This window comes from Astatotilapia calliptera, chromosome 17, assembly GCF_900246225.1.
Source record: "Astatotilapia calliptera chromosome 17, fAstCal1.2, whole genome shotgun sequence".
Taxonomy (NCBI): Eukaryota; Metazoa; Chordata; class Actinopteri; order Cichliformes; family Cichlidae; genus Astatotilapia; species Astatotilapia calliptera.
The window spans coordinates 32,176,452-32,464,809 of NC_039318.1; the positions used below are offsets into that span (position 1 = coordinate 32,176,452).

General features: G+C 40.8%; 3 protein-coding genes across 6 annotated transcripts in view; 2 read left to right on the top strand and 1 right to left on the bottom strand.

The window, feature by feature from the left end:
* The window catches only part of ifrd1 (interferon-related developmental regulator 1), a 7,876-nt gene extending 3,466 nt beyond the window's left edge, over window positions 1-4,410 (bottom strand). Inside the window, exons 1-8 of the mRNA XM_026147124.1 lie at window positions 4,187-4,410; window positions 2,421-2,525; window positions 2,232-2,313; window positions 991-1,115; window positions 717-874; window positions 536-586; window positions 134-312; window positions 1-19 (exon numbers count right to left, since the gene is read on the bottom strand). The exon at window positions 1-19 is cut by the window's left edge and continues 90 nt beyond it. Of these exons, the coding sequence (XP_026002909.1) occupies window positions 1-19; window positions 134-312; window positions 536-586; window positions 717-874; window positions 991-1,115; window positions 2,232-2,313; window positions 2,421-2,525; window positions 4,187-4,214 (747 nt within the window). The 5' untranslated portion in view covers window positions 4,215-4,410. The remainder of the gene's footprint in view (window positions 20-133; window positions 313-535; window positions 587-716; window positions 875-990; window positions 1,116-2,231; window positions 2,314-2,420; window positions 2,526-4,186) is intronic.
* Window positions 4,411-42,998: 38,588 nt separating this feature from the next.
* On the top strand, window positions 42,999-183,731 carry dock4b (dedicator of cytokinesis 4b). Of its 4 annotated transcripts, XM_026147369.1 has the most exons (54): window positions 42,999-43,255; window positions 79,346-79,429; window positions 82,849-82,889; window positions 85,517-85,572; window positions 85,685-85,781; window positions 86,359-86,507; window positions 89,280-89,364; window positions 96,523-96,674; window positions 104,331-104,412; window positions 104,593-104,653; window positions 104,765-104,897; window positions 106,921-107,009; window positions 118,057-118,182; window positions 121,093-121,217; window positions 121,756-121,918; window positions 124,299-124,405; window positions 126,472-126,625; window positions 127,513-127,610; window positions 127,849-127,932; window positions 128,618-128,718; window positions 129,531-129,612; window positions 131,421-131,591; window positions 133,415-133,607; window positions 134,028-134,164; window positions 137,377-137,511; window positions 137,881-137,979; window positions 139,133-139,227; window positions 139,763-139,838; window positions 140,951-141,051; window positions 141,302-141,360; window positions 142,680-142,828; window positions 143,663-143,748; window positions 145,109-145,135; window positions 145,517-145,612; window positions 145,699-145,759; window positions 146,121-146,214; window positions 148,510-148,658; window positions 150,067-150,153; window positions 150,305-150,409; window positions 150,696-150,837; window positions 154,167-154,333; window positions 156,350-156,436; window positions 157,825-158,001; window positions 161,349-161,432; window positions 161,550-161,669; window positions 162,077-162,198; window positions 162,849-162,866; window positions 163,116-163,227; window positions 164,746-164,827; window positions 166,056-166,165; window positions 171,409-171,481; window positions 174,651-174,767; window positions 175,522-175,583; window positions 181,294-183,731. In XM_026147369.1, exons 1-54 carry the CDS (start codon window positions 43,219-43,221, stop codon window positions 181,747-181,749), a joined length of 5,955 nt encoding a protein of 1,984 aa, XP_026003154.1. In that variant the 5' UTR covers window positions 42,999-43,218; the 3' UTR covers window positions 181,750-183,731. The 4 variants fall into 4 exon arrangements, with proteins under 4 accessions (XP_026003154.1, XP_026003157.1, XP_026003155.1 ...); XM_026147372.1 differs by lacking the exon at window positions 174,651-174,767; XM_026147370.1 differs by lacking the exon at window positions 162,849-162,866.
* Window positions 183,732-234,251: 50,520 nt separating this feature from the next.
* Window positions 234,252-237,591, top strand: LOC113009148 (uncharacterized). The gene is made up of 2 exons (XM_026147297.1): window positions 234,252-236,953; window positions 237,562-237,591. The coding sequence occupies exon 1, from the start codon at window positions 235,563-235,565 to the stop codon at window positions 236,643-236,645; it is 1,083 nt and encodes a 360-aa protein (XP_026003082.1). The 5' UTR covers window positions 234,252-235,562; the 3' UTR covers window positions 236,646-236,953; window positions 237,562-237,591.
* Window positions 237,592-288,358: the final 50,767 nt, after the last annotated feature.

A 288,358-nucleotide genomic window follows, 5' to 3' on the forward strand; every position in this document is an offset into this window, starting at 1 on the left:
CTGCAGTTTAAGAAGGTGTCTGCAAAACACATAAGCAATTCTTACTCCACTTAACTTGGTTGGAGAGCAATAAACTAAAAGCAGCAGAACTTGTGATTAAAAAAAACTTAAGGGTTGGCATAAAGGAGCTTACTTCTGCAGGATGTCTTTGAGCTGGCTGGAACTGCAGATTGTGAGCAGCAGTGCCCAGGACCGCAGAGAATTTGTGTGGAGCTGGCTCATTTGAGGACTGATCGAAGGACAAGTGCCATCCGCCTTTGCATAGGACCGGGTGAACAGGTTCTCAAAACACTCCATGGTCGCTTGCACATCCTAAAGAAGCAAAAATCAGTAAGCTCTACTTATTACCACAAATAACATGTTTCCGACTTACTGAAAAAATTACTTGAGGCATGTTAGATTTCAGCAGCACATGTTTGCATGAGTGCCACTCATTGATATAGCATTATGTTAGAACTGATGAGTAATATATGACAAATGAATGTCAGACGTGCCACTGGTTTGCACTCAAGCCAAGACATGATCAGAAACTTACCAATATGTCATCCTCAGCAACTAATGTGCAGAGGCCCAGACTTGTTGCTACCTATTAAGAAACAAAATAAACAAAACCATATCAGTTGATATTTCATGGAAAAATCCAAAAATGTGGTAATCTTTTTTTATTAAGGGGGGTGCATTTATTAAAGGGGATCAGTACAATAAAAGACACTCACAGCCTGTCTGGCTTGTATGTTGGCTGATCCATCTGCCAGGATGTTTTTGAAGATCGGTTTCAGCGTCTTGAACACCTCCTCGCTCTCAATTCCTGAGCCCAGCTGGATGCACAGCAAACAGGCTAAAGAAGCTGCTGCTCGCTGCTCCTCACCTTTGCCTAACACGAGGAAGAAGAAAAAAGCCAAATGATTTATGAGCACGAAGACAAACATGCGCTTAGTTTAAAGCATTGGAACACCTGCCATCTCATTGACAGCAACACGTTTTTAGTACCTTTCTTGAGGCAGCGTTCAATACTGTCTGTGATGGTCATCCTTCTCTCTGAGATGAACTCATACAGGATGCGTGTAGCCATTGCCGTCTTAAGCCCATCTAGTGCCCCCTGTCTCGTCTTAGCACTGAGGAAAAAAAAAAAAAATAAATAAAAATATATATATATATATATATATATATATATATATATATATATATATATATATATATATATATATATATATATATATATCAATCACCATAAAAGTGATAACCATTATACCATGAAGCCATTTATCAGAAAATACTGGCAACCCTCAGTACTACCCCTCAGCCTCCTAGTAGACACAACTATGATATCAATTACAAATAATACAAAACCCTGTTCTTGTGTTATCAGAGTTACAAGATTATCAGAAAACTGACATCAACGTCGAGGGTAATAACTATAAGTTATAAGTCTATAGCAGGTTTTTTCAGGATGCATGTGGCCAGTTTCAGCAGATGTATTCAACCAGCCATCACACAGCAGTTTCTCAAAGACGTTGCCCTTTCAGGTAAACAAGTTGAGGTCAATTAGCTTGTTGATTTAATTTTTTTATTTATATATAATCTTAAGGTAATAACAAAAATATTTGTAAAAAAAAAAACCTATACAAAAAGTTAAGAATGTGACTTCACCCATTTACTTTTATATAAAAATGTTGTTTGACAAGTGAAAAGAATATCAGCTGAATAGATATAACAGATTTAGCAGCTTCTGGCACTTCTGGGGAATCCCTTCTATAATAATCACCCCACTGAGGAAGCCAATGGTGACAGGGCCTTTTTGGGATGAAGTCTATTTTTAAATTGACAAGCCTGCAAACTCCAATAAAAACTTCCTGCACTGGACTCACTGTTGCATACAACTCAAGTTACCCCGCGTTTTTAAAACTACATTTGAAATTTCTTGATACATGCTCATCATCCAGGTAAGGAAATCCCAAGTGTCCCACATAGCTTTTCCAGTGGGAGAAATGTTTTGTCACTTCAGAGTGAAGTACTTTTTGGGGTGTATTTGAAACATCAACCCTGTACCTTTGTTAAACTGGCAAGACAACATAGCAACGCTGCATAAAAGGGGAAAGCATTTCTAAATGGTGCAAGTGTTACCTAAAACTCTTGCTCTGACAGGATTAAGTAACTACATTGTTGATCTCTTGTAAAACTGGATCCAAGACAGAGGCAATATAGATCAGATAACATTTTGGTCATTTTACCTCTTATCTACTGTGCTATCTATGAACCCCTTCAGTTTATACTGGAAATCCTGCTGGGCTGAATCCTCATTGGTCTCGCCACCTTAAAAACAAAAAAGCATTTAAGGAGGTCGTAAACAGACTTGTTTGATGTGTTTAAAGAACACACACGTTCAAACAGAGTACAGTCAGGGGTACACACAAACCTACCTTCATCTGCTACACTGGTGGCGTCACTGAAGCTGCTGCAATGACTGAGGGTCTCAATGGAGGCATCCTCATCACTAAAAGGCTGCACAGCCCCATGCTGGCCCCCTGAAAAACAAAACAAAGACACATAAGCACGGGCAATCAAATGTAATTCATTAACACAGAGCCGTAGGTCATTGTGAGTCAATTGTGTAATCCAAGCGTCAGGCAGGTAAGGCAGCATACACTGTACTTATCTAATCAGCTGCCTGTCCGTTGCTATTGGCCTTTTCATTATCTCATCCAAAAATAAATATGCACCACGTTGTCAAAGTGTGCTGCCTGTGTCAACAAAATGTTCAGGTTGGAGGGGCACAGGCACATCAAAAATGACCTGAAACAACATTGTATGGCCCGGCAACCGCAGCAACTGTCCAGCAAGAGGCAAACACAGTTTGGGTACAGCCGAAAAATACAGGAGTATCACGTCTAGTATTATGTCACTGAGGCATAGGAGGAAGTAGATTGTTTTACTAAGCAAAGTCCACATCAGACAAGTTACTATCAGACAATTTATTATCCACGTAGTAGGGACAACGTGGCTGAAACGGAACAGAGCGAAACACGATGTATTGGAAAATGTTCTGGTTACTATAATAGCTCTAGAGGGTGGGATGGGCAAAACATTCACAGCTAAAAGAGGCTGCTAAAATCTTGGGTGAGATCTTTACGAAACCTTATAAACAAACAAGGGTTTAATTTAATCCCACTTAAGGTGAACTCTGCTACTGCAAAAACTGGACAAACTTCCAACCCCACCCAGACTCAACAGGCTTCTCTGCCTTGACCTGAATTTACCTCTGGTAGACAGGTTTAGGTGAGCGTACGACGGCAGGAACCCGCCGCTTTTAGAACACAATGTGAAAAATACTTCCGTTATTCATAACAATCAGATCTAAAAAAAATATTAGCTGAAAATAAAATATCCGTCTTTAAACTGATTAAAAATAGCTATTTAAGATCTGTGTGTTGACGTGGACTGTTTTCCCCACACGACAGCTGATTTCTGAAAACCGGGTGCCGCCTCCTTCCTCCCTCCGAGTCCAAAATGTCGGACTTGTGCCTCAAAAACAAATATATGCAGTATGTTTTAAAAAAAAAAAAAAGACCCTTCCTCAGTGACACAATATGATACTCAGGCTTCAAAACTGCTAATCGGGTATCAATATCATTTTCCCACATAAGGCTAAAGATTAATCGAGGTCAAAGAATTCTAGTTTCGTGTGGTTTGCGTTATATACACTTTCACAAAAATCAAACGTATTGCTTTATAACATTTATGATGGTTATAATCGAATTCAAGGAAGAAAAAGCTTGGGTGTTTTACTCCTTCAAACGTTTATTTTTACTAAGCAACCACATGTGTCTCGCGTTGAAAGGGAGTGGGCATGAAGCTAGCCCTCGTTAGCTTGTGAAGTACAACAATTATTCAGGGCTTTTGTTGAGTAGCTCATGTTATACTATAATGTTGTGCTTTAAAGGCCCTTTACAGTAGCTTTCATATGACAGTATCAATACTATGATAGTACACTTTTTCATTAGCAGTGTTGCTTTGTGTGAGTACAGCTAGCTACGTTTTGTGTTTTGACCTAGGCCAGCCTCTACCTTTTGTAGTCCGTACTGTAAACACCTTCAGCTCCATTCGATGAACAAAGAACACGGAAAGAACTACAATTACCATCAACAAATACACAAGGCCGTAGCATAGCAGCCGCTAGTTTACTTACCCCTATTCTTTTTCTTGTTCCTCGGCATTTTCGTGCAGACAACTAGAAAATTTTAACCAAAAATCAGCCAATACACGACCAGCCTTTATTGTATTGTCTGGTAAAATGAAAATATTCCCTTGGCACAGTGGATAAAAAGAAATCGAAAGCGATCTTGGAGATAGACTGTGGGCCGAGACGATACATTTTCCCTCATAAACCAGGGCTACGTGAGTACAGCGCGGTTCTCAGTATTTATACCGGCGGACATGTCACGAGGAGTTTTCCCGGCTTCGCTGGCCAATCCTGGAACAGGAAAGAGTGTCGCATGTGTTCGCGCGTGATGCAGTGACAGAAAGAGGGGAACTGTGAGTCCTGTTCTGTTATTTTGGGGAAAAACAATGTCTGTGTATACAAATTTGATACATTCTCCAAGACAAACCACGAAATCAAACGGCGTTTACGTTTACACAAAGTGTGATAACACCACATTAGACTGGTTACGTAAGTTTTAAAGTCGCAAGGTAGGAGGAGGAGGTGGAGATGGCTTTCAGCTCTGGTTGATTGGGACCCACAATAGCCCATCGTACAAGCTAAATAATAGTGAATAAATTCCACTGCAAGAAAAAACACATATTGTCTGACATAAAACATGTTATCACACAAGACAGTGATAATGTTCCACTGTGAGACTGCAAGTGTGCGTGTCTTGCAGTTGATCACATTAGAGCTGTTGATGAGATCATGTTATGTATCTGATGAGACAAATATTGTCATTAGAGAATTGTGATGCAAAATGTTTCACTCGGATGCATTCATGTTTTTTATATAAAGTGGATTTGAAACTGTGCCTGTCTAGAAAGTTGAACAGTTATCGTCTACTTGACAGGGATGTGAAAGAGACTATCTTGGCTTTTCCCCTTTTAGTAGACAGGGACATCTGAGATACTTCTAGAAACCGAGCACTGCTTCAAAATTGTTGCATTCGTTTCAAAAGTGCACGAAGTAACACTGCTAGAGCCAATTAATTCTAGCTAGTTTTACACTGCTTCTGCATTTAGTGGCAGTTGCAATAGATGTCTAAAGAAAGACTGCACATTGTCAACTTTCTGCAGTTAAAAGTTAAAATGCTTAATCAGCCAAATATGAACCATTCCTAAATCTTGCACTCACTTGCCTCTTTGACAAATATAACTTGGGATTTTGTTTCATGTCACACTCACATGCCAAATATTAACTTTATTCATTTTACATCTTTGCCTCTAAAAGCACAAACACAATAATAATGCAGTAACTACATTCCAAATCCAGCAATCAGCATTTTACTCCTAGTCAAATCACAGTATAGGGCTATTAGTTGTTCCTGCTATTGACTCCTTCTGGAGCTCCATGTATGCAGATTTGTTAATATTTGTTGCGCAGGATTGGTTCAACATAAAATGCCTATTTTTTTTAAGCTGTCAAATTATTCAGACAGGTGCCGCTTGTACTTTTATAGCACTGTGCAAAAGTCTTGACCACCCGTTATTTCTTTATATCGTGCTTCCAGTTTTTAGTTTGTTTATTGAACCAAATAGCAAATAGTATCTTTGAACCAACAAGGTGATACCCAAAGTGCTATTAGCTGAAAACTTTGCATATCTTGGCACAGTGTGCAGTCTGACCTTCAAAAATCTGAGAAAACTGAACAAGTGGAGGGAAAAAATAGAAGTGTGAGGATCTAAAAAACACATTCAGTCGATGAAGAGTATTCGAAAGTCGTGTTCTTAAGAAATAAATTAAAACTTCAGTTTTCAGGAGGACATGGTCCCAAACACACTGACAGTGCAGTAAAAGCATACCTGTAACACTATCAGTCATGGATTGGCCTCCCCAAATCCAGAACAGAACCAAAGGCAGTCAACAACTAAAAAGCAGCTTTGAATGTCTTTCAAGAAGACTGGAGAACTACTTAAAGAAATTAAAAGAAATCTTACCTAAGAGAGTTCAGACTGTGTTAAGTTAGAATAAAGGTGATAATACCAAATATTGACCTTTAAGCTTGTTAGAGTTCATGTTTGGGCGTTATACACTGCAGTACGCATGTATTTACATGTATGTTTGCACAGTTCAATAAATCGCCAAACCTTTTTTTCTATTTCCCCAGCAAATTATAAAGAAATGAAGGGTGACTCAAGACTTGCACTGTGTTGTATTTTTAGCTAGTCAAATTTCAAAAACCGTATACAGGGTATTGGATACAATGTAATAGCCTGCGGTTTTTAGTGTATCCAATACACTGAGAACCACAGGCAATTGCAACATGCCTAAAAGCCTAATAATATTAGGCTGTTAGGCTATTAGGCATGTTGTGTTGTAATGCCTAATATCTTAATACATATCTTTCAAATTACATAACCGTGAGCTTAGGTTGGCAGCTTTCCTTCTTTTCATTATTGAATTCTCTAGCTTTACCTTGAAACGACAGAAATAGGTCTTTCTTACACAAGTGGAAAATCTCACAGCTGCACCCTTCTTGCTGTTCCCACCGTGCTGTTGTTAGCAGCGTTTCATTTTTATGTTTGTTATGTTTGAATACAAACCTGCAGACTTTGAGTTTTCATGTGCCTGGTGTTTGACTATTGGAAGGCTTCCAGAGCTGCTTCCCTAACACGCACTCTTACACACTGGTCATAATCCTCATTTATTTCCTTTTTCAGTTCATTAATAAGCTGACTGTTCATAATGTTGCTGCCTGATGATGAATGGGGATAGGTTTGGGGTGTGTAGAATGTTGTCGTGTTTACTGTTGAATGTTGTCATTTTCTAATTTTGTAGTTGTGATAAGCATTTGTGTAAAAGTCGAAGTTAAAGTCTATTTAACATATTTTTAGTGTGCTTAAAATGGAACAACTTTAAATATGTACATGCAAGGTAGGTACATTATGTATAGAAAGACTTTTAAAAAAGAAAGAACACCTCTTGTGGTGTCTTTTAATCTTTGAATTCTCCTGTTTTCAGTCCCATAGGTGTGTAACAAATTCCTAGCCATGCAGTCTGCCTTTACAAACAGTTGCATGTGAATGGGTTGTTCTAAATGAATTCTAAAGAACTCATCGAAAAAAGGTGTTGGTCATTAACATCACAGGGACCAACGGGTGAAACCTCTGTGAGACAATGCCTCACTATCATGTGTGCTTGACTTGAAACTCCAAAGAAGGGAACACAACACTGCACTGTATAGGTGGCTGATAAGCGACGATGTAAATCAGCACCTCTGTTTAACGATGGTCGTTCACAGTGGACATGGGAAGCCTCCTTTACTCCCCTCCCAAACAGTCATCACAATCCAAAAAGGTTTTCACACCTCAGTTCATGCAATGACTCACATGATCAATAGTGGGTTAACAACTTTTGAGAATACCTGCAAAGGAGACGACCCCCTCCCTGGAGGTTTACTTGGAGCTTCCCCATCAGCACAAAAACTGTGCCCCAGGAGCTTCGTGCCAAGGGTTTTTATGGCATTTACACCTTTTAATGAATAAACAATTATTTGAATTGCTTTTCTGAACATCTTCCAAAAAGACACATGAGAAAAACAACATACAAACTGTCACAGTGTGTGGAACCAGACTGTGTGGAGTGAGGAGGACCCACGTGCTGACACAAAAAAGAACAAAACTTAAGCTTAACAAAAAACAAGCTGTTTATTCAAGGCCAGTGAAACAGTACAAAACAAAAGGGCAAGGGTGAAATTAAGCTATAACCTAAACTGGGTGATCTAACGCCAACATAAAAAACCTGGAACATGAACATGGAAACCTGGCATTGAAAACCTGGAATGTGAAGCCTTGACATGAATATATGAAATCCCTGGAAACATGACATGAACATAGCAACAAGCAGGCTAAACAGACGACCGGACAAGGAATGAATGAAAACACAGAGACTAAATACACACAGGAGGTGATCAGGGGAAGTGGAAACACTCATACGAATGAACATAATGACGCCACAGGGGAAGTGAAACTGAACACAATGAACATGGGACACCAGACCTCTTCAAAATAAAACAGGAAACATAACGGGATTCAGACATGGCAACGCAAGCCTGATGTGATAGGCTGTATCCCAATTCAGGGTCTGCAGCCTTAAAGTACGCCCTTGTGGACCTTAACGGTCCACAAGGGCCGTGTACTCAAAGACCGCTAAGGCCGGAAGTGCGAGGCTTGTGAAATGGGATGGTCTAGCCTCCGTGGCGCTGCCCAGGTTGCCTAGCAACCATGCTACTAACAGCTGGAAACGTTTCATACAGCATTGTTTGACAGAAATGAAGGAGAAAATCTTTTGTTCATTTGTTTGTTTGTTTCTACATGAGCTTTGATCATTCTCTGTAAGATTAAGCTCAGCTATTGAACGGCGTATATTTTAAAGTAAAGGCTTTAAAACCAAGTTAGTACAAACGTCACTAATGTCACATAACTTTGCAGACATGTGGCCAACAGTAATGTTTTAATGTTCTTCGTTATTAAACATTTGCACATAAATAAGTGACATAATATTCAGTACTTAAAATTTACTCTTCGGCCGCCCCTCATCCGCCGTTTTTTTTCGGCAAAATTATCCACACCCACCGCTGCGCTATGCATTCTGGGATATGTTGGGCCAAGAAGTCTACACCGTCACATCCTTCAAATTCAGGGAAATGAAGGACGCATTTGAGGGCCGCATTTCGAGCAGCCTTCGAATTGGGACAGCCTTCGTCGCGTCGCTGTGACGTAATCGGCCTTAAAATGCGGCCTTTATGGCTGCAGACCCTGAATTGGAATACAGCCATAGAAGGGGTAAAGACACAAGGGGAACCTAATAAACAATGAACTATAACAGAGTGATCTAGGCAAACCAGAATGAGCTTAAGATAACTAAACGATCTTAAACATAAATCATGAACCATCAAAATATATTCAAATTCAAAGCGCTGGGTCAAATGACCCAGGACCATGACACAAACATGTATAGAATACAGCTGTGTCCACATCTCGCAGAAACACCTTTAGCAGCAACAACTTCAAGTAATCATTTTCTGCATAACCTTACAAGTCTCTAACATCATTGTGAAGGAATTTTGGCTTTCCCTTCTTTGCTTCAGTTCATTGAGGTTTGAGCATTCAGGTTTGCAGGCACAGCTCTCTTAAGGTCCTGCCACAGCATTTCAATCCAGTTGAGTCTATTGCAACAGTCAGAGTTTTGTCTTTTCTTTTTCAGGCATTCTGTTATAGGTTTGCTGCTGTGCTTATGATCATTGTCCTGCTCCATGACCCAATTTCAGCCATGCTTTAGTATCTGTCATATACATAGCTTCACATTTGACTCTAGAGTACCTTTGTATACAGAGGAGCTTGTGGATGACTCAGTGACTGCAAGATTCCCAGGTCCTGTGGATAGCAAACAAGCCCAAACCATTACCCCTTCACCAGTTGTTATGAAGTGTTTGTGCTGATATGCTGTGTTTGGTTTTCTCCAAATGTAGCACTGCACATTATGGCCAAACATCTTCACTTTGATCTGTCCAAAAGACGTTGTTCCAGAAGTTTTGTGGTTTGCCCAGATGCAGCTTTGTAAATCTCCTGGTAGCCATTCCACATTTCAAATAGGACTGTCGTGAAGTTTTACATTTGACGTGCTAACCGAATGCTGTCGAGTTATTATTTATATGCATTTGATTAGCAGCACTTGGTTGCTGCTTCCTATTCTTACTTACTATGAAAACAGTCGGGTTGTACTCTAGCATTTTTACAGGTTTTGCTGTTTACATTGCAATGCGACCCACGTAAACATGTTTTCTATTCTAACTTTATATTTTGAGTCTGAACATAATGCAGACACGGAGGAAAACATTATGTAAAATTTATATCAAAATGAGCACAATCAAAGAGGCAAGCAAGCGAGACCAGGGCAATATCATTGATGTCTGTGTCCTAATGCTGCACTTCAGAAGTCAAAAAAAGTTCACACTCTTTAAAAAAAATCATTACTAATTCAACTTAGCTTCATTTTATGTTTTTCCCCTACATATGCAATGCCTCCAGTGGGGCTTACCCCACAGTTTGAGAACCACTGCTCTGTGATCAGTTCTTCTTTGTAAGCATATGGATCAAATCCACTAAGAGTAATAAGAGAGATTAGCATCCACTGCCATAATACTATACTTTGTATACTTTCTTATACTTTTTATTCATTTAAGCTTCATATTCGCAGTCGTAAAGTGGGTTATTAATTAGCTGGACATTGTATGGCTGAATCTGACATGTCTATGTGTGTGTGAGAACCTGCATTTTAGATGGAGAACACTAAACACTCACAGATTGTCCCACATAGCTTTTCCAGTGGGAGAAATGTTTTGTCACTTCAGAGTGAAGTACTTTTTGGGGTGTATTTGAAACATCAACCCTGTACCTTTGTTAAACTGGCAAGACAACATAGCAACGCTGCATAAAAGGGGAAAGCATTTCTAAATGGTGCAAGTGTTACCTAAAACTCTTGCTCTGACAGGATTAAGTAACTACATTGTTGATCTCTTGTAAAACTGGATCCAAGACAGAGGCAATATAGATCAGATAACATTTTGGTCATTTTACCTCTTATCTACTGTGCTATCTATGAACCCCTTCAGTTTATACTGGAAATCCTGCTGGGCTGAATCCTCATTGGTCTCGCCACCTTAAAAACAAAAAAGCATTTAAGGAGGTCGTAAACAGACTTGTTTGATGTGTTTAAAGAACACACACGTTCAAACAGAGTACAGTCAGGGGTACACACAAACCTACCTTCATCTGCTACACTGGTGGCGTCACTGAAGCTGCTGCAATGACTGAGGGTCTCAATGGAGGCATCCTCATCACTAAAAGGCTGCACAGCCCCATGCTGGCCCCCTGAAAAACAAAACAAAGACACATAAGCACGGGCAATCAAATGTAATTCATTAACACAGAGCCGTAGGTCATTGTGAGTCAATTGTGTAATCCAAGCGTCAGGCAGGTAAGGCAGCATACACTGTACTTATCTAATCAGCTGCCTGTCCGTTGCTATTGGCCTTTTCATTATCTCATCCAAAAATAAATATGCACCACGTTGTCAAAGTGTGTCGACAAAATGTTCAGGTTGGAGGGGCACAGGCACATCAAAAATGACTAAACACTCACAGATTGCTGAGCCAACTAAACTAATGTCATGGATGTTTTACTGCCTAGCAGGAGAGCACCTAATATATTTCATCTTCCACATCTTCCTAAAAGCAGTTTTTTAGTCTTCTGATGATGCCATATGTGGGAGAAAATTTGTCTGGCACAGCATTTGTCATTGGCTGTAGCTTGCAGCTGCATCAAATGCAATTAGAGAGAAAAGAACAAAGCTCCCAGTCATTTTTAAGTTATGTTTGTCCACAAGCATTTTCTAAGTTGTTTCTTAACATCAGGAAAAAATTCGAGACATATATCACTTCCCTTTTTCCTTTCAACTTTAAAGCATTTTTTCACACTTTCTATACAAGTACTTTGTAATGATAGTGCTCTGATGTGACCCAGAATGCACAGTTCAGACAAGGTAATGGCTGCGTTCATACATTATAATCTGTATGAAACATTTAGTCTTTCGATTTTAATAATGTGTTTGAGTAGGACAGGTCATTTACAGTGTATTGCGGAGGGACCAAGCAGGGGCCTTTTGAAGACACTGTGTGTTCAACAAAAAGCTGACTTACTTTATACGTCAGTTTATGCATGGAGTAATGTGAGTGAGGTCTTGAATATTTAAGGTGGCAGACACTTTTTATCCTTAAGATGGCCCAGAATAAAATGCACTCCCTTCCATGTAGCCCTTAGGCCCTGGTGTACAAACACCACTGCTTTTCTGTTTGCAGCATCAAGCTTGAATAATTGGTGAGTGTTGCTGGGGTGTGCTAAGTGGACACAGTAACACAGAATGCAAAGTTAAACAGGAAACACAGGCCATCTGCCTTTTTTTTTTTTTAATTCTGTCCTCTCTGGAAGCTTTTGCAATCAGAATTGTGATCTAAATTCAGTGTGGTGCCAAAAACATTCTGCTTTTGCAGGAACAGCTTTATAGAATCTCTATAAGCTCATCTTATTGTTCAGGTGAATCTTTTATCTGTTTATTTATTCATTTCTATTTGTGTTATTTCAGTTAGAGCTAGCAGAAAGGGCTTAAAAAAAAGCTCCATTTCTCTTAAAAAATACATTAAACCTCTCAAGCCAAAAGTATTGACAGAGAAAACTGGTAATAACATATAATTAGCATATTCTTTCTGATTAAGCAAAAAATAAAATAAATAAATAAAAAATGAGTGTTTTGAATCATTACAGTTGCATCGCTCAGTTAAAACAGATGCATTGAAAGTAAAGGTTCCCTGTAATGATAACAGACTTTGGCACTAGGGGGAGCCACACTGTTTGAAATTCAAAAGCTACTCACTCCAACTTAGCAACTGATATTCCCAGAGTTGTTGTTGTTGTTGTTTTTTCAAATACATAATTTATAGACATTGAAAAAGCATTTGCTGCTGAGCTGTGTATTGCTTTAAATGCTTAACAGACTGGAGTGTGCAACGATAAAGTTAAATATCCAGTCATAGTGGGGGGAAAAACTTGCCTCTCACATTAGTCCTCTGTTGGGAGAAATGAAAAAAACAGATGTTGTTTTGAAAGTTGGAAATGGCTTAGGAAAGCCAAAGAAGTGGATGTAGGAAAGAGATAAAAATCACCTGCCAGAAGCTAAGTGTAGCAGGAAGGGAGAGAGAGAAAAAAAAATAACAGAGCAGCCCAGTCCAACCACACTCAGCATGCCTGGCATGTAGCATCAATGGGCACAAGCCCTGACCAAGCTAATGCCACAGGAATACAAATCATGACCAAAATAACAGATAGCAGGGAGCAGCAGAGGGAGACAGCTAATTCATGTAGATAATAGAAGTGAAAAAAATGTCTGAATATTAATTTTAATGGCAATCCTACTGTTTTTTTAAATAATTCATGAAAGTTATAGCCTGGAGCGTCGAGCTGAGGCCGCATGGGTTAAAGTCTGATGGGGAGAGAAGCAAGTTAGGAAATGATCTCAGCTTTCTAAGTTGATGAAAGCACACCGTCAAAAGCTGAGCAGAGGTGATGTTTCAAAGACTGCGAGCAATTTCCTTTGAAATTTAGCAGCGTGCTTTCGCTTCCTGTACTGGTCATTTATTGTAAAAAATGTGCTATAACCAGAAACAAGTGGCATTGTGTTAAATTGGCTCTTGGTGGTTATACTTCCTCAAGCTCTGACAACACGTGAGTTATTACCAAGCCAGAAAAATGTCAAACACTACTTTATTTTGAATTTCTTATTGTGTACACTATAATATATATATTTTCCTGAATTGAAGTTGCTAATTGAATTTTAGATAAATTTGTTAATTCTGCATGTGTTCCTTTGCATTTTTTTCATTATTCTGTGCAGGGATTGTGCTACATTTAATTTACCATATCCGACTTACTGCATGTTTGAGTGGTTGAAATGATAAAGCAATGTAACTTGGTGTATCCTGTGTGAAAAATGGCACTGGACGCCACTTGCCATGATTCAAATTCGTATGAGTTATCAAATATCCAGCCCCCGTTCGGGAGTGAAAACAGCTGCTTTGTTGACAGAGAGCCGGAGAATCCTCTAAGTAGAGCATCCAACTCCTAATTACAGAATGTTAGTCATTGGCTCAAGCCCATATTATTTCCCCTCATTTTCTTATTTTAAGAGGATTTTCCACTTTATCAGACAGCTTACTATGACAGCAAGGCCACGCTTCTGTCATTGCGATTAACCCCACCAACCATGCACATGTGTGTTACTGGCTCGTATTAGGCGACTTCAATCTAAATCCATTACCTTTTTAAGAGGTCTCCAGAGATATGGAAGGAGAGATAGAGAGAGACAGACTCGCAGAGAGAAAGAGGGGGTGTGGGCAGGGTCTTTGTTCTGAAGCTGAGGTGTGCCGCACCCACAGCAGAATCCTTAACATGGATTTTTAATTGATCAAAGAGAGCAAAACAGAAGCAGTTGGGGCAAAGGTCGGCCAGAAACACCTGTATGCTAAACTTTGCTCTGCCTGTCTTTTAATAGAAATGTGTAACATGGCTCAATCATTAGCCTAGTAATGAAATCCTTATAGATAAACAAATCCACAATGTAACATCACTGTCACTGACAGGTGACATAAATAACACTGATCATCTTATTGTCACACAGAGTTCTAATGGGAAACCCTGTGCAGAAGTATATTGATACATACCACAGTCTAATTAATACTCAGAGTCATGGGCAATCAAGGATCATTCATACATGTGGGGAGTGAAGCCTGGTCCGTGTGGTCCGATTCAACAGACGAGCTGCTGTCGCTCAAATTGCCAAAGTTCATTTTGGTTCTGATAGGAAGATGTCAGAATAAACAGTGCATCAAAGTTTGTTGTGTGTGGGGCTATACAACTGCAGACCGGTCAAGACACCCATGCTGACCCATGTCCACTGCCAAAAAGCTCCAACGATGGAGACGTCAGCAACAGAACTGGAATATGGGGCAATGTAAGGAGATGACCTGGTCTGATGAGTCGTGTCACTTACCTGGGGAAGGCCTGGCGCCAGGATGCACTATGGAGGCAGTGTGATACTTTGGACAATATTGTGCTCGGAAACATTGCATCTTGCCATCCATGTGGATGTTACTTTCACATGTACGACCAACCTTAGCATTGTTGCAGAACATACAATACAATACAGTTTTATTTATATAGCACATTTAAAAACCCAAAGGCACACCAAAGTGCTTCACAGTAATATGGAGAGTCAGCATAAGTCAATAACAGAGTACAAATCGGGCACTAGCACAGACAGGATAGAGGCACTAACAGACCAGAAGAGTTAGATAAATACAAAATCTGCTAAGAAAACAAAAACAGTAGTAAAATCAATAATAAATAATACATTTAATAAAATTTTATAAAATATTTAAAAGTTAAAAATTTAAAAGATTTAAAAGGGTGTTAACTGGTCAGGAAAGCCAAGTTAAATAGATATGCTTTCAATCTTGATTTAAAGGATTGGATAGAGTCCAAGGCTCAAATAGAAGCAGGGAGGCTATTCCAAAGGTTGGGTGCAGCTGAAGCTAAGGCACAATCGACTCTGGTCTTCGGTTTAAACTTAGGTTGGGCCAGGAGTAATTGACCTGATGATCTTAATGCACGACAAGGAGTGTACAGATTGAGGAGGTCAGTGAGGTAGCTGGGCGCAATGTTATTCAAGATTTTAAAAGTGAGTAGCAAGATTTTAAACTCAATGCGATATTTGATTGGTAACCCGTGTAGATCAACAAGAGCCGGAGTAATAGGGTCAAATTTTCTAGTTCCAGTAAGAAGGCGATGTATGTACATGTACACCTTTTCATGGAAACGATATTCCCTGATGGCTGCGGTATCTTTGAGCAGTATAATGTGCTGTGCCACAGAGCAAGAATGGTTTAGGAATGGTTTAAGGTGTTGACTTGGCCTCCAAATTCCACTCCATGCTTCTGTGGGATCCATGGAGACCCCACTTCACAACTTAAAGGACTTAGGAATATGTTACAAACATCTCAGTACTACAGCACACCTTCAGGAGTCTAATGGCATCCATGCATCGATGGGTCATTATCATACCATATTAGACAGGTGCTCGTGATATCATGCCTGATCAGTGTATGTAAATGATGGGCAAGTTCTGTTGCGAAGCCTCCATCTCTGTGTTTTCTAACCAAATATGACGTGCAAGGGGCAGATCTGACTGAGAAAGTGATGACAATTGCTAACAGGTAACTTGTCAATCAAAAGGCAAAACCTGTTTTATTCTCCTTTTTGTAGGTGATCATGATTTCATTTTATTTTATTCAGTAAGACTTGAAACTCACAACTGAAACTTCAATGTTTACTGAAGTCAAAGCAAAGAAAATGTTTTTTTCATAGGCATGTCCTCTGCAAGCACTTCCACATTAGCTTTCCTTTTCAGTCCCAGACATTGTATCTGTCAGAACAAGGCAGAAAGGCCTCCAACCCACCCAGATTCAGCCTCACACCAAGGCCTCGTTCTGCAGCCCACAGAGTTCCACTACCAATGCTTAGAGGTCCTTAGCCCATGCAAAAGCCAGGATATCCATTCAAGTTCCCAGTGTACTGCAAACTAAGTGTTGAGCTTTAGGTTACTTCTTGCTGAAACTACGATATATTCAATTTGCTTTTTAATCTGAATAGAAATCTGCAGTGAAAGCATTTTGCAGTTCACATATGGCTTATCTGAGTCGTGGAAGAAATCCATTAAGGTCCCCCAGCACAAGCACTTGTTTGAGCATGCACACGTACACAAAGCTGATAAGGTAATGTCATTGTCATCTGGCCATCTGACTAAGTAGATTAAAAACACATTTAGGCTGGTTGTGACTCCCCCTCGCTCTTTGGTTTGTCCTCACTACACGCAACCTTCTGTGGCAGTAGATACCATTTCAACACTTGCAGTTGTGTCCTCGATCGTTGACATTCAGATATATTTTTACCTGTTGTAAACCCTGTTCTTTGAATAAATCCTATATTTATGCTATATTATAGGATTGCTAGAATGAAACAGAAAAGCCATAGACAACTTGTTCAATTCCATTTCCTCTGAAAAGCCCCCGTCTTGTTTTGGGAATTTCCACTCTTCTCTCTCTTCCTTAGCTGTGAGAGCGGTTATGGAAAAAGCTGGGAGGATTGGGCTTTTCTAGAGATTCCGTTCAGCATTGTGTCAGGAGAATGTTCGGTGATGAGCTGGAAGCTGCTATAACAAGCTTAAATAAAAAATCTTCCCCAGCTACCTATTCTATATGTCTCGTGTTAATTCTCACTTGAATTGTGATTGCCAGCAATTAAATGCCAAAGGGATAAAAAAAAAAACAACTATTAATTAAATAGATATATTATTTATTCATAAGACATATACTACAGGCAGCTAGATTCTGTATGTCTGGGCAGAGAGCAGCTTTCCAGACAGTGGAACAAGAGGACGTTATACCCAGGGGCTGTCAAAGCTGGCAAATCTGTTTGGGGATTTCTCTCTCTGTCTTGCCACAGTGGGTGAGTCCGCTGCATTGTTACATTTCCCTCCTGTATCTCTCTATCTTGTGCATCCATTCTTTTCACTCTCGCATTCATACATACACAAAAACCATGCGCATCTCTCGTCTCTCTTCACTTCCTCTCTCTCTGTATTTACACTGTCTTCATTTTGGTATTCCCAACTATGCACCTGTGGGATTGCAAAGGCCCTGCAATATCTAGACTGATATTGACCCATATTGCACTTTCTGCACCTTTAGAGCTGGAAAATATCAAAGCCCTCTTGGATCTATATTTTGTGCAACAATTTTAAAAAGGGGTAAACTGTAAGTAGGCAGAAAGAAATCCTTTCTGTTAAATCAGCACAAAGACCCAGCACATCCATTTCATCATATATATATGTAACATATATAAACATATAACTACAGTTTATGTTTGTGTGTTCATATGTTTGTATCACTGAGATATACCAATATAAGATTTTTGTCATGAAAAAACAATAAAATAACATAATGAAGATATATTGTAGCTCTTAAATACTTATCTGAGTGTCCTGTCGAAAGCTCGACCAATATATTGGCCGATATTAGCAATTTCCTAATATAGTGATTGCAGTATTTATAAACGATAGCAGATAAATGAAAATTTAAAAAGTAAAGAACAAGGAGAAACACCCTCCAAACATGTTATGAGTGTAGATGTTACATAATTTGTCTACTAAATGACACTCTGCAACTTCCCTAGAATATCACAAACACAACAAAACAAGGACTAAATGGCTGCACAAAATGAAGGTTTGGGAAGTCATATATCGGTACCAGTCCTGCCTCAGCTACACTATATGTTCTTGTTAATAACAGATTTCACAGGTCACTTTATACAGTATATCCACTTTGATGTACTTAAATATAATGTAAATAACCTAGATTCTCGGTGCTCTTAGTATTTAATTGTAAGCATGGAGCTTCGAAGATGTGGTCATCTGCAAGCCAGATAGGCTTTGCCTTGAAGAATTTAGGGTTGTTGAAGATTGGCACAAGTTAGGGATTAAAAATCACAATCTATATATACTTCTTCTACGGAACCTGAAACAGAAGCATTGTATGTCAGGCCAGAAGTTAACTTTAATCAGTAACTGCATACAAAAATGTTGGCAGAGTTAAGGACACAAAGAGACAACACTTCAAAAAGGGACCAGACGGAGACCCAGCCTCAGTATGGGGCCAAGTTCCTTTGGCTGTGCTGTGTCCAGGAAGTTGGTTGGGAAACTTTGCTCTGTCATCTGGTGTCCAGTAGTAAAGTTTCTGTTCTCATTTCAGACTTCTCCTTTTGGCAGCGTTATCAACTTGGATACACACAGATAATAGTCTCGAGCATCCTCATCTACTTCTGAGGCAGAGGCCCTTACAGATAAGAAAAAAAAACCCAAAAACCTGTGCTGTGTGACTGTGTGTGTATGTGAGCCACAAAAGGTTGCAAGGATGCAGTCAGGCAGATGTTCTCGGAGTTGCCTGGCAACCCCGTAGCCACAAAGAAGAGGGAAGTGTGGTGCTGGTTATGACGCTTTATGTAACCACAGGGATGAGTGTTTGAGGATAAAGAATGAAAGAATTCATTCCCACAACTTCTCCTTATAGTACCTCGGAAAATACTGCTAAGAAACTTCGTTTGTTAAAAAATGCTGAATTGTATGCTTTGTGCCTGCATTTGCCATTTACTGAAGCAGTGCTAACCAAAAACTATAATAGATCTTGCTTTATACACTCACTGTTTCCACAAATGATATAACTTCACATCCTCTATATGGGTAAACTATCCTTTACTATTATTGATGTTTTCTATTCTGTAGGTCAGGACCAACTGTGCACTGCAGGACGACACGCAGCGAAGCCACAAGAACCTCCGGTGAACCTGTGGTCGGGAGATTCTTCTCTCCCCCACCTACCTGCATCAAGAGCCCGAAACTTAGGGTAAACACAGCCTCTGGATAATCTGAGCTACATTTCCAGGAAGCTGTGTGAAAGATTACAACTATGGGGTAGAAGAGAAAGACAAAAGTGTGGGAATATTAGCAGGATGAGCGAAAAGTGAGAGAATGGGAAGAGATGGTGGGCAGCAGCAGCATGCTCCAATTCCTTCACTCACTTTTACCTCTGCAGATGGACACCTGTGATGTACTGAAATTAGCATAGCTCCTTATATCTAAATAGTGAGTGATTGAGCAGAAATAAAAAGATATTAAGCGTGTTGCACTATGAGATATTTATGTTCTGTATGGTAGTACTTTTTTTGTTGTTGAAAAAATACAACCTAAGACAGGGGTGTCGAACTCCAGGCCTCGAGGGCCGGTGTCCCTGCAGGTTTTAGATCTCACCCTGGGTCATCACACCTGAATCAAAAGAGTTCATTACCAGGCCTCTGGAGAACTGCAAGACATGTTGAGGAGGTCATTTAGCCGTTTAAATCAGCTGTGTTGGATCAAGGACGCATCTAAAACCTGCAGGACACCGGCCCTCGAGGCCTGGAGTTCAACACCTGTGACCTAAGACAACCTGTGTATAAATATTTAATCTGTTAAAAATGTTTTTCTGACTCGCCTATTCTTAATGCGGCTGTCCACACAGACGGCTTAATTTTGCAGCCATTTATTTTTTAAAACCAATCTCGATTTCTCAGATTTTTCTGATTCGAATAAACAGAGCTCACCAATCAGATCACTGCATTTGGTAACAACTGCCCAGTAGCTCAAAACGTGCATCTGTCCTGAATAGACAAATAGCAAAATAATACCACATAAACTCCGATGGACAGCTAGATGATCCTCCAGGGTTAATTGTCTCTATTAAATTATTTCTCTGTCTCCTCAGATGTGGTCCAGAACAAGAGCTCAAACTAGCCTGCTAACTGAAATATGTGGAGTCTGGGGCAAACCATGAAATTCTCCGTGCTGCTGCCTTCTCCTAAGAATTGCATGAACCCAGAATCTCCCTTTCTTCCTCATCTTGTTTAGAAACATCAGGACCAGCTCATCTTCATTTGATGTCTGCATTTTTTTTGTTTGTTTGTTTGTTTGTTTGTTTGTTTTTTACACAACAACTTTGGATCTGAATAAGATTTTTTCACAACATGCTCAACTTCCAATGGCCTTAAACACACAAGCTCTGTGTCATGATTGGAATGTCATGAGCGCAAATGGAATAATTACAAAAAATTATTCAAGTCAGTTAAGAAAAGCTATCTGATGAAAGTAAGTTGTAAAAAGTAATCGAGGAATAATAATAATAATAATAATAATAATAATAATAATAATAATAATAATAATAATAATAATAATAATAATCCATCCATCCATCGTCATCCGCTTTATCCGGGGCCGGGTCGCGGGGGCAGCAGCCTAAGCAAAGAGGCCCAGACCTCCCTCTCCCCAGCCACCTCCTCGAGCTTATCCGGGGGAACACCAAGGCATTCCCAGGCCAGCCGAGAGATATAATCTCTCCAGCGTGTCCTGGGTCTGCCCCGGGGCCTCCTCCCGGTGGGACATGCCTGGAACACCTCACCCAGGAGGCGCCCAGGGGGCATCCTTGTCAGATGCCCGAACCACCTCAGCTGGCTCCTTTCGATGTGGAGCAGCAGCTGCTCTACTCTGAGCCCCTCCCGGATGGCCGAACTTCTCACCCTATCTCTAAGGGAGAGGCCAGCCACCCTTCGGAGAAAGCTCATTTCTGCCGCTTGTATCCGCGATCTCGTTCTTTCGGTCACTACCTACAACTCGTGGCCATAGGTGAGGGTAGGGACGTAGATCGACTGGTAAATTGAGAGTTTCGCTTTTACACTCAGCTCCCTCTTCACCACGACGGACCGGTGCAGCATCCGCATTACTGCAGCTGCAGCCCCAATCCGTCTGTCAATCTCCGGCTCCCTTCTCCCATCACTCGCGAACAAGACCCCGAGATACTTGAACTCCTCCACTTGGGGCAGGAACTCATCCCCCACCCGAAGTGGGCACTCCACCCTTTTCCGGCTGAGAACCATGGCCTCAGATTTGGAGGTGCTGATCCACATTCCCGCTGCTTCACACTCGGCTGCGAACCGTTCCAGTGCGAGCTGGAGGCCCTCACCCGATGAAGCCAACAGAACCACATCATCTGAAAAAATCAGAGATGAGATTCTGAGGCCACCAAAGCGAAAGCCCTCCGCCACTTGGCTGCGCCTAGAAATCCTGTCCATAAAAATTATGAACAGAACCGGAGACAAAGGGCAGCCCTGGCGGAGCCCATCACCCACCGGGAACGAGTCCGACTTTTTGCCGGCAATGCGAACCAAGCTCTTGCAACGGTTGTATAGGGATCGAATGGCCCGTAGCAATGGGCCAGACACCCCATATTCCCGCAACACCTCCCACAGGACACCCCGAGGGACACGGTCGAATGCCTTCTCCAAGTCCACAAAACACATGTAGACTGGTTGGGCAAACTCCCATGCACCCTCAAGTATCCTGGAGAGGATAAAGAGCTGGTCCAGTGTTCCGCGACCAGGACGAAAACCGCATTGTTCCTCCTGTATCCGAGGTTCGACTAGCGGACGAACTCTATAATAATAATAATAATAATAATAATAATAATAATAATAATAATAATAAAAATTACCCCTTTTCTTAGTTTTTACTATTTTCCATGAGCTTAAATGTAGCATACCAGTCAAAAACTTACATAAAAGATGTCATGTTCTGGACTATATTATACAGTTGTGGACTATGCCTTTTTGTAGCATTGGTTTTAGCATTTTAGCTGTTGCTGTCATGTTTTGTTTTTTTAGAACAAGACAAGACAGTGTTTGGACTAGAGGATAGAGTGCTAAGTTATCAGCTAATACTGTCATCGTTCTGCGTCGTTAGACCCAGCGTTTTATGTTTCAGGTTAATTCTTGTTTTTAGGGTTTTGTATTTAATGTTTTCTATACCTACCTGTGTCCTCACCCAGTGCTCTGTTCATGTCTCTGAGTTTGTGTTTGTGAATTTCCTGTTTTACTTTGAAGGTCTGTGTCTCTCGTGTCTAGTTAGGTTCAGCTGTGCGTCCCTCCTATGTGTCTATTCCTGATTACCTTGTGTATTTATAGTGTGTGTCTACCTCTGCTCGTCGTCGGTTCATCTGTGTATCTCCGTGTCTCTCTGCCCAACATCCTCAGTCTGTCTTTTTCCCCGTATACTGTGGTTTCAGGTTTGGTTTCTAGTTTTCTCAATTTTGTGTATTTCTAAGTTACGTTCTCGCCATCCCCGCTTCTGTTTCTCATCATTCACTGTAAATAAAACTCACTCGCATCACTGCCTTGGTCTGAGTCTTGGGTCCTTCTTTAGACCACACGACTGCTGCCACAGCCATGACAAAAACTGGTGAACTTGGTTTGCAAGGCATATCCAAATGAACCTAACTAACTAACATATCAATTACTTTTGGAATATTACCTTCATTAAAACTGATGCACAGACTTCTTGGGCAGGCTGTTCCCACATAGGAAGTCATATGATTTCTCTGGTAACTGCAATGACACTAAAACCAGAATTGGTATTTCAAAAATCATGTAGGTCTATTAAATTAAAACCCTATCATCATATTTCATCATGTCACAAAGATTAAAACAATAGTCATGTTCTTCTTAATTTTTTTTTCTACAATAATTAAACTATTCAGACATTGTTTAGTAGGAAATTCTAATGAAAGCAGAAGACAAAAAGGACAAAGAGGAAGGACATTCATTTTCTCCAGGTGCAGAAGTGGATCAGTGAAGTACCACACACACTAGTGCAGCTGACTGAGAGCGCACAATAGACTCAACACATTTCTATTTGTTTTACAATTTTCGAGAAGGGCCTGCTTTAAAATAGCTGCACAACCTGATGAATGACCTATATTTGGTTTCAGAGAGGTTTCATGAGGGGTACTTCCCAAAGTCTGACCTGTATATGCTCATCCACTCAGCGTCCTCCTCAGTCAAGTTGTTCACCACAGTTTCTACACAAGCACTAAACTGCCTTGAATCCAATAATTAAAGTAGTTTGTAAATCTGTTGATTCACAGGTTTCACCTCAATATTGTATGTTGTATAGCAATAAAATATGCTCTAGCTGGGTGTGGGTGGTCATCTTCAATTGTTTATACACGCAGAAGCAGATTTTTTCTTGCCAAAACATTAGGAGAATTAATGCTGAACTAAGCTGAAGGTTTAGAGCAAGTTGTTCAATAATCAGAAGGTTGTTTAATCCCTGGCTTCGCTAGACTGCATCTCCTGAATGTCCTTGAGCAATACAGAAACCCCCAAATTCTGTGTAAAGTAGTTGAGCCTAGAGCTGTGAATGTTACGGTTCTGGGTCAGTGTTGACCCAGCATTTTGAGTTTCTTATATTTTGGTTTATTTTTGCATTATGGATTGTTTTCTGATGTTCTGGTGCTTTTGTTTATTATTATTATCATTATAGATCTGTTTCTGTTATTCTTGGTGAGGGATCAGTTCTTAGGTTTTGGGTTCTCATGTGTATTGCAGTTTCTGTTCAGTGTCTAGTCTGTCTCTCAGTGTCGTGTCTGCATCTTTGTTTAGTGGTTTCCTGTCTTATTGTGAAAGCCTTTGTCTTATGTTAGTGTGTGCAGCTTAGCTCCCCCGTCTCGTTAGCCCTGATCTCCCCCAGCTGTGTCTCCCTTCTGTTACCCATTCCCTGATTACCACCCTGTGTATATTAGCCCTGTATTGTCCTCAACCCAGTGTTGCGTTGTACCCTCAGATCCTGCCTGTGTGTTCCTTCTTGGTTTCATGGTTTGGTTTGGTGCGGTGCGGTGCGAGCAATAAAAGCTGTGGTTTTCAGTTACATTTCGTCTCGGAGTCCTGCATTTGGATCCACATTTCCACCTGCCCGCACACAGAGCCCTGACAGTGAAAGAGTCAGATGGTTCTTCAGGATTGCATGTCAACTGAAAAATGACCTAAAAAAGGAATGATAGTTAGGCACAAGGCAGCACTGATACTCCTCAGTGTCTGCTAGTGATTCTATGTGATGGACATTATTTCCTAACAACTTAGCCGTAACTTCTTTAGGTGGTGATGGCTAAAAAAGGCATAAATATCCACGACTTTCATCAGCCAGGGTGAAATAAAATATGAGCAGCAGTGGATCTTTTTTAAAAAGTGTTTGTTTGTTTGTTTGTTTGTTTGTTTTTCAGGCAAAACCTTTAAAGTTGCAAGATCCACATCATGCCCAGCGAGCATGCTGAAAATAACTTGTGAATTTTAGCCACCAAAACGAATAGATTCTAATGCTATATGTGTAGAATATTTCAATATGATATTGTACGGCAGGGGTCCACCATCCCAGTCCACGAGGGCCGGTGTCCCTGCAGGTTTTAGATCTCACCCTGGGTCAACACACCTGAATCACATGATTAGTTCATTATCAGGCCTCTGGAGAACTTCAAGACATTTTGAGGAGGTCTTTTATCCATTTAAATCAACTGTGCTGGATCAAGGACACATCTAAAACCTGCAGGACACCGGCCCTCGTGGACTGGGATTGGGGACCCCTGTTGTACGGCATATACTGACGGACGGTGTGAAAACAGCAGAGCGCATTGCCGGGCTGCAAAGCATAGAAAAAGCTGCACATTTATTATACATGTCACTCTCTGTTTGTTTATGCAGTATTCGGTGAGTGTGTCGATCCAAAAATCTTGATGGCATAGCACAGATGTGTGCTGACATAGCTGGGCTCTCTATCTGAATTCTAAAGTTCAGATAGATTGTAAACACCCCTCCAAAGATAAGTAAATCAGAGCTTTCTGCCATCCTGCGCTCTGAGGACTGGGTGCCAGATAAAGAGGGTTAAAGTGTATTTATCCGAAGGTGAAGGACTAGTGCACTGAATACACAAATGAGAGACAGAGCCAAAAAAAACAGTCATGGGGGAAGGATTTGGGGGTCAAGTGAGTCAAGCTGTGGGTGGGGATTTGGATAATGATAGAAATATAGAAATATAGTAATGGTTGTGTGCAGAATTTAAATGAGTTTGTGCGGCGGTGCAATGCACGGATTGACTCTGAATTATTACCACTATGCTCACTGAGGCTGATAGGCCAATGGGCACTCTGTAATTGAGAGAGACAGAAACAAAGAAAGAAGGGAGAAAACACTAAAAGGTGCAGAAGTATGGCTTTAAATTATATATTATCATTTTTTTAAAGTTAATGAATTGTAACTTACTACTCCTTTGATGGACAGTGTGTAGTCACATTTAATAGCAGAGAATCATGTAGTGTCTCAATGGGCGAGACTTGTACAAAGGCTGCAAACTAAAAGAGATTATTTTAACAGTAACCGAATAAAGCTAATGAAAATATTTAAGCGTGTCATTATCCATCGCTTTTACTTTGCAGCATTTCTTACAGAACTGCCTCTCTCTTTCAGAGAGATGTTGTGTTTTTCCTGTGCATGTGTACGTGTGGTTTAGATCTCTAGCAGAGCAGATGAGTAAGGCTGTGGGCAGAAGCAGGGCACAGGGCCTCCTGTGTCGTAACACCATCACTAGCGCTGCTGCCCTCAGCTACAAACACACTTTCAGAATTCAGACAGCATCCAATACTGTGTCTACTTGTTTACTGTTATCAGTGTAAAGCCTGGTGTATCTAAAAATGAGACATTGTTTAATAAATATACACTTTTTTTTTTTAAAGGTTAGTAGTGTAAGAGTGTCTGCAGACACTCTTACACTACTAACCAAGTGGTGGTAAAACTGTGAAAAGTGCAACAGAGGCCATTCACCTTTAGCATAAAAGCTGCACCTCCTTAAATGTGTTGGTTGCAGATTGTGTTGGTTGTCTAACAATTGTTGTACAATTCCGTTGATAAAATTATCATTCAGTTAAACTTATTATTGCTCTTCTCTTGCTTCTGAGTCAGGAACATGATTCAAAGAGACACCAACTCACGGACTCGTTCTGTGTGGCCCACAGGCTAATACTCAGGGTGCTTTTAGGCTTTAGACTTGTTTCTGTTAGGAGTAAACAGGCGGCTCTGTCTTTTCTCACCTGGATACTTTGTTGGATGCCAGGCTGCTATCAGATAAAGGAAACTCCATAAAACAGCAATGGCACAGAGTCAGCATGACTCCCCTGGAACTGTGCAATCTATTTCTGCCTTTATCTGCATGCTCAAATCCAAGGTGCTGCTTTTCTGTCTTGGTCTCACACGATCTGTCTGTCTGTGTTGTGTTTTCCTTCCTGTTCTTATAGTATTGATTCTGATTTCAGCACACACTGAGTGTTGCTTCCTGGTGTGGCAGCTAGGTGTTTGTTTATCTGTCAGCAAGCCCCCCTGCGGCCCTACTTATGCAATAGAAAAAGACAAAATATCAATGCTTGTAGCTTGTTGACATTATAGTGAGGTGGCACATTGTAACTAGTCTAAATTCTAAAAAGATACAATTGAATTCCCTCTATAAACTGTTGATAAATCATTTTAGTAAAAACATTTGTCATTTAAATTACACTGAATCTAAATGTTAACATTGTAACATTTTGCACTCACTGTAAAAATGCATCTTTTGCAGAAAGCGATCAGTCCAATCCACCCTTCGCCCTGCCTCATGTATAATAAAGCCTTAACACTCTGCTGGGAATTTGCCAGGGAATTCATAATTTTCCAGCTTTCTCTTCCTCCAAGGAGCTTTTACCACAATTCCACACCAGTAATATATGCAGCCAGCGAAGAGATCAAAGTTGCATAGATCATATTTTGGTGTGTTTCACATATACGAGTGCGCGTTAGCTGCTAACAGGCATGTAACTTCAAAAGCACCTGAGGCTTGAGGGCATGGAATACAGGTCCTGATGTCAGATACCTCCACAGTGTGTGCCGCCTTCACATAATGGGTGCATAGCATGAAGGTGAATCACTGAATGTGATGCCTCAAAGCTGTCAGTTTGTGAGTTCTTACCTTAAATAAATACAATTCTGCATAGTACTGTTAGCACACTGTGAGGGGGGGTTGTTGGTTTGTCAGGGTCAAATCTTTGTCATGGGGGGGAGGGCGTGTCTGCACAATGAAAATGTTACTGTATGTTAGATTATATGAAAACTAGGTTCAATCTACTAGTACCCTGTATTTAATGAATATTGTAGGCAATCCATAAAAGATGGATGACAATCAATTGGAGTGTGGGTTTGCATTTTGAAGCACTTGCATTTTAACTTTATGGCAAATGATATCTTTTTTTGGAGCCAAAACTAATTAGGTGAGAGGGTTTGTGCCAAATTATAAGCTAACACTAGCAAGCTTGGTTAACAGTGACTATTTATTTGCAATCCAATTAATTTCACAAGTAAAATGAGCTCATTTCACTGCACAGTCTTCCTGGATGGGTTGGAAGGGCTGTTAGCACAGTTTAACTGCACAGCAAACCATAGCAGGCTCTGCAAGGCAGCAGCACCTCAACTATGGTTGAAAGGATCAGTTTTGGTGATTCAAATGAGCTAAATTGAATCCTAGCACACAGTTAGTGGCTTGAAAAACTTGAAAGGTCTGAGAAGAGAGAAGGGTTTGCTTCAAAACGTCCCCTAGGAGGGATTCAAGTGGTATCCTAGTCAGATGCTCGAACCACCTCATTTGGCTGCTTTCAGCGTGAAGGAGTAGCAGCTCTACTCTGAGCCCCTTGTAGCTGTAATTGTCAGTGTATGCACATTGTTATACAAATGCATGTATGGCTTTACTTTGATTGCCTAAATCAAACTCTTATTACTGCTGATGGTTTAATACCAAGGTCCCATTATGACTCACTGTACCATTACCTGAAACAGAGTTGCACCGCACTCTTTTTATTGATTTGGTGCTCACGTTACAGCTCTACGTGCCTTGTTTGGTTAATAATAAAGTGAGCTGACCAGTCACTGAGAAATTGTGGCAATCATTTAAGGCGTGCTGTTGAGACATGCAGCAGACTGATTCAAGAGACCGAGCCAAAGGGCTTTTAAAGGTTATGCCATCATTTGTGACAGCCGGAGAAGAAAAAGAATATCCACAGGGACTCAGCTCTGTCTGACAGGCCAGAGATGATGAAGGGAGATAGAGAGACACAAAGAAAGCGAGGTGACTGTGTTGGAGTGAAATAAGGTCTAATAAAGGCATTGATTGCGAGCATAAAAGGACTTGTTTATTGTTTTGTTTTTTATCTCTTGGAATAAAGGTTGGACTGTCAACAGTGTCTGAACAAGTGAGTTTAAGTCCAGAGGGGAAAAATGTTATGCTTTAAATAAATAATAAAAAAAATAACACAAACACCCGAGATATAAATCGAAAGCTTGCTCTCCAAACAACACTGTAGTGGAGCTTGTTGGACACAATCTCTTTCCCTCTCCCTCCGAGGGATGGGCAATGGCGAGAACAGAACACGATTGCTCTGTTTGGATTAAATGTACACTACAGGAAGCGATAAATTATATCCATGGGAACACAGCCGCTGTTTCTTTCCCACTGTACACTTCTCAAACTGCCAGCTTGTCTTTCTGTCACTCACCTAATCTCTAATACATCAATGATCCACCGAGAAACTGCTATCATTCCTGGTTTTACCTTGTCTAGTAGGCGCAGCAGTGAGTACGTGAAGCGTAAAACACTGCAGTGCATGCTCTGGCTGCAGAAGACATCTGACAGTCAAGGTTAAAGGGCCGCAAATCAAACCACGAGGGCACACAGGCGCAGAGTCAGAAGCCCAGGCAAACCTGATATCCAGCTGCCCTGACATTTGGAAGGCTTTTTGATGTGGGATGCGGAGCTGAGCCATGTTTGTTGTTTTTCTGCCTCTGCATTGCTGCAAATCTGTCCATTGGGCTCTTTCTCTTACTGCCTCTCACTGCTCGTCTCTCTTCACTTTGTCATCATTTTCTCTCTCTGCCTTTTTCTTGTTTTACTTACCCTTCTTATCCTTGCTTTTCATATGCCTCGCAATGCTTGAAATGCTCTGTGTTGCAGTTGCATGCATGTGCATATCTCTTAAATGCAGGGCTCTTTGCAGTGAATGGAGCAGCAGTTCACAAGCCCCCCTCCCAAACCACCACCATCACCTCACTGTCAGACTGTTATCAGAGTAAAGCCTGGTGTGTCTCCCACTGTGCCAGAAGGCGCAGACCTTTCCACCACCAGCTTTCATCTGTGCCTTAATGCAACAGCACTGAAAGCAGATATCCACACACCGAGACGCACACATGCACACACATATCATTTGCCAGGGTTCTTTGACTGTGTCACCCTAATTGCGCATCCCTACTCTCTCCTACTTATAACCTTGGTTTCCTGTTTGATGCTCAAAATGTTGTCAAGAAAACGAATGAACAGCAAATCTGAATGAATATTGACATTTAAGTAATCTTCTATTGTATTAACGAGTCCTGAGTCAGGTGATATTTGCTCAGAAAGCTGGAAAATATATACAGTATGGTGCAAAAGTGTTGTGGCACGCCTCGTTTCTTTATATTTTATTAAGAAAACAAGACTGATTGTGTTCCACTATGTGTGTTTTTTCTAGGTATGCTTTTGCTACATTGGCATAGTGTTTAGGATCATTGTCATGCTGAAAAAGGAAGCTGTTGCCATTCAGATGTTTTACAGATGGTTTTGCATGGTGGGTCAAAATCTGACGGCTTTTCTGTGTTCATAATTTTTGCCCTACCTCAGTCTTTTTTTTTTCCTTTCCTTAGAAATTACTCTTGACAGTCACCCTTCCAGTGAGACCATTTCTGCTGAGGCAAACAGTAGATGGATCAACTGAAGGGCCAGATGCATGTTTCAGGTCCAGTGTCAGGTCTTTGGTGGATTTTTTTTGTTAAAACCATGACTTTCAGATGCTGTTCATCTGCTGAATATGTTATTTTAGGTTCTGATGTTTCTCCTTTTGTCTTCCACTTGTCCAGTTTCCTCAACTTTTTTTAAGGGCACACTGCACTCCATGCTGCCAGTAAGTGTCTGAAGAAGACATTTTTAAGGGTTTTTTAGAATAGAATAGAATAGATCTTTATTGTCACTGTTACAAAAAAAGTGAAACACAGTTTGGCATCTCTCCGTTGGCAGCATGTAGATTTTTATATTCACATTCTTTTAGGATAAGAGAAGAAGATAAAATAGACTTAAGTTTAAGAGGTACCTACACAGTTAGTGAAGTGCCCGTTGCCCGCTCTGCCGCCCTCACCACCCATTGCTGTTTTCTCTTGTCCTCCACAGTACAGCAGTTGAACCAGAGTGTACAGCAGTAGGTTAGAAGGCTCTCGATGGTGGATCGGTAGAAGTTAATTTCTACTTCCTCTCCATCAATGTAGAGGGTGGAGTGCTCAGATTGCTTTGTTCTCCTGAATTCAATTACCATCTCCTTGGTCTTGGCTGTGTTCAGATGTAGGTTGTTGTTGTCACACCATCACTTCAGATTACTGTTGTTGTCGATCAGTCCTATGATGGTAATGTTGTCAGCAAATTTTATAATGGTGTTACTGGTGTGAATTGGAGAACAATCATGGGTAAAACGTGAGTATAAGAGTGGACTGAGGACACACCCCTGTGGAACGCCTGTGTTCAGATTGAGGGTGGAGGAGGTGTTCTCTCCCATCCTGACTTTCTGGGGTCTATCACTCAGGAAGTCTAATATCCAGGTGCACAATGAGCTGCTGAGTGCTAAGTGGCTTATGTGTTTTAACCAGTTTGTGGAGTTGAACTGTGTTAAAGATAGAGCTGAAGTCCACAAACAGCATTCTCACATAAGTGTTACTATTGTCCAGATGTGTGAGGGTTGTGTGAAGAGCTGTTATTATGACATCCTCTGCTGGCCTGTTTGCCTTGTATGCAAACAGGTATGGATCAAGGCCTGCAGGAAGGACAGCTTTGATGTGTAACATGATAAGTTTCTCAAAGCATTTGGCTATTATGGGTGTTAAAGCAGTGTTAGCTGTTTTCTGCTATATGTACAGCACTGGCTGAGTTAGGTGCCTCTTGTACGCTTGAATGATTCATGGATTCGTTTCAAGTCACTTAACACACAAAAATAATAGTTTTTTTAAAAAGACTTTCCAGTCCTTTCAAACCAATTGCTGGACTGAATATGAGTGAAAAATTAGCAAACATCCAAGGCAAAACTTTTAAAAGACCTTCAGAAAGCCTGGAGAACTATTGCTAGAGAATACTTTATAATAATGCATGAAAGTCTGAGTCTCTGAAAGCAAAACATGAAGAAATGAGGGGAATAAAGAGGAGATTCTTCATTTCACAGTGTGGATTATACAAAGAAAACTCTTTTATGATGCAGAAATAATGGTGATCATACATTGTTGATTTTGTTTTATAGTTTTAGTGGTTTCCCCCTTATTTAACATAAAATGGTACAGCAAAATGAGAACAAAGCAAAAAATCCACATGTGTGTAACATGTGCAAAATTCTGCATGAATTAAAAGCAAGATAAGAGCATGCTTTATGCTGTGTTAATTTCATTATCTCCATGGACCTGTAAATGATGACTTATGCATACAGCATGTGCCTGATAATGCTTCCCAAAGGCATTAAATCTTTGCTGTATCATGTCCTGCTGTCATTTGTAATTCTGTTGACTTATCTTTCCAGATCAGTCTTCCTGCTTCTGGTTTTGGTGATGAGTCCAAAGCCGCTCTGTAATACTGACTCATGCTCACACACTGCAGCATCAGGATGACCTAAATGTTAAGTCGCTGAGGCAATTTAAACCATGGATTCAAAACAAAACACTACAAGTGTTGTTCTTTACAAATTGTCAGTGTGTGAGGCTCTACCCTGTTATCTGTAGTGCCCTATGAAGCAGCCAGTCTCCACAGTCTGCCACATGAGCTCACGATTCTAATAAGATAATCATATAGCAATGGAAATCACAGATCTTTCTTGCCACCATAATATAATTAACCGATCCCTTGACCTCAGATTCTCTTGCCACCAAATGAAAAATCATGCGCTTTATCTATATATATAGATATATATATAGATATAGATGGATAGATCAGCTCGATATTTATCACGCATAATCTTCACTCCTTTTTCTCCCACATGGACATATTCAGCCATGTTCTCACATTGCTTTGACACCCTTTGCGTTCTACATATTCACTGTGATCACATGTGATTTGATAATCTCCAAAATGTACGCAGAGTGATATGCAAATCAATTTTCAACTTCCACTTTATTTATTTATGGACCCCAGCTCGTTCTTCGTGTAGCAATGATTTGGGGTTTGTTTTGTTTTGTTTTTTAACCAGTGGTAACATGACTGCTTATTTTTAACTCCATTTAAGCACTGGCAGTTCCACTGTATAATTCCCAGCCATAGGGCTGAAAGCACTAAATGTAGGTGTCAGGGGCTACATTTAAACGTGTCAGCAGACTTTTATGTTATTAATCCTTGTAAATAAGCAGCTCTTGGTAATCACACCTCTCGTGACATTTTTATGCCCTGAGGGCCAAGTGCACGAGAAAAGCAGGAATTATCAGCTCACACGTGAGTGAATCTTATACACCGTCTCTTTATGCAGATCATAGGACGTAGGTGTTTTGCGGTTACGCTCAGTACAGCACGGACTGCTCCTCACACCAACACCCACGGACCAACCGGCTGTTAGAACAGCTTAACACCAACCACAAAAGAGCAAACAGCACTTAGCCCAGAAGATGCTCAGTCTGTCGCCAGCCTGTTGTTTTAGATATGACTAAGATTGATGACTAAGCAAAGAAACAAAAGATTAAAAAGTATTTGCCTTACGAAATAAGTACTTTTAACATGTTTTTTTTTTTTTTTTTAAATATCGTGACAAATCTTTAATTTGAACAACTGTGAAAACAAGCGAATGAAAACAGTTTCGGTTTCTCACAGCGTGATTTTCTGTCAGTAGTTTAGCTGTCTGTTTTAGGGTTTTTTTATGCTGTCATTGCTTTAATTGGGTGTTAACTATTCACTTCTGCTTTCTATATTCCTAATAATCCAATTTTAGTAGCTATAATGTCATCTGTGTAGCAGTTCACTTTTCATTGGAAAGTCCGCTGTTCTTTCCTGAATAACAAACACACACAAAAAAGAAAAAAGTTGTGGATGGTAATGCAGAATTTTAATTTTGAAGTTTTATTTTGTAATCCTTAGTTGTCATGTAGCCTAGTTTTACTTCTGCCTTTATTCTCTTCCTTCCAATTTTCTCCAAAATCTCTCTCAATCAGCTACTCCTCTACATATACCTCCTGTAAAGCACTGCCCAGTTGTCAGATTGCATTTGAACTCTATGAAGTCATCCTTTTTTTATGCACTCTGTGATATCCTTTGCATACATTTTATTTATTTTTCGTTTTGCCCTCATCTGCAATGTTTGCCTTGACACCAGTATACATCTGTTTTATTGTCCATCCATGGATTCTCTTCTGCTTATCCTTATCAGGATCGTAGAAGCCTATTCCAGCTGTCATAAGACAAGAGGCAGTGTGATAGCCAGTCTATCTCACAGCTAACAGAGAGAGAGACAATCATCTGCACTCACATCTATTGAAAATTTAGAATCATAAGTTAACCTAACTCCACTAACTACATGTCTCTGGACTGCGGGAGCAAGCCAGAGAGATACACAAATACTGGGAGAACATGCAGACTCTGTGCAGAAAGTCCTCAGCCAGATGGTGGAGTCGAGCTCTGGACCTTTGTGCTGTGAGGCAACAGTGCTAACCACTGCACTGCCCTATAATCCTGTTATTCATCTATTAAAATGTCTTTTAATTTTAATGATACGAGAGTAAAGTGTCAGTTCTAAAATGCATTTGGTGAAATTTTGCTGTTTTAGCCAGCAAATTTTGCTTTGAATTTCTACTTTCTCAAAATCAATAAAGAGCAGGACAGAGGTGCTAGCATTAGCCTAACATCTAGTTTCTATAAAATATACCCCTACAACATGGGTATACCCCTTATCATTGTATTTAGTAAGCTATGCGGCTATTTAATGCCAACATTTGCACCTTCTTTGAAGCAGACAGGTACAGTTGAAATGAACGGCTAACAAAGCTATACTGCTCTCCAGACTCTCGTGGATGCAAAGAAATCTGTAGGCTGTGTTTAGTGACTGTTGTGCCAATAATACATAATGTGGATGCTGTCCACTCTGAAATGCTGTTATCCCATCTTAGCACTGAACCATTTCTTCGTGATAAATGACTTAGAGACCACAAGTCTTCTGAGATCACTACAGTTTTGTGTAGTGATAGCACTTTAGCTGATTCTTTTCTCTTTCTCTTTTCTCTTGTGTTCTTTATCTAGTCATTTCTGGATCTGTAATGAAATACATTTTTCTCTCACTCAGTGAAGTGCATACATGTGTGCAAATATGCCATCAGCCAGTGAGATGAAATGCCTGATGTATGTGGGTCGGTGGGTGTGGGAAGGGGACACATTGCCAAGGATTGCTTTCAACTTGCTAAAAGATACAGCCATTTATGACAGCCATCTGTCCAACATGAAACTGTGTGTGTGTGTGTGTGTGTGTGTGTGTGTGTGTGTGTGTGTGTGTGTGTGTGTGTGTGTGTGTGTGTGTGTGTGCACTTCCAGGCACAATTATGTTTTCGCTGGTGGGTGTTTGGGGTCCAGGTGGCTGTATACTGTAATATTGTGCCCACAGTGTGCAACAGCATGGGGGATGTGGGAGCCCAGCACAGCATTAGTCATAAAAACACAGGCACTGATGCCCTGCTGCTAACTGTAACCTAAGGAAATGTGATATACAATCTTTTAGTGTTATAACCTATAAACTGTTTTAAATATAACCTTGTAAACTATATCATAATTAAAACAAATACATATCTGATTGAACTTTAGAAAATTTAGCTATCACTACAGATATTTAAAATATTTACAAGCTTTTATATAAGCCTGCTTTGTTTGTTGGCAGCTATCACATGATAAATTTTGTGGGTGGCTGAAATGATTTGTCTTTTCAGTGGGTTTCGCAGGCAGTGACTAAAAAGATCATATACTGAAGGCTAAAGAAGATAACAGATGACGTTTGGTTAAGGAGGTCTGAGTTGCTCCTTTTTAACTCCACTTGTTGCTTTCTTGAAACAAGATCAGATCCCAAAGGCATGAAAGATCTCTCTGCTTTGAGAATACGTTGAAAACAGAAGCACTTTGGTGAGTAAGAAAGCAAAGATTTCCTTTCAAGGGTGAAATCAGGCATTAGTGGAATATAAAAAATAATTGGATCGTGCTCTTCTGTAGGGCTTCATGAGCTTTTTGATAGTAAATGTGTTGGGTGTATCAGAGAAGCAGTTAAAGTTGATAAGCGAGAACGTGGAGGGAAGCACTGCACTTCTGAGTCTTTTGATTCCCACGGTGAACACTTGCAGGTGACAGGATGCTATCCTGTATTACAGATTACGTTTCATTGCCTTTGAGTGCGGTTTTGCATATCAAACCCATGACAAATCGTCTATGGTGCTTTCCCTGTTGATGCTAAGGAGAAAGACGGAGGAGGTCTATTTTTACATCCAGCCAAAACACGGTTTGAAGTGAAGGCCCAGCGGAGAGGAGGGGTAAAAAAAGCTGCACTGATGTGCTGCTGTCATCCAAAGACATGTGGGGCTGGAGATGCTGTTTTATCACTCATGTTGTTCAGATTGAGACTCAAGAATGGTGTCAGTTATATGGAAAACTCTTCTTTCAGTGAGGGTCTTGGCTCAAATGAGGCTGTTCCACCACTTGTCAGCAACTACTGGATAGTTTGTCATGGCATTTTTTTATAGACTGCCATGGTCCTGAGAGCAGGAATACCACTATCTTTAGTAATACTCGGTTTTACTGATGCTTCATCTACTATCACTATATGGCTAATGTTTATGAAATTTAATTAAATGGCCCAACTACTGATTGAAATTAGCAATTGGATTAATTTAGTTATTTAATTATTTTGCACACATGTGACCAAACCTTTCCACCAAATCCAATCATCAGGTTTTAATTTATTTAAGCTTAAGACCAAATATATCAGCTAAATGTTAGCATGTTAGCATTGTTTGCATTTGTTATATCACCAGTATCACGTTAGCATGCTAATGTTCATCACAAAATTGCTACTATGGCTTGAGTCCTGTCTTCCTCCTATCGCCCACATCTGGTCATTGCAGATAGCTGCCCCTTCCTAAGCCTGGTTCTGCTAGAGGCTTAACAGGAAAGTTAACAGGAAACAGGAAAGTTTTTTTTATTCCACTGTCGCCAAGTGCTTGCTCAAAGGGGGCAGTTTGATTGTTGGGGGTCTTCTTTGTATTACAGTAGTGCCTTTACCTTATAGCATAATGTACTTTGAGACGACTACTGTTGTGAGTTGACGCCATATATAGATAAGTCCTAAATCACAAAGTGTTCACCAGCAATGGGCTCTTCATGCCCAATTAAGGAACGTAGTGTTTTTTTACTTTATTTTCAATGATTGGTTGGTTTAGGTACCTAAACAACTTGGTAATAATCAGGAAAAAAATCATGGTTTGTGTTATAATGAATGCTATTTATTCCTGCTGTACTATTTATGTTTTATTCTGCCACAGTTGCTGTGGAGCACCCACAATTTTGTTGTACGTGTGCAATGACAATAAAGGGCTAATCTTCTTCTTCTGCTTCTACAGCATTTATCCTCACCACTGACACTTCTGGTTATTAACATTTAACGCCAAAGGTTTATGTTATATCTCAAGGGTGAAATGGGTTTCATATGTGGGGTGCGTACAGTGTTTAAGACAGTGCATATCTGTGTGTACATTCATGTACATATGCATCAGATGTTTATGTATTTAAGTGAATATTACTGAGCTGTTATGGACAAATTATAACCTAAGACATTATTGCACAGACAGTATAAGAAGAGCAAATGAGAGCTACACTAAATGTTCCCATACAGCAAATGTGCTGTGTAAGCAAATGAATTAAGGCCAATATTTCTATATATAGATCCTTCGTCAGAAGTATTGGGTTGTGAAATCCAGTCTTCATATGGTACAATGTACAAAGAGGGGGATTTTTCTAGCCTATTTTCGTTGCTATATTTAGAGGCCTGTTTCTATTGGAGATGAGGATATTGCCCGCTGTTCACAAGCTGAAGGAGGCATATGTCACCCCCCACCCCTCCCCAAAATGAACACCACCACCTGACCTACACTTCCTGGTGTGAATTAAATCAAAGCTAAGGAGTGCTGAGAAAACTTGATAGGCAGTGGTCTCTTGAGATAAGCTAGTGTCATTTTTGCTTCAGCTGTCCTGCAAAGAAAACTGGCCTTGTGTAGTGTCACTTTTTGACATAAAGCAGTTGTAGTTACCCGGTGGTCTGAAGCACAAAGGAGGTTAGAAGGGAAAAAATAAGTGGAAACTTAAATAATCCAGGGCTGTCCCCAAATGAAACATGAACGCTCTATACTATAGTTTTAAAATGCATTGCTGAGCACGTGATCTTTTATCCCCTTTGTTTACTACAACTTGTTGTGTTCCAAAAGCAAAGAAGTCTTGGCTGATCTCTCTTCTCTTCTCTTCTCTTCTCTTCTCTTCTCTTCTCTTCTCTTCTCTTCTCTTCTCTTCTCTTCTCTTCTCTTCTCTTCTCTTCAAGCAGTTACTTTGATTTATGTGTCACAGATGCTAAGTTTATTTGGGGTCATGGGCCAGAGATGAAAAGTGATGGTGGTTGAGTGGCGGAAATGCTGAGCAATTTTCAGAACCCATCTGGGCTTGTAGAACTGTCTGTGGCAATGGCTGACTTGGTCTTCCATCTGTCATCTCCAGCCATATGTACTCCCGTGCTCTGCCCAGAACATGTGGGTCCCAATGAGATGAAAGTCAGAGAAAACAGGAAGAAATGTCATTATCTTGGGAAGAAACATGGGGGAAGTGGATTGGGAAGAGGAGAGGAGGCAAAACGAGCACCTGAGCAGACTGCTCGACCTGTCCTCAGTACACTGAAATAATCCTTTTAGAGTTCGGTCATTGAACAGATATTCTACTTGTAATCCTTCTCTCCATGTTTTGCCATCTTCCTCCAGCTGTTACCTTTGTCTGTGGGCTCACAGTGTCATATGGGTTGACACTGCAGACATTAAATGCACAGCAAATTCATTTTCATTATAATAATACACAAAATCACGCAGGTGCATCAAAGGCCCCTGAAGGTTCTTATCCATATCATATGCTATGAAGTGATCATGTTGCCTAACTACCCAATACAAATCTAATAAAATGACCAATTTGTTTGGTTTTCACACCTATAACACCTTAGTACAACATCATATCATTTTCACTTCATGACAGTAATATTTTATAATTTATAAAACGTGAATTACATATTCATGCATGATATATTATGATATCATCATAATCACCAACAACAAGCTAAAAAACCAAACATCATTGTCCTGCTGAAAGCTGAAGCTGCTGGAAATCAAATGCTTTTCAGATGGTATTGCATGGTGGATCAAAATCTATTCTGTTCCATCCATTTTGACAAGATCTCCAACATTATTGGCTGAGATGAGCCCTAAACAATGACAGCGCCTCCACCACACACCGTGTTCCCTTACAATCTGAGCCAAAGATTTCAAATTTGGATTCATCATTCTATCACTTCTTGTTTACCTTCCTTAAGAATGACTTCTTGGCAGCCACCCTACTACAGAGGACATTCTGATGAGGTTTCACTGAACAGTTGATGTGTAAGCTGAAGGGCCAGAGCCATCTTTCAGTTCCTCTTTCAGGCCTTTGCTTGATTTTTTTTCTCTCTATTTCTTAAAGACGTGACTTTCAGATAGATAGTTTTTTTTTAGACCTGCCACTTCTTCTTTTGTTCTCTTTTTGTCCAGTTTTCCTCCATTTTTTCCTCAGCGCTGCACACCATGTCAAGACATACATTTCCAGCTTATAGCTCTTTGGGAATTTCCTTGTTGGTACAAAAATGCTATATCATGCCTGTATAACAGCATATAACTGTGTTGTCTTTGGCATTTTTATAGCTTCAGCTATAGAAATTAGAAAAAAAAATATGTTTTTTTGTGATTTTAAAGTTACAATTTAAAATTGCCTCTTTGTTATGTTTGTTATGTAGTCCGTTATGTGTATAACAACACTGGTTAATGCCTTTCCATACACCCATAATAATCCCATAACACAATAGTGCCCTGCAGACTGTTCACAAAGCTCAGGGATCTGGGACTTAACAGCCGTCTGTGTGCATGGGTGTTGGACTTCCTCACTGGCAGAACTCAGGTGGTGAAGGTGGGTAGATGCGCCTCTAACAGCATCACCATCAACACAGGAGCACCTCAGGGATGTGTCCTCTCGCCACTGCTCTACTCCCGCTACACTTCAGACTGTGTGGCCACCCATGGCTCCAACACCATTGTGAAGTTTGCTAACGACACAGTGGTGTTGGGTGCCATCTCCAACAACGATGAGGCGGCCTACATGGATGAAGTGAAGAATCTGGTATCATGGCGCCAGGACAACCACCTCCAGCTGAACGTCGGCAAGACCAAGGAGCTGGTGGTGGACTTCAGAAGGAGTCAGCACAGAGACTACAAGCCCATTATCATCAATGGAGCTCCAGTGGAGAGGGTGCAGTCCTTTAAGTATCTTGGTGTCCACATCTCCTCAGACCTGACATGGGCTGCCCACATTCAGGTCCAGACCAAAAAGGCTAGGCAGTGCCTGTATCACCTACGACAACTGAGGAAGTTCAGGGTCTCTCCAAAGATCCTCAGGATTTTCTATACAGGCGCTGTGGAGAGCATCCTCACACAGAACATGACATCGTGGTTTGGGAACAGCTGTGTGAAGGACCAAAAAGCTCTCCAGAGAGTGATCCGTACAGCAGAACGCTGCTGCAGGATTGCGCTCCCCCTGCTTCAGGACACCTACACCAGGAGATGCCGGACTAGAGCAGCGCAGATACTGAAGGACCCGTCCCATCCTGGCAACAAACTGTTCCAACTTCTGCAATCTGGTAGAAGGTTCCGCATCATCCGGGCAAGGACAGAGAGACTCAAGAGGAGCTTCTATCCCCAAGCCACCCGGGCCCTAAACACACACACCTGCCCTCTTACATCATCTATAATTGACTGAGACAGGACTCTCTTCCAGACACTCTAAACCAAGGCACAATGTACATTCCAAATTCCTTTAATTTTAAATATGTTTATATTGTCTATTCTGTAAAATAGTCAGATGTCTATTCATATTAATGTACAGAATTCACCTGCTTGCTGCTACTACCGCACATTCACCCAATGTATATACTATATATATATATATATATATATATATATATATATATATATATATATATATATATATATATATATATATATGTTCTTCCTCTACCCCCCCCCCCCCCCCCCCCCCCCCCATTTTTGCACATGTCGAGGAGCGTGTCAGGCTACATTTCACTGTGTGTTATACTTGTATAACTATGCATGTAACAAATAAAGGACTTTGAACCTTGAACACCCATTTTCTTCTGTTTATCCTTTTCAGGATGCCAAAAGCCCTCATTACTCTGAAAATTGTCAAGGAAGGACTGAAAATGAGTGAAAAAGCAGCCAATGTCCAAAGAAAAACCTTGGAACACATCCACAAATCCTGGTTACCAATTGGTCAAAACCGCTTTAAAAATTAAAAGTCTGGCTGCTTGGAAGTAAAATATTGAGGAATGAAGGGGGGCCTCAATCCTATTAACGTCAAGTTGCAAATGGTTGGCAAAAAGAGAAAGGTATATGTTTTACAGAAACACTGACTAATAAAAGTCTATTTTTTTTTTTTTTAATTTCAATCAGTTCCTATTTGGTTGCTTGTTGTCCACGTTATGTTTTCCTTTTGTCTTGTCATATTTTTAACTGTTATCACAACACTGGCAAAGGTGCACGAGTTTGAGTATTGCTTCAGTGATGTAGAATATAGTCCATTTTCCACTACATAAAAAAGCACACACTAGCTCCAGTGTCCTGTCCTCTCAGGGGGGTGAATCCATGGGGTCCTCCACGGCTTATGATTTATTCATATATGGAGTAACATTCCAACAGTCTCCCTACAAAACCTTTCTTATACCCACAGCCCCCCAACTCTCCATTCAGAAATATACTAGAGTATAGGCATAAAGCACTGCAATGTGGAAAATTAATCCAGGTTTATTGGCATTTATGTTAGATGCTGTATGTGAGAGCAAAAGGCCAAGCAAAAAAAGGGAGTGCACCGGATCATGGTAAAAACAGTAGCCGAATTTCACCTCCAAAGCCAGCACCGAGCCTCAGGTTGCTTGCTTTTCCACAGCACATCCATTCATAATTTACCATATAACCTACAAAGGTGGATGGGTACGTGGACGTGCAAAGTAGTGGTGAGACAAGGAGGGGAGAGAAGCACATTTGACACTTCAAAGCATTTTAATGCACCGTTTGCAGCATGAGAAATGAACGTGCATTAGAATGGCTTTTTAAAAAAAGTCCTTTGTACTCGAACACAACGCAAGCTGACACAACACAGGCAGGTGATTAGTCCAGAATAAAAGAAAAGGGAAAGCAGTGTGTGAGATGAGCATGGGTCTCATAAAAACAGACACTCACACTGACTGACACATACACATACACTCCTCTTTTCTCTCATGCATGTTGAACTCTTTCTTTTCGGCAGTGGAACTCCCTCCAGTTTTGCGCTTCCTCCTCAAAGACTCTCATGTATTTTTCATGCAGTAGAAGCCTTGTGTGTCCGGGAGGGCTCTCCACTGTTGCAAGGTCATGTTCTACACCAATATCCTGATATTATTGGTCTGTAATGTCTCCATGGATGACTGTAAATCAGTGCTTACATGTCTTGACGCTCTGGCGACCGTCATGGCTACCCTGAAATAAAACTAAACCTACATCTTTCTAGCTAATACTCACCAGAAAGTCCCAAAAACAGAATAATACCGTCATGTGTCGAAGATGCTGTAGATAAAGGGACCTTCACTGACGTCGCTGGGTACCTACTACAAGTCCCACAATGCGTCACTCGGCTTTTTCGCTTTGCTGGCGATGTTGTTGCGTTCAGGTACTACTCGGGGGTTTTCTCGTTAGACATTTAAATCTCAGCCCCCACATAATAACTAGTAGATGGAATGAATCCTCAACTTAGTGTGTGTGTGTGTGTGTGTGTGTGTGGTGGGGGCTCAGGGAAACATATTTAAATGATATTATGTGTAGGCTAACAGCCCTGAAGTAATATTTTAAAAAACTAACAGTTTGTATTGTCTATGAAAAATAAGCTAACATTACTCCTACTGCTTTTTATGCTAGTTGGTAACCGTAGCTCGTTGAGTCGTCATTTTTTAACTATAAAACAAACTAATGTTAAAACAAGTTAACAGTGCCACATACTTAGCAATGAATGTGTTATTGCTCTGTTAGTAGGATTGACAAATAACTAGCTCCAACCCCGATTGAACCCATTGCCGTGACAGTTTTGAACAGGGCATTGGGCTACAAATACAGCCTGCTAAAGCTTAATCATTCTAAAAAGTATGAAAATGCTGGTATTTAAATACGAACAGCGTTCATTTTCTCCAAATCTTCCGACCATAACAAACAATAATTTCGCAGGGGGCTCCAAAGTGCTCTGACCTCTCCGGGTGTCACATTTCCCACAGAACCTAAAGGCAACGCGTCTCCGTACCACTACGAGCAGCAGCGGCAGCAGCAGCAGCGGCGGCTGAGGCGCTTTCTCTTGCTGTAACCTAAACAATGACTCCTACTACAGAGCGGAGGAAAGCACGCCAGTAGAATGCGTTACACGGAACCCAAACCTTGCTTTTCGCTGCTATTCCGACCACTCACTTAAACTTACCGACAGTAAACATGTGGATACCTACAGAACACGAGAAATACGGCGTCGGTAAGTTTAATTTGCCTTCATATTCCTCTAAAAAAATAAACTGCTTTCACTCGCGTTCAGCTGTAAGGGCATGTGTTAATGTGCGCACGGGAGGTGGTGAAGTGGCTGTACTTGGATGCTGATTCCCGGCGCAGTTAGAGACCGAATGACTGTGTTTTTATCACGAGGCGAGCGCTCTCTTTCAAACAACCCAGTGATGGGAGCTTGGATTTCATCTCACTGCCACATTGCAAAGCATAAGGTTGCCCGCTTCACCCCCTCCTCTTCTTCCCCCTCCTCCTTCTCCTCCTGATTTGCCAAATGCCACATTTTTGATATTTTTAAGTCTTGCTCGCGCTTTGCCCTATTTTCCCATTTTCATTATGAGGATGTGAACTGGCGAGCTATTTTGACTTCACTACTGCTGTGTGTTCGCTCAGGCTCTGTCTGTTTCAGTGGTGGTGGTGGGGGGAATCAGCTGCTTCACAGCCAGTCGCTATATGTCTGTCTGTGTGTGCTTTGCCCAGCATCTAGAAATTCTTCGAAAGAAAGCCGAACGGGGGGTTAAAATTATTGTTATTATTATTGTTGATGCTTTTTCTACCACGGAGATTGTCCCAGACCTTGAGAAGTCCTGGAAATGTGTGCAGCCTGTCGTACAGTGCGCATTGTTCAGACTGTCGGAGGGGGGGCTCTTGGATCAAACAGTGAAGTGAGACAAACAAGCGACAGCAAAGCAAACGAAGCCAAATGTGGCAAAGGAAAGAAAACCCCACACAGACTTTTCCCTGTTGGTGTGGCAGGAATTTTCGTCTTGTGCCTGGATTCAAACGCAAAAAGAAAAAAAAATCCAGAGGGTGAGGGTGGTGGTGGGGCATCTTATTGAGATGCGGCCGCTGAGAGGCGGCTTAAATGTCTCATAATAATATTCCCTAGAGATATTGTACTGTCCTCTGTGTGTGTGTGTTGCTCTGGTTGAGTCTGTGTAAAAGGGAGCCAACGATCATTTGAGCTTTTTTTTTTTTTTTTTGCAACTAAAGCAAGCCAACCCATTCAAAGTAATAAAACTGTGATCTGTTAAGCACAGGTACTCAGTGTGTTCATATCATGCCTTCTTTCCTTGGTTCTCAATGTTGTCTGAGGTGTTCAGAAATCCCACTGTGGGTGCTATGGGTGCTTTTTGCCACCTGGACTTGAAATCAGTGAAGCACAGCGAACCAGAAACTGGCCTTTGACCTCTCCATGTCACACGTTTGTGATCTGGTCACCTGAGTGCTCTACTAGTTTCCCTTCCCTGCCCTCATAAGTGCTAAATATCTGACCTTCCTCACTCTGCAGTTATATTGTAATGTGTTTAATCACGTGCAGGGTAGAGTGTCCAGAACCATTAGCCTGCATCATTTTATTTTTTTTAAACTTTTTTATACCACATAATAGATTTATTCCATTTAGCTACTTAAACCCATTCCATGCTGTCAAAGTTCACTTGGCTGGATAAATGGAGGGCATTTATTTTGAAAGCTAAATACTCACTATTGTATTGTCCCTCCGCTGCTAGAGGGCATCCTGTTAATTGGATTAAGGTTTTTGATCCCCCCCCCCCCCACCCACCCACACACACCCTCTTCCTCGATAACTCCCAATAAGACCCCATTAATTGGCTGAGATTTATTTTCTAAGACTTGTTTTGGCAGAGGCACTCTTCTGTGTGGCCTGATCCTTTTCAAGGAAGGAACTGTGCTGATTTCCTGTTGTGAAATTCAGGTTTGAAGAGCCAGACACACACGCACACAAGAAAGCTTGACACAGATTGCTTTTAGTTATGATAATTGCAGCTTCAGCAGGTTAAGCGGTCGCAGTCAGAGATTCGGGCAGGTTGATTTGTTTTTAGTCTCTCTATTGATCCGCTCGAACCAACAGAATGAGTGATATCCCCTCCAGACACTGACAGACTTTAGAGAAACTATTGAGCAACAAAGAGGGGGTTTAAAAGAGGTTTTTCCTTGCATTGTTGGAAGGAAATATGTGTTTATATTGGTTCACAACTGTCACAGTCAAAGGTGGGATGGAAGGCTGACCTTTTATAGGGATGGTGACAGGAATAGCTGCGTAACAAAAGAGAAAGATATAGAAGAAAGAACTTTGCTTACAGGCGCATACTGGGTGTGAATGTTGGGGGTGTTAGATAGGGTTGCCACACTATGAGAATTTCACTTTCTGTAACATATAGTGACCCTTAGAGGAGTGAAAGAAGAAGGGCGGCTGTTTTCCTTTATTTCCAGCTCCGTATTTTTATTCTTGGAGTCTACTGGAGAAGCCTTTTGTGACTGACAACTCAGAGTAATTCTTATTTACTTTCCTCTGGGCCTTGCTGCAGTGAATCCATTGCCTGGGTAAAAAAGCTCCCTTCTCCCTCCTGTTAAACCAGCATTCTTCTGATTGGTTTCCTTCTGTAAAAACAAGTGTTTTAACAACAGGTGGGTGGGGCTTTTGTGCTAACAGAGCTGCGTGGGTGATGTGACCATATTAGGGAAATCCTCTCTCGTTGACCTCATATAGAGAAAAGAGTGGAAAAAAACTGTCTGAGGAGCTGAGGCATTTCTAAGGCTTTTAGACTATATATACTTCTTGTAGCTTAGTGTCTTTGCTGCATTGTTTTTACAAATAACAGAGAATATATGAAATCAGCTGGTCTTCACATCGATCACTTATTTTGCGGGGCAAAAGGATAACTTGATGCTTATCTTACGGCAAAATAGCCTCATTTGTGAAGTGGCCATTGATGCCCACCTGGAATCACTGTCTAAATTATTCATGCCAGGAGGAACATCTGGTGCTTTACACAGGTCTTCCCAAAACACTGCCTGAAGTGCCATTGCTCTAAGTCGCACCTCACTAGGATTAACGTCATGTTTTCACATCTGGTCTTTGTTTTCAACCACACTCCCCTAGCACCTTTCTTGAACACTGTTGCTGTTGGAATTGCTGTGATATCTCGATATCTAAACAGGAAGGTCCCTGCGTTAGGCATTTTTTAATGCGACCTCCTCCTCCAAGTGCTTTCAGTGAACATTTTCTCCCCGTTTGACAGGGTAGGCTGGCTAACTAAAAGGGCTCGGAATTCCTTGGATCTTTGTGGGAAGATTTGATCTCGGGCCAAATTGAGATGAGATCAGAATGTCTCGCCATCTAATTGGAAGGTTGACGCTTTTGATGTCGATTTGCCTTACAAGCTGAGCGGGGCCCGGGGAAGATGGGGGGACGCTGCCGTTCATGAAATATGAATGGACTCTCGGCGAGTTGATGTTAAGGTGCCCATTAGCCCACCAGCGGGATGATTACTGGTTTTTAACCTGAAGCTAGAAGGTTGGAAGATTGATGAGACGATGTTAATGTATGATTTCTAAATGGACTTGCTGGGGCTGGGATGGGGAAACACTAAACTGAACAAAGAGGAAAAATCTCTTTATATATGGAAGTCAGAGATCTCAGCACAGAGATGGCACAGGTTCCTGGTAAACAGGATGAGATTGCCATTGAAAGAAATAAGAGGTGGTGTGACATTATGGCGTTGATTTAAGCTAAACCGAATATTTGATGACAGACTTACCCGAGGAAGTCTGTCCGACGCTCCATAAGCAGATGAAGAGTAATCTGTCACGAATGCCGCCCAGGACAAACACACTTTGACTCAGTCACTGAATAGACAGAGCGAGGGAAAGAGAGAGCACTGGAGGCTGCATTGTGTCATGTTTAGCGAGAGCAGACGTCATGTTAATTCTCAGACAGAGTGAGGCCTTTCTCCTCATTAAGGCCCTCTGATACAACCAATCAAGCGTGTCATTGCTCATCACAATTTGGATACATAATTAAACCATTTTAACGAGCTGCTTCGGATCTGTTTGTGCAAGTTGAATTCTCTACCAGAGGTTGATTGGCGAAGCTCGATTTAGCGTGCATCCTTTGTTTGAGTGCTGTGGCACAAAAACAGCCAGGAGATGCAGAGAGAAAGGCGCAGTGATCTGATTGAATGTTTCTGCTCGAGGCCCAGCTGAGATGGAGGGGCGACGCTGGGCCTGGGGGGTTTTCCTCTCCCGTGGCTGACATCGCTTGTTTCCTCCCTCGGGAGGATGTTGCTGTAGTTGATTGGGGTGGTTGGAGGAGGTGCGGTGTGAAGCGATGGGTGGTTGAGGGCGCTGGCGCGTGTCAGGGGTGGACTCATTGTCGGAGCGGCCGGGATGCCCTGTTACCCCCAGATTCAACACCCTCCCATCACCACAAGGGGATTAGCAGGTTGTTTTGGAGGGGGCCCTGAGGCCCATTCCACCATTATACCCATGATTTCTTAATGCAAGCAAGCCCCAGGGCGATGTATGGGTGACGGTGGGGGGAGGTGTAAGCCAACCAGCTTGTAATTGCTTGCTTGCCCGCTGCCTCGCCTCCATCTGCAGAGATAGCACCCCTTCCCCTGTAAACACACAAATTTGCACACGTACTCGTCCAAGACAATCATTTAGCACACGAGGAGACCATGGGAGGCTCCCTAGTGATTTGAACATATGTACAAAATAAAACAAAAAGAGTTAAAAATCCAGACACAATCTGTTCTCTGGTGTGCACGATGCAAAGGGTAAATAAATCTACATGGACATGTGGCGCATGACGGAATCAATGAGCTTTTTATTCATCACCAATCTGGGAGCCCATCGGCTATCGTCTAATGAGTTAGCCTCTGGGGACAACCGCCAGCATTTCAGGGCTTCCAGTGTAGCGAGGACATTTACGGTTAACAGATATCTAGGCCATGACTTCCACCATACTGTGGTCAGAAGTTGCTAAAATGTGACTGATCAGTACTGTTCACACTGCAGGCAGAAACCAGACAGCTTCCGGTAACAAAATCATCTCCTATACCAGCAGATTGCACATATTTGAATGCAGATTTATGCATACAGAGACGGAAAAAGAAATCCTCACCTATTTACCTAGATAATAGCCACTGTAACACAAACATAGACCAGGATGTGAGAAATGCCACCACTGATTCTTCCTGTGTATTTTTCAATTAAACCTTGCTGTATTTGTAATGGAGTCCCCATTAAACCACAAAGCAGTCTTTTTGTTTCTACTCTGCAACGCCGAACACAGGAAACAGAGACGTTTCTTTGATCTCTGTTCTGTGTTCTAGAAGTGACAAGATTTTACCTCCTTTTGGCTTTTCTTCATCATACACACAGAGTGGGGGAGATACTCTTGCGAATCCCACTGGTGTGGGTGACAAGCCAGTGTGCTGTAATTGTCCATATCCATGTACAGTGATGAGAGAGGTAGCTGAAGGAGGTGGTGGTGGTGGTGGTGGGGTAGCTCTCATGGATTTCCACTCCACTGACAGTCTGGGATACTTAAAGGGATGATGCTTCTAAAGAGATGATGCTTTTGCTTAGAGGTGGTCAAGCGATTTCTTTTTAACCAGAGCACACATGGTCATCATAATGGCTATTACTTATACTGGCACTTAATTCATCAACTTGTCTGTGGACTAATATTCTTTATACTATAATATAATAATGCAGTAATAATGTAAAATTGTCTACATCTTTCTCTTACAATTGATTTATGTTGACTGTTTTCTTCACCCCATTTAGATATATGGTAACAGTGCTTGTCTTTGACTACTTGTGTGATATTTGAAATGCAAAAAATCAGACATCTGTCAAGTAAAAACAACATCTGCTAATAGATTTTCTTTGTTTTAGAAGAAGCTATTATTATTATTATTATTATTATTATTGTATTAAGATAAAAGCATCACGGTTGGCTGGGAAATACTCTGCCTTTCCAGCAGGCCTGATGCGGTTCTCCTTCCTTGATATCAATTCGTGATCCCTGTGTGAGTGAGGTTAATAGGATATGTCCTATTAGAAATTCAGCAGCCTAACTGATCAGCAGCCCTCCTGCAGGAGAGGCAACATGGGGAGGGTGTGTGTGTTTGTATCATCTGTGTGGGCTGAGGCGGAAAAAAAAAAAAGACTGACATACCATTTTCATAAACGAAGGGTGTCGGCTTGTGACAATCATAGTGATTGGCAGGTGAGAAGAGCTGTTTATGCATCAAAAGACACTCGTTTTATTTTTATTTTTTTTAATGCTCATTTGCTGCAGAAAAAGCATCGCCTGGACTTGACTAGCATGAGCAATCTGTGTCCTGTGGCTGTAATCCAGGCTTGCATGTATTGACTGTAAAGGAAGTGTACATTGATTTGTGAGTGTTAGTGTGGCCGCCCCGACGCATTATAATGCCCACAAGGCTTCCGTTTTCAAATAAACCTTGGGTAACTGGTAGCTGCTTGTGCTGCCCCTCAAGTTACTAAAAACCACTCGCTTTATTATTAATGCGTTAATAAAATCGCAGTCGTGGTCTGCCCGGGTTAAATCTCATATCTTTAAATGTGTTATTGATCGCTAATAAAGTGTCATGGTATGCTTAAAGGACTTTAGAAAAACAGAGCTAATGGGTGTGGGTTGCTGTCTTTACTTATACCCTGTTAATTATCCAGTGGGTAGGTGGGTGGGTGTGTGTGTCTCGTAGGTGTACAGCCACAGGAGGGTCACACAGAGTGTTTTGGTCCAGTACTCATTTTCCCAAGTCTGCCCCTTTTTTTCTCTATTTACTTTACTTTGGAATGGCGTCTGGTAGAGTTGTTTTTGGACTTGCGAGTTGCTGTCATCACTTGGATAAAATAATGAAATTAAATGATTTAAAAAGAGCTATTTTGTATTACTATTGAGCTGCAGTATATTACAGATGGAATAACACAAGGACTGATGAACCGTCCAGCTTAGGTTGTCAAGGACACTATTAGGAGTTTATCAGCACAGCGTCCGTCAGGATTAGTGTTGTGGAGTGAGACAGTGACGGGGAGGTGAAAGGTCTTCAGGCTGAAAGCTGTTGAACGTCATTACATGACCTTGACTGGGCGTTCATGCGCACTTCCCAAACCTCGCTGGGTTTATCTGTCCCCTCTCTCGCTCCTCTTGCCATTTTCTTGTATTGCCTTAATTAAATGGAAGTGCTTCTGGGTGTCTGTCTGTATTGAATTGAAGTCGTTTCAATGCCTATTTTCCCTCTTTGTATCTATTTCTCTGTTGCCATCCCTGCAGTCTCCTGCTCATTCCTGCAGAGTGAGTTGTTTTCAGAGACAGCAGATTGCGCCGCGATGACCCTTATCTCATTTTCTGCTTCTTTTTTTTTTTTTTTTTAACTTGCTCACTCATTCCTTTGCAGTCTGGCTTCCTTTTTTCTCTCACTTCACTCTGTCTATTTCACCTTTATCTCTCTTCCATATGAATCCGCTCTCGCCTGTCCCAGATATCGCCAGCTACTGTGTGCTCCTCTGTGCTCCTCTGTGTCTTGTACATTTGGTGTTACATACATATTTGTGGGCTTATGTGTGTAATTTTTCGTATGGAGCTTTGTGTTTGTTGGTGCATGGTTGCAGCAGCCGCCTCTGTGGACTGGAACTCTGAATATGATAAATCAGTATGAGTGTCCCTCAGGCTTTGCAGTAGAGCGGATGCTACGGCGGATGCTACACATCTTTTGTGGTGCTACATGCTTGTCTCTCCATCAAATCCTCTTAAACATGTTCCCCGTTCATCGAAGCGTAAAAAGAAAAGCATTGAAAAGGCTGCAAACTGCTCTTTTTGAAGTTGTCAAAGCAAAATGTACAAATCTTTATGGTTGCACTTGTAGAGAGATCAAAGGACATTACCCCGATTGATGGCTGCTGCTGTGCATATAAACTTATCAGGTGACTGCTCGCTAAATCCCTCACCTCATCAGCGGTTGCCCTAACATAGCAACTGTAGCTAGGCACAGCAGACCTGTCAATCTTTGGATTGCTTTAACATGTAACTTAGTAGTTCAGTGGGTGGCTTTTTTATGTCTTGTCTTTACAAAAGGACAACAGTTTAAAAAAAAAATATGTAGGCAATGGATCTCGGGGAACTTTATAGTTTAGCAGCTCCATCTAAATGTGTTACAGAATTCACAGTGCAGATTCACAGTATGAAAGTGCTAATTAAAGAGGCCCGATTCTAGCCACACAGGAAGACACATTCATGTGTAATGAAATTCTAACCCAAATTTCTTCTGTAGACCTTTTATTTTGGTAGCACAAATACACAGACATTAATAAACATCTGACATGAGCTTTTCTCAGAGGACGTAGCAAAAAAAAAAAGTGAGCTTATTTAATACGCATGTTGCATACCCCCCAGATTCAGGATGAATCTCTGCCCGAGTTCATTCTGAGTGCAATGTATTTACAGTAGCAGGTAGACAGATGGTAAATTCATGTTTCCCTGACTTTGGTTTCTGTCCCATTAAGCCTGTTCTCTTTATGTCCTTGGTACCTGTTCCTGTTTTTGTTTTTTTTTGTTTGTTCTTTTGGGGGGGGGGCTTATATTTAGTGTACATGCTTCAGTTTCATGGTTGGCCATGAAAATGCACACCTACTCCCAAGTAAGGTCATACCAGCAGTGCATATTGGCTGTGGGGTCAAGAGCTGTGGCAGTGGCATTGATCAGTATAGAGCCCTCTGTGCCCTCTGTGAGATTGAACTGCTTTCCCCTCATCGCCGTTCCCTCCTCTGTCTTTGGAAAGATCACACTGGGAGGATCAGCTGCTGCTGTCACTGATTTCTGGCCAGCCCTCTCCGACTTCACTTTCTCTTAGATGTCTCATTAACCTGCTCAATGTATCTGTGCTGGTGTTGGGTGTGTGCGCACACCCTTCTCAGGTTGAATCAGTGCATGTACAGATTCTACGTTTGCTCTTTGTCCCCTTTGAAGGTGGTGTGTGTGTGTGTGTGTGTGTGCGTGCAAGCAGTCTGTTTCTTGCTCTGGGTGCGCCGTCAAGATGACGGCCCGGCTCGCCTGTGCATGTCAACCTGCTGCATGCGACGCGCTGGCTGGCCGCCCGTCCTCATCACCTCTACTCTATCGGCTCACTTCCTCTCCCTCTGCTTGCACACAGAAAAGCTACTTTTAATGTCAGGTTAACTTTCTAAAGGGCTTTTCATTGCAGCCCATCGACGCTCATTTACCCACTTTTTTTTTTTTTTTGTCAGTTTGAAGACTCAAGTGTTTGAGTTGATTGCAATTGATTTTTTTTCTTCATTTTCCAGCACAGTTCTCTTTAGCTGATTGAAATAACTTCATTCTATCGAAGCAGAAGGTGGATATTGTATTTCGGGAATGGTTTTTCAGCCAGAAAGATGTCAAAGAAGAAAACTCCTTACTCTCCGAGGGGTTGCGAGTTTGAAATGAGATAAACTCCAGCTCTCGGTGACAAAGCTACCAAAAAACAGGATTATTTCAGAAGTGACTAGTTCTTCTGAATTCCAAAATTAATTGTGTGGGTGTTGTAGAGTGTTATTGCCTCAGAGGGTCTGTTTAATTCATCAGGTTGACTAAACTACCAACTGCGACCCAGTTCACTTTTCTTTTCTGTCTCTTCTTTTCAGTCCTCTTCAGGGACTGTTACTATTTGGAGTGTTTATCCAGCTAAGAGGAAAGCCTTCAAACCACGCTGAAGGAGAAAATGTGTTTTCGGTTAAACACTCGTTTTGAATTAATAAACCCCTCCCCCTAAAAAAACCCAAACAACCAAAAAACCAAAAACAAACAAACCCCCAAAAACATTAGAACTACTGGATCATTTGAAGTTTTTTTTTTTCAGTCTGGGGGGAGAAGACCAAGAGTCTTCATTCTTCCTGCCTCTCATCATTGATTGAATGAGGCCTTTTCAGTATTCCTCCAGCAGCACTGAAGATTGGCATTGTGGTGCATTGTAGGATTGATCTGCTTTCCTTGTGTTCCTTTTCTGGAAGTTACATAGAGGATTCCTTCTCTTGATTCATTCGGCTGAGTTTTTCTTCTCCCGTTATTTAAGCAAGACCTGAAGGGGGCATTTGATGTCCTTTAAGTTAAGTTAGTAGTTTTGAAATTGGCTTGCTGGAAGCAGAGAAGATGGATACAGACTAATTCTCCCAATAGTGTATGCATTTTGAGCCATATTAAAGAAGAAAGTGTGACGTGTTGGTAATCATTTAGTCGGTTAATAGGATTGATGCCATTCTAATTAATTGACTTAGCTTGGCATAAAGACAGGAAAGGTACCAAAATCTTCCCACCAGCAGATCTAAAGCTCTGTAAGGAAAAGCTCACATGTTGTTTCCTCTTGCTCTCAATCATTATTGTGAGATTAAGTCCAGCCGAAGACGCAATCATGTGAATTCCCTTCTTAAAGCCTTATTTTTCGTAAGTTGATAAATTCCTCTTTTGTAATTTCCTAAAGTAACACACCTCCACGTCCAGTTAGAGCCCCTCTGGTAAAAACAGCATGCAGAGATCTGTGAGCTGAAAGAATCCTGAATATCCGTGTTCCCAGCACACAGAATCCAATCTTCTGTTTTTTAATGGTCGTAACTGTGTAACACTGGGAAACTTTAGGCCTGTTGTCTTGTTCGACTTACACAATCGCATTTTTCACCTGTGTGATGTAAGCTTTTTGTGTCATGACACAATGTGTATGCTAGGTTAGGCAAAACACTCAAAAAGACACCTTTCTAAACAATTGTTTTCAACAGATTTAACTGGTAATTTATTTTATTTTTTTATTTTTTTAACATTTTGTTTTCAACATCCCAAAGGACACTGAACTTGCAGCTGTTGTGCTCTTCTAATTCATTTCAATAGGGACTTGTCTGGGTTATCGCAAAATAAAATCAGGAAGTAGTTACTGCTGAGTAACAAGATTAGCTTATATGGGCTTGGGTTAGAGAAGTGTTTGTGATTCAGATTGTAAGTCGTGATTTATCCCCAAAAGATTGTTCATATGATCTTGTGACCAAATCGCCAACCCCTGCATACACTGTATGACTAGAAGTGCTGGGCGACCTACACCTCACACCTAGAGGAGCTACCCAGCCATGGAAACCCATGCCATGAAGCTCCTGGAGCACAGTTTTAGTGCTGATGTTAATGTCAGAGGCTTGGCGACTTTAATGCACTATGTCCCATTCTTTCATAAATGCTTGTAGAGGCGCTAGGTGTTTCATTTTTATTCATTGCAGCCATGGGACTGAAAACACATTAATTCAGAGATTAATAGGTGTGGCCGAGTGTTTTTGCCCATTAAGTGTATTAAGATGTATATGATTGGTTCCCAACAGGCCCAGAGTAGAATGTCCTTTGTAATGTGTTTTACCTTGATCAAGGTCACAAGCCAAACCTCTCTGCAATATAGCACTGAAACCAGGCATCATGGTCGCTCCAGGCTGTGGTATCAGCTTCTTTTCCTCCCGCAAAGCTTTACCAAAAAAAGACATCCAGCCACGGCGGGGCTGGCTCGAAGGGCCACTGTGTGCCACAAGCCTGACCTCACTCCCAAGCATCCACCTGGCGTCTTTATTTTCCTCCTTCCACCACTTGCACCCTCAGGGGAGGGAGGGCTGAGAACTAAAAGTAGCAAGTGACCCTGCTAAAAGCGGTTGAAATGGATCCCCTATTGTGTGGGTGTGATGCGGGGGTGGGTGGGGGGCGCAAAGGAAACCTCCCCACTGTGGGAGCCTTTGTGAGTCGGACTCAGAAAGGATGACGGCGCCGGATGGACACCTCAGGCAGCTGGCTCAGTGCGGAGCAAAGGAGGTGACATGACAGAAAGAGTAATTGTTTGTATGTACACTGGCAATGTACACAACACGAGCACAAATTGTGATCCTACAGCACCTCCTTTTGTGAAGCCCCTGGGTGTTCTTGCTGGCAAGCAGTTTTTGTTAAAAGCAGGCATTGAAGCCATGGAAATGGTGCAGATAGGTGTGATATTTATACAGCTATTTATTGGTAAAAATCATAATTACTATAAATTGTTTTGCTGGTGTCTTTATTGCTGGTTATGTCAGTTGTGGTGTTCTCTTACTCCTGTAGTCCTTACCCCTCTGCTCCTAATGGCTCAATAATGGAGGTGTCTTTTGGGCTATGCATCCCTACCCTATTTATCCAGACCCGAATGAGCTGTCAGTGGTCCCAATTTGAGCAGAATGGTCATCACAGGACTCAGTATCATCTTCCACTCTTTGAGAGCTTTGAGCTTTTTTTGAAGAAAGATGCTTTTATGTTGTTTCATTAGTCAAACTTGAAAGAGTAAAAAAAAAAAAGGATAATCTTGACATCAGTGAGTTATGTCTCTCGTCTTTGAAACATGAATCCTATCCTCTTTGTTTACACACCTCTCAGCACCTCAGGAGCTCGCTGATGCATGGCTACAGCAGAGGAGCGAGGTGTATTTGTTTTCCAACCCCATCAAAAAATAAACTTAATCGGAGCAAAGCACATTCTTCACAGCCACAATACATGTGCTTAGCTGAGCAGATGCCCGACTTCAAGCAGGACTGAGCATTGTCTTCCTGCCTTTCTCACTTCACTCATACCGGCCTGGGCATTCTGCTGTGCTTTTGCTGCTGACATAATGAGTATAGGAATGCTAAAAATACCGCCGCACAAATAGAGCGTGTTGCGCTGCACACAACATATGTTGTAGTATGGCTGCCGATGCTGTCTCCTGAAGCACGAAAAAGAAGGACGTCGTGGCTTGTGATCGTGATCAAATGTTCAGCTGTTTCCTTTTGAACAGGCTTTTGATCAGTGGACGGCAACCTGCGAGACACGCATAAATAAATCATAACCCATTCAAAATTCAGCTCAGGTTAAGCTCCAGTGTTTACAGGTACAGGAGTGCACCCAATTGGATATTTTGCAACACAGTGCAGCTGCATCTACTTCAGCTTGTTTTCAGTCCAGAGGTTACTCTGCTAATGGTGCTGACTGAATGGGCTGAGGCCAAGCCATTGATTTTTAGGGGAATGTTTCCAGGCATCATCAGTGGTGATGTGTCACACCCCCGCCCCGGACCCTCATCTGGACTGCAGCCATAATCCTCTTTGCACAGGCTGTCCTAATGTAGCAGCAACCTTACCATCCCTACCTCCTAGTACTAGGAGCTGGGCAGCAGTGGCTGGCTGTGACTGTGGTCGAAACGGTAGACGCACAACAGCAGGCATGGATGTAAAAATAATGTAGGCATATAACAATAAATCAATTTGTTGGATAATTTAGTTTCTCTTTGGAGATGTAATTCCCAAATTTAGGCTTTTGGCTTAAAAATATTAAATTTGTTTTGCTGGTATCTGTGATTTCATGTTTGCTTACAGTAGAGATGGAATATGGATATTAAAAAAAAACAGTCAATGTTTTAATCCCATATAAATCCTCAGGCCTCAGTCACATGGGCCACAGACCAGTTGGCACCCCCCTGGAAACCTCCGGGCCCCTTGGGGAAAAATGTGTTTTCCTCATATATTTGGTGAGTAGGTGCTGAAGGGTTGCTGGCTGTCACCATGTGAGATCAGTCATAAGGAAGGTGATGTACCGATTGCGTTCTTCGTAAGATTAGCAGACAATTTGCATGAAAGATGCTCATTTGTCTGAAAATACTTGCTAACTAACCACTTAGTGGTTGTGAACCATGAAAAAGCATGACACATAAATGGAAACCATTCACCTTGAAAGTAAAAGCTGGGCCTTAATGCTGAAACCTACGTGTTTCAAAAGGGACAACCTTTATTTTTGAAGGCAAGTGGTCTCTAGTGTGATTAGCTATTAGCAAGTAGTTGGCAGGTTTTTGTAGATAAGTCAGTGTCTTTCATGCAAACTGCAGTAATCTGCTAGCGAAGCAACCAAGACAAATGCAAAGGGGGAATTTGACAAACCCTAGGAGCAAGCAAGTAACGCATATGGGGATTCAGCTGTGGTAATGTGATTATACTGTAGATCGATTAGTCAGCTTTTGTCATTGATCACACTACGTATAACCACTTGAGTCTCACCCGGGCCTTACACCAGGTGCTCTTCATGCTTGAGCATGCAGCAGTGGGTGGAGTTGGAAATCATAAACCACATATTCAAATGCAACCCACAACTCTGAACTTTTCTAGATGTCACAGACAAATATGCTTGTGAGAATGTAAATGTCCAGTAGATCAGATAGTAGGCAGCTTGTAAAAAAAGTCTGTGTGCATGTACTTTTTGATATTAGAGCTCAGTTTTACAATTTATAGTAAGTTGCTTTGCATAACTCTTGGCTATGGGGAATGAACCGTGTTTTGGAAACTACTGCTCTAAACTGTTTTTTTGTTTTTTTTTAATATGTCCCATGTATGATCTGCCAGGCTTTACCAGGCACCAGGAGAATGTGAGGCGAAAGGCAGATACGGGTAAACTGTGGAGAGTCAGGCACAGAAAATAAGACGGAGAATGCGATGGTTGATGGGCTGTCAGTTTTCGGTCCGCATGGAGTTCTTCCTCAGAGTTGAGCTGCCAAGGCTGGCGGAGCACGGTCCCAGTGTGTCCCTATCTGCCCCTTTGTGTTTAAGGAACTCTCTCTGTAGCTCATTAGAATCTTTATACTTTCTCCCCCTGAGGAGTGCCAGGCGCCGAATGGGCGCACAAATGAGGCTACCTTTCTACTTTGTATAATTGTGTTCAACCACAACTGTGGGAGGAGAAAAACAAAGATGAGATTAATCACTGTAGCCTCGTCCCTCCCCGTTCTCTCATCCCTCATCTGCCTTCCATTTCAGGGCTCCTGCCGACTTTTTAACTAGTTTCATTTAATTACCGACAGCTTTGGAGGGCGCACACGACTGCTGTTGACCTAAATCAGAAAAGTGGGACATATTTTTCCCCCATTGCCCCCTCCAACTTTCTTACTCTACTCTATTGATTTTTTTGCCTGCGTGGACCGCATGCACAAGCAAATTGGCTGAGCACAGCCATCAGTTTGACACCCTCACTCTCTGTCTCTCAGCTTGTCTCTGTCTTTACCGCTGCTTCTGAATTAGCTGGCTTCCATGGTCAGACTTCCCTCTACTACCAATTTATTCTGGAGGATGTGTAGGGGAATTGGGATTCTCATCCATTTTTGGGGTCCCTGACAGGTTGAGAGAAATTGGAGAGCGGCCTCTTTTGTTCGCACCGATGTAGTCGCAGTAATGGACAAGATTAGGGCAAAGTGTGAAGCAGCTCCTCGAGTTAAAGCGAAAAAATTCAAAGCAGGCACAAGGGATTTTCTTGTGTGACAGTTGAGTATTGGTTAATTATTTCGAACAGCGCAAGGTGGCTCGAGACTCTCTCCGCAGCCCTCCTCCTGTGCCTCTCAGTCGCCGTAGCTCTCAGCTTGTGTGATTTCCTACGTGGCTTGCTTTGACAAACAACAGCACCGATTCAGTCTCATTACCGCAAGTTGGATTCATTAAAGAAATCACTCCATACTATGGCCGTTTTGTCCCTTTTCTCTGTGTTTTTCTTTCTTTCTTTTTTTCCAAATCTAACCGAGGCCAAAGTTTCCCAACCTCCAGGAATAATCCTCCTTGATCCACCAATGGCATGCAGCGCACAGGAAAATAGTCCTGACGACAGCTGAACCTCTTAGCCCCGCAGGAATGTTTGACCACGTGCGGCCACACAGACACACACATAAGCTCACCATACACATAGGCCATACATTCAACGTTGAATCGCAGTGCAGAGCCAAACAGAGCGTCTCTCCATCTTCAATAGCAATTTTGTTTTTTCAGTTCTCAGCTCTGAATGACGGTGAAGACAAATTTGAGGAACTAGTTACTACTTTTAGAGTTGTTTTTTTTTTTTTTTTTCGTGAGGTCTATACTTCCTGAAAGCCCCATGTGAGGCGACTAAAGCAGAGAAAAAGGGAAGGAAACCCATTTCCTATAAAAGGCCATTTGACACACATACAGATTCCCTTCTGTAGTTTTATAAACTCTCCTCACAAGAAAGTGTTATAGTAAACATATAAGAACTTTTATTTATCGCTCTGCCCCATATTTCTTTTTGCTGGCGTGTCTATTTGCTTGTGCGCGCGTTTGTGTGTGTGTTATCGATCTAAGTTGTTGCAGATGTCAGGACTGTTGTCCCAGCAAGCTGCAGAATCCAACCCTCATCTTGCAGTTTTCAGCGTGAGCCTCCCTTCGTTGGAAAAAATGACAGTCGGGGCTAATATAGAAATGGACAGAGTCAAGTCATTCATTCCCCGCATTGTGTGGCTCACGGAAAAGCAGAATGCACATCACATGAAAACACTTTATTTTTACTCTGATGCGCGGGCTGGATGACAGATGCCTCGCTCGTCATATTTCTTGGTTCAGTTGCTCCTCACCGCTGTCGCTATCTTGTCATTGTTAGTTCAGCTCCATTGTAGTCTCACCACCTCAAATGGCTGCCTCGGCTCTTTTTCTACCCCGCTGAGCTTTACGGGGTCTTGTGGCAAAGCTTCTAAACTTTCGCTCGTGTTAGGAATTGGCAGTTCCCCGTAGAGCGCACTGTACTTACAAGCGCAACTGTTGAATGCCTCTTTGTGTAGAGGCCTTTGGGGTTGTAAACTGTAACAGCTTTTTGGAGACTGTTACTCTGTCAGAGAAATAGTTCTCAACTTTTGGCAGTAACATACTTCCCATACAGCAGATTAGATGTTGTTTTATTTGATCAGCAGTTATGACTTCCCCATAATCCCTATTGTTCCTCGTGGTTCCCTTTTGAATGAAATATTTGTTGATCATTTTAAATTGCTTGTGCTGTGTTGCTGCGAGTCCATGGATGTGATATATTTTGACATTAATAGGTGTATTAGGGTTTGTGCTCCGGAGCTCCTTCAGTAATGAATATTCAAGGCTTCGGTCACTGGCATCTGGCTGTCGCGATTTTTTTTGGGGCCATATTTATGATTAAAATGATCAGATGGAGGAAATTAGGTCTCACACAACATATCCTGGGCGCTAACTTGGCCTATGGTACAAGTGGAAAGAGAGGGACAGATGTGAGTTCTGGTCACAAATTAGCAGCTGTAGTTGTTTCTATTTTTGTGGGAGTGGGTGTTGAAAGGCTCTAAAAGTGTCTAAATCCAGCTAAATTTTGAATAATTGTGTAAACAGTGTGATTACTGTGTGCTGTGAGTGAGAAGGATGTTAACCAAAGGAAGTAAAAGAACTACACAAATCTCACACCATTTACTGTGGCCTTGAATCTGAGACATTTTCTACTTATGACTGATCATACTCCCTTTCTAATCCACCATTAGCCATTAATAAACCTTCCTCATCTCGTCCACGTTTTACCAGCATGACCAGTGCACACTTGATAGCCATTAGTAACGTAGGTTGCATATTCCCCTTACTGTGTAGGTAGTTGGCAAAACATCACCATACTTTGCTCTGTTAAATGGCTTGTTCTCTTACAGTCACATGAACTTTTGGATTGATCCTTTTTGTTTGATATATGAACTAATGCCACAGATGATTTGTTTTGGTTGTATAAATATTTGCATAAAAATACATAATTATTGTGTAAAATATGTTAAAAGAAAAGTTTAAGAAGCAGTGAACCCGTTTACTCATGAAAATTTTAAGTCTAGGGGAGGAGCAGCTAGTTCAAAGAGGTTTCTATAAAGAGATCTAAAGAGATTTCTAGTTTCATATTGGATTTTTTTTCCCTCCCCTTTTGAAAGGTTTTTGATTTCACAATTTTTAATCCATTCATTCATCCATTTTATCATTCATCCATTCATTCATCTGAGTCCGGGTCATGGGGCCAGCAGTCTAAGCAGAGAAGTCCAAACCTTTCTAACCTTGCCCACCTTAGAAACAGAAGCAATCCCAACCTGGCCTAAAGCATATATAGGATATTTCATTTTCAGCCTTTTTATTTTCTTTCTTACTTTTTGGTAAATAATGTGCAACATCGAAGGCAGAACGAATAAATCCATCCATCATGTTTCCTGACTTCCATCTTTTCGAAGAATCTGACATTGCTGCACTGCTAAATTAAAAAAAAATAATTTTGTGTCTAGATGTATGCATAAAGGATATGACCAACTATGTTGAAGGCAACAGAAGTTTATTTATAAGCATCACTTCCTCATATTTTTTTTAATCCTGGGATGAGCCTGGATTGGTATGACACATCACGGGGGTGGGTTTCATCTTACTTCACCTGCAGCATCATTTTTGTTGGAAAAACACTCCGATATTAGCACATTTTTATAGCACTGGAATCACTATTTGCATAGGCATAGTTTTGGTGGGTAACATAATTCACATTACAATTTTAGTGATCGTAGTTCACGTCTTCAAAATTAAAATTCAAAGTAAGAGTCTAAAACTCAATATTTTTAATGGCATAAGGCAGAGACATGCTGTCTGTCCAGTGTCACACTAGTCTGAACACTGATTGTTCATGCTCATACCTGCTTTCTACCACCCCTATCATTAAACTACCCATCCTTCACTCATCCCCTGCGTTTCCTTCATTTCCCTGGTCTCCATTTGATTTGGCTGCACGTCCTGCTTCACAGGATTTCCTTAAAGTTGTTAGCTTAGCTCCTCTTTTGCCCGTATTAAGGGAAGCTGACATATTCAGAGCTCTTATTGAGAAGCAGTGACTGGATAGCTGGCTGGCTGGCTTAGCTGATAATAAGGCATGCTCCAGTGGCTTGTATTTGTGTAGCACCTGCCATCTGTGTGTCCTTGAGTGGATCCTCCAAGCGCGCATGTGTGTGTGTGTTTCAGAGTTATACCACGCTGCCATTTCCTGTGAAGTGTCTTCAAATGCCCTGGCTGTGTTCTGAGGCTATGACCGTCTGTCACTGCATGGGTGTGTTTGAGCCAGCACGCCGTATGCACGCATGCACGCATTTTGCCCGTGTGACTGTGCAGTCAGCACTTCTTCTCATGTCTTGACCGCACGCAGTGAATCTGAGCACACGTCTTTCAAAACCTGCACCCTGTGGCCCCATCACTTGAACGCATGAAGCCGACACTGTGGTCTTTTCATCCACTCCCGTGCTTTTCACACACTCCCCACTGACTCAGATCTCTCACTGATGCTTCAGTCCTCTCTCCCCCCTCTCTTATACAGTTTCTCTGTCTCTACTTGTCACTGAGCTCTTTGTTTTATGTCTCGTGAGGAGAGCTGAATGAGGACTGCTGGGCCAGGATGTGAAGTGAACGTATAGAGTAATGGCTACACAGAATTGAAATGCTAGTCTGTCTCTAAATTTTTGTTCTGCGTTTTTCTTTTTGTTTTATTTGTGTGTGTGCATTTTTAAAATCATGTTTGCAGTGAACTAGACTAAATAAAAATCTTGGCGGTTGGGTAGACATGGAAACAAGTACCATAATTGCTTGAATTGTCTCCAACTCTATGATTAGCTGCAGCCCTATCATCAACATTCTCATCTTTCCCTCCGTCTAACATCGTTTGTCTGTCTCTTTTTCTTTGCATGCCAGTTAGTGCATCTTCTAGAAGGCTTAGCATTCAGTGGTAGCAGCATGGGGTAATTTCTCCATGACTGACTGATATTCTGCTTCCAAAGGATGTGCATGGTCAGCCTGAACACTAATGGGAAACTTACGAACGGTAATGAGATAAAAAAATGGCTTCAAAAGTTAAAGCCAATATTAACCCAACTGACATTTGTCTTCAGGGTCCTCCTTCCTTTGATTCTAGTCTTCTCAATCTTTGATTTCTCTGCGTGTGTGTGTGTGTGTGTGTGTGTGTGTGCGCGTGTTTGTGTGTGTGTGAGCTGAGCTTTGTTAATCAGATGAAGGAGAACCCTACCTGTCCATAGTAATTTCTTGATTCTGTTGACCTTAAGCGTACTTTAACACCTGGCGCCATCTGTACAGATCCATATTTTAGGTGCATTTCAGATGCCACACATATACAAGGGTATATGTCTGTGAAAAGGTCAGGCTGTGGTTTTTCACAGAAATGAAACAGTGAAATCTGTTTTTAGTTCCTGGCTGCCCTTGTTGTTATAGCTCTAGTGAACTTGAGAACATTACTTGCTCATATTCTTCCCACATTTTTAGTACATTTATCAGTGATTACAGTATTGATTACAGCCTCTCTTATATATACAGTCGTAGCTACCAAGGACATAGACTTTCTGGTAATTTCAAAAGGTATATTTAGTCACTTTGCTACTAGCACAGAACATACTGTCTGTCAAACAGTTTGACAGACACTCACCATGCAACACCATCTGGAAAACACCTGATTAGCAACAGCTTCATTTTATAACATGATCACAAATCACAAATAGCGTAAAAACATACCTGGATAGGAAAACACAATGGAACACTATCAGCCATCTGGCACACATTAGTGAAGTAGTATGGGATAATCTTGACAGAGAACAGAACTAAACTCAGCCGTCAAGAAGCCTGAAGAACTACTTCTGAAGACTGCTCTGTTTTCCCCTTATATACTGTATATCTCTGTATGTTTGTATGTTTAAATATTGCTCCATGTATTTCCTATTTTCCTATCAAAATATAAAGAAAAGCTGTGGCTCAAGACTTTTGCACAATACTGTACATGTGTTAGATTTGAGTTATTTTGGTGTCTAGAATGGGTGTGGCAGGAAAAATGTTACTGTCTTGGAGTGGTTCACAAAGTGCTTTATTTATCTTCATTTTGAATATTAGAGCTGTGACTCCAAGAGTGCAGTGGGTTTTTGGGTCAGTGATTCTTTGAAAAGGTCATCAGGTCATTTGACGGGAATCTGCCACTATTTAGTGCCGGGACGTAGGGATAGAGCCATACTACCGAGAGGAATAGCAATAACAATAACTTTAATTTTAGCTCAGAGGTGGTGTTTGTGTGCGTTGTGGCAGCTGGAAGTTCATTCGTTGTCTGAGAGCTTTTGTGTCATGGCTTTCAACCTACAATTTTGTCTTGCTGGTGGCGATGTTGTGGCGGCATGCTTCCTTAACAACAAATCGCTGTTCAAAACAAGACGCATCTGCGTGCAATAAAAAGTTGTTCCCGGGCTACTGTCGTGAAACAAACCAGCAGGTTTAACTAAGAAGAAAACCTCCATATGGTTGCTCATGGCTCACTGAATATTCAAAGACTCCGGGTTATCCCCTCTCACCAAGCTAACAACATGCCTTTGCGGATGTATGCTCATATTGTTGTGCTTGTCACCAGTCCTATCTGTGCAATCTCATGCATGTGTACATGCTGAGATGTTACACGTATTAAGAACAACATGCTTTTCATCAGGGCAGGGTGGGGAAATATTTCCTAATGAGGTGACAAGCACCAGCTGTCCACTATGAAAAGGCAGTATCAAATGGTATGATACCAGCACTTTAACACTTTGATGCATGCTGAGTCTACAAATGGGAGGTATTATTCAAACCGTGCCTCACAAGTTTGTAGAAGATGTGTGATATGTACAAAAAACTGTGCACACCTGGAGACCTGACAGGTTTCCAGGTGTGCATGACTGCAGTGGAGTATAGTCAAAGCCTTAATCACTAACTTCACGAAAAAATTGATGTACATCAGTGTGCAGGGCAAATTTTTTTTTTTTTGGTCAAATTAGCAACAAGGTGCTGGATGATTAATTATCTACAGTTACATTTGTTCATAAGTTCTAGTTGTGGAAGATAATAACCTTGTTATAAGTCACAACTTTATACACACCAATAATTGTATATAGGCTTTAATATACCTTGTATAATTTGTATCTCTACAGTTGCCTGTTGTTTATTTTCATATTGTTCTGTTTAATTTTACTTTATTACATTTCTTTGGTTTGTTTTTGTTTCAGTTGCACACTGTCTGTTGGGGGAACTGCGATTCTCTCTTTCCTTTACATATTGCGGAATTGACTATAAAGTTGACTTTGACTTTACAGTCTGACGATCTCCTTGCTTTCCATGTTCTTAAGCCCGTGGCTAAGTCTGCATGTTGATGTGTCCTTGAGCAAGACACTGAATCCTAAGCTGCTCTCAATACATCTGTCAGCATTTGATAAACAAAGTGTTGCATATAAAGAATCTGTGGATGAATATCTGAGTCCCAGTGGATGAATGTGGTTTGTAGAGTAAAACCCTTTAAGACTGGGAAGGTGCTAGAAATGCCCGTCTTACCTGACGGTGTATTTTAAATGACCACAAAAGCGACAGTTGCCTTTAAATTGATTTGCACAATCGGTTTATCAAGCTTGGAGAGAACATAGAGGCGTCTTATTAAGAAACTGAGATATGAGGGAACGGGTTACCAGACCATCACAGGAGTAACATATAAAGAACCTCACTCTTCTACTCTACAGTCAGTTTAGAGTCACTACCTGTATGGGTCCTTGCCATCTCCTTATTACGGCTAATATTATATATAACGTTGGAATCCATTCTTTGTTAGTGTGTTTCATTCATTTTGACAGGTTCTTTGTGCTAATTTGGTTTCCACACTCAAATGCAGAAATGTGCATAGTAGTGAGATATAATCTGAAAACATTCTTAAAAGTTCTCAAGTGCTTTTTTTTTCTTTTTCTGCCTCGCTGTGATTGATTTAACCTTGCTTTTGTCCCCCCTTCTTTCCTCCCCGGGCTCCATGGTCAGCGTGTAAGTGTTTGAGAACCGACAGGGAGGATCTCCTTTCCCCTCAAGCTGACACACGGGCAAACAATGCTAAGTGAGATCCACTATAAAGTCTGACTGGCTGCTTATCTCCTCAGCCTCCCTCTTCGATTCACTCACCCTCCCTCTTTTAGTTTCTCCTTCTCATCCAGTCTCTTCAATGTTTTGTTTCTCTTTAAGCCGTTCTGTTCGTCAGCCTCGCCGTCCTTCACCTTTTCTCCCTTTCTGTCTGCTTTTGCAGAAACTGCATCTTTATTTTTTATTTTTTTGCTTCCCAGTCAGCACAAATCCCACCAGTGTCTGCACATCATCGGGCTTGAGGGCTGTGGCTTCAGGCAACTCTCTCATTTTAAATCTCTTGACAGAGAGATAACACATACACGCACACAAAAAAAAATTTAACTAAGCCAAGCTGGTGGTTGTAGCAGCTCCACTTCTCACATCAATTTGATTTCAAATCACCTTGAGGCAGCACTTTCCTTTTTTTTTTTTATAAAAGCCACACCTTCATTTTTGGTTTTTTTGTTGATGTTTTTTGGGGGCGGACAACTCACTCACGCGGCAGGATAACACCACAGATGCTGTTTTGGGTGGATTTTGTTTCATCACGTTTTCATCATCGTTTCATCATCCTCAGTGTGGACCTGACTGCTCTCTGGGTTGCCATGGCCCGGAGCAAACGAAAGCAGGCTGTGGGTGTGTTTTTTATTTTAATTTTAATTTTATTTTCTGAGCGTGGGCTGAGGGTATTTTTGCTGATGTCACGTCATCAAGATGTGATGTCAGATGCTAAACCCATAACCTGCCAAATATGTTACATTTGTACATGTGTGAAGATGTGCGTCTGTTAAGGTCAAAAACTGCCACGTGCTGTGCGGGGTCTGCCAACTCTTATGCTCACTTATGCTTCCTGTGTGTGTGTGTGTGTGTGTGGGTGTGTGTACGTGTGTTTAAACATGCGTTTGCCACTGCATCAGGAGTGCATAATTTGCTGTAATTTGATTCAAGAGAGCCTGAAATGCAGATAGAGGTCAGCCACGCCTCCTCTTCCTTGAAAGAGAGCAATGAAGGTGGGGAGAGGCAGAAAGGAAGTGGAGAGGTTGCAGTTGAGTCAAAAAGGGAGAGGGTGGTTGACGCAGTAGGTTTCATTTGGCACTCCCACTTTTAACGGTCACACCTGAAGAAAGAAAGCGGATGCTTCTCTCTTCCTTTTTCCTACCCTGTCTGCTTGCTGAGTGCTTGCTCACGGGTAATTGTTGGGGTTCTCCCTGCATTACCTTACAATGTGAAGTGCCCCCGTCCAGACTCACTTTTAGTAATGTTGTTGTGAATTGGGGCTATATAAATAAAGCTGAATTGAATTTTGTTAGTGGTAGCTGCAGCAGAGACTTCACTCATCTATCTCTGTTCCTCGCACAATCCCTCCTCTCTGTCGTTCCCCCGCAGTGTCTTTGTCTTGCTTCATCGTTTTCATCTCTTACTTCTCCCATCAGCCTTTCCACACAAACTTAATTTCCCTGTGATCCCCGAACACATTTTAGCTCTTCTTTCCCCTTTTTCCATCCTTCTCTCTGCGGGGCGAATCGACGTGTAGGCAGTGGTGTCGGCAGGCTTCACCTGCTGCTGAAAATTCTCCTCTAAAGCTGTGGCTTCATGCATATTTACACGCGGGCTGTTTGGAGAGAGAGAGTAGATGCTTTTATTTGCATGTGTGGTTTCATGTGGGTTAAATGATAATTTAGCAATTCTATATTTGTAGAGGGTGGGTTTTTTTTCATTTCAATTTAGAGACAAAGACAGCTTGAAGACAAATGAAAAGAGAGGTTATGACAGTTTACTGCCTGTTGTAAAGAATCACATTTTACAACTTTGTCGTTAAGCTTCGAGCCCGCTGTCCTCGCCTGAGCTGCGTTGCCAGTTTTCCTTTGGGATAACTAATATTCTACTCCCCAGTGTGGTTAAAATAGTAAGGCTGAATTGTGGACTTGTTATCTTAAGTGAAGTGGCACCAACTGTAGCCAGATCCGTGACCTAAGTTGCAATTAAGCGGATGTGGATATGAAATAGCAGTGAACATTTTGTCCTCCTAGAAAAGCTAGAAAAGTGGGCAAGCTTACGTTTGACAAGGACTAAATTGTGATGTTAGACGACTGGGCCAGAGAATCTCCAAAGCTGCAGCTTTTGTGGGGTGTTCCTGGTCTGAAGTGGTCAGGATCTATCAAAAGTGGTCCAAGAAAGGAACAGTGGGCAGCCAAGGCTGATAGACATGGAGGAGCGAAAGCTGGCTTGTGTGTTCTGATTTAACAGATGAGCCTCTGTAGCTCAAAGGGCTGAAAAATGTAATGCTGGTTCTGATAGAAAGGTGTCAGAAAACACAGGGCATCACAGTTTGTCTGTATTTGGGGCTGCATAGCCGCAGACCAGTCACAGTGCCCATGCTGAGCATTAGAACTGGACCATGGAAGAATGGAAGAAGGGGATCATGGATGATCGGGTGTGTTGTGTTGCCAATCTGGGGAACACATGGCACCAGGAAGGAATATGGGGAGAAAGGTGAGCCAGTGGAGGCAGTGGGATGCTTTGGGCAATGCTCTGCTGGGAAACCATGGGTCCTGCCATCTATGTGCATGATACTTTAACACGTACCACATACCTAAGCATTGCAATAGACCACGGGTGGGGAACTCCAGGTCTCAAGGACTGGTGTCCTGCAGGTTTTAGATATCACCCTGGTTCAACACACTTGAATCAAATGATTAGTTCATTACCAGGCCTCTGGAGGACGTGAAGACATGTTTAAATCAGCTGTGTTGGCTCAAGGACACATCTAAAACCTGCAGGACACCAGTCCTTGAGGCCTGGAGTTCCCCCACCCCGCTGTAAACCCTGTACACCCTTTAATGGAATCTGTATCCCCTGATGGCTGTGGCCCCTATTAGCAGGATGCCACACAGTAAAAATCGTATAGGATGGTTTCGGGATCACAGCGAGTTTGAGGTGTTGACTTGACCGCCAAATTCCCCAGACCTCAGTTTAGTCGAGAATCTGTGGGATGTGCTGGACAAACATGTCCAGTCTATGAAGGCTCCAACTTGCAACTTACAGGATTTGATGGATCTGTTGCTAATATCTCGGTGCAGATGCCACAGCACACCTTCACTGGTCTAATGATGTTCATGATGGGTCAGGGCTGTTTTAGCAGCAAAAAGGAGACCAACACAATATTAGGCAGGATGTGATATTCACTGGTATTCAGAAAAATCTAGCATTTCTATGTATTTTTGGATGTTTCAATAAATTGCTGTTTCTATTTCACATCTTCCAAGAAAAATTGCATTTTTTTGCACAGTACTGTATACAGAGAAGTGATATTTAGGCATCAGAGTGACTAGAAACAAGACTAATTACCGTATGTCATCATCCAATGGTAAATGGTAGAAAAGTGAGGGGAAATCACACATTTGTGCAGCTGAGATAAAGCTTTCCTAAATGATTTTAATGATCATCTCATTTCCACTTTGGCATCAGTGGGCTATCTAATGCATGCTCTTAGCCAGCTTTGAAGCCTCACACACAGATGCAGAGACACAGACACACACACAGAGTCAGATTAATGCCTGGGAATGAGGTGAGGTTTTAGCGCACTGACCCATTTCATTTTAATCTGAGTCATTTGTGATTTCTCCTGCTCAGGACAGATTGAATGTCACTTTGGTTGCTCCCTGCTTTCATGTCTGGGGCAAAAACTGGCATTACCTAAGGTGATGATCACACTGATGGGGGGGGGGAACACAAAAAAAGTGTTTTCAGCTTTTTCTTTGTTAAATATGCCTGTTTAATATGTGTAAATTGCCAAACGATGTTGTGCGTGTCTCTGTGATGGTGTGTTTACACGAGGCTGTTCTTTGCTAATCATGCTTGAAGCAATACAGAAGCAAAGCAGCAGGAGCTCTTACAAGTTTACAGACACCTTCTATTTTTAAGAAATGGCTGTATCTCTTTTCTGCTCAGCTTTATTTTTGAGTTCTTTCCTGCATGCATCAGATACTGTAAGCGCAACATTGTGCATTTATTTCACGTCATCGAGCTCCGAGCTGCACTGGCTTTTAAAGAAACCCCAACAAAAAACATAAAAAGTAATAGCATTCCTCAAACGAGTGCACTTTGAAAGCTCTGGCTCCAGCAGCGTAATCTGAGCAAAGGGTTATTGTTGCTAGTGAGTAGTATTGTGACAGCGGTTAGGTCGCTATCTCCAAATGCACAATGGCAGCGAAAGGAAACTGGTGTCCGGCAATGAGGTGAGGCTGAATGAAAGCCGTTCCTCCTGGGTGATTCTGCTGCCCTGGTTTTTGTCTGTGCTGCCTATCAGACCTCTACGTCTGCGTGCATTCGTGCGTGTGTGTGTGTTGTCCGTGGGTGCACAGCTGCCAAGTTGAATCCCATTCAAAGTCTTCTCAATGCTGATACTTTCTGTTGTTGATTCCCCCTCCTTTAAAATGCACAGTGCCACTTCTCAGAATTTGAAGACATCTTTTTTTTTTTTTTTTTGCAGACTGTGCACATCCACAGCCTTTTCTCCCTGTCTCCCACTAAACCTGTCTGGCACCACTTTTACTGTCACACCGGTGCGAGTTGTGACTGCAACTACACTTCGTATAATCCTGTCGCCGTGTGTTGGAGTCTCCTTGAGCGTCGCTAACCATGGTTTCTCTTACGCTGCTTTTAATCCTTGATGTGTTGGACAAGCACAGCAAGAAGGGGATGCATTTGTAGCTTTTGAAAAATGTTGTTTTGTTTTTTTTAATTGACCACATAGAAAGATAAATGCATGAGGTCTATGAGTTGGAACGCAGTGTGCAAGGATTTGGCTAAGGCGAAACATAGCTGAGCTGGTTCTGGTTTGAATTGGAATGTTTTAGTCACATTGCTGGAAATAAAGATTACTTTTGGTTTGGCAAACGCACTTCTGGATGTCTTAAATTGTTGGAGTGGACATGCAAAATGGCGAGCTTGCATCATGAGGAACTACAGGCGTTTATTGATGCAGCTGGCTTTCAGTTCTGTACTTTTCTAAACGTATTTGACGTGTAAGAAACAGGATGAAAACAAGCAGCGCTTCCCCATTTGTGATATGGTTATTCTCCCCTTCTTCAGCATCAACCCATTAACCTAATTAACAAAACAAAAAAAAGAATCATAGTATTTCCTCACAAATATGCCGTTGCATGTGTGTCTGTGCGGGATTCACAACACTCACATATATTCCCACACGAAAAATTAAATATTCATGACATTACATTTGGCAGTGGTGGAGACCGATTGACTGCCACCAGTTTGTGTGTTGTCAAATTAGCATATTAATGATATAAATGCTGTATAATTAACATGTGGGAGTGGATTATGCATGTGAATCGTTGTCGGATCAGTCAGAGAGAAGAAAGGGTCAGGCTAATTAGGTTAAAAAGCACATCAACGGGTGCTTTGAGTGAAATTTGCCATGAGATTTAGTGTAAACAGCTCGTAAAAGCTGTGGGCTCCGAGACAGGAAATAACTGTTTTTCTACTTTAATGGTAAAATCTCTGTAATGGAGCATCACACTTTATTGCAGACAGAATACATTTAAATTAAAGTGTTGCTTTTTAAAAAAAATAAACAAACTTGTAACTTGTGTAACTTGAGTGCTGGAGTTTCTGCTTGAGGCCCGTGGTGGTATTTGTTCTTCTAAGGAGCTTAAACAGAGTGACAGGAGAACCAAATGTAATGTGCTTTGACAGGCCTCGACTCCAAGTGGCAGCCTGAAACACGTGTAAGCTTAATCCAAGACAGTAGGCTTTCCAGGGATCTCAACTTACTCAGCAGAATGCACTTTCAAACTAGAAATGGAAACGGATATGAAAGGGCAAGGTGACGGTCCACAAAGGTGTGACAAGAACAGCTGCAAAGTGCACTGACGCTGAATCCAGCTGGTCCCTGCAGGATTAAGCATCATATTCCAGAAGTTCCTTCATTTAGGTTTTTGATGATGTTGGAGAGCGTTGTCTTCCTGGTCCGAAAGCTCACTTCATTTTCTTACTCTTCAAATCTATTAGTGAGTCTTGTTGCCCTATGGACAGGATCACTGTCACCCTAGGATAACTTGTATTAGCGTACAATAAAAAAAAACATTACTTGGGGAGTTAAAAAGGCTCAAAGGTATTTCAATAAATCAAAGATGAGGTTTTGACTTTGGTCGGGTGGAGGTGAGTTACACCTTTTTTTGACTAGGGCTAACCGAGAGACAAACAGCAGCTATTCATGCTCACATTCACACATTTAGAATCACCATACACATGGTTTTGGACTGTGGGAGGAAGCCAGAGTAGCCTGAGAGGACCCACGCAGCTAGAGGGAGAGCATGCAGAAGGCCACCAGTTATATAAGGTGATGGTGCTGAGCATCATGCTGCCCCTGTTTAAACTCTGCTTTTATAAAGCACTTTCTAAGTTTTGACTTTAGCAAACTTGGACTTTGACCTTATTCCAAGGTTATATCCAAATGACCTGGAAACCACCAGTCACAAAGGAAAATATTCTAACTGGTCAGAGTATTCTCTGAGTGGTTCCTCGAGGCTTATTGTCTCTGGGTGAAACTGATTACAAAGGTTTACACGGTGCTGCACCAAATATTTCCTTGTGATTGGTGCTTCGATCCTTGGCTGCTCCAGTCTGCTCCAGTCTGCATAGGAAAGTATCCATCCATCCATCCATCCATTCGCTTCCGCTTATCCTTTTCAGGGTCGCGGGGGGCGCTGGAGCCTATCCCAGCTGTCATAGGACGAAAGGCGGGGTACACCCTGGACAGGTCGCCAGTCTGTCGCAGGGCTAACACATAGGGACAGACAACCATTCACACTCACATTCTCTCGCACATTCACACCTAGTGACAATTTGGATTAATCAATTAACCTATCCCCACAAGCTGCATGTCTTTGGATGGTGGGAGGAAGCCGGAGTACCCGGAGAGAACCCACGCAAACACGGGGAGAACATGCAAACTCCACACAGAAAGACCCCGGCCTGATGGTGGAATTGAACTCAGGACCTTCTTGCTGTGCGGCAACAGTGCTAAGGAAAGTATCCTTGGGCAAAATGCTGAAAGTTGATCTCCATCGAGGTCGCCAACTGTTCTCTATGCCTGTGTGACTGGGGACGTAGGGGCGCGATATAGTTGACAGCTGCTGGCGACAGTTTTTCATGTTAGCACACCTGTCAATCAAAGTGGCCACAGGGGTCTAGTGGAGTCTACACCTCAACAGATCAGGGCTGTTTTAGCACCAAAAGGAAGGCTAACACAGTATTAGGCAGGTGGGCATACTGTTATGCCTGAGCCATGCTAGCTCTGTTAGGACCAAATAACACACTGGCTGCTCTTACTTTGGTTTCTATATCTGCTCTCTTTCCCCTTGTGTGTCTCCATCAGTACGGCTACCTGTCTGTCAGCCAGTCTTTTTCTGTCTCTGGTGTAAACTGGCAATAAACTTGTTTTTTCATGGGTAAATGGCTCTTCCAGGCTGCCATCCTATTGTAATGTCTGGTTTAAGAAAGACAGTCTTTGCAAAAATAGCAGTGTCCCCACCATGACCCGGTGGACCAGTGTCACAGAGAATCAAACAGAGTATGTGTGCGTGTGTCAGAAAGTTTAAGACTTTGCCTTTTTGTGGCTGAAAAGCTAGTCATTGCAGGCCATCTGGAAACTGGATCTAACAGGTTCAGTTGACAGAAAGTGTGTGTGTGTGTGTGTGTGTGTGTTGATGCCAAATCTGAGCATCTGCAGGTCTGTTTTTTGTTCAGTTTATGCAATAGGATATTCGTGGACCAGTGGCATCCGCTTGGACGCGTGTGTGGCGTGTGCGTACATTGGACAGTTTATAGAGTTTTCCACTTGCTTTGAATGTTTTTGTGCTTTGTGGCAGCAGTGTGGTGGAACAGCCATTAATGGCATCTTTCCCCCATTTGTACTTACTGTTCTCTTCCTCTGGCGTAACGGAACATGTCCCACAATCCCAGCACATGGGATAAAAACAACAACAAAATCAATTCCCTCCAGAGTGAACACCTTCCCTGTCTCATCTCATCATTTGGCAGTTAGCCAGCCTGGACGGCTGACAGACAGGTAGTCGGACTGATGGCAGGCAGTTAGAGATGAACGGACAGACAAGCAGCTGGCTTGTGGATCGGCAGGTGGGAAGCTTTCATTTCACAGCAGAAAAAAAAAGAAAAAATGGTGACTTGAAACTGAATAATTTAGCTTAATGCAGCTGGGAAAGTCACTTGGATAATTCATGTATTGGGCACACTTTGTGAGTGTAAGTGTGTTTGCTGTGATTCGTCTGTGTGTGCTTGTGTGTGTGTGCGCGCCTGAGTGATTGGGCTTTGAATGAATTACAAAAAGTAGAAACTATCAGGCATCTCCTCACGTGTGTGTGCGTGCGTGCGTGCGTGCGTGTGTGCGTGCGTGTGTGTTCGTGTGCTTTGAACGAATAACAAAGTCAGATGTGCACTTGTGACAAATCCCATGTAAAGAGCCTTTCTGAGGCTTGGGGAATAACAAAGAGTTGGCGATGCTTCAACATAAAATACGAAGGACACGCAGAAGCACACACGTGAACAGAGTTACAGACGGCCCAGAATTTTAATTTCGACTGCAGACTTGGTCTCAGTGTCAACGTGAGAGAGTGGGTGGATGAGTAATTCTGCTGAATCCTCTCTTCAGCAGTGGGCTATTCTCCTAGAGAAAGAGGAGGAAAAAAACACTCCACCCCTAAAAAGGAAAAAAAAAATATAACACCTCTGGCAGTCAGCCTCTGATTTGTAGCTTAGTTATTAGTAAAGTTCATGATGCATTTTTTCTGATCATGAAAATATCCTTACAGCTGCAAGGAATAAGGAGGCTTTAATAGATTTTTGTCTCCCACTGCAAGAGGGCTATTAGTGCATCTTTTCAAAAAGAAAAATCAGAATATCATAAACAGTTACACCACAGTCGGTTTGCTTTGCATGCTTATTAATGTACTACTTGGGGGGGAAAAGTAAAATGAAATTATTGGGCCATAACCAGCGGGAAGCCAGCTTGAATTTTACTGAACGGCAATTGAATTTATCCTTAGCTGCAGCATCCCTGTGTGGTCTGCAGTCCATGAACTGTGACCACTGCGTCTTTGTACTCCTGTACAAGTGCTTGCTTCTTTAAATTGTCTTGGATTAAATATAATCCCTCTGCAACTAAGGGAATTCTCTCTGCGCTGTTTGGATGCTGCGTTCAGGTATACCGAATAAGCCCTGCAGCCAGAAGAAATGAAATTCTCGTCCTCGCTTGAGCTCAAGGCGGAAGCCTTTCTACATGGCAAGGACTCTTGTTATGTTTCCATTGGATATCCCAGTTTTACATGTGCGTGACCTTGTATGAATGGGTGTCTCTGTGAGCCTATGTCTACATGCATACGTTGCTGTTTGAATAGGCCGCTTGTGTAAATTTGCTGGCTGTGACTTTGCAGCATTAAGCTTGCACCCTGGTGGATCTGGCAACATTTGCAAGTCTGTGTTTGCATGAATATCAGTGTGAAGCGGCTGACATATTTTTGGGTACATGCAAGTTTAAGAGTGCGGGTTAATTCATTGTGCGTGTGTGTGTGTGTGTGTGTTTGGTTTCAGTGAGCGAGTCAGCAGGACTCTGTGCTATTTTTAAGAGATGATTGCAGTATTGTCAGCTGAGACATTTTGCTGAAACACTCACAGTTACAAAGCAGCGCTTAGTTCTAATAGACCTTCAGCATCACTCTGTCCGTACCTACTTGACCTGCTATCCTTTTAGATGGCAGGCTTTCTCATGACATTTTCTCAAAACCTGTATTAAGACATCTCTCCAGTGTTTGTTGTTGAAATTCTGTTTACATTATACATGCTTCCCTTAGGCAGTATCATTAGAAGACATAGCATACATTTTCACTGCTATGCAGATGACACCCAGCTCTATCTGTCCATGGAGCCAGATAACACACACCAATTAGTTAAACTGCAGGAATGTCTTAAAGACATAAAGACCTGGATGGCCGCTAACTTTCTGCTTCTTAATTCAGATAAAACTGAGGTTATTGTACTCGGCCCTGAAAATCTTAGAAATATGATATCTAATCAGATTCTTACTCTGGATGGCATTACCTTGGCCTCCAGTAACGCGGTGAGGAACCTTGGAGTCATTTTTGACCAGGACATGTCCTTCAACGCACATATTAAACAAATATGTAAGACTGCTTTCTTCCATTTGCGCAACATCTCTAAAATTAGAAATATCCTGTCTCAGAGTGACGCTGAAAAACTAGTTCATGCATTTATTACTTCCAGGCTGGACTACTGTAATTCATTATTATCAGGATGTCCAAAAAACTCACTGAAAAGCCTTCAGCTAATCCAAAATGCTGCAGCAAGAGTCCTGACAGGGACTAGAAAGAGAGAGCATATTTCTCCTGTTTTGGCTTCCCTTCATTGGCTTCCTGTTAAATCCAGAATTGAATTCAAAATCCTGCTCCTCACATACAAGGTCTTAAATAATCAGGCCCCATCTTATCTTAATGACCTTGTAGTACCATATCACCCTATTAGAGCGCTCCGCTCTCGCTCTGCAGGCCTACTTGTTGTTCCTAGAGTATTTAAAAGTAGAATGGGAGGGAGAGCCTTCAGTTTTCAGGCCCCTCTTCTGTGGAACCAGCTTCCAGTTTGGATTCGGGAGACAGACACTATCTCTACTTTTAAGATTAGGCTTAAAACTTTCCTTTTTTCTAAAGCATATAGTTAGGGCTGGACCAGGTGACCCTGAATCCTCCCTTTGTTATGCTGCAATAGATGTAGGCTGCCGGGGGATTCCCATGATGCATTGAGTTTTTCCTTTCCAGTCACCTTTCTCACTCACTATGTATTAATAGACCTCTCTGCATTGAATCATATCTGTTATTAACCTCTGTCTCTCTTCCACAGCATGTCTTTATCCTGTCTTCCTTCTCTCACCCCAACCGGTCGCAGCAGATGGCCGCCCCTCCCTGAGCCTGGTTCTGCCGGAGGTTTCTTCCTGTTAAAAGGGAGTTTTTCCTTCCCACTGTCGCCAAAGTGCTTGCTCATAGGGGGTCATATGATTGTTGGGTTTTTCTCTGTATCTATGAAGCGCCTTGAGGCGACTTTTGTTGTGATTTGGCGCTATATAAATAAAATTGAATTGAATTGAATTGAATTGAAATGTCATTTTCCACACGCTACCAATTTAAGGGTAATTCCTGATTCCTACATGCAGGCACACGGGCATAGACAGATTGTGCCTTTCATGTGTAAAATTTGTCATATGGCTCTTAAATTGACTTTACTTCAACTATGATTGACTAGGGATGTCATGATACCAGAAGTTAAGTTATTGGTACCAAAAACAGCAGAATTATGCAATTGTTGATGTGTAGTTTGATACCACCGTTTACCAAAAGAAAAGGGAGGGGAAAAGCCTGAAACTTACTGCTGTTCAGTTAACAAGAGAGGGTGAAGCTATTCTGCAGCTGCACTAGTTACCACCTTCCATCTGTAGTTTTCACTGTGCTTGTGGGGATCTTTCTTTTTCAGCATGTAAGCGTAGACTAGAATAATTATAGTCAGGTCCAGAAGAATTGTAGCTTTGGCACAGACGAGGCCAAGTACTGTGGCATTTTTAGAATTTTGGTCTCGAATGGTATTGTAAGCATCAGTTCTGGTGACATGTCTGTCATAGACTGTATCTAAAAGATTGACAGAGCCATGGGGGTTTAAACCCTCAAGTTTGGCATTTTGGCAGATAATGTGTTAAATTTTTATCAAGACCATATTTAGAAAAGGCAGAGATCAGCTAATGCTCCTGCCTGCTATGTCATTAGGTTAGCAAGGTGCTGTCATCATTTACTGTCAGTTGTGATGCTAATTTGGGCTAGGAGAACACGCAAAAAATGGAATATAGTTGCTAGAGAAACATACCAAAGAAGGTGAAAAGTGCCATCTGTCACCCTGAATGTAGGTTATTTTAGCACCTGTGCTGTATGTGTGCTGGCTAGCAGTCAGTGCCGATTGAAAAGGAAGGCAAGAGCTTGGATTAATCACGACTGTTTAGGATTAAATAATAAGACGTAATCTGTAGATTGTTCTGCCTGTTCTTACGAAGCATTTCCTTGTTAACTCTCTGAGGTCGACGGACGCGCCGGCGCGTCAAAATCACATGACCAATTTAAAATGACACAGCAACAAGATGCAGCGACCCAGAGTCTCCATTTCAACTTGGGTCGAAAGTGCAGACTTCAAGCTATATAGCAGTTTTTAAATTGTGTGGATAGGCCACGTAAAACCAGAGTTATGGAAAAAAATACACGCAACATTTACAACGGGAAGAAATGGTTAAAAACTGCGTTTTCTAGAGACGGTGCTAGCAAACATACCTGATTGTTCTGTAAATAGATTTAAATGGTTATATAAAAAACACCTGAGGCCTTGGCTGCATTTCTAGGTAGATAGTACCATATAACTTTATTGTTTGCAAAACATGTGCATAATTTTTAGAAATGTACAATTTCTATTTGCATTTCAAGTTATGAAAATGATTTGTTAAACATGTTTGTGGTTTTTACAGAAAAAAATATAACTCTTTTCTACTCAGATTTTTGTCTGAATTTAGTTCAATTGTGCTAATATAGTATGTCAAAATGAAAAAACAACTCCAATTTCAGATATGAGGTTGTGCTGAAAATAATGATACCAAACAAGGCAAGATAAACAGCTTTTAAAGGAGAAATATAGAGGTAAAATCAAAAGTAGTCAAAAACGGCCAATTATACCTTGGACCCAAGAGGGTTAAATTAGAGTAAAATACTGGCAGCTAGATCTCGTCATAAGTAAATAGTTATTTTACAGTACAGCTACAGTATTATACAACAGCAGCTTCTTATTGAAAAATTACATTGCTTCATAGAATGCCAGCTTTACAGTATAATGCCTGTTATCATTGTTAATATCCAAAAACCACTTGAAAAACACCAAAACACTTTGTCTAGTTGACATTCCATTCATCTTATGAGCTACTGGCAGAAACAGAGTAAGGCTTTTGTCCTCAAAGGCGTCGCCATTTAAAGTGTTAAAAGTGTAAATGCACTTAGAAAGAACGGTGCATTTCTGTACGAAAGTCTTTTCTGTTTTTGCTATTGTGTGTGGAAAGTTTTTTCCTTAAAATACGAGTCATTGAAAATAAAAAAAAAAACAAAAAACGTCCTCTGTGGAACAGAATGGATTTATGTAACTCTGTTTTGAGTGTTTGTGTTATGAGTTTGTGCAGAAATGGAGAGGTATTTCATAAGCTTTGATTTTATTTCACCTACACAGATTATTGATCGTATCTTCTCTCTCTCTGTTGTTTTCATTTTTTTTATTTTTTTAGTTGTCCCATTATTTTTTGTCTGTTTGTTTCCTACACTCTCTTTCTAACTCTACTCTTCTGCCTCTTTTGCTGCAGTGCTGGCCAGTTTCAGAGGGACCATCCAGCATGGCCTCCCGCTGGAAATTGGAGACACGGTGCAAATCCTGGAGAAATGTGAAGGTATGGTGCTCGTTTTATACACTTCCTATGTGGAGGCTACATTCAAATTAGCTGCTCGCTCTGCGAAAATTTAGAAAGGAAACGGATTTCCTTTCCTGAATTTGAAACTTGAGTAGTTAGGAACACTTCTGTTTTTTCATTCAACAGATAAATAAAAGCAGCCCTTTACCAAATCAACCATAAACAGTTAGTAGAGTCACGCACAGACTGTCATCCGAATATTTATAAATGCAACCACAAAGCTGTCCGGATACATGCACATTGTTTGGCATAAAAACCTACATGCATGTGGGTGTTTCAGTATGTGCCTACACTGAAAGCTCCCATGGGGGCAACATTACACTTGTTGCATGTCCTCTTGAGGGGTGTTGTGATGTGGTATGTGCACAAAATGAGCACCAAGTTGTCTGTGAAGAGGACCTGTGGAAATTCATGTTTGCTACTGTTTCCTGCACCACAAGCTGGCTGCTCCTCCTGCCTTCCTGCCCACACTGTCTGCTTTTCTCCTCTACATGAATTTTTTGTACTCTCTCTCTCTTTCTGTGGATGCTAATATGTTTTTAGTTGTTTTTTTTTCTTTCAGCACTTTCCTTTCTGTCCTATCCCCATTTCAAATCCCAGAACAATGTCGAGTCATTTCACAGCAATGCTACGCTTTCATTAACACCAATAAGCAACCGTACACAAATATGTTTCTTCCGGAGCGTGCACTTGACACAAACTGTCACACTTCCTGTTTGGTGGACACACACGCAAACACACACACATACTGAAAGACAGCAAGTCAGTCTATCTTGAAACTTGCCAGCCAGAGGGATGTGATATTGTGGTAAGAGACCCAAAGGAAGTAGACAATAGCACAGCCAGTGGAATGCTTGGCCCAGAAGGGAAGAACTAAATCAAAATCCAGCCAGCAGCACAGAGGCTGAGAGGCAGACTGCTGACAGCAGAGGAGGCAGACTAATGGCCCTGCCTCATGGTGATACTGTTGACACTTCAAAACACAGGAGCTTACACACTGGACGTGTCTTTACTGAAATGCGGCTCCTGTCTGAAAATTCTCCGCCTCAGTAATTGATTTTTGACTTTGTCCTTCGATGGCTCTTTATTTTGTAAGTTACTGACAGCAGTGAGCGCACACTATATAAACTATGATTTTAAATGATGGTTTTCCACACTGCTCTTTCAGACGTCCCCCCACAACCTTGTCAGATAAGCTGTGCACCTTCCTAGACTTTGCCACTTAGCATGTCCCTAGCTTTTCATTTCACCTCAATTTTAACATTTTTTTGTTACTCTGTTCAAATAAAAGTGAATATTGATGTGAAATATCGTTAATTTCTTTTTTGTCTATTTTACCATTTTTAATGTTACTTTTAGATAGGAAATAGAAACCGTTTAGCATAAGATTTCGGTTAGCTTTAGTTGGGCTATCATTAGCTATATTTTTCAGGGTATTACGTTAAGCTATTTCATCCTTTTTTTTCTTGCGCTAACTGTTAATTACAAACTATTTTAAAGTGCAGTAAACATTATCCTCTATCTTCAGACATATCATTTTTCTATAGCTATTATGACAATCTATTTAAAGGGTTAACCTTTATGTTAAGCTATCATGCTGAATCTCTGCTGATTTTAGCTTTTTACTCTTTCAGCTTTTTGCTAACTTGGCAAAATAGGTGACTGGAACACTGATGTTAACAACACATGGTTGTTGTGGTTTTAACACTGTTACAGAATTAGCATTGTATAGTCTGCTTATAGTATTAATTGTTGTGATATTAGCAACAATTACTAAAATTACTGAGTGACAGCGTTTGTAATTTTAAAAAAAAATGTTAGCTTGGTTAATTCCTTGTCTTTATGTGCCCACCCTGAAATAATACTATGTTGTATGTTGGTATTACAGATTAAAAACATTAACCACTTAATACATACTAATCTGTTGCAGATGTATTTCCTGATTTGTTGATATTAAGCCTTGCAATGAACACAGCCTAACCTTTGCTAATAAACAAAGATAAAAATTACAACTCTATGAATTCCTGTAACAAATGAGGTAGAAAATACTGCCTAGGTTACAGATGCTTTGGCAAAACCAAATAATATAATATGATTATAATAATCTAATACATTTACATTTGAACTATTTAGTTAATGCTCTTATCTGGCAGGACTTAAAATGGTTGGAATGAGCTTAAATTGTCAGTCTGGAAAAGACCATCAGGTCAAAGCCTCTGCAAATTTGAATGTATTAGATTGTTTCTATCAGTGTTGGGATTTGCAAAAGCATCAAGTATGTACTAATTTGGCTTGAGCTGAGAGTAGAGTGTGAGCAAATGCTAAACCACAGTTTTTTTTTCCCTGTCTTTGCTTTGTATTTTTTTTCTTCAACCTTTGTTATGACAAGGCAAACTGATATTTATAGTGCTTTTCAGCGGCTTTGTGTGTTGCAGGTTTCCTCCTGTATTCGGCTGTGCATTAACCTGTGGTCACTGCAAACACGGGTTGCTAAGAAATACATTCCTCTGTACCTCACTGCTTTTGAGTGGTGTGCCTTAACACATAAAATCTCAAAATCTATACCTGCAAAGTAACAAGGAAGCCGAGCAGTGTGTCAGATCATAGTCAGAAACGTCAAAACCACGAGCGTAAATGCTGATAGGAAAAACATGTTTGCTTCTTGTGTGGCGAAATATAGATGAAATTTCTTAAGAATGTGGCCACTCTTAAGTTTGACTGGCAGTGATGGTGACTGGCTTTTAAAGGGCTTATTTGGCTTTTAAGAGACATGAATATCATGCATGCCAGTTTCGATAAAGATTAGAAAAGAGGGCGTCTGGTATAAGTATTGAAAAAACGGTGTTGCAGAGCACTTTGAGCCCAGATAGAACCAAAGAATCCAGTGCCTAACAAAGTATATGGAAAATGCTAGTTCACCTTCAGCCCATTATTTGTAATGGAGTGATACAGAAAAATGGTGAAAATATTCAGGGTTCTGTCCCCAGTCGCTGTGTGAGAATTCAAAACATTTTACCAAATGGTGCTCTGGTTGCTTTAGATTCCAGTCACAGAATACGAAGAAGAGAAGTTTTGTTGCTTTGCCTATAATAACAAGTTTATGAGGAAGTCTTTTCATTGACAATAATATTGTCAAAACTATACTGATAACCCGAGTATGCATTTTCACATGAAACTTAGTAAACCACAGGCTTAATGGCTTTGTTGTGAGATATTGTAACAGGGAAGGGGACTATACAACTTCCTTCTTGCACATACATCTCTTTACTCTGCTCTTAATAGATATACAGTAATTCATTTTCTTTTCCACTTAAATGTGTAATATTCACAGTAACGGCTGTAAAGTTAAAGTAGTGCTCTCTCTCTCTCTCTCTCCCTCCCTCCCTCCCTCCCTCCAGGATGGTACAGAGGATTCATCCTGAAGAACCCAAATGTGAAGGTGAGCAAACCTTTCCATGATATTGTTTTTCTCGCCTTGCCTACTTATGCTCTCACTAAACCTGATTCCCTCTCTGTGTATTAGCTGGTGTCATGCATTGAATTGAAAGAGTCTCTTGGAACTGTCATTGTTAGCGAAAACTAGCACTTTCACTAGCTGAGATGACAGATGTAAGCAGGAACACCTGTCTTTTCGTCGTATGACTTGTCAGGTTCCCTACTTTGAAAATTGCTCTTTGCAGCCCTGCAAATAGTTTGGTGACACTATGTGATTTTCTCTAGTGCTCCACCCAACGTCAGAGTTATAATCAGCCAGACCTACTCAGACAAGTGGAAACACCTGTTTGTGTGCACACTTAAACAACAGCGGAGGAGAGGTTTCTCTTTCACTACGAACAGACATGCTGCTGATACACAAGTACACTGATGTTAGCCAGGAAATGTCTAGAAGTGTGCAAAAGTCTTGAGCTATAAAAATAATTTTAAAGGTGAACTTAAGCAATAGTTCTCCAGGATTTCTGAAGGTGCTGTTTTTTCACTGATTTTCACCTTCCAGTCCTTGTACCTAACCATCTTCAGAGGAATCGTTTTTTTGTTGAGCCACTCGTCACTAATCTATGAATCACTGAAACATAAAAAAGGCACCTAACCCAAGGGATGAATCAGTGTTGAGTCTGCAAATAACAAACAACTTAGCAACAAAACTGTATCTTTAGTCACTTGGTTGCTAACAGGCTGTAGTTGTCTAGGTTGTTGCTGTTTCTTTAGTTGAAGAAAAAGCCCAAGTGATTACTATGAAACTGTTAGCTGCATACTTGGCATTTCTTGACATGGTCAGGTGTTCTTAAAGAATTTGAGGAAAAAAGAAGAAGTAACAAGGCCTAAAAAAGGCTACAGCAGATGAACAGAACTGAAAGTCACGTCTCTAAGAACGAGGAAGAATTCCAGCAAAGATGTGACACAGGACCTGAGAGATGCGTCTGACCTTTCAATTGATCCAGCTACTTTTTTGCTGAAGCCTCATCAGAAACAATCTCAGTGGAATGCAGTATACAGTAAATGCATGTAGTAATGCAGTAAAAACACACAATGGAACATCATTAGTCATGGATTGGACTCCTGGAGATCCCAGAGTGTGGGATCATGTTGACAGAAAATTATACAAAATGAAGCCAACATCCAACAACATCCCACCAATGTCCATCAGGAAGCTTGGAGAACTATTCCTGAAGACTACGTAAAGAAATGAAAAGAAAGCTTGACTAAGAGAGTTTAGGCCGTGTTGAAGACTAAAGGTGGCCATACCAAATATTGATTTTAAATATTTTGAAACAATAAGCTTTTTGATTTTTGCGTATATGCTGTATTTCCATATATATTTGGACATTTTACAATAAATCGCTGTACCTGTTACCCATTTTCCTTGCAATATATAAAGAAATCAGGGGTGGCTCAAGACTTTTGCACAGTAATGTATGAGAGAGAAACTCTGTTACAAATCATGACAAACATGATGGTCGTAGGATAAATGTCCCAACTATCCCCCAAAAATTTCTCTGTGTAAACCTAGCCGTTGCACTGATTAGATACAATGTAAGAGACAAACGTAACAGTCAAATAATCCTGAAATGAGCAAAGTCAGCAAACTTTGTAAGCATTAAAAAAAAGAAAAGAAAAGAAAAGAAAAAAGGTGGGGGGTTGATTTTTATACATCATGTTTTACTGCCCTGCTAACTGTTAAATTAAGTTAATTTAGGTAATACTTGAAAATAACTGCCCGGTTAAGTACCTGGAGGTGTTTTAGGATGAGTGCTGAATGGCAAGACTTTTTTTCAGGAACTGGGCTGAAACAAACCTAGAGAAAGAGGAATATATAGTTTTTTTTTAATACATGCCAAGAGATGATATCAAGATAACCCAGAACTTTGTTTCTCTATTTTAATTTAATCTACTTTTTAAAATTATTAAGTGCAATTGAATATAAATGAATCCAAATCTGACAAGATGTTAAATAACTTTCAGCCACCACCAATCGTATGAATGATCTACCATAAAACCACCTGTGCGCAGATTGTGGAAATTAGATTCATAAGTCATAATGATTCATTTTTTTATTACCACCACTTCCCAAAAAGTCAAAACCCAACTTGAGATATACTCAAACTATATCACTGGGGGCGATGACATCCCAACTTCCCAACAAAAGAAGAGTGGTGCGTGCAGTCAGTCTGATATTTTTTACGACTTTTAAAAACTCATGTGCAGAATAATATATTATAATAAGAGCCAACTGAGGAGTCAAGTGTGTGTTTGTGTTTTGCATTTACTGCATTACTACTTTGATCTTCCCCAAGTCAGTGGGGGCATCTTGCAGTTTATTAGCGTCAAACAGCACGTGCGCACACACAAACAGCTTTTTAAAACCTTTGCTTGTCTACTAAATGTCATTGCTGCTTGCCTTTATCCTTCTGTTCCCTCCATTTTCCTCTGTTTTTTCCACAAACACTCTTAACCCTGTATTGATTATGTGCGTCGTTTTCACATCCGCCGCTGTTAAATGCTAATTACAACGGGGAGCAAATGACTCTCGGAGCATTCTCATTAACCTGTTTATCTTCTTGACTAAAGGGGATTTTTCCATCCAGCTACATCCACTTAAAGAATGCCCACGTCAAGAACAAAGGGTAATGTTACATGTCTTTCCTTTGGTTTTCTTTCCATGTTTGTTCATATTGTGGTTTTATATTTAAGGTTACGTTATTTAATTCTCGTTCATGTGCTGATGTTTGTTTGTAGGCAATTCGAGACAGTCATCCCTGATGAAGACTCTGTCATCACAGAGATGACATCAACTCTGCGAGACTGGGGTGCCATGTGGAAGCAGCTCTATGTGGTAAGAACTCTTACACATAACCACACGTGCACACTTTGCATCGATTTGTTGTCACTGCTGCTTAACTGAAACTGCAATGTTTGAGTTCATTTGGCCCTGGGTAATTCAGAAAGCCACAAACAGTCAAAGCTTTTTTTTTTAATATGCATTCATTAGTCGGATTGATTGTGTTTGTGGCCTATTAGACTATCTGGGGTGCTGATTAAATTGAGCTGATGAATACGTCTAGATCAAAGTGCATGCATTTGCAGCAAAAAGCAGCAGGACACTGAAGCTAATTTGCACAAATCCATTTTAAGCTCTTCTTGTCTTCTCTCTCTGGGTCGCTGTCTTCTTCTCAGTGTCGATTTGGTTCTCTAATGTGCGTTCCGTCACTTTTCATGTTTTCACTTATGTTTTTGGGTGGCAGCGTTGACACAACTGTATATTTTGATCTCCTTATCTGTGCCTTTCCTGCTGTCATCCTCATTCTGTCTTCAGCTGATTATGAATTTTCCTTTCATTCATTGCCTTTGACTGTTATTCTTCTCATTTCTTTTCCACCCCTCTTCTTTTCTCCCCTTTTCCAAACCTCCAGAAAAATGAGGGGGATTTGTTCCACCGGCTTTGGCACGTGATGAATGAAATCTTGGACCTGAGGAGGCAGGTGCTGGTTGGCCACCTCACTCATGACCGTTTGAGGGACGTCAAGCAGCACATCACAGCAAGATTGGATTGGGGCAACGAGTGAGTAGACTAAGGGCAGTGAGAAGGTTTACAATGTCCACATGTGGCTTATAGACATGTTTGCATTGTTCCTTTTCAAGAACCAATAATTCATTATTTAAACTGCTTCTACCACTGATGATTTTGATTTTAGGTGATTTAAAGGGGCTTGCTATGCTCATTTCCAACTTACCTTATTGTATCCTTATTCATCTTATAGTGGGTTTTTGTGAAGCTCCCTGGGTCACTCTGTGTCTGAAACAATCCAGTTTAGCTCCTTTAGCCCTTCCTGAAACCCAGCTTTCTCCTGATTGGCTGCCTCTCACAAACAGAAGGTTTGGAGAGCAAATGGATGGGGCTTCTGACATTCAAGAGTGAATTTATTTGGTTTACAGGGTTACATATACATACGATGACCTCATTATTTATAGCATAGGTCACATTTAATAGAAGCATCAGCAGAATTAAAGGAAAAAAGCTCCTCTCTAATAGTTCAAAGTACAAATTTCCACAGAGGGAACAGGGAGCTTATTTTATTAACTCAGCAGCCTTATCTGTGTTAAGGATGTGAAGCAAAAAAAATGGCAAGTGGGGTTTTTGGCCTAAATGAGGTTGTTGGGCATAGTTTCTGGTAAGGATGCCCTAATCCAATACAGATATGAATAACTCACTGGATATATTTCAATACTGATATAAATCCAGCATCAGTGGGCGTTCTTTTCCCATTTGTAAAATGACTAGATCCACAGTAGAAAATAATAATAAGTTAAGTTTAAGCCTTAAGTTTGACATTTTGGCTGTTATCTTATCTTGAAAGTGGATGTGACCATATTTAAACTCAGCTAATTCATGTTAGCGTAATTGAGGCATTAATTACCATGTGGTTGTGTCCTGATGTTTCATATGCAATGCCATCCAGTAGTAAAAAGCAAAAAAAGGACTGCAACTGTTGTCACTGGCCCGTTCAGTACTGCTACTTCTGTGCTTTTCTGGCAACTTTTTTTTTTTTGCCAGTTTCTAAATAATCAATAAACAACCCCTGTTTCAATGTGATAAACATAAGGATTCCCAAATGTCAGCGATTCCTGAAGGGAGATGGCTGAAACAACCAAAATGGGCTGAGGGAATGTACGAAGAAGTGGAAAAGCCTGAGTGACATATACTTGAATATTTAAAGAAAAGAAAATAGATCCAAAACTGATGACAACAAAGAGTGGGGACCCAGGAAAGCAAAAGGAAGAAAGGTTAAATGAGAGGTTACAGCGTAGATTTCCTGTAAATCACCTATCAAGAGTGAAGATGATTTTTTTTCTCTCCCTTTTTGAGCTTGCCACTGATTCTTGTGATGCCGAAAACTGTTAGTTTTCAGACTGATAGAAAAAACACTGAATTTTAACTTTAACGAGGATTGCTCTTGCAGTGGCCAATATTCTAGTACTTAATATTGTAATGAGGCAGATCTGGCAAATCCAGTCAGTGCGTTCGTAGTTCAGTTTGCTTGATGTTCCATCAGCACAGAAATCCTTTTCAGCAGCTGACTTGAAAAGCTTGGCACTTCTTTGAATATAATTCTTTCCAACCTCTGCTCTCGGTTGCATAACTGCAGTGCAGTATGACAGTCTTCCACAAAATAAATGAATGAGATAAATCAAACTTTATGTGGACTGTGAGGGAGAACCTGCAGAGTTTAAAGTTTTAAAGAAAGTTTTTTTGTTGTTTTTTTGTTGTTGTTTTTTTTACTGCAGGCAAGGTTGTGTAATCAGTCTAAAAAAAACCCTCACTATACTTTGAGAATTATGAGGAGTATTTTTAGTTACTGACACACAGTAAAATCTGTGAAGCCACCATGACAAGCTGGCTCTTCCATTATAAGCAGTGCTACTCATCTAAAACTTGAAGGAAACTGCATTTGGAAATAAAAGTTTCATCTCTCATTTCTTTCTCTGCTTCTTTCCTGGAGCTTCTTGCAGCTTTCTAACATCCCTCCTTCTTCCTCAGCCTCTCACTCTTCTTTTCAACTTTCCTTTCTCTTCTGCCTTTTGTTGTCACCTACCCTCCCTGTAGGCATACTCTTCACTCAGTACAATCTCTTTCCCACACAGACAGCACTCTCTCCATCCTTCCTTTCACTTTGCTTTCTTCTTTCCATCCTCTCTGTGCTGTGGGGGTGCAATAGAGAGAGAGAGAGAGGGACAAAAAAAGAAATCCTCACAACTCGTGTCCCTCTCTCTTTCTGTCTGTCCTTTACCCTTCGCTCTCCTTCATTTCCCTGCTGTGGGCCTTCTTCAAACACACGCACATGCTTCACATCCCTCCCCAGCGATGAGCATCCCTCGCTGCTGTATGGTTGACCTGGCCTGTCTCTCTTCTTGCCGAAAAGGAGACACACTCAAGTGTGCTGTTTTGGTCCACTAATACCACCGACCAGGAGGATGGGAGCATGTAAGAGTTAGTGTTTATGGAACAACAAGAATGTAGAGGAACAGGCAAGGTTAAATGATGGAGGACAGGAAAGAGGATAAAGAGGACAGTAGGCATAGCAGGGGGCTAAAGGGAGAGGATTTTTTCTTTCATCTGCTCCACAGAGGAGCTGTCAAATGTATTTAGGCGACTGACGGGTGATGTGACAGCTGTGCTTTGAGTGTTTGTGGGTCTGTTCGCTTTGTTGTTGATGCTCAGTGCAGCTATAAAGTAGCATCTTAATTAACGCTCAATTGCAATCCATGTACTGTGTTATCTGTATGTATTTTGCAGCTTCAGTGTATTAATACTCTCTGTGACTTTGTGTTTCAGACAGCTTGGCTTGGACCTGGTCCCGAGGCGAGAGTTTAGTATGGTGGACCCCGATGAAATCAGTGTCACAGAGCTTTACAGACTGGTAAGCGTCCACACAGTTCTTCCCTGTTCTCAGATTAAGATCCCATCCAGAGTGCAGATGCGTAAAGGAGCTGGTCTCTTCTAGATTCATCTTGGAAAGAGTACAATAAAATCTCTATATTCAACACAGCTCACAAGACACACAAAGTAAAGAAAGCAATGCTCTGCTGGGAGGTTGTTGCCCTGCAGAGTGGACAGTGACACTGAATGACAGTGACATCGATGGCAGGAGTTTGGATTGGTGGCCTTAGAGTTCCTGTGTTATATGCCTTTTTAATGTCCAGTGTATTTACAATTTAGAGCCAGTTGCTTAGGCTGGATACAGGATGTAGACAATGATACAGATCTATTTAGGGTTACTGTTGTATTGTACACAATCTATCCACTTTCTAATAGGAACTGTCATTTGATGCCGAGGGTAACTTTATACAACAGATGGCAAACAACCAAAACATGTCTGACCTCTGAGTATATTGTACTTGGTTTGATCTTGCAACCTCTAAGTGGATTTAAGGAACTGTCTATCACTGACAACATCTGTCAGCTTCTTTCTCTAAGCTGACAGATGTTGTCAGATAGATAGAAGAGGCCGTGTATGAACTAGCTGCCCGCATAATACCTTGCTACCTTGGCACAGCAGACATTATGGACCTGCTATACTCACTTCCAGTTTCATATTTTTTTGACTTTACAAAATTGACACCTCAATTTTCTGTGGAACTTTTCAGTTCATTGTGTAAAAGTAGCTGCTTTCGCATCCGTCTCTTTAAGCCCCCGCTTCAAAAAAAAGGATGATGGGGTTCTGATTGGCTCGCCTAGCTTCCTCAAACAAAAATTGGTGCTCGTGGGTACTGCTTCTCACTTCACTTATGTGCAGTTTCTGAAAACACCAGGCTGAGAAGCATAATCTACCACTCCTTATTGGACATGCCAGTTTCTTAGATCCATTTGTACATGTAGATGCCAGAGTCTGGGTTTTTGGGACAGAAATAATCAGAAAATGATGAAGATGCAGGATGATCTGTTAAAAGTACCATCTTACTGTGGGACCTAACAGTGGACTAGTGTTTCAGTCTGTGTGAACCCGTATTTGTACCTGTACAAAATACATGATGGAAATGTGCTAGAAATTGATAAAAGTAGAAAACTCTTACTGCTATGAAATACCAAAGGTAGCACAGGGAGAGTCTCATCAGGGTTGGCTGCATTACCATCCGACTATGATGCAACTGCTGGAGCTGATTATGGAGTCTCAAGCTGGTACTAAGTGGCAACATCCGGAGCTGAATAATTAAGTAAACGCTTAAGTGACAAGTCTGCAATTCCCCCAGTGGCCACTCAAGGTTTGCACCATAAGCGAGTCAGTCAGCATCGACTAGAGAGTTAAAATGGGTGATGTTACAACACTGAAAAACATGTTTTTAGTCTGGTACAGAAAATAGTAATTATCTCCCTGGGTAAGTTCTTCCTTTGTAACAGCTCTACTAAAGTTTTTTTGTTTTTTTTAAACACTCTTAATAACTCGATCTGAGTACTGGAGTTAGGTTCATGTCTGCTTTGACTGAGAGGTGTCCCAACAAAGGCAGATTGATGCTAATTGGAGTCACAGAGCTGGATCTCTCCACCATGTCTATGCTGCAGGTTATAAATGTTTGGAAGTAGAGCAACATTTCTTTGACTTTAGCACAGTTAATATGAGCATACACCGCTGGGAAAGTGTATGTGTGTGAGAGAGAAGAAGGAAAGGCACAACAGGGCCATGGTCCAGTTTGAAATTGAAGAGCAGCTTATATAAAAATCTATGGCACTGATCCCTAACGGTTATAGGACTGCTGTAAAGGATGCTGAAGGATTTTGCTCATAGTATTTAATAACCTTTTTTGAGCTTTTTTCCACATGTTTCTCTGCATTTTACTGAGCTGTTAACAGATGCGCTTTCTCCGAGAACCTTGAACACGTCTCGGTGTGGGCTAAAGCTTTGGGATTGGAAGTCCATGCTTGACCCTTAGAACCAGCATTTGGCAAAACAAATTTAGAGTAAGCTCAGCGAGTTACTGATACCACTCTCATCCTCGCATGAGGTACATTTGATGGACCGATTTTTTTTTTCTTTTCCCCCTCATCCATCTGCTTCTGTATTTCTCTCCTTCCTTTCCCTACTGTTTGCTCCCTGCCTCTCCTTCCCACTTTCTCCAAGCCCCAATCGCTGCTACCATGGCAACCACTTCTCTGCCCTCGTATGGTGTGGGGGGAATTGTATCACACACACACGCACACACACTCTGTGTCGGCTCTTTCTTCGCAAGGGTAATTGAAGCTCTTAATCCATCTGTTATTTTTTTTTTTGTTGTTGTCAAAACAAAAGCAGGAAAAGCACAAAGAAAGCTTTCTCCACCTCTATTAAACGGTGTATAAAATAAACAAGCGACTACCATTTCTCCATACTGGGTCGAGATAAAGGGCCAGGCATTCACCGCCGCCATCCACTTACGAAAATACGCAAGGAACCCTCACACCAAGATGCAATATCTCAATGAGCCCAAATTACATCAATATTTCCCCGTGAGATCTTTGTTTGTGAGAACCGCGTCTTTGTTTCTGTCGGTGCTTCTGCGGCGTGGCTTAATTAAATTGACATGGGGATTATGCGGTGTCTCTGTGTGTACTTGTGTGCGTGTTTGCCTGTGTGTGTGTGCTGAAGTGCCAGTGCAGTATTACTGTAGGAAAATGTGGCTTAACTGCTGCATTGTTTCAAGGAATTGTGTGATATCTGCTGAGTGAGAATGAAAACAAGCAACGACAGTGGATTAAAAAGAGATTTTATGTATGCCTGTAAATGCCTTAATGCTATCTCATAAACCCTTCTCATTCTATATAATGAGAAACAACACTGTAAATGTAAACATGGTATATGCATGCCAATTTAAGTCTATTTAAAAAAAAACAAAGGAAAAGTAATTACAGGGTCATAGAAGGTGGTGGTATTCCTAGCAAAAATTCCAAGCTTGTGGATTTATGAGAAAAAACCCAGATGTGTATTTTCTGATAATAAAATAATACATCTACAAGGAAAAAACCCCAAATATAATATTCTTTTTTCCCATTTTTCCCTTGAACAAAGAAGGTACAACATCTACATATGGTAATAGTGATTATTCACAGACAGCAGTACCTCAGGTAGTAGTTTCCTGGCTCAGAATGGGCCTTTGCGGTTGGGTAGCTGTGCCTATAAGTATTATTTGATACTTCAGTCTGCGTTACTGCACATAACAGAAATACATACATTTTCTTCTTATTGCTGGCCATTTGAAAAAGTCTTCAAAAGCGTTATATCCTTCCCCAAGGATGACTAAATCATTTCCTGATGATTTTCCTCTGGGGTACATTCACAGCTACTTTAGTGTGTGCCAGGAGAAACCCTGTATTAGTGACTGTCTGGAAAAGCGTATATAGCAGCCTGAAAACATATGCTTCCCTGAAGAATTAGTGAAGAACAGCATAGTGAATCAACAATTTTCTCTTTTTGTCAGATTAGGGGAAAGAAAAACCCCTACTTTGTAAAACAATACGACAAAAATGCATCAAAACTAAATATTTGTGGAGATGGAGGACCAGATTTTTATTGGACTTAAATCCTTTAAACAGACACTTGTTGAAGCATTATATTTGGTTGTAGCTTTAAAGTGAGAAAAAAAACCCTTTATGTCTAATTAGCTCATGCGAGTCATGTGTAGAGCAAAGACTAATCAGCTTTAGGCTTTCCATTGTTTTCCTCTGGGACTGAGCTCAGAGCGTAAGCAGAGAAGACCCGAGTTTAGATCCCCCAGTGATGACTTCATTAACAGTGGAAGCTCCCTCTGTAGTAATAGATCATAGCTCAGCTCTTTGCCCTGGACATGTGGTTGTAATATTTCTTCTTATGGTTCAGCTTATCACTAAAGAGAGACAAGCCTTCATACAGATCTTTAACTTCCTGCACGACTTTAATCCTTGAGTTTAAAAGAGGGATGAAAGGAGGCTTAAACATTAATGTAGAAAGGGACAGAAAGAACAGCTACAAATTTGTGGCCTCAGTTTGACCTGTCTCCTCTAGAATTTCCTTGTCGTTTGACAGTCTGTAGGACAGTTTGGCTGGCACACACACGGTCATGTTCTCGTTCTCTGTTCAGCTACCTCTCAGCCTCTCCTTGTTGACCACACCATTGTGTGTTGCCAGTCAGGCTGCCAGCCTGTCATGTCTATGCTTTGTGTCTAGTCATGCTGAAGCTGTCACAAAACCACACACTGTTCCCGCCGGGCTGCTGGCTGAAATGACACACTGAAAATAACCTCGTAATAAAATCCCACAGTATAAATTAGGCCTTCCTCAGACCTAGTAATTTTACGTCAGAACCAGGAGTTCAGCCCTGCTGGGAGTAGTTTGTCTTGCTGTTAGATAATTCTGTTTCTCTGTTTCTTTTCGGGGATCTCGCACAAAAACAAAAGTGTTTTTATAGTTTTGACAGAAACTGCAAAGGTAAAAGGATTTGTAGCATGGTTTTTCAGCACATTTAGAGAACTTGTTTCTTAATCTCACAATTTTTCACTTTAGTATGCAAATCATCATCTCTGCAGACAGGTTTTTGTAAAGTTGAGCTAATCTGTCTGGCTGCAGGGAAAAACATTACAGGTCTTGTGACCTGTAATGCAAAGTGGTAGCGAAACTTGAGTGAATCTTGACACGTGGTGGCTGGAGTGACACATTCTCTTTTTAACTTTGGTTTGTTAGCTTTTGAACTTTTTCAGTTTCATAGCCGCTTTGCTAATAGCTGAGGAGGGTGTTTTGGCGGGTCAGTGTCTTCCATGCAAACTAAAGGCTACTTTAGCAATCTGCTAGCAACTGAAGCAATCATGAGGAGGTTTTTGGTACAGCATCCTCTTTGTGACCAACCTCACCCACTGTAGCAACTGCGAGCAACACACGTTTTACCCTAGCAACCAGAGTTGCCAGGAGGTCACTGACCTGTCTCTCGGCCAGAGAGAGCATGATTATTCGTGTGGGTGGGTGGGTGACTGAAGCCATAAATGGAACTTCTGACTACATTTGCACATAGGGTAACTAACTGTGAATGCGACAGTATCCGTTAATACCTTGAATTAAGACATGACAAGTGTGTTTTAGTTTGTTTTAGTAAGATTATTTGTTGCCTGGTACGCAGCTTCATAATTCCTTGAGCTTGAAATGTTGCGCCAACAAGTGCATTTCAACAAAGTCACCTATGCTGTACAATGCAACACTATTTAAATTTGACAACCAAACCATCATTATAATCCTGTAAAACATATTATATTCACTATTAATATACTGTGTGTGTGTTGTTTTGTGGTGAAGCTTTACTACACTCAGTTCTTGCATTGTCTTTATCCGTTTCCCTTTCCTCTGTCCTGATCCCCATCTCTTGCTCCCTTCCTTCCGATTTTCTTATGTTTTACAACAGAAGTGGATGCGAGGCCAAATTTGGCAGTGGCTCTATTGGCCATCTGGTGCTTTGTGTATATTTGTGTGTATGTGTGTGTTGTGCGCGTGTGTATTTTTGGCTGTTGACAGCAGATTATGATGAACCTTTTATAAACAGAGCTCTAATGTGTGTACACACACCATACCATCCTGTATGAGGCCTTATTGATCTTTTTGGTACAGATTGATGTAATATGGCAAGTAATATCATCCACCACTAAAGCACTGAGCTCTGTAATTGTGCTGAACTATTAGACTTTTTTTTTTTTTAAACGTTTGTGTGAATCGCAATGTTTAAGATGTTGCTTTCTGCTTCTTTCTGTCAAAAACCCCCCGATTTGGCCTCCTTAAAGATAAAGTGTTGTGCGGATGTCTTGCCCATGTTGTTGCCATTTACTGAAACAGGCAGACATGCATAGAAAGTGTAAAGTGTGTAAAGTGTGCGTGTTAGTCCCCATAGGGAAATAGTTCCTCTGCATTTAACCCATTCACCCAGTGAAGCAGTGGGCAGCCACCAGTGCAGCGCCCGGGGAGCAGTGTGTAGGGACGGTACCTTGCTCAGGGGTACCTCAGGGTAGCCGTTCAGTGGAGTCGAACCCCCGACCTTCCGATCATGGGGCCACCACTCTACCTACTGAGCTATCCCTGCCCCACATACAACATATAAGGGAAAATCCAAATTTATAGACTTTAACAAGCTTGAAAGTCCGTATTTTGTATACACAGACTGAATTCTCAGTCTGCTTTTGTAATTAAAGTAGTCTTCAGGTATAGTTCTCAAGGTTTCTTACCTGGAGAGGACATTACAAAGTTCAAACGCCTTCCAGATGATACAGCATGGTGGAACTAAATCTGAGAGTACTTTTTTGCAATCATAATTCCATCAATTTTGACAAAAACCTAACAGCACTGGCTGAAAATCAGCCCCAAACCTTGACATAGCTTCTACCGTGTTTTACAGATGCCTGTAGAGGCTCCCTCCTGACCTTTTCCATACATATTGCCTTCTTTAAGAATGGCTTCTTGACAGCCAGCCTTCCACTGAGAAGCCAAGAGGTCATTCCTGATGAAGCTTCGGCAAACAGTAGATGAATCAACTAAAGTACCAGATACATCACAAGAAATGAGCGTGGTTCTTTAAAAGAAAAATGTAACGTAATGAGGGGTGGCTCAAGAGTTTTGCACATCACTTTAAATGCTCGGCAAGGTGCTGAGTTGATGTATTGGCATAAAGGCAGCAACAAAGAAAGAGCCAGACAGTGCAGCTTCAACTCCCACATTTTAGCCTCTGAGCTGCCAGCCTGCAGTATTACATCCCATATTAGCCTGATGTATATCAACATCTATATCTTTCTGCTCTTCAAATATATGCAAATTCAAATCAGTCCTTCTGCCTACAGTGAGAAGCCTCAGGGGAATATTACCTGTTATTGAATTCATCACTAATACAGCAGCTTTGATTTGAGAGGTTATGAGTTTTTAACCTTCTTTGCATCCACCTCTATAACTCTGTATTTCAACTGCAGCTGTTCTTGTTTCAAGTTGTTTTCTTGTTTATTTGAATTTTTCCCAGTTTGCATAATTACAGCTAAAACGTAATATATAACGGTTTCCTTTATATAGAGAAATCTGCTTGTGCTGATTTTCTTCTCTCGCCTGCAGATGGAACACCGACATCGTAAGAAGGAGACATCCACCCCTGCTAGCACCCATCATCTGTTTGTCCACGTAAAGAGTCTAATGAGCGCTAATCTGGGGGAGGAGCTGGAAGTCTTCTTTCACATTTACGATGGACGGGAGAACCGGCCACTCAGGTAGAGACTTTACAGGCAATACGCCTTTATGATTCTAATTGGGCCTTTTCAAAAATCAAATATTTTTCCATCTAGCCTGTAGTGCTGTTTGTGTAGCTAGATTGTTTTTGTACAAGTTGCCCAGTTTTGGAAAAATGAAGTTTAGAGATGGTTGCATTATCTTTAATGGCTGAACTAAGTGTAAAGGGAAAAGTGTCATTCTTACCATGACGAGAGGCCCAGCATTACAGGATGTATGTCTTGCCATTAGCCAAACTGTTAGCTCATTAGCTAAATTTAGGTTGTTGCGTGCTTATGTTTGGTGAATATAGACCGTGTCATTTTTACCAGGTCGCCTAACCACAAGTCTACAAAGAGACATTATTTAATTTTTATTTAATTTATTTATTTAGCATTTTTTCTTCCTCTTTTTTGTTGTTTTAGCATGTTGAGAACTAGAATGCCAGTTTCATTTAACGCCATTGTATCGGTGGAAATTGGATACTTGTACATTTGAACTCAAACCAAAACTTTCTGAGTGATGTGATGAAGTGATGGTTTCCATCACTGTGACATGTTATGATTTATTTATTTTTGGTCTTTACAGTGTGTTTTTAGACCAAGCAGCTTGATTTATCAGCTTGTATGTTGTTTTCTTGGATTGTAGGCCGCAGGAAAACAGTTCCTTGCTTGTTCTTAAGGTTGTATGGTTTATGGCATTAAATCCTGTGGGAGAGCGAAATGCAAATGAGCTGCTCTGTTGATTGTGAACGCCCTGTGCCAAATGGCTCCCCTTGGACTGCTCTTAATTATATTCATGAAGATTTATTAAATGAAGCAGGTTATTAAAGTGCACTTGAACACACAAAATTGGACAAGGCCATGTTATTTTATTTCTTTATTTATTTTTAGGAAAAAAATGTCCATGTGAAAGCTGGTCCTGGTGCCCTGGGAGGTTGCATGTGTTACTTGCATACATGCTTACACACCAGCAGATACCTCACTGTTCTCCTGACAGGAAGACTGTGTTGAAACTCCCTGGTTTCAAAGTTCAAAGTGAAGAAATTTTGTTTCATGTCACAAACGAGTGAATTTGTCAGGCAAAAGAAAAGCGAGTGGGTTGAAAAATGAGCACAGCAGCACCGAAACTTCTTTTGATAAGTCGTGCTTGTGTGAGAATACTCTCCGCCCCGCAGGGTCACATCAGAGGAATTAGAATGGTGTTGATGGGACTCTTTTTTTTTTTTTTTTTTTTAATTATTACTCTCTATTATTATCCAGTAGCCCTACTTCAGTTTCTATTGTAATCCAATTTATGATTCATCCATATTGCTGGCAAGTTTCTTTAAACTTTACATGAAAATAGCTGCGGTTTCCACCGTTCCTGAAGAATTATAGCACAAAAGAAGGAAGGCGCTATCTTTTCTTTTTTACAAGTTTGCCATTTTGTTTGGTTGCAATGATGTTATTAATCTGAGAGAAAAATAGGGCTATAACTGTCATAGAGTTACAGCGCGTGGTACACCCTGGACAGGTCATCAGTCTGTCACAGGCTGGGATGCTGAGTAAACCATTGAAATTTTGAACTGAAAGATGTTATTGTGTTTGTATAGAGAATACACATTTTCAACTAGTTTCTAAGTTGTGGACAGGAGCAACAAAACGACAAATTAAATTCTTAAAAAAAAAAATACTGGCTGAAACTTTGATTCATAATAACTGGGTAAGGGCAAACCAAGCTTGCATCAGTTCAGTATCCAGAGAGTATCCAGAGAAATCGGTGTGCAAGGGACAAGGCCAAAACCCAGTATCAGATCGGGAAGAGCCATTGGGGTGATCGTGGCCCAAGAGTTGGGCATTTGTCTTGGGCCGGTTCGAGCCCCGACTCCGACAGTCTTGGTCGTTGTGTCCTCGTGCAAGACACTTCACCCGTTGCCTCCTGGTGGTGGTCAGAGGTCCCGGTGGCGCCAGTGTCCGGCAGCCTCGCCTCTGTCAGTGCACCCCAGGGTGGCTGTGGCTACAATGTAGCTTGCCATCACCAGTGTGTGAATGGGTGGTTGATTGTGTATAGTGTAAAGCGCTTTGGGGTCCTTAAAACCAAGTAAAGCGCTATACAAATACAGACCATTGTCAGTGAACACAGTTTGTCACTGCATCCACAAAAGCGAGTCAAAATAAAAAAATAAATAAACAAGACCCATGAAACTGACCACCTTCTGTGGGCTTGTCTCAAAGGAAAAGTGAAAACCTGTGCTGTGGTCTGACCAGTGGGCTAAACAGCTATAATATCATGTGGTTTGTTATCAGCACACACTTTTAAAGTCAACAACTTTAGCGAGATGAGGGGGGATTTAATAAAGTAACGCGTGCATCTGTGAAGGACACATTAATGCTGAAAAACACGTACATGTTTTGGAGCAGTGTATATGCTCCAGTTGGCATGTTTTTCACGGGTGAACCTTTGCTTATTTCAGTAAGATAATGCTAAGACACGTTCTGCACTTGTGTATTACAACAGGAGGTAAATGTCTATGTGTGCTAAAGTGGGCTGCCTGCAGTCCAGACATGTTACTCACTGAAAGCATAAGGACCATTACTACCAAGAAATGTTCCTCAAATGAATATAGAAGAACACATTCTTGTTCTCCTCTTTCCAGGTTGCTGGACATCAAAATTCACTATTGCAAAATATAAGCTTTGGTACTGGTTAACATGTTAAGCTTACATGTGAAAGATCCCTGGTTCGATTCCCCCTCAGGGTTTCACAAGGTAGCGTATTCCTAGTGCTGGTCCTGGGCCTGGATAAATGTGAGGGTTGGTTCAGGAAGGGTCCAGCTTAAAATCTGTATCTAAGTAAAATATAGCTTTAAATTAATTTTACTTTACTACCGCTTGTATTTCTTAAAATTTTAGTGTCCCTGTAAAATATATGGCTTAGTAATAATTAAGGTTTTTTTCAGAGTGAAAGTGGGTACTTTTTTGTCGTGAAGTGGGTAATTAGTCTTCAGCGCCATCGTATCATGTTCCACTTGAAGCCCTTTTGTTCTTTCTTTTAAACTGTCACTCTTTTTATGTCATCATTTTTTTCCTCTTTTCTTTCAATCTTCTTGCTTCTTTGAAAGACTGAGTGCCTTAGCTGAGCATGAGTAATTACACTCGCTAAGCTTAAATATATATTTGAAGTGGATTAAAAATCCATTTTCTGGAGTAGAGTAAAGTCCACTTCAGTAATGCTGAAATTATATACTTAACAGCAGCTTCGGAATTCATGATGCATCACAAATGAAATGTGAATTTATCCAAACTCAACCCAGCAAGAGAGGACACAGACAAAGCTATATTTTTCTCATAACCACTTATGTTGTTGCCTAAATCAACAATTTGGGTTTTCTTGCAATTTTGAGGGATAAAGGCAGTCAGAGGCTTCGACCACAGTGCCTTTATGCTTCTAATTTTCTACGTCTGCAAGTGCATTTGCTTGCATCAGTTGTCTTTTAGGAAAATCTCGCAGTGGCAGCTCGCCAACGTGTCTCTCACTGTCTGGTCACATGCATAAACAGAGACGCACTCATTTACACAATCTGGCTGGCAGAGAGCCATTTTGCTGCTTCCCTCTGTGCTGGTGGTTTGTGTGTGTGTGTGTGTGTGTGTGTGTGTGTGTGTGTGTGTGTGTGTGTGCGTGCGCGTGCACGCACGCGAGACCAGATGGGGGGGTCTGACCCGTTGTCTCAATACCACGCCAACACCATCATCCCCTGTGCACCATGGCAGCTTCTTTGTGTTCAGTACAGACTCCTTGTCAGGCTTTCCAGAAGGACACGCACGCACACGCACACGCACACACTGCGTTGTACTGTACTGCGCTCACGGCCCATGCTGTGGGTTCTGATGCTGTTCGACACCAAGATCGCACATCACAAACCGTCTTATACGCTCATATTTCGCTCCTCAGAAGTTGAATTTTACTTATATAAATGGTAAATGGCCTGTATTTATATAGTGCTTTTCTAGTCCCTAAGGACCCCAAAGCGCTTTACACATCCAGTCATCCACCCATTCACACACACATTCACACACTGGTGATGGCAAGCTACATTGTAGCCACAGCCACCCTGGGGCGCACTGACAGAGGCGAGGCTGCCGAACACTGGCGCCACCGGGCCCTCTGACCACCACCAGTAGGCAACGGGTGAAGTGTCTTGCCCAAGGACACAACGACCGAGACTGTCCAAATATATATATATGGTTAATCCTTCAAGCTCGGGTCCTCTACCAGAGGCCTGGGAGCTTGAGGGTCCTGCGCAGTATCTTAGCTGTTCCTAGGACTGCGCTCTTCTGGACAGAGATCTCCGATGTTGTTCCCGGCCTGAGACAATGTTAGCAGAACAAACTTTTATTAAATCAGCTCAGCTGAAAACATCCGACACTGGACATACTTAGCTTGACAAAGCTACCCCCTAATTCAGAGCAAGCTGGTGGCTCAGTCACAGTAAAAATAGGGCCAATTGTAACTTGTGGTGATTAAATGGTTGCCCAGAGCTTGAGGATGTTGCACACTTACAACCACTTTGATTACAAAGCAGTTGCAAAGGTCAGCTGATCGGAGGCAGCCTTTCTGTAAGCAGTCATCTGGACCTGGACTGATTGCAATCACTCTCAGAGAGATTCCTCTCTAATTTAGAAATGACAGATCGCCAACATGTTGCCATCAGTCTGAATGATTCTTTGTGGATGAGCATGAGGGGACTTGACTCAGCTGGCCGGTTGTACTCTGGTTATATTCCTATAGAACAGGATGTTGTTGAGTGCAAATGTAATGTAAAAGCAACAGATATGTGATTTTTAGATTTCTCACAGTTATTTGCTGCAACAATTAATTGCCTGAAACAGACTGCATGCAACTGCCAAGTTGACCTCATTTAATCGCAGACTGATATCAGACTGACTCTGTCTTATGGCAACATTTATGGCAGGTTTTAGGGACAGTGCTGGTATGATCAAGTGAGATAGGTTTATCCTTTTGGATAAAACCTATACTGACAAAGTATAATCCGCAATAAATCACAATTTATGTCATTCCGGCACGTCGCAAAATGCTAAAAATCGCAATAATATTATTTGCTCTTGAGTGTTTTCAATGTGCCCTTTCATGATTTCTCAGCGCCACTTGCTATTCAGTGTTTAGATTACTTAAGGTCTAAGCTTTCCTCTTCTCCTTTGTTGTCGGGCTTTTAAAACGTATATTTTGATGTATTTATTTATTTAGTACCAACTTACAAGGTGGTGACAGTTCATTTATTTAGCAGTTAACACCTCAGTTGGAACACCCCCCTCCCCTTCCAGCCGTCCGCTCATTGGAAGAGCGCACAGCTCCTAATGCCATCATCGATATTAGGAGGGGGAACAGCAAGAGCCCAGAAGGGAGGGAAATCGGCCATTTACGTTATGTTAATGTGAGTGGTGATAGAGGGAGATAAGGTCCCACTGGGGGATGTTGGTCCCCTTGGCTCGGGCGATCAACACGCTGCAGCTGCGAGGCTGTGAGCTGGTGGCGAGGGAAGGGTGTTGAAAAGAAGGGAGACCTTGTTTGAGTCTGTGTTTGCAGGAGTGGCTGTTAATTGGCATTTGGGGTTTCAACAATAGAGCACTAATTAGGAAAAGCGGGCGCAAAGTCTCATGTCTAATGCATAGGAATCTGTCTCCATATGGCCGGATAAATGGCCTGGAAAGTTACAGAGGGCAGCTAATGAGGAACAACTGCATTCAAATCAAATTGGTCCTCAACTGGTTCCTTCCAGTATGGCTGAGAAAAGGAAAACTTTACTGAAGGAATACATTTATAAAAAATCATAAGCATTTGTATAATTAATAATCAGAAGCCTAATTAACTCAAACAAGAGCACCCACTGCCCTACATATACAAAACACAGAATTACAGTAAGAGAAGCTGCCTCTTATTTACATCACTGCAGAGCCCAAACAATTTTGAGCTTGTAGCAGGAGCTTTTAATACCTCTGACAGTTACAAAACATCCCAATCGATCGTATTTGTATGCACTGCGGTCAAGCTATATGTGATCTTTTGTGGCGTGTTCTGCTCTCGTTTGAATGAGCCTACTGTAGCGTGCTCTGCTAGCCGTGCCAATGACTTGGCTCATTGTCAGGCGTGGGTGCATTACAAGGTTTTCTCTCTGCTTATCGGAGGACTGTGAAAGTCACCTAACTGGATTAGCCCTCAGCTCGCCTGCCAGGATGAGAGGGGCCCAGTAGGATGCCTCCGCTGCCTCTTTTACACAGTGTATACGAGATATAAAGGACAAAGTACAAAGAGAATGAAAAGGCGATCAGTGTCTGTCCTTTCTGTCTTTTTGCGTGACATTCACTTAATTTCCCGCCTGAACAGAAATGGGCGTGAGGGGCATTTGAGGCAAGACTCGGAGACGGTTCATTCCAGATTATGAGGCAATTTTTTGGTTATGCAGAGTTCGTGTTCCACTGTGAGAGATATCTCACGAATTCCTTGAGGGGATTTCTTCAGCTTTGGCCCAAGGGTTCGCTCTGATTAAAAGTTGAAATGATTAGATGTTGGGAAAGTTTGATTTAATCATCAATGGCGTATAAATGTCCATAGACAGACGTAAGGTCGCCAAGAAACATTTGACCGCGAAAAAGTTCGTTCTATGAGTTTGAGTTTGAGTTTGTGGCCAGATGTAACGGAATTCCCTGTGGGTGTTCCCAAGACTTGGCAGTGATGAGAATTCCGTGAAAGGTCGTAGTGACCTTCAAATTTCACCTTTTTTTTTTTACCTCTTAGTTCTTGGCTATATGCCAGATTTTAACATCATCCATCTATCTATCAGGTTATGGGAGCAGACTAGCAGAGCTGCCCTCTCCCAAGCACACTTAGAGGTGTTGTCTCGCCAACATATCCTGGGCCATGACCTGGACTCCTCACCTATAAGGCACATAGGAGGCATTCTGCTCAGGCATCCCAACCACATCAACTGGCTCCTTTCAATAGGTCTCTACTCTGAGCCCTGTAAAAAAGACTGAGCTCCTCACCACAAATGCACATAAGAGATAAGGGCATTGCAGGAGCTTTATAACCTGAAATAGTATAAATTCTATATACAGTGTTTTTCACAAGTTTTCTTTTTCTCTCTTGGTCCTCAGCACAGCCCTGTGACAGCCAGAAGTTTTATGCCATCTAGTCTGGCAGTTATGATTGAGTTATGATTTTTTGATGAAAGCCTAGTAACTGTCTTTAAATGTGTCAGAGATAATCCATAATATGCAGCAAAGCACTTTCATTCAGCCACATGTGAATGTTCTTGTTAGATATTTTACAGGCATTCTGTTTTGGGGATTTTCTTCAGCATCTTTCTCCTAAACCTCTATCCCTCTGCCTCTGAACCCTTTCTGCCTGTTTTTCTTTTCCCTTTTCCCGCCTCATATTCTGTTTCACGCAGCTTCAGTGTGAAGTTTGAACTTTGAAGTGATTTCTCCAGTGCCCACTGTTCTGCACTTGACATTTTTTGACATAGTGTCTAATCTTTATTCTGTTTCTGTTAGCAAAAACTTGGATACTGTTGTTTACTGTGACACTCAGCCATCACTCCTGACCACATTTATCTCTGTGTGTGTTCCCTGTCTCTGTCTGTCCACTTACTTGTACAGTGAAAGGTTCTTTGTAAGGTTGAATAAGAGCGGGCTGCCCAAGTCACCAGAGAAGACAGAAAGACAATGCACGCTATTTGTGGTGAGTAGTTAACACGGAATTTTGTTAAAAAAGATTTACTGGGAGCAATTTAAGGCTATTTAAAGCTAACTTAACTCATGCACTGTTATGCTGAAAAATAAAAGCAGTGTCAGTGCTCTTCAGCTTGTTCACAGTAATTGGATCGGACGCTTAAATATGTTTTCCTGCATCGTTTGTCAGGATTTGGGAAGCAGTGATCTACGAAAAGATGTCTACATCGTTGTGCACATCATAAGAATAGGTAGGAGTAGTGATATTTCTTCTTTATTCTCCTGAGTACTACTCACGTTCTTAAAAATCTCTTTCATTTTCATACTGTTCTTACCGTGGATACCTTTGTGTGTCTGTGCAGGGAGGATGGGAGCAGGAGAGAAGAAGAACCAGTGCAACGTACAGTACAGGCGGCCGTTTGGCTGTGCTGTTGTCAGCATTGCCGATCTACTTACTGCTGACTCTAAGGATGACCACCTGCTAAAGGTTTATACGTAAGTGACTGTAAAGAACTATTATTTAGGAATTCTTCTTTCTTCTAAACACTGAACCAGTGCTAAAGTTTTGTTCAGCATGATGTGTCGTTTCCTTATTCATTTTCTTTCCAAAACTTTTTTGTTTTTGGAAAGCAGAAGTGATCACATATGCAGGTGAGGATGGAGTGCTAATTTCTCACTTACTGCTCACAAGACTGGTTAGCAAGCCACATGTATAGACTAAATGGATGCATTGCACAGACACCACCAAGTTTTTTTTGTATGTTAATCTACATAATACTTACCTGTGAATCATTCAGGCATAAAAAAACCCCCAAAACAAACAAACACTTGATTCAAGTGATGAATCAGTGTATTGTCCACGCATAGAAGACAAATTTAGCAAAGAACCAATTTTAAATTAGATTGTTATTCACTGTTACTTTAAAAAGTAAAAAAAGGAACACAAAATTCCTCCCATTTCTTTAATTAAATCAAAAAATTCTAAAGATGACACAATTTGAAAAGCATAAAAAGGTATTTTTGCTCCAAAAAGTTGATTACCTAAGAGCTATTAGTTGAAGGTTTTGCATGATATGCACAGTGTCCTCAAAAAATTTATGGAAACTGGACAAGTGCAGGACAAAATAAAGAGTGGCAGGGCTGAAAATCAATCTATAGCAGATGAACAACATGGAAGTCTCAAAGTTGCCATTCAGCCTTTTAAAAATCAGCAACACTGAAGCTCCAGCTGTGGTGTTTAAGGGTAATTTATTAAGCTAATGTAAGGCATTAAAAGCTTTACTGGGAAAAAGCGAGTGGGAGTCCTTTATCAAAGCACCTTATCAACAAGGCTGAAGCCCCCAGAAGTTGTATTAAAATATTCAGATGAACTGTTAACTTAGTTTGATAGCATGTTTACATGATAGGGGTTAATGAAGGCTGACGGCAGCTGACATTTTTTACATACAGGTGAACAAGGGTGAGACTAAAGGAGGGGCATGGGGCGTACTAGACCGGATTTATTTCAAGGTTCAACTTTCAGATTGAAAGTGCACACTTAAAACACGTGAGAACAAAAACCCATAAAGCCTTCCAAGAAGACAGAGTAAAGATTCATTTTTTATGTCTGAGTTTAGATTGCATATATGTCTTATTTTATTTAACTATGACTGTGCTTGAGAGTATTCATATAATTTTGGATTTAAGAAAATATATTTTTTAAAAATATTATGTAATATGGGACATAAATGCAAAAGGGAAACGTATTCAAGTAATCTTTTAGGTAAGTAGTAGTCTGAGTACACGAACATTAATCTGGACCAACAAAATTATGCACCTGTCCTTTTACACTTTAGATGACTGCAGTCAAGTCTATGTGATTCTCTCAGGGATGAAAAGGCATCTGTTGACATAGTAGTTTGACCTAAATTATAGCAGCATCAGAGTAACTGGCCAAATGTACTTTGCTCACAAGAACATGCAGCCACTTTCTTCACACCTGAGGCAACAACAGGTTTTAGTTGGACTAGCATGAAAGTTGTGACCCAATTGTTTTGTGAGTTGAGTCCAGAAAAGACGTCATTGAAAAGCTGATTTTTTTTTTTCTGTCATGCCACCGTTAAGCGTTAAATACACTCAACAAAAAGCAGCTTTTGGTCACATGTCACATATACAGTGAATTTCAAGAAAGTGGTTGGTCAGCGTAACAGAAACTCTGCTGCTTTTCAAGGGTAAAAGCACTTGTTACTTCAAACATTGTGGCTTGGATGGGAAGAGCAGTGATGATGCTATCAATTTCCAACAGCAAGCTTTTTCTACAGAGTGGGTTCATGGAGTTTCAAAGAGAGGTGTGCCTTTTTCACAAATGAAGAATTAATGCAAAAAATGCTTCTTGTTATATGAAGTGTAGGATTCAGCAGTTTTGGTTTTGCTCGGCCTAAGCACCATCAATCCTGACTCACTTTCAAGGATATTTACCGGACTCTTTCTGGAGCATTTGTGCAAATCTGCAGTAATTTTCTTTTTGTGTGTGTCCCAGGTGTAACACTGAGAGCGAATGGTCCCAGATCCATGAGAACATCATCAAAAAGGCCAATTCTAGGTACAACTTGTCTGGATCCAACACTGGTGAGAACCCCATTTGCTTAACTCATTGCTTTTAATTTCTCACACCTACACAATCATGTAGGTGGTTTAAGCCATCAGACAACAGGGGTGGGAGGGGTTCAGCACTGCATGTGAAGTTCATCATGTTCCGATGACAAAATGAGCAGCGCAGTTGCACATCTTGCCATGTATTACTCAGTTTCCGGTCATTCTCAGTAGCTATCATGTGGGAGTTAAGTTCTTTTCTGTGGGAGTGGATTAGTCCTTACATTTCTGTGTCTGCAGGGAATCTATGTATTCAGCTAGTTTGTATTAATAGCTCAAATTTCATCATGCTGATCAGCAGAATCAGTGGTCTCCCATAGCAACAAGTTGGTGGAAAATGAGAATGTTGAGTCTTTCAAAAACATGATCGCTCTGCAATGCGATCAATACTTTGGTGGACTCTAGATTAATACTGATTAATACTAGTTACATTTTGCTTGAAGAAGAAACTTGTTGATTGATTACAGTGAGGGGAGCGTGAAAAGGGGTGCAAACTGTGAAGCAAGAGGGCATAAGCACAAATTAAACAGAGCTGGCTAATTTGCAGCTGCTTGCATCAGTGTGTACAAACAGCTCTTGGCAGTCACGGACTGCTCATCAGAAGTTTCCGTTATGTAGCCGAGAAGCTCCAGGAGGCCGCTACTTTCTCAGTGAAAATAAACACTATGCGTGTTTCCATCTCCTAACGCCTGCTTATACGTTATATATGGAAATATGGAAACGAGATCCGATCTGCTGAGTCAGCACCCCATTCCACCTGCCCTCAGAGAACCAATAATTGCTCGAGGTGAGAATAATCCCGTACAGGCGAGAAGAGGATGCTGTGACACGAAATCACTTAACACCTTCTGCATGATCCGAGCCGTGTTTTTATTTAATTTTTTTTATTTTTTAACACCAACAACAAAAGTTGTCCCTCTAAAATGAGTACTGTTTAATTTCTCTTAGTACAAAAATATGAATATTGAGCAAGCATTTCATTCTTTTAGCTACTTACTTTGGTTTTCTAATCTCATATTGATCTCTATAACAGCTTTTATTTTCTACTCACTACTCCTGCTTCTCCTGACTGGTCATATTATCATAGATAACTCCCAGCCACGCACAGAGATCAGATTTAATAACAGATTATGCGCACTGATAATGTTCTGTATTGTTGCTGTTCAACTTCCACAACCTTTTGGCAGTTATCACTGCAGATGCGGCACAAGCTTCTTGATGCCTGCTGGATAAATGTGACATTTTCATCTTTACCTTTTGCTTTTTTCTGTAATCAGGGGCAATTATTCGCACTCATTGGTAAACACATTGTTACTGGCAGAAGACAGCGTGTTGCCTGACTTTGCAGGGTTCTCTCAAAACATATCCGTCATGTAAGTGTTTGCTCGAGGCTTTCTTTTGACAGCAATATGCAAAGCACACAGACGCACTCACACAAGCACGTGCAAGTGAATGATTTTAGAGTTCAGTCCCCTGTTTTGGCTGCAGTGCAAAGTTTATCACAAACGCTTGAGTATTAGCTGTTGAATTGCTGTCAGATGAAGACACTGATGGAGCTGTGGCTGATGGCTGATTAGCCTCAGTGTTTTTTCTTTCAAAGGGTATTAGAGGAGGGCTGCAGGGTTTTTTCTTTTTTTTTTTAATGCTGGCATGCATAATTAAAGTCTGTTTGTTCCAAAATTACATTTCTGCCACTTAACTCACTGTGACATTGATCTTATGAAACAGAAGAGGGAAAAAACCCCTTTAATCACAACATAGAGGTAATAATTTAAGTATTAAAGATAATGAGCTCTGGATATTAAGTGTCATATATTAATTTACTTTACTTAGATGGTGCTCTTTTTAACTACTATCTCTGTAATTGCATGTCTTTCACTCACACACCTGCCTTTAAGACTAATGCTCTGGTGACAGGTTTTAACAGCAGTTAAAAAGATATACCTAATAAAGTAGCCAGCGAGTGTATACTTAGTATATTAATGTGTGGAGCAACAACTTTGAATGTAACACAACATATTCCAGGAAGCAGTCCAGTTGCAGTGATTTCTTTCTTTCTGGGCTCCTTCTACATTCAAAGAATTATACAGAGCATCACTCACAACAGATTTCACTGGGGCATATCCTCATCTAAAAAGTCAATTCCTCCCAGAAGGCAATTATTCTGCCGCGGAGCGACATTGCAGAATAGATAACAGAACAGAGTTGCGTGCCAGGCTGCGTCAACAAATGTGAAAACTGGAGGGAATGTTTCATCTTCTTAGTGTGTCCCTGTAAAAGCAACCATACACGAGCTATGGAATGTCACGCTGTATTTATCATGGACCCGTTGTTCTTTTCAATATTTTCTGTCAAATATATACTGCTACATTAATGAATGCCCATATCAAACATGCTTATTGTTTAAAGTAATAGTAATTAGAGGTGGGTTTTGATAATCGATTCATCGGTTAAAATCGATTCTGGCTTGGATAACGTGATATCGATTCATTAAAATCCTGAATTGATTTTTTTAATATAAATTTATTTTGCCCGAATCTCAGTTTCGACAACCACCAAACAGCTAAAACAGTAAATGAGAGCAGGTACACGGATTCTGCACAAAGACGTAAACACAAAGCGCGAATCAGTGAGATGTGGCCTTTCTCACCCGACGGCACGGACACGGTCGGGGCTGAAAGCCGACAGCTCGCTGATTCTGATGTTTCGGTGGGTCCGCGCTTTGTGTTTACGTCTTTGTGCAGAATCCGTGTACCTGCTCTCATTCTAGAGCTGTTAGTTTGATCGCTCTCCAAACAATATTGACCGAAAAGAAAAAGCAAAAGAAAAAGAAGATCCAAACTAAGCTTCACATAAACATCGTCATGAATTCCCTCTTACTTTTGCTGTTTTGCTTCCACCATGATAAAATCACACTACATGCACAGCTCTCTCTCTCTCTCTCTGTATACTTCAAGAACAGTTTCCCGTCTAAAAATCTGTTTTCTTCATTATTCGCTTGCTTGTTACGCACAAGTCTACCGTTGTTTACAGCGCTGTTGGCCGCTGTTTTTTCCCCTTTTACTTACTTCCGAAAAGAAAACCTAATTTCTGCCGTTCAATAGGCTACTGAACAAATTTAAACTTTTTAAATTTATGCAAAACGCTTAGCTGTGTCTCTAATAAAATCCCAGGCCAGGAAAATCACCTTCATGTTTTTCTGTGTTTTATCTTCAGCTACTTTGACACAAAGGCATCTGCTGTGATGCTCACACCTTTGATAAAGTCTTGCGAGTGTCAGCTTCCTTTTTATAGATACAAAAATATGTTAATGTACTGATCTGAATTATAATATTTCTGACTGTCTGAGGCAAAATTTCACAGATTCAAATTGAATTGAATCGAATCGAATCGAATTGAATCGAATCGTGGATCGAATCGGGGCCTTGTGAATCGGAATCAAAGCGATTCTAGAAATCAGTGACGATACCCAGCCCTAATAGTAATACAATCTCATTATTACAAGTAGCATTTACAAGGTATCCCTTTAATACTGTAAAAATCATTTTGTTTATGTGGGGCAACCAATCAAAAGAAGGATTTATTAAAGGCAGAGGATGGAAAACAGCTTCTTTTCTGACAGTGGATGAACTGAGGATGAACCTTGTGTAAGTTAAGGTGTAAGGATCATGCGAAGCCACTGTTCTAGAAAGCACGACAGTAAAAACACGGCGTTGAAAATGAGCATAATAGATCCCCTTTAAGAACTACAGTTTATTACACTTAGTGTCAGGAGGGCAATTAAAACAAGTGTGCTGCAGAGTGAGATACACATAATGTGGATTTGTGTGCATGTTTATATATTTGTGCACGATTCCATGTGTGTGTGTGTGTGTGTGTGTGTGTGTGTGTGTGTGTGTGTGTGTGTGTGTGTGTGTGTGTGCGGATCATGATTTGTGTCTCACTGTGTTTTTCTCCTTTAAAACTGAACTGGCAGTATGCCAGAAGTCTCTTATTAGCAGCCAATTAGCAAGGGGGAAGATGAATACACTGCCCCGAAAAATAAGAAGAACACCAGGCTGTTTTCTGCAGTAAAGTGGAAGAGAGACGGGAAGACTTGGAGACTTATTTTGTTCTCCTAGAGCCTAATGAGTATTTTTTTACCCGTGTGTTTCAGGGTCGGCCGTGCTTTTTGGGTAATTGAATTCAAAAGACAAGAGAGGGTACTGATGAACAAAGATTTTGTTTGCGTGTACCCAGTAACCTGTAAGAGGGATTTCATAAGAATCTGGCTCTGTGTGAGTCAGGTCAGGTAGATAATTCAGCTCCCACCTCCACACTGCGAGCGTAGGCAGTGACAGAAGAGGCTGCGACGACTCAACTGTTTTTGTTTTTGCAGCTTTTTTATATTTATTTATTTATTTTTTTAATTTTTTGTGAAGAGGCAGGTCCGGTGGGCTGAGGGCAGCAAAGGTTGAGAGTGATTTTGTTATACTCAGCAACGTGTACCATTCAGGAATAGTAATTTGGCCCCGCAATAGCCTTTAAAGCCTGACTGTGTGTGTGTTCGTTTATATGAGCCCAAGACTGAATCAGATTTGGCAGATTAGGGTATAAAAAAGAAAAAGATAAAAAAAAGGTCTCCCCTGAACTAAAGAGGACTCTCCTTTTCATTTCTGACTAAGCCATTGTGCCCCAATGAACACACTATTGATGGACTGTATTATTTTTGAATTATTTTGACCAGAAGACCAAGTAATGTATTATGCAGTGAGATTGATGGGTCAGGGAGGTTTACAGCCTAAAGCCAGCGCATTCAAAGTCACGAAGGGCACTCTCTTTCAACCTGGCTAGATCACCATGGTAACAATATGGGAACTAAAATAGCTAGCTATATACTAGCTATAAAGAATCTTTTTCTGGGGTAGTGTGTTTATGCATACGGACCTCTCAAACCAAACTGGTTTTATTTATATAGTGCCAAATCGCAAAAACAGTTGCCTCATAGGTCCTCATAGACACTACAATAATATAGAGAAAACCCCAACAATCAGACAGCCACTGATGAGTGACCACTTGGTGACAGCGGGAAGGAAAAACTCCCTTTTAATAGGAAGAATACCGGTCCCTCAAATGACCGCAGGGGCAGCCATCTGCAGGACCATTGTGAATGAGGGGAGGGCGACAGGACAAAAGATACACTGTGGAAGAGAGCCAGAGATTAACAATAAGTAATGATATAATGGAAAGTGGTGTATAAACACAGAGTGTATCCATAACTATGTTGTAAGTAAGATCATGAATGAGGCTGTGCAGTTGCAATAACATGCTGTCAGGAATTTCCATGCATTAAGTAAAATGAACTTACTGCACAACGCTAACACTAGAGCAAGTCTCTCTCTCTCTCTCTCTCTCTCTCTCTCTCTCTCTCTCTCTCTCTCTCTCTCTCTCTCTCTCTCTCTCTCTATAGAGAGAGAGAGAGAGAGAGTTTATTACAGAGAAATGGCTCTTTCCAAAATAAAAGCTATACTATACGCTTCTTCTGGGCTATATTCTCAGCAGCATATTGTAGCGGGTCAGGGCTGTTCGGGGTTCTGTTTGTACAGTTATGTTTTGTTTATGTTGCCATAGTGACGGGTGACGCCCTCTCGCTGCGACGGTGTGTCCTTCCGGGGTCAGAGGGCGCCCTGTGTGTTGTTGTTGTTGTTGCTGTGCGGTTGCCGCGCTGAGCAGTTAGCTAGCGGCAGTGTTCTTTTGCAGATGTCAATAAACGGCTGTGCTCCCTGGCTAGCTCACGGGAAGAAAGACTAAACGACACCTCCGTCTCCTCCTTGTCTGAGCTCGCCACATTGGTGTCAGAAGTGGGATGATGGTGGCACCCCATGTTCTGACCCGAGTGACTTTTCCCCCGCCGGTCGTGACCGGCCGGTGCGCCAAAAGAAGGCACCTGGACATTTGTAGGACTTTGTGTGGGGTAATGGGGTCGTCGGGGACAACTGACCCCTTAGGTGGGGGCTATGTAGCGGGTCAGGGCTGTCCGGGGTTCTGTTTGTACAGTTATGTTTTGTTTATGTTGCCATAGTGACGGGTGACGCCCTCTCGCTGCGACGGTGTGTCCTTCCGGGGTCAGAGGGCGCCCTGTGTGTTGTTGTTGTTGTTGCTGTGCGGTTGCCGCGCTGAGCAGTTAGCTAGCGGCAGTGTTCTTCTGCAGATGTCAATAAACGGCGGTGCTCCCTGGCTAGCTAACGGGAAGCAAGACCAAACGACACCTCCGTCTCCTCCTTGTCTGAGCTCGCTACAATATTAAACATATCAGGTCCCCATAAGGAGAATCATGTGCTAACGGCTGTCTAAATGACTCGGGTAAAGTTTGTAGCATGCATGTGTGTTGTTTTTGTCTACTTCCACTTGTCTTTGCACTAGGATGATGTCGGTGTAAATGTGCAGTCGTATTCGTTGTGTTCCCACTAGTGCTGTCAGCGTTAATCTCGTTGAAATGACGTTAACGCCACAACACGGCAAATCTCCGTTAACGAGCTACCCCTGATCGCCCCGTGCTTAGACGGCCAACGAGTTAACGAGCTAACTGCGCTAACACACTAGTTCCCACCCATGTAATTGAGCATTGCGTGGCACATCCAACATACTGTTTTACTTTAGTCCATGACGCGCTTACCTTCAGTCATACGTCACATGAAAACCAAAATAATTCCAAACGCTAGATCTGAATGAGGGTGGGGGAGGTTCAATTTGCCATGTTACAAGGAGAGCTTAACTTCTGTCTGGCTAGCTTGCCCTGCACTCTTCCTTCTGACGATGCTGTCTGTGTTGAGCGCTCAGTGGATCTGCGCTTGACAGTGCAGCCTAGGCGGAGTAGTCGAACGCAGATTCAACACAGACAGCATCGTCAGAAGGAAAGTTGATAAAATAAATTACAAATTTTGTATTGTTCATACATATGCGTACCGAACCGAAAGCACTGTATCGAACGGTTCAATATCGATACGAGTATCGTTGCACCCCTAATATATATGTATATATACATATATATGTATATATACCAAACGACACCTAATATATATGTATATATACATATATATTATATATGTGTATATGTGTGTGTATATATATATATATGTGTGTATGTGTGTGTGTGTATATATATATATATGTGTGTGTATATGTATGTGTGTATATGTGTATGTATATGTATGTGTATGTATATGTATATGTGTATATATCTATATATCTATATATCAGAAAATCTTTAATGAATTGGTTAATTTCACTTGGCCAAGTATTTTTGTTGTTGTTGTTTTTTAAACTTCATTATGAAAACTGATTGGTCTTGTTTAGCATCATTTTTAAACATATCGAGTTTGAAGCTCTAATGTGCAGCTATAATGTGAGAGATTAGCAATAGATTCATATTTGAACTACATTCATCACATTTGCTCAGGACCTGTGCTGTAATTTGCCAGAACCTTCATATGTCTCCCCAACCTGTTCCCTCTGTTTGAAATGAGTAGGTTCTTTTTGTGCTGAAGAAGAGTCAAACAACCTCTTTTTTATGAACATGCCTGAATCAAAAGCCCAGGTTAACAAAGAAAGCTGACTGACCATTTGTGGTTACCTCTGACTGGGTTTTAGGATTTGTCCATTCAGCAAATGAAAAGAAGATCTGTCTACGTCAAACTTTTGTATTGTGCCCTAGGCTGTGCATTTATACATAGGTCTATGTTTTTTTGTTTTGTTTTGTTTTGTTTTGTTGTTGTTGTTGTTGTTGTTACATACAAAGCGGAAAATACAATATGCTTGGTCGAAGTGAAATTAAGACTGACTTGAGTTCAGTTTTACAATAATAAAGCAATTACAGTAATTTTCAGTTGTAATGAAAAATCTAAAGCCCCTTTCACATGTGCTCTGCAGCCCCGAGTAAGCCAGCCAACAGAGGAACATGTGGGAACACAAATAGAAGGCAGTATTTATCTATTTCACTGCTTCCTGATACAAAGTCAGTAGATTGCACTGATGGTCAAAAGCACAGCTAATATTCCGGTGCTTTGACCTGTAACGTACCCTGTATTTCCACTAGCACGAATGCATCGGAAGTAGACTCTTCGTGATGTGCGCCACAGATGAACTTCACGCAACTTTGAATAAGGTTGTGTGAAGTTCATGTGTGAAACAGCTTAGCTGCGAATTTTAAGGGAAAAAGTTGCATTACTCCTGCAATCTATATTTGTATTGATACCCGTCTGTAGTAACAGCACTGACTGGTTTTGTCTACAAATTCACCAACTCACTGTTACACTTGGTAGACAGCTAAAGCAAAAGTAAGATACAGTAATGGATGCAAGTGATGACCTGTTTAAATGTGTGTGTATGTGACTGTTTGGTTTTCATACATGCAACTGTCACTTATCTCTGGTATCATTTTAGTTATGTGGTTTACAAGTTTCGTCTACTGTAATAAAATGGGTTGTCACTTTTTGATTACGCTGTTATCTCAGCGATACAACATTGCTCACTGTTTACTGTTTGGAACAGGATTATGATGCAATGATATTATAATATGCTGAAATCCTATATTGAATGCTATCATTATCTTATTTATAGGCCTGACAGTGGCTCTGCAGCTTGTCCACAGTGACATAGAGCAAAAGTGAGATGCAAATGCTTAACTAAGGGTTTAAAAACCAAACTCAGATCTCAGATAGAACCCAAACTTCTGAGATTTGAAACACAAATTGAGAAATTTCTCCACAAATAGTGACGTAGTTGCAGCAGCGTGGCAGTTTAACATAAAAATGTCGCTTGACAAGTTTGCTTTATATCTATGAGTATAACCAGAATATAACCAGCTAAGTACAAGGTTGGAAAGAGACACATTGCAGTGAGTTGCAATTGTCAACACAGTCCGACACCTGAATTAAACTTTTGAAGAGAATCTGCATAGATCCTACGACGTAGCCTGTGCAAGTGGCAAACACCACTTGTGACTGCACTGATGGTGACATTTGGAAACGTTTCTAGGAGGGTGCATGTCATGTGCATGTTACATTGGAGGGTTTCAGAATGGTTTGTGGTTATAGTGTACCTGCAGCACAGATTTAACACTAAAGCATAAATCCACTGGGACTCGGATTGATTGCAATGTGTGAACAACCTGTCTGTATGTATGATTTATAGGGCAGTTATTTCCAGTGTGTCTGAGAGTGATTGCACTCAATCTGCGTCAGACTGCAATTGTTTGGAGGCAGGTTGCTTCCCACCAGGCGACCTGTACACGTGTGATTGAAAATGGTCAACGGAGGTTAAAGGAGTTGCATGCTCAGCCTCTACAGTCAGTTTACCAATGCAAAAAAAGAGTTCAGTGCAGTTGTGGTGCAACCACTGATTGTTCTTAGTTACAAGGAAGTTATCGTCCTATTTTTACGCTAGCGTGACTGAACCACTAGGCATGCTAATCTGGTGAACACTAATTTTTAAAGTTTGTTCAGGTAAGAATGAGCTGAAAGTACTAGAAAATAGTAAGTAATTTAATTGTGTTAAAATAGAATGCACAATGAACTGACATATCGAAAGAACAGCTACACTTTTTAAGGAGGTTGAGAGGTTTTAATGTTTCATCTGAAATGATGACTCTCTTTTATAAAAGTTTTATTGAATCTGTTTTAACTTTCTGTATCATTGCTTGGTACGGTAGTATGTCCATGGATAATAAGACCAGACTTAACAATCTGGTTAAAGTGGCGGGCAAGATTTCAGGGAGGTCTCAGGTCCAGCTTGTGGACTTTTATAACAGGCAGGTGCTGAGGAAGGCAACTTCTATCCTGTTGTGTTCAGATCATCCTCTCTTTAACGATTTTCAACTGCTTCCATCAGGTCGTCGTTATAAAATGACTGCAGTGAAGACAAAGCGACACAAATTGTCATTTGTACCTAGTGCTATTATCTTAATTAACAACACTAAATTGTAAGTGTTGTTGCCATTGCACATTGCACTTTTTTCGATGGAATATCTAGGTTGTTTTATCAGGCTTATATTATATTATAGTATTTTTTTAATGAGTGTACGTGATGTGTTGGCTGTATGTTTGTTGTTTGTTTTGACATACTGCGAATCAATTTCCCATCAGGGACAATAAAGTTACCATTGACCATTGACCATTGACGCTGAAAGCTTTTGCCTTGCTGTACTGTCATATGTGGCCTTTGAAAATTACCCAGAAGACACCGTTTTAGAACCTGTTTAAATAGGCTTCACGTAGGCACTTTCTACAGGTAACATTATCACAGACGCAACATACATATTTTATGCTTTCAACGTGCTATTCATCTCTTGTACTTCTTCTTCTTTTTCTCTGCTTCTGTAAGGTAGTGTAGTCCAGTGTGTCTCTACCCAGTTTGCAAACAAGTCACGTCTCTTTGTTGACTCTCATTGACTCAAACCTCTTACAGCTAATGAACCATTTCACCACTGCCTCCCAACTTTCCCCGAAACACGCACAACAATAATAATTGTTGTCGTCGTCTCGTCTCCTGCATATTCCCTTGCTGTGAGGCTGTTTATGTAGCTGCTTCTCTGGACAGGCAGAGACATCAAGGCGATGCGTTTTGAGCTCTAAATACAAGCTGACGCTTTAATTTAGCTCTGCTGACATTTGGAGTTATTGCATAAGGATATTGAACTGAGACGACAGCCATCATGTAGGATTTCCTCTTAATAAAAAAAGAGCTGCGGGGTGACTCGCAGACTGTTTGCATTACTTGTTTATATATGTGTGGGTGTCTGCTTGCTTTCTATACATGTAAGTGTCATCACTGACAGGTGTAATGGTTTGCAAATCCAGTCTGCTGGAATAAAACTTGAGATGTGCTCTTGTGAACGTGCTATTTTCGTCCAGCCTTAAAGTTGCTAACTGTATATGGTTTGGAATATGGTTGTTATATATTTTGAGCTTTGGTGAGGGGTAAGAGATGATAAATTGATGAGAACATGATATTTCATTAATGAATGTTATCACTCTCTGATTTTTAGGTCTGGCAGTGGCTTTGCAGCTCCTCCATGGGGATATAGATCAACTAAGACGGGAGTACATGGTCCTTTTCACCCGTGGTGTGTCAATCACCAGGAAACTGGGCTTCTCTGATGTCATCATGCCAGGTAGGATACCACAAACCAACATTACTTTGTAGGTCTCAAAGCAGTTGTTGTCAAAGTGGGGCCGGGGGACTAATAGTCATGGTGTTGTGGAAAAATAAGTGCGCTGTGTCATTTAAAAAGGGCACATTTACAGTTGGGGGCAATTTACCTCTATAAAGCAAGATAACTGTGTCCATTACTCACTTCACGTTGTCTTTGGGTCAGTAGAAGCGCTTATTTGATGTGACACATCACATCAGTCTCTCATATAATCGCTCATTTCCCTCAGGGTGCAATGAACCATTTGTTGTGTAGCTTTGCTTATCGGCTGAGTCAAAACTAACTAAGAATTGTGTTTTTATTCTTATTTCGTTTTATTGCTGTTTTTCTGATCACGGGTGACAGAAGGGTCGTCTGTCGTTCCATTCATACACTCTTTATTTTCACGTTGAGTGGCTGTAATCCCTCAAAGCTAGCATTGAGCAAGGGGTCGAGAGTTTATTACAGCGAGAGCAGAGCTCACACGTATGTAGACTGTCATATACACACCAATGTCCGAGTCATCAGACAGTATTAGGCTGTTTAGCAGACAGCCAGGCCATAGCTGGATGATTTGAACAGTGCCCCCACCTTATTATGACAGAGGGGTTTTTACTGAGCACCTGCGCCTCCTAATGTTTTTTTCTGTCACACATAAACTGCTGCTGCTATTGGTAAAAACATATTTATTGTCTGTAAATACGGGGTTCCAATAACTATTGCACAGCCAGCAGGTGTGGGTAGACCTAATGCGTCCTATCATACGTCAATGTTTGTTACATAAAGTTTTAGCTGACAGACTTGAGACTGTTAACAGTATATTTTTTTTGTTTTGGTACTCTGTTTTGTATTGTATTTGTTGGCCTGTCTCAAAATTATTATAGTTATTCTTATTATAGTTGTCGTGTTTACACCCAACATCTCTGCCTACTGCATGAATCGAGAGATATTTGAATTCCACCCTCACAAAGATGAATCATGCTGTTAAAGGTAGAGAGATGACACTTGGCTGCTTCTGTAAATGCACCTCGGGCTTAGCTGAATTGGGTCTTATCGCCTGGGTACCAAATACACAGCCACATGTTTATATGTACACACGCCCGGGGAAAAGTAGGGAAGGAAACTACTGGCTGAATTAGCTCTCTGAGGCAGCTGAACATAAGGGGACTTTTTCAACAGAAAAGCTGATGTCTTAAAAAAGCTAGATATGCTGTCTGGTCACACAGATATAGAGGAACCACATACTGTGGGCCCCCCCAGCGCCTCGCTAACAAAGATTTATGTACACCATCTCCTTTGTCTTTTTCTGGCTACCGGTACAAACCCTTAACGCTGAGTGCTCTCACCCTTTCTGCTTGTGCAAGTCTGCCCATGGGCAAAGGAGCAAAGGAGACTGCCTTTCCTCCTTTTTCCTCTTATTTCTCATTCCACGTTTTGTGTGCGATCTTTCCTCTCATTTTCTTTGTCACACACAAACAGACTCTTTTCTCCGTCCAGCTGCTCCCCCCACCGTCTCCACTTCCCCTTTTCCCATTGTACATTAAAAAAAAAAGTGTTCCTGTCGACCTTCCTGTGCTCTTTGTGTGTATGTGTGTGAGTGTGTACATATACTTGTATGTATAACGTTGGGGTGAATGTATATAGTCGAAATCATCATGAAGAAGAAGAAGAGTGTAGCGGTCTGATTAAGAGTAGATAATAAGTGCTAACTCTAATGATAGACACGACCACTGAAACCTGCCGAAGTTATTTGTCAAACCACATACATTTTTTTTCTTACTTACCCAGCACACTTTGCATTTATACTCCCCCACCACAGGAAACCGTATATGAATGGCTGCAGTCATTGAACAGCTGCAGTTATAACAAAGACAAAGATTATTTCTTCCTCAGATTATTTTCCCAGATTGCAGCACATGAGAAGCACAGAAAAGGCTGCATTTGTTGCAGGGTTGTTTATAAGTCAGATTTTTTAGCTTGAAGTCATACTGAACAATGATTATGCTCCCAAACAGTATGAATATGCACAGTTACCGTAAGCTTATGTCCTGGGATAGATTGATTAATAGGAAAGAGTGAGGGTTCTGTTCCAATTTGAATACACGTACATTATTTATTCATTTGTGCGATTTGTGTTTGTGAATCGTTTCATGTGCTGTCCTTGCTTCTGAGCCCTGGGGGTTGTGGCCCCCATGAAGGATAAAAAATAAATAAATAAAACTCAGAAATCATTAAAAAGCAAACAGAATAGCAATTATTAAATATCTGAAAAAAAAAGAAAGAACAAAACCCCCCCAGAATTAATACCTTCAGGCTTCCCCCCCCAAGTAAAATATTAAATACTGCTCACCTGTTCAGACATATAAGAGTAATAAGAAAATGGTATAACTGGTTGAAAGCCCAGTACATGTATTCAACCTCACGAGTCGATAATTCTTTGCTTTAACAAACAAAATCCACATCCTCCCCCTTTTACCCCCTGTTTTGACCTTTGTCAGGCTCAACCACAATGACAGTTTGACATGTTAAAATGTTATAACAATTACTATTTTCTTTTCTCGATTACTTAAAAATGCCAGTGTCCCCATCTCACGCACGCACACGCACGCACGCACACACACACACACACACACACACACACACACACACACACACACACACACACACACACACACACACACACACACACACACAAAGAGCAGTCTTTAATTGTTGAACATTCTGACAGCCAGATGTCATATTTCATGTCACCAGAAAATATATCATCAAATGCCACCTAATGTAAACGCTGTCCACCCCTGCCAGGAGGAATTACGCAGAGAATCTGCAGCGCTCTCATTAATAATGCTAGCTCATGTGCATAATCAATGCTTTGTTGCCTCTTTCCTGCAGGAGTGATGAGAAACGACCTTTACATCACACTGGAGAAAGGAGAGTTTGAGAAGGGGGGGAAGAGCGTGGCGAGGAATGTAGAGATCACCGTGTATGTGCTGGATATTGATGGACAGATCCTAAAGGTGAACACTGCTTTTGTGTCTTACTTAGCAAATATAAACAGTTTTGTTGCTAGACACAACAACTAAGGCTAATAGATTTAAATCCCTAACCAGTTGCACACTATTAAGGGAAAAAAAAAGCGTCTTTTTTGGAGCAAATCTCTTCATTTAAGCATTGCTGACCCAGATGAGGGCTAAGTGTCTCTCTAGTGTGTTGCCCATTTCTGGTGCAGCACTGTGACAGTCTGCCTCTGTGGTTTCCTGCACAGCCTAGGCCTTGGACAGAAAATAGAGTCAAATATAACCCTGCTGTCACTGCTGCTGCCACTACATGGCACGCAACCCCCATCCAAAACACATAAACACAAATGTAAACCTTGTCTTCCTCACTTTATTGCCTTTTGTTGGCTCTGGAAGGTTTACAACACATTTCGAGCTGATATATTAATTCACAATGTCCTTTTCGGTCTGCCTCGCCCTTGAGGCCATTCTCTTTTCTGACTTTTCTGTTGTTGTTTGGGAAACGTTAATATAATATAACATTCTTTATATCTTTCAGGGTCATGTGACAGCTGGCTCAGGTGAACCAAGTGTGGATGAGTACCATTCCTTGGTGTTGTATCACAACAACAGTCCCCGCTGGGGCGACCAGATCAAGCTCCCTATTCCGGTCGACATGTTTCGGGGGTCGCACGTCCGCTTTGAGTTTCGACATTGCTCCAGTAAGTGAAAATAGGTTTGTCGTTTATTTATTCAGGAAAGGTTAAGCGACCACATTTTTGGCAAGTTTTCGCACATTTTAATACACCGTCGGCTTGTGGTGTGAATGCGTGAGGAGCTGCATTCTTCACAGCTGAATACCTTGGGAAGTTGAAGATAAAGACCAGACATCCTGCACTGACTCCACTGTGCCCTGCAATTCCAGGCACATCACTGATAAACCTTTGAAAGAAGTATTCATTTTCCTTGCTTGCTTCAACCTACCAGCCCTCCAGCCTTGTGCCCACTCCACATAGACGGTGTCCAAGTGTTTAAGCTCTTTTTTTCGACTTTGGTACTGATACTAGTTTGTCCAACTTCTCATTTCCTAATGAGACAAAACTTTAATTATAATCAAAGTATGCCTCACTCCCTCTCACATTCTTTCTGTGCTTTGGGGAGAAGGCCGGGTCTCTTCTCTCATAACAAGTCGATATTATTATGCCAAGCCGTGAGGCTGTGTGGCTGTGTGCAGCAGATATAGTAGCCTTATTACTGCTGGCAGTGCTAGTATTCCCACCTAAAGGCTGCCTATTAAGATCCCAATTTAAGCCTGTGGTGACACCAAACTGAGGAGGCCATATTACACATGTTATAAGGGCTTCCAAATTCGGGGGCAACCTGCCTGCAAAATTCTGATTAGCACACACTCTCATTTTCAGTTAAGGCTTAATGGAAGGTTTGGTTTTCTGACTATGCCTTTAACTGCTAATTTGTTTTTGAACTCATTATTATCCAGTGTTGCTTCTAAATGGGGCTAATAGGAACAATAAGGACCTGCCAGTATAAGCTGTGCAATGCTTTATTAACTGGTTGTTTATACAGTACAATTCTGAACCAGTTGAATCAATTTACAAGAGAAGCTGTACCTTTTATGAATAAAACGGCATGTTACTGCGTGTGGGTCTTGCACTTATTTTTCTATTAATAATGTGAATTATTAAGCAGTTCCTTCCATTATAGAGCCTCAAAACTGCCATGTTTGGACTCTTTACAAAAAGGCAACCTGAGATAATTACAAACTGCGGCCACAAGAAGGCTGTAATTTAAAGGATGTTGCAAACAAGCAGTAACTTATAGTGGATGAATACTGTTTTATATATAACAAGAGTGACTGCTTTAACTTTGTTTTTTTAATTGATATTGCTTTTTAGATTTCACCGGGTTAGCAGTACTTGCCTTGATTGTCCCAATGAAGTGGCACTGCAGTGGCATAATGGTACCAGCAATCATTCAGGACGCAAAGTTAGGCTCAGGTCCAACATCAGCCAATGCTAATGCCCTTATACTTAGCATAGGGTACCTGGGCAGTGGTTTAGCCTGCCTCCATTACTGCTGCACGGCTACAAGCCACTTTATAACCCGTCTTCTCATTGTCATGGCATATATGACTGGACTGATGGCCTATCTGTTAAATTTTGTTGTTGATCCAAGCTGCAGATAGAACTAAAAATGTTATTTTGATTGCAATGGTAATTAGTGGTCTTTGTGAGTAGAAAACCTGAATAACAAGCCAGAGAGAAATGAGACAACAGTTTCTAGTTTGATGCATTAAAAACGTATTTCTCTTGGGAAAGACAACACACACAAACATACAAACTCACAACAGACTAGTAGACACTGTTAAATAAATCACTGGTGTTGCAATAAAAGGAAATAGAAACTTTCCATGCTCCGCTTTTGCTTCCCGCTGTGCACGCATTAACATTTCACTGCTAAGGCAGCAGATAAATCAGATTACATGTGTTCATACTGCAAATTATGCCCAGAACTTTCAGATAAAGCCTCCCACATTAATGAAATCCTCAAAAGAGTAAATCAACTTAAAACCCCCCAAAAAACAACAACTTTTTGCTTAGTTACCTCACATCCTACCGTTATGCAAGTGTGATTAAAGGGGTAGTGAATTTCCGAGTACAGGTGAGGTGTCCTTTAGATTTTCCTGTTATTAAAAAAAAAAAAAAAAAAAAATTACATCACGTTTCAAAATTAAAATTAATTGCCTTACATATGCAAAGCTCAGGTTTTATATATTTAAACCTCTGTTGTTTACCCTATATCAACCAATGCTCTTGATGTTTGATTGTGCTAAAATGAGCAGGAGCATGCACTTCGTTTGCACATCTTTGCACTTGTATACCCACTGATTGGCACCTTCAGCAGTCAAAGGTTACTCACAGAGCCTTTGAATAAATACTTTTCTTCTCCCTGGAAACATACTAAGAATTCAACATATTAATTTGCTGCTGTTAAGTCTAAAAAAGAAAGCATTTTTGTTTTGACGCAGTCTGGGCTGTTCTATTTTTGGACTCAATATCACGTCCATGTGTTGTTGTTTGACAGCTAAAGACAAGGGAGAGAAGAAACTGTTTGGCTACTCCTTTGTTCCTCTGATGCAAGAGGACGGAAGGACTCTGCCAGATGGCACCCATGAGCTCATTATCCATAAGGTAAGACCTGCATACCCTCACCATCTACTGTAGGCTTTGACTGGGGGGGGAGTACCAAATCAATTTTAACCTCTTCTTGGCAGGATATTCGTTTTTGGCTTATATATAGTGTATATAGTTTTTACTGCAGAAACCTTCACAGTGTTGTGTAGGTTCATCTAAGATTGTGATATCTTAAAAAAAAGATATCATCTCATGTCCATCAGTAGATTGTAGCTTAGCCGTGATCTTAACTGAACCTGTTGATTGTTTTGCATCTCACAGGTGCTGTCAAGGATAATTTGGATGGGATTGTGCCCTGTATATGATTACGTGAATCATTGTCTCTAAATGGCAAATTGTGAGAGTCTTTTATGATACAGTTAAGAGCCACCGGCCACCAAACAGCTCGCATCACTCAATTACAGGGTTGCACGCCAGTGAGTAATGTCCGCTTACATAACATTGCCAAGCTGTGAGGTTGAATTTAACCAGGCGTAAGTGTTGCTGTATTTCTGTTTGTTAGTCTGCATCTCTTTATTTAGATTCACCTTTTCTCCCTACGTTTTAAGCGACTCACAGGTTTGTCGTATCAAAGGTCTGAAACAAGTAAAATGACCAGTATCCCCAGTTAAAAGCTGCTGCAATGCTGTCTTGGGTGTAATTCGGAATAATTGCAGACTAGATGCTTTTCCTCAGCTGCAGGCGAAGGGTGTGTCCAGTTCTGTGGAAGGAAAAGAAACATGAGTGCATTCATGCATTTTATTGGCAGTAAGGGGTCCAAAAATATGATGTATTTATTCTATGATTATCTATGGTTTAGTTCAACAGTGTATAAACACAAAGAAAAATGCTATTTTCTTTGTACTTTTTCATGTCAGGTTGCAAGATTTAGTCTTACCAAACCCCAGGTTTTGAGCCTGCTGGTTTTAGTGGACTGCTTTCTTTTTCCTGTGTGTCTCCACCATAGAGGGGGGTAAAGGCCCATTGTAATGCCAGATGAAAGTTGCTGAAAAGCTCAATGAAACTGCATGGCCTAGTTTCTCCTCAGGCCTAAAATAGACACACAGGAGCAGTCCAAACTCTTTGGTAGCTTTGGAGCTCAAACAGCTTCAGATGTAGGACTGCATGTTAAATCCATAACACAAGACAATCTAATTTCAGTCAAGACCTCTTCAGTAAAAAGAAGACTGTCTTTTGTTTTTTTACCTTCATAAACAGTAATTTATCTATGCCTCTGTTTAAGCAATTTCCCCACATAAGAGGGTGAGGAAGGAGAGCAGCAACAAGATTCTTGGTACCAAGCAGACCAGGCCTTAATGACAACAGATATAACAGTGGAATCAGACACAACATGAAAAGAAGGGTCTGATTCAGAGGTTGGTTGCAAAGGAGCTTGCAGAGGCAGTTGGTGAAGTCACACATATTGCTTCAACAGTTGGGGGTTTCTGATGGTTCAGAGATTTACAAGGAAAGCTAATAACACTTTTGTTCGGAAACGAGCCTATTTCTAACTTCAATATATGACAGGATGATTAGCCACCATGAGGATCAACTTCTCCTTTATTTTGATGTTGGATGACAAGTTAAAGAGCAACCACCTACCTCTCACAAAATATTTACAGACATGATTAGGCCCTGAAACGAGCACTGAAGCTTTTGAATAGACAAAAATGTAAACTATTTACTATTGCAAGTAAAGCAAAGCGATGGATCTGCTGGTCAGTTATCGGGCAATACAGGTCATTACTTAGTTCAAATGAATGCAAAGAAGGAGTATTAAAGCCTGAAAAGATGCCTGTGTGAATCCTCCTTACTCATCCTTTCAGGCTCAATATGACTGATGTAGATTCCACCCAAGATCTTTGATGTGGTATGCCCAAATATTATCTTTTTGAAAAGTAATTAGAAAAATCATCCACCTTTTCCTGTATCTCCCCTCGTTCTCTGTTTTTAATCGGACACACTGAGGGTTCAAACTGGCATTTGAACCCTCAGTGTTGCATTCTTCTGCTCTTGTCCAAAACATATGCCAGTGGCAGCTCAAAAAAGTTGTGCTTTATTTTTTTTGCTTGGTTTCCTTGCAGTGCGAGGAGAACACCAGCTTGGCTGACTGTTCACGCTACCTGAAGCAGCCGTTCTCCAAGCCCAACCTGCCGTCTAACAATCAGACGCTGAAAGGAACCAAGGAATCTTTCTGGATCACCAGCTTCCTCTGCTCCACCAAGCTCACGCAGAACGGTAAACAAGACTCAGGCATCGACATTTGGGTCGCTTGCCTGCTGAACTGTTTTTGGCCGCCACACTTTTACAGATTTTAATTGGGAGTTTAGTTGTGCAGCACTTCACTAGCTGGTTCTGTGTACTTCTATAGATCAGCGAGTGTTACAAAGAATGCAATCAGGGCTTCAAAAGAGGCTGAAGAAAATGTAGAAATGCCATATGTTAAGGGAAGTCAAAGAGATGGGTTCTGTGCAAGTGTTGAACTGATGTTCCCCTCCCTAGTGCGCGAACAAACCAGTGAATATGCAAGGTGGTAGGAACGGCTTCTGATCTGCAAAACTCACTAATGAACTAATAAGTCCTTATGCTTTTGGGTTTGGGATTTCAGCATGGCTAGAAGACTAAGTCAGTGTTTGAATAGAAACTTTAAAGTTACAAGCATAATTCAGTTGCAACGCTCTTTGTTTATTTATCTTTTGAGATGCATTTTAAGACAACCAAAATCAGTAATGTAACAACACAAACAGAATTTTGAGTCTAAAATTGCAAAAAGACATTTCAGGTTCAACAGAGACAGCTAAAAGACTTTCTTCTTGAAGCTTATGTTTTATTCATGCGTATGTCTGGGGAATCCTGCACAGGAAAATGGCTTTTTATCTCCCTCATCCTGCTGCACTTGAAAATGTCATCATTTGTTTGGATACGTTGGGGGCTTTGGGGCTATAATTGAAGGGCCTGATGATGCTTTGTGATGTGAGATGCACGCAGCTCTCATAATCCTCATAATCCTGTGTTGTTGTTGTTGTTTTTTTTTTTTGATCTTGATCTTGATCATCTTGATCTTGTCACTGTTTGTAAGTCATGTGTCTTTTTGCATCTTACCCCTCCTTGTTGTCTTCCTTCAGGTGATATGCTGGACCTGTTGAAGTGGCGAGCCCACCCTGAGAGGATCAACGACAGCTTATCAAAGCTGAAGGAGATCGATGGCTCGGAGATTGTCAAAGTAGGCCAGCAGACAGACTCTCGTCCATGATTTGGCCCTGCCTTTTCTTGCCTTGTTCAATTCAATTCAATTTTATTTATATAAAAGTGCCAAATCACAACAACAGTCACCTCAAGGCGCTTTATATTGTACAGTAAAGCTCACTGTTAAGAATGAAGTGTCACTGTTTTATTTCAATCAAAATGTATTTAAAGTTCAGGTTGAGGAAATGAAAGCCTGTTTTGTACTTCTCTAACAGTTTCTCCAGGACACCTTGGACACCCTCTTCGGGATTTTGGATGAAAGCTCCCAGAGATATGGACTTAAGGTGTTTGATTCACTGGTAAGTCAGTTGTCCAAATGGCTCAGTCGTGTCGCAGATTCTTTTTTGTGTGTGCGCATTCTCAGTTTTTCTTCACATCAGGAGCCATCTGATAGTGTTTGAGTCAACAGTAAGAGCAGATACACAAACTCCAAGAGAAAGATCTAGTGATGTAACGCTTCAGAGCTCGCTGAAGCAATCTCAACCTGGTCATGCTGCACTGAGCTGATAGTGTGAGCCCGGAGATCGATCTCTTTCTCTCTTTCTTTCTGTCTCTGTCTCCTCATGTCTCTCTCTCTCCAAATCAGTTTCACACTGACACACAAGCACACTTTCTCCTCTCACTTTGGCGTTATCAGTGATGAAAAGGTCTAGTGGGCCGCTGTAGCCATCAGGTTTTCTTTATGTTGCTCGAGATCAATCAAACAGGTTGGACGAATGGACTTGTGCTCTGTGGCTGGACAAGCTCAGATCATACAACAAGCTGCAGACATGAAGTGATGGGTTTTTAAAAATATTTCTAGAGATTTGTGTGCAGCATGTAAATACGCTTCTTTTTAATCTCGTAGCCTCATATGAAAGGCACAATTTTACATTCATGCATCTTAGATAAAACTTTATTAAAATACACAGAATTCTTTAGGGTTTTTTAAGCGATATGCCAACATGATTTTTTTTTTTAAGTTGTCTTCTCTGTTTACTCTAGGTCCATATCATCAACCTTCTCCAGGACAGCAAATTCCAGCACTTTAAACCAGTCATGGACACCTACATCGAAAGCCACTTTGCTGGAGCTTTGTCCTACAGGTATGTGATGTTTTAGCATTCACTTGTAACAAATGCTGCAGATTTTCAAGGCTACATCACAGAACCACACATTGTATTCTAATAAGATATCACAAGAGGTAGGCTGGACAAGAGAGTCCAACCTACGTCAATGCTGAGAGGCAGCTTTGCTCAGTCATGTGCTTTGATAGAAGATTGGATGAAATGCTTATGGTGCCCCCTGGTGGATGAAAAGTGAATTAGAAAATTGTGCTCACTTTTGTCTCCCTGGATTTCATTTCTCCTCCATCACACACCTGCTGTTCTCACCTCACCAGTTGTTTCTTTCAGTCTGTACCCATTTCTGTCTTCTGATATTTTTGTTAAACTTTCTTTTGTAAGCACACACACCACTGCCACATTTCTAGAAGTTCTAAACAGGAAACAAAGATACTTAAAGAGTACTCTCATAAGTACTCAATGCCATATGTGTCAGAAGCGCACCGCTGGATGAAGATGATCTCTTGAGTTGAAGAGTTTAATTTCAAAGTTCGACCGTTTAAAGCAGCAGTAAAAAAAACTGAAACAGATTACAAGTGGGTGGGTGGCTAGGAGCTTTTATTACTCTTGTCAGCCCGCAGTTTCATGATTATTACACATGGCTGTAGTATTGTATTGATGAATTAATGTGACCAGAGTTCATTTAAATAATGGACGATAGACTGTTACATTTTAAAACATAACACTGTCTCATCTATATTTGCCAAATCCAGTGAGAGAAGCAATGCAGCTAGTGGTAACTAGTTGTACGGTGTGTGTGTGTGTGTGTGTGTGTGTGTGTGTCTCTCCTCCAGGGACCTGATCAAAGTGCTGAAGTGGTACGTGGACCGCATTGTTGATGCAGAGCATCAGGATCACATACAGCAGGTGCTCAAGGTGAGGCACGCACAAAGACAGCCAGGCCAGTATTTCAAACTGTAAATGCAGCTGCCTTTATCGATACACAAATACACCCATGCACACAATGACACCATCCACTGCCACTCCTGCTAATTCATACGTTCTTCTACCATTTGTTATCCCCCACCTGTGTCTATTACACTGCATGCAATTTTAATGAGCAGAAGCACAGTGCCTCTAGTGTTGGGAATCCTCATCACATTTTTCTAATGACTCATGCAGACACACTGTCAGTGGAGCACATTGCGGCACCCAAACTGTGGCTCCTCGTTTAACATTCACAGAATAGATTCTGCACCAGAAGTGAAATGGTAATCTGTAGTGCAGTAAATAATGAATAAGCGGTACAGTGCAGATGTGCTTGCAGGCTTTTCCACGTAGAAGCAGACAAGAGAATCTCTTTTGACGGGTTTAATTGCGTATCTAACATGTCGATGTGCTTATCTTTAGGCACATTCCTTTTTTAATAAAAAGCAAAGCGGATCACTGTCAAAAAACTGCTATATTATAAATGAGCTCAATAAAAATAAAATTAAAGGTTATCATGAATAAAATTGTTTTATTTATTTAAATTCATGTATTTCAAGACTTTGCCATAGACTGTATATTAAAGGCGTTGGTAGTCACATCAATGTCAGCTATTGCTTTTGAAGCTTCAAGATGGGCATTTTACTCAGTGTTGTTGTTTGTTGTTTTGTACCCACAAATGACCTAATTTGGAAAAATAAATCATGTAACTGCTAGCATGATTTATGCTATCAGAGAGACACAGATACCTGCTGCCATGTAAGTCAACTTATAAATAAAATAAAACTTTTACTCACTTTAGAAACTGGAGCATGGGCGTCTTTGACAGTATGTTGGTACAATTAAATAAGCAGCCATGTTATTTGTCAGGTAATTGCATTAAACCTCTTCCACGGGACATACAGTCGGAGAGATCCAGTTCAGTGACTTACATTAATTGAGGGGATCTCCGAGCAGATGGCTAAAGGCACCAACTTGTTATTCAAAGCAGCCGCTCTATTAATTGTCCAGAGCTTTAAGCCCTTACAGTTACAGTTGGATACAATACAAAAGATACAATTTAAACTGCTGAGGTGTGTGGAAATTTGCTCCTACGTTCCTTGAAAGAACAAATTGGCATCCAAAGTTCTTTTTGTATTCCAGTAGCTTTAGTGATCTCCCTCCATGAATTTGTTGACATATGTGAGCCCTATATTGATGCTATCATTATTATTGCTTTTAATAAGTAGGCGATTGTTCGATGCGATGCGCAGTTAGCCACATTACTTTATTGCATCGGTTATATCTAAGGAGGTTCACGCTAGCTTACACCGTAAGTTATGGTATTTGGTTTCAGAGGGGTTTGTGGTTATGGTGTACATCTCCCACTGAAGCATAAATCTCCACCCTGACTGTAAATCTGTCTACTACTGTTTTTAAATTGGGCACCCTCACATTAACATCTGTGAGTACTGGACAGCCTCAAGTGGCCCTTGAAATCACAATGCCAGAGTGACTTATTTGTTTTGTTTCAATTTATTTCTTCATGCTTGACTCAAAAACTCAAAATGATGAATTCATTATCAGAATTGCTTGAATAGTCTGGTACTTTTGACTTTGAGATAAATAAAATAATAAGAGATTGGATGAAATTCATCAGGACAAAATGTACGAATTCTCTATTGTCTGACAACTTTCCCTGGAAGGAACTTTTGTGCTTTTTTCCATCAGGCGGCAGAAGACAAATTCTTTTTTCCTTTTTTCCTCTTTCCTCTCAGGCCAGCGAGTACATTTTTAAGTACATCATCCAGTCCCGTCGGCTCTTTTCGCTCGCTACAGGAGGCCAGAATGAGGAAGAGTTCAGAGTCTGCATTCACGAGTTGTTCATGTCCATCCGCTTCTTCCTCTCGCAGGAGAACAAAGGCACCACGCCCGTCGCACAGACACAGGTGTGTATGGGCTTGTGTGAAAAATCAGTGACAGGCATGAGCGTATCTTAAGATCTTTGCAGCTTTGTCATACATGCGCCTGATTGTGTGAATCTGAATGTGAAAATGTGCGCCACTTGATGTTTTCTTTCTCAGGGGCTCCTGTTGATGCAGTTGTGAAAGGTGAGAAATTGGCTGTAATTGAATTTCATGCTGCCAGAGGGTTTGGAGGCAGAACAGGGATTTCTGTGGCAGGTTTTCCTTAATCAGTGGGAGGTCTGCACAGCAGGGCAGCTGCCTTCACTGATTTCAAAGAAGACCAAAACAAAACAAGCTAAAGACCCCAAAGATAATCCTAATTACACACCAGAAACAGATGCTTGTGCAGTGGTGTATTTGTGCACTCTTTTGTTTTTTGGTTTTTTGTGGGGAAAAAAAACTGTTTTTTTTTCCTGTGGTACATATGTTGGTGCTGTGGTGTCCATCTGATCTTATGTCTTCTTTATCTGGGATAATCCAGTTAAATTTCTCATATTTTCCTATATTTTTTAGTGTTCACCTCACCCACACAAAATCTAAACATGTCTTTTCTTTTAGAAGCCATAATGAACTACACATTTTTGCAAAAACCTCACTTTTAATCTTCAAGAATCAGATTGCTGTTGCAACTTGAACTATTCCAGCTGCGCTCTGTCCATGCTCTGTCTGAAAACCTCTGTTTTAGTCCCCCACTGACTTCTGATCTGTATTCTCAACACAACAATAGCAGTGGGAGAATGCAGGTCGGGCTAATACTAATCCCACTTAATCTGTAACATCTAGCACACACACGCCAGCATACACAAATACATACACACTCAAAAACATAAGCAGCAAACCCATATACAGATAGGCAAACTGTTTCCTGCACATATGGAATTTATCATGTGCAGAACAACTTGAGATTGGCAATTTGGTATTTAACTGTCACTCCTGTTTTAGATTTTATACTGTTAAGTAAAAATGCAAAAAAACAAAACATGATTTGAACATATTTTTTGATATAATTATGCTTATTTAATGCAAAAATTAGATATGCTGCATTCTAAAATTAGTAAACACACTGTGATTACTCAGAAAAGCTACTTCAGTTGGGCAGTTACGGCCCCTGTTGCCTTATTTAAATGGATAAAACATCTTTTCTTCAAAGAAAACATCTTTGACAGTTGCTGGAAAACAAAACAGCATTTGTCTTCTGCCAGAATGTCCCAGAGAAGAAGAACGTTAGTGTTACAAAAAGAGAGACTCAAAGGGAGATATTTAGTCCTTTTTTTTCTCAACTATTCAATGAGAAACTGACAAAACCTGACAGGAAGAAGGAGAATCTGACAGCCAGCTACAAACAAGTGATGGGCAGCAATCCTAGCTGTCCTTCAGCTTAATCCACGTAATCCGTGCCTGCCAGAGTTCTGACTAAATCCAAGTGGGGCCAGTGATTCAGGGCAGAATAGTAAATATTTACCTCTGTTTACTAAATAAAACAGCTGTCTAGAAACATAGTATGAATATTAAGAAGAGTATGCAGCAGTACAGTCGCTTCTTCTTGAGTCAGTTCTTATCGGTTGAGCTGAGCTGCAGGGCATCTTCACAGTGTCATTAGGATGTAGCTTCTTTATTATGCTACTTACATCATTAAAGTTAGTGAAAGATGTATGGTAAAATATTTACTGCATATACATCTATAGGAACACTCTCATCATGGTTTTCAGCACAGTGATTCCATGCCTGGAGAAAGCATTTAAACAAGAATGAGCTCCACCTGTTGCACCTGCACCTGTTATTGAACATTCCCTCTTTATGCGCAGGCCGTGTTCCTCCGAACATTTCCGGCAATTTACGGCGAGCTGTTGAAGATCTTCACTGTGCGCGAGGTGGCCGGTTTCGTCAGGGAGACTCTGGGCAGCCTGCCTACCACCGTCCATCCTGACTGCCCCCTGGAGGCCGTCAAACTGCAGTGCATTGCCAAGACTGTGGAAAGCCAGCTTTACATAAACCCAGGTAAATACTAGTAGGACAAAAAGCATTTATTCACAGCATTTGGAACATGATCACAACTCTTTAGCTCTGCAGTCCCATTTGAGAACACACCTTAGCTAATTGTTACCCTGCAGTGAGCCAAATTCCAAGTTATTAAACTGTTCTTAATAAAGGGTTTACACTGAAGCAAATTACTGTGTCAATTTTTTATTTGCAACACGCTCCCAAAGGCTGCATGTAGCAGGGAAAAAACATCCCTCATGCAAATCATATGAATGTCATACAAGATTTTCATTAGTTCCAGTCAATAATGTTTCAACTGAGCATGAAAGCAGAGCAAGACATTATGGCCCCGCGGAGAAATGAGTGTAGAAAATTTTCTTAGTTGTTCCCGTTCTGTTATTTCTACTTCATTAAGTCTTTGATGTGTTTGTGCTGTAGATTCACGATGCATCCTGTTGCCGGTGGTGCTTCGAGTGCTACAGGCCCACATGCAGGAGCAGAGAGACCTGGTCATGTGTGCCCAGATCCTCTCCAGCATGCTTTCTCTAATCAAGAAGGAGGAAAATGGCACTGCGGTGAGTATTACACTCATAACTGAGAGCCATTAGTCAGGCCCCCCTGCTTCCTTAAAGAAACACTGCAGTGTTTTGGGAAATACACTGGCTTTCTTACTGATGAGGAAACTGAGACAGCTGGTTAACTGAGCTTAGACTAAAAAGCTCAGGTAATGAAATCCATCTAAAGCATATTTCAAGCTCAAAACCCAAATTTGTTTAATCTCTTAAAAGCTTATAGCTGTCTTTAGAATTTCTTTCTTTTTGTTTTATTGATTAATAAAAAACAGTTTCAGGTTTTTATTAAATGTTAGTGCCAGAAAGAAATCCCTGGCCTGGCCTGACTAGAGCCTTTGCTTTTAGTTTTTTTAAATTTGGCCAGTCAACTCCTTGCACTTACATCCCTGGATGCTGGAGGTCCCACTGGCCATTTGCACCTGTCTGCATCCCACTATTTCAGTAGACTTCAGTAATGCAGAGAGCAAACGTCCAATTAAACTCAGAGATTGAACAGTGGCTTTCGGTGTAAGATCGCTCCTTCCGAGCCTAATGATGGCACCGTTTGCCACATTGGGATCCTTGTGACTTCATCCTCTTTCTCAAATTTAAATTCAAGATGAAAGGTTGCCTTTCTCTTAGAATGAAGGAGATCCCATGAGCTCAGGGGGAGGAACTTAAAGGTGATATCTGCCAGTTCACCTGAAAGACAAAACGCAGACTTAACAATGTGGTGTATGCTGTGCAGTGCAGCGAGGAATGCCCAGACCTCTACATTGGAGAGACCAAACAGCCACTTCACAAGCGCATGGCACAACATAGAAGAGCCACCTCCACAGGACAAGACTCAGCAGTCCATCTGCATCTTAAGGATAAAGGTCACTCTTTCGAGGATGCCAATGTTCACATTTTGGACAGAGAGGACAGATGGTTTGAAAGAGGAGTGAAAGAAGCCATCTATGTCCACTGTGAGCGACCATCTTTGAACAGAGGCGGTGGTTTACGACACCAACTCTCTGCCATCTATAATCCAGTTTTGAGATCCCTTCCCAGACGCCTTAACGCCCACTCACATCCTGGGCCAGCTGACCTCAGGAATTCGCATGATAAGGTGGGGCCAGGTTTCACAATGAACTCATCCGAAACTCTGGCTGATTGGGACCCACACCCAGTTTCACACTTTGGCTCAGGCGATTAGAGGATCATCAGGGGGTCCTTTTGTCCCTCTGTGGGGGGAAACTCCCACTAGGTTTATATCTGGGACTCTCCACCATTTGACTTTAGAACTGAAGAAGCTTCTCGGATGAGAGGTGAAACGTCTTCAAGCAACTTAAAGAAGTCCAGACGCTTTTCTTTGCAAGCTCCTTTGACTATCTGCCAGTTTGTTGCTTTTGATGGATTGCATCACGACTCAAAGACGCACAACAGTATTCTTCTCACCTGACTTTGAACAAGAATTTTTTAAGTCATTGCAGTCATTCATCAAATCATTGTGCTGTTGCATAAAGATCTGGTTACGCTTTAACATGTGGTGTACAACTAAAGGCGTAATTCCTACAACTAAGTGCTGATTCAATGGAAATTAAATGGAACTTTAATTACTTGAAATTACAATGAAATTATATTTACCTACAAATAATAACAATTTCATGGTAATTTTGAAGACAAACAAGAAAAAATAAAAGACCATCAAAATTTGCAGACCTGTGCTTTTCCATGAAAATTATGAAGAAGTTACATAATAATGACGACTATTTATACAATGCTTGAAATTACTTGCGGTATAACTTTTATTTCCTCTCGTGTAAAATACCTGAAGTTATGTGTTACTTAAAATGACTTACAGACTACCGAAATGTTCTTGCAGTATACCAAGTTCTTTGTTTCCTGTAAAAATCTGACTTGTCACCCCCTTATTCTAGTGCATACACCGTTAAGTACTTGTAGGTAAATTTAAAGACATTGTAACTTCAATAAATAACACCATTTAATCACTCGGGAATTACAGCCTCAGTTGCATGTCTTATTATAAAGTGTTAGCAAATATCCCTGGCTCCTCCAAGTCATAGAATAATAACTTTTTGAAATCATAAATAATATGGTGTAATCGCTTCATAGAAACTTGTGCAGTTGCAATCAATTCCTGATATTTTCAAGAATCTGCATGACAGTATCCCTCCCATTATATCTCCCAAAATAATTAAAGAAAGTCAACACCACAGGAATCAGTCCTACACCAGTATCGTTGCCAGTACACTGCAATAGCAGATTGCTTTGTTGCGTGTATATGGTCAATTAGTCTTGGTAACCGGGACACTGGCAGCAGTGCAGTCCAGTAATGAGAGCCATCAATTTAGCAATGGACGCTGTCAAAGCGGCAGTCACTTTGAGCTGTGTATGTGTATTTGTGTGATTTGCCTGTCTGTGTGTACCTGCTCAGGTTGCTGGGCTTTTACCGGTCCCTGCAAAGGAGGCAGCTAGTGGAAGAGGCAGCCAGAAAAACACATACACAAATGCGTGCACACATGAGCACCCACTGGCACCATATCTAAAGGGAAGTGACAGCAGTGGCAGTCAATGTGCCAGTGAGGCTCCTTCTCATTATCACTCTTTCCAAGACCTGTCTGTCTTGTCAGGGGTAGAGACTAGAGAGAAACACACACACACACACACACACACACACACACACACACACACACACACACACACACACACACACACACACACACACACACACACACACACACACCAGTTTATTCACTGCTCTATTTGAGTTTCTTTTCATCTTTAACTGCCTCTACGTCTTTTGTATTCTACCTTCTCCTATTCGTTTCCATTCTCCTCTCTCTTTTTTAAGTTATAGTCTCAAAATGTTCTGCATGGCCCTGAAACGTCTTATTAGTCCACATTCTGGTGCAAGACTCATTAAAACTGATGAAAATAGAATTACAGGGTAGCGGTGGCAGGGCGGGGAGGGGTGTAGACGTTGGCTCGGAGGCAGAATGGTGTCAGTTGTTGAATCCGGTTGAGTGTTGTGCTAGCAGAACAATGCCAGGTAACTTTAAGAGGACATAAGTGCACAGATGGAGTCTGTTTGAATTTTAGTGACTCTTACGTTCAAGATTCACATTTTTTTTTCTTTCTATTCTAAATGCTAATACTCTCTCTCTCAAGGTAATGTGGTACTTTGATATGTGATTCATTCTCACATGGGTGTGTTTTCTTTTCCCTCTCAGGAGCTTGTGGTGTCTGAGGAAGTGGAGCTAATTGTGGAAAGCCTGCTGGGAGTTTTACTGAGGACTATCTTGGAAATTAGCAACCGGCCCCAGCCTGCTGGAACCTCCATGAGACTACAGTTCCAGGATGTCACTGTATGTGTGTTTTACTGTGTGTGTGTGTGTGTGTGTTTGTAAGCTAGCTTACTGCTATAAATGCCAGAACTTGACAATATGTAGAAGCGTAATTAGATTAATAAACATAGTTTCTGGAATGGCGGAAATGGTGAGGTGGATGACAATGTGATCATCATTGTCTGATGAAGGAAGGTCAAGGAAACTCTTAAAAATCCTGTTAACATAAGTACAATTCTTACTAGTTCCACTATTATTTTCAAAGCACAATAGATCTTATTTTTTGAACTCATTTCTTCTCCAAAAGGACAGAAAAATAAAAGTTTTCCCTGAATATGCAACAACATTAAAGCTCCATCTTCTCCCTCTCATTATGTGTTGTGTTGTCAGGGAGAATTTGTGGCATGTTTGTTGGCGCTTCTGCGACAGATGAGTGACAAGCACTATCAGAAGCTGCTGCAGGCGTTCAGCAGCAAAGACGACCTGAGGGTAAGACCACTCGATCTTTCTCTCTTTCCCTCCATCCATATCTGTCTGTCTGCAAGTCTAAAAGTAAAAGATTATAATTAATGCCTGTTGATGGTATTACTACAATTTCTACAAATTGTGTAGAATTGGGCAGCAGGAAAAATAAGAGACAGAAAGATATTAAGTTCATGGGTTTACTCTATTGGGAATTAATGTTAACTGAAGTAATGTGCTTTTTGTGAGTTCTATTTCTGATACATGCATCAAAAAAAGTGTAATCAAAAGAGTTTACTAAGTGAACCCTGATGCTGGGTTTGGTGGTAAAACCTAAGTGAAACATGCAGATGAAACCAGATTTACTGCTTTCACATGTGCAGCGCATCTTTCTAGAGGCTCAGACTTTGAGTGTATAATATTATTACAGTTGATAACACAGCACATCCTATCCTATGTACAGACTACATAGTTACATAGTAGATCTGCATTTGCCTTAACACTTGAGAAGTGTTAGGATCAGATATTTGTGTACAGTGTAGTGTCCTTAAATAGAGCTGATATTAACAATTCAGCACCATGGACAGATGCAGAGGAAGTTGTTCTACCTTCATACTAACTCTGAGCAGATTTAATGTGGTTCACACTGGAAAAGAGCCCCTTTTCCATTAGTACCTACTTGGATCAACTCGCCACAGCTCACCACAGGTTTCAGGGTTTTTCATTAGGTCATAGTACCTGTACGGCCAGGGTTCCAAAGCGATCCATGCAGGTTCTAAAATGTGATGTTGTCAGACTGCATGCCACCAATTGGCTGGTCAGTGGTGTCACTCGATGAGTCATAAGAGCATCTTGTTTGTTAATGGAAAATCGGTCGATCCAAGTCTATCTGAGGAGGTACAAATGGAAAAAGGACCTACAGTGAAGTTTTAGGTTGTTTGTTTTCCCACAGAGCGTGCAGAGATAAAGAGAAGTCAAGAAGTAGCTTATAGCTAGAAAATATTAAAATGGCCAACAGAAACATTTCTTTTATATATTTTTAATTATACCTAATATATAATAGGATAGTAAATGGTTGTCAAAAATAAGCTCCATCCCGAATCTTTCTTCTGCAATAACTCTTTACTGAGTAACAAACTTAATGTGCCTTGGTGTTGTTTTGCATGTGTTTGTGTTGCAGGATTTCCTCCTTCATATCTTTACAGTCTTCAGGATCCTAATCCGACCAGAAATGTTCCCTAAAGACTGGACTGTCATGAGACTGGTCACGAACAAGTAAGAACACACACGCAAACAAATCAAGGAAAGCAGGAAGAGGACACGAATGAGGACAGACAGGAAATCAGAGGCTCATGCAGATATGCAGTATGCATCTCACTCACAACTAGTCATTTATTCTGTTTGTGTGCTTTCATCTGCTAAAATATTCAACCTTGGTTCTCTCAGTTAACACTTGATTTTGATCGCACAAAAAGCTTCAGAAGATGGAGATTTGAATGTAGTGTGCTCATTTAATATGAGAGTAAATGCAGTGCTTATCCATCCATATTATTGTCTGGAGGTCACTATCAAGTGGCACAGAGATGATATCATCTAGGAAAAACAAGTAACAGTTGTTTCATAATGAAAAGGTTTTGTCAGACAGAAAAGTGTAACTTAAAAATGTTATGCCTTAGCTATTTATGGTTTTGCCTCTCTGCTCACATTTTCCTTTAGCAGTGCAGAATGGAAATGACAGATTCCCCTCCAAGGTGACACAGTAGTAATCTTCTCCACCTCTTGCTTTCTGCGTCCCTTTTTGTTCTTTTAGTGTCATCATCACAACTGTCCTCTACCTTTCTGACGCTCTGAGGAAAAACTTCCTCAATGACAAGTTTGACTACAAGGTAAGGGAAGTTGGCAGGCTTTGTGTGCGTGTGTGTGTGTGTGTGTGTGTGTGTGTGTTGTCTGAACAGTGCTGCAGTGCTTCAGAAGTCTGAATGTCAAAATAGCTTCAAAAAGTTTGCTGCATTACTTTACTACTGACACACAGGCAGACACATATATAATATGGAAGTTCATCACACATCACAAAAACTGAGACATGGATATAAAATCGACCCAATACTATTATTTAGATGCTTAAGGCAGACTGTGCAGTAGTGAGCTGAAAGCTAAAAAACAGAAGAAAGAACAATAAATATACTTTACACCAACATCAAATACATAATCTGGTTTCAGTATTTTTTCTATATGGTGCTTGACCAGGTACAGTCATGGACTATCTAACAGGCTTGATTTGATCCATTTGGAAACATATAGAAAAAACAGGGTAATTCTAGACCACCAGTGCATTTTGGCTTTTGTAGCGTTTTTAAACTGATTCGTGATGGTTTGTTGTTTTCATAAACATTTTGAGATGTTTGAGTCTAGTGTCTTAAACTAATCAATAGACTGATGGCTGATTTTAGGCCATCGTTTTAATTGTTGCAACTCTCCCCATGAGTAATATAGGTGAAGTATTGCACTCTGTGAGATAATCCCCTCTACATTAGTAGAGGAATGTGATTCAGTCTGAAAATTTTTACACCTAAACATCTGATGTTACCTGACTGTAGCGCAGTGGTGGAGATGTTCTTAAAGATTCAATTCAGAGGCGAAACTGTTGATTTACTCTAGTTGATGGAATAGTCTAATATAGACAAGTAATCTATAAGTGTGATCATCTTCAGCAGAGAGGTATGTGAGTTCTCAAGGTAAAGTAACACATCATCAGCGTATAGGCTTATCCTATGGTCTGTTTTTTCAGTTTGAATTCCTTTAATAGCGGAATTTTGTAGGATTGCTGCTGCTATTGGCTTAATGAAAATGATGTAATCTGAAGATCTGGGAGGCTGTTTGTCCTATCAGTATTGTGTCTGATAGTAAGTTACTGTGTACCCACATGCAGGTAGACACTTTTGTAGGTTAAAGTCAGGAGGTTGTGCACGTTAACAAAGTGATGTTTTTTTTATTGCAGGTGTGGGATTCGTATTTCTACCTGTCTGTAATATTTATCAACCAGCCCTGTCTTCAACTTGAATCCTTCTCTCCCTCCAAGAGAAAGAAAATACTGGAAAAGTAAGTGCTGATTATTTACAAATGCTTGGTATTCTTTGCTGGATGCGTTAGAGCAGTCTGTAATGAGCCACACACCTACTCAACAAGCCGCTCTATCTTGCTCCTCCTGTCTGTCAAGAACCTCAACACAGCTGGACACACACAGTGTACACTCACTCTAATGACTGCTTAACATGCTGTTCTACAGCTTCCATCAGTATGTGCACACATTTTTAACCGCATTTTGTTGTTGTTTTTTTTTATCATGCAGATATGGAGACATGAGGGTGATGATGGGCTGTGAGATCTTCAGCATGTGGCAGAATTTAGGTAAGGTGATAGAGGCCCATCATAGCGCACATCTTATTCCTCAACATGGGCTACACCCATGACGGAGAAAGTTGTTAAGCTCATCGTCCTTCATATGGCATATTCACAAGAGATACTTACTGAGTACTTACTCAATGTTTCCATGCACGGGATCCGTCTCATTGTGCTTTGCAATTCACACCTTTGCTGGATTCCAGCTTGATCATTATATGGATGGATCTGCATGATGTGTAACAACGTGGGCCATCATGCGGACCAAATTCTCATTTATAAATGGCACTACAGCCTCCATAGTGCTCATAAAGGAAAAGAGGCCCAAAAAAAGCTGGAGAGTGTGCAGAAAGAAAAAGAAAAAAGTAAAAGATTTGCTGATGCAGGACCTAAATGTTTGGAAAGAAATTTGTGAAGGGATTTTAACCTAATGACGTACATGGCATATTTGCAGGTACTTATAAGTGCTAGTGTTTGATTTCATTTCAGCAATAGCTGGATCTCTTAAAGTCCTGTGGTTCTATTGAAACTATCTAAATCCTGTTTTTATTTATTCATATTTATTGCTCCTCTGGTGCAAAAGTAGAGCTCTTGGAATCTGTGTGATGCAACAAAGCAAACAACTCTCTGTACTTGAGCTGATGGGATCTAAAAAAAACAAAAAACCCTTTTTTCTTCTTTATACCATTTGTCACCATGGCAACCGACTGGATGCCTTGGTCTCCTTTATGTGGATGCTTTTGTTCTGACTCTGTGATGGATGGATGCAATTTTGTTTTATGGTAATTTCCAACGTACTGTTCAAGTGTGGTTTTTCTCATTTTCAAGTACACTTTGGAACCCCCCCCCCCTCCTTTCTTTTTTTATTTGATAGTAATAATAACGTTACATCTTTCTGCTGAAAATGATGGAATAAACTGTGCACTCGAAGTTGTTTCGTTTTAGCACTTCAGCCAAATTGGAAGGAATTTGTGAAGTGCACTTTATTAGAATCTGTCTAAAAGGGAGGACAGAGGAGAGAAATCCACTTGACCTTTTGAATTCAGACCTGTGTTAGCCAAAGAAAACAAAACATCTGAGGCATTATTTTTTAAAGGTGTAATGTTTGTTTAAATGATTAGAATGGGGGAGTAGCAGAAAACAATCAAAACAGAAAGTTTTGGGGCTTTTGGGAACTTCATGAACTGCTAGAGCAGGATTTATTGCAAAGGTTTTGAAGGAAGACACCTTTCCAGAGTTGGGTAAATTGTCTCTGACATAAAGAATATGCTGTGTGCAGGGATAAAGTGAAAGCCTGACCTCTGTTCCGATCTGTATCTTTCCTCCAGGTGAACATAAGTTGAACTTCATCCCAGCAATGATTGGGCCGTTCCTGGAGGTGACGCTGGTGCCTCAACCTGATCTGAGAAATGTCATGATCCCCATTTTCCACGACATGATGGACTGGGAGCAAAGACGCAGTGGCAATTTTAAGCAGGTACTGCATGCTGCTGTTTCACTGAAATCAATTCACCAACTCAGAACTATTTAATCTTGGCTTTAACTGTTAGTTGCAAAGGTTAATGAAAGCTAAATTCATCCTTGTCATAATCAAAAATAAGCCACATCTATATAACTGGATAATTGGAAATATAACTTGTAATAATTGCAGTGTGTGTGATGTTTAATTTCCTTCTAAAACATTTACATTCATTTATAGCTGGTTTTGTTTATCATTGCTAAATAATAATATTATTTACATTTCTGAAACTTCAGAAACCACAATAATTAGTATAATATATGAACTGAAGCATGTGAATGTGAGAGACAGAGCATTACAGAAAACAACTACTTATGTTTTGTTGCTAAAGGTGGTTCTACAGGCTACTTGGTCATGGCATGTCTTTAGTTTTTCACATAACTGTAAATTCTAACAATTTAACTGTAAAGAAATTGACAGATGGGTGAGATCGATTGGTGTCTTGTCACTCACAAAACGTACTCCCTAAAGCATATCCTGCTTTATTATCAACAATTCTCTAAAAGTATCACGTTGTATAAACTAGTACTCAAAAATCATTAGTAAAATGTCTATTCAGGTAACAAAACAAGTGATCAATAAGCAGTCAGATTTTTCTCAGTCAGAGTCAAAGTCACCCTCTGCTGGTCATTGCAAATACTGCAAGTTTAAGAGAATTATGCATTCTCATTCAGATAATTAAGTCTACTTTTTTGATGCTGCACACTTTAAGATCAAGCTCTGCGTTCTTCTTTGTTATGTCAGTGTTGTTCAGACTGCGAGCCTCTGAGCTTTAAATGCTTTTCCTCACAGGTGGAGGCCAAGTTGATTGACAAGCTGGACAGCCTGATGTCTGAAGGCAAAGGCGATGAGACATACAGGGAGCTCTTCAACAGCATGTGAGTTGGTAAAAGAATCAAGAAATGTTACAAAATCTAATAAAGTAGAAATTTTCCAGAAAGACTTTTGAAGGAAAAGTCTCTGCAAATTTGTTAAATAATTTGGCTGCGAAAGCAATTTTTAAAAATTTATTTATTTATTTTTTACAATAAACAGTAAAATCCCAGCAAAAACCTACTTGAAAGTGCATGAAGGCTAGTTTAGGAGACCTGGGCACTTCCAGTGAAAATAGCTGTTTATGGGGGTCTAATTACCTAAATGATGCAACCCACACAAGGCTTCATCAGGTAAATTATCTGCGTGGGCTGCAATCTGCAGGTCATTTGCCTCACTAAATGGGTGTTTTATCGGGAAGTGGATGTGTCTAAGTATTCTGCTTTTGAGAATTAGCCTTTAACCCTGAAAACCCAGAGCACAGATAGCAGCATTACAGCTCTGAAAAGGCCTCTTGTACTTCAATAAAGAAAGCCATTAAATGGCTTAGGTTGCTTTCAGAGCATGTAGCTAATGAGGGAAGCAACACAGAAAGCTGCAGGCTTACTTTCAAACTAACAAACATGTCATTATTATACAAATATACAATAGGTAGTTTTGTATTTGAAATTGCTTATGTAAAGCATATTTTTCAAGCAGTGAGAGGTAAGTGATGAGCATTTAATCGCCTTCATCTTCACTCACACCTCCTCTTTGGTCAGCTCCTTTTGTCTGTCCTTGAGTTTCCAGGTTTGTACACCTGCATGCTTAGTGTTTGTGCACACCTTTTCATATATGTGTGTGTGTGTGTGTTCACCTGAGTGTGTGCGTATGTTGGTCCCTGCTTCTTTTCTGTTTATATTTTTATGTCGCCCTTCTCTCTGGGCTGCTAGTATTTGAAGCTTTCAAAGCAAAAATCTTGCATTTCAACTTTAAAAGAAAAAGGAAAAGAAAACCATGTTGCATTAAATGAAGTCGTATTTCCGAATCACTCTTCTGCTGCCGCCCAGCCACAAATCAAAGTGTGATCTATTTTATGAGTATGGATCCACTTCTAATATCCCTTTGTCTTCCATAGTCGATCATTCTCTTTCCCACCATTTGTACACGTGAAACATTAATAAAATGCAGAGGCACTGCGGTTCATATTTTGTAAAGTTCAGTAGTTATAGTGTGCGCTATATTGTAATCATGCATAATAAGTTATTATTAACACTTTTTTAATGTTTAATTTCAATTTTCTTTTGTTTTTCTTGATTTAAGCCTACTTTAAGTTCATAATTATTTTTTTTTCCTACTAAGTCCACTAATCCCTAAACTAACCTGTGTGAGTGTGTGCTAATATTAATATTAATTTATTCCGCCTATGCTTCCCGCCTGGAGTAGAATTCCTCTGTTTGGTCCGTACCCTAGGTAAGACACCCTCCTCTTTGTTCTCTCAGTGTCGTCTGTGTGAGGGGAAATGTGGAGCAATTACAAAAAAAAGAAGAATAAACAGCTTCAGTATTTTGGCTGTTGTGTGTTTGCCCGTAATTCTATAAAAACCTGTTTTGGTGGCATAACAGTAAATAAGGTGTTGTAAAAAATTTTTAGCCACCTTTGTGTTTTTTCTTTCTTGAGCTCCTGTAGGCAGGCCAACAAGCATAGGTGACACCAGTATGACTGCTATTAATTTTGCTTCGCCTCCTTTCCTTTCTTAGTTGTTTCTTCCATCGCCCCCCCCCATTTGCCCTCCCCGTCTCTTTTGGTCTTTACATCTTTGTCTTGTTCTGTCTCTCTTCATTTGTCCTTCAGCCTGCTGAAGAAGATCGAGAGAGAGACCTGGAGGGAGAGCGGGATCTCTCTGATCGCTACCGTCACTCGTTTAATGGAAAGACTGCTAGACTACAGGTGGGCGCGCGCACACGTTCACAAAATACTTCCAGAGACACACGTGCTTGGTCCTTTTAGTCAAATTCTCAATGTTTCTATTGCAGGGATTGTATGAAGTTGGGAGAAGTGGATGGCAAAAAGATCGGATGTACTGTCAGTTTACTGGTGAGTGTCAGGCAAATATGTCAGTGTTTATCTTCTGTTGCTATTGCACTCTGAAGTTATTACCTTTTTATTTCAAAATTATGAAAAAAGTAAAACATATGTAATATATAGATGATAATTGAGTATTCTTGTGGGTTTTTTATTTTATTTAACTGGAGTTATGTGCAAGAGGACCTCAGTGTGTAGGCAGAGGGATCAAAAGGCCCCTGCAAATCAGCAGCAGAACTATATTGTTGCACCACTTTTAAATGCCTTCATTACTTGTTTAAATTCCCTCTCTAATGGTTATGATGGTCTCTCTGCTAATGTTTTCCGTCTTTCTCTCATGTTTTTTCATTGAATCATCTCTCGCTCCTGCCAGAACTTCTACAAAACAGAGTTGAACAAAGAAGAGATGTACATCCGCTACATTCACAAACTGTATGATCTGCATCTGAAAGCACAAAACTACACAGGTACATTGAAAGGAATATACTGCCTTGTAGTACAGTGTGACTGAGCGTGGGTGATGCATTATTGCGGTTTTACTGTTTGTCATAACCAGGGCTTTAAGTTGGGATTTGGCAGGGAATCATAAGGTCTGTTGTAAGGGGACAGAAATAAGTCATTACGTAATTCCCATTGTGAGGTCCAGCAGGTTTAAATTTTTTTTCTTTGTGCAGCTTTTCCTGATGCTGGTTCTTAAGTTTACTAAACTTTGTGGATTTAGCCACTACATTCTACGATTAATAAGAAGATATTACATGAGCCATCACTAATTTCTTAGTCGGCCAGCAGGGAAGCCCAGACCTCCCTCTGGCCACCTCCTCCAGCTTATCCGGGGAGTCTTTCCTAGGCCAGCCAATAGATCTAATCTTGTCAACATGCTGGGGTCTACACATGTTAGGACATGCTAGACCGGAACACCTTACCCAAATCTTGTATCCGTGATCTCATTCCAATAATGTTATAAAATAGATCAGGTTTAGATGAACAGATTCATGGCTTTTCTCCACAAAGATGCACCATCTGGTGGCAACATTTTGGACACAATTTACCCGCCTTGGGCACCAATTAAAATTTTAACAGTTAGATTAAACAGAACAGAACATCGAGAAATACAATGAAGGCTTGCAAGTGTCGCTTCAAATAGCACTACACACAAATACTTCAAGAGAAAGTGCAAGAAAATCAGAAAGAAGCTGAATTTCTCCAGATTCTCTACTCTCTACGACTTTGAGAGGAGAAATCTAGAACTACAGGTATATGTTAAAAAAATGAAGGATAAAACCATTGAACTAGAATGAAAAAAGATGTTCAAAGATGGAGTGTAGGTTCAATGAAATGCTGAGAAAAATACAGAGAAGTTTATACTGAAGTGCAGGTGCAAAATCAAGAACAAGAGAAAAGACATGAAGACCTGCAGTGTACGCTTCAGGAAACGCAGAGGAGAAATAAGGAGTTAGAAGGCACGTGCAACAAAGTGCAACAGAGAAATGCAGACATGCACAGGGCAAAGCTTCCTCACTTGATTCTGAAAAGTAGCCTTGTCTTCCTCTCCCTCCTACCAACTCTCCTCTCCATTCTGTTCCCTGTTGGCCAGGAGGGCAATCCTACTGAGGTGGCGGAACGCTGCCCCTCCCACTCACAAACAGTGGTTATATGACCTCATGTTGTGTGTAGAAAAGAGAAAATAAGACATTCACTCAGAACTCTACTGGGAAATTTCAAAGCATGTAGGGTCCTTTCCTTGATGCATTTCAAAATCTATAACAATTTTTCAGCAAACTCTCTTATGTCAGGTGTGGAAAAACAGTGTACAGGACTAGGGCAGTGACCTGGGTGGGAATGAATTATTTTGCAGGGATTATGTTATTTGGGGAAATATTAAACATATGTTTAATATTATGTTTAATACTTCTCTTTTTTTCTTTATTTCCCTTTTTTCTTTTCTTTTCTTTTCTCACAGCGTTAAACGAACGGGCTAATTACCCCAAATGTACAGATCATCTGTAATCCTTTTCTTCTCTTTTTGTTTATATGTATGAAAGAAAAACTCAATAAAAAGACATTGGCTAAAAATTATAAAAAGAAGAAATGGGTTATGTGTTGGAGGCCACGTTAATGTTTTACATTTTTAGCAGTGTGCTCTCCTGGTTTGATTCACCCAATAAAGAAAGGGATAGACACAAAAAAGTGTTCTCTTATGAGATAGGCCAGAATATCCGCAGATGTTTGAAATAAGAAAGACCCATGCATAATATGCATTATTTAGACTGATGAAGACCATAGATTTTACACACATTTGGATTAAAAATGTAAAAGTAAATCTCATGTGAATCAGGATATGACATGTAAGCATTAACCACAGCTGCAACAGGGGAGAGAAGGAGGGTAAAAAATGGTGCATGCAGGTGTGACCATGGGGTGATTTAATGGTTTTTGTGGCATCAGTTGGAAGCACCGCCAGACTGCAGCATATGAAAATCAACCTCACTGCCTATTAGATTTAATTGGTCATTAATCAAAGGTGTGGGATTGCGGTTCCACATAGATCCGTCCCACTTTAACCCCTGGTCTGAACACATACTGTATGATGATTATTGAAATGTGCTTTCATGTTGTCATCTGTTCATGTTCTTCTGCTTCAGTGTATTCATCAGTATTTGAGACACTGAATGCTTCACAAGTTCTTTAAACAAGAAAAAAACTTGTTTAAAGAACTTGTAAATGTAAATTAATATGCTGTTTTTCTCTGTGTATGCTCACAGAGGCGTCCTACACCCTGCTGCTCTATGACGAGTTATTGGAATGGTCAGACAGGCCGCTCAGAGAGTTTCTCAACTACCCCATGCAGAGCGAGTGGCAAAGGAAAGAATATTTGCATCTCACTATCATCCAGAACTTCGACAGGGGGAAGGTAAGCTGGAAAGCGCCAGTTTTTCCTCTACAGTCATCCGTCCAATACATTTGCATTTGACTTTACAGAAACCAGAACATTTGTCATGTGATGTAATCTGTGACGTTTCTAGCACACTGGCAAGGTAGAATGAAGGAAGTAAGCTGAGCCCAAACACCAGCAGGACAACTGGTTCCCTATAACACCGCTAAATGCCAGTGAATGTACTGTGCCAGTGTAAAGCAACAGCATGTTCAGTTTTATTCAGAGGAGTTTGTGCCAAGCTAATACCCAGCAGCACGTCAGCTTCTCATGCATATTCAAGAGCCTTCTAATTTAAATGCATTTCTATTTCATACCTGGCAACGAAATAGAGGCGCAGACATATTATTGATGGCTCTCCTAGAGTAAATATATGCTGGCCATTAATAAGTATATTTCAAAAATAATAAGCATCAACAGTTTCATGAAACATTAATAGTCGGCTCAGACGCATCGGGGTGAAAGATGAGAGAACTTCTTTTCCTGCTTGTTTAGTAGATACGACATCATTCACGTAAAATGAAGAGGAAGGCCAAAATCCTTGTACAGAGATATTTCTATCTGTTATGAACTGTGACGTTGACTAGAGGTCGCAGCACCTCTTCCACTTAATCAAGGGAATTGCAGGTAGCTGTAATTAGAGCGGGATCCATATTGTCCCACAGTATTCCACACTGTTCCTCTCAGATGGCGATGATGGCCACGCTGACTGTTAAAGCATGATTCGCTCTGATGGTGCCGCATTTAGCTAAAATAATCTCATCAGTGAGAAATGTGAGCGCAAACAGAGCTCAGCTAATTCAGGACGCAGCGTTTCTCACTTGATAAACGGTTCCCAGGCTGTAGTTTTGTTTTTGTCTCTCAGGAGTTGCTTTCTTTCATCATCCCAACTTCACTTCTCTTTTCCAGTTTTATCTCGTTATCCTAACTACCTTTGCTGTTTCTCTGTACTCTCAGGGGAAGGGGGGAAATGGCAAAACAAAACTACGCTCACCCTCTCAAAATAACGCATCATTACCTCTGATGTTTGGGGGGAAATCTCTTTGAATCGTTAAAAATGCCACCCCTCGTTACTCGTAGTGCAAATATCCTTTACATTCACGAATTATGCCATCTTCCAGTGCTCCTGATCACAGAGTGGAAGGCAGCAAGAAAGGAAAGCTTTTCATTTAATTAGTAAGATGGTTGGTCCTGCACGTACCTGCATCGAGAGCTTGTTTGTGTCTGCTGGCGTTGTTGACTCGCCAGTGCCATCCAGTGGAGACCGATTGTGTGAGCACTGCAGAACAAGTGTCTTAGTGTTAAGTAGGTTTCGGGTCAGTCTGTAACTGTCAGACTGGGCACGATGAAGGTGACAGGGAATAAGTGTGTGTTTTTGTGTCCTCAGTGTTGGGAGAATGGCATCATCCTTTGCAGAGAGCTTGCTGACCAGTACGAGTCGTACTACGACTACAGGAACTTGAGTAAAATGAGGGTAAGTTGTTCCAGAAGCTGTGGGGATGCTGCTTGAGGAGTCCTTTGTTTTTTTGTAACCTGATGATGCCCTGGTTAGTCAGAAAAATGCATAATAAAACTAACAGATTAGACACTCTTGGTTTATAAGCAGTTTTGTCTTTTATTGTCAGATGATGGAAGCATCTCTCTATGACAAGATCATGGATCAGCAAAGATTAGAACCTGAATTCTTCAGAGTCGGATTCTATGGGAAGAAGTTTCCTTTCTTCTTACGGGTATGTAAATCACCATATTCCCTCTTTGTCTTGAACAGCTAGTTGAAGGGAATAATACTTTCACCCTCTTCAAAAAAGAAACGGCGCTTCTGAAAGAATGAACTTTTCTTATATAAGACTCTTCCAGTGGAAGGTGACATTCAGCAAGTCTTATTCAGTGCCATTTAATGATGTAACAGGCCCTGTCCTTGGTGGAGTTTGCAGATGGTGCTGCAGTTTCAGTCTGTGCCCACTAGATGTCAAGCTAACCCCACGCTGCTTCTTTCCTAACCCCCCTCTACTGCAGAATAAGGAGTTTGTGTGCCGAGGCCATGACTACGAGAGGCTGGAGGCATTCCAGCAGCGGATGCTCAACGAGTTCCCCCACGCCATCGCCATGCAGCACGTAAACCAGCCCGACCAGACCATATACCAGGCAGACGCACAGTGTATCCTTCAGTGTACATGGAGGCATGAAATAAAGTTGTGGTCAAACATGAAACCCCAACTAAGCAGATACAGTCTTGGACGTGGGGACTAAACCGACTGCATATGCATGTGTACTGTGCTGCCAGGGATGCTCAGCTAGCCTCGTGTATACATGTACACAATTGCCCTGCAGGCGACATGAGGCACATGCTATCACGCAAACATACAGTGCTGCAAATTGCATGCAGTATACAAAATTTAATACAAATCACAATCAGACACACTAAGGCAGAGGTCCCCAATCCCAGTCCACGAGGGCCGGTGTCCCTGCAGGTTTTAGATCTCACCCTGGGTCAACACACCTGAATCACATGATTAGTTCATTACCAGGCCTCTGGAGAACTTCAAGACATGTTGAGAAGGTCATTTATCCATTTAAATCAGCTGTGATGGATCAAGGACACATCTAAAACCTGCAGGGACACCAGCCCTCGTGGACTGGGATTGGGGACCCCTGCACTAAGGTGTTGCATTTCCTTAAACACAACAACTAAGCCATGTTCCTACCAGGGACCAGGTACAAATCAACTAACCTAAGCTCAAGCTCCCTTCATTTTTCTCATTTCCATGCAGTGTTCAGATTCACTCCTATAGTATGTGGGACTTTTTAATTATTCACACCAATGTAAGGGACAACTGTTGGCCTAGATCAGGGCTGCCCAATCCCAGTCCTCGAGAGCTACTATCCTGCAGCTTTTAGATGCATCCCTACTCCAACACAGCTGAATCAAATGGTTTGATTATCTCTTCAGCATGCCATCGTGTTTGGCAAAGGCCTGATAACAAGCCATTCATTTGATTCGGGTGTGTGGGAACAAGGATGCATCTAAAAGCTGCAGGACGGTAGCTCTCGAGGACCGGGATTGGGCACCCCTGGTCTAGATAGAAGAGGGAAGAAAACAGGCAGACTTGATGACATAGTGACACAAAGACTGAAGGAAACAACAGTAAAAGAGAGAACAGACTGAAGATAGACATGTTTACCAGCTATGAAAGTGAGGCTGGTGTCTGTCTTTCTGTGTGTGTGTGTGTGTGTCTTTGTCACTGCGGCAAATTGCAGTCTTAGTGTAGCAGGAACAATCGCAAAAAGGTTTAAAGTATTTTGGCAGGTGTTTGTATGTCTTCCTGTCTGGAGGTTGGCAGAGTTTGTCAACACAGTAGTGTTGCAGCCCTCAAAGTTGCTGTTAGGAAATATTCCAGGTGTGTGGGTGACATCAAAATGTAAACTGATTAGAAAATGGCCTCAAGTTAAGATGTACTTTTCATTTTTGAATAGTTTATGTACGATGTGCCTACCTTTTATGCAGACGCTCCACTCAAAGTGACGTCTGAATGAAGTAGCTGCTGTGTTGTTCTCACATTAGGCCAATCAATAGTCTCTCTGATTGCTCACCCATCTGTAAATCCTTGATACAAACACTCATGCATTTCATGTGCGTCAGCTCTCCTCCCTCTCTCTGATATAGTTGTTCATCAGTGCAGGGTTTCTCATAATAAAGGAGAGGCTGGGGATTTTTGAAAGACACTTAACTCACTTTTCACTCCTTGCCTTTTTACACTGCTCAAGTTGTCAAGTCTCACTGTATGTTTTCTCATACTAGTCAAAAGAAAAACTTATTTTTCCCTCTTGCTTTACAGTGTTGGGCAAAAGTTTTGAGTCACCCATCATTTCCTTTAATTCTGCCAGGAAAAGGGGAAGTAGGTGCTGCGATTTATTGAAACATGGGGAAACATACATGACAATACAACATATTAAGCAAAAAAAAACAGCTTGTATAATCCTAACAAGCTTGGAAGTCAGTATGTGGTATGATCACGTTATGATCACGTTTATTCTTCAACATAGCCTGAACTCCCTTAGGCACGTTTTATTGTCATTTCTTTAAGTAGTCTTCAGGAATAGTTCACCAGGCTTCTCGAAGGACATATAAAGATCTTCTTTGGATGTTTGATGCTTTTTTGTTGCATATTCTGTCAGGATGATCCCACACTGCTTTAATAATGTTGATCTGGGGAGGCCAGTCCATGACTAATAGTGCTCCACTGTGCACTTCTCCATCCAGATATGCATTTAATGCATTTGCAGGGTATTTGGGATCATTGTCATGCTGAAACATTGTTGCCAAGCAGGTGTTGTTTTGTTATTGATGATTCAAAATCTCACAGTACTTTTCTGCATTTATTGCATCAATTTTGAAACGTTTCCCAAACAATGACAGAACCTTCACCATGTTTTACACATATATTACACACATTACACACAATTTGAACAAAATTTGATATGTACTGTGCATTAGAACCTGACTAACATAGGATTTTTAAGGCCGTACCGACATTTGTAATTTCTCATACTCATATATAGACCGATATATCAGATTTTGAAACGTAAAAAGATTTTCCTCACAGTTATTTTGTGAAGATATTAGTGAGTCTGTTCTAGAAATAATTTGACAATGCAGCTTAACCCTCTCGAGGCAGGCGTTGCCGATTTGCAACAGTTAAAAACTAACATCCTGATTACCCCACATACATATTTTATGAGTTGTTTTTTTTACTCAGAAGTACCACTGCAGGACTTGGTTGTGCATTAGCAACAAAAAGTTTAATTTGAGCCTGAGAGGTTTAAAACTAAACTTTATGGTTTCAAAAACGTGTTGTCAACATGGAAGTTGCATAGTGCCCTCTGGTGGACAAACTACGCAACATCATCACTTACAACATGGTCGAAAGGTGTTTCTTCTGTCTCATCTTTTAAAAATTTCCTTTATCCGCAGTTACAAATGCTGATACACATATCAGCAAATCGCTGATATTGTCCGATGATAATAACTAGCTGATACGTTGGTCCGGCTTGACTATGCATTAGTCCAGGGGTAGCGAACTCCAGGCCTCGAGAGCCGGGTCCTGCAGGTTTTAGATGTGTCCTTGATCCAACGCAGCTGCTTTAAATGGCTAAATTACCTCCTCAACATTTCTTGAAGTTCTCCAGAGGCCTGATAATGACCTAATCATTTGAGTCAGATGTGGTGTCCCAGGGTGAGATCTAAAACCTGCAGGACACCGGCTCTCTAGGACTAACGTTCCCTACCTCTGCATTAGTCTATGCAAGAAAATGTGTGGCCAATATCTTGATTAAAGATATGCACATGAGCTCTTGCCTATGTAGGTCTTTGTCCTGTTTGAAGTTCCGATATGCATTCGGGTCATTGAAGATTTCTTTCCATTTAAGTCTGCAGTGCTTTCCCTTGTCACTCTCTCTTGCACTTTCCTTAACTTCAGGGGCTTTCAGATCTACAGATCTATGCTGTAACCCCCATCCCCGACAGTCAGGATGTGCTACAGAGAGATGGAGTGCCTGACAACATCAAAAGCTTCTACAAGTTTAATCACATCTGGAGGTTCAGATATGACCGGCCCTTTCACAAGGGCACCAAAGACAAGGAGAATGAGTTTAAGGTAAAGAAAATTTCTCTGCATTTATCTAAGGTTATCTTCTCTTCAAACCATTGATTGTGGATTAGTGCTGAGTAGAAAAAGGGAAAAAAATGAGTCTGAATGTGGAGTCACTGCAAAATGTTATGTGCTATGAAAACAGGTCTTTTTTTAATGAATATTTCAAAAGTTAAAATCATACATTTCTGAAAATTAACATTTTTCACTGATACGAAACTGCTTCGTTTACTTCCTTCTCTGCCCGGTTCATCCATCATGGGCCATGTAGGGAGTGATAGTTTGAACCAGTGCTCAGGTATTACTTTGTGTATAGTGCATGTTTTATTCATTGTGACTCCGGTATCAGTAATTATACACAGGAACTCGGATACTAGTCAGAGCAGTGTACTGCTTGGTGCAAATGAAGCCTGTACAGCGTGATGCAGTTACACACACTCAAACAGTCAGGCAGATGCACACACTCTAAACAGATATGCACACCCGACACACAGACGCGGATATTATTGTCATAAATATTCTGCTTTAATGCACACGCTTCATGCAGCCTTCTCATCTCACTTCCATCAAGGCTATTTGGCCAAATTTAATCGTGATATCATATTTCCATCAGGACTGGATATTTCTGGTCCTTACTATTAGATGGAAATAATATCTATAATAAACTTTGACATAGTGACAAGAGTATGCCGCAGGAAGGATATGGTAATAAACTGAAGTAGGAAAGAAAGCTTTTCTTGAAGTTTCTATCTGCATGACAGAAATTGCTTTTTTATGTGAGATTCTGCTTTCAACTTCCTGCTCTTAAACTGCAGTGCATGTTTTTTTTCTATCTTTTTTTTTTCCTCAAGACTTGTTCAGGAGGATTTCTTGGCCTTAAAAAACATAAAATCAATAAAAGGGCAGCAATGTTGTGCAGTGCGTCGGAAGACCTTTCTTCAACCTGAGGACACTGGATCAATAGTGCATGTCAGCGCTCATCTGCTCTGCTGGAGTGTCCTTGAGCAAGATACTGTCTCTAAATAAATGAAGCTATACTGTGTTAGCATCTTGATCATTAGAAGGCCTTTAGAAGGGTCAGCTGAACAAAAACGCCCCCAAAGTTGTGAAAGGATTACCGATTTTTGAACACCCTGGACAGGTCGCCAGGGCTAACACATAGACACAGACAACCATTCGCACCTGCATTCACAACTATGGGCAATTTAGAGTTACCAGTTAACCACAATTGAACTCAGGACCTTCTTGCTGTGGGCAACAGTGCTAACCACCGTGCCGCCCAAAGTAAAAATGCATGGATCACATATCCATAACTCAATTGCCCTTTAGCCCCAGTTAGTATACCAAGATGTTAAACTAACATGGTAGCATGCCCACTACACATCAGATTGTGATCAACTTAGAACACCATTACTAGCATTTGGCATGACACATCATTGTGGCATTGAGGTTACAGTTCACGAGAAAAACTAGCATGCTAGCAGTTTTTAAAAACCAACATGGCTGTAGACACTTAAACATGCTGTTGTTCTTATTAAGTAATAGCAAGCCTGTAGATCTTGACAAGGAGGGACGTTTCTAGTGCTAAGTACAGGACAGTACACCCCCCCCCCCCAAAAAAAAAGATAAAATAAAATAACTGTTTGCCGTCTATATGTAACATGTCTTTAAAGTAGTGTTGTTTCACTTGTATTATAAATCTATTATATTTAGAGCCTGCTGTTAATATTAAAATTTCATAGCTTGCGTGCTGTCTTAATGACCTTTTGAGAGGCTGGAAATATAACAAGCATGCTGGCTGACAGCATAACTGTTGGAGAGGATATTAGACATATGACATATGAGTAAAAGTGTGTTTTTGGGTTGTAGGCATTTTTATATTTTCCTTTAACTGTGGATCAACAATTAAATCCTGAACAGTGCTGCCACTAAGATATGTGTACAGCAAGCCTAAGTATTTATGGATTTTTTTTATATGTTTAGCAATCAGCTAATGCTCATGGATGTATTGTGTGAATGCAGAGTCTGTGGGTGGAGAGGACAACTCTGACTCTGATCCAGAGTCTTCCAGGCATCTCCCGCTGGTTTGAAGTTGAAAAGAGAGAACTGGTGAGTGTGTCCCAGTCTGATGAAATAGCAGTGAAGGCATAAACACAACACACAGCCATTTGACACAAGGGACACAGTGATACTTTCTTTTTTTTATTATTCTGCAGGTTGGAATTTAGAGTAATGACAGCCAATACACAAGTATTGATCCAAGTCATTAGACTGAGCAGCAATCATGACCTAAGTCATAGGTTTGGGGCTATTGGATGTTCAGTTTCCGCAATTGGTTTGATTGGATGTCACGCTAAAAGCCAAACTGCTTTACTGTGATTACCAACGTGTCCAATTTTTAGAATTGATTTTTGTATTGGGATTTCTTTCCCCTGTAATTGGCAAATTCCTGTCAAATTTGACATGGGACAATTGCTACACTGTTACATGTAAATGCTTTGTCTTCTCAATCAGATTTCTAAGGGTCAGATTTACACAGATTTTGAAATGTTGTTCTGTGCAGTCCAACACAGTGTCTGTCTGTGATGGTCTAAGCGCATATTCTTTACTTCACAGCTGCTGAGCGTGGTGTGAAATATGGATTGTAAAGCCAGTGTTACTCTATGATGGCTGTGGAGTGCAGTAGCATTTAAAATGGAGACTGGCAAAAGCTCAATTAGCAAAAGGATTAAGCTTTGTGTGAGAAGGAAAAAATACAGAAAAAGAAATCAGGATGAAGGAAAAAATATTTCACTGTGCCTTCACGAGTATGTGACAAAATGTCCATATGTTAATGTATATTTAAAAAAATAGTACTTAGTTTTAAATGAAGCTGCTACAATAATTCTTTATAATAATGGTTAATAAATTGATACATGTAGGTGTTTTTTGTTTTTTGGTAAATAGCACAAATATAATTAAAGATACTGACCCAGCTTTGCAGCTGCCTCACTCAGAGCGCAGTTTTCACTGAAAAGGCTCTTTAGAGCATTTCCAACAAATTTAACAAGAAGCTGGTATCGAGTGTTTACTTCTAAAAAGACTCATTTTGGATGTCAAGTAAACCACATAATGTGTAAATAGGCTGGTGCTAAAACTTTTACCATATCAACTTAAAAGGTCCAAATGATTTTGGCAACATTGTATTTTTTTAAGCAGCTTTTCAAATTGCTGTATTTTAGGAGAAAAAACAGCTCTGTTCTGGGACAAAAAAGTGGTCAAAACTAAAGTATTACAAGCTGAAATATCCTGATTTGTAGAACCTAATATGTTTTAAACTGCCTCACCTTTCACTATAAAGGACCTCAGTAGCATTTATTATTTAGCAGACCCTCTAAAATTCCCACATTACTCAAATACCTTATAGATATTTTAGCTTCCAGATATTATTTGTAAAGCTCCCTTTAGAGCTTCATATAAAAAGCTACAAAATGTTTCTTCATCCTTCATGTGTACAGGTGGAGGTAAGCCCACTGGAGAATGCGATTGAGGTGATCGAGAACAAGAACTTGCAGTTGCGCACATTGATCTCCCAGTGTCAGAGCCGGCAGATGCAGAACATCAACCCTCTCACCATGTGCCTCAACGGGGTCATCGACGCCGCAGTCAACGGGGGACTGGCCCGCTACCAAGAGGTATGAATGGCTTGCTGGAGGATAAGGTTGGAGGATTTTAGAGACCTAAGCAGGAATGAGAGGCAGTGACATATGGATTACCTAATGATGCATGAAGGTGGCTTAAAATGGAGAGATGTATGGACAGAAAGTGTTTTGTGGAGGGGTGGAGCGGATGAACAGATGGATGGATGGATGCATTGATGGCTGGATGATGGCTTGACCAAATAGATGGATGAGTGGAAAACTGGAGGGGGCGGAAGTGGGAAAACAAGATGGATGGGTAGTGTAGGAATAGGTCGGTGGGGGGGATTTTTTTGGTCAGATAGAATGATAAGGTGGATGTGGGGGGAAAAGAGGCGGGAGGTCAAATAATGTTAGATAGAAGAATGGAAGGAGTTTCAGGGATTAGATGGCTAATGTAGTCCTAAAACTTGGAAAGAAGTTGCCATGTTTGCAAATTACTGAATTTTAATGCCCTAAAAATAATTTTCACAATGTTCTCTAACAAATTATATATAAATACGCCGCTCGTGTATTTTGAAGCAAGTATGTATTGCAGAGAGAACAATTGCTAAAATGTGTTTAAGTAAAACTAGATGGGAACATCGTCAATGTAACACCAAACACAGGACCAAATTGGTGGTGTACTTAGCTTAATGTTAGCATTTTTGCCGCTATGTTCATGGCTGTGCTTTAAGCTTTATCTGTGAAAAAATGAGTAACAACCACAGCTAGATTAGCTAGCATAGGCTCCGGAACAGCTTATTAGCATGCATGGAGATTACAGCACCAATACTTTATTTGGCAGAGACATAATGCCAGTTCTTTATAGTGCTACAGTCATTAGTAAAGATTCTAAGAATCTCAATCAGTGTGGGTGTACAACTCGCAACTTTACCTCATTACCTAACCCTTCTGGTGACATCCACCAAGTTTAGCTAATTATATACCAAGCCGAATTCTTAAAGAGGCAGAGCGCCAGATTAATAAAGTGCAAAAATCTTCCTAGTCATATCTTCCAATCACACAAACTTATAGTATTTATATGATGAAGTGGTAACAGATTGGTATGGAAAGTTGAAATATGGGCAATTTCATCGAGAGCTCCATTTACTGCTGCTTTTTTAAATGCTCCTTGAGTGGAGACACTTTAACCATTAGGAGCTCAATTCAAAAGAAAGAAGACTAGAAAAGAAGAAATAAAGATTTTTTTTTTTTTGTTCTCCACAAATTGAGTGGACTCGGCTGCCTTCTCTGTGTCGCATAGCAACCGCTGTGACAATGCATGTGTGTTCTGTGGAACATATACTGTATGTGTGTGCTTGTGAGTGAAGCGCATGTCCTCAGTACAAGTACCCTATTAAGGGTTGTAGGACGCCGATAAGAGCCCAAAAATAAGCATTTTAGAAGTGCTTTTTATCTTTGCTGCCACTATTTTGCTGAAAACCAAAAAAAATCTGTATAAAATGTTGCAACTTACAAAATATTTCCTCCCGTTTTACACATTGTTTACAAGGTTAGGTAAATATTGATATGCATAGAGATGTTGTTCCTCTGGGTAAACACTGACCAGCGTCTCCTTCAAATCTTTTGTAATTTATATTTTTACATAAATAACAGAATGTGATCATACCACATGAGCCTGACACAGATTTGATCTTTTTTGTTTTGTTTTGTTTTATTTTTTAATTTTTTTTCTGCAGCAGACACATTGGCACCAATATCAGCAGCTCATTTTTCTTGGCAGAATATATCATGCGGTGCCCCACAGACTGCATCTATAAATCTATTAATTTACCCGCGTAATGCCGATTGACAGCTGTGGAGGTTTGCTCGGCTCCAAATGAAGGAGAAATTGTCGTTATTAATATTCAGATTTATTGCTGCAGTTTGAGTTGAAACCCTTGAGGGGGAATGCTGTCTGATTTATTCCCCCCCTCCCCTCAGCATTCCGTCTCTAATTGGACTTTTCTAATGATTAACTGAGCCACTCCACGGTGAGGTCTCACTCCCTGCAGCCCGACGAGAAATTTCCATCATTTGTAGAAAATTATTGATTAGTTTTTTGATGCCGTTTTTGGGGGTCTTGTATAGAATTCCTGGTGAAACTCAGTACTTCTCTCTTTGAGCGTCCCACCTCACCATAGAGTAATAATGTTTATGCAATAAGATTTTTTTTTTTTCTGTTTCACAGTTTAATAAGAGGGAATATTATATCCACCACATACTAATTTATGCCATCTTGATAAAGATCTGAGGATGCCTGTCTGGAATAATAAGGTTCCTTATTTTATTGAAGTTTCATAGTCTGCAAGCCGCATGCATCCTTTGATAGACATCTATGTGTGTGTTTGGGAGTGCATATGTCTGAAGCAGCCTTCAGCTTCTCTTCTCTTAAGTGTCTCGTTGGAGATAGACAGCTGTGTCCTTGAGAGAGGAGCCGTGCTGATCTTTTTAGTGAACTCCTCCTTACCTTTCAGTCTCGTTTTCTTTTGGGGGTTTTTGTGTGTGAGTGTGCGGCAGATTCATAAGCAGATTGTGAGGTGGGCCTTTTCATCGGTTCTCCCTCGCTTTGTGTACTCTGATGCAGATTGAAAGGGATTTAACATAATCTGTAGACAGACTGCAAGTGTTGATGGCATTGTAAGCAGGAAAGATCTTGCATTTAATGTATGAAAGTGACACCCCCCCCCCCCCCCCCCCCCCCCCAAAAAAAAAAAAAAAAAAAAAAAAGCAAAAGCAAAAAAAACAGTTATCATCATTCAAAGCAGACCAGGGCATTTTTCATCTTATCAGTTTCTCCTTTAAGTCTTTTTTCTTTTTCTTTTTTGAAGGCAGTGTCTGGGAAAGTGAATAGAAAGCACAGTCTGCAAGCCAAAATCAAGAAGGATGATGTTTCTAAAGAGACATGATCTCTAGCAGAGCACAATGACACGAATGAAAGTGATATAAAAGGGGCTTTTAAAATCGCAGACCAAATTGGCTCTTAAATCAAAGCAAAATCAATGCTTTGATTTCACTAACATCCATTTGGCACTGTATTTTTCGCCTTCTATTTTTAGCCACTATGTACTTTAATTCTGCCCACTGAACCTGATATTAATATTGCAACACAAATTTGCCAGACAGGACTTTTCAACCCTGCATTTTAGTAGGATGTGAATTTTTTTTTAACTCAAATTTTTCTCAGTTTTTGTGAACATTTTAAATGGAAAGTACTCAACAAATAGCTGTGTGGACACTAATTCGCTGTGTCAGGCAGGCTGCAATTCAGGTAGCACTGCTGTGGAGAGGGGAAAAAAAGCCCGCTGCTTCAGCTCCCAGGGCATACATAACAGATGTTCTGCATTTTTGCCTCTGTGCAGGCCTTTTTCGTGAAGGACTACATTATGAATCACCCCGAGGACGGAGAGAAGATCGGGCGACTGAGAGAGCTCATGTTCGAGCAGGTTGGAAACATCACTTGAGCTCATGATGTCTTTTTAAATGCAAAGACAAGATGAATCATTTTTATCACCTAAATTTGACTTTCAGTTATTGTGCACTTTTTTCTGTTTGTCCTGCAGGCACATATATTGGAGTATGGCCTCGCGGTGCATGAGAAGTTTGTTCCTCAAGATATGAGACCCCTGCACAAGAAGTTAGTTGACCAGTTTCATCTCATGAAGTCCAGTCTAGGCATACAGGTAGGCATCGACTTTAAAGAAAGCTTTTTAAAATGCTGTACATGTGTAACTCAATGATAGATTCAGATTTTATGTTAAACAGAGGTTCATTTACCTAATGGATGTCATTCATGTGTAAGGATGATTAAAGCTGTCTAACATGTGTTCCTTTATTTTCCTCAAATTACTTATCAGTCTTCGAGCCTTAATGGAAACAAACAGTGAATGTGACAATAGAAACTGACTGCTGTGCTAAGAATTCTGAGTAAATGACCCCTTTATTCCTCTAAAGGGGAAAACCACCCCTCATTAAACAAACTGCCTTCATCTACATGTTGTGTGTTTTATTTATATACCTCACGCTGGCACAAAGAAGCATTTAATCATGTGCACTTTCTCCCCCTCCCAATTTAAAAAAAAAACCCCAGGAGTTTCCAGCGTATGTGCGTGCGAGCCCGGTGCACTTCACCAACGGAAGCCCGCGGACGTGCAGGAACTCCGTGCCCAGCATCATTAGCCCAGATGGCGGCAGAGGAGTTGCCAGGCGGAGGTGATGGCTCTTTTCTTAATTTCCGTAGCTTTACGCGTATGTCTCTGTCTTTCTCAGCTAATTAAATTAACAAGTGAGGAAAACGTATTGCTTTTCAATGTCAATTACTTCTCTGGTTTATTATGCCAAGTCACCCAAAAAGATCTTTAACTTCCATCTCTGGAGTGCATAAAATTTCTCCTTCGTATTCTCTCACCTTTCTTTACTCGGTCTATAAGCGCTGCCCTTCAGTGCAGACCTTTGTTCGCATCTTACTTTCTTTTTCTTTTTGTGTTTCCATCTCACCTCGAACGTCATGCTCTCTGCCTTTTCTCTCTTCCTCCTTCAGTTCTTTACTGGCTTAGCTCAGTACAATAGGTGTGGGTGGCTGGCTGGCACCCACAGGGATGTTTTCTGTGTGGCTGCTGTCGGGCCAGCAGGCAGACTGTGTGTGTGTGTGTGCGTGCATGCATCCGTGTGTGTTTTGATGTGTTCAGTGACCCTGCCACTTCGTCTACCTGCGACATTCTGCCTCCAGAGTCTGATCCCGCGGGGCACAGCCACACACAAGAAAGATGGAGACGCACACATCACCTCAATCTCCCTGTGACATTTCGTATTTTTGCTTGTTGAGTTCTGATTTCTTTTTTCCTTTTTTTTCTATTTTCCAGTTTCCAACGAAGAACCAGGTCACATCTCTTTCTTGTGCCTTTTGGCAGCATGATGGAATGCTGTGATTGATGAATCAGTTGCCTTCTAATCTGGTATTTTCTGTTTCTCTGTTTGTCTATTTTTTTTTTCTTTTTATTGGCCTTACTGCTGCTGAATCTTTGGTGAGTGAACCACTTTTAAATCTAATCATGTATAATAGTATGAAACTTCACCCTTTGTATTGTAAACCATCATAACCCTCTCTCTTTCGCCTTTAGCCTCTTCAGCTACCCTGCGGTGAACCGTTACTCCTCGTCCTCTCTGTCATCTCAAGCCTCCAATGAAGTCAGTAACATCACTGGGCAATCGGAGAGCTCGGATGAAGTCTTCAACATGCAGGTAGTCTCCCTTTGTGCCTTTGCCTACACGCCCACACAAAGGCACTTAACCTAGTAGATTGAGTCTATATCCCAGCATTTGCCCTCCTCCTCCCTTCAGATTTCACTTGCAATGCTTTTTAATCCACTCTCACTCTATTTCACTGCTATTTCTCCTCTGACCCTTTTTCTCTCTATCTTCCACTCTTGCTCGTGTGAAACGCAGTCTGTCCGTGCAAATTGTCATGATTATATCAAATAAGGACATAGTGCTTTGTGTGGGCCCGTCCGGGGAGCCCCGCTGGAGTCTAATCTAAACTAGATTTGGCCAATTCAGAAAGCTGCCGACAACTCCTGGCAGGCTGTCTCCCGCACCTGGCAGGCTTGGAATAACAGGAAGAGGGGAAAACACGGGAGGGAAAAAAATGTTGTCAGGGATGTGACTGAAGCTGTTACAAAGAGTTAGTTTGTGCTTCTTTTTTTCTTAAGTTTACAGAGCAGGTAGAATTTAGTAAAAGTTGGACGAATCATAATTTAGAAATATATTGTTTTCGTTTTTTAATTGATTGAAAATGGCCATCACTATTTTGTTTCAGTCAGATGTTACTATATTTAGTTAGCAAGGTGTATCCACACACTGCAAAAGAGCATCACACATGTGAATGCAAATTAATGCTATGTAACAAACCAATAAATAATAAAAGAACGGGTTCTTAGAGCACGGTTTTCAAACATAAGGCCCAAGGGCCAGAGCTGACCTGCCAGAGATTCCAATCCAACCGACTGGACATCTTTGAAAAATGTGAAAGAGGGCATAAACTTTAGACTTCATAACTTTTACAGCTTTTCCTGCTGATAAATGGTAAATGGCCTGCATTTGTATAGCGCTTTTCTAGTCCTTAAGGACCCCAAAGCACTTTGCACTACATTCAGTCATTCACCCATTCACACACACATTCACACACTGGCGATAACAAGCTACATTGTAGCCACAGCTGCCCTGGGGCGCACTTATAAGCAAACAACTAGCAGTAAAGCAGCCTGTGTCATCACATACTGAGTAAACAAAGTGGCCACATCTCCAGTAATGAATACTTTTAAGCCTTAATAAAATTTAAACAGATGAGTTAGCAAAACTGCCACAGCCTTTTCTGTGCTAGGCAGCAACTATACAAATTCTTCAAGTGAAGTTGGGCATTTTAACATCGCCATCTACGGGACTGAGTATCTTCTGAAAGCCACCTCAAGTGGACAGTTGAGGAAGTGCACTTTAATGATGACTTCTTTATTCCACTGTTGCTTAGTACTGTTTTTTTTTTTTCTACTTACTGAGAAAAAGGTAAATGTTACAGACAAAACTTATAATAGATGCTCAGCTTTGCACAAACTAGATTAGAAACCAAGCATGTCCAGTATAAGCCAACCAAACTGGGATTTTGTTTTGGTAGATGTATATTGTATTAATTATAAATTTTCATGATATTCTGTAGTTTGATGGTGGTATTGATGTACTCATCATTTTTGTTTTTTCCACCTGCAGCCCAGCCCATCTACCTCGAGCCTCAGCTCCAACCATTCTGCCTCGCCCAACGTCACCAGCTCGGCCCCGTCCAGTGCCAGAGGTGAGTCTGGCACTCAGCAACACCACTTATTGTACAAAAACTATACACAATAGTCTTTTAGCTGATATTTCAATCCACACAGAGGAAGCAGACAGAGGTTCAGCTGGACAGTCTGAACCTTTGACCTTTCACTGACACAATGTTCTCTCAATACACCGCAGCATCCTGTCTGGTGAGGTTCGAGAGGTTAGATGACGGCTAGGGATAAATGCGGAGGAGGTTGACAGGGGGAAGAAAAGAGAACAATGAGGAGGGAGCATTGAATGGATAGTGCGAGCCTGAAACATAGAAGGAATACAAAATGAGTCCAAAGAAAGAAAGAAAGAAAAGGAAAGGGAAAAAAAGTGCTGAGAGAAATGCTGTTGAAAGAAACATGGAGCTAGTGAAAATGCAAGAGAGAGTAAGAGATCATTTTAGCTGAGTATCCCTCTTGGACTTCAGCACAATCTCCTGTCCAGGCCGGTGTCATCCAAGCCTCCTCTGCGGTGCATTTTGAATGTCTAATGCCTTCTCTTGCTCTCATCTCAATGTGTTTTGCGTGATCCCCGTCATAAAAAGTAAGAATATATGAAGACGTTTATGGAAGCGTACACACTCCCCTTTGGCAAGGTGCTGACAGCGGCTGACGCCCTTATAAAAGTGCCCTCTGTCTACCCATAAAGCATGTTGAGAATTATTGCTGCTGTGGTGTTATCTGAATAAGAGCCAACGATGGGCATTTCATGCTCATATGATAGCCTTCCAAGTGCGGTAACATTCACTAATGGATCAGCATCCATACAATGGCTCCAGCAGCTGAGGAGAAGTGCTGTGAAAAAAACCCCAGAAACGTACCAACATGTGTGTGGGGGCGGGCTTTTGTGTTCGTCTCCGTTGGCGTGTTACATATGTTATAGTGTCGAACTCCAGCACATGTCTCTGTTGTGATTGTCCAGTGTAACAGAGGAGGTGAGGAAGTGAGGAGGGTGTGTGTGTGTGTGTGTTAGTGTGTGTGTGTGTGTAGGAGTGGCCAAGCCATTTATCATGTTGTGGAAGTAGTGAGGCTGAAAGAACGGTGGAGAGGCTTGGGGGGAGAAAGAGAGATTGGCCTTTCCTGATTGCCAGTGTTTGCGGGTAATAGCCTAACACCTTGCTGTCGTTTGGTCCCTTATGCGTTTGTGTATTTACTTGTGTGTGTGTGCGTCTGTGTGTCTGTTACCGCTCTAATGTCTCATGCCATCCATTCCAGGATCCCCTCAGATGGCAGAGAAACACAAGCATTCCAGAGAAAATGCCTGTCTGTCTCCACGAGAGAGACCGGTCAGTGCCATCTTCCCCAACCCCCTCGATCCTGCACAGGTCAGCACACACAAATACTTGAAATGTGCAATTCACTTGTATTTTTATTTTTATTTCTATTTATTCTATTTATCCCCTTCGTATATTTTATTTATATTTGTCTCTGTATTTATATATATGTGTGTGTCTATATATATATATATATATATATATATATATATATATATATATATATATATATATTAGGGGTGCAACGATACACAAAATTCACGGTTCGGTTCGATACTTTGGTGTCACGGTTCGATATTTTTTCGATACAAAAAAATGTTCATGCATTTTTAATTTGTCATTTATTAAAATTATAAATATATATTTTAACTCAAAAGTACAGTTTTTAAATTTAACCCTAACCCTTGTGCGTGTTTTTTATTTTGACAGCGAATGCGCACCTGCGGACCACTTATGTGCAGCCCTGGTTATTTAGCTTGTCATATTGCAGCCACAGAAATTCTTTTGTCCATGAAACCATAAAGCTGCACTTTCTTTTTGCCTTATAGTCTGATTTGTCATAACTTCTCCGTTTTGTGGTAAGCTTTTCTTTGGCTGTCACTTCTTCACCCTGACCTGTCTTATTTGGCTCAGCAGAACTGAAATGCTTTTACACGCTCACTCACATAAGCTCAGCGATTCTCTGCGCGATCAACCTCTCACATGTGTAAGCTGCGGGAGATTTCACTTGTCATGTTTGCATAGTAAGCTAACGATTAATAAGACGATGTCAGAGGAATTGGTGCACAAATTATCATCACTCACAGATCAGTGCTGTCGCTCTCTATACACAGTTCGCACGATTGCAAAGTGAAAGCAAAAAAACAAGCGCAAATTCAAACGCGACTTCAATATGTCACATATTGACAGTGGCTCACCGATGCCAATGACATAATTACCCAGCTACATTTCTGAAAGAATGCAAAAGCATTGACATATATTTTTCCTACAATAGCCCGACGGGCAGGGAAGAGAAAGATTTTGGTAGCCCGACTGGAAAAAAATCGCTAGCTCCAGGACGTCGGGCTAGCGATATTGCAAGCCCTGTATCTGATTGAGGAATCACTCATCTTTGGAAAAGAGAGTTTATTACAGAGAAATGGCTCTTTCCAAAATAAAAGCTATACTATCCGCTTCTTCTGGGCTATATTCTCAGCAGCATAAGGAGAATCATGTGCTAACAGCTGTCTAAATGACTCGGCTAAAGTTAGTAGCATGCTTGCTTTTTTTTGTCTGCTTCCACTTGTCTTTGCACTAGGATGATGTCGGCGTAAATGTGCAGTCATATTCGTTGTGTTCCCACTAGTGCTTTCAGGTTAATCTCGTTGAAATGACCTTAACGCCACAACACGGCAAATCTCCGTTAACGAGCTACCGCCGATCGCTCCGTGCATGGGGCTAGACGGCCAACACGTTAACGAGCTAACTGCGCTAACACACTAGTTCACACCAATGTAATTGAGCATTGCATGGCACATTCAACATACTGTTTTACTTTAGTCCATGACTCGCTTACCTTCAGGGTCATACGTCACATGAAAACCAAAATAATTCCAAACGCCAGATCTGAATGAGGTTCAATTTGCCTGTTGCAAGTAGAGCTTAACTTCTGTCTCGCTAGCTTGCCCTGCGCTCTTCCTTCTGACTATGCTGTCTGTGTTGAGCGCTCAGTGGATCTGCGCTCGACAGTGCAGCCTAGGCGGAGTAGTCGAACACAGATTCACTGAGCGCTCAACACAGACAGCATCGTCAGAAGGAAAATTGATAAAATAAATTACAAATGTTGTATTGTTCGATACATATGCGTACCGAACCGAAAGCACTGTATCGAACGGTTCAATATCGATACGAATATCGTTGCACCCCTAATATATATATATATATATATATATATATATATATATACATATATATATACACACATAATATTCTGTAACTCTGTAACTTCTGTCGGTGCTGTGCTTTTTGGAAATCGAATTTCCCAGAGGAACCCACCCGAGGGATTAATAAAGTTCTATCTTATCTTATCTTATTTGCACTTACAAATACGGCATTCAAATACGCCTTTTATAGCTATAGTGCATATGTCATAATACCTCGTGTTCCCTGTTAGAATGCGTTTCAAGTGTTATGTTCAATTTGAAGTACACCTCAGTGACTGTTAACAAGCGAGCATAGAGACACTGGAGTTGTGAACTGTTTTCCGCTTTGTGTTGCATGAAGGTGTCTTCTTGTCAGTTCAGCCTGTTTGCACAAAATAATAAATGACTAATCCCATCCCTTTTTGCAAAGGGTCTGGCTTTCATAAGCAGTGTATTAGGTTGTTTTAGAGAAAAAGAAATGGTAACGCAAGAAGATACATTACATAACTTTGTTTTTTCAAAGTTATGTAAAAGCATTGTTTTGTATTTAGTGCCTTTTGTATCCTTTTCCATACTTCTTTGTATCAACTGATAGAGCGTAACGCTCTGATCACTGGCACGTGAAGTGAATAACACTCATCATGGCACCTGTTAGGAAAATAGGCAAGTGTAAGGGAGTTTGAGTGAGTTTAACAGAAGCCACGTTGTGATGTTAGATGAGTGGGTCAGAGCATCTCCTAAACTGTAGCTCTTGTTGGGTGTTCCTGATCTGCAGTGGTGAGTGTCTATTAAAAATGGTAAAGGAAAGAACAGTGGGTAACCCACGACAGGGTCACGGGTGCTCAAGTTTCACTGATGCACATGGGGAGTGAAGGCAAACCTGTGTGGTCTGATCTAAAAGACAAGCTGATAGAAGGGTGTCAGAATACACAACAGTGGGCACATGAACATTAGAACTGGACCACGGAACAATGGAAGAAGGTGGTCTAGTTGGATGGCTGCCTGCGTGTGTGTCGCTTATCTTGGGAACACCTGGCACCAGGATGCACTATGAGAAAAAGACAAGATGGTGGAGGCTTTGTGATGCTTTGGTCAACGTTCTGCTGGGAAACTTTGGGTCCTGCCATCCATGGGGATGTTACTTTGACATGTACCACCTCCATAAGTATTGCCACAGACCGTGTAGATCAGGGGTGGGCAACTCCAGGCCTCGAGGGCCGGTGTCCCTGCAGGTTTTAGATGTATCCTTGAACCAACACAGCTGATTTAAATGGCTAAATTAGCTCCTCAACACGTCCTGAAGTTCTCCAGAGGCCTGGTAACGAACTAATCATGTGATTCAGGTGTGTTGACCCAAGGTGAGATCTAAAACCCGCAGGACACCGGCCCTCGAGGCCTGGAATTGCCCACCCCTGCTGTAGATCATTTTATGGAAGCAGTATTCCCTGATTGGTGTGGCCTCTTTCAGTAGGATAAGGCACATTGCCACAAAGCAAAAATGGTTGAGGATTGGTTTGAGGAGCACGGGTTTGTTGTCCAATCAAGCATCTGTGTGATGTGCGGGACAAACAATTTGGTTCCATGGAGGCTCCACCTCACAACGTACTACTTAAAAGATCTGTTTGTAACATCTCGGTGCAGATACCACAGCATACCTTCAGGGGTCTAGTGGAGTCCATGCCTTAATAGGTAAGGGCAAAGGCAGGGACCAACATAATATTGAGCAGGTGATCACAGTGTTATCCCAGATTGTTGTATATACTATTACAGTGGTAGATACTTATATTAAACTTGGATTAGGTATCAAGTAAGGAGGTTGGCATATTTATAAAAGTAAGCGAGAGATAGCTACAGAGTTACAGGGGAGGAGATTAAGGCTTGTGTCTGAAAGTGAAGGTTCCCAACCTCACAGTGTTAACTTGAAAAACAGGGAACATCCAGCATGAACTATCTGAAAAAATAAGTTTAGGTTCATAAAGTCAACGGCGCCACTGTGTACTTACATGACAACTAGGCTGCAGTGCCGATGGGGGAATTTTTCGGCAAGAGGCATCCAGCCACCGAGCTTGAAATCCCGTTTCATGCGCCACTAACAGCGGGCAAAAGCTGAGGATTACAGCGGTGAGAAAACCGATAACATAATCTACTGGAGCTTATATCACTCCACTCTTGAATTCTGGGTCAGTTTTTTGGTTGAATTCAGCAGCTATGGTGCTGTTTTTCATTCCCGAACACTGTGAAGCACTGCAGGGTTGACCACTGCTACCTAACTTAATAGACGCCACGCTCAAAACTGGTGGTTTTGGCTGAAGTGAGTGTGCTATTTATTTATTTTTTCTTAGGAGGGTAATGAATGGAGGAATAGTAATTTTTCTTTCAGTTGTGGCCCTTACAGATGGTTCTTTTGCTATTAGTCCTGCTCATGGCACAACCTGTCATCCAAGTGTGTGGCTGCCTGATTTTAACAAAAAAGGCAAAGAAGAAGCAGGGTCTATATTTGTCCAGCACTGCAGCCACACGTAAGGTGCATACTGGGGCAGAAAACAAGGTCACCTTTGCAATGTACAATATATTTCAATGAGTGACTGTCAAAAAAAAAAGGCTTCCGGATGAGGGCACACGCCGTAAGGCTATTCGTAGCATAGAAGTGCAGTTTTTCAAGAGCTGCTGATGTTACTCATGTTTTATTAAAGTCAAACAGTCCAGCTCACTTTTTTCCTGTTAGCAAGAAAGATAAAATAAATAAAAATCCTTTACAGCCAACTAATGCTACAACAACAACAAGAGCCGACACGAACGCTATGATATTGCAGCTTCTTTTCTCGATGAAGGACAGACTGTAACACAATCACACACTCCATCTGCAGTGACAAAGCCACGATAAGAGAAAAATAATGTTTGCCTTTCAAGGCCATTCATCTCTTGCGGTCAGTGCCTGTCACTGTTCACCTGTTTTTCTTCCCCCTGTTTGTGTTGAGTCATTTGAAGTTTGGAGGTATTGATGTTAGGGAGGCGAACAATTATTTCCAACCTGACAGCAATGAAAGACTCGCTATTAGCTGCTAATGGAATATTGATTATTAGAGACATTGATCGCTTGTATCATTTACTGTAATTAGAGCAAGAGACTAAGAATAAGGTACCTTATTTATAGGTTTTCTTTTTTGGGGGGGTATGGAAAGGTGCGGAGAGGGTTCACCCACTTCTGCAAAATCCAAATCTCTGCTATGAAGGTCACGCACAGCAGCCTTTCTTCGTTACTCTTCTTCTTTTATCCTGTTCTGTTAAATTTGTCCCAATGCTTTTTGCTTTTCAGGTCAGTGATTCTGTTACAAATACAATTCTGTGCAGTATGTGCTAGACAATAATTTGGACAACTTCTTCCTTGTGCAGAGAGCCCCTGCTCATCAGATAGGCGATACCACTTTACCGAGGAGTGACCCCAACCTCTCAGCGCCAGATAAAGGTAAAAACACTTTGTTTAACATATTTCTTATGTCCTTCAAGTGTTCCCTCTCCTTCCAGGGAAACGATGCTATCTCACGTAGTCGCTCTTTTGCATTAAACACATTTTTTGATGCTCTGTTTCTTATTGTCGATTCAGAAATGGTTTATTTCTGATTCTATGGTGGCCCTGAGATGCAACGCAACAAAAATTAAAACAGGGCATTTTAGAAAACACAACGACAGCTGAAAAGAGCTAAATGTTCTTCACTTTATGATTCTGTCCTTTCAAACTAAGCTTTATTATAATGCAGGAGCAGGTAATGGGTAATGTACCTATTAAGTAACTAACTAGGCAGCTCATTCTTTCTCTTAACAAAACCTGCTTTAAAGAGACAGATTTTAGGGCCAACTTGAAAGAAAGACAGATATGAAATATGAAAGTGAGGTCAGAGGTCAAAGGTGACATGATATTTGGATGCAAACTATAATGTGACATTTAGAATTCTCATATATCATTTAACCTTGAAGACAAAGTCAGAGTTCCAAACTAATGTAATATTTAGAATCCCTATATATCATTCCCTATATGCTGTCAATACAAACAATGGCAGTATGAAACATAGCTTTAAATCGCTCTATATAGCATTATTATCACAGATCAATAATATGGGAGGTCATATATAATAATATATGGAGGGGGCAGAGGTCAAATGTGATGTAATTGATAAGATTTTTGTCAATTTTCAACCAATTAACCATTAAATTGACCTCAAAGACCTTAGTGGATGTAAACCAAATTTTAATGGATCGTTAATGTGACCTCACTCTCCCCCACTACAAAGTTTTATCGGGATTCATTCAGAAAGTTTTTGCGCTATTTTGTTGACAGACAGAATTGCACACAGACAAACAATAGCAAACAGAAAATCTTGGCAGAGGTAACGAAAAACTATCCCACTATTTCCGCGCCTTTGTTTTTTGGAAACATCTCTGTGCTGTCTGAAATTTAGTGATTTCTAAAATCTTGCTTGTGTTTTACAAAATAAGCACAAACCCCAATCATACACACACACAAAGCTCTCTCCATTGATGCTTATGCTACTGTACAGAGTAGCATTTTATCTGTCCAGACATGCGGTATGTGTGTGTCACAGTTTGGCCACAGATTGACTGAAGGCATTTTTATTTGTTTCCACACAACTGCTTCTGGCCTCGGGATACAAACACACACATAAACACTCACATACACACAGACTAGATTATAGCGTTTTCTAATCCATCATTCTGAAAGAGTGAAAAAAAGAGCAGGTACTATCCCTACAGTACTGATGGACACATGTGACATTCCTGTACGAGCGCATATGGATTAGTTCGGCCCACTCGTTGTGATTTAGCTCAGCACAGATAAAGGGAGATGCACATGTCTTGTATTTTCTGGGTATACCTTCCATTTGAGGCAGAATGTTAACAGCCTCAATTATAATTTCAAAATACTTAAACAGTTATTGCCGTTTCTTGCAGCAAAATAAAAAAGAACAACTCTCAGAGCAGTTCCTTTATATAATTATTGAGGATTTGCAGAAAAGACACCTTAAAAAAAAGAGTAAAGAGCGGGGATGCGGTAGCTTCCTTGTGACTTGCACACAAACGCACACCTTTCCATGTGATTCAGCTGTGATCTGTAAATAATGCAGCGAGAGATGCACAATATGGTGTCGAGACACCTACAGGCACATAACGTAGTAAAAGGTGTTAGAATTAACACGAAACCTGCGAGTGAACAAGTGGCATTATCCGCGATGAACCTTTATTTCTGACTCTGGAAAGTGTTGTTTATAATATAAAATTAGAGGAATATTGTTTTGCTTTATTTTTTGTTAAAGGGCTGCTCAGTAGTTGAGTCCAGAGTTGAGTTGAGGCCTACCACAACTTTCGAAACTGTGACCTAAGTACTCACTCACAACGCACCGACAGCAAAAACCCAGTTTGTACTGGCAAAATGCCTTAGTAAATCTGCCCCAAGGTTACCCTTTAATGCAAAGTTAGTGAATGATCTAACTCAAATGCCTCCAGACATTAAAGAAGAACTTTGTTTGCATTCTGACCCCAGATGACAAATTCAGAGTGCACAACTCAGTAAATGTTGAGCAAGCATGCTCCTGGTTGTGTTTCTAAACATTGCCCAAGCTGCTTTCAGACTAGGGCTATGGGGACTATTTCATTGAAGATTTCTCTTTGGTTTCTGGGTTGAAGACATGATTTTTCAACATGAAGTTTGAGTCAGTTTGATACAGCAAGTATCAAGTTAGAGGTCCATGGTGAAATCACAGATGGACGTGTGCAAGTGGTCAGGAGAGGATCTAAAAATAACAGGAGCCCTGCAAGCGGTCAAGATGTGACTAAAGCAGATCTATTTCATTCTGATAAGGTTTTTGATTTTTAGGCTAAGATTTCAAACATTTTTGATGCCAACATGTGCAATCAGCACAATCACAATTATACAGGACGCACCAGAAATTATCACTAGATTGCATTTGGTCAGTTGAAGACAGTGAAGCTTTCAAAAGGCTGGAGGTAATTCAGTGTGGCAACAAAAGAAGGCCAGACCCCAAAAAAAGTGGCAATGCCATTTTGAAGCTGGCTGGCCACAAGCTCCTTAAAACAGAACACTAGATAAACAACAATCAGAGTTCAAAACACAGCTTTTTTGGGATAATTTTAGACCAATCAAAAACTCTGAAAAAAAATTGCCTAATCAGGACTTGTTATGAGCAACAACCCTTGCAAATGTCATGAGTCTCTCATGGAGGATTTGCTAAATCCTGAAGTATGTGGCATCACATTTTTCCATCCCCCGTAGAAATGATGAGGAGTGAATTCTGTCATGTGTAATAATCCAAACTGTTCTATTTTGGCAGATGGAAGTCATGTTGCATCTGATCGCTCATCACAAGCAGCTGATTGATAATTTCTTCTTTTGGGATCTTTAAATGGTTGAAATTGTCTCTGTGCTCTAAACTCAGCAAACACTTTGCAGTTTAACTTGTGGTCGTCATCAGATCGCACTCAATATGTTGTCAACAATCATACCATCCATTTAAATGTGCAACATTTCACTGTGTTCTCATGTTATCCTGTGTAACCCATACCTTGTCATGTGACATGTCATGTTTTTGTGTACTCTAAAGTGAGGCCCGCTCCCAGTAGTTGGAGCCTAGACAGTGTCAAAGAGGGTATGCCACACTCCTCTGACTCTGGTGGCAGAATGCTATGCCCTCCTGTACCTCCTAGGCCACCGTACTCAGGTAAAAGGAAAAAAAAAAGCTGATCCAAGAAAGTGCTCCAGTGACGAATGGTACTAATTTTCCAGTCTGACTTTTGACACCCGGTGCTTACACCGCTTTTTCTTACTAAAGCATTTTCCATCTGAGGCACTGTTTCCTGTCCTTCTGCTCTTACAGTGGCAGCAGCATTTCCTTCACTAACAGTCTTCAGTTGCTGATATTTCCCTCTGTAAGATGTTTGGTTCACGTGTGAACAAGTGTGGAACTCTCTGTGGAATTTCTAGATGGCTGAAGTTAATGCCAATTAAAATTCCAGTCAATTCCAAGTTTCTTGTTTTTTTTCTGTTTTTTTTTCTTTCAATCCCCTTGACAAATGCATGTCATTACATTTCAACAACAGTTTTCCCCCCACCAACAGCTCAAACTCTCTTTTAGTTATTTACTTATTTAAAGATGCACCCGTGTTGACTTATTCCCTGGTGTTTCCTGATGTATTGCACTGCCCAGCAGCATAATAAGCAGATGGAGTGTTTTTCTTTTTCTGCCCTCTCTGCATAGTGCAGTAACAGCTGTTGGATGTAAAAACAGCTTAAGGCAGTCCAAAGGACCTGCAGCACATCAGCACTTATTTTGACTCATTGACGCTTTAAGCCACTGCCCCCTCTTTGCTCCAAGTGTGTATGTTTGCGTGACTCATGCTGTGTCATCCTTGTGAATGGAAGAAAACACTTCTCTAATTTTTATTTTACCCCTCTCTCTCTCTCTCATCTGCCAGGCTCCTCGGCTAAAAACATGAGGTCACAGTCTCCTGTTCCCACATCCAGATCACCGCAAAAGGTTAGTTCCTTTTTTTTCCTTTTCTTTTTTACGTTTCTCCTTACTTTGCTGAGACAGCCTGACCCTGCTTAAGCTGGTCATAGTGTTAACAACTACTGTAGCTGAAACTCAATAGGGCAGGATAAGACACACCTAAACACCGGATTACAGTATTCGACGGTCAGAGAGGAGCAGAGGCAGTCTGCTATACAACAAACTTAACAACCCATTCAGACGAAAACACTTTACGACTGTCCAGGGTTTAAGAAAAAATGCTCTGAAAGCGAAATTTCCACAAATACCAATCTTGGTTTTTTTGGGGGGGTTTTTTTTTTTAGATTTTATTTCTTCCTATTTTTTTATGTTTTTTGAAATGTTTTCTTGCACAATAATACAAGAAGGTGACATAAGGTTTTAGGAAGTACAGTCACATGAATGATCAATTTTCAGTGCTTAACAAATTTATTAGACCAACCCCCAGTTTATGGTTTTTAAATCAACCACTATTCACATTTTTAATCAAAGTGATACTTTGAATACTAAAATATGACATTTTTTATCCATCTAATTTTAAATGGAGTGTTTTACCAAAAAAAAAGCAGGAAAAATAGGAAAGCGCATTAATTTTTGATTAGAATGCCAAATTGCAGTTATTTACTTAGAATCTTTAACCAAAAAAATAGTTTGATGGTTGAATGTTACGCTTGATTAATATCTGACTCCTCGGAGAACTTGAGTGGGATAGCTCAAATTTGTAAAAATAGGAATTCAGTTTATTTGCCCAATAAATAAAAATGTCATTTTTAATTTTAAACATGTTTTTGACAGATTTTGAAAATATTTGTTTTGTTTTTATCACAGGTAAGGTCTAAGAATTTTGTTAACCATTGTACTTAATAACTTTTAGTATTTGATACTCCAGAATTATTCATACCCTTTCTTAGTATACAGTTCCGATTATTCCTCCAAATACTTCTTGTAGATGATCACATTGTTCCTGTCACCACAGGGGTTTTAGCCAACTTCTCTTTAACCACCTTCTCGAGGTCTTTAATGTTTTTTTGAGTTCGTTGGCATGAACATGGTTGTTAGTTCTTGCTGCCCTAGAGCAGGTTTTTTGGAAAACTCCTTCGTATTTTTGTTGAGAAGCTTTATATACTGGTCCTGTTTCACGATTCTACTCACTTTTGCAAGGTTTCCAGGCCCATTTGTTGAAAAACCATGGGACCATGAGCTGACAATGTTTCTACCAACTCCCTTCAGTTTATAGCTCCCAGAAATGCTCTAGAAATCGACATAGCTTAGTTTTTTTGCCTGTAGAGAAATCCGGAGCACAGTCTGGGTGTGCGAAAATATCTGTGCTGTCAACGGCAATTTCCCTGATACTGAAGAAATGAGAGGCATGAATAATTTTGGACAGAAAAAAGTAAAAATGAAAGTATTGGTATTTTTATTGTTATGCTAATGATGTGAAATAAAAATGTATCTGGATTGTTCCATCTCAGCTACAATTCTTTTATCATAAGCAAAATCTCACCAACTGAGTTTTTATGTACAAGAGAATTTAAAAAGACTCGATTTTTTTTTTTTTAGGTGGATGGATCATTTGGGGCACGAATGCAATAACATTAGCTGCAAAAATACCTGTGTCCATGCCTTTCAGTCCCAAGGCTTACACTTAGTAAATCCCAACAGTAGCTTTTTAACACCAAGAGTTTTTTTTAAAGAAAATTATTTTTTTCCCCGCTGGCACAGACTGTTTGTAAAGCTGTCCCTTAATCTGCTCACTGTAAACACCGACTGAGCCCAACTGGGAAAGACCCGGTCCGACTGAGCTTCATCTGTCGGCAAGTTGAAATCATATTCATAATCAGCCTGACAGACGTTTAGCAGCAGCCTCGAGATCTTTTTCCCGTACTGGTATCCTCTAGCTAACCAGCTGCAGGGTCTTTATTCTACTCTGTGTCAGCCATGAGACTGGGGGAGCTTTGTATTACTGTTCAGTGAAACCATTAACAGCTCCAGCACTGTTAATGGTTTTCATGTAGTTTCATGTAAGTTTTTGTAGCTTTCATGTCACACCTGTCCCAAAGTGTCCAAAAAAAATGGGACTGGCTAGAGGGCATACAGTGTATTAAGTAACTCTACACCTGGTAGAAACCAACTGTTATACTCTGAGTTAGAATTCAAGCTCTACGACGATGTCACTCTGCGTGCTCGTCAAAAATATGCAAAACCAGATGGAGTGATCTGTCAGTGAATTTAAAAGGAACCCCGACTATTATGACAGGTTACTCTAAAATTATCAAATTATCTCCACTACATAAAAAATACTACATATTTGAGAATAACTACAATTTTTTCGTTGTTCATTAAATCTTTGTTTTTTAAAACTATTTTGGAGCTGTGGAAGCAGCCATGTTTTTGCGCACACAATGCATTCTGGGACGATGACATGTATTGGTTGTCAGCAGTATTGGCGCTTTCGTTTCAGCTAACCTGTTTTGTTTTTTATAGTGTAGCAACGGTATTAATTAACTCACCTATTAATGACCTGGTTACAACTTGGTAGACCAGCACTATACTGGTCATGGAGGCTAACAAAGGACCAAAGAACATCTGGATTAAGACCTACAGCTTCAAAGTTTTGGTGCACTGTGAATCATGGAGAATGTAAAAATAACGATATTGTAATTTCACTGTATAATAAAAATTCAAATTCTATTAATGTCTTTAGCATGCGGTTATGTGATACCATGGATAGCTGCTGCTATAAAATTGAGCTCTTTACAACAAGCGCTCTCAGTCACCGTCGCAGTTGCCATTGGCAAGCAGTTGCCACATAGACACCAGTAGTTTTCCCCCCACTTTCGCGTCCTTGTGTGACTGATAGTTTAGATTAGGATGAAAACAAAGTACTGGTTGACAATTTTCAAAATGTGCTTAAAAGGAAAACATTTGGCGTATTTTAATACCACATTATTACTGAAAGCACAGTACACATTTTAGTGCAAACATGTCTTAATAGCCGGGATTCCTTTTAAATTTCAACGCCTGAACCCTATTTGTTGTGTCTGTTTTTCCTTTACTATTAAAGTGACGAGACCTCTTTGTGCTGCAGTGAATGTTCCCCTCAACATCTTGAAAGAAAGAAAGTTTTAAAAGAGGTTGTTTTTTTTGTTTTGTTTTTTGTTTTGTTTTTTTTATTGTCTCTGACCCCAAAGTTTATCTATAGATAAACCTCAATTTGTTTTTAAGCTCGGATTTATTGATGATCATCTTAATACCAGTCTGCAAATGCAGAAGAAATCTGGGAAAGTTTAACTAAGCAGTGAGGGAGCTCTTAATGAGGGTAAAAAGTTGTTTTGAAAAGCTGTCTAGTCTTCTGCTAGCTGCTATCTTATTTGTCACAAGCGGGAGTGCTGAGCTCCCAGCATCGTCACAGGTGTGATGTCTCCTCACATGTGACAACTGCCACGTATGTGGCTGTTTGTGTGCGTTTCCCACCACTTGTGTATGAAACAGAAAGAGAGAGAGCGAGACACTGGATACCAAAGTGTGAGTGACAGCTTGGCGCTCAGCATGCTCTGTCAATCAGATTTGTGTGTGGCAAAGTGTGTTGGCACGTTTGTTTGCGTGCATGCTCGATGTGGCGATAGAAGAAGCCTGTAGCGAAGTGCCGAGTGCCCATCTCAGCACAGCTTGAGATGGATCCTCTGTGGACCTCCAGCGGGCCCCATTATCTGGCACATGAGCGCACCCATGCCAAACGCACACATCAGTCAGTGCAGCCAGAGGCCTATTACCAGACCACAAACCCCAGGACTGCAGTGAACCTGCAGAAAACACATGGTGCAAGTCTGACAGGGCTGCACTTACTCATCTCCAGAGGTGGAAAACTGGGTCAGGAGTTTAAAGTACTTGTCAGGATTGTATTAAATATACAGATTTTATCATGCTCGGACAAATGTGAAAAGGCTTGTGCAGTCGTGCATGTCAAATACATCTCTTTGTGCATGCCCCTGTGGCAGGAACAATGCAACCTTACTGATCAACTGTATACTTCACTAGATCCAATTATTTTCAGCAGATATAATGGCAGTGTGGTGTAATTGCTTAGAAAAACATTTTGATGAGTGATCGGATTTTTGTTGGAGGGAAGTGCAGCATATTGTGTTTTTTCGTCTCGGTGCACAGGCCCAGTTGATGGAGTGAAGAAAACTTGTCCTCTCATTCTGTTCACAGACTACATTTTTAAGGTTATTCATTGTTGCCACACAGCTGTGTTAGCACACGTGTTTTAGCCAGCGTAGTGGGGGGGAGGGGTCAACAGGTTAAGTGGTTATCACAAGCGACTCATGATAATTAAGACAAAACTTATATGACATATGTAATTTACAAAATATTTTTGTCATGCACTTAAGGTTTTGTTCATTTGGGAGGGAAACATAACCCCAGCATGGAGGTTATTTCATGGTGATGGTAATTGACATGGGAAAAAAAGTGTTGAGTGTGCTTATTTTTGTGTTATTTAATATTGGTTATTAGAAAGTGTTACTAGATGAATTATCAGTTATACGTGGGATGAAGATCCTCAAAAATATCACTATATATATTCTTTTGTTTTTTTTTATTGTTATACTTTTTAATTTCCTCTTCAGTAATACTCTGCTTCCAGGCTCCGTAATTCAAATGAAATTTAAAAAAAAAGAAGAAAAAAAAAATCACTGAAGTTGAAGGTGGTCAGTTTTTGTTTTTTTTATTTATAAAAAACAAAAACCCAATCTTCTGTTTGTCTGTTATTATATTTTAATTGCCCAGTTAATTGTTTACCAAAAGAAATTTCACACAATATCACAAGATCTTATCAGTTTTCTTGTGACTTTTTTCTTCCAGAGGTGACTTTCTTTTCAAAAGGGTGTTTTTTGTTTGTTTGTTTGTTTGTTTAATTTAGGAACTGCTTAAAAGTTCTTTCATATCAGACAAAGAAACAGAGCGAATCTTTGTAATTAATAATCTGGCGAACAGCTAATATTTTGATATCCTTATTAAAAAAGTCTAAAAGTAAAATAATGCTTGTTTTCACTCCGATTACAAGTTTCACAACAGCTTCACCTCTTATTCTGTCTGTAGCTATTCTGACGTCAGTCATTGTGGGTTTAGTGTACGCAAACATTTAAGATCATTTTCTGTTTATTAGGAGTTATAGGAATGGGAACTTCCCATCTGCTCCCCAGATTGCCTATGGTGTACCTCAAGGATCCATTATAGGGCTTATACAGTCATGTGCAGAAGAAAGTATGCCTTATTGAAGTTGTGTTTTATGTGTCGGGTCAGAATTCAAAACTCTTCTGGGCCTTAGAAGGTCTTAAAAATAGGTACATACAAATCCCAAAAAGTTGATTCTTTTCATGTGGGTGTAGTGTTTTCAGGTGAACAGAATGAACTTTTTGGGACTTGGATGACTGAGTGTGCATCAAGACAGGCAAATACAAACTTTTGATGAATAGCAACAAATGACATATTGCATTTTTCGTAATACTATTTTCCCTATAATCTCTAAACCACTTCGATTTTTATTTTTGTACAAAAACACAGATACTAAAGATTGATTTGATTTGGTAGTAGTATCACTGTTGTTGATGATATCCATGTCCCGTACTGGTAAAGCTATTTCTTTGTGCAGTGAACTACAGTATTTTTAAATAAAGTCTCCTATTCTTCAATCTAGACCACAGTGCCACCTTTCACCCCTTCGCCCACTGAGTGCCAATCTGCCAGTCTGGTCTCCAACTCCCCAGTCCTGTCCGGCAGCTACAGCAGCGGCATATCCTCCCTCAGTCGCTGTAGTGTGTCCGAAGCTTCAGGAACCGAGCTCCCCACAGGTGACCATCCGCCCCACCAACTGCCTCCACCTACCACCTTGCCAAACTCTGTCTCCAGTAGCTCGGACGAGCCCATCCGCAGAGAGAACAAGACACCGCCACCCTACAGTGTGTACGAGAGGAACAACCCCCGCAGGCCCGTGCCGCTTCCCCACAGTCTCTCCATTCCCCCACAGACGGACCCCCCAGCCCTGCCGCCCAAACCTCACCAGCTCCGCACAGGCAGCATGAAGTTGGATGGAACCGCCGACCCTCGAGTCCCCAGACCGAGGCCTCTGCCCAGGAAGGTGTCTCAGCTATAGGTGCTGGTTACAGAGCACACGAAAGGAGATGGTGGGAAGAAAAAAAACTGGCATATTTTGCACTTTTCTACATGGCACTCACTTTTTTTTAGAGACATTCAATTTGGCATTCCTGACCTACACTCCAGTAAAAGACACAAGCCTACACATTAACAGGCAGTCTAGAAACTGAAAAGCTGGCAGATAAAGTTTCTTTTGTATTTACTAGAGAGCATTGCATTGACTTTGACTTGGTCGTTCTGCACTTTTAGCTCTAGTACATACAATAGCTCACCACAGTCAGTTGTAACACCACACGTTTACCGAACACTCTAGAAAAACACAGTTTTGATAGATGTAATAATCTCAAATATATGTATATTGGTATATATGAGAATTGTTTTGCCTTAAGTATTGGAAACAGAGTCTTTTATCTGTGAGTCTTGCACGTTTTTTTCCCCTTAACAGCTCAGTATATTTGTATACTGTACGGCTAAAAAAAAAGGTGCTAGAGGCCTCGAGTATGCATTTCATTGAAGTGTAGTACGATGTAGTACGGTGTGTTCTTATTTTCATATCCACATAAGCAATGGTACAAAAACCTCAAACTTTGAACTGATACTAACTAAAATGTATGGAATTCAAAAGATCTAATAACAGTGTTGTTGATTTTACAAATTTGACCGCAGTTGTGACCTTATATTTGTTATTAATATGCAGTAATACAGAAACTCTGGCAAATGCAACTTTGGCACAATAATGAGAGCAGTTTTACTTCATGTGGTCACATTCAATTTGAAACCTCAGCAGACTTTTAGTGTGATTTGAAATCTAAAGAAACCACTCTGCTGCCATTCTTTCTTCTGAAATTCGAACATTTTTAAATCAGCGACTTGCTAAAATTACCCATAGTGACAAGAAGAGTCTGGACCAAACACATAGGTAAAGGTAGGTGCAGTTTCTAACACAAACTGGAATTTTTACAATGCCTATTGCCGTTAACGTGAACACATCCTATTCCTCCTGCATGATGTATATGACAACAGGGAGGGGGGGAGGGGATCGAGTAATGTGCCAAAGGAAACTGAACAATGTGCTGTCGAGAACCTTTTTCTTTTTCTTTTTTTAAATTGGGACCTGGAATCAAGAAAATAGGAGAAGCTCAGCTGCAAAAGGGTCTCTTTTTCCCTGTTTTCCTAATAAATAATAAACTTTACCCCAAAATCTAAATTAATATTTAACCTACTGATAAGACGCAACTTTCGAAAAGCACAAACAATAGCTTGTCGTCCGCATTATGACCTGTACTGTTATTCTAAAGTCTTTATTTGACAAAGCAGTAATTGGAGCAGATTTTCACAGTCAGCAGTGACCTTAAAACACATGAGGAATGATGTTGTGTTGGGAAAATATTTACAAGCTAATCACTGACAAATATTTGTACAGTTGACGTCTACTTTCTGTTTAATTAAAAAGAGGACGTGAGTTGACTTCTCAGCACAACCACATCGCATTGCTGCAGTGAAGTAAATGTTCTGTGGCAGGCAAATCTCACACTGTTTTGTAAAATGGAGACATTTTTTTTGGCATAATATATTAATAAAATCAATCCTGTGCAAAATGTTTTTGGCTGGGGGGCGGGAATGGGTAGCTTTGGTATTGTTTGGATATGTTTCATTTTTTGTACGGTTGATTTACTTTTTGATTTGTTGTGAATTATTTGAGATTAAATATTCACATTAATCAGCACTTGAGAACCTGTAAATTAAATGAGATTAATGTAAGTATGCCAAATATAAAATTTGTGTATTACAATTAATGTAAATACTGTGTTTTTAACAAAATGTAGCTATAACAATTTACAGCTTTGAATGTAATGTTGAAGCAGCAAATTATTATTATAAATGTTCAAACTTTTATGGTTTTGTGAGTGTAGAAAAACTGAGGTCATGCATAATGACTCCTAACTCATTTACAAGTTCAATAAACTGCCCTATGTCATATATTTGAGTGATTTCTACATTATGAAACCTTGTGGATGTACAACACTGTGCAAAAGCTACCAATCATTTCTGTATATTTTGCAAGCAAAATGGGAAATGGGTGCAGGGGTTTACTAAAACATGTACAAACATATATAGAAATGCATATATAAAAAAATTTTAAAATTCCCCACTCGCCCCTGTGGGCGGTCAATCCTTCAAGCTTGGGTCCTCTACCAGAGGCCTAGGAGCTTGAGGGTCCTGCGCAGTATCTTTGCTGTTCCTAGGACTGTGCTCTTCTGGACAGAGATCTCTGATGTTGTTCCCGGGATTTGCTGGAGCCACTCGCCTAGCTTGGGAGTCACCGCACCTAGTGCTCCAATTACCACTGGGACCACCGTCACCTTCACCCTCCACATCTTCTCGAGCTCTTCTCTGAGCCCTTGGTATTTCTCAAGCTTCTCGTGTTCCTTCTTTCTGATGTTGCTGTCATTCGGAACCGCTACATCCATCACTACGGCCGTCTTCTTTGTCTACCACCACTATGTCCGGTTGGTTAGCCACTACCATTTTGTCCGTCTGTATCTGGAAGTCCCACAGGATCTTAGCTCGGTCATTCTCCATCACCCTTGGGGGCATCTCCCATTTTGACTTCCAGGTTATACTGGGCATAGATGTTCCTGTACACTATGCCGGCCACTTGGTTATGGCGTTCCATGTATGCCTTGCCTGCTAGCATCTTGCACCCTGCTGTTATGTGCTGGATTGTCTCAGGGGCATCTTTACAGAGCCTGCACCTGGGGTCTTGCCTGGTGTGATAGACCCCAGCCTCTATGGATCTTGTACTCAGAGCTTGTTCTTGTGCTGCCATGATTATGTATGCTTTGTGTGTATGCTTTGTGTATGTATGTGTAATGTGTGTATATAGACACGTGTGTGTGTGTGTGTGATTTACATTGCTGTGTGTGTGTGTGTGATTTACATTGCTGTGCTTGAGAGCCGCCATCTACCAAAACCAAATTCCCTGTATGTGTCTGCACATATACTTGGCCAATAAACACAATTCTGATCCTGATTAGTGCTTCCGTGCTGTCTTTCAGTCCAGCTTTGTCCAGCCACTGGTAGGATTTCTGGATATCAGCCACCTTCTCTATCTGCCGGTGGTACATACCGTGCAGGGGCCTGTCCTTCCATGATGGTTCCTCGTCTCCCTCCTCTTTCTTGGGTTTCTGCTGCCTGAGGCATTCACTGAGCACTCGGTCAGTTGGGGCCATCTTCCCAATGTATTCTTGGATGTTCGTTGTTTCATCCTGGACCGTGGTGCTGACACTCACCAGTCCCCGGCCCCCTTCCTTCCGCTTAGCGTACAGCCTCAGGGTGATGGACTTGGGGTAAAACTCTCCATGCATGGTAAGGAGCTTTCTTGTCTTTATGTCAGTGGCTTCTATCTCCTCCTTTGGCCAACTTATTATACCAGCTGGGTACCTGATCACGGGCAGGGCGTAGGTGTTGATGGCCCGGATCTTGTTCTTACCATTCAGCTGACTCCTCAGGACTTGCCTGACCCTCTACAGGTACTTGGTGGTTGCAGCTTTCCTAGCTGCCTCTTCATGGTTCCCATTCGCCTGCGGGATCCCCAGGTACTTGTAACTGTCCTCTATGTCTGCAATGTTGCCTTCTGGTAGCTCGATCCCCTCAGTTCTGACTACCTTCCCTCTCTTTGTTATCATCCGACTACACTTCTGCAGCCCGAATGACATCACGATGTCATTGCTGTATATCCTGGTAGTGTGGATGAGTGAATCGATGTCTCGTTCACTCTTGGCATACAGCTTGATGTCATCCATGTACAGGAGGTGGCTGACAACTGCTCCGTTCTGTAGTCGGTATCCATAACCAGTCTTGTCAATGATCTCACTGAGGGGGTTCAGGCCTATGCAGAACAGCAGTGGGAACAGAGCATCTCCTTGGTAGATCCCACACTTCATGGTGACTTGTGCTATGGGCTTGGAGTTGGCCTCTAGTGTTGTACGCCACATCCCCATTGAGTTCCTGATGAAGGCTCTTAGGGTCCTGTTGATCTTGTACAATTCTAGGCATTCCAGTATCCAGCTGTGGGGCATTGAGTCATAGGCCTTCTTGTAATCAATCCAGGCAGTGCACAGGTTGGTCAGCCTGGTCTGCAGTCTCGGCTGACTGTTCTGTCTACCAGTAGCTGGTGTTTTGCACCTCTGGTATTCTTGCCAATCCCTTTCTGTGTCCCGCTCATGTATTGACCCATGTGCCTGTTCATCTTAGCCGATATGATGCCTGACAGGAGCTTCCATGTAGTACTGAGGCAGGTTATTGGTCGGTAGTTGGAGGGGACCGGTCCCTTCTTGGGGTCCTTGGGGATCAGGACCGTCCAACCTTCGGTTAGCCATTCTGGGTATCTCTCGTCAACTAGCAGCTGGTTCATTTGTGCTGCCAGACGCTCGTGGAGTGCAGTCAGCTTCTTCAGCCAGTAGGGGTGAACCATGTCGGGGCCTGGTGCTGTCCAACTCTTCATACTAGAGACCCTTGCTTGGATGTCTGCCACCATGATGGTTACTGGACCCTGTTCGGAGAGGTTGCTATGATCCACTAGCCACTGAGCATTGCCATTATGGTTGCGTCCTTCTCCTATATGCTCTTCCAGTATTGCTCCGTCTCCAGCCTTGGTGGTGCCGTTCTCATTGTTCCCTTGCCACTGAGAGTATACATTTGCTGGTTCTGTGGAGAACAGCTGGTTTATTATCCTGCCTTCCAGGTCCAGCCAACACAACAGAACAACAGAACACTATCTAGGTATGTTTTTATTACATTGCCAGTATGTTTGGAAACATCATTAGTCTGAAAAATGAAACCGTTGTCAATCGAATGCTTTACAGATGGTGTTTCATGGTGGATCAACCACACCACTGGCTGAAATACAAACACTATGACAAAACCTCCACTGTGTTTTACAGATAGCTGTAGACATATACTGTTGTATTTCTCCCCTGACACACTTAACCAAACTATCTAAACCAGACATGTCTAATCTGGGAATCACACCGGTGATGTAGAAGTCTCAAAAGCTCATGTACCAAATATGATACACTTGGCTATAAAGGGTTAAGAATAGCTTGACAGCCACCCTTCCACTGAGACTATTTTCTGATGAAGCTTTGGCAAACTGCAAATGGATCAACTGTCAGGACACATCACTCAGGTCCTGTGGAAGGTCTTTATTAGATTACAGAGTTTCAATACTTTTCAGGTTTTTAGGCCTGCTACTTTACACTGCAAAATATTATCTTATGTCTGTCAGATTCTATTATCTTTAGTATTTTTTGTATAGTTTACTAAAGAAATGGGAACATTAAAGTGTCTAAATATACCATTTAATATCGGTTCTTTGCAAAGTTGTCTGTCATGTGTAGACACAAAATTGATTCGTCTTTTGACCTAGATGCCATCTTTTAAATGCCAGAATGATTCAAAGGTCAGTGTTAAACAGGCTGACAACATGGTCAGGTACAAGGACTAGACTGAAAAAGAAAGAAAAATCAGCCAATGTCCAAAGAGAAACTTTCAGAGACCTTCAGAAAGCCAGGAGAATTGTTACTCAAGACCACTTTAAACATTTTAAGAAAGTCTGGCTTATTGGAAGAAAAATATGAAGAAATAAGGTTTGACTTGAGTCACAGTATTATAAGCCTGTTTCATTTTGTTGGGTGCAGGACATTCACAAGGCAGAACACTTCTGCTTCTGCAAAGAACTGAGTTGATTTACCGTGAGTGATGAATCTGCCTCTTCAGTGGTTGTGGATGGGAGGCAAGCCTAGGAGCATGTTGTTGCTTCTGGTTAGGAGAGTCTATTCGCTGGACACAGCATTGGCTTTGGGCAGATAGTGTAAACAGTTCACATCAGTGCACTTTTTGTGTGAAATCGCAAACTGTAAATAGAAGAAGTGGCTGGCAACCCAAAAGTGGAATCCGTGAGGAAAGACAGCTGCCAAAAGAGGTTAGAGTCAGTTCCACGTTATATAATGCTACATGAGTAAGTCTGCTGTGAAGTAATATTTTGTATCTTTGCCTCTTACTTTTAATAACCTTACTACAGCAACATGTAACATGGAATTTTGAGGTATTTAAAATGAAAGGACAAAGCAGATTAGGGTTGCTCGACGCAAAATGATGAGGCTTTATTTGAACAAGGAATTCACTAGTTGTTACAAGCAGGTTCCTGATGATTACATAACAGGCCTTTTTTTCAGCAAACCCTTTGGCTCATCATTGAACAGCACAGGTGTTGCTCAGCATGTGTAATACCATCACCCTTAAGTCAAAGCAGCTACGTGGAATTCACTATGACAGGTCCAAAAACCATATGTACCCCAAGGAGTTGTACTGCCACACTCTGGCTCACTTTTCAAGAAGAAAGCAGAAGGCAGAGGACTCTATCTGCAGTCTAGCAGACCACACAGTCAGTAAACCATTCTATGTATACAAATGGACTGACTGACAGATTTCAATGACAGCCAGGAGGTATCAGATGTACTTCTGTTACTTTCCGTTGGGTGCAAGAGATTCTTAACACTTGTCTGCTTCTTACGTGGTCTTGACATGGTTAGCATAATTGCCTCATAGCAAAAAGGTCCTGGGCACGAATCTGCTTCCTCTATGTGGAGATTGCATTTTCTCCTTCGGAGGGTTGTTTCTGGGGCAGTCTGCCCTTTTCCCACAGTCCAAACACATGTATGTTAGTTTAATTGGTAATTCTAAATTAGTTGAAGGTGTGAATCTGTGACCATGGAATGGAATGGAAAAGTTCCTGCACACTGCTGATGTCTGAATAGATACGGTGTTTCTTGCACCAGTGCCACAATAGCCAATATTACTGGATTAAGAATTGTGGTTTGATGAGATGAACAAATTCCTAGTTTCAGACCTCTAAAATGTGAGGTTCAGACTGACAGAGACCCCCCCACACACACACACCCCACCCCCACACGACCCCCACTGCCATGGGACACGTTCAGAGGGTGTTGAGGAATGCTCTCACCCAATAATCAGCACAGCAGTTGCTGCTTGACAGAACTGACTGAGGGACCTTGAACACTTGCAAACCCCCTCTCTCTTTTGCCTATAAAGATACTGTGCATGCAGCGTGGTGATTGGGAAATGTTCACACTTTCACCTTGTCAACACTCATCATAATTGTTGGTGGTTCGCTCTAATTTGACAATTATTATGTCAGGAGTGAATATCCAGCTAATCGCGGAGTCTCCTCGCAGCACGGGTAGTATTACAGAAACTGGGAGAGATGTGCCTTCGCCATTCAGCGAGCCTGGGACAATTGTAGTCGGTTAGAAACCTCAGCAGGCTTGTCGGTCTGCTCATTATTGAGAAAAGAGCTGCCTTTTGCTTGTAGAAGAGGCAAACAAAGCCTATACCAGCTTAAAGGACAGGAGAGAGTTAAGTAGGCGACAAATTTCTGCTGATCCAAGACACTGACATTTTGCATGGGCATAGATATCTTCCTTACAACAAAAGGAAGCATAGCTGGAAGGCACGGGGCTGTAATAGCATGTAAATATTGAGAACCCGCAGAGCTCCTTGTAATTGTAAAGATGTTCAACACCTTTCTAAGAGATGCAGCATTCATTATATCCAGAATGAGGTTTTTGCTGCAGTTTAGCCCTATTATACAAGCACTAAGCATCCTCCGTTTATAGCATTCATGGGTGATGATACATAATTATCAGGGGAAAGGCAGTGCTAGGTATTAATTTAAAATTGCCTGGAGCGAGTTTTGGAGAACACACAGCCGCAGAGAAACCCAAGGTATTTGTCTCGCTCTGCAAATCTCTCCAGGGAGAGGGGGGGAAGCTGGAGGAGCTCTGCAGGGAGCAAAGAACCTCCATCTCAGAGGCAACACTGAAGGGAAGTTTCAAAGAGAAGCTCGCAAGAAAAGATGGGGTGTTTTATCTTTCAGCTCCACTCCTATATCTGCTCTGTTGTGTTCGGCAGCTTACGGGGGATTTTCACCTGACAGATTCAAATACTCCAGGTTGTTTTTAATGGCAAGATGAGTGAAGTTAATTTTTTTTTAACTTGTGCTGTCCTCCTCGGAAGACTATTGCCTCAGTTGAAGGGGGAGTTGACTGGTAGTTTCAAATGCTTTGAATACTACAGTGTAGCCCGAGACAAAAAAAAAAGATCGGGGAAATGCAGGTGTGTGTATATGAAAGAGAGATTGTGTATTATTGTAAAAGACACACTGTATACAGTATATTCAGTAGATTTGTGCATTGGTTTTCTAAAACTACTGCAGGAAGGTTTGGTGCAGAGTTTCAAATGTGTGATAAAAGAGGGACATGGCCAAAATACACTTCAGTTATGATACTTAATAGATGACTTAGCTTGAATCCAAAGTATTCTACTCCATAAACCTTTATATGAGTAGTTCTAGTGAGTAGCAAGAATGGGAAAAAGAAAAAAAAAAGAAAAGAAAAAGACCACAGACTGTATAAAGAAAATGGTCTGAAAAGAAATGTGCATTATTCCTAACGGACAGAAGGCAGAAGGGGGCATTACCTGTGGTCAGAAAAAGAAGTCTGGTTGTATCAACAAGCAACTTCCAGGATTGAAAACTTAAGCTAATGTGCAAATGCCATAAACTGCAGTTCCTCTCGCAGCCACTTGGGGCTGGCTCTAATGGGGAGTCATTACCCCATAAATCAACACTGAGAACCCTGTTTAAAGCACTAAAAATGTTTTGGTGAGCCTGTTCTCACTCCCAACGCGTAATATACCAACGATTTGTCACATTCCAAGGCGTTCCACGGGAACGCAAAAGGTGACCTTCTGCATTCCTATGCTACCTGCCGGATTGTGGACGAAATTGAACAGAATAACGCTCTCGTGCTAACAGACGTTCCAGCTGTGTATTCCAGCCCTAACCCTAACCTTACCCCTAACATAACCTTATCCCTAACATTAACCACCACCCTAATCATCACCTTAATCATCACCTTAATCGTGTTAGATAGTGTTTTCCAAAGCGATTTAAATAAAATAAACGTACATGTGTAGATTAATTCCAAACGGTTCTTATGTATTTTTTCAAACTCGTAATATAAGGATGTGTTGGGTGGCCGAAAGCGTAATATACTAACGATTTGGCACCCTGGTAAAATGTTACGCTTTGGGAGTGAGAACGTGTTGGTTTTGGCCTGCAACTCACAGGTATAAAACACATACTGGATATATAAGGAGTGCCTTTTGGTGCATTTTATCATTATCTGGCAACTAACATGACAAACTCTGTGGTGTAGTGCCTTTGCTAAAATGGGTTTAAGCTGAAATTACTTATCACATCATAATATGTGGTCACATTACATGATTTAATTTTGTATATTCTATACATTTTTGTGTGTAATTTTGATGAAGGAATATCATATTTGAATATCATTCAAGAAGGAGAACAATTCCTGCAGACTGTTTAAAAAGATTATAAAAAGTTTTACCTGATATAATGTTTTCCATGTATGTTTGCACATGTTTCAAGAAATCTCTGCATCTTTATCTCAGTAAAACATGGAGAAACAAGGGGAGGCTCGAGACCATTGCACAGTACTGGAACTGGTATCACAGCAGCTGGTGACAACTTTCTTTGTTAACGTGGGCTTTCTGCTTCAGGGTCTGTGCATGCTCACATAAAAAGGTGCAACTGACGTGTCGCTGAAGTCTTCTTCTGCACAAAATGAATCAATTTGGCATTGCTTTCTTCATTCAGAGAACTTTTCAGAGGAACAGGTGATACAGATCTATAAAGAACATAAACGTATAACAGTGTGCTGCAAATAAGTAGGCCAGATGCTGAAGAAAATAATTAATTTGGTCAGTACAAGCACACTGAGCATTAAAATAAGTATATTTATGTTATGGTGCAAATTGATATCATACTTACAGGACACTATAAATGGAAGAATTTGTGAAAAAGTGGCACTCCCAGAACACATGCTTTATATCAGGTTGTGTGTTCAGCATAAGTTTCCATGGTGATCTAGCCCCCCACTGCCATCATCATATTTTATTTTTTAAGTGACTACCCTATCTGATGCAGCAAGCTTATTGTATCTGTGGTTTATTTAAGCCTTAAATCAGCATTTGGGTTGTTGTGTGTTGAAACAGCTCCTGTTGAATGAACACAGGAATCTTCAGGATGCTTGAAAAACGAGAGTGCAGGGCCTTCCAAGTTTTGGAGGTTAAAACCTACTTGAAAACATGAATCACTAAAAGAAAGTATTTGATCCAGCAGAAGCCTTTGCTCCTTACAAAGAAGCAGAGCTGCAATCCTCAAATTTCAAGTTTAAAGGGAGAGAGATGTGAAAGTATTTAATCCCAAAATATTTGAAATTATTCAGCTTTTTTAACTCGCCTTACCCCTATGCTTGCTAGTTCTAGAGACTCTTTTATCCAGACAACTCCACTCTTCTCATTAGCATACGGCTGAATCCTTTCCAATGAGTCATCCGACAAAGGTGAGCAAATAGCGACCCTGTTTACTGAGCTTTTGTGTCTGCCAAGGGTTCTCGATCCTTGCTTCCACTCCAGCCCACGCGGTTCAGTAGTCTGCCCGTCAGGGCCAGAGGGCAGCTGCATCAAAGCTAGCATCAGGCCAGCCATGTTTAAAAGGTAGTCTTTTGCCCTTATCCAACCTCTCACTGTCACCTGCACTCATTCTCCATGGGGCGTATATTAAATTAAATGTTAGGCTCCTTCCTTCTCCCATCTCTTGGGTGATTGCCTTAGTTCTGCCTGGCTAGCTTGGCCGTGAAGCGGCCTTTCTTGTTTCTCCGACAAACATGAATAAACATGAGGTCAGGTGAGATTTTGAAGCATCGTCTCCTGAAGGGTTTGCTGTGGAGTTGAAAACCAGCGCAGGGGTTAACATCAGGGCAGGAAGGATGGCACACAAGTGAGAAGTAAGTCTCCCTGCTCAAGTCTAGGATGCAATTTTGAAACATGACTTGAGGTTGACCTAATCATGAAAATATCTACATGATTTATTGCACAATAAATACCTGCCAGTGATTACTGGTGATGATTCTTCATATTGGTTTATTATGTCTTAATTAAGATTGCTTGTGTTAATCAAGTGAAGAGGTACTTAATTGAACAAGTTTTGTAATAGGAACAAGGCTTCAGGCCCTAACAAAGCTGAAGCCTCTAAAGAACTCACACATCGCTACTGCTGCCCTTTGTACAGCTACCTAACTACTCCTTTAATGGCAAATCATTTTGCCTATATTTATGTTAAAATCATTTTTAACAGTATTCAGTTACTTTCACTGCTTTGTTTATCACAAACTCACACTTCTTTACATAGCTATAAGGAAATAAAATCAGAGTTCACTGAGTAGGCTAGTAATACTGAAGACAGAAACATAACCTGTGAATGGCTTCTCAACATGTAGCCCCTGAGATTAATTTATTCAAGTTTGACAGAGCTCGTGGGCCTCAGAACTAAGTCTCCCATGCAAGTGCTTTGAATTTGCATTTTGTCAAATCACCCTACTTATTTACAAGCTCACTATTTTTCTAATGATTTTTTTCTTCTTCGCTGCTAGTCTGACATTTTATTTTATACAGCATGATGAGGTCCTATTTACAGTATTGTACAAAATATAGAAGAGTATGCTACCTTGCTACCCAATGTAGTGCTAGTATTAGCTGATCAACACTGAAATCTTGTCAATATATGGTCGCAATCATTTTTCAGTTAAAAAAAACAAAACAAAAAACAATTCAGCAGTGCAAAAATGCTCATTACGCCATTAAAACAGTCGTGCAAGAATCGGTTAGTGATGGCTCCATCCACCGTTACAGTTAAGGCCTTTACGCACATGACGAATAAAATCTGTGCAAATATTTCAAACTCACCTCTTGTTAATCCAGCTATTCACACCAACCATAATTTCACTGGACAAATGTGTGGCATTCATTTTTGGCAATCAAAGCTCGATTTTTTAGATCCCAATAAACCGATCTGACCAATCAGATAACAGCACTTTTAGCTCCGAACATGCACCCTTACTGAATATACAACGATATGAAAATTGTAAAATAATACTATTTTATCACAAACACACATCGGCTAACTGAAATTGTTTCCCTGTTTCCTCAGATGTGGTCCTAACTCTTCCAACAAGAGCCCAATGGCCCTGTGTAATGGCCTTTTGGCTTACACCACCAGTGAACAGGCTCAGCAACACCACAAAAGACGACAACTAAAATGCACGATGACAGAATTATTTCCATAAAAATAATTATCTAGACTTCAGGCAGTCATTGACTGCAATTGATTTTGATGCTGAAACCATTAAAATAATGTATAATTCCTAAATAGTCAATGAAATATTTTGGTTAAATGCCCTGAATTAATTGCTGAAAGCCTGACTTTAGCCACATCTTCATTATTTCATGCAAAATCCACTGGGGTGGTGTACAGAGGTAAAACTCTTTAAAGTGTCTGTTATGGAGACACTTTTCTTTCAGAGAAGAGTTTTTAGTTGCTGACAAAATATTTGTTTCTAATAAGGATAAAAAACAGAAGATCTTTTACGTCCATGGCAGCTAAACCACATGTCATATTTGGAAAAGCCAACAGAACCCTTAAACATATTAGAGGAATATTTGAATGGCGTTAATATAAACTATGTCCTTAAGAGCAAAGTAGAGCTTTAAAAGAAGGGGAAGATAGCAGGGCCACAGTAATTTCAGGTGTTGTAAAGTATTAGGTGACCTAAGAGCACAAGTCACATTTTGTAGAAGCCTCTAGACCGTTAATAAACCATTAGAACAGTAGTTTAAAATACAGTCTTTTCCAGAGTAACATTCAACTTTTACATGAACTTGCATCACCAACATACACGCACTTGAATCAAAGTTTTGCGTCATCTGCTAACAATAGCTAAAGCGGCAGCAGTGGCTTCCATCGCTCTCAAATTTACAAAGTGGCTCCAACTGCTTTGCAATTTCAACAAAAAAAGCTACTTGACTGCCACAAAGAAAAGCACAGATGAATTTTTTCTGCATCTTTCTGCAAACTATTCATTCTGCTGCTTGTTTTCAACTGCCCTGAAATTATCAGAGGTGTTTCAGAAAACAACACTGTCAAAATCTGGTGCCCCTGGTGATGAACACAGGCTGGCAGCAGGGGGTAAACCATGGAAAGGATAATGAACTGCTTGAGCAGGCATGGTTTGATTCCTCTAGGAGAATGACTTTACTGGACTATTACTACGTCAGCTCAGCAGCACTGAGTTGTTCTTTTTGTTCTGTCAGTGGAGCTCTGAGGGGTTTCTCACAATGAATTCCTATTGATTTTTTCTGGTCATGTCATCAAATTGTGTGTGGCTTGAATCGTGACTACCGTTTTCTCATCTGCTCCCTGAGGTTCTTCTCCTCTATTAACTTTTTATCCTATTTGGTTGGGGAAAACTACACAAAAGACAAGCAGAGTGAACACCGGGCTGAAACTGGGAAATGGAAGTAAACACAATGAGCAGACCTGCTGTGTAAGTCACTGGCAAATGAACTTCCAGGAAATTCAGTGAATGTTGATCCTCAACCTCTTTTTTCCATTGTTGTGAACATTAGACTAGAAAATCACCGCATGGTGGCTCTTCGCTGTAGCTGTTTAAGAGATCCAGTTTTCTGCATGTACATGCAAGTTAGTGTAAGTGAGTGGATGCTAAATGAAAAGTATAATAGTGAAATTATTTTGTACTCTTTAAAGATAAAGTAAGCAGAAAATATGAGCATATTCCAGAGTTAGAACAGAAATCTCCCTCTCTTGTATCTTCCCCTCTTTCTAAACTCCTCCCACCTGATGGTAGCAGGCCAATTAAAGATAAATGTTGAGTTTTGGTCACATAAAGAAATTGAAAACCTCTCCTCTATGTCAAAATCTTTTGCCTTTGACTTTCAATAGACTTTTTCTTTTGTTCTTTATATTATTTAATACCAACCTACAGATAAGGTCTGATCAGACCTGTAATTAGCTAAAGTCTGTCATTATGAGCTAGTTACTTTTAAACCCAAGGCGAAATATTCTAGATCCATTTCAGGCCTCTTAAATTACAGTATCACAGACCATAAAGGTTGATTTTGGAAGTTATCACCAGTTTACCTGGTGATGCAGTGGTTAGCACCATTGTCTCATAGCAAAATGGGCCTGGGTTCAATCCCACTGGTCATTTGGGCCTTTGTGTGGTGTTTCAATGTAGGGTCTTGGTACTTTGGCTTCCTCCCACAGTCTACAAGATGCATATTATCTTAACTTATGATTCTAAAAATTGCTACGGGTGTCAGTGATTGTCTCTGTGCGTTAGCCAGACTGGCACCTCTCAGCTCACGGCAGCTGAGATAGGCTCCAATCCCATTGTGACTCTGAATTGGATAAACGGAAGAAAATGGATGGGTGGTAAGTTTCGGTTAACAAGGTGTAATTTTATAGGTGCATTGGCTCTGTATGTGGCTAGATCCATTTCAAAGAAAGTTTAATTAATGCTGGTTAACAGCAGCTAATGCTAAAGGTGAGCAATATAATTGCAGATGATCCGAAATCCAATCATCCATCCATCCATCCATCCATCTTCATCCGCTTTGTCCGGGGCCGGGTCGCGGGGGCAGCAGCCTAAGCAAAGAGGCCCAGACCTCCCTCTCCCCAGCCACCTCCTCCAGCTTATCCGGGGGAATACCAAGGCGTTCCCAGGCCAGCCGAGAGATATAATCTCTCCAGCGTGTCCTGGGTCTGCCCCGGGGCCTCCTCCCGGTGGGACATGCCTGGAACACCTCACCCAGGAGGCGCCCAGGGGGCATCCTTGTCAGATGCCCGAACCACCTCAGCTGGCTCCTTTCGATGTGGAGCAGCAGCTGCTCTACTCTGAGCCCCTCCCGGATGGCCGAACTTCTCACCCTATCTCTAAGGGAGAGGCCAGCCACCCTTCGGAGGAAGCTCATTTCTGCTGCTTGTATCCGCGATCTCGTTCTTTCGGTCACTACCCACAGCTCGTGGCCATAGGTGAGGGTAGGGACGTAGATCGACCGGTAAATTGAGAGCTTCGCTTTTACACTCAGCTCCCTCTTCACCACGACGGACCGGTGCAGCGTCCGCATTACTGCAGCTGCAGCCCCAATCCGTCTGTTGATCTCCGGCTCCCTTCTCCCATCACTCGCGAACAAGACCCCGAGATACTTGAACTCCTCCACTTGGGGCAGGAACTCATCCCCGACCCAGAGTGGGCACTCCACCCTTTTCCGGCTGAGAACCATGGCCTCAGATTTGGAGGTGCTGATCCTCATTCCCGCTGCTTCACACTCGGCTGCGAACCGTTCCAGTGCGAGCTGGAGGCCCTCACCCGATGAAGCCAACAGAACCACATCATCTGCAAAAATCAGAGATGAGATTCTGAGGCCACCAAAGCGAAAGCCCTCCGCCACTTGGCTGCGCCTAGAAATCCTGTCCATAAAAATTATGAACAGAACCGGAGACAAAGGGCAGCCCTGGCGGAGCCCATCACCCACCAGGAACGAGTCCGACTTATTGCCGGCAATGCGAACCAAGCTCTTGCAACGGTTGTATAGGGATCGAATCGAAACCGCATTGTTCCTCCTGTATCCGAGGTTCGACTAACGGACGAACTCTCCTTTCCAGCACCCTGGCATAGACTTTCCCAGGGAGGCTGAGGAGTGTGATCCCCCTGTAGTTGGAACACACTCCTCCGGTCCCCTTTCTTAAAGATGGGGACCACCACCCCGGTCTGCCAGTCCACAGGTACTGCCCCTGATCTCCACGCAACATTGCAGAGGCGTGTCAACCAGGACAGCCCTACAACGTCCAGAGCCTTCAGGAACTCGGGGCGGACCTCATCAACACCAGGGGCTCTGCCACCAAGGAGTTGTTTAACTGCCTCAGTGACCTCGCCCCCGGAAATTGGCGGGTCATTCCCCTCATCCCCAGACTCTGCTTCCTCCTCGGAAGACGTGTCAGTGGGATTAAGGAGGTCCTCGAAGTATTCCTTCCACCGCCTGACAATTTTCTCAGTCGACGTCAGCAGCGCTCCGCCAGCACTATACACAGTGCAGGTAGAGCACCGCTTTCCCCTCCTGAGACGTCTGACGGTTTGCCAGAATCTCCTCTTGGGTGAGGGACCAGACAAAGAGCGATTCATAAGACCCTTATGAAAAGGACACCGAGGGAACAGTTTACCCTGCCCGGGATAGGGTTACCGGGGCCTCGCCCTGGAGCCAGGCCCGGGGAGGGTGCCCGAGGGCGAGCGTCTGGTGGCCGGGCACAGCCCGAAGAGGAGACATGGGCCCATCCTCCCACAGGCCCACCACCCGCAGGAGGCGCCATAGGGGTCGGGTGCATTGTGTGCCGGGTGGCGGCCAGGAGCGGAGGCCCTGGCGGACTGACCCCCGGCTGCCAAGACTGGCAATAGGGCGAAATCCATGCAATGGTATACAAATCCAGATATTGCAGCACAAAACATTAAATCAGAATACTTTATTAATCCCAAAGAAATTATATATATATTTATTCAAGGAGAAAACCCTAAGAACACAATGATAAAAATACATAATACCCCTAGACCATGAAGTATCGGGCTTTAAAGATTAATTTCTGCTGTATAACCAGTGAATTTATGGAGATTTGCTTGCTTATGTAGCAAGTGTCAAGTGGCCTTTCAAGAACTGGTTATTATGGATTGTGGATTTCTTTTTTATCCATTACAAGCCTTACTGAAAGTCTGACCTGTGTTCAGAAAGTCTTCAGGTCTCTGTTCAAAACACCACACAGTTTGCTTTATTGCCTCCAAATTCAATGTAAAATAAAAACTGTTGCTCAGGGGGCTAGGTGTTTGCAGTGCAGCTGCTTCAACACTACGCCTCCACTCTAAACAATGAAACTGGCTACTCCAGACGAGAGAGCAATGTGTAGGCGGTGTATATATAAAATATGTGCACGGAGAGCCGGTCTCCTAATGTAAAAATAGACCAGTCTTCAGTTTCTATACTCTACCCTTTGTATGCACATCCATTGTACACAAATTTTATACAGTCAGCATGAATATTCATTAATGCAAGCAAATTGCAACTTTTATGCTGGAAACTAGAGATAAACTTTATTTACCATTACTGTGTTGCATTATAGCATGTCATGGATCAAGCTCTTTCTTACATTTGTATAGACAAGCCAGTATTACTTAAACACAAGGAAATATGATTTAAAATACATTTTTAGAACTATAAAGTAAAACTTTCCATAGTCATCCATATCCACACCCCTTTGAGTCAAATATCATAAATAATTATAGCACCTCCATCTTCAAAAAGTTCTGGACATTGCTTTTTCTCAAGCCACTTCAACTACCATCTGTGGGTGCCGTACATGTTGATAGAGAAGTTCAGCACACTATAATATGCACGGCATGCTTCTAGTCTCTCGCTTGCTCTGTGTGATAGTTCAGCCATCTGTTAATGTGCTGCAGTCTTAATTATGCCCTCATCACACTAAGTCAATCAGAGGTGTGCCTGAGCCAACTGTAACACACCTAACACGGCCTTTACCAATCAATAAACTATCCTCGCGGGACTGCTGTAGCTCTCACCAGCTCAGGGGGTCTCAGTCAGTCAGTCTCAGCAGATTGGTTGGGAATCTTGCCATGTTTTTGTTGGAGGTGCTTTAAAAGGCATGTTTGTACACATTGAATCTGAAAGCCAAATGTGCACTTTGTGTGTTGCTGCATGTTGACGCCTTACTTCCAAGCCTTTCATGCAGATCAGTAAAGCTGTCTGATAGTTCAGTGGTTTGTGGTCAGTGATCCACTACTCAGTATACCGCACTGCCTAAAATGCATGCAAGCAATTTTTTCTTGAATACTCTGCTTGTTCAGGAGTATCATAATGCGATGTGCTATGTAGTCTGGTCTTCTCATGCAGTTTTGTATAAGTGGTTGAGAAATTTCCGAGGCCTTTAGTTTGATAACAGCAATGTTGAACATTACTGAAAGGCAGAGGAGACAGATGTTGACAGCGAGCAGTGGTAGGAGTGAACTTAGTAGTCATAAAAAAGTAAGTAAATCCAGTGACCTACAGTGGGGCAAAAAAGTATTTAGTCAGCCACCGATTGTGCAAGTTCCCCCACCTAAAATGATGACAGAGGTCAGTAATTTGCACCAGAGGTACACTTCAACTGTGAGAGACAGAATGTGAAAAAAAAATCCATGAATCCACATGGTAGGATTTGTAAAGAATTTATTCGTAAATTAGGGTGGAAAATAAGTATTTGGTCACCTCAAACAAGGAAAATCTCTGGCTCCCACAGACCTGTAACGTCTTCTGTAAGAAGCTTTTCTGTCCCCCACTCGTTACCTGTATGAATGGCACCTGTTTGAACTCATCATCTGTATAAAAGACACCTGTCCACAGCCTCAAACAGTCAGACTCCAAACTCCGCCATGGCCAAGACCAAAGAGCTTTCGAAGGACACCAGGAAAAGTATTGTAGACCTGCACCAGACTGGGAAGAGTGAATCTACAATAGGCAAGCAGCTTGGTGTGAAAAAATCAACTGTGGGAGCAATCATCAGAAAATGGAAGACATACAAGACCACTGATAATCTCCCTCGATCTGGGGCTCCACGCAAGATCTCATCCCGTGGGGTCAAAATGATCATGAGAACGGTGAGCAAAGATCCCAGAACCACACGGGGGGACCTGGTGAATGACCTGCAGAGAGCTGGGACCAAAGTAACAAAGGTCACCATCAGTAACACACTACAACGGCAGGGAATCAAATCCCGCATTGCCAGACGTGTTCCGCTGCTGAAGCCAGTGCATGTCCAGGCCCGTCTGAAGTTTGCCAGAGAGCACATGGATGATACAGCAGAGGATTGGGAGAATGTCATGTGGTCAGATGAAACCAAAGTAGAACTTTTTGGTATAAACTCAACTCGTCGTGTTTGGAGGAAGAAGAATACTGAGTTGCATCCCAAGAACACCATACCTACTGTGAAGCATGGGGGTGGAAACATCATGCTATGGGGCTGTTTTTCTGCCAAGGGGACAGGACGACTGATCCGTGTTAAGGACAGAATGAATGGGGCCATGTATCGTGAGATTTTGAGCCAAAACCTCCTTCCATCAGTGAGAACTTTGAAGATGAAATGAGGCTGGGTCTTCCAACATGACAATGATCCAAAACACACCGCCCGGGCAACAAAGGAGTGGCTCCGTAAGAAGCATTTGAAAGTCCTGGAGTGGCCTAGCCAGTCTCCAGACCTCAACCCCATAGAAAATCTGTGGCGGGAGTTGAAAGTCCGTGTTGCTCGGCGACAGCCCCAAAACATCACTGCTCTCGAGAAGATCTGCATGGAGGAATGGGCCAAAATACCAGCTACTGTGTGTGCAAACCTGGTAAAGACCTATAGTAAACGTTTGACCTCTGTTATTGCTAACATAGGTTATGTTACAAAGTATTGAGTTGTATTTTTGTTATTGACCAAATACTTATTTTCCACCCTGATTTACGAATAAATTCTTTACAAATCCTACCATGTGGATTCATGGATTATTTTTTCACATTCTGTCTCTCACAGTTGAAGTGTACCTCTGGTGCAAATTACTGACCTCTGTCATCATTTTAGGTGGGGGAACTTGCACAATCGGTGGCTGACTAAATACTTTTTTGCCCCACTGTATGTGGAATGTCTATTTCAGCAAAATAAGCTACTTATATCGTGAACGTTAACAAAGATGAACCCGAGGTTATTTCAGAAAGGTGAAGGTTTAGTTCAACATTAATATCCATAAGACTGCAGGCAAAACAAATTGTAGTTTTTTGAGCATGCTATTTCTGAGCTGCAACCCAAATGGGACAAAATCTTACGAGGAAAAACAGTTTTTTAATTGTTTTACACCTTTTTATATATGCATCTTCTTTAAGGATTTCCATTCTTATCTGCAAAGAAATAACAAGCAAATATGATGCTTTCTTTATCCCAACTGTAATCCTCTTCTCACCTTTAGGAGCATGAAGTTAGCATTTTTTGGATAGCATCCCTAAATAAGAAGAGGTGTTCAGATTAAAATGAAAATAAAATAAAGGGCAGTGCCATTTTCCTGGTTATCCAGTGATGCATTTATGGGCACGGCACCTATGGCTGTACAGCACCGGACTACCTGGCGGGTCTGTTACCATACAGGTATAAAAATAGTACAAAGCTTACCGGCCCACTCGATCAATTTAATGGAGCTCTTTTTTAAACTTACCTTGCCACTGTTGTCATTTGTTAATGAGCTGAATGCACTTTATTCTGGTCATTTATTCGCAGTGCTTCTGAAAATTTGACCCTTTTGTAGTTCCTCAGTGCACCGTTTCACTCAAACATTAACATTCAGCCGACCTTATTCCGCATCATGCCTTGGTTCAAAAGTTCATGTGAAGAACCGCCTGTGTACCTAGCATTTCTCCTCTTCCCAGTCTGCTGTCTCTCCCTCAGTGGTCTATCAGGCCTCCATCAGAAGCTTGGCTCTAATCTGCCGACTCAGGGGTGTGTTTCCTGCATTGGGGCTGTGGCCCAATCCATCTGTCTTCATCAGTGAGCTGGGGCGGCTGTGGGCTTGGGCCAGCAGGACCCCGCTAAGCACCAGCTGCTAGCTGCCTTTTACACTGATTCCCACCAAGTGGGACATATTTACAGTACAGCTAGCTGCCTGGTAAGATTGGAGGACCTTTCAGCTCTTAGCGCCTGGATTTTTTTTTTCTTTCTCATGTGGCTTCATTCTGGTTACCTATTATTCTTTTAGATTCTCCAGGTCTCCACAGCCAGTGCTTTCTCTACCTTTTAAATTCATCTGTCATGCCCATTTACATCTATCCACATCTCTCATATCTGTGTAGATATGAAAGGATGGAAGTCAGTTTATTGTCAGTCCTAAACAAAGACACAAACCTTTAATACTGTAGTTTGGGTATTTTATTTTATCTAACATATCTAACAGATGTTCATTTCCAGTTCTCACCCCAGCCATTATCTCCGTTGCGATAGCTTTAGTGAGATATAAATTTATTTGGGTCAGTCTGCCTTGTGCAGCATCGATTATATGGTTCCATAATGCATTCCCAACAGTACATCTAAATTATTATTATAGATAAAGGTTACTACAGGAAAAGAACAAAAAATGTATGCCAGTTTTACACATGTAGGACTCCAAGGGCTACCACACTATTTTCCTGGAATAAAATAGATTTTTCTTTCCATTATTAAAAGGGTACTTGATCTTTCACATAATTTTTGATGACAAATTCTCAGCACCCACAGTCTAAAATGAAAACAGAAAACTTTCATATTCGTACCGCCTTGTCTATCCAGTCTTTTAAATCACATCTTAAAACCTGTCTTCTTACTTTGGCTTTTGATTTTAACTAGTTGGCTCTAATCTGGCTTGTTGTGTTGTCACCTATTGTTTCCTGTCCTGTTTTTATTGTTTTGTTTTAAATTTTCTCATGCTTTTACTGACTGTTAAACACTATGGTCAACTTTGTTGTTTTTAATATGTGCTATATAAATACATTTTGATTTGATTTGATGATGTGCCCTTTTAGCCCCTTTCAAAGGTTTTAATATGGTAATTCTGGCAGTGTTGCCTGAATAAGACAGAAAAACTCAAGAACCTAGCCATACAAGATCCTAATGCCTGCCAGGATTAATGAACTAAAAGTATTGCTAATAGTTTTAAGAACCACATAACTATTTGCTTATAGAAATAATGCAACGCTCAGAGGTGAGTGACCTTGTAAGGATGATTTGATTGGGCTGTTACTAAACATGGTAAGACACTAAGCAAATTATCTTGCTTATAAACACCAGGCTGGCCTTTAGCTCCTATTGAATAAGGCCATGGGCTCTGAACAAGGAGACTGCTTTAAGGAAACACTGGGCCATTGGTCCTTCCTATGGAAATCAATTTGGGTCTAAATGGCAATGAGATTAGTAGAGTACTGATCTGACTCTTTGATTTCCTTTCTACCTAAATACAAGCTCCCTTTTCCAATTTAGATACCCTCCAGTATTGCCATGTGTCATCTAGTGGTAATCTTTCTTGAAAGCATGGTAGCTTTTTTTTTTTTTGATTGTTTTACACAAGCAGGGGTTTGGGGGTTAGCAGTGCTGGTCTGTTCTTCAGCATGTCTACTATTCTAATCCAAAGTGAAAAACAGCAAAACAGTTTAATGCATAGCATTGATGTTTAAAACAGACATTCATGTTTCCTTGAGGCTGGATTGAAATAATTTCAATTAATTCACCTGAGATAAATGGTAATTTGTAATTTATTAATTTAGTTTTATTTATTTATTTATTTTAAATGTAATAACATTTAAAAGAGTGAGAACTGAAGCAAACAAACACATTTAAAAATGAATTACTAACACAGAACTGGTGTGAGGTTTGTGAGGAGGATATTAATAAAGCATATGCTAAATTTTGAAAGGCATTTACAATATTAAATTCTAAGAAATGTCCTATAAGCCAATGCAGTGGAGGTCAAAAACAAACAGGTAGTCCATGGATCACTATAGGTATGAAAATGTCTGCAAAAAGAAAAAAAAAATACTCTTACAGACTATAAATAAAGAAACAACGGAAAAAAAGTTTAAAATAAACTAATATTTTCAGGACTTTAAAAAAAGGAATATTGCAATGAAATATTAGAGAATAACAAAATCAATATTAAAGGTATTAGAAATGTGTCAAACATTATTATTAATAATTGATCAAGTAATACAGCTAACCCTAAATAATTTGTTCCCCCCCACCCCTCTCAAAAAAAAAAAAAAGCTTTCAACACCACTGATCACAACATACTATTCAATAAATTGGAACGACTCATTATTAGAGGGGTTGGATTGAATTGGGTGTTGAGCTACTTAAGACACATGTATCAATTTTCTGAAATAGATGACTGCCAGATGAATACAAATCAACCTGCATGTGGAGTTCCCCAGGGGTTGGTGATAGGTCCAACCATTATTCATATTATACATAAAAGACAAATATAGTCTCAAATATACTGAAATACATACTATTTGCGGATGATACGAATATCTTTTAGTCAGGTGAGGGTTTACAGGAACTTTTAGAGGCAAACATACCAGAAAAATGAATTGAAACAGTGCTTTGATGTGAAAAAATTGTCACTGAATTTAAATAAAACTAAGTTCACGGAAAAGAAAAGCTAACTAATCAGGTTTTTTGTACTCATTATTTTTAAACACGCTGAAATTTGGATTTGGATGGATCTGGTCAAATTTAAAATTTAATGTCCAGAGCAATAAATAATCTTGTAGAATAAAAAATATTTAAAAAAATGTTCATGAACAGAGCAGAGGGTTATGACCTGAGGGGGACCTACAATAAAAAACAAAAGAACAACAACAAAAAACCAAAACAAACACAGTAACAATAAAAATTATAAACTTGTGTATAATGGTCAATGAAGTGAATTTACTGTATGTTAAAAATTGATAATTTTATGTAATGACATTTTATAAACAGCACTACATTTGGGTATGTATAGTTTAATAATTATAGAGGAATATATGTAGATTTGAATATTAATATAACATGAATCTGTGTATTAGGCATATTTATTTTTATACGGAAATTTTACGGAAATACCAAAATAAAAGCTTTAAGAAAACCTCCAGTGCAAAAGTGTGCCAGTAGTGGTCAGATTGTGTCTGCTCTCCCCTGATGGTCACTGACCCAGAAAGAGTAATATTTCAAACTCCGCCACTCCGTGTTCCTCCGCCAATGCCTCGTTTGAGTTTTGGACTAAATGGATTCTGGGATATTGCATTTCGTCATTTCGAGCTAATTGGAGACCAAAACAGCCAATCAGATTTTTTTGCATCCAAGTCCGTGATTGGCTGGTTCCGTAGCACAAATATAACGGTGTACAGAAAGAGTTGAACGCGCACGGGCAGAAATGTTGAGAGCGCAAGCAACACATTGCGAGCAAGCGCAAATGCAAAAACTGAGCGAGAAGGGCTGCTATTGTGTGTGTGTGAATGGATAATAGCAAACACTGAAATACATTTTTTGCACGCAGCAATGAATTTTTGTTGACTCAAATTTTGCTTTTCTTCGCTCAAACTAAATTTCTCCTCAAAATGCAATACTTGCACCTGCAATTTTTTTTTTTACAAGCGCTCAGAATAGTGGCACAAAAATAACACCGTAACTTCTCAACGCCATAAGCGGCTTCACTTCTTGCTTACCAGCACATCCAGCGATTTAGCTGAAAACATCGGAAGATCCGTTTTGTAGGCCATCCAAAGGTTCAGCAGTAGTGGACTCTCAGCAGCTGCAGTCTCCACTTCACAATCGCTGCAGCATGTCCAGCTAAAAACTTTCATAGCTTAAAAACTTTCATAGCACGGAGTCAGCACTCTTAAAGGTTTTTAATGATATCCTCCTTTCCTGTGATTCTGGTAATCATGTTGTTCTTGTCCTCCTTGACCTAACAGCTGCCTTTGACACTGTAGACCACAACATTTTACTGTCTGACTTGCACCATCTTGCAGGCATTCGTGGTACTGCTTTGAAATGGTTTAGGTCTTATCTTTGTGACAGAACTTTTAGTGTTAACTTTTTAGGGTATGAGTCTTCCTCTGCCACTTTTCAGTCTGGGGTCCCGCAGGGCTCAATTTTAGGGCCTCTGCTTTTTTCATTATATCTACAGCCCCTGGGAACCATCCTCAGAAGGCATGGAATATCCTTCCACTGTTATGCTGGCGACTGTCAGATTTATCGGCCTCTGAAGCAGAAAGAGGCCTTCTCTATTAAGCCACTTCTAGCATGTCTAGAAGACATTAAATTTTGGATGTCCCTAAACTTTCTAAGATGTAATTCAAGCAAAACTGAGGTGATTCTGTTTGGTCCTAGTGGACCTTGTGAACCCTCTGCTATTGATTTGGGAACCCTAGCAGAGTATTTTAAATCTGTTGTTACAAACCTGGGTTTTAAGATGGACAGTGATTTTAAATTAGACAGTCAAATTAGGGCTACTGTCAAGTCCCGTTTTTATCATTTAAGACACTTGGCAAAGATAAACCCTATTTTATCCAGGCCGCATCTTGAAACAGTAATCCATGCTTTTATTTCATCTCGTTTAGATTACTGTAATGCACTGTATTTTGGAGTTAGTCAGCATCTTCTCTCTCGTCTGCAGCTGGTCCAAAATGCTGCTGCACGACTTTTAACCAGAACTCGTAAAAGAGAGCACATAACTCCCTTCCTGGCTTCACTCCATTGGCTGCCTGTATATCTTAGAGTTCATTTTGAAATTCTCATGTTTGTTTTTAAATGTTTAAACAGTCTTGCCCCAACTTACCTCTCTGAGCTTCTGCATCCTTACTCACCCCCCAGGTCTCTCAGGTCTGGAGGTACCCAGGTCCAGGAGAAAGCTCAGAGGGGACAGGCCCTTCTCTATTGCTGCTCCTAATCTCTGGAACAATCTTTCCCAGCACATTAGAGAGGCCCCTTCACTGTCCACTTTTAAAACACGTCTTAAAACCCATTTTTACTTCTTGGCTTATGACACAGTCTGACCCTGATTTTATTGTTTTAATCTAATGTGCTGATTTTATTGTTTTAAATGTCATTCTCATCATCATTTTTTATACTATTTTATTATTGTTTTTGCTATTTGTGCTAATTTTATTATTTTAAATGTCATTTTAATAATCATCTTATTTTTTATTTTTTAAACATGTTCTATGTATCATTTCTGGCATGTCAAGTGTACAGCACTTTGTGTTCAGCTGGGGGCTGATCTGAAAGTGCTATATAAATAAATTGCTTGCTTGCTAAAGCTTTTATTTTGGTATTTCCGTTGAGCCGTACAATAAATTTGCATGTTAGCTAATTATTTAGTTTCCTGTAACATTTAGATTTAACATTTAGATTTAACATTTGAAATTGTTTTTTTTAAATATGAAAAGTTACAAATATGTTACTAAATGTTGTAAAAATTGACTTGAAAAAACATGCGTTTGTAAGGTTTTGAGCTAAATTTGGAAAAATGTTGCCATTAATTTCAGCATGTTTCACTTTACAAACGGCGCCCTGTATGCTAACACAATAGTTAGCAATTACAAGTGCTAAAAGTCATCAAGGTTAGCAATCCCGTGGGGAATTTTATGTAAAAGCAACTGCAATGCACTCTTCTGGTGAGCTGGATACTGTCATTACTACTTCACATGTAATATTTTACTTTTTAAGTTACCTGGCAAAGATGGAGATACTTCAAGTACCTATGGATTTGGTGCTAAAGTGAAAAAATAAATAAATAAATAAAAAATATACCTGCCAGAATTCATTCAATTTCTACTCTGTTGTTCTACTCTTGTACTCTTGTAGTTTTCAGCAGCAATGGATTAGGGTAAAGCACTCAAGGGCTGATTGTTGTGCTACAATAAACCATGATGTGTGACAACATCAGAGGTCCAATTTATACTGATAGTACAATGACATCTCCTGGCAGGCTTATAAAAGAAAATGTCCTGCCCACCATCTCAGGCACTGCTCATGCTGTAGTGAGGCAACATGATCCCAGGAGCTGGGCTGAGTGGGAGCTTATGCGGCACAGCATAATGTGATTGAAATATTCCTAGCATTCTCATGCTGATTTGTATATATTTGCTGGGACTTCTGTGACACATAGAAATTGTGTGTGTGTGTGTGTGTGTGTGTGTGTGTGTGTGTGTGTGTGTGTGTGTGTGCGTGCGTGCGTGCGTGGCATTACACTGTCCATGAGGCACTTGTGGATTTTCAAAGCTAAATCTATGTTTATGTTTTAGACACATCATCTATACTTAAATGTCAAGTCTTACAAATATACATATGTGAACAGCATATTTAAGTATGATTTGTTCTGACTGTTAGACAAGCTTGGTCTATATCGGCACAGGAACATGCAAATAAAAAACAATGTTTGGGATGTAAAGAAAAACTGCGGGGGGAAACTGTGGGCTGTGCAATCATCTGTGCAGGTTCTGCAATGTGTACAGCAATGGAGAGATGATGTCATGTGGGAATAGCTGGCTTTTTGCCTACAATGGAACAAAAGAACAGTCCTACCTCAGGTCTCTTTCTCACTCACTTCCCTTCAATTCACCTCCGTTTCCATTCCGTTTCTGTGAGCAACAGTGGCTAATTATGTTAATCTATCCAGACAAGGAATTTCCATGGTCCCCCCATTTTTCTGCCTTTAACAAAAATATTATTTTAAATGTTTGCATAGCCATTTTTATTTTTCGTTGTTTGAGGGCAATTACACACAATCGGAGCTGGATCAGGCACCGACTCGCGCAGTTTCCCCCCACCTCATTATTGGACCCACTCTAGTCATATCTTGATTGAAGTCAGCTCCTTTACCTATGTTGAAACAGAGTTGAAACACTGTCTTCCTCCACCATGTTACTCAGTTTTTCATCATTTTCTCATAATCTTACTCTCTCCCTCTCTCTCTGACGGATTATGTCTGAACCTTAAGCTTGGGTTCCATCCTAACTGTGTCAAACTCTTATGATATGCAGTAAACAACACTGGCATCAGACAGCAGTGTGGAAGAAACACTGTGCCACATGAACCGCAGCAGGAACAACATGCATTTTTCTCTGCGAAGATGCTAACCTTTAAAATGTTAATTGTTGTGCTCCATGTTTAATCATGGGAGAAAACCAGACTCCTAAGTATAGCCATGCTTCCTGTCCATGCTCACTCACGTGAAACACGGCTAATTTATGTTGCATCAAGATGACATGAAAGGCGGCTTCCCACAGGGTCCTAACACCAATATACTATGCACACTTTCAGGGCAGCGATGTTGTAAAAATTGTCCAGGAAGAGCTCGATAGTGTAGTGTGCAACAACGCAAACAAGTCTTGGTTTTGCTTGTGACCTTCCATAGGACTGCAAATGGAAGATTAGCCTTTGGCACAATGAAGGGGTGGCTCAAGTGTTTCGTTTTTGTTGTTTTCTTGTGTTGAACAAAAAAAGTTGCAGAGAGACACTAGTGGAAATGCTCACTAGTAACAAAAATAATCTGAAAAAGATGATTATTTATTTGTTTTCTCCACAGGATGTGGATGGCTTTAAATATGTTACCCATTTTTCAGTTGCTGCCCTTAGAGTTGTAGAGTGCAACATTTAGGTCTGAAATTGGGCATGAACCCTTAGAAGAAAGAATAAATGAATGTTAAAAAAAGACCTTTAGCTTCTCAATCTTTTTATTTTTACACTTCCGCCTCTCAATCCTATTTCAGGCTTGCTCTAAATGCTCACATCTGCCGTCAGCGCTCCTCCCAACACTTTGTTTCTTCATCTCTCCTCTGGCAGTTGATTTATTATGCCTGTTACTCAGCGAAGGCATCATAGCACCGCTGAAGGCGGCTTGCCGTTTGCAGGCCACCAATGGTGCCTTTGTCTTTGAGCCACACTGCTACCAGCAGGCCTTTGGATGCTTGTTGCCATTTCCACTCTCAAATTTGATTGCAGCAGAGAAATGAAAGCCATACCACACTCCACATGGGGTTCAGAAATGAATATTTCCCTTGGTTTATTCACAGTCTTTCTCATCGTGCCTTTTAAAGACCTGCGAGCTGCAATCTAGAGGTAATATCAGATGAAATCTGTCTTTGTATCCGGGTCATGCAGCGAGCAGTTAACGTCAATGATGTTGATTTCACAGTATGCCAGACTTCACGAGGAGCAGGGTAATTTCTCGAAGCTGCAGACCTACCAGTGTGCCCTGCTTAAACACCACTCATGTGTGATGAATTGTGATACTTTGTTTTGTTATGTTCCATTTGATTTGAATGAATGACAAAATCACAGAGAAAAAATAAATTAGTGCTGGTTTTGTTGTTTAAGCCATTGCCCCAGTCACGTTATCTGGGCAGAAGAGCAGAAATCTTTAAAGAATGAAACTTAATCATTTAGCATGGTGGCTGCATCAAAAGCGCCTGATTGCTTTGAATGTAGCGTCCTGTACCGCATCCCATTCATAAACCCTCTTTGTTGGCAAAGGCAGAGACAATATTCCTCACAGTAAAATCCAAGTCGGTGAATCACTCCATTCTACTCTGGTCGCTGTTCTATTCACTACACAAAATTACAGTCTTATCAAATTGATTTTGTCTATAATTGGGTCCTAAATGCCTTCCTAAAAGCTCTCAGGCAAGTACGATTGTTTCACCCATTTCATGCAGATATCTTGTTTCACTTGTTTCAAGCAAGATAGTTAAGATTTTTACAGCTTGTACAAATGACATATATGAAAGGGTTTAGACTATCAGAAGATCAGCGCTCAGAGTTCTGTGGACTTGAGTTGTACTAATCACTGTATTTCAGTATAAACATTGATTAAATGTCTGCATGGGATGTATGCATGCTTTTTATTTATCGTCACATACTCACCGAACCAAAGCTTTGGTAAGGGTCAAGCTAAAGCAACTATCTGGTAAACAAAGTAGAGTATTAATGAGCTGTCTAGACCTCCAGACAGTCAAGTCTTTAAAGTTGCTGCTTCTTCACTGTGAATGATATTTTATTGTATTTATACATTAAGTCTAAGTATGTTATAATAAAGTATTTATATGTATATAAATATGGATTAGGTATGAATATATAAAATATGTACAAACATGTATAAATGTATAATATTGCTGCATATTTATACTTTATATGAATATGTATCTTAAATATGTTAATATTAAACCACTTTAGTTGATATACCACTGGTCTTATCAGTGTTCTCATATGGTGTATAAGTGATGGTGTTGGGTAAGGTTAACATCACTGCAGTCCAATCGCATTGGTAGGTGTGCACCAGGGGGTCTGATCAAATTTCAGAGGGAGCTAGTATTGCCCCATTCCTCCAAACATGAATTCAACAGACTGGAAGGCTATAAATATATTTATATGCAGCCTGTGGAAAGCTTTCAAACAAATTGTCCACATTCAGACAGAGAATGCAACAGCGTCAAAGAAAATTCATATTCATACAAATACACATCTCCCCTCTAGGCGTCAAATAATTTGACACCTAGAGGAGAAACACAATTAAATAGAAACAGTGCTTGTTCTTGTTCTTGTTCATAACACACATCCAAAGACTTGTTTTTTTTTTCTTGGCTCAGACATCAGGCTAGCAGGGCCACAGCACACTGACCCCATCAGAGAAACAGATTGTTTGTTCTAATCAGACACAACACACAGTATCTTATGCGCCGTGAGATTCATTAATACTAATACAGTTTCAGTGAACGTGTAAATAGTTAAATATGGAGAAAAAAAATGTCTGGAAAGATTTATTTGCATCTGCTAAAAACCTCTCAGACTTTGAACTGCTTTCTGGTGTTGTTTGATAAATAAATATAGGTTGTGTCTAAGGGCGAAGATGCTGCCGAAGCAGCTGTTTATTGTGGGGCTTGTCATTTGCATTGTAATAAGTTAGTTTTGCAACAATTGGTTGACCTGTAGGAAATTAATTAATCAGTGACGGCATCAAAATGAATACACTAAGTGTTAATAAGTGCCTTAGTGCATGCTTGTGGCAAACGCTGATCCAGATATGTTAAAATTAAAAATGATGTGAAAGTGATGTGCATTTTTTTTAACATAAGAAAGTTCTACATGTGCGAATTAGAAGACAGTCAGTGGTATTTGCAATGCATTGTACTGTGATTCATACTCATTATCAGTTAGCTTTCCCCAGTTTGGAATGTGTTAGGTCAAATTCACACACCCCGTCTTCCCTCTGCAGATTTTTTTCCTCCCTTTGGGAAGCTGAAAATGTGGCTGCTAATTAACTCGCTTCTGATCCCCCACTTGTAGCTCCCTGTCAACACTTCCTTTACAGGAATAATCTAAACGGTCTGGGAAGTCGCGAGTTCACACGTTTGTGTTCGTGTGTAGAGCAGATGTATACTTGTGTGTGAGTGGAACAACTGTACTTAACGCCTTTTCATCAACACACCTGCTCAGCTACATGAGCACAAGATAGAGGGGTAAGTGACTGTGGACCTGCTTTAGAATCACAAATCACGCTGGATTCTTTAGTTGATTGGCGTTTGTGTGCATCCTGTTGGCTTTGACTTCTAGTGGCTGAACAGTAAATGGACTGCTTCATATATAGGTCTTTTCTACTCTTCATGAGCGCTTATAGTGGTTTACATTAAGAATAGTACAGCATATTAGCGTTCTATTAAGAATAAAGTAAAAAATAATTTCAAGATTAAACACGAAATACTATTTTAAGTATTAAGTAAGTATTAGGATGTTTAAGAGGTGGTGCATCTGGTCAGAAGAAAAAAAACAATCACACAAACTTGGAAGAGTTGGCTGGATTTGTCCAAAGTGAAATGCCTGGCAGAGAATGCAAGAACATCCATGGTTACACTGTCGTATAGTAAAGAGACTGGATGTTGTATCACCTAATGCAACTAGACACAACAAGATAAAGTTGATCAAGTGGAAACACTAACTTTTACACACGCATTATGTAGACCAGCGGTCCCCAATCCCCGGGTCACGGACTGGTACCGGTCCGTGAGTTGTTTGATACCAGGCCGCAAGAGATGAGGCTCGGGTGTGAAATTTATGGTTTTCACGGTTTTTATCATTAACTCTGTTTCCCTGGGTCTTTTCCCGTATTGTAGTTGTGTGTCTTATTTTGAAAGATGTTTAGATTAGATTAGATGAAACTTTATTAATTCCTCGGGTGGGTTCCCCTGGGAAATTCCGTTTCCAGTAGCACAGCACCGACAGACATTGCATGTTACAGATAAAGGGGAATGAGAGTAAGGATATAAGCATAAATATACCATATATACACATGTATAAATACAGAATATATAATAGGGATAAATAGGAATACCAGTTTATGCGTTACCATAGCGACCAGAGAACATTAAGGGGCAGAGAGGAAATGCTCCTCCTGAAATGTGCCAACTCCCAATATTGTTGGCGCATTTATTCTGCTAATAAAGTTACACAATTGCACAGTGAAGTTGCATTTATTATTATATTTACAAAATACCACAGTTTTTGTCTTGGCTGGTCCATGACAATATTGTCTGACATTAAACCGGTCCGTGCCGCAAAAAAGGTTGGGGACCGCTAATTTATAGCATGCATAGCAAATGTTTGGCTTGAAACGACAACTTTAATCTCCACATTTCAACTTTATCCTCAAAATGAGCAGTAGTTTGGGGTTTTTTTGTATTTCATATACATTTAATTTCTAAGTGCTTTCTAACATTTACACTCCAGTGAATGCATCAGGAGCAAATTGGGGCTCAGGATCTTGCTCCACGATACTTTGCCCTGCAGACTGGAGTAGCCAAGATCGCAACACAAACCAGCCGATTAGTAGATTTTTCATACAGTAGCTGACGTGGACAATCTTCTACAAGATTGCATTTCATGGCTTAGTTATCATTTTTTTTAAGATGTCGCTTTAGAATCCCACTACCAGAACGCACAGTGAGTTAGCACTTCCAGGGGATACATTAGAAATGTTGCATTTCTAAGTTTTAAAATGGCAAATGGTAAATGACCTGTATTTGTATAGCACTTTACTAGTCCCTAAGGACCCCAAAGCGCTTTACATATCCAGTCATCCACCCATTCACACACCCAATCAGTATTAGGATTTGATAGCAGAAACTGATCCCAGTGATTGCTCTTGCAGGCCACAAAATCACGCTCAGCAGTCCTGGCAGATCAGCTGATCTCGATGCCAGCCCACATCAGCTGACAGATCAGCTGATGCTCCTTTCTGTCCTGTGGGTGAATGTCAAATGCGGCATGCATTTTAAGCTGCTTCAGCCTGCATGCTGTTGCTTCTCACTGACCAATCCCCGCTTGAATGGGAATGTTTTAAGCACCTAAGATTTTTCTTTTGGAACAAAAAGCATTACTGTCTCATACTTACAATAATATATTGAGGATTTGAAGATTCAACTTATATATATCATTAAATGTAATATCTTTATTGTGCAATAGACAGCAAATATTATTTTTCTTTAATCTCTTTAGTTAACTATTTAGTTAAAAAAAATTTTAAAGTTGTGTTTGTGCAAAGTAAAGCATGTGTCTTCAGTTTGTGCAAGCCAGAATGCATGTTGGTTCTTTGTGGGGGAAGGTGGAATTAATAATGGCCAAAGAGCTTTTATATGTGGGAGCTGTGTGACCGTTGAAAGTCTATAAATAAATTATGCCTATATGTGGTGTCTGTACCTGTAGGGAACAGCATTTCAGATATTAAAAGGAGCTACTACTTCTGGAAAAAGCCAAGAAATGCTGCACAAGAGAAACAATGGCACATAAGAAACTGTTGTCTCTTGGTTGTAAACTGCAGTCTTTCCTCCTCCTCACAGATTTTGGACTGAACTTGTGATGGATATGTATGCACACCCGAACAAAGACACATACACCATCTGTTTTTAAAACTTTAAGAAAAAGAGCAATATGATCACCTGCCTGTCGAGTGAGTCTCTCATCCTCTGGATAAACTCCAGCTCTAACTCCTTGGACTTTGTGACGATAGTCTTTATTCTCCTCTGCAGCTTTGCTTGGTTTCGTTTAGAGTGGCCCTCCAGTTAGTTCTAACTCTCCAGAGAAAAATAGAGACTCTTTAAAAAAAAAAAAAAAAAAAAAAAGCACGGTGGAGTTACTGTCTTTCTAACCACAAAGCGAGAAACTCTCTGGGGAAGCTGCTGAATGTTACTGAAGCCCATCAAAACGTAAAAAGAGAAGGGATGGGGCTAAGTTGTTAGCAGAGACTGAACATTCAAAAACAGGACTGAGAGGGTCGTCTATTTCAAACTCATGGCAGAGGCCTCATTCGTAGAGCGTGATGGTAAAACGAGTTCCCAGTCATACTTGATAGTTATGCTTGATAATGTGATAAACTCTGTCCATCCAGTTCTGGTCTCTATTAAGACGGCGTCCCCAGCGTGTTTCTCACAATAGTGTGCAAGTTCGGCTTTTCATTGTGTTATTAGACTCCAGTCAAGCATTGTTTGACATGTGTCTGTCAGGGTGGAGCTCTAAAGGGTAGGAGCTCCGAGAGATGCACTGATGTTCAGTCATCAGAACAGATAGATATGATGAGACAGCTGCAGTGTTTCAAGCACGCACACACACATACACACACTTACACAAACAATAGTCCTCGGGGATTGGAAGCACCGTGCCAGGTAGGACAACACAGTTTGCGCATGTGCACTTGCATACATATTCACAAACAGCCCCCTTAGGCTGACATACATATATGGAGCTAGGACTAGTTCAAATGGGGGACGAGTGTAGAGTGAGCTGTTCCAAGAAATACAAGGACAGACAGATGCAGAGAGAGCAGGCTGCCAAACTAAGTTTTTAGGAAGGGGGAAAAAAAGAAACATTAAAGTTCAGGTGTGTAAATTCATTTGTATTTATGAAAGACTCACATGCAACGATGCGTAGAGTATGTTATTAAATTAAAAACTATTCTCACTCATCCATTAAATTAATACATTTCAACTGGCTTCAACTGCTTAAGAGTTTACACATTTCAATATAACAGAGGAAGTCTTTGAATTATGCATTTTCTCATTTAAGTTATGAGATACTCCATATGTCTGCTGAACATTCCATCAAGTGTACAGTACGTATTGCGTACTTGGCTTTCATCTAAACACAAAGTGACTGATTGTAATCCAACTAGATTTAAATAATGAATCAAAGCTGTTGATATTCAGTCTATCCAGGTATCTGGTGGACTTCACTATCCAGACAAGATGGAGCCAGTGGTTGTCCTTTCTTCCCTGTTCAAATGAATGGCATCCAACAGGCTTAATCTCTCCCTGGAGCATCCATCCAATGAGCCTTTTTCTTCTTGTTCCAAGCAAAAATGTCCACACAACCCGATACTTTCAGAATTCCCATATATTTATAGATGAGGTTAACCCAGGGCATGTTTATATAGGGCACATCTCTAAACTCCCAATACCTGTTCCTAACATACCATGGATGCCAGAAAGTAAGAAGGTGTTGAATTACCTTAAGCGCTCTCTGTCAAACTGTCCAAACCATATCATGCATCAGTGCACAGGCCAAGTGATTTTATTTTTTTATTTTTTTAAGGTGCTTGAAAAATTGGGTTTTCACCTTTTTTTTGCAGCACCACAGAGACCTGCTTCACCTCCAAGCTCGCTAAAACCAGCAGTCCATGGTTAATCTAACCTCACCTGGCACAACATTTCCAGATCTTGACTCTTAAACCAGTGGGAACTATTAGGTGTTGAACGGAGTGCTGGAGTCTCAAGGGGGGGAAAAAAAGGTAAAGAAAACTTATTTCCGTATGAAACTGAGAATGTGCCTGAAGCTGAAACATTCCTGGCCTTTTCACAGTAATGAAGGGCTCGAAAACGGTCCACTGGCCCCAAGAACTGAAACATGATGGTGATAGTATTTGACAGTTTTGAAAAAAGTAAGCACATGTACATTATTATATAAAAAGTTGGGTAACTTTAGTTCATAAACTTACATATACATAAGTTTTCATAATTTTATCTCTGTACACTACAACAGCGGATCAAAACAAAAATCTAAATGTGACTTTAATTGAACCAAACTATTGGATTAACTTCATAGCGATTAGAGTCATTTAAAAAAAAAAAATTACACTTCAAAAATTACGCTCAAACAAGACTGGGCAAACTACCAATTCTAAATACAAAGATTTTTTTTTTTTTAATTCTTGGAGGGAAATCATTTGTGATTGGCTGAAGTCTAGAACTAATTGGCATCACCACTACTGTGTTTTCTACCCTTGAGATGCTTTCCTAGGCCTTTACAACAGGCACCTTCAGTTACTGCATGTTTGTGGGCCTTTTCAGACCTTTTGGTGTTGCTGAGAGTGCATGACTTCATTTTCAAAATGTATGAGATTCTAGATTTTGCCACTCCTCCTACCAATTAACCTAACATGCATGTGTCTGGACTGTGGGAGGAAGCCTGAGTACCCGGAGAGAATCCATACTTCCACAGAAAGCCCACACAGCTCACTGGTGGATTGCAAGAGACCGAAGAACCCGGGACTTTCTTTCGAACCACTGTGCTGCTCCGTTGTGTGAGAACAAACTCATTTGTATAATTTAGAACAGTTTGCGTTTCAACACAACAGCCAGTAGTTGTTGATGTGGCAAATAATGAAATCTTTATTAGCAGCTGGAGTTTTCTCAGCTCTCAGAACATTGCAGGTCCTATCAAACGATATACCCATAATAGAAGTTGTAGCATTTATCGTCAAACCCTATAAAAGTGCAAACAGCTTAGCTGATACACTGAATGGCCCCGAATTCTCACGTTTACAATATAGATTAAAGGGTATTGTTGGTCCATTTCTGTAATTATCTGGCAAGTTAAAGAAACCTACCTCTTCGATGGCGCCGAGTATGGCAGCCTCGTCGCGAGCTCCCCCAAGCAACGGCTTTCTTCTGTGTTTAATTTTACTTTTCCTTTATTTTTTCACGAGCAGCACTTGTCTCCTTGTGTACGACCGACAAACCTTACTGGACATAAAAGACGGTCTTTCTTATAACTTTCCGGAGTTCAAGTTTTGCAACACGGACGCTCCGTTTGCAGACCCCCCATTCATCTCACCTGAGACGCCTTTGTTCTCTGGCCCTGGAGGCCGCAAACGCCGATGCAGAGGGAGAAGATCTGGCGTTCTGGTTCGACTGAGACGGCGCACTTACAGACCACCGTTACCCAGTTTATTACTGGCTAATATGCAGTCTCTGGAGAACAAGCTGTGCGAGCTTCGGGCACGGATCTCATTCCAGCGAGAGATGCGGGACTGCTGCGTGATCTGCCTCACAGAAACCTGGCTATCGGACAAAGTACCGGACTCCGCAATACAACTGCCGGGGTTCTCTGTGCACCGCGCGGACAGGTCACAGGATCTTACTGGGAAAAGCAGAGGCGGTGGTGTGTGCTTCATGATCAACAACAGCTGGTGTGATTATGCGAACGTGCACCCGGTCAAATCCTTCTGCTCACCGGACCTGGAGTACCTGATGATTAAGTGCCGGCCATTCTGGCTACCGAGGGAATTTACAGCAGTGATTATTACGGCTGTTTACATTCCCCCACAAGCCGACACTGACCGTGCACTCAGGGAACTGTACAGCGCGATCAGCAGCGAGGAAACCGCACACCCAGAGGCAGCGTTTATCACAGCCGGAGACTTTAATAAGGGAGACCTGAAGAAAGTCTCACCAAAACTCCATCAACACATCCTTTTCAACACACGTGGAAACCGGCAACTCGACCACTGTTACACCTCTTTCCGGGATGCGTACAAAGCCCTCCCCCGCGCCCCATTCGGCCAATCAGATCACTGCTCCATCCTGCTCCTGCCCGCCTACAGGCAGAAGCTGAAACAGGAAGCTCCAACCCGGAGGGCGGTGCACTGTTGGACGGACCAATCGGAGTCTGCGCTGCGGGACTGTTTTGATCACGCGGACTGGGAAATGTTTCACGTGGCCGCCAGAGACATTGATGAGTACACAGACTCAGTCTGTGGATTTATCAGGAAATGCGTGGAAGATGTCGTCCCATCCAGAACAGTCAAATCCTTCCCAAATCAAAAACCCTGGATTAACGGAGATGTTCGCGCGGCACGGAACACCGCCTTTGCCTCCGCGAACACATCGGACTACAAACACGCACATTACCAACTCCGGAAGACGATCAAAGCAGCCAAACGTGAGTACAGGGACAGGGTGGAACAACAGTTTGACAACCCTCGGAGTATGTGGCAGGGACTAAACACGATCACAGACTTTAGAGGGAAAACCAGCACACCGCAGACCACGGCCTCTCTGTGTGAGGATCTAAACGTATTCTACGCTAGATTCGACACAGCGAACACCATGAGACCGGACAGTGTGCGCACCGCGGATGACGTCAGTGCGCACACTGTGTCTGAGGAGGATGTGCGGAAGTGCTTCAGGAAGGTGAACGCACGCAAAGCTACTGGTCCGGACGGGATTCCCGGCCGCGTCCTCAGGTCATGCGCGGCTCAGCTGGCTGGAGTGTTCACGCACATCTTCAACCTTTCCCTCTCTCTGTCTGTAGTCCCAGCCTGCTTCAAAATGGCCACCATCGTCCCTGTACCCAAATCCTCCACCATCTCCTCATTGAACGACTGGCGACCTGTAGCCCTGACCCCCATCGTAAGCAAATGCTTCGAGAAGCTGGTCAGGGACTTCATCTGCTCTGCACTACCCGACTCACTGGACCCTCTACAGTTTGCATACCGCCACAACAGGTCCACTGATGATGCCATAGCCCTGACACTACACACTGCCCTGTCACACCTGGAGAAGAGAGACACGTATGTGAGGATGCTGTTTGTAGATTACAGCTCAGCATTCAATACCATCGTTCCCTCGAAGCTGGACAGGAAACTGCAGGATCTAGGACTGAGCAGCTCCCTCTGCAGCTGGATCCTTAGCTTCCTGTCTGACAGACGCCAGGTGGTCAGACTGGGCAGCATCACCTCATCCCCCATCACACTGAACACTGGTGCTCCACAGGGGTGTGTACTGAGCCCTCTCCTGTACTCACTCTACACCTACGACTGCACAGCCACTAACAGCTCCAACATCATTGTGAAGTTTGCGGACGACACTACAGTGGTGGGTCTTATCACCAACGGTGATGAGACGGCTTACAGGGAGGAGGTCAGCGCCCTGACCCACTGGTGTCAAGACAACCATCTCACCCTCAACGTCGCAAAGACAAAGGAGTTGATAGTGGACTTCCGGAGGTGCAGAGAAGTACACACCCCCATCACCATCAACGGCGCTGCTGTGGAGAGAGTGAGCAGCTTCCGGTTCCTTGGTGTACACCTGGCTGAGGATCTTACGTGGTCAGTACACACAAACAAAACAGTGAAGAAGGCGCAGCAGCGCCTCTTCTTTCTCAGGAGACTGAAAAGATTCGGCATGAGCCCCCGCATCCTCAGGACCTTCTATCACTGTGCCATTGAGAGCATCCTCACTGGATGCATCACCACCTGGTATGGCAACAGCACCGCCTACAACTGCAAAGCTCTCCAGCGAGTAGTGCGGTGCTCTGAACGGATAATTGGAGGTGAGCTTCCCTCCCTCCAAGACATCTACAGGAAGCGCTGCCTGAGGAAAGCGGGGAGGATCATCAAGGACTCCAGTCACCCCAGCCATAAACTGTTCAGACTACTTCCATCAGGAAGGAGGTTCTGCAGCATCCGGTCCCGTACCAGCAGACTGAGAGACAGCTTTTTCCATCAGGCCATCAGACTGCTGAACACGTCATAGACACCTCAGCTTCACTACTGGAACTTTAACATTATGCACTCCACACTGTATATAAATGCCACTTGTTTTGCACATATTCAACTCTGTATATTTTATATATTTTATTATTATTATTATTATTATTATTTTATTTTATTTTTTTTACTATTTAATTTGTAAAAATGTGTATATACACACACACACACACACACACACACACACACACACACGTAGGAAAATATTTAGTATACACATCCAGAAATGCATACACTATTATATATTGTACATATATTTATTAGTTTCAGGTTGGCCATGCTTGTATTTTGCTCGTTTGTGTTGTTGTGTTTGCACATCTCTGTTGCTTGTGGGGCTCGCACACAAGAATTTCACTCGCATGTGCTGTGCCAGTGTGCCTGCACATGTGATGTGACAATAAAAGTGATTTGATTTGAAACTAGGAAATGTAATGACATTAGGTTATGTTAAGAAACTGGAGTACACATTTGCAGGCTTTGAGCCAGATCACAACATTTGTGAAATGCTTGTTTTTTTCTTCTTGTTTTCAGTATTCTGTTCATCTTTATTCATGACCTTTGTTCTTTGTGAAGCACTTAGTGGCAAAAAAAAAGTTCATGTCTTAAGAACAATTTATGAATACATTTAAGTGTAGCTAATACATGCTTCTAGTCTTTATAACCTTCTGTTTTTCTGGTCTCCCTGCTTGCATATATCTGTTAGAAAGGCCATGGCAAGAATCCAAAAGTAATGCAAGGAAGATGTCTCATCAGTTACCCTCAACACTGATCCTTCAGCACGAGTCCTGTTTGTCTTTAGTCATTTGAGGAGAGCACGCAGAACCGTTGATGGTATTTGATCTTTATTAGGAAAAAATGCATGCACATGTTTTTAATTACATCATCAGTAAACATCAACAGTAATTTATAAGAACCTGTGCTGAGTAATATATAGGGATCTACTAGCTAGCAACTACTAGGTTAATACTGGTTTACAAATCCCTTAAAACCTTAAGACCAAGCTAATCAAACATCACAAATTATTAATTTCTCTTTATCTTAAGTTAAGAATAGAGTTTGGCATAGAGGCGCTGAGCTCATGAATCCCTGCACATATGAAAGCTCAATATCTGATGTAGGACAGCAGCACGGACAGGTGGGAAACTGTGAAACTTATTAAACAGACCACCAAATTCGGAGAGTGTGTTTGGCACGTAATGTGAGGAGCGTAAGAAATGTCCTGAAGCTAGACAGGTATTTGATTCTTTTGGCACATTATCCAGTTGCAGTCCTGAGTGGCTTTACACTACCAACTGTTAAAATGAATAATCTTCACCCACTGTTTTATGGACTACACGGAGGACATTTTGCCATTATAACACCCTTTGAATTATTAAAAAAGAAAAAAGAAAAAGCTTAAAAAAATGCATCTGTTGCTGAAAACAGATTTTTTTGCCCTCATAAACATAACAAAAAAATATAAAATCACATGTGTATTTATTCAAATAATTAAATCATTAAGGAAAATGTGTTTGGCGTAAATTAAATTGTACCAATCAGGTATATTTCATTTGACCAGATTTCAATAAATTTAATATAAATTTCATGGAAAATTTACTTGTCAAATTAAATGAAGTCAGCATTTTAGGGATAAATATCTTTTATTCTGATTGTGAGAAGCGCATCCAACATTTTTAACTGTTATGTTGCCTTGTTTTATTTAGCACAATTTGAAAGTAATATTAGGTTTGTTTTTTCCCCCTCATGGAGTCTAAGGTTATCTAGGGGACTTATTCTGAACTTCATTTGTATAACCTTACGATAAACTGTTAATTTAAAAAAAATGGATGTGACCACAATGATCCTTCTAAGTACTTGCCACTAACAAAAGCATAAATCCCCTAACCCCTCGGCACTGACATACCGATAATGTGAAATATTTAATATTAGTTTTATCAGTTGTAACCAGGCTGCTCAGCTTTATTTCTGGTACTGAATGTTGATAAAACCCTACCGTATCCAAACTAATTTAAAATATTTAGAATCCAATTGTGTTTAACTGCCAAGCGGACTTTGCTGATGCACACCATCAAATATGATCAGATATGTAGTGAATAACTAGAAATAGTTCAATTAATGATGCAGTTATTTCTGCTAAATCGTTGAGTCTCTAAAACATTAAATCTTAAAACTGCAGAAACCCAAATTCAAGACGATTTCTTCTGTTTTATTGTTCTGTCGTTTATTCATTAACTAATCCTGACAGCAGTTAAAAGTACAACTGTCTTTTTTTACAAGTATAATTCTCATTTCTTTCATTTGCATTTTCATGCCTCAAGCATAGAAATCCATATAAAACATAATGTATGGAAGGTGCGTTCACTTCATTAAAGGACCCGAGGAGCTTTGATGCTCCCACATCTTTACAAAGTAGATAAATCACTTTGAAATATGTTGTTTGAATAGCTGAAAGTATATAATCTCCATTACCAGCCCAGAGGGGGCAGTGTGTCGCTGTGCGGGGGGGGAAGTTGAGCACCAGGTCAGGAGGGGAAACTGCAATATTTATCCCCTCTTACATCACCTCTCCTGACAAAGTGCACCGAGCGCTTCAGGGGCATACTAATTCGCCTGATGTGTATTAGCTCCCCATGTCTGCCATTCAACACAATGACAGTAATTCGGGAGAAAGGTGAAAACAAGTCTAAGCCTGATTGCTGACACCAAGTCGGCACAGAAACTGATATTTAACTCAAGTTCTGTGCTAGGTGAGATTTGGGACCAGGACCAAACCTCTGCAGCATGAGCAGCATGTATGTAATCAGAACAAGACACCGAAACAGAGAGAAACATCGGAAAGCTTTAACACCTGGTGCCTAGTTGTAGCTTGTCTCTTTGTTTTAGGCTGCCAGATACTTGAACGTCAGCTTGCAGTTAATGAAATGAACCTGCAACTTGTTTTACAGTGAGTATCGGCACCTACAGCTTCGAGGATTTGATCGTCTCGTCTCAAAAACAGATGCAAAAATCTTGAGACAAGAGAAACTTTCTTTCTTCCCGTTTCTCTCTGCAGAAGTGTCTTATTCAGGTTTCAGTCTCAAACATGTTTGTTTCTAGTGCAGAGTCCAATTCCCACACATCATTGATATTCACCCTTGAAAGCAAATAGTTCAAGGAAACGTTTGGGCCCTCTGAGAAATGGCTTACTTACTGAATACCCTTCATTCCAAGAGGCGGCATCATGACTCAGAAAAACACCCTGTCACTGGTTGCTCCGTGCGCCTCTTACGGGATTCACCACCTCCCCTAGAGTTTTTGTCATGCCTGCAGTAGGGGCCATTATAAACCTGATTTATTCGGCATGCTGCTGTGAGCACACCCATCTGTGAGCTGACTGTAAAACTGATTCATGCAAAGGATCAATTTCCTTTTGATGGTTCTATTTGTCTGTATTCCTGCACGCTAAGAATAAGTGTTGCAAGAAATGTGAAATGAGATCTCATTTTCCGCATGGATCCATCATATGCTACATGCCTTGGCATGATATAGTATCGTTATTGTACGTCAGCCGTCTAATTTTAGCTACGTCTCGCTACCGAAATACAAATTGCATCTTCTGCTTCATTGCGTCGGTGTCTCACTTCCAACCGCAGACCTATTTTCAATACTTTTTTATTTGTTTAGTGTCATCTTTTGTAATAAAATATTCATCGTGTTGTATGAGGAGATATCTATGCATGAGCAGCGGAGAACCAAGCAAACAAGCTTTAAAGGACCAGACTAAGACAGGATTCTTCATTCAAGTCCCATTCGCTGATATCTTAGTGTATTAGCGTCCTTCAAATGCAGGCTGCATCTCGGCTTTTGTCTTCTGTCTCTCCCCATCTTTCCTCCCCCGGTGCCAGCTCACAGCCCACATGTAATACCGAGGAAGAAGGAGAAAAAAAAAAAACTAAGACCAAGATGTCTGGTTTATTTTCACTCTCAGAAACATGACAGATGAAAAATAGAGGGAGAGAGAAAACATTCTAGGCAGTGGCGACAGCTTTGAAACCTTGGAGAGCCCGCTGCAACCAATCTCGGCTTCACAGGCGCGCGGTGGTGCACTGTGGGAAGTCGGGCGGCGCGCTGCGTTTCAGGAGGGGAGAGAGGGAGAGAATGAGGGAAAATGGCAGCAAATGAAGTTGGCGGGCTGCGGAGTATTGTTCCCCCCTGCTCACGGTAATGAACAGGCCTTCGGAACAGACTGGGGAAATTGGTCCCCGGTGGGCCCTGAGCCTTTCTCATCTGTCAGGTGTGTGTTTGCCACGCACTGAAAAACACAGGCTTACCTGTGGACAAATCAAGATTGCCTGCACACGCTGGTATACACTCGAACATAAAAAGCGTCAAACTGTGACACACTGTGCTTAGCAAAGGTATCTGTGTACTCTGCAGTGCATTGCTGCATCCAGTTTTGCTCCTGTACTAGTTTTGTCATTTTTCCTACAGATGGAGGTGGATGCTGGTGCAGAAGTTCCACTATTAGGCTTTACATTCAAGCCTAATCTTCCATCATGCGCTTGGCTCTTGTGCACTACCACAGCTTCTTTCTGTTCTTGGAATAATTTGCTTAACCTTCATCCATGACTAGCATCAATGAAGTCTGCATACCTAACCTTATAAAAACAGGTATATGTTCTTATTTGAAAAGGGCTTTGATTTAAGTGGGCAAAATGAGTTTATGAATAACTAATGCTATGTTAAGTCCCCGTCGGTTTTATCTGTTTATTTGTGCTGAAGCGGAACATAAAATATTCATGACAAGCCTTCTCAAATATATATTATGCAGTCATAGTATTAAATATGTTTTATGCTTACTTGATGCTCCTAGCTTTTACCAAATTCAAGTCCCACTCTTCAAGGTTTGAGGAATCTGTTCCACACCGGGTGTCATTAAGGAGCAGTGAACAGTCGATATGCTTCAACTGGAGGCGCTTGTACGTTCCTGTGCTGCACTAGCTCAATGAAAGGTTAAAACGCTGTTTGATCCGATGACACAGCTAACCTTGAACATAGTTGAAGACACTATAAAATGGCCCATCATTACTTGGTGGCAAAAAGCTTTGAAGCTTTCCACTGTTTAGTTAGATTCATGCTTGTTAAAGTCTAAATTAAAGCAACAGTTTTTTTCCTTAGTGTAATCGTTCCTTCGCTTTACACTCATTAAAGAATTCATCCGTAATGTTCGTTCAGCTGGAAGTGATGCAGTAAAAAAAGAAAGAAAAAAAGAGAAAAAAAAGAGAGAAAGAAAAATAAAAATCACAGTACTCCTGTGTAAAACTACTTCCCAGATTTATCTCAATTTAATGAGGCTCCGGGTTTCTGAATTAATCAGATCAAGTGGATTTCCACCAACTTTATGACCACTTTAAAACAAAATTCCCCTTTTCCCCAAACAGTGTTTATGTGCTGAGCTGCAGAACGAGTGCAGGAACAAAAGGAGGAAATTTTGTCTCGAAAACACAGGAACTTAAAAAACAAACAAACAAAAAAAAAAGTGTTAACTTTACCACCTCAGGCAGCTGAAACCTCATTAGCTGTAGATAAACCTACGAATGTATTCTGACAAAGACTGAGGACTGACGATTTTGTCTTGCATCATTTCCATAAAAGCAAGTTAAGAAATAGTTACAGCAAGTAAAAACAGATTATTATGTTTGTATGGATTTCATGGCCATTGCATTAAGAAAGCCATTATAAAATAAGATATTTTCATGTATTTCTTGTGAACCACTTTCATATAATGTAACTTGGAAAACCTCAAAACTTAAGAGCATAAGTTCATGAAGTCTATCAGAGGTGGAGCCGGACATTTTATACACCCGGGGCTTAGCCCTAAAGGGTAGTATATATATATATATATGCATGTGGGATTTGGGGGAGGGTTAACAAACCTAAAAGGATACAATAGTTACTAGATACATGCTCTGATGAGTTTTGGCAAACAACCATTTGACTAACATGTCTGTCTCACCTGGCTCTTGTTCCATCTCTGTTCTGTCCTCATTCTCCTCTCCATTGCCCTCTGTTCCTCTCTCTCCCTCTTCGTGCTACAAATCAAGCCAAACACCAACATCATCAAATATACAGTTGAAACCAGGTATTTACATACTCTTCAGATAAAAACACACACTTTTTTAATTGTAAAACATCAAATCAGATTAAATGCGTTTTTTTTAGATTTATAAATATAAAAAACATATTTGTTAAATTTAAGAGTAAAGAGAGAAATTCTATGTATTCCTTAATTGCAAATGGCACCCAAATTTTTTCAAAATTGATCCACACTTATGGAGGTCCACAATTCTTTTCCTGGTGTCTTGGTTGATATCTCTTGATTTTCCCATGTCAAAGAAACAGGCTCTGTGTTTTGGGGGTGCCTTATATCAGCTGTCCCCAATCCCCGGACCACGGACCGGTACTGGATGCGTGAGTCGTTTGGTACTGGGCCGCAAGATTTGGGGCTCGGGTGTGAAATCTATGGTTTTCATCGGGTTTTTTTTCGTTCTTTTTTTTTTTTTTATCGTTTTCCCTGGGTCTTTCCCCCTGTGTTATGAATAAATCTTTTTTTGGGTACCGGTATTGGTTTTATTTTGTTGTATTTACATAAGGCTTATATGCATCCAAAGGTGTGCCACCAATTTACTCAAATGGACTCTACTAACCTATCAGAAGCTTCTTAAGCTCAGAATGGAATCGCCTGGAGTTCTCTTATTAATTAAAGACAGAATGAACTTAGTGTATATATACTCCTAAATTTGATCAAAGTGATAATAAATAGACAGCTCTCGCTCTCTTTATTCTCACATTTAACTAATTCAAAAGAATTTCAATATTTATCTAAAACAAAAAAGTTTACTCTAAATTGATGTTTAACAGTAAAAAATTGTTTTGTTTTCTCCCTAAAGTGTCTGTAAATATCTGGTTTCAACTGTGAACATACTGCTGTGTAATGAAATTCCTCTTGTTTTGCATAGAAATATATTGAACAACATACAAAGCATAATATATAAAATAACATTTACCTGAGTTTTTTCTTTGAAAGAAAACCCTTATGTCCATTGTTGTGTACATCGGTACATAACTGAAACCGATTTAGAGTGCTTTATTTAGCCGTGGAGGGTAACAAGTGAAAATACAAAATAAATACACATGTAGATTCTCAAAAAAACCCAACCCAGCATTGTTGTTCTGCTTTTCATTTCGCCATTTGTTGATTCACTTGAAGTGCAAGTAACGTAATATGGGTCAAGTGATCAGTTTAATATCAATCTTTTGTGATACACCGTCATATTTACATTATTTGTACAGTACGAATGATTTGCTTTGGTACCTGGTCAAACTTAAGCTCTCCTTGGTCTGCCTGGCTGCGCTTCTCCTACAGCAAACCCGCAGGCAGCAGCTTCTTCCCCCTCGCTCACATGCGCAAGTGCTGTGCTCAGTCCCCTAGTGCCTGAGCTCTGATCATACCAAAATTAGGGTGAATTTATGACTGTGCGCTATATACTTCGAATATTGTGTGGGGTTTTTTTATACAGTTGTCAGTCAGGCATCTAACTATGAAACAAATTACACTCCAAAAGACCCCGGGCTTCTGAAACAACAACCCAGGCTTAAGCCCAGTAAGCCATTTAGCCGTAAGCCATTTAGCCATTTAGCCTTTACAATACCAACCAATTGCAAGACAATTGCACAGGCCACCTGGTTGCTGACAACCTGTCTCTAAGCAATCGCATCATCATCATCAGCAAACAATTGCCATTTAATTTAGAAATGCAGACAAATTATCAACGTATTAAAATGAGTCAGTCTGCACTAGTAAGCCCAGTTGGTCAGCATGTTTTTTTCCCCCAATAGGGGACTCAATCAGCTGGATGCCAGTTGGTTGTATTCTATGTTGTATTGTATGTATGTTGTGTTATGTTATGGAGTTAAACTGCTGTCCTGCAGTAGTTGTATGCCTATTTGTGAAGGAATTTCTGTTTCATATCTGTGAGGTTCTGGCTGGATTCTGAATGCAGGTAGTTGATGTGAAATTCTGTTTGACATTAATTTCGGTGTATGTGGACAGCAACAGGTTTGAGCCAGTTTATCGCAGTGATTAAGGGCCAACTTTAACCGACTCACTTTGTTCTACTGCCGTTTTTTTCCCCCCCTCAATGCAATAGAGTAAGTTTACATAAGGCGGATGACTGACTACAGATAGTTGGTATGTTCTATTAGCAATCGATTTGTTGCAGACTTGGTCCCCATTTTTTAAGCAACCATTTGAAAATCAGTGTAACTGCAAGTTGGTTGTCTACTGTCTTCAGTAGTGTGACTGTAGCATTAGCTAGCATTTCCAACATCCAGGGGACTATCATTACCCAACTAAATTATTTTGAGGGGCTACCTGTTATGGCAGCGACATTTAACATCTGCCCTATCAGTGCAAAGATTCTAGTAGAGAGTTTAGAGTAACATGTTAGTTGCATGCTCTTTATTTGGTTTTGGGAAACTACTTTAGCAATTTAAACTAACTAACATTAGGTTTCATAAAATCATTACTTGTTGCCTGTTATCTGATGTTGCCTGACTAAGTATCTTGACAATCAAGAGGTTATCTTATTAAAAAAAAAAAAACTGGACTAAAACACAGGAACTAACCAGTACCACTCTGCCAAACATTGTAAGCACTGATACATGTTAGCTAGCTACACATGGCAGTGACTGACTGATTTAACAATTGCTATAACCTTCAACAGTTATTGCTTTAAATTTCATATGCACATGAACAGAAACCTTAATGTAGCAGAAAAGGCTGCACTTTAAAACGGGTGTAATGATGAAGGTTTCAAAATAGGCCTGCACAAATACGGTGGCCAAATCCATCATTCATTTGTCTGTCTTTGTGTACCAGTAACTTCAGGGCATAGCAAATTTGTACAAACTCTAGCCAGTTATTTTCTCGCACCATTTGTTGTGCTTCTCTCTGACATATAGTAAATATTAATCTGTCATGCTAGGTGGAGTTTTTTTTTTTTTTAATACCAGTTTTTGTTTCTTCCCCGAGGCTGTTTTCTACGAGGTTATTCCAGAAATAACTCATTTAAACTTTAATTGGAGCCAATCTTAAGAGGACAACTCTGAGCCACGGATGAATGTGAAGGTTCTGCTAATAAGCTGTGCCTCTTGTGTTATTATTCTTGTTGGTCCTTGCGTTTTTTTCATGACTCCTACTGTACTGCTGAGTGAGAGGGGGTTGAGAATGATGACAGGAAAGGGATAAAACCCACATCTCTGAGCCATTTAGTCTCAGAGGAGTTGTGATCTCTTGGCATTTTTGGAGCAAATGAAGACGAAGACACAAAAATATATATATATAAAAAAGCTTTAAAGTGATAACTGGGGAAGGAGAATCCTTGAAGCTTTGCAGAGTCATGTTTCTTAATGTGTGGAGAGGTGTTCTGGAGCAACTGAAGTCGTTTTCAGTAATTCTTGATCTGATTGTGCAAATTAAATTGCCCTATGGAGGAGTGAGAGCGCTGGCTTTACTTTCAGCACAGTCATGTCCGCCCCCTCTTTAGCACTACAAGCGCTATGAATTATAGACCCTCATTACAAACAAGGCCAGATCCTAATGTGTAAAATTAAAGAAGTGTTCTTACTTCAAGCATGCGTTGACCTCTTATCCTCTATTATTGTAGCAACATGAGGACAATCCAGCTCCTTGACTTGAGCTGCTCTTTGTTTACAGTACATGTCTTTCTATTCCTTGACCTCTCCCCTTTAATTTTATTCACCCCCCCCCCACACACCTTTTTCAGCTGACCCAGCTTCACATCACTCACAGCATTGTTTATTATCAATTAAATATTTAGTACACGAGGGCCTGTGTGCACAGATTGCAGATTTCCTCTTACCCTGAAACAATGCATGATATGTGTGCCCCTGTTGTGTCTGTGTGCCAATGCGGATTTAGATGACAGATGCTGAAAACCAAGACATTGCCATGATTTGGTTAACATCTTACATCTCAAGGTTTATCTGTGGTTCGCTTTTCCTCCTTGTCTGCATGTAAATAACACACCCGCAGGTGTCTGATGATACTTTTCTCTGTTTATAATTCCATCAATTTTGACAAAATCCCGAACACCACTGGCTGAAATCTTAGGTCTTTGCTGTATCTCTTTCGTAGTTCTTAAGGGCAGGAATTGATGGCCTCTTATTGAGGTGCAACTTGGTAAGCAATATTTGACCAGATAATGGGGGTGAATGTATATATTTCAGCTTGTATGTATACTTTTGACCCTGCATGAATCAGAAACGCCAAAAGAAATTCAAACATGTTCACCAAGTTCAGTTTTTTTTTTTTTAAATCAGTAAAAATATATCCTGCACAATCAGTTAAACCCAGAATTTAATTTTGCTGAAAATCACGTCAAGGTCAAGGCCAAGGCCATACCATACCATCTGAAAATCAGTAAAGACTTATTACTCGCAAATGTTAAAGGTTCTTCAAACTTCACAACAGCATAAAACTTGGGGGACATGAGAACCTACTTTGGCTAAGCGTCTGACCTTCAGTTTCACTGTTAGCACCCAAGGTCAAAGTTGACCTTGGAAAAAAATGCAATAACAAATAGAGTAATATGTCTAATTAAAGGGCATGGAGAGAGCTGTACAACACGTTTTTTTTTTGTATGGCACAGTAAAGTTAGAAATGTTCATTCGTGTATAGACTGATGGCAGATTGTATTTTTTTTTTTTGTCTGTGCACCCCTTCATATACATATATACCTATCCATTGTGGATTATGTGAACTATAGCAAACTTAGAAAAAATATGAGCATTCAATTGAGGAGTCAGCATCTGATACTTTGGGAGTAACCAAGGCCTCATATTAAAAATTGGAGAGCATTCAAGAGGTAACGAGAACGCACGGCTAGGGAGACAGAAAGCAATTTAGTAGCCAAGTTTAATTAAAGTGCTGTTGCACTGCAGTCTGAGTGGTTACAAAGGCAAGAGTTTTAAACTTAAAATAAAAGGTTAATTGTGGATACAAACTTATGTGTGTGTGCCTGAGCTAAAAATAGAGAGTAGATTGCATGATTTTTATACAAAGTGACTACAATTCTTTTTTCAAAGTGACAGATAAGCCTAAAATGCAGAAAACGGAATGATAACTGCACAGATCTGTCTGAATAGTAGACGATAGGAAAGATAAAAAATGGATAATAAGGGGTAGTAAAATCGGAAGCAATCAAAATAACCTCAGTAAACACCCTCAAATATGCAAAATTATAGTCATTTAGTATTTTATCATAGTGTACTGTAAATCTGGAATACTGCACCTTTTACATTTTTAGTACTATAATTTACTGCTCACCACAGTTGTTTCTGGTGGATAGAGGTGTGTAAAAAGCCAATTATCCCGATTGTTGTAGTGGTGTTGTCTAAGGAACCTGAAGAGGTTCTTCAACCTATCTTTGAGGTTATGGACTGATGCCAGCACTGTTAGGATATATTATTATTTCTGCACCTTAGATGCTCTTAAACTCTGGATGAAAAAAAAGAGTATTTAATGCTTCCTCAACAGAAAATAGGGCAACTCAGGCATTTTAGGAAGCCAAGTCTGTCCATAAAGAAGCTGAAGAAAATGATAATGGACAGAAAGACCACCTACTAAGCTGGAATGGAAAATAAACTGCAGGGGACAGTGTGATATGGAGAGATTTGGAGTGGGAGGAGAAAGATCACTTACAAGCCAGCGAAATGGTGGAGGGGACAGGGTGAATAAGCCAAACTGTTTTTTTAAACAGGTTTGCCACAAAACTCAGTTCTGGCAGGTTGTTGCAGACAAAAGGCATTTACTCTATCAGCGGTGGAAGTACAAGTTTGGACCATGTCCCCAGACTCGCAAGAAAATAATAAAATTGAACTTTTCCCTGTTCTTTGTCTTGCTTTACAACTCCAGGATGCTGCAGCACAAAACTAATAACACAGTGTTATAGTTGTAGCTCCAAAATATTAAAGGCTGAGCAAGGTTGGTGGTGTGATTCTGGCTGGATATTTGAACACAATAATGCATGCTGTGTTGGATCCATACTTTGAATTGATATTAGATTATTTATAGCCTATAAAGGCAGACTATGTAGAGGAGATCAGTGTGTCATCTTTTATGAGATGAATAATCATCATTTTGCAAATTCTAAACAAAAGTTCATCACCATTTCTAGACAAATAGACATTTTTCTTAGTGTGTATTTAAAAAAATGTTTTAATAAAAACACAAATGAGTGAAATCGTTTATTTAATGTAATTCAGTGGGCTACATACAGAACTTAGAGGATAGAAGCAACATGTCAGTCTGATCTCTCTAGTGTTTTTCAAATGTTGAATATTGATAGTATTAATACCAAAGCCAGTATTGGTATCGATACTATGGATATTTGGATCGATACCTCCACTTCTAATGCCAAACGCTATTAAGCAAAAACAGTTCACCTTTAGCAAGCAGAACTGCTGTGGGAGTATCTAATCTAGCAACAAAAGCTAGTATACAGAGAATCTGCCAAAAATGGTGCAGTTTTAGTGAAGGTTTTTCATATGCGCAGCAATTCAGACCAAATAGAGGCAGGAAAAACTGTCAGTGTGACTGGGACACGGGTACTGCAAATGGACTGGGAGGTGGTGGGAGCCGTGAGTGAGAGCTCAGGATTTATTCAGAGTAGGGCCGCTTAATTAAAAACAAATCCTGAGATCTGATGGATGTTTAGGAGACCATGGAACATTATTTATCAGATCCACAGAGATGTCTTGTTAATAAAGTTACTGTTGCAGTGCCAAATGTGCACAAAAATTGGACTTCTCTATTAGTTTTCTTCCCATATTGTTTGTTGTTGCAGGTATTATTAGAATCAGAAGAATCTGACACAGCAGAAAGCGAGAACAAACAGAAAAATTCAAAATGTCTTTTAATAACACAAGAATAGCATAGTTCAGGCTCAAACAAGACTAAACGTTCACTTGGGTCAAGCTGTGGTGGGACTTTACACTTTACCCAGGTTGTGCTGCCAGCAGGAATTACTGTGTCTCTGTAACCCACCCTCAAGCGCCCCTGAGCTGTGTTCTCCTGATGTGTCTGGATGAAATGTACCATTCCCTGTGCTTCATCGACTGGAATAGACAGTGCACCCCCAAGTAGCTTAGCTAAGTTAGAAGCAGCCTGTGCTGGGCTTCCCTGAATTAACACTTCCACCACATTGAACCCTATGAGTGGTGTGTCTAAGGGCACTGAGCTAATTAGAAACGGCACGTTCATGGAAAGCTCTGGGTCTTCATTGCCTGGCAAATTTACAGTTAATATTACCCACCCATCAAATGGAAGAGATTCCCCATTAACTGCATAAATCTTTGGCACTTTCCCATAGTCAGTTAACTCTATGAGCTCTGCTATCGGACGAACATTGACATCTGGAATGTATTTATTTTTCCAAGCTCGGTCTATCAAGCTAACCTGAGCCCCTGTATCTACAAGAGCGGTCACAGTTAACCCATTAAGAAGGCATTTTGTTGTTGCTTTTTTTCCTATTAGTCTTACTATTGGCTCTCTGTTGCTTACAGCGGTTTTTAGTGGCTCATTTTTGCTCTTCTTGGATTTCTGTCTCTTGAGTTTAGCTTGGTGCACTTTGGTGTTGTCACATGATTCAGTCTCTGTGTCAAGGTGGGACTCCGATGTTGTCCCGGTCACAGCTGGTCCCTCCGCAGCAACCGGCCCTCGTTTCCCGGCTGCTTTGGACGTTTGAGGCAGCCAATTGCTCTGTGGCCCTCTTCGCCGCATGAGAAGCAGTGGTTACAATTTTTAGAGCCCACCTGTGAACATGTAGAACATGCATAAAGTCTCTCAGTCTTTGTTGCAGCTGGTCTAGCTGTACTGCTAGAAGACTCTTTCTTCATTTTTTCTGCGAGTGAATCTACTACTCTAGTGAGTGCATCAATCTTCTCTTCCAGTTGCTTTACTGTGTCGGCTGTTGACTTTTGATCTGCAACCTCTCTCTTTGTTAGTTTGACTTTCCCCTCATCCACATGGGCAACATGAGCACTGAACTGTTTTGCTCGGGGTGTGGAACCTAATCTCCGGTGACGCTCAGATTCTTGGTGGCCCGTACGGGGATTGGTTCCACATAATCAATGGAGCTGATCCTCACACATCCATAAGACCTGCTGTGGAGCTGATGGTCCAAGGAGAGTTGGTGTAAAGCGGAGGAGCTGCTATCCACTACAGAGGGAAGATCCAGTTTAGAACTACCCATCGCAGAGCAACGAGGAGGACATCATGGCTGACGGCGTAAGGAAGAGCCTGGTGTGGGACATCAGGAAGGGCCTTTTCGCGCTGATGCCGGATCAGCTTTTTGAGATTGCTGCAAAGGTGGGTCCAGTACCAGGCAAGGATCTGTCAGAGCTGTCAAGTGATGATGCAGAAGGAAGCTTCGAGTACATCAACTCCTTCATCTACAGCAAGGCAATGTTAGAAGCTGAGGACAGTGGGATGGGGGAATTGTTAGCGCTAAAGGACATGGTAGATGAACTTCTGAATCCTACCGACAACCAGACCAGTGCCGTGGAGACAGATGTGGAAACACGGACGCCAGAGCGTGCACCCCACCCTACCTCAGAGCCCAGCCAGTTCAATGCAGCTCAAGTAAACATGGATCAGTCTAACTCTAGCCTTAACATCCCACAAGAAGAACTCCTTAAAATGATTTCGGACTATGAGAAGGTTGGTAGGACATTGCAAGGTTTAGGTTTACAGCTAGACCAGCTCCAACAAAGACTGAGAGACAGACAGAAAAGCGATTCCAGTGACTCAGAATCTGATGAGGATGCAGGAGGGTACTGGTTTAGGTTCCCCAGAGAGGCTAGACATGTTGAAAGAGACATCCATTATAGTCAATCTGGCGTACCCCCAACAAGCCAAAGCCCTGAGGACCACAGGAACCGCTTCCAGTTACCAACTAGAGACAGTGAAAGAGAAAGAACCTCCAGCGAACATGAACAGACAGGAATAGACAGTCAGATGCCCCCTGTCCCTGAGGTACAGGCACAGCCAAATTGTCTGGAAGAAGGATGTGAAAGGTCCACTTTACCTGGCCAAGCGCTACCACAGATACCAGCAGGTGACCCACAGACTGAGTTAAGAAGGTCAGCCCGAGAAAGGAGACCTAGACAAGTGTTTACTTATGAGTCACTGGGAGAACCGGCTCTACAGCCACAGGCCATAGTATCTGCACTAGCTGCGCCATTCTTTCCATACCAGCCATGGACACTAACACCTTTTGTACCATTTAGCCCAGGGTTTGCATCTTGTGTGCCTTATCCAGTTGGGCCATATACTTACCCTGCACATATGCCATGTTGAGTATTTGACTGTATTACTTTTGAAAATGTTTGTATTTTTGAATGTCAGGAGCCATTTCCATTTGTCAGGGAGCGTGTGACACACTAATGTGTGGTCACATCAGGAGTAGTACTTGTTAAAAGAAAGAGAGACTTGTCACCGAAGTGAACCATGTGTAATGAGGTAGTTGCACCCCCCAGCCTCTGGGTGGCGCATTGTTCAGTGAGACAGAATAGCGAGGTCATAGGTCCTCCTCTCCAATATGGCAGAAGCGAGGCAAAGAGAAACTTCACCAGTCGTCTCTGTCTCATCATTTCCCTGTTTTGCAGGTTTGTAACCGGTAAAACTATAGTAAAACGGTTGTAAAATATTGATAAGAAACATAGCTAAATGTGGGGGTATAAATCAGCGGGTAAACGCTGTTATTGGTTACGTTTTATGAAGTAGAAGGACTGAAAAAATGCCAAAGCCCAGCCAGCCGCGGGCGCCATTTTGGTTTCCTTTCTTCACTTATTTCGGGTCGTTTAGCTGAATAAGCTCCTTGTTGTGTCCTGATATTGTGAATATGAATGTTAATCTGCTGTTGGCAGTGGAAAACGACTGTTTACTGGTTCTGGAAAGTGATTTTGAGAATGTGAAAGCTAAAGCTAAGCCTGTCGACATACACATGACTCTTTCATGTATTTGTGAGCCACTAAGCTAAATTGATTTAAGACCAAGCACTGGTATGTTGGTTAAGACAATCAGAATACATAGGTATTTGGGTTAAAAGTTAAAGAGAGGTAAAAATGTATTTGAACATGCATTTCATATTGTTTTGAATTGTCATTCAGAGAGAATAACCGAATACATGTGATTGTATAAATAAATATGGCAGAAGCGAGGCAAAGAGAAACTTCACCAGTCGTCTCTGTCTCATCATTTCCCTGTTTTGCAGGAACATTTAATCTGTTTTACCGGCCCAAACTCTGGGTCGGTTACACAGGTATTATTAGAATCAGAAGAATCTGACACAGCAGAAAGCGAGAACAAACAGAAAAATTCAAAATGTCTTTTAATAACACAAGAATAGCATAGTTAGATTTAATTGGACATTTTAAACATTAATACAGCAAACTCAGTCAGAGTCACATTAACAGCTATTCTTGAGATGGAAAAAAAAAATTTCAAACTTGATGCAGACGTTTAGAAAAATTACGGCTTGATATTTAACAAGGTGAATGACATCAAGAGGGAAAATCATGACAGAAAATTCATTAATTTCAATGCTTTAGAATAAAACAAACAACAACAACCAACATCAACCTATTATTATGTCATGTTGCTAAAATAATGTTGTTCATTGTCATGAGCATGAAATGCTGTTCATGTTTTCAGCTGGTAATGAGGCAGTAGGCAAAGACAGCACCTCTGCTATTGGTACTGTTGCAAATGAATATCTAATCCAATAGCAATTTTAGTATCGATTAGTACCTCAATATCAGTTTGTCTGAAACTCTTACCCTAGCAGAAACTGTGATGACAATGTTAAGTGGAAATTAGGTTTTGGGACGTTTATTGCCTCCCACAAATGTTTAGAAAATTAATTATATAAACCATTTACAGTAATTGCTCCTATGCGACAGGGCCAGCTGCAAAAGATAACTTTTCATCACTAAAATTGTCACTGTGCTGCTTTAGTAAACAAATTAGCCAAAGAAAGAAGAAGGTTGGTGGTGTAAACCAATAATACATTTGCCTCTGTTACATCCCCTGGCTAGTCTAGGGGGTTGAAGGGACGAACATAAATGTGGATAGAGAAGGAGGAGCCAAGATGGTAATTTTAAAAGGTTTATTTAATACTGGTGATGGGGTTCAGACCGAGGTGTAACGTCAGGGAGAGCCAAGGCCAACATAAACAAAACATCCCTGACGTAGAAATAAGAGAAACTTACCTAACTCCAAAGAAACAAAATATACAACCTATAACCATAACCTACCTAACAACACATAAACAGGAGAAAACAGGGTGTCAAAACAAAAGGCAGCTCTCCCCTACAAGCAGTCTGAACATGAAACAACAATGCTCACGCAAAATACAAAGGCATGCAAGCCTGCACAAGTATGGCAACCAAAATGGCCAGAGGGCACCGAAGCACAGCTCCACAGGCCTTAAGTAGTGCTCTGCTGATTACCAATTAGCCGGACTCTGCGCAACATCCAATCAGGACAGAGGAGGTGGAGCCTGGACAAAACAAAGGGTTAATAGGGAGAAGAGACATCCTCCTGGGGGATGTAACACCCCCACCCAGAAAAACAAACGTATAAGTTCGTTAACCTTACACCATCACATTCTTGAGAGGGCATCGGCCACAATATTTTCACATCCTCTCTTATGCTTTATTTCAATGTTGTAGTTTTGTGAAATTAAAGCCCACCTCATCAATCGTTGATTGTTGTTATACATACGAGAGAGGAACACGAGAGGATTGTGATCAGTGAAGACCTCCACAGGTTGGGAAGTAGATCCCACATACACATCAAAATGTTGAAGAGCCAGAAGCATGGCCAGAGTCTCCTTTTCAATGGTCGAGTACCGCCTTTGATGAGTATCGAACTTCTTGCCAAAGAAGCAGACAGGATGACTCACTCCTTGTCCATCATCCTGAAGAAGAACAGCTCCAGCCCCCACCTCACTGGCATCCACTTGAAGCTTGAAAGGTTTAGACAAGTCTGGAGCAACAAGAACAGGTGAACTCGACAGAAGACCTTTCGTACATTCAAAAGCATGTTGACACTCAGGACTCCAAATGAATGGTACCTTCGGGCTGCACAGGTTTGTCAGTGGTGTTACGACTTCAGAAAAATTCCTACAGAAACACCTGTAGTAACCAACCATCCCCAGAAATCTGCGCAGCTCACGGCGTGTTGTTGGCACAGGAAAGTTAAGAATGGCATTAACCTGTGCACTGATAGGGCGAACCTTGCCCTGCCCAACTTCCTTTCCAAGGTAGGTCACTGTAGCCTTACCAAACTCGCATTTAGCCAAGTTGAGGGTCAAGGAAGCATCAGCTAAACGCTTGAACACAGTGGTTAAAGTGTCGACATGCTCTGACCAGTTGGAAGAATAGATGACCACATCATCAAGATAAACATTACAGTTCGCCACACCAGATAATACAGTTGACATTAACCTCTGAAAGGTAGCAGGAGCATTTCTCATTCCAAATGCCATGACTGTATATTGTAAAAAGTGATCAGGTGTTACGAAAGCTGAGATTTCTGATGCTCTTTCTGTCAGAGGTACTTGCCAATAACCTTTAAGAAGGTCAAGCTTACTCACATAAGCAGCAGATCCGACGCTGTCAATACAGTCCTCAATACGGGGCAGTGGGAAGGAATCAGGTACTGTTACTGCATTTACCTTGCGGAAATCTGTGCAAAAGCGAGGTGTTCCATCTGATTTTGGCGTAACCAGGCACGGAGAACTCCATGGACTATAGCTTGGGATAGCCAATCCATGCTTCAGAAGGTAGTCTACTTCTGTGTTCATCATTTCCCTTTTTGCCATATTCACACGGTAAGCATGCTGCTTAATAGGCACTGCATTCCCAACATCAATGTCATGTTCTATTACAGTAGTACGGGAAGGCATGTCCCCAAAGAGTGTTAAATGAATGTTGACGAGCCTTTCAATGTCCAACTGTTGCTCACGGGTCAAGTGGGACAGATATATAGACAACTGGGACAGTACCTCAGAATTAAGCATTCTGGTAGCTGGCATCACAAAGTTTGAGCCCGTCTTCATCTAAACTTGACCTCAATCCTGAGGAAGAGTTCAACAAGAGAGTTTCTGGAGATGAGACTTGCTCTGACGGAGATGCCACAGGCTTATCTGCGGTGCCACAGAAAGAGTCAGCTCTAGAATGAAAGGATTTGAGCATATTGAGATGGCACAAGCGTGTTTTACGCTTCCTATCTGGTGTTTTAATCACATAGTCAGTGTCATTTACTTTCTTATCCACCTGATATGGTCCACAGAAGCGGGCAGACAATGCAGAGCTAGCAGTTGGTAGAAGAACCAAAACCTTGTCACCTGGATTGAAAGATCGAGGAACGGCTTTCTTATCATACCAACTCTTCATCTTCCCCTGAGCAGAGGAGAGGGCTTCTGCAGCTGCCAACCTGGCCTTATGGAGGCGCTCTCTGAACTGTGAAACATAATCCAAAACATTAGTTTTCACAACATGATCTGTTGACAAGAACTGTTCTTTCAACAACTTCAAAGGTCCCCGAACAGAATGACCAAACACTAGTTCATTTGGGCTAAACCCAAGGGACTCTTGCTTAGCTTCACGCATGGCAAACACCATCAGGGGTACTCCCTCATCCCACTCTTTTCCAGTATCCAAGCAGTATTTCTGCAAAGTTGCCTTGAGTGTCTGATGCCAGCGCTCTAATGCTCCTTGAGACTCAGGATGGTATGCACTTGACACAACATGCTTAATCCCCAGAGTCTGCATGACCTGCTTGAAAAGTTTAGACAGAAAGTTAGTTCCTTGGTCTGTCTGGACTACTTTTGGTAAACCAAAAGTAGTGAAGAACTTTGTCAAAACTTTAATCACCAAAGGTGCAGTTATTCTCCTGAGTGGGACAGCTTCTGGAAAACGAGTCGAAGTACACTTTGCAGTCAGTAAAAACTGATTACCATTCTTTGTCTTGGGCAATGGACCAACACAGTCCACAATGACACGTTCAAAAGATTCACCAAGTACTGGTATAGGATGAAGAGGAGCTATAGGAACTGTCTGGTTTGGCTTTCCTGCAATCTGACATGTTTTACAAGTGCGGCAAAACTCAACTACATCAGCCTTCAATCCTGGCCAAAAGAAATGGTTGAGTATCTTGTTGTACGTTTTTGTAACTCCCAAATGACCAGACAGGGGGTGCTCATGTGCAAGGGAGACTACGTAGTGACGATACTCAAGAGGCACAACAATCTGATAAGTAGTGCTCCAGTCACAGTCATCAGAACAGCTTCCCTCTACGTCCGCTGTTAAACTTGGGTGGGCAGTCCACTTGCGCATCAAGACCCCATCTTCCAAGAAATAAGAAGCCTTTTTATTTCCTGTTTCAGAAAGAGAAGTAAAGCATTTAGTCAATGAGGGATCAGACTTCTGAGCAGCAACAAGGCTTTCACGTGTGACTGGCAAGTCTAACTGTGGGAGATGGAGATCCTTCCACTTCTCAGTAGTATCCTTTGAACCACTTTTAAGATCAATCAGGGTTTGCAAATCATCTGTAGCCAGAGCCTGAGCCAACGAAGAGTCTGACAAATCAATTTCTGCAGCTTTACGTCTTGCTTGAGCCCTGGTGAGAACACAAGCAGAAAAAACAGATGGAAAACATGTTGCTAGGTCGTTGCTCTTCAAGTTTGATTCTAGATCATTTGTTACTTCGGGAACAGGTTGCACTTTTCCACCAGCAATATCATTTCCCAAAATAAACTGCACCCCTTTTATGGGCAATGAGGGGCGTACTGCCACAGAGAAGATGCCATTAACCAACTTTGATTTGATGTGTACATAATGCAAAGGAGCTTCAACATAGCCCATTTCAACTCCTTGAATCAGAATGCTACCATGACAAGAGGAATGGTCACTCAGGGGTAATACATCAGATAAAATCACAGATCGTAACCCTCCCGTATCTCTGAGTATTCGAATGGGTTTTTCATCCTCAGGCTTCCCAGTCAATGACACAGTGCCATCTAAGAGAAAGGGTTTGAAGCAGGAATCAACTCCTTCACTTTGGTCCCCTCTCTCAGCACGAATGGTTTTAATTAAACCTACTCCTTTTGGTGACTGGTTCTTGCGCTTCAAAGCGGGACATTCAACAACAACATGACCAAGTTTATGACAATAGAAACATTCCCTTTCAGTCCTTGAAGCAAAAGTCCGTCGTGGGCTTGAAGGATCCTTTCGTGGGGGAGGTTCTCTGGTGGTAACTTCACGTTTCTGCACAAAAACAGTTTTATGAGTCAGCACAAATTCATCAGCTATCACAGCTGCTTCTTTCAAAGTGGAAACCTTCTGTTCATTAAGGTGTACAACAATGCGTTCTGGCAGGCCATTTTTGAACTCTTCCAGCAGTATCAGTTCACGTAAGGAGTTGTAGTCAGGAACTTTACTTGCTGTTATCCATCTATCAAAAAGAGTAGCTTTTTCACGAGCAAACTCTACAAAAGTCTGATTTGCTGTTCTTTTGTGATTGCGAAAGCGTTGCCTATACGCTTCGGGAACAAGTTCATAAGCAGCAAGGATAGCAGACTTCACTACATCATATTTCAAACTTTCTTCCAAAGACAAAGCAGAACAGACTTCTTGTGCTTTGCCTACCAATTTGCACTGACGAAGCAATGGCCAAACTTCTCTCGGCCAGTGCAATGACGCCGCAACACGTTCAAACACATTGAAATATGTATCAACTTCTGATTCACGAAATGGAGGTACCAACACAATGTTTTTACTCACATTGAAACCACCTGGGTTTACATGGGAGGAGGTTGTTTCATCAACAGATGAATTTGCAGAACTAGGTTGAGTAGTAGTACTTCTTGAAGTCTGTGCCTGTAACTCCAACTGACGCAGTCTGACCTCCCTTTCAATCTGCAACTCCAGCTCCAACCTTTTCAGCTTTAACACCTTTTCTGTCTCTGTTTCCAACTCCAATCTGCGAAGTTCCAACTCTGCCTGACGAGCTTGGGCTTTATCCTGAGCCTCCAATTGTAATTTAGCCAAACGTACCTTGAGTAATACTTCTTGTCTTGAACGAGGAGAAGATGGAGTAGCAAAAGAAGGTGAGCCATTAGTGCTTAACTTTTCCACTGTTTGTTGCTCCCCAGCAGCAGGGTTTTGCCCTTCTTCCTTTAACACAGCAGGCTTCACTCCTTCATTAGGGGACCTGTCAAGAGGAACTGGCAAACGAGGTGATTTAGAAACAGGAAGCAGGCCTTCTTCTACAAGTTTGTTTGAAACAGCAGTTTAAGTCCTCTTTCACCATTTGCCTTGATACATTTAACTCAAAGTGTGCTGCTATAGCAAACAAATCATGTTTTCTACACACATTTAGCTCCTCCCAAGAAGGATTACTCAAAAATGCACTCAAAGTGAAAACACCAGTTGCCATACTAACTACCTCTGCCAAATACACCAGCAGAAACAAACAACTCCAAACCTTCACCATCCACAAATGGATTAACCAGGACTTTTATCCCGGACGAGCCCCCAATTTATGTTACGTCCCCTGGCTAGTCTAGGGGGTTGAAGGGACGAACATAAATGTGGATAGAGAAGGAGGAGCCAAGATGGTAATTTTAAAAGGTTTATTTAATACTGGTGATGGGGTTCAGACCGAGGTGTAACGTCAGGGAGAGCCAAGGCCAACATAACAAACAAAACATCCCTGACGTAGAAATAAAAGAAACTTACCTAACTCCAAAGAAACAAAATATACAACCTATAACCATAACCTACCTAACAACACATAAACAGGAGAAAACAGGGTGTCAAAACAAAAGGCAGCTCTCCCCTACAGGCAGTCTGAACATGAAACAACAATGCTCACACAAAATACAAAGGCATGCAAGCCTGCACAAGTATGGCAACCAAAATGGCCAGAGGGCACAGAAGCACAGCTCCACAGGCCTTAAGTAGTGCTCTGCTGATTACCAATTAGCCGGACTCTGCGCAACATCCAATCAGGACAGAGGAGGTGGAGCCTGGACAAAACAAAGGGTTAATAGGGAGAAGAGACATCCTCCTGGGGGATGTAACACCTCTTTTACGGTATGCATTCTAATCTTCTGCTTACAAAACAACTCTTCTTTCCTCCAGGTACGTAACCTGAAGCTTGACCTTTCTGTATTCCACATTTCAAAGCTAATTGCATGAAAAGATAATTTGTTGAGGCAGCCTGGTAAGACCTTTTCTTTATTTTCCTTTCCATTTTTTAAACTTTTTTCCCCCAGCAGAAGTATAGAGGTCAGCTCGGGGACACAGGAACAAACATGTACACAACAGTACAAGCGGAGAAGGCATGGCGACTTGAATTTAAAGAGCTTTTAGCAGAAATATTACAAAGAGGGAGGCAGAAGCACCATAAACCTGTGGAAATGTGTGGAGACAAAACAGAGGTGCATGTTAATGATGCATTCTGTGCCATCATTAACCTCTGTAAATTCTGGCCAGGTTTAGTCGTCTATTGTGTTTTATTGCCAATATTTAAAAACAAACAAACAATGATCAAGGGTTCTGTGGATCCCCATAAATTTCATAGCACTTTTCGCTTGCTTTCAAAGCATTCATCTGACCACTAAACCAGTCAATCCCCAGTGTATCTGCCAATTATGTTGATCGCTCTCTGCATAGCTGGAGCCTGAGAGCAGCTCAATCATATCCTGAATATTAGGGAGGAAAAATTTGTCCAGGGGCTGACAAGAAAAGAAAAAAAGAAAAGAAAACTTTCAAGGCTTATTTTTACACCCTTACCCTCCTCCAACCTCCTCATACTTACACGCTTAAATTCTAAAGGACAACTTCCATCACGTTGACATTGACAACGACACTGATGAGACCACCAGGCCCCTGCTCTGACACATTGAGAGCAAGAACAAGGAGGGGGTGGGGTGTAATTATTTCTCTTAATTTGTGCCACATCATTAGTTATCATCATTAGTTTAGGTGGTTGATAAATTCGCATTTGTATCATTAGAAAAGACTATGGTGACTTTGACTGTTCTGACCCAAACTTGTATTTAGAAATAAACGAATAAATGAGGACGTGCTGGGGTTTTTTTTTGTATGTTTTATTTTTCTAAATGTGCCGTGTAGAGAATGAAAAACTCATTTAAAAGCTGCCTTGTGAAGAGGAAAGGAGGGAGGGGGGGGAATTTGTTTTTGTACCAAGGGCAGTTATGAAGATTGATCAGTCAGTTTGCAATGACTGAACCTTATCTCCTCTGAAAAATTGGCTCAAAGCATGTGGTCTTAAAATAAAAATAGCCCCCGAGCACAGTGTCTGTCTCTCTCTGGCTTTGAGCACAGGTGCTTTTGTGTGCTTTTTAAACTTCTTTTGCTGTTTTTTGGGGGGCTTTTGTGCGTGTGTGAGCACAGGTGTATTCATTCTTTGCTGAGCTCAGATGCGTGTTCTGTCATACATAGCCACAGTCTACATCCAGTAGCTGTCCCTCCTTGTCACGTTTCAGGTATTTATAAATTTCAGCAGTGGAAGACGGATCACCGGGCCTCCAGATGCCACATATCCATCCTTCCAAGGGCTTCCAAAGACAGCCTTCAACATGCATTACTCATTCCCATGCTGCTACAAACCAAATTGTCAGCTGCCTTCCACTGGTTATTTTCTTGTGTGCTCGTGGGTGTGCGTCGGCAAGAATCATGGGTGCGGTGATGTCTGTGGAGTAGCTTGAATCTTCAGAGGTGCAGCTTTGTTCGCTTTGAATTTGTGTTTCCTTTGTGCCATTTTGAATGACACTGTCCCCTGCGTACGGTGCTTGCGTTTCCTGTGGTGCGGTGCATGCATGCCACCTCAAGTTGGTTTTCGCCTGTGTTTGTTTGCATATTTGTGCGCTCCTCTCAGTGTGCGATGATGTCTGAGAGTCTTTGTTTGTGTGGTTTTACTGGAATATATACTTTAAGAGAAAGGTTGGATTTACTGCACATAAGAGGCGAACAGGAAAAAAAAAATGCATTTTAATGTGTGAAACATGCTTTTCTTCGTTCATTAAAAATGAGTGTCATAAATGGGCCATTCAGCCTTTCCCTTTTTTTTGTGCTTAGACATCAAATAATCCCAGCAGAATTATTCTCTCGCAATATGTCTAAACAAGAAGCTACAGCTAAGGTTGTGGCTGTGTGAGGCTGCAGCTTTTGTTGAGGCCTAATAGTCACACAGACCTAGACACCTGTCGGTGACCATCTGGCAACCGCCGATAGCGAGGAAAAATGTGTGCTCCCTGAACGGTTGCCAGTGGCTTTCTTCAAATGAAAAGTTGCAGAGCCAGTTCGGCCTTGATGCCTGCTTAAGGATCAAGCCACTCTTTGGTACATTTGTGTAGTATTACTATCAGATAACACAGCATAATAGAACCTCCCACAGCCACTGCTGTCAGTGGTTCTAACTTTGGACCTTGCAGTTTTGTGGACTTTTAAAACTTTAAACTGTACTGGTTGAACAGGGGTATGGTTACGTGCTGGGTTAAAGTTTTACATGCGTGGAAACAAAATTTCAATTTCTAATATTTTAATTTATCTTACCATCTGATTGACTTAAGTGATGTTAAGCTTCCCAAACGGTTATGACTGGTTGCTGGAGGTTGCTGTTAGTCTCTAGCGTAAAACTGGTCGCAAACGAGTGTAAGGTTTTTTTCAAGTTTCACTACAGCTCAGTGAGTCAGTGGTGAGTGTTTGCAGACATGTCGCCATCTTTCATGCTTGCATGATTATAGGTGATGGAGTGATCAGAGGTATGACAGTTCAGCAAGATATCCTTAATGAACTGCTGATCTTGCAGTTCAGCACCTGTCTTTGCAACCGATTTTCAAGTGACTGCTAGGAATCCCTGCAGCAATCTCTCACCAATCATTTTTCCCTAGTGACTGGAGGTTGGCAGGGGTTTGGCAACCGGTATCTTGGCCTATGTAACTGAGGTTTAAATAAAATAAACAGTAAGATAAATTAAAGGAGAATTTTATATTTTGACATGATGATAGCAACCTGTAATTAAAGTTTCATACCTCTTTTCTGTTAGTACAGTGGTTCCGATCAACGATAGTTTAATAGATTTCTGCTAAAAACTAGCACTGTCATGGCTCCATGAAATGGACAGGTTCAAAAATGTACCCAAACTCCTACTAATAGCACCATGTAAATGTATCGTGATTTTCAAAGAGGCGCCAAGGCTGAATCAGACTCATCCTTTGAGCACCTTGTATCAAATGTCATTACAGTCTGTTTGAGTGCTGTCAAAATATTTCACTGTAGTCTAAATCAACACCAAAGAGCCACCAGAGGAAGGATCAGGGAATTACCAAAGTCCATGTATTTTAGTCCACCTGAGACTCCGTTCAGTCCAACAGTCGAATGACTCCTGTTGTTTTGGCTCCAATTAGTTGATGAATTCATCTGGCTAAACATGAAACAGCAGTTTCACGTTTAAAAATCCACTGAGCACATTAGGGGCACTAACAATTAGAAAATCATCTCGGCAGACCACATCAAAATGTGTATTACTAGTGTGATATTTTTTTAAAACGGCCGGCGCTGGCTTGTTTTTAGCACTCCCGAGGGATGGCTACTGAACTGCAAATGGAGGAACATCAGCTTTACACACACACACACACACACACACACACACACACACACACACACACACACACACACACACACACACACAAACAAATGTAAAGACATCTAAAATGACACATTAAGGCACACTGGTTAGAGGACAATCAAATCCGAGTTACAGTGGAAGCAATTTCAGGTTGGAGATGGAAATGAATTGTAACGACCTGACAATTCTGCCTCATGTCAGGTTAGTCAAATAGTGACTTAAGTGTTGGGACAGTCTCACTGATCAACTGACAGACCGACAGTGCTGGTCCAACATCTGTTACCCAAAGCGTGGCTTAAATTGAGTTTTCACACCCTACACTACAGCTCTCTTGTCCAGTGTGTGTGCTGTTCAGTGGCAACAGCCTAGAGGAATTAGCAGGAGACTGGAAGGTTGCCAGTTCAAATTCTCAGACCAGTCAGTAAAGTAAATGACTAATGCGCTCCCTGCTCACTGAGTAATAACCAAAGAAATCATATGTCGAAATGGCCTTAAGCAAGGTGCTTAATCCCTGACTGCTACAGAAAAGCTGCTTAGTTGCAGAAGACAGGAGATGACTCTGGTTTCTCTAAGCAGCCTTGAGGTGCGATGTGTGCAACTGTTTAAATATTTGCAGCTGAGCAGAGTTGAAAAGAGCCTGGGGTATTTAGCAGAAGTCCTAAATAAAAATCTTAAAAATGAAATGATGATGAATCATATGTAAGGTGATTGTTGGTTGTGTTAAATGAAAAAAAAAATGGTGGTATGTCATGACAAATATTTATTCATAAATTTGATGCTTAAGAGACTTTTTATGAAGAGACTGATTAGTTAGCGAACATTTTCAGACTCCTTATGTCTCCCTTGTACTCTCAGTCTGTGCTGTATATTTTTCTGTATTGTTACAATAGCATTTTATATCTGCAAAGTCTTTACAATCTCTGGAACTAATGTGACTTAGTCAAGCAGCAGAGTATTACTTCATGAAAAGAACAAACCATAAAATTTTGATTTTATTTAATTCCCTTGCTTACGCAGTCTAAAACAATAAAATGCAACAAAACACAGGAAAATAACCCAAGTAGCAATATTGTGTAAAACCTGAGGCCACCCTATGTTCAAAATTGAAACAGTTCTTTAGTGAATAACACTAACACGCTGCTAGCAAACATCAGTAGGCAACAATAATAAATTATTGGATGTCATAAGAAACTGTTGGTACATCGAAAAATGCATGTAAAAACTGTAACACAAGAAATACAAAATAAACAACAATAAAAACATACATAACCCATTTTCTAACACAGCTTCTCTCTCTAGGCATAAGTTCATTTAAGATGGAAAGTGGTGTGTAGTCTCACCGATCGAAACTTGATCGAGTACTTGAAAATGATGTCTCAGTGAGAAAAAGCTCGTTATAAACTGAGTTGGTTATGCCAACACTGGGTGGTTGGCCTGCAGTAAATAATTCTTAGTGTAAATCCCAAAAACCCAATTCTGTTCATCTGGACGTAGCGTTTTCTTCTTACTGTAAAGGGTTACTTACCGTGTTACAGTACGTGATGCATGTCAGTAATACAATAACAAGTTTTTAAATCATATTTACATGTACAATTATGTTGCTACTTGCATTATAAAAGTACTCCAGTTATCTGCACGATCAGAGAATAGAAATTAAAAAACAACAACAACAAAAAAACAAAACCCATCTAACCTGTCTTCTTTCTGTGCACTAAAATCAGCTGATTTTGGTTGGTGTTCAGGGAGGAGGGAAATGGTCGAAAGGAGGGGTCTACAACTTTTGAGGAGTGGTAATGTGAATATTCATTTTATTTTTATTGGATTAAAAGGGCAAGAGCGCAATAGTAAAGTGCAAACCTCACCAGCGCCAGAAACAACTGACAAAATGTAGACTCTTTGTAACAAAGGATTCACAGGAAGTGCATGCAAACCTCAACCTCAGCCCAGCAGCCAGAGCCTGATGTTTAGCAGCTCACTGAAGCAGTGATGAGCACTCAGGCTTGTAGCATTGTAGCCTTCATTTCTACCCAAACCCATTCTTACAGTAGAATCACAGTAGAGAAGTCACTTCAAACTGATTTTAAAAATTGTCAGAAAACAAATTTACATAAACAACATTTGAATATAAATCTAGCAGATATGTAGCATATCTATAACAATTTATACTAAAAGTACCCCATTAAAAAAAAAAAACAGACAAAAAAAAAACAAAAAAAAAACCCCACCACAACAACTTTAAAGCAGTTGTTTTTTTGTTAAATTTGGTTGTTTTCTGTTGAGTGCAAAACTTGTTGAAGCTTTGAATATAACTCAATCCAGGAATAGATTATGTTTACACAAAGATAGAAAGGGTGATGGACGTAACTCTGACCTGTCTTTAGGTTTAAAGTTGACTTGTGAACATTCTGCTAAACGTGCTTACTACAACTAATATTAATAAAACAGGCAATGTCCAGTATCCATTCATTCTTTTAAACTCTGCCGGATGCTCTGCCTCTAAGAATAATAGCTAGTGCTAAATTCATAAAGCTTCTTGGTATAAAGAGTTGTTCCTAGTGATGAAATTCTAAGAAAATTCCTAGAAATATGACTGACGAAATACTTGTAAAATAAAAGATATTCACAAAGCACTGTGGATCTTAGGAGAATTCCCCAAAACTGTTTGGAATAGGGAGGATAACTTTAAGGATAAGGTTTTCTGAGGTGTGAGATCTGCATGTTCTTACCCTGAGATTTCCCCATGTACTCCGGCTGTTTTTAGCATGATTTACTGGTGGTCCTGAACTGTCACTAGGCGTGTTCAGGGTGTATCCTATGACAGGAGCAACTGGATAAGTGGAAGAAAATGGATGGGAAGATCTTTAAGCCCACTAGCAAAGACAAAGACGTAATAGAAATATTCTCCAAAGGCTGAATGACACTACAGTAAGTTAATGAAATGCTTCAGATTAGATCACAAAGCAATATTGTTGGTGGTCGCTCTCAGTGGAGACGCTCTCACTTCTCCCACCAAAAAGAATAATGCCAGAAATTAAAGTGATCACAGCGCGAAGATATTTTCCAAATGCAAGAGTGGAGCAGATGACACGGTCTGTCACAACCTCGCTTTTGCAAAGTGATCACACAAACAATTAGCGTTTTCACTGACTTGCATTGTAAGGCAGTTTCGAGACTGAACTGAGCCATTTGCCTGCTATCAGTATCAAACTAAGTACTAAAATCACCAGCATAGAAACATAAAAGCCAACAGAAATATGACAACTATGTAAAAATAACAGCATGTGAATAGACTTTGCGAGACAAGATTAATTATTATGGTTCCCGTTATCATCATATTCCCATTATCACCGTGCATTTCTCGATTAAGCAACAACCAGCAATAGGTTTAACCTTACCTCCTTATTAAGGTTAAAGTTTCCATTCTTTGTTCATAGTTGCTCTGAGAATTTTTCCTACACCACTCCTTAGACAGAAGCCTGTTACAAATTCTTAGACTGAATTCAGAGCTCCATGTATTCTCACTTTGTGAATATAGCCCCTGGCTCTTTAGTTGCTAAATGCTCCATTATGTTCAGAGGACTGTTAATTTTGTCTCTTTGATGCTGACCATTTAGCATACAGTGGGCCTGTCAGAACTTTTAGCTAGAACAGCTGCTTCATGAGGCTGGAAACAAGGATGATGAGAAGGATGGATGTCAGATTTTGGAGCTAATCCTCTGTGAGATACTACTTTTCACATATTTTTACACTGTGGTAAAATGAGATCCGAATCGTGTACCCTCAATTATGGTTTAGCAGGAAAATATAAACTAAATCAGATTTATATGTATGATATTGTGCTTAATATAACTAGTTTAAGTCAGCTAGTAACAATGAAATGATACTATGTAATGGTTATATTTCTCCAAATGAGGCAGAGACAGAGATAAGAATAGATACAAAAAAATTAATAAATAAGAAATCAAGGACATATTCTTTAGCCAGCAAGATTCCCCACTAGCAATCTTGCCCAGAGGGAGGACTTTTCAGTGAAGGTTCATCTGAACCCAGGACATTTTTCCATGTCAGAAGAAAGGAAGCCTATTTTTATCTTTCCTTCTTGCTCAATGAACCCAAGGGGAGTTTAACAGTTCTTCCCTGATCCAGGCAGGATGGTGGGTTTAAAGGGATTCCTGTACTTTTCCAGAGGAGCCTAATGCCAACTCCATGTGTTCTCTAAATACTCATCTCTCACATTTTTCCCTATTTATCCAATTATTTCTTCAAGCTCAGTCTCTTTTACTTTCTTTTTTGTTGTTGTTCTCCAGCTTTTGTGTCTCCCTTTATGGTTTCCTTGCACAAGGGTGCAATTTAGTCTTCTTTTTGAAGAATACTTAACTTTGGTGAATTAAACAATATTTTCAAACCCCGAAATGCCAGGCTGTGATCCTTATTGATAGGGACCTTATAGCCTCCAGATATGCTGGAAGAAAAAGGACTGATGCAACTGATCATCAAGAATATAAAAAGGGTTTTATACAAGTACTGCAATAGTCAAATACTTCTTCTGGGCAGGCCCCATCCACTGAACCCTAATATCCCATCTGTTAACAGTGTATTCTGCACTCACAGAGGATTTAGTTCACTTTCTCAACTCCCTTCAGTAGTTCTCTATTCCCATTTCTCGTATCCCCATCCTACTATATCTCTCTTGGTTTTCCCTAAGCTCCAGGGTGTATTGTTCTTCAAGACTGGAATCATACTGGAGATTTAGAACTTGGTGGATTAGAGAAGGCAGTTTTGTCCCTGGTGGCTATTCCCTTTTGTAGAGCAGATCCAAAAATAAAGGTCCAAAACCACTCGAGGATAAAGGAAACAATCCATCATACAAGTTGAAAAGAAAAAAACCCCCCAAAACTCCATTTGCGGTCAGTTAAAATGATGGTGTTTCTGAGTACTGTGGGGCAAGTGTGGAAGTGTGCAGACATGCATTCACGCCCTCAACGAAACATTCCAGCTACTGAAATTTTAAGCAGCATTATATACATATATGCACCTCAGAGGATTTATTGTTATACACCCTGAATCTCATGAGAAACTGAGCAAAATTCTGTCTTATAAATCAATATGATCCGAGCTACTGGGATTACACTAATAAAAACTCTTTTTCTTGCTATGATCTCCATTCGGCTACTCTGCAGCATACAGTAGTAATTTTTCCAAGTAAAACTAAGGAAACCTCACGAGAGTGTCCCATTTACTTTGAACGCAATGCCTGAAACATTAAAAATAAAACTGAACCAATAATGCTTATCACCATTTTCCATCACCTCTTCTTTTAATAGTACTGCATGACAAATGAGGACAGTTGATAAATTAAATCATATAGGATTTGTGCTGCTCAATAGTTCAGGGCTTCATTTATTGAGCTTTTGATTTCATAAAGGATCAAATATTGCTTATAGGTGGCAACTGCGGACTGCAGGGAAGCCAAATTAACACAGACGTTTTTACTGCAGAATTATGTTGTTGGAATAGATGCAGACTGAGGTTTGTGGCCTGGTTATTCCAGCGAGATAATGTTAGAATAAACAAGCCCTTCTCTGAAAATGAGAAACTATGTAGATGGGAGCATTTAGTCCTTTAAAACTTGTTTCTATACTAGCGTGCATTAATATGGCCTAAGCCTGTGTCTAGGTCACACAATGCCATGTGCACGAATGTACACCCCAAACCACTATAGGTTACAGCCGGATCAGTACTAGATTTTGTCGAGTGTGACAGTGAGATGTCACTCTCACTGTTATGTATATAGACTGTGCTTGATAAATGTGGATGTAAATGTAAGAGGTTTGGAGGGGGGGGGGGGGGATAAGGCTTATCACTGTACAGGTGTTTATGCTGCTACTACAACAAACTTTTGTGTTACATAAAATGTGACTGCTCGAAATTCTATTAATTCTGGTGTTTGTGGAATCAACAGTTTGCTGTTCATTAAAATTTTTTGTAAAGGATTCAAAATATGGGGGACATCTACTGTCGTAATTGAAAACGATTTTTAAAGAAAACAGACAACTCAATAAATATTTTTAAAACTCACTGAATGCTAGTGATGGCCCGCTTGAAGCTGACGCTCCGGAGCGTGTGTCGAAAAAAAACAACACACTGGTTCAGAAGCACTGTGTCGAGGCTTGCTTCGTTTGGCAAAAGTCACGTGACCAGTGACGTCCGAAGCTTCATTACGCACGTAACTGCTTCGGTACCTGATTCAAACGGATATAAGGAAGTGAATCATCCACGGGATTCGTGGAGTGTGTTGATGGTGACAGAGAGCGAAGAGGTGATCATTCCACTGACAGATATGGAGCCAGCGAGGAAGAGAGGACGTTCTGGCGTGTGGGAATATTTTGAGTTGATTTTGCTCAATTCATTTTATCTGCCGAAGTGAAAAACTTGAAATGTCCAAAATCATGTTTTCATAATGTAAATATCATTACAGCATATGACTTCAGGAACACTTCCATGTGAATTAAAGCTAATGAAGACTACAAAAATGTATTTGACACTATACGTACATTACATTGCTACACAGTTTAGAAAATCATTTTGTTTATTGTTTTTAGGTGATAGTCTGCAGGACCCAGGAATACCTGCATATCTACCAGCTTGCAGTGTAGTTCCTGCACTCCACAGCCTCTTCTGTTCCATGCAAGTGGATTTTCTCCAGGGCAGGAGAAACTATTTCTAAGAAAAGAAACAGACTCAGCCAGCGCACAGTAACACTAATCCCCTTTTTAAATGTAAATAACAAAAGGGCTACCTGACATAGAGCATGTTTTTACTTTGCAAGGTCTTGATTAGGGGTGGGTTTTGATTATCGCCTTTCTGATTACAATCCATGCTAAATTGAATAAAGTGATATTGATTCATTAAAATCCCGTGTCGATTTGTAAATTAACGTTATTATGCCTGAAACGCCAGCATCTCAGGTTAAACCTCACAACATGTCGTCAAACACCATACAGCTAAAACAGTAACTGGGAGCAGGTTTACGGATTCTGCATACAAACGTGAACACAGAGCGCGGACCCGACGCGTCAGAGTCAGATTTTGGTGCGTCGTCGGGTCCGCGCTGTGTTTGCCTCTTTTTTTTTCCGCTGGCTTCTGCAGCTGCAGGTTTCATAACTCTCTGTTTACATCTCTAATTAAGTCTCACATGTGTCAGCTTTCTTTTAATAGATACGAAATTATAGATATATACTGTTAAATGATCAGAATTGTAATATTTCTGACTGAGACAAAACTTTCCAGATTCCAATCAAATTGAATCGGATCCTGTATCGAATCAAAAATGATTCTACAAATCAGTGACGATGCAGCCGTACTCAGCTCCCTAAGCATTTTCCCTTTCCAGTTCACAATCAATCCCACCCCTAGGTCAAAAATATGTATAGGACAATTGGCCTCATCTAATATTTTGTATGAACCTGTCCAGCTGTCCAGTGATTAAACGACAAGTAGATGGAGGCAGGACTTCACAGCAGGGGCATACTCCATAATGTGCTGTGCATTCTCATATGTATATTATATATATTGCTCACTTATTGTATTTACCAACATCAAGGAGTTATGAGCAAAGAAAGGCCACACCATAGTGCATGTTTAAATAGGGAAAGTTTATTGATCAAAATGTATTACGCAAATACGCATTACATTTTTTTCAGCCCCCCAATCGAGAAAACAAAACCAATTACATGTTCAAAGCAACGGAACGGTGGCCCAATATCAGAGAGAACTCCACTCTTGAGTGAGCAGTGATAATTGAGCAGTCCGTTTTATTTTGCAGATTAAAGCTGCTCTTCAAAATTTTCACCACCAGATGTCACCGGAGAGGACTGTGTTGAAAAGCTTCGAGTAATGAACCGTTTTTCAATACAAGCTTCAGTGCTTCGGAAAGCTTCATTTGGCCATCACTACTGAATGCGCCAAATGTCACATTAAAAACAAATTAAGACATGACTGTAAGGAAGCACACCGCATGATAGAGGACACAAGAACAGACGCAAACTGAGGGTTTAAATACACCAGAGGTGATTAGGGCAGAGTGGAGACACCTGGGGAGAAACATACAGCTGAACTGAATCTGATAACGAGATATGGCAGAAGTAAACTTAAACACTAAATACAGTGTTATGGGTTAACAAAATAAAACGCAAAGTAACTGAACGCTGGACACAGAAGTGCAGACTCAAAACGGAGAACACAGGAAATGTAAAATAAAATAAAACAAGAAATAGAATGGAAATAACCTGTGACCGTGAATCGAACCCAAATAACTCTAACCACTTTAAACTTTACACATGGTCTGAGAAAATAAAAGAAACCAACAAGAAAAAATATAAAAAAACCCTATAATGTCAGAGAACTTCTGAACACCAGAAACTAAGAGCCAAACATTAAATAACAAAAATGAAAATTCAAAACTAGAAAATGTTGTGTCATAGCTCCAGGGCCGTGACAGAACATAATACAAAAATCAATGCATAGGCTTTTAAAAATTCACAAATCAAATGGAACATGAAATAGTAAAGTAAATGCATGCATTTCTTTTTCATACAATATTCTTCACTGAGTGTTATAATGCTGGAATCTTTCATATATATTTAGATTATCTCTTTACTTATTTGTGATTATGGCATTGCTGGTCTACCATACCAGGCTGCAAATTATTTATATAGTGGACCAATTAAAAGGTCTACAATGGCTCAGATATGGAGCAGGGCAACTCTAATCTGCAATATTCACAACACAAAATCACATTAAATACGCTGCATGTTTTCAACTATAATGTAGCTTGCATATCATCAGGTTATTTAGTAATGAACTCAGCGAACTGTGGCTACCCTCAGACCGCCTCATTACTCACAGTAGATCATGACTTTATTATTGCAGATCATCGTGTCAGAATAAATGCGTGATATATGCGGTTCCAATATAACATAGTGAACTGTAAAGGAGCATTAATTTGGTTCATTTTGTGTCACATATTGCAGCCAGTGAGTGGAACAGTAAAGCCAGATAGAGAGACTGTGTTGCAGCGGGTTGTATATGAGCTTGTTGTAAAGAGCTGTTGAGGCATTTGTATAAATTATTCAGTCTTGATCCTCATTTTGAAATACAACAAACCTTACATGTTGGCAACAGGCCTTGAGAGTGATGCAGTTTGTGAGCAAGAATGCGGCACTGATGCCATTATAATATTCTCACAGGAGCACTTTCAAAACCTGCAACAGCATCAAATGATGAAAATGCCGTTACCAAATAGATGCATTCATTCCTTAAACAGCAGGGAAATGTGTGGCGGTAGTAGAATACCTAACGGTAATTTAAATGTGCCCTTGAATAAAGGTAGCCGTAAAAAACAGACTTGCACTTCGGTCTTATTTTGTCCTGTTCGCGTGTGGATGTGCATGTAAATTTCCACATTTGTGCAGAGTATGATAGCAGTGGGTTCACCGTATGAGTGTGTGTGTGTGTGGGTTTTTTTTTGCTCCTAGACATTGTTTAAGGCTTTGTGGCTCTTCATGAATGCACCTCTACTTTGAAAGTGAATAGTGGCAGTTCTTTACTTAACCATGCCCCCTTTTGGCCCCTGAAATGTGCGAGCCTATTTCCTCATAATGGCTCTACCATGTAGCGAGCTCCCATGGGAGCCTCGTTGCGCTCGGCTTGCTCTGCTTTACTAACCACCTCGTGCAAAAGGAGCGAGTGTGCTATACAGCGCTGTGATGAGTGAACGTTGATGAGGGACAGTTATTATGCAGAACTTATTATTCTCTTCCTGCACTGAGGGGATTGTCAGTAGTGGTCGTGACTATTCATTAATGCCATAAAATACGACCTGGCCCATGGCATGTGTCTAAGCTTGCATTTCTGTGTGTGTGTTTTGCCCACAGGGCCAACCCAGCAGATCTGCATTGGAGCTTTTGAAGTAATGAGAACTCATAATCAATTTTGAGACTTGCCGGACATGTTTATGCGCATTTCTTCCTGCTTGTCTGTGCCGCTTGTTTTCTAAAATCCACATGAAAAGAAAGCGCTCAAAAAACTGTTAAATTTCCATGCCATTACTTTTTAATGGTCATAATGGAATAACAGAAGCTGAAGGCTTCTATTCCCAAACATATCATCTTGGGAAAGCATTAAATAAAGTTATATGGAAGAAAATATATATATACCTTCAGGATATGTTTCCTTCTGACTGCCTATAGCTTTGATTTGGGTTTTGCTCATCATGTTTCTCCCTGTAGATTCTCCCTCATCTTCCTATGCTCTACGCACTATGATGCTGTATTAGATATGCATTATCCCACATGGTGCTGTTATAAATTAAGCCTGATGGCACCAAGACTTTCAAACAACAGATAAAAGTTACCATCTGTGTAATTGTTTTATCTATAAATAATAGAGGCAGCAGAAGCATAGCTGTGATCACAGCATTACTGTGTTATCACCATATAAAGTGGATCAAGGTGGACTCGGCAAACATTTGAATTTCTTTTTTGCAGCATGTAGACATACAGCAAAATTATTACTGACTTGTACACATAGCACATGGAAGTGTGGTATTCTCTCTCTTTTTAATTCTGTTTTCAGTGTATTCTAAGCATGGGTGGTGCCAATTCCAGGAGATGAGCAGTTTCTGAAACAGACCAACGCATTTAGCACCAACAACCATGCCACGGTCAAAGCCACTCAAATCATCATTCTTCTCTATTCTGATGCTCACCTTTTGAACTTCAACAGGTCATCTCAACCATGTCAACACGTCTAAATGCATGGACTTGCTATGACACAATTGGCTCATTTGATACTGCGCAAATCAGCAGTTGAACAGATGTACTGAATGCCAGTGCATGTATTTCCCCCACTGAGCCACTATTTATTTATTTATACACAAAATTCACGGTTCGGTTCGGTTCGATACTTTGGTGTCACGGTTCGATATTTTTTCGATACAAAATAAAATGTTCATGCCTTTTTAATTTGTCATTTATTAAAATTATAAATATATATTTTAACTCAAATGTACAGTTTTTAAATTTAACCCTAACCCTTGTGCGTGTTTTTTATTTTGACAGCGAATGCGCACCTGCGGACCACTTATGTGCAGCCCTGGTTATTTAGCTCGTCATATTGCAGCCACAGAAATTATTTTGTCCATGAAACCATAAAGCTGCACTTTCTTTTTGCCTTATAGTCTGATTTGTCATAACTTTTCCGTTTTGTGGTAAGCTTTTCTTTGGCTGTCACTTCTTCACCCTGACCTGTCTTATTTGGCTCAGCAGAACTAAAATATATATCCTGCTGCTTTTACACACGCACTCACATTAGCTCAGCGATTCTCTGCGCGATCAACCTCTCACATGTTTAAGCTGCGGGAGATTTCACTTGTCATGTTTGCATAGTAAGCTAACGATTAATAAGACGATGTCAGAGAAATTGGTGCGCAAATTATCATCACTCACAGATCAGTGCTGTCGCTCTCTATACACAGTTCGCGCGATTGCAAAGTGAAAGCAAAAAAACAAGCGCAAATTCAAACGCGATTTCAATATGTCACATATTGACAGTGGCTCACCGATGCCAATGACATAATAACCCAGCTACATTTCCGAAAGAATGCAAAAGCATTGACATATATTTTTCCTTCCTACAAAAGCCCGACGGGCAGGGCAGAGATAGATTTTGGTACCCCGACTGAAAAAATCGCTAGCCCCGGGACGTTGGGCTAGCGATATTGCGAGCCCTGTATCTGATTGAGGAATCACTCATCTTTGGAAAAGAGAGTTTATTACAGAGAAATGTCTCTTTCCAAAATAAAAGCTATACTATCCGCTTGTTCTGGGCTATATTCTCAGCAGCATATTAAACAGCTGTCTAAATGACTCGGCTAAAGTTAGCAGCATGCTTGCTTGTTTTTTTTCTGCTTCCACTTGTCTTTGCACTAGGATGATGTCGGCGTAAATGTGCAGTCATATTCGTTGTGTTCCCACTAGTGCTTTCAGGTTAATCTCGCTGAAATGACCTTAACGCCACAACACGGCAAATCTCCGTTAACGAGCTACCGCCGATCGCCCCGTGCATGGGGCTAGACGGCCAACACGTTAACGAGCTAACTGCGCTAACACACTAGTTCCCACCCATGTAATTGAGCATTGCATGGCACATCCAACATACTGTTTTACTTTAGTCCATGACTCGCTTACCTTCAGGGTCATACGTCACATGAAAACCAAAATAATTCCAAACGCCAGATCTGAATGAGAGTGGGGGAGGTCCATGTTGTAAGGAGAGCTTAACTTCTGTCTCGCTAGCTTGCCCTGCGCTCTTCCTTCTGACGATGCTGTCTGTGTTGAGCGCTCAGTGAATCTGCGTTCGACTACTCCGCCTAGGCTGCACTGTCGACCCTAGGCAGAGTAGTCGAACGCAGATTCACTGAGCGCTCAACACAGACAGCATCGTCAGAAGGAAAGTTGATAAAATAAATTACAAATTTTGTATTGTTCGATACATATGCGTACCGAACCGAAAGCACTGTATCGAACGGTTCAATATCGATACGAATATCGTTGCACCCCTAATATATATATATATATATATATATCTCAATGATGATCAATGATGAATGCAGATGCTTCACTGGCTGATAAGCTGAACACGTTTTATGCTCGCTTCGACGCCGCAGCAATTAAAACAACAAACGGCTGCGCGCGCTCGGAGTGCACCAGTGAAGAAAATGCATTCGTCATCACAGAGCATGCCGTGAGGAACACGTTCAGGAGGGTGAACACCAGGAAGGCAGCAGGACCAGATGCAATCCCTGGCCGGGTCCTTAGAGCCTGCGCTGATCAACTAGCACCGGTGTTCACAGAGATCTTCAACCTCTCCCTGGCCCAAGCTGTGGTTCCCACGTGCTTCAAACAGTCCATTATTGTCCCTGTTCCAAAGAAACAACAGCCCGCTTGCCACAATGACTACCGTCCAGTAGCACTGACTTCAATTGTGATGAAGTGTTTTGAAAGACTGATGAGAGATCACATCACTTCTTCACTTCCTGCCACCATCGACTCACTTCAGTTTGCTTATCGGACTAATCGTTCCACAGACGATGCCATATCTCACCTGCTCCACACATCCCTGAGTCACCTGGACACTGGCAGAGGGAATTATGTTAGGATGCTGTTCGTGGACTACAGTTCAGCATTCAACACAATAATTCCCTCTAAGCTTTTCACCAAGTTGACGGATCTAGGACTCAGCTCATCACTGTGTCAGTGGATCCTCAACTTCCTCACAGACAGACCCCAATCAGTGAGGGTGGGAAAACAAGTCTCCCCCTCCATCTCACTCAGCACTGGAGTGCCTCAGGGCTGTGTTTTAAGCCCCCTGCTGTACTCACTGTACACTTATGACTGTGTAGCCACATCCGACACCACCTCCATTGTCAAGTTTGCTGACGACACTGCTGTTGTGGGCCTGATCTCCGACAACATCGAGACGGCCTACCTGGAGGAGATTAGGAACCTGGAGACCTGGTGCCAGGAGAATAACCTCCTCCTAAACATCAGCAAGACTAAGGAGCTGATCGTGGACTTCACTACAAAGCAGGCGAGGAATTACAAACCCCTCATCATCAGTGGCACGCCAGTGGAGAGAGTGGACAGTTTCCGATACCTGGGTGTCCACATCACTCAGGATCTGTCATGGTCCTGTCACATCAACACCTTGGTTAAGAAAGCCCGTCAGCGTCTCTTCTTCCTCAGAAGACTTAGAGACTTCCATCTGCCACTGAAGGTGCTCAAGAACTTCTACTCCTGCACCATCGAGAGCGTCCTGACGGCAAACATCTGCACCTGGTTTGGGAACAGCACCAAGCAGGACAGACGAGATCTGCAAAGGGTGGTGCGCTCGGCAGAACGCATCATTCAATCAGAGCTCCCTGACCTGCTGTCCATCTACACCAAGCGGTGCAAGTCCAAAGCTAGGAAGATTATGATGGACCTCTCCCATCCCAACAATGGACTCTTCTCACTGTTGAGGTCTGGGAAGCGCTTCCGCTCCCTTAAGGCCAAAACAGAGAGAATGAGGAGGAGCTTCTTCCCCCAGGGTATTCGGGGCCTGAACCAGGTGTAGGACTGGACTCTCCCAAACACGTCACTATAAGACTGGACTCTCACACACGTCACCACACGCACCACCACACATTTCCTATAATCCTATAATTCCTATAATTTATAATCCTTATCTTTATAATCTCTTCTGCTATTTGCACACTCTTTACTGTAAATTCCTAAGTTAATTTGTAAATTTTTGTAGTAAACTGTAAATTGTAAATATTGTAAAACTTTTCTTCTGTCATTTAATGGTCGGGCATTGTACAGCTACAAGCATTTCACCCCCATGTCATACTGTGTATGGTTGTGTGTGTGTGTGACAAATAAAATTTGAATTTGAATTTGATATATATATATATATATATATATATATATATATATATATATTTTTTTTTTTTTTTTTTTTTTTTTACAAACTTTACGTTTTTACACAGTAATGACCATTAAAAACTTGCATTTAACATTCTAACATTTCAGTGTGTCGGTCACAGAGAAAGTATTTCAAGAAAAATCCACATTTCATTCCCTTTTTCTTGTAACCATGCCCAAAAACTACTCTGAGTAACACATCAAACCCTTTAAAAAAATCATGCCGTTTCCCATTATTTATCAGCAGGTACTTCTGGGACTAAATTCTACCTTCTTTGCCATCATCTTGGCCTTCAGCCCTCACCTTCAGCCCCCAATCCCCAATCTCAACCTGTGGTCTCCTGTCTGAGACGATCCTTCCAGTGATTAATGCAGGAGGGAGGAGGAGACCCTGCTGCCAGCCCATATTGAGAGCCATTTTAAATCTCTAGCCTGCTGTGGGGCTCAACTTGAGGGAAGGATCTCCAATTTCGGTGTCTTTTTATTGTTATTTTTTGCATCTGGGTTGCAGTAATCTACGGCTGCAAGCATGCCATGATACCTTGACAGGAAAACTTCACTGAAATACCACCTTGCAAAGCGCTCATTTATGATGTGCTTTCAGTGGTAATAAAAGCATGATGAGATATGTGAATAATTTGCTGGGTGTAAATTCTCTTACTGCTTTGTTCAGTGCTCCATTTACCTAATTTTGTCACTTGGATCATTTGGCATGTATATTATATTAATATATTTTAACATGCCTGAGGAAAGATAGTCTGTGTTTTTGAAATACGTGAATGGAGGCCAATTATGAACTTTTATTTTATTTTCACACAGCATTTTGTCTCTGGGATTCTTCTGTAGATCTGAGCGACTGCTTGTCACCACAGTCTTTCAGTCATAACACCTTTCACTGGGCTTTGTAAATGACAGGACTTGGTGGCCATTTTTCATGTGGTTGCTAGGGTAACTGGTTGAATCAAAGACGTGCTCAGTCTGTGTGTGTGCATGTGTGTGAGTGCTGTCCACTGCCTGTCTTCACGACTGTAACTGCATGATTATTTGAGGGTTTCCCTATGGCCCAAAACCTCTTGAAAGGGTACGAGCAGTATAATTTGTTCAAACAGTAAACCCACTGAATAAGAAGGTCGATCACTGTGTGTGTTTGGATTATAAGGATAATGATCATGCTGATAGATAAGAGCTTCCTGAAAGAAGCGAAGATGCCCGTCTGCCTCACAATTACCTGCAGAGGACAATCGTGCTTGATTTTTTTTTTCTTTATGCATGCTACTCAGGTATGTTATCTCTTGAAACCAACGTGATCTTATGATTAACACACTGACATACAAAAAAAAGGTCATTATATGCCTAACAAAAAGACAAAACCTATCATTTCCCCTATTGTGCAGGACTTGTCACCCTTCTCAGTGCAGTCCATGGCATCCTTTCAAAACTGCCTGTGGGCCATGGTAGGTTTTAATTGGTGAGCCAGTGATTCTCTGCTGTTGGACCATTGATTTTTATTTGCATAGTTATTTGATGATGGATACAAAGCCGGTGGCAGTCTATTGATCAAGCTTACAGAGGCAGCATAGCGAAGAGATGGGCAAAAGGAAAGTTGGGGATTAATCTCTAAAATTAAAGTTGCAGACCAATATTAATGCAGTCTTAAGCCTATTGGCTTTGCGTTGTATACATAATACATTTATTGTATACAAAATGAAGACTGCAACAAATCCACATTAGTAATACATAAGGTGTTAAGGATGGGATGAAAGGAAGTCGGTCATTTATATACATTTTGTTTATTTTCTTATCTGAAAGTGAGTGAATAATAATCATATTTGTAGCTCTGGGTTATGTTAACATTCACCATTATCTTGTCGAGAGCGGTGAAATGGGATTGTGTTTTGCAGAATCTCATTTTAGGTCAGTTCAAAAGCATGTTTGTTTGTTTTTTTGTTTTGTTTTTTACTGAAAGCACGCTGTGAGCGCAGAGATTTTTTACAATGGGCACATTTGATGGTTATGTTTTTTTGTTTGGTTTTTTAAAAAAAGAGACTGGCTACATAAAAGAATAGCTTCACATAGTGCTGAGAAGATCCAGTGCAATCTGTGTATTATATCTGTAAATAGAGCAAGTAGCCAGATTGCCTAACAGAGCATAAAGACTCGAAACAGGAAAATAGTTAACCTGGTTCTGTCCAAAAATAGAAATGACAGCTCTGCCTCTGCTTCCTTGTTTAAAAATAAATTTAATAAGTAAAACTTTGAAATTAAGTTGGTTTAGGGGATGTTTTACCTGTTTTAGGTGGGACCTTTAATCATCAAGTGGCAGTGATTGCCAAGCCAAGTCACCTTTATTTATAAAGTGCTTTAAAACAAGAAGTGACCAACGTGCTTGACATTGGAGATAAAAATAGAATACAATACAACAAAATAAGAAAAAAATAAAACATTTCAAAACAAAGAAAGTTATTGGTTGCCTAGTGACAAGCATTTCAGTAAGGAGAGATCATTAGAAGGAACATGATTTACTGATATACATTCACTTATGCTATTTGGAAGTTTGACTCTGATGACCCATCACAGCAGAATCAAATCCCAGCAGTGATTGGAATTGGGGAAGGACCCTCTGAAGTCTAGCTGGTGGTGGTGAAGATAAGATGGAGGCTTGGATGTAGTGACTTGTATGATATAGAGCTGGGGAGGAGGTGGGTTGCATGAAGGTGAATTGGAAGTGATGTGGAAGTGATGTAATGACTAGACTAGCAGCTAAACACATGGGAAAGCAAACAGATGAACCCACACAGAAGCTTTATTTGTGAACGATTGATCATCTTAACTATTGAGTTAAAACAACCAGGTCTTCAAAAAGTTGCTTCTGTTCATCTGGACATAGCGTTTTGTGGGAGAAACGTTTCGTCACTCATCCAAGTGACTTCTTCAGCCTCAGCTGACTAAGATAAGATAAGATAAAACTTTATTAATCCCTTGGGTGGGTTCCTCTGGGAAATTCAGTCTGACTGCAGGTTTCCCCAATCTTATAAACAGTACATTTGCATAATGACTGAAACCAGTTCCTTAATCTTAATTATGCAAATTCTCATGACCATTGATCATCAACCACTGACCAAAACCCACTGATCAAAGACCACTGATCAATGGCCATGAGTACCATTCACAGAGAGTTGGGGAATGGCTGCAATCACAGCATTGTAAGATGGTGAAAGATGTACCCTTTGGCCCCCTCCTTGATTCAGAGATAGCCTTTCCCTTTTCACGTAAATGGCCTCCTTGACTCCGCGCTCAAACCAGCGTTCCTCCCTGTCCAAGATGTGTACATCCTCATCCTTGAAAGAGTGTCCACTGGCCTGTAGGTGTGAATAGACTCCAGAGTCCTGGCCTGACGAGGTAGTTCTTCTGTGTTGTGCCATCCACTTCGCCAGAGGTTGTTTGGTTTCCCCGATGTATAAGTCCTGGCAATCCTCTTGGCACTTAACAGCGTACACTATGTTACTCTGTTTGTGTCGGGGGACCCGATCCTTGGGGTGGACCAGTTTTTGGCGCAGCGTGTTTTGGGGTTTAAAAGCCACAGAGACCCGGTGTTTAGAAAAATGCGTCTCAACTGCTCCGATACTCCTGACACACATGGGATCACTACAGGTTTTCGCTTGGGATTCTCTTCTGGATCGGCTGGAGCTTTCTTTAGGTGTCTTTCCAGCTTTGACAAAAGTCCAGCTGGGATAACCACATTTACTGAGGGCCTTCTTGATGTGCTGTTCTTCTTCCTCCCTGGCCGCTGTGTCAGTGGGGATGGTGTTCGCTCTATGTTGTAGCGTCCTAATGACACCCAGTTTGTGCTCCAGTGGATGATGAGAGTCAAAGCTTAGATACTGATCCGTATGCGTAGGTTTACGGTACACATCAGCTTTTAGATCTCCCCCATTCCTGATGGAAATCTCACAGTCTAAGAAGGCTAACCTGCCACTTTTCATATCCTCCCTGGTGAATTTGATGTGTCGGTCCACCAGTTAATGTGATCCGTGAATTGTGCTACGTTCAGATGAACAGAATCAACTTTTTGGAGATTTACTTTCCTGGATGATTGAGAATGCATCAAGACGTTTTAACCAACCTTTACAGGTGTTGACAGACATATCTGGTTACCTGTATATATTATATATTATATTGTACCTGTAGTATTTGAGTCTTGTGCTGGAACTAAAATGGTAAGTGGTAAATGGCCTGTATTTGTATAGCGCTTTACTTAGTCCCTAAGGACCCCAAAGTGCTTTACACATCCAGTCATCCACCCATTCACGCACACATTCACACACAGGTGATGGCAAGCTACATTGTAGCCACAGCCACCCTGGGGCGTGCTGACAGAGGCGACGCTGACCACCACCAGTAGGCAACTTGTGAAGTGTCTTGCACAAGGACACAACGACCTAGACTGTCCAAGCCGGGGCTCGAACAGGCAACCTTCCGATTAGAAGGCGAACTCCCAACTCTTGAGCCACGATCGCCCTAGTTATGTATTTACCGGGACCTGAATTTGGTTTGGAGCTCTTCACCTAAAATTTGACAAAAAAACAACAAAGCATATTTACCGAAATACTAGACTATTCCTGTAAGAATCACTCTTGTATTAAGGCCCTGACTGATTCCAGTGTCAAGCATAAATAAAACACATAGATAAGAAACATGAATGTGCAGTTTTTCCCTCCTCAAAATTCAATCCAACCTTAAAAAAAGTAATTGCAAAAACAAGTGAATTGTGACTATGCCTGATTAACAGTTGCATGGCGAAACAGTCAAGTTTAATGGATCTTTCCATGATCACTGCAACGGACTTTTTGGGCTCTGATTGCTGAAGTTTCAGTAGTTTGTGAGATGTGAAAAAGCTCCAGCTTGATGAAGCCTTTGTGAAACACAATGACTCATCTTTTGTTTGGTACTGTTTTGGCTCTGCTAGGTCCTCAAGGTCACCATACAGCATGTCTTATCGTTAGTATTACAGAGACATAGTGATTTACTAATGACACTTTAATATCTGCTTCATGTTATTCACAGGTATCTCCTGAACAGTTGTTTCTGCACAAGGTCGACTGTGGTCTCATTAAATTTTGCATAATAACCACATTCATATTATGTTCTTGCAGACTGTTGCAATTTACTATATATTTACCTGGAAGCTTGCAGTATTGTTCAAATCAGCCTGAACAGTTAAGCTAAGCAACTGCTATTTTATTTTCTGAAAAACTGAAGGTCATACTTGACATCCAGCTGGTTTGGCAGTAAATCGTCAGGCCATGCTACTGTTTTAGAGGGTGTTTGTGTTTATATCTTGGTTTGTGTTCCTTTGCTTCAGATCAATCCGTAGCCAGATTATCTTTGTTTAACAAGGTTTCTGAGGCTGACTCTAACACATCTCGCCTGCTCTGCAGAGAATTTATCACATTGAGGAGAGCCAGCGCAATCCCACTCAATCCCCCTTCCATGCTAGCACCAATGACAAAGGCTCTAAATGGATTAGTGTAGGTGATTATTGTCATTGTCACCAGTCAATAGCTTTTGGGTGCGTGTTGTGTGGTGTCACCCAAGAGTTTACGGCGCGTGTGAGTGAATGTGTGTGGACGAGTGACTGTGTTTAGAGTTCTGTGTTAACACCTAATGGAAACAACATCATTGTAAGAGATTTGAAGGCATTGTCCCTGTCTCACAGAATGCAGAGGCAAAAAACAAGACAAGAGGCACAGTGAAAGAACGCTTGGTCATACTGGGACATGGGTAACAAGGAGAGGGAGGGGGGAAGGCAGTGTGAGGTGAGAACAATTCACACTACAAACGGCATTAGGAGACATTCCCAGCAGAGGGTGAAGGAAATTGCCCAGAATGAAGATGGAGCAGAAGGTTAAGGTGGTGACAGTGGTCTTAAGGGAAAGGAATGGGGAAGGGACTACACTCTGCACAATACCTTGGCCCCAGAACAGTCAGTCAGGAGGACAGAGGTTGGACAGGACACAAGAGGTAGCACAGGGAGATGGGTAAAAGATGCAGGCAGGGAGATAGACAGGGAGAAGCAAAGGGACAGATGGATGGAGTATGAAGGAGGCAGCAGGATAGCGACAGGGGAGGAATTGTGTTTCAGGAGCTCACTGCCAGAAATATGTTTCCATCATGCAGATAGAGGGAGAGGAACGATAGAGGAAGAGAGAGGAGAGTAGTGGGCCAAACATGGAGCAATGCTTTCCAAAAATGGCAGGGGGGTTAGTGAAGGGTTAGAGAATCAACTATAAATGGTAAGACCCCTAAGGTCATGATTTTCCATGGGGTTTAGCGCATGGCATTGTGTGCAAAACAGGGAAGGTGTGTGTATGTGTTTGTGAGGTCAGCTACTGTGTGATATATTAGGTAGTAAGTCACTTTTTTAGAACTCGCTGTAGAGGAGAAAACAGGACAAGCCTAATCTACCTATCGGGTTTCATTATTTTTTTTAATTATGTCATTCAGACAAGGGCTCTTTTTTTTTTTTTACATTAAATGTTCCTATAACATAGACAGGATGAGCCACATTCCAACATTGTACTGTATCAGATTTAACAGTATATTGAGTGATAATATGTAGAGTCATAGTTTAAATCTGTACATACAGCTTGATGCAATGAGTGCAACTGATCAGTAAAAGTATAAATTCTATAATTTTACATTGATTTGTTTGTTTTTAAAAAGATATGTTGTTTAATTATAAAAGTTTTTATCACAAAATGGTTAAACATGGTGTAATATTTTTTAAAGTATGTAAAATCTAAATCAAAGCAAATAAGAAAAATATTCGAAATATAGTTTTTCAACATTGACAGCTACAAATATGAAAGGATCACATATGGTCTATATCACAGTATTTCTGTATCTTAGATTAGTAATAATAGAATAATGGATAACAGAAATGCATATTCTATGAATATATATTTGTAATGTACTCATAAATGTAATAATTTCAACAATAAATGTTATATGTCAATATAACTCCAGGTTTGCATATTTAAAAATACAGTCAGTGTTATTTAGTATGATTTTACAGAGGACCATTTTTCTAATAGCTATATATAATAATAAATAATAATACATTTTAGTTAAAAAGCGCCTTCAACACACTCAAGGACACTGAACAATAGAAGAAAACACATAATAGAGATGACAAAATGGATAATAAAAACAAAAGCACAAGATAAAATTAACAAACAGTGGGATCACAGTGAATATGCAGATTTGAACAAATGGGTTTTGAGTTCAAATTTAAACTGGGGGAGAGAACCAATGTTTCTTATAGCTGGGGGTAGAGAGTTCCACAGCCTGGGAGCACAGCAGCTGAAAGCTCTGCTTCCCATGGTAGTGAGGCGGAAAAAAGGCACAGCAAGTTGGATAGAAGAAGAAGATCGATGGAATTGTACTGAATAATAATTGCAATCGGTAAGAAAGAAACTTGACACAAATGGGAGGAAAACATACATGAGAGGAGTTTGATTTTGGCATGGTTTGAATATTTGCTTTTGGCATCTGAGGGCACATGAACTGTGTATTTTGTGCCTTCTCTGAAGTTTGTCCAGAAGTGTTGGAAAAGCTCCAATGTTCAGGTCTTATCGTAGCCATCTATCTATCCTAAAAAAAATCTCCTGTCTGGAGAAAGTGTGAAGTGCTTTTTATAGGAACATGACCACGGAACAATCCAACTATTTATCCATGTTCTTCCACTTATCCAACTTAGGATGTCTATCCTAGTGTCATAGGACAAGAGATGAGTGTACATACCCTGGATAGGCTGCCAGTCCTTCACAACCCTAAAACAAAAAGAGATAAATATTCATGATCACATAAAAATTTTAGAATCACAGATTAACCTAAAAAGCATATCTTCATAATGTAGGAGGACGTTGGAGTAGTTGGAGAGAACCACAAGGGAACAGGGAGCACATGTAAACTCGATAGCACAAAAAGACCCCAGTCAGACTTTGGATTCAAACACAGGAACGTCTTGCTTTGGGAAGTCCATTGCACCACTGTGCTGCCTGATAAAATTGACCCATCAGATTAACCAACTGTTGGGGCATTGATTTAGCTCACCAGGAAGAGTAGCAACCCTGTTGCTGAAAGGCTAATAAAGAGACCCGAGTTTGAATCCACCCTGAGGGCCTTTATTGCATATTCTCCCACTTTCTCCCAGCGTTTTTATCTTTTCTCCCTAAAGTACTAAAGGCTAAAAAGGCCCCAAAATACAAAAAACATTTAAAAATATATTAAAAAGTGATGTTTTTTAAAGAGGGGTTTTAACAAAACTATTATTCGTTTCAGTAAATTTTTGAATCTACTCTCCAGATGTCTCAGCTAAAATATGACTGACTTTTGTGGGACGTATATGCAGCGCCTGGTATATGTACCAAAAGTGGTCCAAGATACAGCAATCGCTTGCCACGGTCATTCCCACTGCATGGTATTTCCTCATGATCGTAGCAAGACAGTGTGCTCTGCCACTCTACAACAGAAACAGAAGGATGATGGAGACTTATGTTGATGTATTAGAAAACAAAAATACCCAGAAGGATCTGCTTCTAACATCTTAGTGCTTGATGCCATGACACCTTTAGAAGTCTTGTCAAGTCCACACCTCAGTGTTTCAGAGCTGTTTGTTTGGCTCAAATAAAAGTAAGACAAGCATTGCATGTTGTGTCTGGAATTATTTTTGCTGTTATGTGCTGTAAATCATGTAATGCTGAATCTGTTTCCCAAGCGTGTTGGTATACTATGAATTCTTTTTAAAATATCATTCAGCAGCAGCATGCACACAGGAGTCATATCCTAAAGATTAAGGGGGCATACTATAGTATAAGCCATATCTTAATGTCAAAGACAACCACTCCTGACTCCAAATGTTGTTTACTTAACTGTTATGAGTTTCTCACGCAACTCCCAGAAGACGCACTGAAACGAGCATCAGGGGCACTCCTGTGCCGAGGGCTCCTTTTCAGCATCAGTTTTCAAGCCAGTGTTTGTGCTTATCTATTTAATTAGTGAACATCATGCCAAGTGTAGAAGTTTACAGAGGACTACAAGTGAAAGCCAAGTCTGTTGGGGGTACCATGCATCACAGTGGGCAAGATCAAAAAGAACAACAAAAACAAAGTCTCGGCCTGCTCCTCCTTTAAATGCACAACTCCCCAGAGTGGGTGAGCTGTGAGCACACAGCATTACAATATGTTCTTCCCACCCATGCTGACTTTTCGCCAAGTACTCAATATTATGCTTCAAGAACACAGGACTATGGCAAATAAGATTTAAAAGAATTTTCCCACTCTAAGTTCTCACATGACAAAGAAGATTATTCAGGGTTTAGTCCACCACACAAGGTGGTGTAAAGTGGTAGTGTCCTAGTCCTTTAAAATAAAACCTCTAGTTTACATCAACCCCCATTTAAAACATGTCAACTTACATTTCAGAGACTAGCAATGTGGTTAAATCTCTGAATAGTGTGAATAATGTGTTAAACAGTAAGACTGAGGTCAACTAGAGGTCCATTTGCCTTGCTTCACTAATGTTGTTAAATCAGCAGCAGTGACAGCAGGGAGAAGGAAATAAATGTAATGTAATTATGTTATGGAAAATAAGTTTGGATTTTTTTGGTTTTTTAACTTCAGTGTCTTAGGCTACGTTCACACTGCAGGTCTTAATGCTCAATTCCGATTTTTGATCAAATCCGATTTTTTGTCTGCTTGTTCACACTACAAATAAAATGCGACAGCAAACGCGCTCTAGTGTGAACGCTCAAAGTGGCCCGCATGCGCAAAAGAAGACGTCACACACAACGCACTCTGTTTAGACCCAGAGCAAACAGTATTGTTTGACTGATGGCCCTTAATATAAAGACTTCGGACTTTACTTGTCCCAATTTTTGCTTTAAGTTATTTTGTTATTTACATAATAATGTAAATAACCTAATAATTATCCTTATTGCTGTTTTAGAGAGGAGCGGTGCTTCAAAGAATAGTTGCAGATTTCTGTCAAAATCTGCAGATTATACAGAACAAATAAAATGTTCACGTTGTCTTCCCAATAGTTTCACTAACATCTATACTGGATGGCCAGGAAGCGTTCACGATGTCTTCTCGGGCGCTTCTCCGGAGCTGATAATTGGCGTCTGTCTTGTGTCAGTGACGTAAAAGACGGAATTAATGCGACATGACCGTTCAAACAGCAGTCGCTTTCTAAAACATCGGATATGTATCGGATTCAGTACCACATACGAAAGTGACCCAGATTGGATTTGAAAATATCGGATTTGTGCCGTTCACACTGTCATACAATGATCGGATATAGGTCGCATAGGGTCAAAAAAATCGGATTTGATGCGCTTTCGCCTGCAGTGTGAACATAGCCTAAGACCTCAGTCACACATGCCTAGAGATTAGACAGGAAAAATGTGCGTTCCCCAATTGGTTGGCAAGTAGATGCTGACGTTGCTAGGTGAAATCCATTATAAACAGGGTGCTGCATCAAAAACCTTCTTGTGATTTCAGTAATACTTTATAATACAGCCTGTGTCTATGGGTGTAATTCCCCTGTAATTAAATGGAATTTCAGCCTATTGTTTAGTGTATTAAAGTCTTTGTTTATTCATATCAAGCTAAGTTTTTCAAGTACACTCCTTTTGAAATTTATATTTGAACAGTTATTATAAAAGAAAAAAAAAGTTAGACTTAACTCCAAACAGGATTATATTGTCATGGTACTGGGTCATGGACCGAGTGACTTGGGTTTATCATTAAATTGATAGTTCTAAGTATTATTATGATTTGTGATTTTTTGCTTATGTTACATTCTTAGTAGTTGGATTATGGTTTCTGTGTCATACCATTTCTATGCTTCATGTTCCCATGTTCCACATTTTAGTGCTGTCATGGTGTTAGTCTCTGTTTCCTGTTTTACTTTGGTAATCCTTGCGTGATGATTGCATAGGTATTCATACCCGTTGTTCATCAGTTACATAAATTATATGCCTCCAGAGGCAAGATGAGCCGTCAAGCAGTGAGGAAAAAATTTAGAAGATTGAACTCTTTTCATTATTTCAGTGGATGTCCGGGTCCACCTTCCACCCTCCACCCACTCAGACTATTTATCCCCAAATAAGTGATAATTTAGATCTCCAGTTATTCACTATTGTGTTATTTTATTTGCTACTGAAAACAAATGGTAAGTGGCCTGTATTTGTATAGCGCTTTTCTAGTCCCTAAGGACCCCAAAGCGCTTTACACAACCTGTCATCCACCCATTCACACACACATTCACACACAGGTGATGGCAAGCTACATTGTAGCCACAGCCACCCTGGGGCGCACTGACAGAGGGAAACAAGGTGGAAATAGTGAAAAGTAACTGAAATGTTTGAGCTGATGGAAACAACCCAGCAGTTTCCTTTGCTGGTACTGTAGCACACTCATACCTGAGTATAACACTCATAACATTAGATGTATAGCTAAAAAAACAAAAGCAGGACAAAAACAACAAAACAACAAAAAGCAACCTAAACCAACACCCACAGATAATAAGTGTTTCTTTCAATTGGTAATTTTGCACATCATGAGAATCATGTGTTACTGCTGGCCAAGGCCATCTCATTTCTTCTTCTGAATAAATAAAGTTGGCTGGGAAATTTTAGCAAGCGGTAACTAACACCACTGGTGTGTATCATTGAAATATTACATCTAAAAATCAGCTGCCGAAGAAGGTCACTGTCAAGGTCAGTTATCCCGTGTTTTGTATTTTGCCTCCAGAGGTTACAGAGAATGATCCCATAAATTGCTTGAGTGCTTTATTGGCTGCTGTAGGACACGAGCTCCTTCAACTTCACTCATATAAAATGGAACTGCACAAAATATTTGGAGCATTTCCTACTTTAATGAAGTGCAAAGGTGAGGTCAGTGTTACTAATGATAATAATAATGGATTGGATTTATATAGCGCTTTTCAAGGCACCCAAAGCGCTTTACAATGCCACTATTCATTCACTCTCACATTCACACACTACTACTAAAGCCATTATTTGACATGTCAAGTCCTAGGTTTTAAGTTATTTTCTATTATTTAGCAATATAATTTAATTTTGGTGTGCTATTGATATTGAGTTAAGTTATCTCAATATGATCCAAAGAATTTCAAACATGAACTCAAAACAGCAGAGAAATTGTTAAAAAATGTGGTTGCTTAAGCCCTGAGAATGTCATTCTCAAAGGCAGTATGAGTTGTGAGGTTTGAGAAACCATGTGCAATTTAGCATGAAGACAATTTCTTACTACCAGCTACATTTATCCCTGCCAGCCTGGAGAGGTTGGCTGAAAAGCCTTTGGCACATTCTGTTTCTAGTGCATTCACAGGCACAAATGGTTAGTGGGAAAACAATCCTGGCAAAGTTATGTGTCAGAATGTTTATCAGAATCTGTTTTGCTGTTTCTCACTTCATCTTTGCATCTTTCTGCAAGTCCCTCTGCCTTTCCCATTTCTCCCCTTATTTTACATTTTCCAGCCTGAGAGCTGTCAGGTGCACAGGCACTTTTAAAATGGCAGGAATATTTGTTAGTCTGCTTGAGTTCAACCCTTTAGCAGCAACCTACTGTGATGTTTTTGAGGGCATCACAAACAGAGTCACTTTTTCTTTAGGCTTGAGGTTCCACTTCATGGACATCTGTACCACCATAGCACAGCCAAACTGTTATTTTGAAAAGGCAACATGCAAAAAAGAATAGCCCAGTTACTCTTAATGGGTTTTAATTTTCACTGACATTTACAGTAATTGCATCAAACCATTGACCATCTTTCCCTTCAAGATATAAGAAATGTGAATTTACGCCGGTGGGTTATTTACTTGGATGGCATGGTAGTGTAGTGGTAAGGACTATCGCCTCAGAGCAAGAAGGTTCCAGATGTGATAGTCACAGTCAGCTTAGTCTAGCAGTGTTATATATACAGCAGTGTGCAAAAGTCTTGAGCCGCCCCATATTTTTCACTTCCAAGGAGTCAGATTTTCTTGTCATTTTTTAAAGCGGTGTTGAGGAATAGTTTGCCACACCCTAACCCTAACCTCAAGGGATAAATCAGTTTTATTCCCCTTCTGCCATCCTGCCCCATTACTAATATGACCTATAGATTTTTCATTAATGTAGGTCACCGGTAGTATGCACATTAACCTTTGTTGATCAGAGGGTGCGTACTGGTTTCTGTACCTCCAATCAATAGCTAAGTACATTAAACTAATTTCAGGTAGTTATCTATCCTGTATACTGTCACTGGAAATATTTTGTCTGTAGGGGGTTGAGTTTGCTTAGTCATGGCCTCCTTTTGCACACGCAGAAATCAGAATCAGAATCAGAATCAGAATACTTTATTGATCCCTGGGGGAAATTATTTTTTGTTACAGTGCTCCATTTTAAACCAACAATCAATGCAAAACAAATAAACTGACAAGAGTCTGTTTCCTGAAATTATCTTCAAAAACATTCTGGAACCAGCATGAACTCTAATGTAACTGTCTCAAAACAGCTGTTGGGCATTACATTCAAAAGCCTAGGGCACCTGGCACCAGATGAACAAGGTCAAACAAAATGCATTAGAAGATGCAGACTGTAGAAGCCTTCCAATGCATTGCAAGGGCTGCAAACAAATATTCAAAATTCAATTATATCATCAAATGTAAGCAAAATAAAATAGACAATTTATTGTGAAATAAATAGTAGCATTTTTATCATAGTGTAGAGCAGCGGTCCCCAATCTTTTTTGCGCCACGAACCGGTTTATGCCCGACAATATTTTCATGGACCGGCCTTTAATGCATGTAAGGTGAACTAGCAAACATCATCATAGCTACATGCGGCTGTCCTCTTGTTTGATGGCAGATACTCCCTTCACCCTGGCTAAAAAGGCTAAAATGACCAAAGAAAAAGTGGAAAACAGTTAAACATGAGAGGTTTAGGACAAAGTTTGTGTTTTTTCCATTGTTTAAGCACTGCTTCCAGCCAAGAGTGATACCATATATGCCCCATAGCTGCAGAAAAGGCTAACATTGTTATATTTTTACAAAAAACAGCTGAACATGACAGGTTTTTGGACCAATTTTGTGTTCTCCATTCTTTAAGCACCGGTTTGAGCACCGTTTGAGCACCGGCACCGTTTCAAAAGTACCGATTTGGCACCGGTATCGGATAAAACCTAAACGATACCCATCCCTAGTCAGGACCGTGTCGGCTGTCGAGCTACTCGCGGCTTTTTGAACGTGGTCCCATGTTCCATGGTCCAATCAGCTGCTCACTACTCTTCATTAGGGGAGGGGCCTGCAAAGAGTCTTAAACACAGTAAAGAGACACAGAACAAAACAGCCCACACAGTGTTCTTATGGCCATAGCCGTAACACTGCCCTCTCATTCCAGCACTCCTGCTGGAAAAGCCAGAGAGGCAACCGTTAGTTCACACCTAAATCGCGACAGACTAACATTCACTGATAAACTGAAAACACTGATGGGTAGTCACGCAACGATCCAGTGTCGATGAGCGCTCAGCCACACTGCTATGTAGCTCCCCCCACTGTCCTGATCAGCTGCAGGTGTGTGTGATCCTTCTCCTCGGGTGTGGCCAGCCTCACACACCCACCAGGCTTGGTGTCCCAGCAAAACCAGGACACCACACACACTGTCTAAAGGAAACCCAGGGACACAAGCACAACACATAATCACAGTACACACCAGAAAGATACAAACAAGTCCAAAACTGCTCATGTACCCTGGGTCATAAGACCCAGGTGCCTGACAATGTTATAACATGAAGGCAAGACATTTCCTCTGAATAGGATTTTTATTTCACAACTTAATAATTCTCAGGAGAGATACCTTGCCATAAGTGTTCCATCGTTTTGTCTGTCATCGAAGAAAAAGGGTATGATGCTTCATAATTCAGAGGATACTCCATCACAACTTCTGTTCATGTCAGCAGTTTTTATATTTACCTTGTTTTCAGATGTTGCACATAAACATGATAAATAGTTAATGTGATTCTTAAAATGCTGGTCCATTGTACCCACAGCACAACAAGAAGACATTATTTGAGGATCTGAAATGAAGCCTGACAACCAGAGCGTTGGACTGTCTGGCCAGAGGGCCCTCACACCCTGCTGAGCTCACTGAATGGACAATTGAACACAACGCTTGCTTGTCCACACATTCTGTACTCTCACACACACATAGACACACAGGCATGAATAACAGAACACACACACTCAAGGGGAAGGGGAAAGAAAGATCATAATACAAACCCACAGGGACGTGTGTAGATGAAGGTAATGTTGTTGTTTTTTTAACATTCCCTTTCCTGATCTGAGTATTCTTCAATCTTAAAAGCACAGTTGCTTTAAATAGATTCATAATTTTAAATAGCCTAATATAAACTTGGCAATATACACACAAAAAGACACCTGACAGCCTGTGAAAACTACCAGAGCTGCTCCTCTCTCCACCTACTCATGAGATGAGTCAACCTTAGATTTCCCTCATTGTCAAGGAGTCTAGAAATACCTCATTGGTGAAGGGATTTTATACTCTATATGACTGTATTATGCAAGGAAAATCCACACATAAACGGGAATATTTGTCTAACGTTTTGCCAGTTTTATGTAGAGCACGAGTATATTTAAATATGAAATTTACCTTAAAAAAAAGTTTGACCTGACACGATCTGACAAGTGTATCTGCTGCATGAAAAGTTGGGGACTGTCCTGTCTTCTTCCCACCCACGGAATCTCTGAGCTGTCAGAAGGATAATAACGCAGGGAAGGTCACGCTTTATAATGTTACCTGTCAGCCAGCCAATATAGCATCGCCCCGGAAGAAATTCAATTAGCTTGAAACGGCAGCAGGGAGAGAGGCGACATTAAAGGAATTGAACGATAACCAGCTTTTAATCCCGTCCTGGCGAGAGAATAGAAGAAAAGGGGAAAAAATCGTTTTCTATTGAACAGTCGTGACTTTGATGGAGGTGGAATTCTTTTAAGGTGATGTGCGGGGTAATTAGTAATGCGCATGTGTTTACAAGATAAATAAACCACCCTCACTTGCTTTGATGTGTAATGGAACCTTCCTTAGAGATCAGAGGCTGGCGATGACTGTGCTCGCTGAGACAGCTATTTACACCACGTCCTATAGGAGCTGAGCAGGAAAAGCTAGTGCTTCAGTAAAGTGGAATGGGTAACACTTTATACTAAGCATCACCATCAAAAATTTGTAGTTAGCTAAAGCTTTTTTAATAATTATTTTACTGGAAACAAACAATGGGATGATAATTAACTAATTGAAAAATGATTGGTTTGTAAGTGCTTTGCAGTGGAACATTAACATGTCACAGTCTGGCGGCAAAGCTGACTGTGTGGACTGAGAAGGTGGACCCAAGAGCATCACGGGAAGAGACAAAACAAAACTTAAGTGACAAAAATGGGCGATTGTGGTTCAGGGGGTTGGGAAGCTCATCTTGTAACCGGAAGGTCGCCAATCCCCAGCTCTGTAAGTCTTGGTCGTTGTGGGCAAGACACTTCACCTACCGCCTACTGGTGATGACCAGAGGGGCCGATGGCACGATATGGCAGCCTTGCTTCTGTCAGTCTGCCCCAGGGCAGCTGTGGCTACGAGTGTAGCTTTCCTCCACCAGTGTGTGAATGTGTATGAATAGTGAATGAATAGTGTAAAGCGCTTTGAGGGTCTCGAAAAGCGCTATATAAATACAATCCATTATTATTATTAAAAAATATAAAATATGTGAAAGCTGCAGCAATCGCATGATAGTACCAAAAAAAAGTACAAAAAAAAGTACAAAACAAAAGGCAGAGACGAAACTAAACAATAACTTAAACTGGGTGAACTAAGATTAAAACATGAAAAAACTTGAGCGTGCGACCTGGCATGGATACATGGGAAAAACCTGGAAAAACGATGTGAACTTAGCAGACGACCTGACGACGAATGACTGGAAACTCACAGGCTAAATGCACACATGAGGTGATCAGGGAAAGTGGAAACACATGGGGACAGCTGATATGAATGAACATAACAACGTCGCAGGGGGAGAGTAAAACTAAACACGTTGAACATGGGAACTTAAGAGCTCTTCAAAATAAAACAGGAAACATAATGAGACACAGACATGACAACACAAGACACGCAGACATGAAACACATGAAGGGCTTTTTGTGATTTAAACCCACTGATCATGTCCTGTTTCATTCACTTTTAAGTTTTACTGGGTGAAATGCAACACCAAGCCATGACAGCGCTTCTACTATGTTTATAGGTAATTGCAGAAACTCACTGTTATACCTCTAGAATATCCTCCTCTCTACACATTGACACTGATTTGAACCATAAATGTAAATTTGGATTCTTCACTCTATAAACCTTTTCTCCCTAAATCCTTTGCTTAAGAATGATTTCTTGAAATTCACTTTTTCTATTAAGACCATTTCTGATGAGGCTTCAGCAAACAACGAACTAAAGATACAGATATGCTCACATCCTATGTCTAAAGAAAAATCCTATTTTATGTCTTTAAAACTGTGTAATCATTTTTCATACGTGGATTCAACTAAAGAAATTGGAAGACATTTTTCGGGGGGCATTTTTGCATTAAATGTTCTAGCACAAGTACTGCACTGAAAATAAGTGAAAAAGCAGCCAGTGTACAGGGAAAAACTTTAAAAGACCTCCAGAAATCCTGGACAACTACTGCTCAACATCACTTTAAAAATTACAATCAAGGTTTGTTAACGCTCTTTTACTGGCATGATAGTTGTATGATTTCAGAAAAACTTCTGAAAACTGAGCTCTTTCCAAATTTCATCACAAACACTGATCCATTAGTGACCAGGAAGAGTATACACGATGCATGCTCATGCTAACAAAGAGGTACCTCTTAGAGGCTGAGAAGCTTAAATTATGTTTCAAGGTGTTTGCTGGAGTCTTGCCTCGGAGTTTATTAAATAAAATGAAATCATGGTTAAACTAATAAAACACCACTGTCTCCAACACAGACAGCAGATTTGGACTGGCAGTTATTAATGAATATATTAGGCAATTGTATTTTGGAACTAAAGGCCAATGTGAGTTATTTTTTCTTCAATTACACTGTAGCACTTTACCTTCTACTCCATCCTAATATTGCCTAGGCCACCTAAATGACTAAATCTGCCTTTCTTGAAGTATTCAAGGAGAGTTTGTTGAAGCTTGGCTCGACTACAGTGTGCCATTGATGCAGTTATTGGAACTGCAGTCTCACTGAAAAGCCAGGGTTTAAAAATTATTGACTGCATGCTTTCTGAGCAACTTTCTTGCTCCTTGAGTGAAAAGCCGAAGTCCTTCGAGGCTCAAATCTTGTTCTTCGGGGGTCCCTGATCCTTCACTTCAAAGGCAGTTTGCATTAAAATCCACATTTCTTGTTCAAAGGGCACATTTCATTAACTTTGGCAAAAACTACTCTTGTTAAGTGTATAGTAAGTTGCCTGAATATCCTTCTATGATTTATTAAATTCTTTTACTTTCCGTTAAGTCCTTTCACAATAGTCGTCCCTGAGAGATGCAGTCTTTTCACTCAAACTGAAGGTTTTTTTTATAAGATGTTCTGCTCTGTAACTGCTGATTATTTTTTTTCCATTCACCTTATAGTATAGTGAGAAATGGATGCATCCTCCAGGGTTGGCTAAAAAATAATTCAAAAATCTAAATGAATAGCATGAGCATAAAGCATAAAGCATAAAATCCTCTAAACAGTTGTAGAAATTTAGCATAATTGTGGCTTTTTGCATGCACATTAAATAAAGTCAGTGCAGACAATGAGCTCAGTATTATGAAACAGTTACAAAAACCCTGACAAAATTAATATTGTTTTTGTGTGGTCAAGACTTGGCTCACATTAAAGCCCCCAGTAGAATACACATTTGTACAAATTCATCAAAGCATCTGCTCAAGCGCAAAATACAAAAGAGCCATACAAAACATTTTCAGTTCCTGTAGTCCAGACTTTCTGGTATAGTTGTATTAGGCAAAATGCACAGATAGATACAAAGTGTGCTACAAAGGATGCTGCTGCAAATTACAAACGAGCACTCAGAAAGTGCAACCGGGAAGTGCAAGGGCAAGGGCTACACTAAAACTTTGATGTTTTATGATGTTTAGGTTACAAAATGCTGACGTCAGCCTGTTTTTGCTACAATGTAATAATGTTAGACTGCCTATTGAAAAAACAAAGTGTGTTGTACATTTGTCTCTATGCCCTTTCACATGACTCAATGTAGGTTCTTGAAATTTTTTTTAAAGGTCAAATGGCCTGTATTTGTATAGTGCTTTTCTAGTCCCTAAGGACCCCAAAGTGCTTTACACAACCAGTCATCCACCCATTTACACACACTTTCACACACTGGTGATGGCAAGCTACATTGTAGCCACAGCCAGCCTGGGGCACACTGACAGAGGCGAGGCTGCCGGACACTGGCGCCACCCAGCCCTCTGACCACCACCAGTAGGCAACGGGTGAAGTGTCTTGCCCAAGGACACAACGACCGAGACTGTCCAAGCTGGGGCTCGAACCGGCAACCTTCCAATTGCAAGGTGAACAAGGCGAACTCCCAACTCTTGAGCCACAATCACCCGATGTGTAGCTAGGCCCTGAGGCCTAGTATATTAAAATGTTGTTTAGAAAGGATCCATAAAATATTTTGGGTTATAAAAGGTTTTTACTGATTTTCACATTTGGTGTGACCTTGACCCAATTTTCACCATATTTTTAAATGAGCTTGAGCTGTAAATTGGTATCTACTATCACACTATTCAAAATTTGAACATGACATCTTGAAAAGTGTGCACGCTAGGCTTCTAGACACAGACAGATAAACAGAACCGATTACATACTCTTCCCTCTGTGTGAAGAAAGAAAACAAAATGAATGTAAAAATACAATACTATTCCCTTGAAAGTATATACTGCCCAGAGCGTAAGCTGCCTTAACATTGTTTTTTATCTGATGGTGATAATTCAACTTCCCTCATGTAATGGTCTGTAATCCAAGTGACATAATTTTATCAAAAAGAAAGAGGAATACACCTTAAAATGAGTTGAAACTTTAAGTTGTTATTTAAAACAGATTATTAAGGATTTCAAAATCTTATTTGTTTTTCATATGTACCCATTTTCACTGATATCAGCTTGAATAGCAGGAAAGTAACTAGGCATGTAATTCTTTTCTTTCTCTCTTTTTTGCCAGATTTTTCAAGTAATCTATATTTGACAACATCATAAAAACACTGGAAATTCTGAATTTGGTGCGCCACCCCAATAATTTTAGTGGCCGTCCAATATGGCAACCCGTAAAACTTCTGGGCGCGTCCCTGTTTCAGCTTTTGTTCTTGTCTGGAGTCGTTCGGGGCTCCGTCTTCTAAAATATTCCCTCTGAAGCACTTAGCCTAATTAGAGATCATTTATTCCCAGAACTAATCAGTCCAAGTGTTTTTGTGTCTTCTAAAATAATAACATAAAAGAAGACTGTAGCGCTGAGGGTTCAGCGGCCTACGCTGCTTACTTAATTTGACTTGCATGTTTTAATTTGTGTGTGTGCATGTTTGTAGGGCTGCTGGTATGCAAACTGCTGCCTAATTTGATTAGTTGCTAGAATTTAATTAGGAAAATAAGACATATTGTAGGATTCCTCTGACGATCCATCTTCACAAATGTTAGTCAAAGTTAAAGAAGTGATACTCCAGGTCACAGATTTATGTTTGACTAGACCTAAAGTAAGAAAACAATCAAAATCGCATGTTTCCTTGATGTAGTTAAACATGGTATTAACCACATAACTATGTTGCACATCTATTTAATTAAGATCAGTGGGAAGCCTTTGTGTCAAGAAGCCATTTTTAAATGGTGTCTAAATGTGTGGTTTCTTGTACCACTACAGACATATGTTATGTTTGTATACGTCATATGTATACATATATATGTATACATTATGTTTTGCTGATGTGACTAACATGTGACTGACATGTGTCTAACCAGCGGCCTGTCTTTCCTTGCAGGTCACTCAACGTAGTTACATATGGCTCAAACTGTGTGCAGAATGCAATGATTTTCATTGGTAAATCTCATGAACCCATATTTTGATCACATACAAAAAGTTGAGATGTGGAAGCAAAAGGACTAAGTGGTACTAAAAAGAAAGCACGGGGGTGGGTGGGGGTGTATAGTGATCTACCTGCAAAAAACTCTATAAGTCTTTTTTTAAAAGTATAAATTTCAGAGTATTGTTCCTCATTATAAAATTCTTAAGACTTTGAATATCTCATCATTTACAGTAACTAGTATTGTCAAAAGTTTCAATAAATCTGGAGAAATCTCTGTGCGCAAGAAATAAGACTAAAAATCAGTATTGGATGGTGGTGTTGCATTAGTAACTGGCAGAATGGGCTCAGGAAGACTTGCAACCTTCAGTGGGGTGATCTAAAAAATGTAGCTATTTAAAGGCTTTATTAAAGGCTTAATTTAAAAATGAAAAGCATCATGTTCTGTTTTTGAGGTGAGAAACTCAAACTGCATCTAGCACACACTTTACCTTAGAGTCAAATATCATGCTGACATTCTCTTTGGCATCTGTCCTTTTGTCATGTTTGTTTTTTGCTTCTGACTTTCATTTCAACTGCTTTTGTTCCCATAGTAGGAAATCCACAACACACGCCCATGCACATGCTCTCTTTCTGCTTCACACACACACACACACACACACACACACACACACACACACACACACACACACACACACACACACACACACACAATTGTCTGGCAGCAAACAGTGTGCAAATGAATTTCTCATTACTGTAGGTCACTGAATTCATTTCTGAAATGGCAATTGGTATAATCTCTCAAGGGACTTGTTGTGAGTAGTGGGCCACATTTACCCAGTTACCCTTATACCACAGTGCAGATTAAGAAATACATTTACCCCCTATCAACCCACCAACTCCAGCCCATTTGTTCGCCTCTGACAATATGTATTGAACTGCTTTTGTCTGTAGTTAATTTTAACTAGGATGCGGCCGACTGTGAAAAGTGCATCAGAAGACAGGCCAAAAGCTTTTCCTGGAGAACAAGCATCCTCTCTCTTATCTCTTCCTTTTGTTTTTGTTTTTTTTAATAAAATACCTTCCTCTGGGTTCATTAGGAGAAAAGCTGGCTTTTTCCAGCTTTATTTGCTGTGATCCAAACTGGAGTGCTCCGTTATACTATTCAGAGTTCGCCCTTCATCTGTAGTTAATAGCTCTGCATGAAACACCTCTCAGAAATCTAAAAGTGGTCTGCCACACCCTGAAAATCAAACTTCCATCATTAACGAGAGGAAAGATGAGTACACTCCATTACTGATTGCAGAGATTTAACACGTGTGTTACAAAAGAGTTATTACTATAAGTTCACAGAGCATCTATCGTTGCTCCTCACTGCTAAATTGACTCCTGTTGTCTTACTCTCTTAGAACGACCTTGCGGAGACGACTCTCCTCTTTAACCCCGAATGTTGTAGCTAGCTCAGCGCTGTCTCTCCCACACCTTGTCCCTGCTGTTGCTGATCTTATCGTTCAGCCTATCAGAGGACTAATGACCCCAGCAATCGTTGCTGACCTGTCAGGGGAAGTGCAGCTGCCAAAGAGAAGGGAGGAGAGTCCATTAAAAGATTAATGTAAGGAAGTGGACACTGTCCTCCTGGACCTGTGGAGCTCTACAGCAGGAGTGGGGAATTTGATTTATCGTCCCCCCCCCCTCCTCACTTGCTGAATAGGCAGAGAAGGATGATCAGGGTGAAGTGGCTTGCTTTGTCAAGAACCACTGGAGGTATGTCAGTGTGTTTGTTTTAAATTTCAATCATAAAAGAAGCATCCTATGATGTTGGCATAGTTTATCTGTTAAAGCAGTTTTATAGGTTAAAGATTTAGTTGGGCTTAAATGAAATGTTTCCAATTTAGGCTGGCATTAGTCAGCAGAAACTTTGCTTTGGAGTCAATGTCAACGCCAGAGCCTGGCAGGCCAATTAACCTGTGTTTTTAAGAGAACATGCTGCCCTATTTATCATTCAATATGCTGCAATTAAGCATTCTGCTACTTTGGCAAGTGGTTTTAATATTTATTTGATCAAAGCGTAGAGTGGCATGAGCCGTGCAACCTGCCTCCATTACTCATGCATACAGCGTAATGTTGGCATCTGTGCAGGGGGAAAATAAAGTTTCCTATTATATGCTTTTAGTAAAGATTTGCTGTCAAGCTAGAGGAGCCCTGTTTCCCTGACTCCTTTAGTGACGGCCTGAACTTTTATAATGGGCTCAAACAACGACGTCTTCACTGCATGGGTACTGACAGAGCCGGCTTACTGCTGAGATAGATGCAGGGGAAGATAAATTATCCTCACTTTTGACTGTCAGGTTGGTGCCTCTCTGTTGTTTACATCCAATCTTGCGTCTAGCAATGCATGCAGCTGGAATTTCCATGTTGTCTGTTTAAAATACAGACTCTGGTACTTCACTCACAAGCTATAAAGCAGTGTTGGCCATCAGCAGTTTCACACAAAAAGCAGACATCCCTGATAGACGATCGCAGCCAAAATGAGGGTAATCTGCTTCACATTCCTCCAGTTAATAATATCAATTAATCAATCAATCTTTATTTATAAAGCACTTTTCATACAAAAATGTAGCACAAAGTGCTTTACATGGTTAAAAAAAATATAAAGGTGAAATGTTAATTGGGCAAAATCCCAGGTCTCCCTTCTTCTTAATGTGTCATATTTTCATTCACTGCCGCAATCACAACACACGATTTTAAGAGAGATGTGATGTATGTGACGGCTTCACAAACAAACTCTGCAAAGATTCGCTGTCTGCATTCTTCAGGCATAATGGGCTTGCTTACCATTTGCAGTGTTTGCACCATTACCCAGAGATGACTTTGCATCTAAGCCTGACTGAGATGAACAAGGGCGTCAGATGTCAAATGACAACAAATGGGCTTCTGAAGCTAAGTGCTCCTGGACAGCATAGAACGACCACAATCAGCAATCAGCAATGACACACACAAAGTGCTTGAACTAGAGCAATTTCCCTTGCCAGGTGCAGCATTGCTGAGTTGGTTTCTTTTTATGTTGTTCATTTAAAAGCAGACTTAAAGTGTTTTAAATGATTTTTAGCCACCTAAGAGAAGCTGGAAGCTTTGATAATTCTGGCATATTTTCAAATTATATATTGATACAGGGGACTGTTCCCATTTATTGTTGGGTAAGTAAAACCCTTGCCTATCAGAATTTACAGAGCAATATTTTTTTTAAATTCATTTTAGATCTGAAGTTGGTTTCAAGGCTCTTTTTCACTGTTCAGGGGAGGTTTGGTCTGGTCTCTACTAAACAAATATAAAATGGAAATACCGTATCCGGTTAAATACTTAACTTTTCTTTTTTATAAACTGCTAACTGTAAATATTTAGGCTTCTCTTTGAGTTATTTACTTCAGGTAAGTCATGTGAAGATGTTCATTATACAATGTTGCTACAATATTGTTTTTTTGTTATTTTAAATGTGATATATAATGTGATTGCTTATAGAGTATTTTTAGTTATAAGCTTAATTTGTCCTTTAATCATGCTGCCCTAGGCTGGGATTATTCAAAAGTGACTCATCAGCATCAGGACATTTAATTTCATCTGTAAATATATCTGAGGATCATTTTAGTCAGTGTTATTTGATCTATTTCCTTTTTTAAATCTATAATGTTATTACAGATTAAAAACACTCACAGCTTTATAGTGAAAATAACTACAATATTGAGAAGGTGTTGAGTGAATCCTCATTTCTTTATAAATTATTTTGGTAGTAAAATGGGAAATAAGTGCACTGATTTATTGAGATATGTGCAAAGATAAATGGTAGTACGTGGTAGTTCTAATGAGGAAAGTCAATATTTGGTATGACCACCTTTATTCTTCAACACAGCCTGAAGTTCTCCAGGGTTCAGGAAGGGCATTCAGTGTTCTGAGGCAGCCTTCTTCTTTTGGCTGCCTCTTGTTTAATTTTCTGTCAAATGATTCCACACTGTGGCAGCAATGTTGAGGTCCAGGATTTGCGGAGGCCAATCCATGACGGAAGGAAAACCACACAATTGAACACTATCTAGAAATGTTTTTACAGCACTGATATCATTGTCATACTGCAAAATGAAGCTGTTAAAAATCAGTTGCTTTCCAAATTTCCACATGATGGATAAATAACTGATGGCAGTTTTGACAAGATCCTAAACACCATTCAGTCCCACACCATAACAGAGCCTTCACTATGTTATACAGACACTAGACCCTCACTGTTGTACTTCTCTCCTCTGTACATTATTGATTTTGTTTCTAAAGAAAAAATTGACATTTGGATTCATCATTCCATAAGATGGGGCAGCACATGTGCTCGATAGCACTGTTATCCCTGAAACTAGGTTCTATTACAGCCTGGGGAAGTTTGCATGTTCCCCTTGCATTTTTGGGGGATCTCTGTGGGTACTTCTGCCCACAGTCCAAAGATATGGATGGAGTTAAGTTAATTGGTGATTTTAAATTAAGTGCAGGTCTGAATGTAATTGTGAAATCTAACCCATTAGCCCTGTGACAGACTTGCAGCCTGTCTAGGGTGTAGCCTGACTGACCCTGAATTGTATAAGCAGAAGAAAATGGACGAATTGACACGC

Coding starts and splice junctions, on each gene's coding strand:
- dock4b (XM_026147369.1), top strand. CDS start 43,219: ATGTGGATACCTACAGAACACGAGAAATACGGCGTCG. Junction 85,782..86,358: donor TGTGGAAGCAGCTCTATGTG/GTAAGAACTCTT, acceptor CCAAACCTCCAG/AAAAATGAGGGGGATTTGTT. Junction 129,613..131,420: donor ACATACAGCAGGTGCTCAAG/GTGAGGCACGCA, acceptor CTTTCCTCTCAG/GCCAGCGAGTACATTTTTAA.
- LOC113009148 (XM_026147297.1), top strand. CDS start 235,563: ATGGCTGACGGCGTAAGGAAGAGCCTGGTGTGGGACATCAGGAAGGGC.